General features: G+C 51.4%; 9 protein-coding genes across 29 annotated transcripts; 7 read left to right on the forward strand and 2 right to left on the reverse strand.

Moving 5' to 3' along the window:
* Nucleotides 1-9,094: 9,094 nt before the first annotated feature.
* Nucleotides 9,095-35,069, forward strand: SLC43A1 (solute carrier family 43 member 1). 5 transcript variants are annotated; one of them, XM_049713722.1, is made up of 15 exons: nt 9,095-9,323; nt 10,604-10,770; nt 19,580-19,757; nt 19,882-19,937; nt 20,067-20,143; nt 22,482-22,574; nt 24,185-24,318; nt 25,481-25,659; nt 27,161-27,307; nt 27,403-27,438; nt 27,676-27,793; nt 30,278-30,419; nt 30,767-30,840; nt 32,692-32,815; nt 33,902-35,069. In XM_049713722.1, the coding sequence occupies exons 2-15, from the start codon at nt 10,617-10,619 to the stop codon at nt 34,046-34,048; spliced, it is 1,659 nt and encodes a 552-aa protein (XP_049569679.1). In that variant the 5' UTR covers nt 9,095-9,323; nt 10,604-10,616; the 3' UTR covers nt 34,049-35,069. The 5 variants fall into 5 exon arrangements, with proteins under 5 accessions (XP_049569679.1, XP_033268914.1, XP_049569680.1 ...); XM_049713725.1 differs by lacking the exon at nt 9,095-9,323 and adding an exon at nt 10,960-11,073 and having other exon boundaries at nt 10,647-10,770; XM_033413023.2 differs by lacking the exon at nt 9,095-9,323 and having other exon boundaries at nt 10,102-10,770.
* Nucleotides 35,070-41,119: 6,050 nt separating this feature from the next.
* Nucleotides 41,120-56,296, reverse strand: RTN4RL2 (reticulon 4 receptor like 2). Its single transcript, XM_033413003.2, has 3 exons — nt 55,682-56,296; nt 49,416-49,897; nt 41,120-42,501 (listed from the first exon to the last, which is right to left on the reverse strand). The coding sequence occupies exons 1-3, from the start codon at nt 55,710-55,712 to the stop codon at nt 41,752-41,754; spliced, it is 1,263 nt and encodes a 420-aa protein (XP_033268894.2). The 5' UTR covers nt 55,713-56,296; the 3' UTR covers nt 41,120-41,751.
* A 21,262-nt stretch (nt 56,297-77,558) lies between these two features.
* On the forward strand, nt 77,559-104,504 carry SLC43A3 (solute carrier family 43 member 3). Of its 12 annotated transcripts, XM_049713741.1 has the most exons (14): nt 77,562-78,027; nt 78,302-78,413; nt 78,668-79,034; nt 79,418-79,538; nt 82,273-82,319; nt 85,143-85,219; nt 85,445-85,537; nt 86,360-86,499; nt 87,649-87,743; nt 88,757-88,933; nt 89,159-89,278; nt 92,952-93,138; nt 93,738-93,861; nt 100,684-104,499. In XM_049713741.1, the coding sequence occupies exons 3-14, from the start codon at nt 78,851-78,853 to the stop codon at nt 100,882-100,884; spliced, it is 1,566 nt and encodes a 521-aa protein (XP_049569698.1). In that variant the 5' UTR covers nt 77,562-78,027; nt 78,302-78,413; nt 78,668-78,850; the 3' UTR covers nt 100,885-104,499. The 12 variants fall into 12 exon arrangements, 10 of the variants coding, with proteins under 10 accessions (XP_049569701.1, XP_049569698.1, XP_049569695.1 ...); XM_049713738.1 differs by having other exon boundaries at nt 77,562-78,423; XM_049713737.1 differs by lacking the exon at nt 78,302-78,413.
* Nucleotides 104,505-106,358: 1,854 nt separating this feature from the next.
* PRG2 (proteoglycan 2, pro eosinophil major basic protein) lies at nt 106,359-111,304 on the forward strand. Its single transcript, XM_049713426.1, is given in 7 exon segments — nt 106,359-108,934; nt 109,566-109,613; nt 109,616-109,665; nt 109,668-109,844; nt 110,199-110,328; nt 110,855-110,968; nt 111,173-111,304. Coding segments are annotated over 7 exon segments (696 nt in total). The 5' UTR covers nt 106,359-108,816; the 3' UTR covers nt 111,232-111,304.
* A 5,814-nt stretch (nt 111,305-117,118) lies between these two features.
* PRG3 (proteoglycan 3, pro eosinophil major basic protein 2) lies at nt 117,119-120,788 on the forward strand. Its single transcript, XM_004264429.2, has 5 exons — nt 117,119-117,339; nt 117,769-118,082; nt 118,770-118,898; nt 119,714-119,828; nt 120,630-120,788. The coding sequence occupies exons 1-5, from the start codon at nt 117,279-117,281 to the stop codon at nt 120,686-120,688; spliced, it is 678 nt and encodes a 225-aa protein (XP_004264477.1). The 5' UTR covers nt 117,119-117,278; the 3' UTR covers nt 120,689-120,788.
* A 4,076-nt stretch (nt 120,789-124,864) lies between these two features.
* P2RX3 (purinergic receptor P2X 3) lies at nt 124,865-153,852 on the reverse strand. The gene is made up of 12 exons (XM_004264119.4): nt 153,384-153,852; nt 146,555-146,690; nt 146,044-146,115; nt 145,811-145,874; nt 145,008-145,101; nt 144,711-144,788; nt 143,969-144,110; nt 143,279-143,415; nt 128,547-128,640; nt 128,210-128,275; nt 127,550-127,627; nt 124,865-127,154 (listed from the first exon to the last, which is right to left on the reverse strand). Exons 1-12 carry the CDS (start codon nt 153,500-153,502, stop codon nt 127,041-127,043), a joined length of 1,194 nt encoding a protein of 397 aa, XP_004264167.1. The 5' UTR covers nt 153,503-153,852; the 3' UTR covers nt 124,865-127,040.
* Nucleotides 153,853-155,404: 1,552 nt separating this feature from the next.
* SSRP1 (structure specific recognition protein 1) lies at nt 155,405-164,910 on the forward strand. 2 transcript variants are annotated; one of them, XM_004264118.4, is made up of 17 exons: nt 155,405-155,534; nt 156,032-156,132; nt 156,576-156,761; nt 157,611-157,716; nt 158,002-158,192; nt 158,298-158,528; nt 158,671-158,774; nt 158,858-158,986; nt 159,226-159,447; nt 160,200-160,272; nt 160,684-160,822; nt 160,940-160,985; nt 162,433-162,562; nt 163,000-163,170; nt 163,343-163,431; nt 163,976-164,162; nt 164,410-164,910. In XM_004264118.4, exons 2-17 carry the CDS (start codon nt 156,079-156,081, stop codon nt 164,479-164,481), a joined length of 2,130 nt encoding a protein of 709 aa, XP_004264166.1. In that variant the 5' UTR covers nt 155,405-155,534; nt 156,032-156,078; the 3' UTR covers nt 164,482-164,910. The 2 variants fall into 2 exon arrangements, with proteins under 2 accessions (XP_004264166.1, XP_049569627.1); XM_049713670.1 differs by lacking the exon at nt 155,405-155,534 and having other exon boundaries at nt 155,693-156,132.
* TNKS1BP1 (tankyrase 1 binding protein 1) lies at nt 164,870-190,285 on the forward strand. Of its 5 annotated transcripts, none has more exons than XM_033412927.2 (12): nt 164,870-165,007; nt 169,186-169,293; nt 170,359-170,992; nt 172,473-172,542; nt 176,553-177,899; nt 179,929-182,051; nt 187,235-187,601; nt 187,816-187,966; nt 188,078-188,205; nt 188,902-189,059; nt 189,296-189,368; nt 189,854-190,285. In XM_033412927.2, the coding sequence occupies exons 2-11, from the start codon at nt 169,200-169,202 to the stop codon at nt 189,354-189,356; spliced, it is 5,133 nt and encodes a 1,710-aa protein (XP_033268818.1). In that variant the 5' UTR covers nt 164,870-165,007; nt 169,186-169,199; the 3' UTR covers nt 189,357-189,368; nt 189,854-190,285. The 5 variants fall into 5 exon arrangements, 3 of the variants coding, with proteins under 3 accessions (XP_033268818.1, XP_004264165.1, XP_033268816.1); XM_004264117.4 differs by lacking the exon at nt 164,870-165,007 and adding an exon at nt 165,375-166,067; XR_004479088.2 differs by lacking the exons at nt 164,870-165,007; nt 189,854-190,285 and adding exons at nt 168,718-168,876; nt 188,691-188,784.
* Nucleotides 190,286-237,167: 46,882 nt separating this feature from the next.
* Nucleotides 237,168-240,877, forward strand: APLNR (apelin receptor). The gene has a single exon (XM_004264116.4). The coding sequence runs from the start codon at nt 237,459-237,461 to the stop codon at nt 238,608-238,610; it is 1,152 nt and encodes a 383-aa protein (XP_004264164.1). The 5' UTR covers nt 237,168-237,458; the 3' UTR covers nt 238,611-240,877.
* The last annotated feature ends 38,821 nt before the right edge of the window (nt 240,878-279,698 follow it).

The raw sequence follows: 279,698 nt of genomic DNA on the forward strand, positions 1-279,698 counted from the left end.
GTCAGGAGCTAGGATCCTACAAGCTGTGCAGTGTGGCCAAAAAAAAAAAAAAATCCAGGTTCAAGTCAGACCACCTGGGATGAAGTTTTCTGGCTGTGTGATCTTGGGTGAGGCATTTGACTACTCTGTGCCTCAGTTACCCTATCTATAAAGCGATAAAAGTACCTACTTCATTGAGTGGTTGTGAAGATTAAATGTGTTAATAACTAAAGCACTTAGGAAAGTGCCTAATTCTCCCACGTTAAATACTCAATAATGTTAGCTCTTTTTTTTCTTTTTTTTTTAAATTGCTAACTTTGATGTAAGGAGTCTCGAGATAGACCCCCTGAAAACTTCAAAACTTGTCCATCTACCTTAAGCGTGGGCAGAGAGCTAAGGCTCCTTTCTAGGTACTGAAGTGCCAACTTGCGTCAACAGGTGGCGCTGTCTGCCCACGGGAATCAGCACTGCTGTGGCCAGTTCTACAAATGTGTATTATTGGTGTATTCCTTGCGGCCGTTGTACTAGGAAGAGCAGAGTGGTGAGGAAAACAGATATTGTACCTGCCCTCAGGTTTAGCAAGGAACGTCAGAAATTTTCAGAGCACATAGCTGGAACATCTAGAAGGGGTGGTAGAGAACGGAGAGAAGAGGTTCCAGCTCGACAGAGAGCACTTGCAAAAGCTTTGAAGTGGCAGAAAGTGTGGAGCCGTGAAGAAACAAAGCTCTGGCCTGCCTGGAGTGCCAAATGGGAAGGGAGGTAGTGGTGAGAGATGAGACCTGCCCGAGGGCTGCGCAGGCGCAGCTCCAAAGCGCCTGATGAGCTGAGTTAAAAGAGTTTGGATTTTCTCCAAAGGGCATCGGCAAACTGTTGAAGGATGTAAACCCTGGCAGTGAAAATGACAGATCTGCATTTTAAAGCTCCCTCTAGCTGTCAGCCAGGTGGATAGTGGTAATGATGGCTTAATGGATTCAGGGGAGACATGCCAGGGAGCTGGTGAGGAAACAGGGGGATGATGCCAGTAAGAACAGCTATCGAGTTGCTACATTGTGCTAATAAGTATATTATTTCAGTTAAAACTCATAACTCTGAGGCAGGTACCATTATTGTTATAGGTGAAGAAATTGAGCCTCTGAAAAGTTAGTAACTTGCTAAAGGTCATACATCAAGCAAGTGCTAGAGCCAGGATTCCAGCTAATTCAGACATGAGCGGCCACTTTCACCCGTCCCTCTAGGACTGGAGTGCGGGTGTGGGTGGGGCACGCTCCCTGATGTCAGCCATGACATATTCTCTTCAGCAGTAGTTACTGCTGGCTTGCTGCATGCAGAGAGCTGTAGAAAGTGTGCAAGTGAATTAACTAGGTCCCTGCCTTCAGTGAACAAGTGTGGCGGTTGGGAGGGTGGGCATAGGAGAGATGGAACAAACATATAGAGTAGTAGAATAGGTTAGGCCTTTTCTGCCATCGAGAAGAGTCAAAAACTGCTCACATGTGTGTTTGCTAGATTATCAGTTTCATTTATTTATTTTCATAAATTTATGTATTTACTTATTTATTTTTGGCTGTGTTGGGTCTTCGTTGCTGGGCGTGGGCTTTCTCTAGTTGCGGTGAGCGGGGGCTACTCTTCGTTGCGGTGCGCGGGCTTCTCATTGCAGTGGCTTCTCTTGTTGTGGACCACAGGCTCTAGAGCACAGGCTCAGTAGTTGTGGCACACGGGCTTAGTTGCTCTGTGGCGATTATCAATTTTAAAAACCGGGAAGTGTCTCATAAAAATCAGGACTTTGGCTTCTTTTGAAAAGTTAGCAGATCTGACAAGTCAGCCTACATTCCTGCTTGGCAGTGGTCTGCTGCTGGAGGATGGGTAGAGGCTCAGCTGTCCGCCAAACCTCCCACCTCTCATTTCTTCCCTCGTCACCATCTGCTTGACCTGTAGGCATTTGGTCTGCACCTTCTGCTCTTTGGGTTTTCAGATGAGCCAGACACTATATGAGAAAACATGTAATGATCCTGCCACTGCTGTTCATTCCTATTCATTCCTAGTATAATCTCCTTCCCTTGAGTGTGCACTAGACCTAAATAGAGCCTTGCTTCTAACAAACAGAACAGAGCAAAGGTGATGAAAGCTGCTTCCAAGGTTAAGACACAAAAGATTGTAACGGCCATCTTGTTATTGTCTCTCTCTCTCTCTTCCTCCCTTTCTCCTCCTCTCCTCCTCCTTGCAAGATCTGTTGAAGCAAGCTTCCATGTTGTGAGCTGCCCTATGCAGAGGCCCATGTGGTGGGGAACTCAGGGCAGCCTCCAGCCCACAGCCAGTGAGGAACTGAATCCTGCTGGCAACCACATGAGTGAGCTCAGGAGCAGATCCTTCCCCAGTCAAACTTTCAGATGACTACAGCCCTGGCTGGCACTTTAGAGCCCTGTGAGAGACCCTGAAGCAGAGGACCCAACTAAGCTGCACGCTGACTCCCAGCCTAGAGAAACTGAGGTGATAAATGTTGTTTTAAGCCGTTACATTTTGGGGTAATTTGTTATGCAGCAATAGTTAACCACTACACAGTTCTCACAACTGTTACAGTCATCAAAGACTATGTTTGGTCATTCTACACCCATACCTGGAAGGGACCAGGCACCATTCCAGGCATTTGGGGTACACCAATGAACAAAATAAAGATTGTTGCCCACTTGGAACTTATATTCTAGGGCAATGGTTTTGCATAGAAGTCGGTTGGCAGGGCTGTTTTGAAGGAAAGACAGCCCCTTCCGCTCCTGGGAGAAGGTTCTTAACCTTTCACATCTTGGGCCCCTTTGAAACGCCAACAAGAGCCACAGACTGCTTCTTCAGAAAATTGTTCATGCACAGAATTTTGCATGCAATTTTAGGGATTTTCATAAGAATTCTTGTGGGCTGACCTGGGGGGAGTCTTGTGACAAGCATTTTTTTAAATGCTGGGGCAAAGAGAAACAAGACAGAAAATCAAAGAGGGGAGACATTAAAATCAGTCACTTTTACAGCTGTGATAAGTGCTGTAAGAGATGCCTGGGGCTATGTAAACGGATGACCCCCCCAAGTCTGGGTGCTCAGGGAAGGCTGTCCCCCTGAAAGCGATGTAGGTGAGATTTGAAGGATGGGTAGGAATTTGCCAGGTTGGGGGCAATGGTGGGTGGTGGCTTCTTTGTTAAGTGGTGGGAGGATAGTGGTGGGGAAGGTGGGCTCAGGTTCCTATCCTCTGGCCCATACAGTCTATCAGAGGAAACAGACACGTCGTGATGAGTTTTATCAAAGGGTGACTCGAATGTTATACGAGTCATGTAGCAAAGGGATTTATTGCTGGAGTCAGGCAAGGAGCCTTCCTGTAGGAAGTGCCCGTTAAGTCAAAATCTGAAGGATTAGTTAGATAGGCCAGGGTGGGGGAATGTTCCAGGCCCAGGTGGGAGAACACGGGGTTTTAATGGATGAGAACAGGTCACAACAGTGACAGCATAGAGAAGAGAGAGGCCAGAGGGAGGTGGGGGCAGCAGGAGGGCCCGGATGGACTAGGGGGCATTGTTGGGAGTTTGTACGTTTGCCCAACAGTCGTGGAAACTTCCAAGGGGAGAGGCCTGGTTGAAGCCAGGATCATTCTGACTGGAAGGTGGACTCTCTGGCACGAGTGGAATTGGGAAGGCCAGGCTGAAAGGGTCGCAGGAGTCCAGGCGGGAGTTGATGAGACCTAGGCTTGGGGGCCAGCAGAAGATGGAGAGGAGAAGTCTTTAAAGGCAGGAGCCACAAGCTCACTGGTAGGTTGGACGTGGAAAGTAAGGCTGGGAGCCGCGTCTGGATAACTTGGCTTTGAGCTTAAGCAACTGTGTGCAAGGCGGTGCTTCTACCGACACAGGCAGCAACGGAGGTAGAGCGAGTTAGGGAGGAAGGAGGAAGGTCATTTTCTGTCATCATTGAGCACTTCTTTTTATTTTAATTTTTAAATTAAAAAATTTTGGGGGGCTGCGCTGCGCGGCATGTGCAATCTTAGTTCCCCAACCAGGGATGGAACCCACACCCCCTGCATTGGAAGGGTGGCGTCTTAACCACTGGACCACCAGGGAAGTCCCATGAGCACTTCTTATCATCTTAGAAGGTATGGTACAATTGGCCTGTATCTACTTTTCCAGCTGCAGCTTCATGCCACAGCCCGCCTCATTCTATGTGTTCTTCCATTCAGGCCCTCCTTCAGTTCCCTGAATGTCTCAGGCATCCTCCTGTTGTAGGGCCTCTGCAAGCTGTGTCCTCCTCTTGGGGGTTGATAAATCCTGATTCAGACATGGGAGGTCTTCTATCTTCAGACTGTGGCACCAACACCTTTAAGGACTCCTCCCTGCCCTCCAGTCTAGATCAATGCCCCTCCCCAATGATATGTTACTTCTCTTCCATGGCGCTTCCTTTATTTTTTTTTAATAAATTTATTTATTTATTTATTTTTGGCTGCATTGGGTCTTCGTTGCTGCGCGTGGGCTTTCTCTGGTTGCGGCGAGTGGGGGCTACTCTTCGTCGTGGTGCGTGGGCTTCTCATTGCGGTGGCTTCTCGTTGCGGAGCATGGGCTCTAGGCGCGTGGGCTTCAGTAGTTGTGGCATGTGGGTTCAGTAGTCGTGGCGCACAGGCTTAGGTGCTCCGCAGCATGTGGGATCTCTCTGGACCAGGGCTCGAACCTGTAACCCCTGCATCGGCGGGTGGATTCTTAGCCACTGAATGGCGCTTCCTTTAGATGTAATTACACTTACTATGTGATAATTTGATTCATCTACTCCTCTCCCCCACTGGACTTTATGTTCTCTGAGGATGGAGTCTGTGTCTTATTCATCCTTCAATCCCTAGTGCCTGATGCATGTGAAAGCGTTTAAAAATTTTTTTTTAACTGATATAATTCACATATCATAAAATTCACCCTTTTAAGTGTACAATTAAATGGATTTTAGTACATTCACAGGGTTGTACTGTCATCACCACTATCTAACAGTGTAACATTTTCACCACCCCCAAGAAGGAACCCCATACTCATTAGCAGTCACTTCCCATGTCTCCCTCCTCGTTTTTTGGCAACGACTAATCTACGGTCTCAGCGTAGCTGCCTATTCTGGGCATTTCCTGAGTGCACCCCTACAATATGGGATCTTTTGCATCTGGCTTTCACTTAGCATAATGTTTTTAAGGTTCATCCATGTTGTAGCATGTACCAGTACCTCCTTCCTTTTTATGACCAAACCATAATACGTTCACTGTTACTATAAACATTTTTTTTTTTTTTGGTCACACCTCGCGGCTTGTGGGATCTTAGTTCCCCAACCAGGGATTGAACCCGGGCCTTCAGTAGGGAAAGCGCAGAGTCCTAACCACTGGCCCACCAGGGAATTCCCACTATACACATTTTGTTTATCCATTTGTTAACGGACAATTGGGTTGTTTGCACTTTTTGGCTATTATGAATAACAATGCTATGAACATTTGTGTCCAAGTTTTTTTTTTTTTTTTTTTGGCGGTATGCGGGGCCTCTCACTGTTGTGGCCTCTCCCGTTGCGGAGCACAGGCTCCGGACACGCAGGCTCAGCGGCCATGGCTCACGGGCCCAGCCGCCCCGCGGCATGTGGGATCTTCCCGGACCAGGGCACGAACCCGTGTCCCCTGCATCGGCAGTCGGACTCTCAACCACTGCGCCACCAGGGAAGCCCTACAATAGCCATGGCTCACAGGCCCAGCCGCCCTGCGGCATGTGGGATCTTCCCGGACCAGGGCACGAACCCGTGTCTCCTGCATCGGCAGGCGGACTCTCAACCACTGCGCCGCGAGGGAAGCCCTGTGTCCAAGTTTTTGTGTCCCCATATGTTCTCAGTTCTCTTGGGTATATACCTGGGAGAGGAATTGCTGGGTCATAGTGGTGACTCTCTGTTTAACTATTTGAGGATCAGCCGAACCGTTTTTCCAAAGTGGCTGCACTATTTATTTACATTCCTCACGCAAGGGTTTACCATGACTATTTGTTAGTCTGAATACGTAATTTCTTCATCGTGAACTGGATACCATTATTTCCAGCACATAATAGACTAGAAGAGTAAGGCTCGGAGTGTGAGTGCCTTGGGCAAACTGCGCAGCTCATCAGCTGCAGAACCAGGACTGGGACCCAGCGTGTGACTCACGAGCCAGTACTCCTGCTCACTCAGCTGTGAGGCCAACTCTGGCCACCAGCCTGCAGGAGATCCAATGTGATAGCACTGTTCTGCTCAAGCTATGGGTAGTGTCAAGGGAACAGAGTCTAAAAAGGGATTATTTGGGGGGACAGGAGGAGGGGTTGGTAAGTTCTATTGATTCTGATATGGAAGTGTGTCTTAAGTCTCTTTTCTGGGACTTCCCTGGTGGTCCAGTGGTTAAGACTCTGCCCTTCCAATGCAGGGGGCGCAGGTTCAATCCCTGGTGGAGGAACTAAGATCCCACACGCCATGTGGTGTGGCCAAAAAAAAGTCTCTTCTTTCCTCTATTTTTTTTTTAATTATCTGAACTATTACAGTGGCCTCTTAACTGCTTTAAAGTCCCTCTCCTTTCCATTCATTAAACACACAAACCCGACCATATCTGTCTCCTCCCTTAAAAACAAACAAAGTAAACCAAAATAAAACAAGAAAACAAAATCCAGGCATTCCCATCACCTATCTCACAACATGGGAAATCCTTGGCCTGGCAGGGGTCATTCCAAACTGACCACAGCCTACCTTTCCAGCTCCCTCTCCCACTGCCCTCTTCCACTTTTTCCATAAATGTTTACCACAGGCTGTTACAGGCCAGGTCCTGGGACGGGTAGCAGACATACAAATCACCTACAATGTGGTTCCCAAGGTGCCCCCCAGAGATTTATAGCTCATGGGGAGGGAGCAGGCAACTAAACTGATGATTCTAGATCAGTGTGAGGGCTTCATTTCAGGACAGAATCGCGTTTGGGGGGAGTATATGGGCAGGACCCCTAACCCAGCCTAAGAGATCAGAGCTTCCAGAAAAAGGTGAAATTGAGGTGAGTTGTGAAGGATGAGTGCATTAGAAATGAAGAAGGAGGGACTTCCCTGGTGGCGCAGTGGTTAAGAATCCGTCTGCCAATTCAGGGGACACGGGTTCGAGCCCTGGTCAGGGAAGATTCCCACATGCTGTGGAGCTTAGAACTAAGCCCATGTGCCACAACTACTGAAGCCCACGTGCCTAGAGCCCGTGCTCCGCAACAAGAGAAGCCACCGCAATGAGGAACCCACGCATCACAAGGAAGAGTAGCCCCCACTCACCACAACTGGAGAAAGCCCATGTGCAGCAACGACGACCCAACGCAGCCAAAAATAAATAAATAAATTTGTAGGAAAAAAAAAGAAATGAAGGAACAGCAGGTGCAAAGGGCAGGAGGTGTGAAACCAGCTGGCTTCACACTTCATTCCACAGGTATTTACTGAATGCGTCTTAGGTGCCAGGTGCTGTTTTTGGTGCTGGAGATACAGCAGTGACCACAGCAGACCAGACCCTTGCCCCCACGGAGCTGACGGTTCACAAGGGGAAAATATCACAATGTGGGTTGGAGATAAGGAGCGGCAAGCATTTCAGCCACGGGGGCCCATGGACCCCTAGAGTCTGTAGAGGGGTTCCACAAAACCCTTGGAAATTAAATGTAAATATATGTGTGTGTTCATGTTCACACAGGCATTTTCATAGGGAATGGACTCATAAAACTTTATTGCATTCTCAAAGGGATCCATCCATGACCGCCTTGGGCATGGGGGTCCTTATTCTAGGGCCCCTTGTGCAAAACTAAGGAGTTTGACCTTGATGTGGAAGTTCTAGGAGCCAGTAATTCATTTTGAGAAGTGAAAGCATCAGAGCCTGACACTGTGCTCCTGCCAGAGAGAACTCCGTGTGCATTTTCTGCTGCTAAGCCTTTGCTCTTGCTGTTTCTTCCTGACCTGGAGGAATGGAAAGGGCCACACTTTCAAAGCCAGACAGACCTGACTTTGCATCCTGCTTCTGCCCACCATTTTCCAGCTGCCAGCCTCCAGTCTTCTCCCTCTGTGAGAAGCTCGGAGGTTTAGATGAGCCTGTAATGTTTGGACGATTTAATGATAATTTTTGTTTGGAAAGTGCCCAGCATACAGTAGCCACTCGGCAAATGTAAGTTCCTCTCGTGGCTAGGTGGCTCAGCCGTGCAGAGAGCCCCTCCTGTCTGGGGTCTGGAACTTCCTGGGCAGTTGCTCACATGCCCACAGAGCTTTGTGAGTATCACGAATATCACTCTCAACACACTAATAAACTCACATCTGTATTTATTTGCCCTTGACCTCATCCCATTAACCCACACCACAGTTCACCCTCTATTTTACAGATGAGGAAACTGAGGCTCTGGGAGGTTGAGAGATTTACCAGGAATCAGTAAGTGGCTGGAAGCATCCCATCACCACATCTTCTAAAATAATAATAATGACAGTAGTAACAACAACAGTGAACATTTATTATGCTTACTTTGTGCCAAGCGCTGTGATGAGCACTTTACCTGCCTCACAACCCCCAATTCCAGCCCCCACCTCTCGGCAGTACTATTGTGGGTACTGCTGTAAGGTAGGTACTATTGTTATGAGAACCGAGGCTCAGAGAGGTTAAGCAACTTGCTCAGGATAACCCAGGCCAGTTTTCAAGTCCACTCTCAGACCTCGATCTAACTCCACAAAGAAACCCGGGTCATTCTGCCTCTCGGAAAACTCTACTCCCAAGTGCACAGTTCAAAACCCCACCCAAGGCTGCCCTGCATCGCGGTCAGTCGGCTCCAGCCGAGTTGTTCTTTGTTTTGACCAAGGATACAGAGGGCGCTGCCCCGATTCTGTCTGGGGGGCCGAGGGGGAGGGGAGGGGGAGGGAGTAAGGGTGGACATTTTAGGTGCAGGGGCGTGTGCCGGGGAGAGTATCTGGGGACCAGAGGACGAGTCACGTGCCCGTGAAACTCGACCTAGGGGGAGGGTTAGGGAAGGGAGCCCCCGCCCCTACCTCGGGGTGCAGCCCCGGCCGGTTGTAAGTACAACTGTTCACTCCGTCGATCCACTTCGTCCTAGCCTCATTTCGCGGATTGGTGGCGCCCGCCGGGTTCCCGTTCCCCGACTTCTTCCGATGGGACCGAGGCGGTGAGAACACCAGGCTGTCCGGCAGAATCTCCGAGGCCGCCCAGACCCGGCGCGCAGAGAAGCCCCGAGCGCCGCTGCGGTTCCGAGCTGGGCCCGCCGGACGCCGGACGCCGAAATTGTGCACGCGGCGCTCCCCGACCGGTCGGCGGCTACAGGAGGCGCGTTTGCCCCGGATCAGAGGTGAGCAGCGGGTGCGGCTGGGGTCCGGTCCCGGGCTGAACGTTCTCTGAGAGTCACCCGGCTGGCTCCCACCGACACTTCCAGGCTCCCCAAGAAAGACCCGTTACCTGAGCCCGTGGGTCCCGCCTCTCCAAGCGCGTCCCTCCTTCCCCTTTGGTCTGGCCCCTCGGCGCCCTCTCTTGCTGCACTGCCTCCGTTTAGAGAAACACTCTTGTCGGAGTTCGAACGGACCTGCGGGAACTCCTAAATGCAAAGCCCCATTTCACAGATGAGAGTACTGAGGCCCTCCGGCGAAGGCATTCGTGCTTTGCTCCGCTCCCTCGCGCCCTTTCTCTCTTGCCCTTCCTGTCCCTCTCCTCCCTGCTTTTCTCGGTCTCACCGGCCGCTCTACGCCCCCGCGCCGCCCGCGCCCCGTCTCCTCCCGCGGCGGCGGCCGTGGCCTAGGCGGAGGGGGTGGGGGTGGGTGCTCGGGCTCCTTCTCTCTCCGGTAAACCCACCCTCCCGCCAGCCCCTCCGCCGCCCCTGCTCTTATAAAGTCAGCGGCCGTCGGACTTCCTGCGGGTGCCCGAGCCCCCTCCCCGGGCGAGAGAGGGCGGGCATGTTCCCCGGCTCGCAGCTGGGTGCCCGTGTGAGTGGGTGGCGCCGGCGGCGCTGGAGGGCCTGCCTGGGTCTCCTTCCACGTGGCAGCTGTCGGCTTAGACCGAGAGACTGTAGGGACTTGGGTCGCCTAGTGCGGAAAGGGGGAGGGCTTGCTGAAGCCCGGCCCCAGAGAAGAGGAGTGGTCTTATAGGGGCAACAGGAAGAGGGGAGGGTGTCCTTGAGCTAACATCAGACTTCCCCTTCCTCCCCCTGCTTGCTTCTGGGGGTCCTTCCTGGAGCGGGAGGCCGGATACTGGCCAGCGGTTGCTTCAGAGCGCGCCCTGACCCTTGCTGACCTTTGGGGACTTGGGGAAGTGCGGGATTGTTCCCCGGGAGCCGGGCTCTGCGTGCCTTGGCCAGGGTGGAAGAGCCCGGCAGCGCGCCAAGAAGCTGTTGCGCACAGACAGGACCTTCCTTGTCTCTGATAGCGACACGGCGGGAGCCCAGCGCCTCGTGCGCCCCTGGCGCTGCCAGTGCGCCCAGAGCCAGCTCGGCGGCACCCGCTGGGAAGCCCAGGGCTCTATGGGGCCTCCGTGAAGGCCCCCTCGCGGGCTGGCTCGAGGGGTCTCGGGAGCCATCATGATACAGGATGCTTCTCTCGGTCCTCTGGGCCCTTCGCTCAGTGCTCTGCTCCTGGGCAGGCTCGCGACCAGTATGGCCCCCACGCTGGAGGAGGCGTACCGGAGGCGCTGGTGGATGGCGTGCACGGCCGTGCTGGAGAACCTCTTCTTTTCCGCGGTGCTCCTGGGCTGGAGCTCCCTGCTGATCATGCTCAAGAACGAGGGCTTCTATTCCAGCATGTGTTCAGGTATGCCCGAGAAGGGGCCGGTGGGGCTCGGGAGGGGCAGCAGAGGGGGAAGGTGGTCGCCGGCAAAGGAGACAGAAAGGCGGGCTGCTCAAGACCGAGCGCTCCGCAGGGGACTGGGCGGCCCCACTTCTTGACCTCTTCAAACTTCCTCTAGAGAATGACCCACTCTACCTCATTCTTCGAATCCAGTTTTCACTGAACGCCAGGTGTCCTGCGGGCGTCCAGATCCTGGGACTGATCCCTTTGCAGCCTCAGGTCTCGAGCAAGGTGGCGACTCCCAGAAGTGCAGCAGCTACTAGCTGGGTGAGGGATTTCTTTCTTTTGTAAGGCTGAGTGAGGCAAAGGAGAGCCTGCAAGCTGGATTTGATTGTAGAGGGAGGGGGAGGCAGTGTGCTTCTCCTTTTCCAGGCCACTTGAGCCCCCAGGTTTTCAAGGAACCATTTGTACAAAGTTAATGGCCTCATTTCCTCCAGGCCCCCACTTGTGGACGGTCCCTGTTTTCCACTTTGGTTACCTTGGCTTTGAATCGGGGGCTGTGGATGCAGGAGTGAGAATTCTAACAATCCTTGGGAGCAGTAACCACATCCCTGCCGTCTTCAGGTGCCTGGAGGCAAGGAGTCGCCCTTCCTAGTGTCTGGGACCTGAGGCTCTCGTGATCTGATAGGTATCTTTCTTTTCTGGGAAGGAGAGAGCTGTGCGGACAAGCTCAGCCTAAGGAGCTCGAGGGATGTGGAGTTTGGCCCTCCCCCCCCCCTTATCCTCTTCCTCCAACCTCCTTGCTGTGGAACAGGCTTTGGAAGAAGGCCAGCTTGGGTTAGAATCCCAGCTTCCACCACTTTTAGCAGCTGGGTGACATTGGCGAGTTCCCTAAAACATTGAGCTTCAGTCGCCCGGCCTGCAAAATGGGAAGAAGAGGAAGTTATCTGTGCTGAGTGTCAACAGCGCTTGATCCATGTTAGGGTCATTCCTGGCTTCTGCTGGCTTCTCCGAGCTTCTCCCAGCTCCTCAACTCCACTCCCTGCAGGCGTCTGCCTTGGCTGTGGGAGAAAACCGTTGCCTTGCGGGGTGGAGCTGGGGTGCTCTTGATCTCTGGGCAGCACCCACTCTGCTCCAGCCCCCCGCCAGCCTTATCTGTAAGGAAGCAGCAGGTGGCCCCGAGGGTGCAAGGATGCACATGCATCTCCTGGCCCCAGTGACAGGGCGCTGCAGAGCCTGAGGAGGTGGAGATTAGAGTTGGCAGCTGGCCAGGGAGGCAGGTTGGGTCAGGAGGAGCTGGCTTGGGGCGAAATGCTGGGTGCCCCAGGGTGGCTGAGAGAACCAAACAGAGGGGTGTGGGATCCCTTTGCCAACAGAGGCCAGGAGTCCAGGTCCCCTCTGCGTTGTTTACCCTGGAGGCTGGAGAGACCTGCCCTGTGCTGCCTGCTGCTGCCCATCCGGTGGCTTCTTCCTGCCTTCTCCACCTGTTGTTTTTTTTTGCGGTACGCGGGCCTCTCACTGTTGTGGCCCCTCCCGTTGCGGAGCACAGGCTCCGGACGCGCAGGCTCAGCGGCCACGGCTCACGGGCCCAGCCGCTCCGCGGCATGTGGGATCCTCCCCAGACCAGGGCACGAACCCGTGTCCCCTGCATCGGCAGGCGGACTCTCAACCACTGCGCCACCAGGGCAGCCCCACCTGTTTTTTTAATCAACTTTATTGAAGATTAATTTACATCACACATTTTGAGGAGGTTTGACAAATTTACACACCTCAGGAACCGTCACCACAGTCAATATTTAGAATATTTCCATCATCCCCAAAGCTCCTTCCCTTTTGCTGCCCACCCTTCCACCTTTTTAAAAATATGGATAAGAGCTAGATTAAGATACAAGTCACATATGTTACAATTCACCCATTTAAAGTATACAAGTTAATGGTTTTTAGTTTATTCAGAGTTGTACCACCATCACCACAACCAATTTTAGGACATTTTCTCTACCCCAGAAAGTCACCCTGGACGCACTAGCAGTACCTCTCCCCCAACCTGTTCTTTTACCCTCAAGCACTAGGCAACCAATCCTCTACTTTCTGTTACAGGTTTGCCCATGACAAAAATAGATTTGCCTATTCTGAACATTTCATATAAATGGCATCTTATAATAGGTGATCTTTTATAACTGGCTTTTTGTCACTTAGCATGATGTTTTAAAGGTTCATTCATGTTGGCAAACGTATCAAGCCTTGGTTCCTTTCCAAGTCCTTTGCTACCACATTTTATTTATCCACTCAACAGTTGATAGACATGTGGGTTGTTTCCACTTTTTGGCTATTATGAGTAATGCTCCTGTGAACACTCATGTTCAAGTTCTGTGTGGACATATGCTTTCCTTCCATATAGAATTGCTGGGCCAGAGGGTAAGTCTATGTTTAACATTTTGAGGAACTGCTAGACTATTTTCCAAAGTGGCTGGGCCATTTTACATTCCCACCAGCAGTGTAGGAGGGTTCCAGTTTCTCCACAGTCTAGACAACACTTGTTATTGTTTATCTTTTTTATTACGGCCCTTCTCGTGGACATAAAGTGTTATATTTTCGTGGCTTTGATTTGCATTTCCCTAGTGGCTAATGATGGTGAGCAGCTTTTTCATGTATTTATTGGCCATTGGTATTTCTTCCTTGGAGAAATATCTATTCAGATCCTTTGCCCATTTTTTTTTTTTTTTTTTTTTTGCGGTACGCGGGCCTCTCACTGTTGTGGCCTCTCCCGTTGCGGAGCACAGGCTCCGGACGCGCAGGCTCAGCGGCCATGGCTCAAGGGCCCAGCCGCTCCGCGGCATGTGGGATCTTCCCAGACCGGGGCACGAACCCGTGTCCCCTGCATCGGCAGGCAGACTCTCAACCACTGCGCCACCAGGGAAGCCCCCTTTGCCCATTTTTAAATTGGGTTATTTTTATTATTGAGTTGTAAGAGTTCTTTGTATTGTAGATACGAGTCCCTTATCAGATATAGTTTTTGCAACATTTTTCTCCCACCGTGGGTTTCTTTTCATATTCTTCATGGTGTCCTTTGGAGCACAAAAGTTTCTTTCTTTTTTTGGATTATTTTTTAAAAATTGAAGTATAGTTGATTTACAATGTGTTAGTTTCTGGTGTGCAGAAAAGTGATTCATATATATATATGTATATATATGTGTACACACACATATATGTACATATTCTTTTTCATATTCTTTTCCATTATGGTTCATTGCAGGATATTGAATATAGTACCCTGTGCTATACAGTAGGTCCTTATTGTTTATCTGTTTTATCTATAGTAGTTTGTATCTGCTAATCTTAAACTCCTAATTTATCCCTCCCCTCCTTTACCCTTTGGTAACCGTAAGTTTGTTTTCTAGGTCTGGAGCATAAAAGTTTTTAATATTGATGAAGTCCAAGCTGTCTTTTCTTTTGCCGTTTGTGTTTTGGTGTCATGTTTAAGAAACCATTGCCTAATCTAAGGTCACAAAGATTTACGCCTGTGTTTTCTTCTAAGAGTTTTAAGGTTTAAGCTCTTATATTTAAACCTTTGATCCATTTGGAGTTCATTTTTGTATGACCAGGGATTGAACCTGTGCCCCCTACAATGGAAGCGTGGCATCTTAACTGCTGGACCACCAGGGAAGTACCAAGTTCATTACTGAGGTGCTCATTAGTGTTGCCTTTGGGGTTCCCTGGCCACACCCTCTGTCTTCTCAGGTTTCTGCTCTCCCTCTTTTGAGGTACACCCTGGGGTAGATGGTTGACCCACCTGTTGGGGCATTACAGCTAAAGAGGACTGTTTCTCAGAAGTAGGCAGGGGCAATTCAGCTTCTCACACACAACTGCATATCCAGCATAAGTGCCAAAATAATAAAACAGTAGCTAAAGTTCATCAAGCATTGACTATTTGCTAGTTAGATCTTTAGTCCTCACAACAACTCTTTTTATAGAAGGGAAAGCTGAAGCTCAGAGACGCTAAGTAATTTCCCCAAGGTCACACAGCTAATAAATAAGGAGCCGAGTGAGTATTCAGCCCCAGAACCTTTCTCCGAGGCCTTAGGATTAAGAGTTCCCCTGGGGGAGCCCCGTCACAGAGAAGACAAGTAGCCAGAGCCCAGTTCTGCGGGTGTTGTGGTGAATGTGGCTATGTCAGCTGCAGGAGAATGAATGATGGGGCAAGGGTGGGGGATGGTGAGGAAGGGCTCAGAGACCTGGGATCATTTTGTGAGTACTGTGTGTGTGCAGCAGTCCTTAGAGCCCACCTTTTACATGGCTGCAGTCACTATCCCCATTTCACAGATGGGATAGCAGAGCCTCTGAGTTTCAGCAGCACAGCTAGTGGAGCCAGAATTTGCACACGAAGAATGCTTAACCATGATCCTCTCTCCTGTGTTTCCTAGACCTAGTCATTTGCAGTTCACCTTCATGATTTTACCATTTCTGTGTGCCATAGGTACTATTATTTACTTAATACTTCCTTTTAAATCAATCCACTTTTTAAAAAATAAAAAGCCTCATTTTAAAGTGTAATATTCTTGGGACTTCCCTGGCGGTCCAGTGGTTAGGACTCTGCGCTTCCACTGCAGGGGGTGAGGGTTCATTCCCTAGTCGGGGAACTAGGATCCTGAAAGCTGTGCGGCGTGGCCAAAAAATAATTAACTAATTAATTAAATTAAATTAAACTAAAGATCCTGTTTAAAAAAAATGTGTAATACTCTTGGAACCTTGAGTTTGATGTTACTCAGACACACATACACACATACATCATACGTATATATTTCTAATACATACATATATGTATATGTGTGTCTGATACACATTCAAATAACTAATAACTATGAAACATCAAAAACCATTACCTGTACAGTTGACCCTTGAACACGGGTTTGAACTGCTTAGGATTTTTTCCAACAGTAAATAGTACAGGACTACACGCTCCGTGGCTGGTTGAATCTGCAGCTGCAGAAACGCAGATACGGAGGGACCCCACAAAGGGAGGGCTGACTAAATTACAGGCGGATTTTCCAAAGCACGGGGGAAGGGTTGAGGTCCCTAACCCCCTGAGGTTCAAGGGTCATCTGTACCTCTAAACCCATCTTGAGTGCGCACATGCTGTGTGTACCACACTTTGAGAAATGCTATTTTCTCCCGCTTCTAAGCCCACCTCTATCACTAACTTACTGCGTATGTTTTCCCTGTTGCACCCCATGCTTCACCTGTCTATAAAATGGGAGAGGTTAGGTGTCAGAGACCTCTCCTGTTGTAATGGACATGGACAGAGGTCTTTGCATGCTGGCTTGGCTTCCCTCTTGGTTCAGAAGTCTGGCTTCATCTATAAAAAGGTACAAATGAACTTATTTACAAAACAGAAATAGAGTCACAGATGTAGAAAACAAACTTATGGTTACCAAGGGGGAAAGGGAGGGGGAGGGATAAATCGGGAGATTTGGATCGACACATACACACTACTATATATAAAATAGATAACTAATAAGGACTGATGTGACACTGTAAATCAACTATACTCCAATAAAAAAATTTTTTTAAATGCAAAAGAAAACAAGTAGCAAGAGCTATTGATATTAACGGTTTCTTTCAATTTAGGGGGAGAAAAGGAAATAGACTCTAAAAAAATAAACAAGGGAAGAAATATGAAAAAATAAATACAATAAAAGTAATTAAAAACAGTTGTAATAATTTTTCAAAACATATTTAATCCAACATATCAAAACATTATTTCAACATAATATTAAAAACATGATTAATATTAAAAAATAAAATAGGTAACTAATAAGGACCTACTGTATAGCACAGGGAACTCTACTCAATACTCTGTAATGACCTATATGGGAAAAGAATCTAAAAAACAGTGGATATATGTGTATGTATAACTAATTCACTTTGCTGTACAGCAAAAACTAACATAACATTGTAAATCAACTATTCTCCAATAAAAATTAATAAAAAATAAAAAGTACAGGGCTTCCCTGGTGGTGCAGTGGTTGAGAGTCCGCCTGCCGATGCAGGGGACACGGGTTCGTGCCCCGGTCCGGGAAGATCCCACATGCCGCGGAGCGGCTGGGCCCGTGAGCCATGGCCGCTGAGCCTGCGCATCCGGAGCCTGTGCTCCGCAACGGGAGAGGCCACAACAGTGAAAGGCCCGCGTACCGCAAAAAAAAAAAAAAAAAGTACATTGCAAAAAAAAAAGAAGTCTGGCTTTATCCAACCACTCAGAGTCATCAGGCCTTAGGAACTAGCTCTTATTAGTCAAACTCACAAGAGGCTGATCAATTTAAACCAGAGAAGTGAATGCATTCATTGACCTTGGGTTATTCGCCATACACTAGGCTGGAGTTCTCCACCAATAGAAGAACACATTTCCTCGCCAGCACTAGCGCAGGCTTTGAAAACTTACTAAGCTGCCCTGTTCAGGATAGAGGGCCCATTGGGGGAACGGGGAAGTGTTGGCTTTGGAGGGGGTCTTGAGTGTGAATCTAGGCCTGCCTGTAAGAAGTTGTGTAACTGTGACGTACCTTGCTTCCTGGAGCTTCATCATCTATAAAATGGGGATCATTACACTCACTTCGTAGGTTGTGAAGATTAAATGATATACTATATGGAAAAGCGTGGCACAAAGTAGGTATTAATTAGTTGAGGGCTAGTGAGGGAAAGTGTCATTTGATTGTGAAAGACTGAGGAGCAGGGACCGTGTCTAATTCAGGGGCTGCAAACTCAGATGCCAACAGGGGCCGGGCAGTTAATAACAATTGGGTGGTAATGTCCAATATGAGAATACAGTCAGTAATAGTACATCTGGTGGGTAACTAGACTTACTGTCATGATCATTTTGTAATGTATACAAACATCAAATTACTATGTTGTACACATGAAACTAATATATTGCGTGTCAAATATACTTCAATAGAAAACCTAATAATAATAGGGCCAATCAGGGCAGATAGAAGATGGCAGATGTCTGAGAGCTCATGAAGAGGTGAGGACGTGGGTGACTTAGAGAGGGCAAGCCTTGGTGGAAAGGAGTGGTCTCTCCTCGGCTCCAGCGATGGCCAGATCTTCTGACTTACTAAAGAGAAGCCAGACTTCTGGATTTTTGGGTGATAACTCCTGATTTTAAACTGGCACCCAATTAAAATTTGCAAGCCAAGCAAAATATGGGTGGGGTTCATTGCTGGTCACCTGTTTGTAGCCTCTGGTCTAAATTAGCATTGCGCTTCTTCCTGCTTTACCCACTGTCCCGACACAGTGCCTGTCGTACAGTAGATGTCGCTTAAGTGTATGTAGATTGAATGAACAGGTGCAGACAAACCTGGTGGAGAAATGAACAGTGACGATGAAGATCACTAAATTGGGGGGGGGGCTAGCCTGAACCCCAGAGACTGTGTGCTTTAAACCCCTAACCCCTGAGCATCCCATTGCCCAAGGGGCTTTCTCCTCTGGTTGGCCAGCACTCATGCTTTGAAAAGAATTCATTCTCTTCTTCCTTATGTCAGCTTTCTGCCGTCTGCATGCCCTTTGGATACCTGAAGTCAGGGGCTGCTGTCACCACGGAGGGCAGATACTTCCCCTTCCCAGCATTCAGCACTATCACGTCTTCCTGTTTTGTTCTCTTCATAGCACCTGTGACTCTTTATATCCGTGTCCATTTGTTTCCTTGTTTATTATCTAATACAAGCCCCAGGAGAGCTGAGAGCTTCCTGTCTTACTCACCGTGAGTTCCCCGGCACCTAGAGAAGAGGCTCGCCACACCGTGGCTCCCCTAGGGGGCCATCATCTACCCCTTCATCAGTTGTTTCAGGACACCCTCTCTGGGCCAGGACCCTTCTCCAACTGAATCTCCTAAGGAGCCTGGGTTAGGCATTCTCTGCTCCGTTTTACAGGCAAGGGGCCTGAACCTCAAAGAGAGGAAGTTACTTGTCCAAGGTTGCACAGCTAGTAGGGATGGTGGTGGGAATTCAGACCCTGGTCTGTCCACCTTCCAGGTGCACCCTGACTTTGCCCTTGGCAGTGATGCCTAAGTAACAAGTAGGAGGCAGGGGAGCCGCCACCTCGTGACTCACCGAGCATGGGGTGAAATGAAACCCGCCTCCTTCCCACGCCGCCAGCCTTTTTCATTAACTTGACGCAACTCCAAGTTGGCCTTTTACCTGGAGGACGCGTCTTCTCGGAGGTGGACTTGCAGAGGCGCACCGGAGGGCAGTGCCGTGGTCCTAATTCTGTGCCTCAGTTTCATTACCTGGAGAGTGGGGACACTTTATTAGCTGACTCCTGGGGCTGTCGTGAGTTAATACAGTGACCACTGAGAACGTGCCTAGCACACAGTTAAATGCTCAACAAACAGTAGCTCTTATTTTATCAGAACGTCATGTATGGGGAAGCGTCCTCTAAGTTTTAAGGGAATTCTTGTTACATCATTTGAGCATCACCCACTGATGTTGTCCTGGATTCGAGGGTGCTTCCTATTGGATCCTACTGGGTGGATCCTATTGGAGATCCACAACCCCTTAAGCTTGGACACTGAGTGAATATTTCAGTTTGGTAAATACTTCGATGTCCGTGATTCCATGTGAGCTAGTTAAGGCCTCAGGTTGGGTGTATGACTCTCCCTGGGTCAGATACTGATGGCTGCCACTTATGGAGCCCCTTCCCCACCAGAGTAGGCATAATTTCAAAGTCACCAGTTAGCAGCCAAGCAGAGGCATGCGACTCGAGTGCAGGACCCCCGATCCCAGGCCTCTGTCCTGTGCCCAGCTGCTCCCGCGGTCACGTGCTGCCTTTCCCTTCTGCTCCTCAGCTGTGAACACCACCAACACCAGCCAGGATGAGCAGCACCAGTGGCTGAGCTGTAACCAGCAGGAAGAGATGCTCAACCTGGGCTTCACCATCGGCTCCTTTGTGCTCAGCGCCACCACCCTGCCGCTGGGGATCCTCATGGACCGCTTCGGGCCCCGGCCCATGCGGCTGATTGGCAGGTGAGGTGGCTGGGCTGTGGGGAACTGGAAGGGGCTTTGGGGAGCTGCAGGGCAGGACTGGTGCGGCAGGGGGAGGGGAGGCACAGAGTGTTCAGCCCCTCCCCCTTCCCCTGCATCTCCACAGCGCCTGCTTCGCTGCATCCTGCACCCTCATGGCCCTGGCCTCTTGGGACACCAAAGGTGAGAAGTCTGGCCTCTCGTGTCCCCACAGGAAAAGAATGGGTGGGATGAAGGTGGGTGTTACCCCAGCTCCTGCCTTTAGCCTCCCACAGCTCCCCAGTGCCTCATTCATCCCTCTCCGCTTCCCAGTTCTGTCTCCGTTGATATTCCTGGCCCTGTCCCTGAATGGTTTTGGTGGCATCTGCCTAACATTCTCTTCACTCACAGTGAGTATGACAGGTCCCAACTCGGCGGCAGGTCACCCAGGAGTGAGTGAGGGTGAGGGTGGGAGAAGGGCCTGTGGACGCAGATCAAATGCACGTGTGTGTGTGTGTGTGTGTGTGTGTGTGTGTGTGTGTGTGTCCCAAGCCCATACATCTGTTGAACTCTGTCCTGGGGCCACAGCACAGAAAGAACTGACAACTTCTTCACCTTTCTGGAACTTATATTCAGGAATTGGGGGAACAGACAACCCTAAAAACAAGTAAACTAATAAATGATATCCCTAGTCGTAAGTGCTGGAAAGAATAAGACTGGGTAATGCGAAAGTAAGGGCGGTGGGCAGCTTGAGACAGTGGGCGTGTGTTTGTTTGCCGCGTGTATATGTGGTGCTGTCCATGGGTAGGTAGCTGTATTTGTGAGTGTGTTAGGTTGAACCATATAATACTGCCGACACTTGACTGTGCTTGACCTACAGAAAGGGCTTTTTCACTTGGCTTGACCTCTTACATGTGTTACTCTAAGTGTATATGCGAGTGAGTGTGCAGAAGGGTTAAAGGCTTCAGCGTATGTGGTGGGAGGAGGGGTTCCTGGCCGGCCAGCCTCGGGCTGTTTATCTCAGAGAAGGGCCGCCTGACCGCCAAACTGGGTGTTTTTTGGCTGAATTTCACCTCGCCCAGCAACTGCCTTTAATTCCAGCCCAGGACATTTCACAACTTTCTAAGGAAGCGGATCGCTTCATCCCCGCCTCCCTCCGCAGCCCCTTCTCCACGCTGCGCACCCTGGCTCAAGGCCCTAAAGCCTTTCTCTCCCCTGCCCTCCGGGGCCTAACCTTGAACCCTGCCCTGGGGCCTAGGGGGCTCTCCGCCCGCAGCCCGCCCCCTGCTCCGCCACCGTAATCTCCAACCAATGACAGGACCCGGCTCCGGTCCCGCCCCCGGCTCCTGTGCCGCCCCCGGGCCTAGGTGCTCGCGGGCCAGTACAGATCCGAGCCGCGACGGCCAGCGCCCTGCCGGTCCAGGCAGGCCGGCCTGGGCCGTGCTGGGCGGAGACAGCGCTCTCGGACCCTGGCGGGGGGTAGTGAGGGGCGCCAAGGCCCCCGCCGCTCCCCCGGCCCTAGCGCTTCTCCATGGCGTCCTTGCAGCCCGCCTCGCACAGACAGGGTGCCAGGGGGTCAGGGCGGCCGCAGCTGTTTTTCATAGCCGCTTCGAGGTTGATGGGTCAGTTCTCTGTGTTTATTCGCCTTCCCCTCCAGAGCTATTTGAGATCCCCTTCTGGAGCCCCGTTCTTCCCTCTGTGGAGAGGGTTTTAGCTTTGCATGGCATCTAAGACGCTTCCAGCCGTGGGATCTGTGGACTGGGGGGAGGAGGGAGAGGTGGGAGCACACAAAGGGCTGGGTGACTTTGCTTTCCCCTCCCCTGAGGGCCCGGCTCAGGCCAGTGAGTAGGACACACGGTCAGTTCTCTACTGGTAGGAATTCTGGGTCTGCCCTGTGGGTCAGAGCCTCCTCTTCTGGACACCTGGCCTGGCCCTGTTTCCCCCCTACTCCCACCCTCACCTCCCTAGTCATCCTGTTACTTGTCCTGGCTCAGTAGAAACCATGGACTGGGGGCCTCTGGGGCCACCGAGAAGGTTAAGGGGCACCATCCTCTTACAGAGCCAGCCATGGTCACAGCCTTGGGTTCTGGGATAGAACTCGGATGGCCAGGACAGGGGAGAAAGTCAGTAACGTGCTCTGTGAGCTTGAGTACGTTCCTTTCCCGCTCCAGGCCTCAGTGTTCTCATCTGTCAAAGGAGTTGCTGTAGGTTAGTGTTTCTTAAACACCTAACCCATGGGTTATTAAGAGGCGAGTCATGATTAAGGGGTTCCATAAATAAGTAACTTGGGGGCTTCCCTGGTGGCGCAGTGGTTGAGAGTCCGCCTGCCGATGCAGGGGACACGGGTTCATGCCCCGGTCCGGGAAGATCCCACATGCCACGGAGCGGCTGGGCCTATGAGCCATGGCCGCTGAGCCTGCACGTCCAGAGCCTGTGCTCCGCAACGGGAGAGGCCGCAGCAGTGAGAGGCCCGCGTACCGCGAAAAAAAAAAAGTAACTTGGGAAACCATGGGGTTAAACAGAACTTCTCTTTGTGAGCACTTCTTTGTGTGGGAGGGGAGCACAGTCCAGTTTCCGACCCTGATTTTGCCTTAGAACTTTTCTGTTGCGACTCTGGGGCTGGTGTTCCTGGAGCTCACGTTGAGGACTACTGGGCTAGAAGCTTCCAAGCTTGCTCGGGTGGAGAAAGGGGAGCCCTGGGCAGGTGTCGGGGTCTCCCTGCTCACTGACACTGCTCTCCTCTCTCAGCTGCCCAACATGTTTGGGAACCTGCGCTCCACCTTCATGGCCCTCATGATCGGCTCCTATGCCTCTTCTGCCATCACGTACCCGGGAATCAAGGTACGGAGCTGCCTGGGGAGTGGGCAGCTGGTGGGCAGTGAGGTCGCTTGGCCTTCCTTCTGCCTTGACGCAAGACCTGGGTGGGGCTGGGCGCATAGGATATCTGGTGACCTACTTCCTGCCAGGCGGAGGTCAGTTCCCACCACGGCAGGGCAAAGCACTGCAGCATCATGGGAAGAGCCCAGGTGCTGCTATGGACCAGTGGGTCTGACTTCTCTGCTGCTCTGTCCAGGCCTTCATCCTCGCTCCTGGGCCAGTGCTTTCTCAGCTGATCTCCCTGCCTCCAAGCTTTTCCCTCTCTAAGCTGCCATTCACGTGACTTCCAGAATGACCTTAGTTGGAGGACTAGCTCATCCACCCACTCTGCTTCGCCTACAGAATCAGGTCCAACCCCTTCACATGCCTTCAAGGCCCTCGCCTGTTTGGCCTCAGCCCACCTTTCAGGCCATATCTCCTTCCCCAGCCCTGAAGAAGCTGGATGACTTGGGTCCAAGGTCACCAAGCTAGTTCAGGCCTGGCCAGCTCCTAGACAGGTCAGCCTGGTGGACCTAGAGCCGGAAGGCCTGAGTTCTAGCTCTGGGCAAGTTTGGGGCCTCTTTCCTCCCTCTGATATCAAAGTACCCTTCCAGCTGGGCCGCACCATGCCCCTCAGATTCTGCCTTGGGCAGTTAATTTATTGGTTTAGAAGGCACTCGCTCAGCATCCGTCGCCAGAGGAGGTGGAGAGCACACTGATGGGGGTGACCAACAATTGTTCAGGTAGGAGCAGGCCTGGAGCTGGGGGTCCCCGTTCCCTTGACTAAGGCAGTGGGATTTGAGGAACCAGATCTTGGCGGGTGTGGCCCTTTGAAGTTCTGTCCTGCTCCCGGGGAAGAAAGAGCCCCAAAGCCTGCGGCCCAGGAGGAGCAGTTTTCCCAGGCAGCACTGGAGCTTGGAGCCTGCGTGGAGGGGGGACAGCAGCCATCCCAGGCAGAGGGTGGCAGGCAGGACATTTCTACATACCTGGCTTCCTCTCTAGAGCAGTTGCAACGTTGGCACAGAATCCCAATCGATAGAGAACCTGCTTGTCCCGGGGTTGGGAGGCTGTGGGCAGAGTGCTTGCACACGCCCCTCCCCTTTCAGTTGTCACACCTGTGCAAGGTGAGATAAGGCTTCTCAGACTGGGTTTGTCTTTCCCCCAGGGAGGGTGCCCAGAAGGGGCAGGAAAAACACGGTTAGGCGCTTTCATCGTCCTCTCTCGTACATAAAATGAAATGACTTTCATGTGAAAACAAACGTGTATGGAGTCAAAGGCAACACTGGTGTGTCTTTTTAAGATAATAATTGAGATTTCAAAGACATTTTGAGCTTGTGGCCGTCCCCTTCGGCACCGTGTGCGAACTATTTCACACCTCTTGAGGGGGGCTGGGGTGAGAAAGGAAGAGGATGGTGGGGCTTCTAGATCCAACTCTTAACTTCTGGTCTTGGTTTCTTTGTCTGCAAATTGGGTACAAGGAATGGGGTAGAAGAGACCTTCTCTAAGGTCTCTGGGGCCTGGATTCTACCTCCAGCTGGAGGACGCGGGCCTGGGGCTGGGCAGCCTCCTCCATGGCCCGTCCCCTCCCCCGACAGCTGATCTATGATGCCGGCGTGTCCTTCATGACCATCATGTTTACCTGGTCAAGCCTGGCCTGCCTCATCTTTCTGAACTGTGCCTTCAACTGGCCGAGTGAAGCCTTTCCCTCACCGGAGGAAGTCAACTACAAGTGAGTGACCGGGGTGTGTGGGGTGGGAGGGTGACTCCCCCGCTGCAGATCTGGAGGCCGGGGTGTGGTGGTGTGATGGACAGAAGCAGCTGTGGACTCAGAGCAACCAAGATTTGCCGATCATCTGAGCTTTCCAAGTTCCGCTTTCTCATCTGAACCGTGGGCCTGATCCCACCCACCTGCAGGTGTTCTGAGTAGATCAGGCATAAAGCAGGCGGCCAAAACTTGGTGACTGTCTTCTTCTGTCCAGGTTTGGAGGATGGGATCAGAGTAGGAGGGACCTTTGCAATAGTGCCATGTGCTACGGGGACCCAGAAAGGGGGGGAACAGAGGAATGAAATCCCACCCTTTGTGGGGCAACCTGAATGCCAACTTTACCTACCCCCCCAGTCAGTTCCCCAGGGGGCTGGAGTGATGCCCCACAACCAGGCACCTAGGGTGCCAGTCAAATAGCTGATACTGATGGAGCATCTCCTGTGGGCCAGGCACTGTGCCCAGCGCTCATTCTCAGTCAGCTCTGTGACGTGGGTTCTGTTATTAACTCCATTCATAGCAAAGGCACAGGGAACAAAGTGACCTTCCTAAGGTCGTACCACTGAAGGGGGGAGGGGGGAATCTAAGGCTGGAATCAGAACTCCAGAGTCTGAGTTCTTTTTTTTTTTTAATTTATTGAAGCATAGTTGATTTATAATGTTGTGTTAGTTTCAGGTGTACAGCAAAGTGATTCATATATATATATATAGGTACACTTTTTCAGATTCTTTTCCCTTATAGGTTATTATAAATATTGAGTAGAGCTCCCCGTATTACACAGTGGGTCCTTGTTGGTTATCTATTTCGTATATAGTAGTGTGTATATGTTAATCCTGACCTCCTAGTTTATCCCTCCCTCTGCCTCCCCACCCCGGAGTTTGGGTTCTCAATGCTGCCTCCGTGGCTACAGCCCAAGTGGAAAATGGCACATCCATCCTTCACTCAGCGTGTGCTGAGCTGGGCCCTGGGCCGGGCTCTGAGACACACAGACACAAGCCCTGCCCTTGGGAGCTTGTCAGTGGGCCCGTCAGTGCTGGTTAAAGGGGGGCTTGGCACCCGCTAGAGGCAGGCTGTTGAAGGGGGGCTCTGTATGGCTGGTGCCCACGTGCTGTGGCCTGGCTACTGGCAGGGAGAAGATCAAGCTCAGAGGGCTGGCCCTGGATCACAAGGTGACAGGTGACCGCTTCTACACCTATGTGACCACCGTGGGCCAGCGGCTGAGCCAGAAGGCCCCCAGCCTGGAGGAGGGGGCAGACATCTTCATCTCGTCCCAGGACGTTCGTGACATCTCAGAAAAGTCTGCTGAGAGTGAGTGTCTGGTCAAGGTGCCGGCCGTGGGGGACGGAGAGGGTGGGTCCTCGTGCGTAGCGAGCTCATGCCCAGGTGCTCATTCTCTCCTCTTCAGTTCTCACCACACCCCCTCATAGAGGTGGGCCTGCTCCCTGTTTCTAGAATGGGGGCAAATCAAAGTCCCAGGGAACTCTGGGAAGCTCAGATTCAGGGGTACTCTGCGGGATTTCTGGGATGAGGGAGGGGCAGCTTCCAGAATGAGGCAGGGTGTCCAGGCCTGTGGGAGGGCTGGTTTCCTCAGGGCTCCCTGCAACCTGCAAGTCTCTTGCATCAGATACTGCAGGTGAGCCAGCCTCCAGTCTGGGTCCTCTGACACCTGGTTGCTTGGCGCCTCCTGCTGGCTACAGGAGGAGCTGCACCTGCCTTCAGCCTGGGCCACTTTGCAAGGTGACAGCTCTGTGACTAGTGGAAGGACGATGGGCCTGGGCGTCAGGAGATGGGGGTTTGAGTCCTGCTTCCCAATTGCAGGCCATGTGGCTTGGGTAGATCACTTAACCCTGCTCTCACTTTCCCTGTCTCTTTTTTTTTTTTTTTGCGGTACGCGGGCCTCTCACTGTTGTGGCCTCTCCCGTTGCGGAGCACAGGCTCCGGACGCGCAGGCTCAGCGGCCATGGCTCACGGGCCCAGCTGCTCCGCGGCACGTGGGATTCCCCCCGCACCGGGGCACGAACCCGTGTCCCCTGCATCGGCAGGCGGACTCTCCACCACTGCGCCACCAGGGAAGCCCTTCCCTGTCTCTTAAACTAGCAGTAAGAACACCCACCTCACAGGGAAGTTAGTTGTGAGGATTGAATGAAGACAGGGACGTGGAAGCTCTTTGCAAACTGAAAATGCTGTGAAGTTATGAGTCTGATCCCCACTGCCGATCCTCCCATGGCAGAGTTGTTAACAGGCGTGAGCTGAGTCCATCCCACCTGCATCCCACCTTCCAGCCCCATGAGCTCGGGCAAGTCATTGCGCATTCTGAGCTGCAGTCTCCCCGTCTGTAGAATGTGCTGAAGATAGGGTTGTTGTTGATTACATGGGATAATACCTGTCAGGTGTGCAACACACAGCAAGTGCTTAATAAATAGTAGGTCGAGTTATTATTACCACGCCGAGCCTACGGTGCACACCTGGAGGTCCCCTGAAAATGTTCTAGTGAGGGAATTCCCTGGTGGTCCCATGGTTAGGACTCCACACTTTCACTGCTGAGGGCCCGGGTTCGATTCCTGGCTGGGGAACTAAGGTCCCACAAGCCATGCAGCGTGGCCAAAAAAGAAAAGAAAATGCTCTAGTGAGATAGTGATAGAGCTGGGCAAGAACTCGGAGGCCGGTAAAGCGGAACCCTCGTTTTTGAAGAAACTGATCCCTCGCCGAAGTCATAGCGTCAGAGCCTCTGCTAGAACCGCACCCGCTGGGACACGCGGAGGCAAGTGGAAGGTCTGGGGCTCAGGGGCACCTCCTGCGGTCTCCCCAGAGTCCGTGCCCTTGCGCAAGAGCCTCTGCTCCCCCATCTTCCTGTGGAGCCTCCTCACCATGGGCATGACCCAGCTGCGGATCATTTTCTACATGGCCGCGATGAACAAGATGCTGGAGTACATCGTGACTGGCGGCCAGGAGCATGGTGAGGTGCAGCCGAGCCCACTGGGGGCTGGAGGTGCAGGGGGTCACCCTGGCTGAGCTCCTCTCACCCTGGCTTTCCCCCTCCACCCCCAACAGAGACAGACGACCTGAAACAAAGGGTGACGGAGACAGGTAGGGGGACAAAAGCTCGGGTCCTTGCCCACACCCACCCCGCCACTGCCTGCTGTCGGGGGAGCCTGGACCCACCCTTGTCACCCTGGGCGTTTGGGGGATCTAAGAATTTGGGGGTGAAAAGAAGGTGATTTTGTCATTTTCTCTCCTCTGCTGGGCGTGGGTGACAGTGCCCACTAGGCTGCTGGCATCTGTCATGTCAGCTCCTGACCCCACTTCTCTTCCTGCCCTGCCCAGTTGAGTTCTACTCGTCCGTCTTTGGGGCCATGCAGCTGTCGTGCCTTCTCACCTGCCCTCTCATTGGCTACATCATGGACTGGCGGATCAAGGACTGCGTGGACACCCCCACTGCTAGGTGACCTGCCCAGGGGTGGTGACAGCTTTGTGCTTTCACATCCAGCATCTTATTTCATTCTCCCAAGAGCCCTGGGAGAGAAGGGGTACATCCCCATTTTACAGATGAGGAAACTGACACTAAGAGGGGACTTGGCTGGCTTGATAATAAGTAGAGCTGACGTCAAATGCTGACTGTGCACTAGGCACTTGCATTGTCCTATTGAGTCCTGCACCAGCTCCCGGAGGTAGGTACCTACATTATTATCCTCGTTTCACAGGTGAGGAGCTGAGATACAGAGAGGTTGACTAACTTACCCAAGATCACACAGCATTTAGTAGTAGGTTCCAGAACCTTTGTTATAAAGGGTATGCTCTAAAGCCTTACGGTTAGAAAGAGATAGAGTTGGTGTATTAGACATCTATTGCTGTATAACAAATCACCCCCAAACTTGGCATCTTTAAACAACAAACATTTATTATCTCATAGTTTCTGAGAGTCAGGACTCTGGGGATGACTTAGCTGCGTGGTTTTGTCTCAGAGTCTGTCTGAGTCTGTTCAGACTGGTGTAACAAAATACCACAGACAGGGTAGCTTATAATCAATGGAAATTTATTTCTCACAGTTCTGGAGGCTGGAAGTCTGAGATCGGGGTGCCAGCATGGTGAGGAGAGGGTCCTCTTCTGGGTGTAAGCCTTCTCGTTGTGTCTTCACATAGGACCTAGGGAGCTCTGTGGGGCCTCTTTATAAGGGCACAAGTCAAATCCCGGAGGCCCTACCTCTACCTCTATTTTTGTTGTTGTTGTTTTCTTTTGGCCCTGCCACGCGGCTTGTGGGATCTTAGTTCCCTGACCAGGGATCGAACCCGGGCCCCCTGCAATGGAAGCTTGGAGTCTTAACCACTGGACCGCCAGGGAATTCCTGGCCCTATCTCTTAATACCATCACATGGGCATTAGGATTTCAACATAACAATTTGTGGAGGACACAAACATTCAGACCATAGCAGGGTCTCTCATACAGTTGTGGTCAAGCTGTTGGCCAGGGCCGCAGTCATCTGAAGTATTGATGGGTTGGACAGTCACTCCTAAGCTTACTCGTGTGCCCATTGGAGGAGGTTTGGTTCCTCCCCACCTGGGCCTCTCTATAGTCTGCTCATGACACGGCAGCTGGCTGGCCCCAGAGCAAGACAGCTGAGGGAGGGACACCAGGACAGAAGCAACAAGGTCTTTCATGACGTCATCTCAGAAGTGACATACACGAGTGAGGTTGTCTTCTATAGGCACACAGAGTAACTCTGGAACCTTGTGGAAGGGGACTGTACCAGGGTGTGAATGCAGGATGCGGGGATCATCGGGGCCGTCCTGTGGGCTGGAGACCACCAATGGGTCTTTTTCTCCCCACCACATTTTATTTATTTATTTATTTTTGGCTGCGTTGGGTCTTCGTTGCTGCGCGCGGGCTTTCTCTAGTTGCAGAGAGCGGGGGCTACTCTTCGTCATGGTGCACGGGCTTCTCATTGCGGTGGCTTCTCTTGTTGCGGAGCACGGGCTCTAGGCGCGCGGGCTTCAGCAGTTGCAGCATGTGGGCTCAATAGTTGTGGCTCGTGGGCTCTAGAGCGCAGGCTCAGTAGTTATGGCGCATGGGCTTAGATGCTCCACAGCATGTGGGATCCTCCCGGACCAAGGCTCGAACCCGTGTCCCCTGCATTGGCGGGCGGATTCTTAACCACTGCGCCACCAGGGAAGTCCCGCACCACTGGGTCTCGCACGAAGGTCTTCTGACTGCTTGTGTTCTTTTTGTGTTGATCCAAACGGTCCTGTTTGTCCTGAGAGGATGGGAGAGGGAGACTAGGAGAGAAGTCACTAAGGATGTGGCTTCCCTCCCCACCAGTGGTACCCTGGCCCTGGTACCCAGCCTTCCTCCTCTACGCTCTGTTCTGACGGCCATGGTCCATCAGCAGGGCCCTTCTCTCGGACCAGTGGGGCGGCCTGTCTTCATCTGTCTCAGCCTGCTGACCTCTCCTTTGGGCCAGACTCAGAGCCCTTGATTATGCTACAGGGAGGGGCTTGCTGGGCAGTCAGGGGCCAAGCGGCTGTCCCTAGAGTATCATCTACTTTTGTCTAGGCTGGTGGGCAGGGACACTTTTGTTGGGGGGCTTCTGATGAGAGATGGTGTGAGAGCTCCCCATTCTCCACCTTCCTTCCCATCCTCGATTCTCAGACTTCAGTGTGCTTATGAAATAGGAGATCGTTTTCCAAATGCAGATTCCAGGGCCCACCACCCGAGATTCTGATGTTTGGGGCAAGGCCCTGGAATCTGCATTTTAAAGAAAACCTCCGGATGATGCTGGGGGAGCCATGCTTTGAGAAACACAGGGCTGGAGGAATGACTCTCTCCCTTTTCTGCTACCCTGAAAGGGGAGGGACCAGGCTGAGAACCCAGGGGGTGGGGAGGGCTGCCAAGGAGGTCGGGGCAGCGGCCCGTGACGGCCTGTTCTCCTCAGGGACGGCGTGGCCACCAAGTCCGTCAGACCACGCTACCGCAAGATCCAAAAGCTCTCCAATGCCATCAACGCCTTCACTCTGACCAACCTTCTGCTCGTGGGTTTCGGCATCACGTGCCTCATCGACAGCTTACACCTCCAGGTACCGACTTCCACCCTCCCCGCTCTCCCCGCCCTGCAGAGTGCCGCCCCAGGCATGCTTCACCCGGCAGTTGCTTTCCAGGAAGCAGGGCTCCCGTCCCTTCCACCCTCCCCACTCTCCCCGCCCTGCAGAGTGCCGCCCCAGGCATGTGTCACCCGGCAGGTGCTTTGCAGGTGCTTTCCAGGAAGCGGGGCTCCCGTCCTCTGGGTCTGTTTTCTGGGCCGTCCAGGAAGTGTTTGTAGGAGGTTGGGTTGGGAGGGGCAGGCGCGTGCAGGCTCCTCACTGTCACCGCCTCCCTCCTGTGTCCACACAGCTCTCAGCTCTCCCCGCTCTCTTTTTGGTTTCAGTTTTTGACCTTTGTCCTGCACACCATGGTCCGAGGCTTCTACCACTCGGCCTGTGGAGGCCTCTACGCGGCAGTGTGAGTCAGCTGGGCTCCCGGGCTCCCCTGAGCGCGCCCTTCCGCAGCCTCCCCGGGCTGCTGCTGTGTCGGGGCTGGTGAGGCTCTGGAGGCTGCCTGGCTCGCTGCCCTCGCCCCAGCTTCCTAGTGGCAGGGAGCTCCCTTCCTCAAAGGCAGCCCGCCGCACTGTGGGATAACCCCACCCCACTGTGGGATAACCCCACTGTCAGAACGTCTTCCCTTAGGGGCAGCTGAGGTCCTTGGCTGCGTGACACTTGGGTCCTCTGTCTGCTCTCGGGAGCGGCCCCTGGAGCGGCCTCTCTCCCCGTGCCAGCCCTGTCGAAACCTCCAGAGGGCAGTCTCGCTTGCCTCCTGACTTCCCTGCTTCATGTCAAACAACCCCCTTCCCTGCCCCACCCCCCTGGCCCTGTTCCCTGTTCCCTTTTCCTCCTGGTTTCCACGGCTGAGGGTCTCCCCAGTGTGTGATGGAGTAAAAGAGCGGTGACAAAATTGTAACTGTCCTGGAGCGCTTATGACTCCATCGTGGGCGTGGCGTGAGATGCTGACCCCACGCCCTCATTCAGACCTCAGAGGCAGCCCCAGCCGGACCTTGGAGTCGTCCTTGCTTCCACGCCCTCATTCCTCACAGCCCACATCCAGTCCACCAGCGAGCCTGCCCGCTCCGCATTCCACAGCCTCCAAACCCAGCCCTTCCGAGCATCTCCAGCGGTGCCACCCCCTGGCTTGGGTTATTGCCGCTGCCGCTGCCTCCTGACCGTCCCTGCGTCCGCCCTTGCTTTCCCTCCGTATTTTTAACACAGGAGCTGGAGACACCTGTTAGGACATAAGTCTCTTCACATCACTCCACAACTGCCCGTCTTATCTCACGTCGAGAAGAAGCCAAAGGCTTCATTATGGCCTTAAAAGGCCCTACAGGGTCCGGCCCCCCCCCGCCCCGCCCCGGCCAGGGACCTCTTCCTTCACCTCCCCACCTCGCTCACCTGCTTTTCCCACATGGCTGCCTCATGCCACAGAAACCCTATGTGTGTTCCCTCCTCAGGGCCCTTGGACTTGCTGTCCCGTCTTCCTGGCACGTGCTTCCTCCAGATATCCACAAGGCTCCCAGCCGTCTCACCTTCTCCAGGCCTTTCTCCAGCTGTCCTTGTCTCAGTGGCCTCTGCTGGCCATCCTGTCTACAGTCGCAACCCCCTAGATACCCTCACCCGCCGTCTCTGCTGAACTTCTCTCCATAGCACTTACCACTTTCTAACACACTGTGCGTTTTTGTTTTGTTTTTTTTGGCCACACCCGGCATGTGGGATCTTAGTTCCGAGATCAGGGATCGAACCCGTGCCCCCTGCAGTTGAAGCACAGAGCCCTAACCACTGGACCGCCAGGGAAGTCCCAACGGTGCATTTCTCTTGCTTGTTGTGTGACGACCACCTGCGTGCCGCCCCCCAACCCCCACCGTCGCCAGAATGCCACCTGCATATCTGTTAGGTTCATTGCTGTATTTCCATCCACCTAGAACAGTACCTGGCACGTCACAGGAGCTCAATAAATATGTGTTAAAAGAATAAACAAACAGCCCAGTGAGGTTAGTGCTATCCCTGTTTTTAGGGAAGAAAGTGAGGCTCAGAGAGGTTGAGTAACTTGCTGTTATCACACAGACAGTAGGTGTCAGAACCCAGCTCAGTAGCCGTGAAGTCACAGCATACACCCTCGAGGCCAGGGCACGTGCAGAGAACCTGAACTCTTAAGCTCTGCCCTGCCTGGCTAACAAAGAGTGATATCTAGGGAGGGACGGGACAAAGGGTGGGGCTGGAGAGGGCCACGCCCCTCACGATGCACCCTCCCTCCTCTCATTGACAGGTACCCGTCCAACCACTTCGGGACACTGACGGGCCTGCAGTCCCTCATCAGTGCTGTGTTTGCCCTGCTCCAGCAGCCGCTTTTCATGGCCATGGTGGGACCCTTGAAAGGAGAGCCCTTCTGGGTGAGAAGTCGGGGTGGGGGGGTGGCATGGGGGCAACAGGATCCCCCTTCCTGGTTACACCCAAGGAGTTGAGGATGGGGGCTCTTGTATGTGATGGGATCCCTCGCTCTTATCTCAGCCAGGAGGCACCTTGGAGGTCTCTAATCAGGGGGCCCCCAAGCTGGCTGTCCATCACACCCGCCCGCAGATTCCCCAGCCTACTGAATCAGCATCTCTCGGCCTGGGCCCAGGCAGCTCCCAGGTGATTTGTACAGTGACCCAGTCCTGATCCAGTCCAGTTCCACCCGATGCAGGGATCTTCTCTCCAGAGCCCCTAGAAAGGGGTTCCTCCAGACCCTCTTAGTCAAACGCCCGCGGCGATGGGGTGCCGGTCCCGTACAAGGAGGCAGCTGTGGGTCTTGTCGGAAAGGCTTTTCTTTACATCGAACTGACCTCACCTCCCTAAAGCTGATATCTGCCTCGAGGGCCCACCCACTCCCCACAATGATCCCGCCACAATGATGACGAAGTGACAGCTGCCACTTCCCAAGTGCTCACCCGGTGCCAAGCGCACCGTGTGTTTTGTACTGCACGTTGCCACAATGGCCCAGAGAAGGAGGTGCGTCAAATTAGGATGACTTGCCCAGAGCCACACCGTGAGTAATGCAGGGTGGGATGTGCGCTGCGTCCGAGCCCACAGGAGGTGGGCTCGGACCCAGGCCTTCTATCCCAGGATGCACCCCAGTGCTGTTGACCGCCTGGGAGCACCACTCCCAATGGGATCCCATTGCCAACGCCCTCAAAGGTCGAGGTTCCCAGCCCAGGCTGCCCAGACAGCACCAGATCATTTGGGCACCAGCATTAGCTGGGGTTCAAACCAGGCTCTGACACTTTCTAAGGCTGCCGGACATTCAGTGAGACGCTGGTGGAGAGTGAGTGCACACAGCGAGTACTGGCTCTCTGTCTGTCATTCTGGCCCAGGACCTGGACTAAAAATGGCTGCCTTCTCCTCCCTGTGGGAGGCTAAGGAGGATCCCTGAGGGTCATGAGGGTGAACAGGTACCCACTTGACCCGCTTTTCTCTCTCTCTCTCTCTTTGCCCTAAAGGTGAATCTGGGCCTCCTGCTGTTCTCACTGCTGGGATTCCTGCTACCTTGCTACCTCTTCTACTATCGCACCCGGCTCCAGAGGGAGTACATCACCCACTGGGAGGGCCCCCTGAAGGTGCTTGGCAGCCCTGAGGTGACTGCCTAGGCCTCTGAGGGGCCTGGGTGACAGGCAGTCAAGGCCTGAGCAGCCAAAGGGAATGCCTCGTGGCTTTTCTACTTGTAACCTCCGCACAGAGCCAGGCGCCGGGGACCTATAAATACCAGGAGAAGTTCTATTTTTGTAGGGACTTGATAAAAAGGAAAAAAAAATCCCCAGAGCAGTGCTCCGTTGACTGAAGATGTCCCCCGTGCTAGGATCAGACCTTCTTGCTCCTGGGATTGGAGGAGACCAGGGTGCAGCCCTGCCCTTTCTCTGGGCCTAGGGGTCTGCCTGCTGCTGCCTCCTGGGGGCTTGTAGGATCAGTGAACAGGTGACCCCTAAGATCTCAGCCGTGCAGTGTCCAGAGTGTGCAGGCATGTGTGTGTGCATGTGGGTATGAAAATCCCTGCCCCTCAGAGGAGAGGGGCCTGAGGTGCTGGCTGTGTCCTGAATGCTGCCGCGTGGGCGGTAAGCCCCTTCCCGAGGCTGGAGGGTGGGTTCCCTCCCTGCTGCTGCTGCTGCTTGCAGATCTTAGAGGAAATAAAAAGGGAAGTGAGAGGCTGGCTGGTGTGTACCTGCCTGTGTCTTGGGGGAAGGGGGTGTCTTCCCACACCCCATCCCTCGTCCTCAGCCAGGCTCAGCTGGGCGTTAAGTAGGACACCGGAAGTGCCGGTCTGTCCACCTGTGGCTGTCTGGCTCACCTCCCTGTTCTCAACCATACCCTGCCCTTAGTGTCTGGAGGGAGTCCAGATCCTGCCCTCTGCTCCTGCCCGCCACTTCTCAGGGTTTGGGGTACATCCGGGAGGTTGGCCTTTCTCCTTACAGGGGATAAGGGCAGGATGCTTTGGAGAGAATGCTAAGGAATGCCTCTCAAACTTTCCTATCCAGGGATCCCTGGAGGGAGGTCTGTCACAAGTAACATTCTTTATAGTGTTTTATCATAAAACTTCATGCAAATTTTGAGCTTCATTTTATGCTATTTTCATATTTACTTTTAGCAATAAATGAGGCTTTAAAATTACCCGCATCAAGGGAAGACACTGTCTTTGAGGACAAGGGACCTTCCAGGAAGCTATACCTTATTTCTCCCACTCCTACATCTCTTTCTGTCCTGGGACATAAACCTGAAAGTCACAGAATGGAGGGATGGGGCAGGGAGGGACCACTAACATTTGTTGAGGATCTGCCTGTCCTAGCTACACAGGTATCTCATTTCATCCTAACTGTAGAAGTCGGTGTCTTCGGGTTGTTTCATAGATTGAGGAAAGCTCAGACAGATTAAGGCGTGAGACCCAAGGGCACACAGCTGGTAGGTAGGTGGTGGAGCTGAGCTTGGAACCTGGGCATTCTAACCGCTGAGTCCTAACCACAGGTCTGCCAAGGCAATCAGCGGCAGAAAGGAGGTCCCAAGATTCTGAGCTCAACTTTCTGCTGCCCTCTCAGGGCTGAGAGTAACCACAAAAGCCTTATCTTCCCGCCCGCCACACACACACCAAAAGAACCCTTGGAGAACCCCCAAATTTTAGCCCTGGAAGACAGTATTACAAATAAGCCCTCCCTTTGTCTTAAACTGTCTTTAGGAGTTGATAAAACAGACTGACCCACCCATTTTATAGATGACCAGAGGGGTCTGGACACTTGACAAAGTTGCACAGCAGATACCTGGCTGCTCTGAGCCCAGACTCCTGGCTGGCAACACTGTGCCCTTTTCGCAAAATAGAAACCAGAACTGGGCAGCAGCCGCCAACGGGTTGGACGGGCTCCCAGAGGCCTTAGCCTGGTCTCACTACACTCTCTGTCCCAGACCTTGAGTTTCCCTACAGTCTGTTGGAAGTTGATCACAAGCGATGAACAGAAGTGGGGCGGGCGGAGGAAGCAAGGCGTGTGCGCCGGGTGCTCGGTGTGCCCAGCAGGCGGCGCTGCGTGGCTGCGGCTGGGACGGGGTGGGAGGGTGGGAGCCGGCGGCGAGCCAGGAAGGGAACCTCGACACCCCTCCACATACACCCCTTACCCACTAGTCTGCCCTTTCCTGGGTCTCGATCTCCAGACCCCTACCCTGGCTTGCTCCGCCCTCCTTCGCCGAACATCCTTTCAGGCGTTATCCCCTGCCCCACTGACCCTCGAGGCTGAAGGAGGGGGTCTCGACTCTGCCCCTGCCCAGCTGGGGCGTGGGACCGGGTGGGAGATGCCGGCAGAGATCTCGGCCTCCTGGGGGAGGGGTGTCTCCTCCCTCCCCGTTCCCGGGGTGGGGAGCTTGGGGAGGGGGCTGGGCAGGGGCGGAAGCGAGCTGCAGCCGTGTTTGCCGCGGCGCTGCCGAGTGGAACAGATGGCTGGGGAGGGGAGAGGGTACGTGGCGGGGAGGAGGAGGGGTGCGGGGGCCGCAGGATGAGGAACGAGGAATTTCGACGCCCCGAGTCTCCCAGGAGAAGCCCCCTCCCCATCTCTTCCCAGAAAGAGGGGCGGGCAAGCGCCTGCCTTTTTTCCCAGAGAGCCCCGGCCTCTGGCCTGCGGCAGACCCCGCCGTCCCCCTGGGTCGCGCCCCTCACCCGCTAGACTCCCGGCGCGGAGCAAGCCGGCGGGGTCCAGGCCGCAGGGAGCAGCCCGGGTCGCAAGGATTAATGGGGCCACACTCCGAGGGGCGAGGGGGCGGCGGGAAGCGGGCTCCCGAGCCGGGAGCGAGTTCAGGGATCGTAAATAGCTGAGGGAAAACGTGTTAATTGGAACTTTATGCAGATGAGCTGGGACGCGGGCTGGGGAGGGCCGATGGAGGGAGAAGAAGGTCTGACGGACGCTGGACCCGAGGGGAGGGCAGGAGGGCTCCGGCCGGGGGAGTGATGGGTAGATGTGTATCTGTTTATCGCTGCGTGGGACCTCCGGGGAGGGCCGCTGGTCTCCGAAGATGAGGGCTCCTCCTTGACCCTACGCCCCAGAAACAGGGGACTCTTCCAGAGTCTCCACATCCCGGGACCAGAAGTTCAGGGTCTCAGATCGCCACGAAGGTGGGGGCAACGTGCAAGTGACTGTTTCCGCTTGTGGCTGCTTACCCTGGGTGTCACATTCACTGCATCCCCCCGCCCCCATCTGTCTCCATCCTTTTTCCCCATCCCTGGCATCACTCTCTCCTTGCAAGAGTATTGTCTGTAACTTCCACCAAGTGAGTGGGGGAGGGGAGGGAATCTAACTTTTCTTCCTTTGCTTTCTCCCCTCTGCCCCCCAAGGACCACCCCACCTTTGAGGAGGTGTTTCTCAGCCTTTAGAGAGCTTCATAACCCACCCCTACGTGTTAAAATGCAGATTCCAGGGCTCCCTTAGAGATCTGCTTCAGGGGCTCAGGAATCTGCATCTTAGCAGTTTCCCACCTAAATCGGATATAAAAGACCTTCATTTTCAGAAACATTGTGCAGGGAATTGGTGGGCTGGAAAGACTGGACAAGTCTTCATCAACGGCCCCCCCACCCCTCCTCCATGCTCCTGACCTCACCTCTGCTCTGTATGGCCATCTCTGCTTCCGGTGTGAGAGTACCAGGGGATGGAGAAGGTGCCAGAAAGGAGGGAAGGAAGGGAGGAAGGGGGGGCGGAGGAAGGAGAAAGAAAGAGAAAGAAAGAGTGAGGCTCACCTGGCTGTCCTCTCTCTGAGCAGGGTCTTACCCTTCCTCTCTCTGCTACCTTCTTCCCTCCCGTCTGCCTCAGCTGCTCTATCCATCTTCCTCTCTCACTTCCCTTCCCCCACCTCATCTGAAGTTTCTAAGGCCAAAGAATCTTGGGGTAGGCAGTTTGGATCTTAGGGAGTAAGGGCAGAGCCAAAGTCCCCACCTCCAAAAGAAAGAGGCAAAGCACCTATCTCGGGGGTAGGAAGAAAACAGGAGGGAGGCAGGGCTTGAGGAAAGATAAGGGTGACAGCAAACATATAGGCCAGCTTTCCACGGGCTATTGCACTTACTCCCCACAACAGCTCAATTTAGGCAGGCGCTATTGCCCCCAGGTTATACATGCAAAACAAAAAAGGGATGTTCAGAGAGGTTAAGTGACTTGCTCAAGGTCACACAGTAAGTGGGAAAATAGATAGGTCATTCACCCTTCTATTTCCCCCAAATCATTTCTCAAGAGGGTGCTGGGTAGCTGACCCAGGCCCCCCCTCCCCCCGGGGCAGTGGGGGTGGGGAAGGGCATCATGTACAGAGATGAAAGGAGATGCTCGGGTTTCGGAACATCTGACAAGTCTGGCTGGAAGCATTAAAAATTCATTTAGAAACCTGACCCCAGCTGGACCTTGGGTCTGCCACCTGGACTGTCCCTGGCCTGGTGGCCTCTCAGATCCTGGTGGGCAAATTTCCCTTCAGCAGTGTCCTGGGAACCCCCGAGTCCGTATTTCACAGGAGGGGGCTTCTCTCATGGACTAGGGAGCTAAAGTCAGAAGCCAGCAGCTGAGAAAGCAGGGCTGATAACCCTCCCCCCACTCTGAGTGTAAGAACCTTAGAGGTTTCAGGGCTTATAAACCTTGTCATCTGGCGTCCTTCTCTTCCTCTCCCCAGGCAGACAGATACTCACTCTCAGTTTAGGGTAACTCAGCCTGGCTGTGATACCCGAGGTGGCCAGTGGAGGGCAGCTATCTCCTATGAGGGAGCCCTAGCCTGAGCCTCTACCGAAGCTTTGAAGGACAGGAAAAGAACCCCATGGATAAGGTCCCGGAGATGCAGTTTTGGCCTTGGGGAAGGGCTCTGGAGTCTGTCATCTGAGGACAGGGGGAGAGGGCTCCTAGTCTGGGGGAGATTGAGGAATTTTGGGGAGGGTTCAAAGTAGGTTTGTGGGTTTCAAGTACATGGTAACTGATGGCCAGCATGATACAATCTTCCTAGCTGGAGTGAAGGTTTGGGAGGAGGCCACGAGAGAGAAAGCTAGAAAGGCAGTTGGGACCAGACTCTAAAGGATCTTTGATGCTTTGCTAAGGTGTTTTATCTTTAACCTGTAGGCAACAGGGAGCCATTGTAAGTTCCTGAGTAACAGAATGACATAATGCAAATGCTGGTCAGCTGAATCTGGCCAACGGGGGCCCGTGAGTGGGAGGGAGAGAGAGAGTGAATGGAGGAAAACCAGAGAGGAGGTTATTGCTATTTTCTTCTATATTCTAGGCATGAGGTAATGAGGAGATGAAGCAGGGAGGTAGCAGGAGGAATGGAAAGGAAGGGCTGGATGGGGGCTGCGAGGGGGACTGGGTGAGCGAGCAGAGACAGGACATGAAAGAAAGGGAGGAGTTAACTACCACTGGTGTCAGGCAGACAGAGAGAACTCAGCATGTGGGTGTACACTCAGGATGCAGGAGGTGAATGAGTTTTGTTCCTCTCAGGGCTAAGAATCTTGGATACATCACCTCCCCTCTCTGGGCCTCCGCTGCCCCCCTCGGAGCATCGGTGGGGGTGGGACTGGACGGCCTTGAAAGTCCCTCCTATCTCAGGGTGTGTGCTCAGGGTCATCAGTCTGGGTTGTTTGGGAGAGGCTGGGGTCTGTGTGTGTGACATCTCATGGGCGGGGACCCATGTGAGCAGCTGCACACGCATGTCGGTATTTGGGGGTGCATCCTCCTGTTTGTGGGACCCGTGGGTGTTGGCATGCCTGCACGTGCTCTCTAGCTCCGCTCTGTGTTAGTGTGTGTGAGAGAGCGTGTGAGTGTGGGTGTGCACGTGATGGGCGTCCGTGGGTCTGTCTGGGCGGGGGTGGGGGAAAGTGGCATTGCTGTGGGCTGCTTCCTGAGGCTCACACACTCCTCTTGCTTTCACTGCTCTGAAATAGCATCTGGACCAAAGGCCCATGAATATTTCACAACGAAAATTCTGTGACCTGGACTGCCTGCTTCTGAGTTCCCAGCATCTTCCCTCCTCCCCCTGCCCAGGCCCCAGCAATCCCTCTTTCAGAGCTCTTGCCTGGCTGGCCCCCTAGGCCCCCTCATTAGTCTCCTCAAAGCCAGCCTGACACAGGCCCTCATGAGACCCCAGACTTGGGGGGCACTATCCCCCCACCCCAACCCCACATCTTTATCCAAAGTCCACCAGCTTCAGGCCTTAGATGTTCACTCTGTCCCGTTTCTGCCTCCTCTTCCCACTGTCCTGACTTGTCTGGCCAGGGCCACAGAATCTCGGCATCCTTGAGCCCTGGCACCCAGGTACCGTCTCTTTCCATCCCCAGATCCCAAGTTAGATTTTTTTAACCCTAAATTTAAACCATCAAATGTCTCCCCAGTTGCTTCTGTTGGATGAGACTCAACCAAGTCCTTCTTAGCCAGGGCTCTTCCCTTTCCCCAGCCTCCCCTCCACACACTGGAAAGATGAAGCTTCTGATCACACCTCAAGCCAGCAAGACACCCCAGCTTGGGATTCCTGTCCCTCTTATCACCCTAGCCCCTTGATTTCTCCTCTAACCTGCTTGGAGAACTGCTTCTCTGACCTGATTCCTCCCTGATGACTTCTACCTCACAGGAGCCAAGGGAAAGAGACCATCTGTCTACAAGGTTGCTGTGTACAGCTGTGCAGGCTGTACACTGCACAAGGGCAATCAGGTGAGGGGGCAAGTGTGAGCCTTATGCTCTGTTTGCTGTGGTATGGGGCTGGGTTCCCCTGAGGAAGAGGTGCCTTTCTCAGATTTACCCAAATTCATGTTTGGGCTGGCTGTGACCACGGCTGTCCATGTTATTCCTCGTTGCAGGGGAAAGAGGGAACTGCTCTCCCTTCCTGAAGGAACAGAGCCTCAGAGAGAACGGTTAGCCAGGCTGGAGGCCTTCCCCAGGCTTAGCTCCTCAGGCATAGACAACTCAGGGTCGCATGTAGCTGCTTCTCCTGGACAAATGAGGAGCTGAGGTGCCATTAGCACCCACTCCTGGCTATCAGATTTCACCTGTCCTGCCTGGGACTCCAGGGTCACAACCCTGGTCCTGAGGCTTCAGCTTCTTGTCATGGGAAAACAGCACGAAGCACTTGGATAGCATGAAATGGTTCCCCTTTTTGAAACCCTCCTGGCCCTGAAAGCCTGATGGTTCTAAGCCTTCCTCCCACTTTTGAGGACCTGAGCCAACAAATCTTACAGAAGATAAAATAATAGAATTTTTTAATAAATTTTTTTTTTTCCCAAACAACTTCTGTTGATCTTCACCACACAGGGGCCACGGTGGAGAGGAAAGCTCTCTCCAGGCACCCTAAAAAGTGTCCAAGGTAGACAGGAGAAAAGTATTTCTCCAGTGTCGGGAGGTTGAGGGGTGCTAGGATAAGCAGGGGCCTAGGGTTGGCCTGGCCCCGACTGAAGCATCCCTCCAAAGGGCTCCTGGGCAGGGCTCCCTTCCCGGGAGCTTCCAAAGGCTCTGCTGGTGGAAGATGCTCTGCAGACAAAGCCCGTCCCGAGTCCACTGTGGGCACTGGGAGAAGTGGTCAGCGGCTGCCTGGGGTGCCCACCCCAGCCTTGGGATGGGAACGGGTTAACGGCCAGAGTCGGGGAGAACAGGGCTGAGCCACCAGATGTGTCCTCCTGGGGCTGCCATAAGCCAGCAGCCTGGGAGGCAGGGAGAGGTGGCCTGGTCCCAGGGGAAGAGAGGAGCTGGGAGCGGAAAGAAGGCAGCAAGGCCGCAGGGCCAGAGGGCGGGGACTGGGGCCGGAGCCGCAGCTGGGGATGGGGATGAGGGAAGAGGGGGAGCGAGACACACCGGCCTCTTCAGTCTCAGCACCGCAGTCAGAGGTGGTGGGGGACCAGGAGCAAGACGCAAAGCAGAGGGGTGGGGAGCCCGGCCGAGAGCGCGGGGCCGCGGGAGTCCGGGGTCGCCTGGCAGGCAGCGCCGGGGCACGTCTGCTCGCCCCGCTGGTCCTCGCCCCCGTAGCTCTCCCAGTAGTCGTCCTCGGTGGGGGCGTCCCCGCCCTGGCGCCCCCGCGGGTCTTCGGCTGGCAGGTCTCGGTAGAGGGTGGAGGGGTCGGCGGGGGGCGCCCCGGCCTCGGCCACCCCGTACAGGTGGTTGGACGAGCTGTTGCCGCGGGCGCGGCTGCCGGGCCGCGTGGGCACGGCGGGCGGGCAGGCCTGGAAGTCGGCCTCGCGGAGGGAGCGCAGGTCGCGGCCCTGGCGCTCCGGGGGCGTGGCGCACGTCACGTCGGAGCTGGACACGCGCGCGCGCTGGAACCAGGCCCAGAGCGGCCGCGCGCGGCAGTCGCACGCCCAGGGGTTGGCGTTGAGCCGCAGGAACTCCAGCGCCGGCAGGTCAGCGAGCGCCTCGCCCGGCAGCGAGGCCAGGCTGTTGTTGAACAGGTAGAGGATGGTGAGGCGGCTGAGGCCGCGGAAGGCCGCGCGGTGCACGCCCTGCAGCCGGTTCCCGTGCAGCAGCAGCCGGTCCAGACTGCCCAGGCCGCGGAACACGTGCTCCGTGAGCAGCCGCAGGCGGTTCCCGTGGAGGAAGAGGTGGCTCAGGTTGGCCAGGTCCGCGAACAGGTCATCCTGGCGGGGGGCGGGGGGGGGGCGGTGGCGGAGGGGAGAGAAGAAGAGTGGTGAGTGGTTCTGAGACAGGCACCGAAGAAATCTGGGAAAGAAGGGGAGCATTGTGGTGGAACAGAAGGGGTTTGACCTTCTGATTCATAGAGTCCTGGGTTCTAATCCTGCCTCCTGTAACCTATTTAGAGGTTAATGTGAGAAACGCAATATAGTTCTTAAAATTTTGGGGGTGCATCAGAATCCCCTGCAGATCCCTGAGCCCTGCCCTTAGGGTTTCTGATTCAGCAGGTCTTGGAGCGGGGGAAGGGGTGGGCGCGGGGGCGGGGGGAGATTCTGCACGTCTTTACAAGTTCCCAGGTGGTACTGATGCTGCTGGTGGGAGGACCACACTTGGAGAATGAGAACCTCTGATTTGGCTAAGTATGCAGACTTTCAGACTCCCTGATTTTCAAATCCTGGCCTTACTAACTGACACTTGAGCGAGTCACTCAGTATCCTTATGACTCAGTTTCTTCACCTGTAACATGTGGAGATGAAATGAAACAACATGTGTTAATACATGTGGTGGGCATTCTGTGAGTTAGCCATTATTGTGAACTTGGCCAAGCCAGCAATCTGTTTCCTCGTCATTAAAATGGAGGTGAGTGTACCTCCCCCTGGGTTTGCTTTGAGGATTAAAGAAGACAATCCCCATACCTATCAGATGGGTGAAGTGTCGGGCACAGGGCCTGGCACATTGGGGTTCGGTCCAGTGATGAAGCCCACAGGCTCAGGAGTCAGCAGAGCCCCGGCTCAAATCCAGCTTGCCCTCTTCCCAGCTGCGTTACTTTGGGCAAGTTATTTAGCCTCATTGAGCCTCAGTTTCCTCAGTGTGTGTAACTCAGAGAACAACTCTTTCAGCAGGCTGAGGGAGGGTTAGATGAGATCCTGTAAGGATGTCGTACCCGGTGGGCACACAGACCATCAATAAATGGTGGTTATTATGACAATAGTGTCTTAGTTAGAATTAGGTCCCATCCATTTTCCTCTAATAGAAGAGCTTCCTGGGACCCCAAAGTTCTGCTACTGGGCTGGGACATTAAGGGGACCATATCAGCTCCACCCCACAGAGGCAGCAGGGGAGGGGAAGGAAGCCTGCTGCCCCATGCCCTGCATCACTGTCCCCTTAGAGGGGCTGTCCCACCTGCCCAAGGCTGGGGAGTCTCTGAATCAGACCATATTAGTGCTGGAAGGGCCTTGAACTGTGGTTCAGGGGAGTGGAGGAGTGGGTATGCTCCATGGAGGGGAGAGAGCAGGGGGCTGGCGCTGCATTTTAACCAGTTCACCAAGGTATTTGGGAGTTAGTGCTTTTGGGGGCACCAGCCTAGCCTACGTTTTTGCAGAGGAGAGCACTGAGACCCAGAGAGATGAAGGGCCTGCCAGAGAGGGGACCGGAGCCCCAGTACTGAGGTCCTCCCCTCTTGTGGAGGACCTCATTGTGGTCAGCAGACCCGGGGGGTCTGGTTCTGGGGGACAGGGGCATCCTCTGTGCTCAAGCCAGCTCACCCTGGATTCCTGTTTCCTGGCGGTGCCCCTCCCACCCTTCCCTGCCTGGGGAGATGATCCCCCCACCTCACCCAGGAGCCTGGTCTCAGGCTCTCAGGTGGGGGGAGGGCGTTGACTCCCAGCCCACACTCACAGCCTCCGCCTTCCTGTGCTCCTGCATTTTCTCGCCCCCTCCCATCTGGCTTCCGCCCTCTCTGCTACAGGAACTGAGCCTGCCAAGAACCCTCCTCTTGGCCACATTGAGATCCGTCCCCCTCAACCTTCTCGACTGCCTATGACACCAGCTTTCTCCACCTCCTGCTGCCACGGCCCCGTGCCCAGCTCAGGTCTCCAGCGGAGGGCTCCCCGCACGTCCGTGGCCTCAGCCTGGCCCAGCGTGGCCTGGTGTCCTTGTCCTTTTCTTTTTGGTCCCCCCAGGGAGTGGGCTGAATCCCTTCCACTCAAACACCTAATTAGGGTTTCTCTTTTTAATGGAGTGTCAGCAAGAGTAGGACACACCCAGAGGTACCTGGTCAAAGGATAGATGTGGGGTGGGGTGGGGTATAGAGGGAGCAGAGGCAATCGGCACTTTGGGGACTTCCGGAAGTCAGGAAGGGAAGACCGAAAGTTCAGAGCTGCTAGGGAATCCAGGCACCTTTGACCTACAGCCCCAGTTTTGGGGCTACAGGATTCCTTGATTCCAATCTCCTTCTCCTTCCCCTGGCAAAAGTCCTGCCCCTCCTGCTCTGAGCCTCAGCCTGGGGGTCCATTCCCCTAACCCCCATCCACGCCGTTGCCAGATCCTGTTGTCACTTCCTAGGCTGCAGGTCTCAGACCGGGTCCTTCCTCTAAAATGGTTCTCTGCGCATTAATAAGCTCTTGACCTTCACAGCCTTCCCCCTCCCCCACCACACTCCCTATCACGCCCTCCCTCTGGGCAGAGAGTGTCTGTTAAAGTCATCCTCTTCCATTTTGAAAACCACATTTCCCTCACCTCCCCCTGGCCGGCTCACAGCTCTCGGAAGCCATTTGGAACCTCAACGTAGCATCCCTGCCCCCTTCCCTGGACAGCATCCTGTTCTTAACCTTGCCTCCCTCCAGCCTCCCATCCAGTCTCTGGCGCTGGTCAAATCAGCTGCGGGGCTTTGTGACCTTGGGCAGCTCCGGGCACCTCTCTGAGCCTCAGTTTTTTTTCATCTGTGAAACAAGGGCCTTGAGATCGTTGATCATTAAGATCCATCCTCATCTGATATTAATGAGCAAGTGAGTCCTGGAATGTACCTCATTCATTCAAGAAAGCTGTACTGAGTGTCTGCTCCGTGCCAGGCACCCCACTCACAGCGCTCACCGATCTACGCTGGGTATCATCGCCATCGTTTGCGTCAGCAGCTGACTAACCAAGCTCTTGCCATGTGCCAGGCTCTGTGCTACACAGATCCCATGTAGTAACCGAATCATCACAGCCCCATGAAGCAGATACTTTTTTTTTTTTTGGCTGCTCATGTGGGATCTTAGTTCCCTGACCAGGGATCGAACCCATGCCCCCTGCATTGGGAGCGCAGAGTCTTAACCACTGGACCGCCAGGGAAGTCCCGTGAAGCAGATAGTATTATTCTCCCCCTTTCAGAGGTTAGGAGAGGGAGGCTCAGAGAAGGCAAGTGACTGGCCTAGAGTTCGAGAGCCAATATGTAGTGGAAGGCGGACGTGAACTCTGGAGACAGAGCTCTGAACAGTTGCACTTTGGAGTCAGACAGACCTGGGCTAATTCTAGGCTGTGCCCTTTACGAGCTGGGTGACCTCGGGTGGGCGCCTTAACTTCTCCGAGCCTCAGTGTCCTCAGCCATTGAATGGGGGAAATGATGCTTACTCTGGACTGGACACACTAAACCCCTTTCAAGCAGCATCTCCTTTAATCCTCACAATGAACCCCTGAGTTACAGGTCATTTTTTTCCATTTCACAGATGGGTCTACTGAGACTCAGAGTGGTTAAGTAACTTGCCCAAAGCCACAGAGCAGATCAGATCTGCCTGAATGTAAAGACTGCGCTTTTACGCCATGCAGGCTGCTCTAACAGTTAGAAGAGAGACAGATGCCTCCATCATCTGGTTCCACTCCAGTAGGAAATATGCTCCAGGAGAGCAGGGACACAGTTTTTGTTCACTTCTGAATCTCTGGCACCCAGAACACTGCCTGGCATATAGTAGATGCTCAGTAAGAATCTGTGATGAACGCACCTGGCACAGTGCCTGGCCTACAGCACACAGTCTGTGAGAACCTCCACTCTACCCCATTCCCATTTCTACCTTCCTTATCCTGAAAAGCTGTGGTCCTCCTGCCTCCTCCAGATCTCCCCTCTCGGGGCAGGCCCGGTGGCATCTTGGGTCACACCTGCGCTCTGCGGATCTCAGCCCGGCCCACGTGCTTCCGCACCTGCCTGTGGCAACTCCCAGCCTAGTTTCTCCAGGCAGTTCACAGGCAGAGGCTGTCTCTTTCTTTCTCTTCTATATAGGGCCAGGTGTGAAGATGTTTCCTTCCCATGATGCCTCCTACCACTCATGCCAGGGGTGTGCAGAACCAACACTTCCCATTGCAGAAGACCCCAGTGTCCACTCGAGGTCAGTATCCACTGACCTTGCCCAGGTCTTTCCTGACCCCAGGCCCCGGCTGCCACTTGTGATGGAGGATCAGGTAATGACGACAAAATTTATTCAGCACTTAACTATGTGATTATATACACGAACTCATTGACTCTTTTTTTTTTTTTTGAACTCACTTACTCTTTACAGCCATTCTTTATGGAAGGTATTATTTTTATTATTCCCATCTTAAAGATAAGAAAACTGAGGTTCAGAGGGGGCAGCAACTTGTCTAAAGTTACATAAGTCAGAAAATAGCAGAGCAGGGATTCAAACTCAGGCCTGCTGACCCCAGATTCCTAACCTGAACAACTAATATATGTTGATAAGGAGGTCAGGATCTCAGTAGTAGTGGTTGTTGCACTATTGGTAATAATTAACAATACTAATGACAGCGCCCATATATTGATGTGGCCCTGTGCTAAACTTTAATCCTTACAAAACTTCTTAGCTAAGTATATTGTTAATTACTATCATGATTGCCATTTTACAGATGAGGAAATGGCAATGGAAAGAGTAATTTTTAATGAGTAATTTGTCCAGAGTCGTATAGGAGCCAGGATTTGAACTTAGGTCTGGCAGACCCCAAAGCAGGTGCTTTCAGGGACCTCCCTGGTGGTGTAGAGGTTAAGATTCCGCGCTCCATTGCAGCGGGCGTGGGTTTGATCCCCGGTCAGGGAACTAAGATCCCACATGCTGCGCAGTGGGGCCAAAAGCAAACCAAAACAAAGCACATGTGCTTTCAAAAGTGAGCCTGCCCTGCTGCCCTGAGAACCATTGCCCCCGCAGCTGGTCAGCCCCCAGTGGAGAGTTCTGAATGATAAAAACGGCCTGAGGTGTCATCAGGCTGCGAAGGCTGAAGTGCTACCAGCTCTTCCTGGCTGTGTGGGCTCAGAAACTTCATTTTCTGTCCCTACTGCCCCTAAGCATCCCTACTGCCGGCCTGTTGCAGGTTTGACGTGATTACTGAGAACACGTTAAGCCCCCAGGCACACGGACGATGATTTAAGAGACTTTGGGACCCTTGGTCTCAGCTTCCTCATCTGTAAGGGAGTATGAACCATCTCCCAGCAGGGCTGTAGAAATGAGGTGACCGAGCGCACTCTGGAAACCATGAGGTGCAAAGTTAGGAAGAAGAAAAAGGAGGGCGTGTTCTGGGACCCACCCATGGTCTCAGCATGATCCTTGAAGTTGACCCATCTCTTCAGGATAGGGTCCAAGATGGGCCATTTCACTGAGACCAGTGTTAAATGAGGCTTGTCTCTCTTTTTAAAAATAGTATCTTAACGAGCCTTGATAGCGTGCCCGCCGTATGCCAAGTGCTTTACAAATTATTCATGCACTTGACACTTACAAAATCCCTAGAAGGTGGGTGCTATGGCTGCCTCCATTTTACAGATGGAAAAACTGAGGCTCAGGGAGGTTAAAAAATGCCACACACTTGTAAGTGGCAAAGTCCTTAGCACAGCGCCTGACGCACAGTGTGCCTGCTAAGTGCTAGTGGGCTATTATTATCATTACTTATGCCATAATAATAACACACAACATATTTTCCCAACATACTGTACACTTTACTTCTTGTCTCTCCCCGCCACTAGAATGCTCTCTGCGAAGGCAGGAGTTCGTCTGTTTTGTTCGCTGCCCTTTGCTCAGCACCAAGAATATTCTGGGTGCTCGATAAATGTTAAATTATTATTGCTATTGTTGTGTTATAATTATCAGCATCAAATCCACCCGTTAGGCCTCATCCTGGGACGGGGAGGAGGAAGTACCTTCCAGGTTGGTGTGGAGAGAGGGGAGGGTTTGGATATCCAGAGGCTGTGTAGCCGAGGGAGAATTTTCTCCCAGAGTGGCTTGGAGGGTGTGTTATTGCTTCCTGGGGAAATAGAATGGGAGGATTTGACTGTCAAACAGTCAGCATGACGACGATAATAACCAATATTTAGATCAATAATAATACCAATAAATAGCAATTACTGTTATTCCTTCCATTTTCAGAGCATCCGTTTTCCAGCTGCTTAACAGCTCTTTACCCTTTTTTTTCCTTCACCCGTTGGTTGCACTGAGACAACAGATCTGGGGGATAGGTTTGGGGAACGGAATCTAGAAAGGGTAGGGTTTCCCCTTGTCCCACGACCCAGTGAGGTGGAGAGACGTGGAACCTTCTATGGGATACCGGTTGCAGTGGCTCCGCCCTCTTGCTTACCTCCCCGTGTTGCGGGAGGGCATGGGGGTGGGTGAGAAGAGCCACCACGAAGCCCTTTGGGCTGGGCTGCCTGGGGAAAGGCAGAGTCCCCAGAAGGCAAACAAGGGGGAAAGGAGGGATCACAGAAAGAGACACACACATACACCCAGACAGACATGGGGGTGTGTGTGTGGAGTGGGCGTGTGAAGGGAGACAGACAGAAGAGGCAGAGGGAGACAGATGGGGGAGGCAAGTTAGTGAGCGAGACAGATAGGGACAGAAAGGGAGAGACAGACAGACAGAGGCAGTCAGATGGGGGGTGGGGTATTAGTGACAGAGAAAGATGCAGGAGACAAAATAAAGAAAAGCCCCTGGAGAAAGTGGGAGGGACAGAAACCTAGGAAAGGGACAGAGAAATAGAGAGAGGTGCTGAGACAGAGGCGGGAAGGGTGAGCAGGGACAGAGGGGCCGAGAGGCCCCAGGGAGAGAGGGAAGCAGAAGAGGGGTGTGTGTGTGTGTGTGTGTGTGTGCGCGCGCGCACGCGCGCGCGCGCGCCGGGCTAGGGCCGGCTCACCTGTAGGTGGAGCAGGCTGTTTTCCTGGAGGTAGAGGTACTGCAGGCTGACCAGGCCGCGGAAGATGTTGCCCGGCAGGCTGCTGAGCTGACAGCGGTACAGATGTAGCGACTGCAGCCGCTCCAGGCCCTGGAAGGTGTCGGGCTCCAGAGAGCGCAGGTGCCGGTTGTCGCCGAGGTCCAGCTCCTCGAGCGCCTGCAGGTGGCGGAAGGTGCCCGGATAGATGGCGGAGAGGTTGTTGGAGAAGAGCCACAGAGTGAGCAGGTTAGGCCCGAAGGTGCCGGGCCGCAGCGTGCGGATGAGGTTGTTCTGCAGGAATAGGCGCTGCGTGCTGGGCGGCAGGGACAGCGGCACCGACGAGAAGTTGTTGGCCTGGCAGCTCACGGTGGGCGGGGACGAGTAGCAGGTACAGAGCATGGGGCAGCTGGGGGCAGCTGGGGGCAGGGCCAGGAGCATCAGCAGGAGGCAGGCCGGGGCGGGACCTGCGGGGAGGGCGCGGGGGAGATCTCTCTGGGCGGCTGCGAGCGTGGGAGTGCCAGCCAGGGGCCGGGCCCACCCACCCCTAAGGCGACCCTTGCTGAGAGCCTTTCGTTTCTAGCTTGGGTGGGGGGTTCTGGGTGCAACCGCAGAGTCGCGAGAGGCCATGGCCACTTCCGCTTTTGGAGGCTCCTGGTACATTAAAGAATAAAGAAATGCCAAGAGGACATCGTAGGAAGCACTGTGATAGGTTGAAAGTTGTTTGATGAGTGACGTCTACTTTCATTCCTGTTTTCACTATGGTAGGTTTGACCATGACTTTGGTCTTGAGACTTGGGCTGGACAGTGCTTTGTTGGAGGCAGTCCCGTACAACGACGTCCTATATAGGGGTGTTTAGCAGCACCCCTGTCCTCTACCCATTAGATGTGTAACACCCTTCCCCCTGCCGTTATGATAACCTATGACAACCGAAATGTCTCCAGACGTCGCCAAGTATCACCTGGGGAGCAAAATTGACTCCATTTGAGAACAGGTGGCTCTAAATTGAGACCCTCTGCGAATCTGAGGCCCATGTAAAATGGCCCTGTGGCTGCCTCCGGGGTCTGGTCTTGCTGGCCCACTGGTGAGCACAGCCCTCCTCCCTCATCTCTCCACACTGGAAGGGATCTTAGGAACCAAGGGACAGGGCGTCTCCAGGCACCTGCAGCAGAAGCATCAGAGGGTCCTGGAAAGAATGCTGCTTCCTGGGCCCTGCCTGTGCAGAATCAGCATCCCTGGGGGAATAGCCCAGGAATCTGCATTTTACACCCCAGGCTCTTCTCATTCAAAGTCACTTAAAAATTCTTTTTCAGGACTTCCTTGGCAGTCCAGTGGTTAAGACTCTGCGCTTCTGCTGCAGGGGGCACTGGTTCGATCCCTGGGGAACTATGATCCCACTTGGTGCGGCCAAAACATAACAATAATTTTTTTTCAAACTAACTTTTGAAGGTGGGCCGTGATCCAGCCTTCTTGTGATATAGATGGAGAGGCAGGCCCAGGGAGGCCCAAGGGCCTGGGGGCTAAAGAGCCGTGTCTAGGCCTCCATATCCCTGAGCTATAGCAGGGGCTCTGGGGCCCCTCATCCATCCCTGTTCCCTGGCCTTCTGACCCTCAGGGCAGCTGATGCAGGTTCTGGGCTGGAACTAGCTTGACCTCTGCCCTTTATCATGACTTCCGGATGAGTCTCGGGACTTTCATCTGGCGGGTTTAGCGCTCCAAAAGCCAGGCGGTCATTCTCTGGGCACACATGGAATGAGCACCTTCTGCTCCAAACAGTGTGCTACGGCCTGTGAAGGCAGAGGAAGATCTTTGCCCTTGGACCCGGGGACCTGAGATCCTGGGTCCTCAGGGCAGACCCTGAGGGCTCCGTGACTTTCACTGACGCCCGGTGTCAGAGGTTGCTGTGTGTGAATGCGCGTGGGAGACGGGTGCCCTCTACATGAAGTGCTGCTGAGCCCGGGGTGCGCACATGGCACCGACAGGCCCCGCGTGTGGCGCGGACATCACGGAAGCTGGGCTGTGCCTCCTCCCGCGGGGGAGCGCAAAGGCGCAGGGTGGGGACCCCGGCGCCACGCCACCCGGCCCACGGCGAGCGTCCCGGCCTCTCCCCGCGCCGCTGCGCGCAAGCGTGTGCCGGTGGTCCTCCGCGTGTGTGTGAGTGCCGGGCCCCGTGCGTGTGTAGGCTGGGTGTGATGTAATACTCGGTGACACAGCGGCTGCTGTTCCCTTCGTTCACACCACCTCCGCGTTTCTCGGCCCTTCTCACCCCTCCCCCGTGCGGCGTTTCACGATTACTTTCTCCTCCCGAGTTTTTCCACATTGGGTGGAAGAGCATGTCTCTCACCCCTCAACCCAACCAGGCAGGGGCGGGGTGCGAGAGCCCTGTAGGGAGCCCTGGGTGGGTTTCAGGAGGGCTGAGGTTTGAGGCTTAGAACAGGAGATCTTGGAGGTGGAAAATCCTCCGGGTTCAAGCTCTGGTTCTACTGAGGTGATGGCTGGGGCTCAGAGAGGGAAAGTGACTTGCCCAAGGTCACACAGCAACGTGATTGGCAGGGCAAGGACTAGAAAGGAGTCTCCTGATGACTGGCCAGAGCACTTCCCTTCCTGGTGGAGTCACCCTCTGAGCTCGCTTCCCCAAGGACTTGACACCAGGGAAAGCCAAATCCCTCTCTGATCCCTTAATCCCACCCCTTATCCACAAGCTCACAGGGTGTTCATTCAGAAGGCTGCCAGCCCTGCAAGGATTATGGAGCTCTTTCCTCAGCCTCTAGGGCCAACTGTTAACCCAGGAGAGGCAGAGGGAAGGACACGTGATCCCAGAGGGCTCCGGAGTCAGGAGGCAGTCCCCTGGCACCAGGGTCTCTTCCAGCCTGGAGGCCGAGCTCAGCAGGGGCTGGCAGGGGCCCCACTCATTCCTCTAGCCCACAATTCCCTGGCCCCCTGCTTGCCCTCTTTAGGGGGCTTCTCTCTTATTTCCCCACATCCCCTCCCTCTTGCCCCCATATCTCCCCCCATCATGGCCCACCTCCCCAAGGCCAAGATGGCGCTCCCTGCGGGCTCTTTGAGGGGGGGACCCTGAGCAGGGGGCCCCTCCGTGACAGCTGCTGCGTAACAGTGACTCTGTTGCCATTTCTGGTCCTCGCTGCTGCCAAAGCAAAGCAGCTGTAACCCGAGGAGCCTCATCCATAATTCAGGCTGCGGCTCACACTGGAAGCGAGCGGAGGAGGGGCAGGAGGAGGGGCAGGTGGGGCTCCGGAGGGCTCTGCCCCCGGGCCTGGCTGGAGTGCTCCTGGGCAGAGGCAGCAGGGCCCGGAGAGCTGTGCCTTTCTCTCCCTCCTCCGCCCTCAGCCCCTGCCCAGCCCGTGCCCTTTTCCTTCCCACCACCGTCGCCTCCCCACCCCCTGCTCCTCCTGGCTCTTCACCATCACGCCTTCCCCCCAGGCCCGGGTCTTCCCTCTCTCCCCGAGGACCACGGTTCCACTCCCGGCCCCCATTTTGTGAATCCCTGGCAAAGACGGGGTCCAGATGCACAGAGTGTCAGAGCAGGAAGGTGGGGGACACCTCATCGGCCATCAAGAGCAAACCCCTTATTGCACAGGCCACACCACTGAGAACTGGAGACGGGAAGAGTTCATTTCGGAGGGCGCAGCCCAGGCCCTGACCGAATCTCTGTCAATCCACCTTGGGTTATCTTTCTCGAAGGCTTCATTTTATGCCCCCACTACTATCTGGGCCGATTCTAACAGCCTCCCCACCCTCTCTGCTCATTCCATCCATCCTCTTTTTTTTTTCCTCAAGTCAGCAGGTGACGGCTAGAGTTGCAGGGGAGCATAGAGCAAGGATGGGCAGAAACCATCTGTTATTAAACACCTACTGTGTGCCAGCCACTGTATTTGTACATATGCCTTTATGCATAGGATACAACATAACATAGCCCCAGTGAGATCAATCTTATGGCTCCCAATCTGCAGATGAAGGCAGGGAGGCTCACGAACATGAAATGAGTTGCCTCAGGTCATGCAGCTAGTACAAGGTGGAACCCAGATTGGACAAGTGTGTGTCAAAAGGGACTCTCTGACCTCTCTTTGGGAGACCCCACGTCATCCACAGACAACACCCCCGAGTGTGAGAGTTACTGCGCTCGGGGTGGAGTAAAGGGAGGACAGAAATTGCACCCAGGTGCACAGGGCTGGGCCAGCAACGACACCGGCTCTGTTTGGCTATTCAGGGTCAAGGCAAGGTAAAGGACCCAGGTTCTCTCCAGCTTTCCCCTCCTGGGCTCCAGGCTGTGGTTGTTCTAGGGGACGGCCCACCTGGGAGTCAGGAAGAGATGACCAGTGTCCAGAAGATGTGGCCAGAACTGACCAGGGGAGGGAACGGAGAGAGGCCAGAACATGGTATTGATCCCAGAAGACTGAGGTGCCCAGAGCCAAAAAGTATCCGCTCACTGAGGGCCCACTGTCAAGGACTCTGGGCTGTCACCCTGGAGCACCAAGGCTCACAAAGTTCTCAGCCCGGGAACCACCATTAAGTCCAGAGATCCCTGTGAAAGAGGAAACTTGAGGAGGAAGCAGATGGACCCGGTGTAGAGGCAGGAAACAGGGTGCCAACCCTCAGGGCAGAGTGGCCCCAGGAAAAGTGCTCCCTGGAAAGAGAGTCAAGGCCTCTGGTTTTGAAGGAGGGGCACAGGGTCCCAGACAAGAAGCAACAGCTCCACACCCAAAAGGGCTGGGCCTGCCGGGCAGATGCTGAGGTGGAAGGGGCTTGAGGAGGTGGGAGCCGCGGAACAGAACGGAGGTGGTGATGATACCAGTGACGCAGGGGCCTGGGGAGGCACTGACGCGGGTGATGGAGGTTTAGAGCTGCTGCAAACAGCTTCTCACTCTGCCAGAATGTAACACCCCAAAATAAGCAGCCACCGTGGCGGCGGCGGCAGGATCCCACGACGGGGCCCAGAGATATAAATGGCAGCACGGAGCCAGCCAGGGCGCCCACCCTCGGAGGCTGCCACCCCACTTGAATGTCTTCCCCCTCTCCCCCTCACAGCCACCCACAAGGCCCTGAGCTCAGAGCCCAGGGTCTGGCCCACTGGCCACTCCCTGAAAGAAGGGAAGTGACAGGCAGGCGCTTTGGAAATGGAGGGCTTCCCACGTGGAAGTGGTTACCAGAAGTCTCTTTGTCTCATCCCTAGGCCGCCCCCCCCAGTCTCTCTCTCTCTCTCTCTCCCTCTCCCCTTTCTCTTCCTTCCTCCTTTCCTCCCTTTCCAGCCCCCATCCCCATCCTGATCAACCCCAGGCCCTCTCCTATCTCTGGTTTCCCATCCCCAACCCTAGAGCTCATCCCAGTCGTCTTTCCCTGTTCCTGACACCCCATCTCTGTCCACCATCCCCATCCTCCTCTGGTTTCTGGCTTTCTGATCTCACTCCCCGTTCCTTCCCCATCCCTAGGGTCCCAGCCCTCATTCTCTTTCCTATTTCTCCCACCGCCAGGTTCTGGGTCCCTGGCCCTGGTCTTCTCCCCACCCCTCCCCTAATCTGGTCTCCCCTCTCTTTCCCTCTTCCTGTGTCCTCGCCAGGGTCTCACTTCCCTCCAAGCTTTTCCCGTCTAACCTTTATTCCTCCTCCTCCCCCGCCTTCCTATCGCCCTCCCCTGACCGCTCTCTCCATCTTCCGCTCTCTTCCTTCTTACCCCTTCCCCACCCCACCCCCAATCTCTGGCCCACACCCTTGTCTGTCCGTCACTCAGTTCGTGGAACTATCCCTTTTCTAGCGCCCTCCATCTGTCCTACCGCGGAGGGCCATTTGGATCTCCCTCTGCTCCCCCATCCTCCCGGACAGCCCCCTACCCTCATCCCTCGTCCTCCCTGGTGACTGGAAAGTGCTGAGGCACGGGGCACGAGAAGTTGCTGAGTCGGCGCTTCCCCAGCCGGCCCGAGTCCTCGGCGTCCCCCAGAGCAGGTGGAGCCGGGACAGCAGAACCTGAGCCTCCCTCCCCACCCCCCGGGGCCGGTCCGCCTGCCCCCTGCGTCCCCCCTCGGTCACGAGTTCCCCGCACAGCCCAGCAGGCTCCGAGTCGGGTGCGCGGCTCCTGCCGGCAGCTCTGGGGGCGGGGGCGGGGCCCGGGGCTAAGCGTTTTTCCTCCCAGGCTACCCCCACCCCCACTACTGCCCCACCCTCGCGCCCTGGCGGAGGGGGCGCCCCGCTTGCCTCGGCAGGATGCTCTCTGCCTTCCCGCAGGCTGGGGTCCCTACCTTGCAGCAGGCTCCTGAGCCCGGGCAGCATCTTGTCTCGACGCTCGGGGGAGGGGGCGGCGGGGAGGGAGGGCGCTCCCACTCGCTCCCTGAGCCGGCCAGACGGACGGCGGGGACTCCGCGGGGCTCCGGGAGGGCCCGGGAGTCCCCGGGCTGTGTGGCCGGGCCGCGGCGCTCTACCCTGCGCCACCTGGGCTGCGAACCTCGTGAGGAGCCATCGGCCCCGACGGGACGGGGTGGGGCGCGGCGGGACGGGGTTCGAGCTGGCCGTCGATGCCCGGTGCCCGCGCCCCCCAGCACCGCAGGCAGCGCGCGGTGTCCGTCAGTCCGTCGGTCCGTGCGCGCCGGCTGCTCGCCGAGGGAGAGTGGGGACAGCGAGGATGCTCTTCCCAGCCACCCCCCTCCTTCACGCACTCGCTGGCTCCTCCCTCGCTTCCTAGCTTTGCCGATTTAACCGCTTCCTGGCCACTAGGAGGCGGGAGCCGCTTTCTAGCCCCCTCCATCCAGGCCCCCTCTCTTTCTTGGGGGATCCGGAGGACTGTGTTCGATCGCCTTCACGGCGCCACGCTTCTAGAGAAATCCCTTCCGGGGGGGGGGTGTGCGGTAGTGTAAGGGAACCCCGTGGACTTGCCCAGTTCCCCCCTCCCAACTTTCTGGGAGGAGCCGGGCTCCTGGGTCACCTCCTCCTCCTTGCCGGACCCCAGGCCCCTTTGCCCAGGTCTCCAACGTTCCTCTCCTCTGGGAAACCTCCAAGATTCCACTTTCCCTTTCGTTCCCAGACCCCAAGCCCTGAGTGTGTGCGACTATAAGAATAGTATATGCAAGAGTTTGTGGGTGCGAGATCGATTGCATATGAGCGTGCACGCGCGCGCAAGGACGCTTGTGCAGGTGTGACTGAGTGCTTACACGTTATCTTTTATACGGGCCGGGGGAAGCAGGGGCTCGTGAGTGTGCGAATGGATGAGCCGCTGTCAGCCAGCGCGCGTGTCTGCGCGGATGGGAAACGTGTGAGGGTTTGGCGCAAGCAAACTTGGGGCTGGGTGGCCGGGGTATGTGTACAGTGGTGTGTGTGTGCCCCTTAACGCATCTGCAAGCGGGTGCAAGTTTGGGTGCCCGTGAGCGGGATAGAAGACTCCAAGGTGGGAGGAGAGCGTTGGCTTCACGGGAGCTTCTTCTGCTTCCTTTTAAAGAGGGAGGCATTCTGGTCTCTTCGGGACCCCTTGCGCCCCTCGTGGCCTCGTTCAGGGCGATACCTGCAGGCCCGCGACCTAAGCGTCTCCTTATAAAGGGGAAGATGCGGATCACCCTGGCCTTGACCTGGTCCAGGGCGTCGGGCATCCGGACCTTGGGAGCCGCCCCGGCGCGGGACAGTCGCGGACCCTCGGGGTAGCCGCTTCGGGGACAGTGGCCAAGCGGCGCAGGCCGGGTTGGGGCTGCTGGAGCGGCGCCGACGGCCAGAGCCAGGGAAATCTGCGCGAAGCCGGCCCGAGGAAGCGCGGGAGTCCCGGGCGGCCGCTCCCGCGAGCAAAGAAAAAGAACCCCCCTCGCTCCTCCACCTGGCTCTCTGGCTCCTTCTCTCCCGTCGGTGCCAGGGCCCAACGCAGCGCCTGGCATACAGTCGGCGCTTTATAAATGCTGATCTCATTTTCCCATTCATTTTCTGTTCCATCCATAATCTCATTCTTCCCTCGTTCTCGTTCGATTTCTCTCATTTTCTCCTCCCTCTCTTATTCATATTTTATGGTCTCCGTCTCTCTGTTCCCTCCCTCCCCTCCTTACTCTCTCCCTGCCACTTCCTTCCTTTATGATTTATCTCTTTGTGTCACTGTCTTCTCTGTCTCTCTCGCTCTGTCCGTGTCTCTGTCGCTTCCCTTCTGCCCTTGTGCCTCCTTCCCTCCCTGTCTCTCCATCTCTGGGTCGGATGTCTGTCTCTTGTCTCCCTTTCCACCGGGTTTCAGTAGCGGGCTCCCAGCCCTCTTGCACCTCGACGCTCGGGCGCCCCCTGCTGGTTACATCCTCTGCCCTTCTCGGGCTCCCAGGCCCTCCCAGCAACTAAATTTTCTCTTCCGGCCCGTCTTACGTTCGGGTGAGGTGGGAGTGAAAAGGGGCGTCTCTGGGGCTCCCCTGTCCCTCTCCCATCTCTAGAAAGCAGGGGCCCTGCGTTTCCCGGGACCCACCCTGCCGAGGGCCCGCGCCTGGGAGGAAGGCCTGGAGGGGGCGGTGGGGAGGGAGTGTTGGGGGTAGTAGGGTGGGATTTGGCGTCCTTCCCCGGAATGAGCCGCGGCACAATCTGTCGCTGGGTTTGTTTGCCGAGCTGCCTCCGGAGCGCAGTGGGGCTGGCTCCCGGGGAGCGAAATATCACAAGATGCGGAGACAGACGCTGAGGGGCGGGTGGGCGGCGGGCTGACTCAGGTGTGTGCTGTCATCCGTTCCCTGGGCTGGCGCTCTTCTGGGTGGGGGGGGGCTGGGACCCCAGGCCCCCAACACAGGTGGGGACCCGAAGCTGGGAGGGGAGCCCCCACCCCGGGGTGAGCTGCAGGAAAGGGGGCGTCCCCGCCAACGATCCTTGGCTCCAGTCCTGTCCTTCAGCCCTGGGAGCCCCAAGAGACGCCCCGAACTTGGGTGTGCTCCAGACGGTCAAACATTCCCCTGCTTATACCCCGCTGTACAGGCGTCGGTTTCCTCTAGTTATCTGCTGACTCACTACTTTCCCCTACTAGACTGACAGCTTCTTGAGGGCAGGAAATTCCTCTCATCCATCTTTGTGTCCCCAGCATGTGCTCAATGAACACTGTTGGATGGATGAATGGCGCGTGGGTGGATGGCCCAGAGTCTCAGTTTACAGGAAATACCACAATGCATTTGATATTCCCAGTAGAGCATCCTGACCCCTTGTTCCTCCTCTCCCTATCCACATTTGCAGTCCCCCCAACCCCTATCCCCTCCTTCAGACAGGCAGGGAATTGGAAACAGCTCTCCCCGAAGACCAGAGTCCTCTAGGTGACCCGAAGCGAGTTACTTCCTTTCCTGTTTGCCTCAAGTTTCCTCATCTGTACAATGGAATGTACCACTCACGCATAAGCTTCCGCTTACCCAGTAAATCTCCAGCCAGTCGGGGTATGAGAAAATGCTTCATAAAATGAGGTTCTAACCAGTGTCTGGAGTGGCAGCTGTTGTCATTACCGTTTTGCCGGTGATTCTTAAGATCTTTATCTCAGTAGAATCAGACACCACGTCTGATCGAACTGAACTTCTGCAGTTGGACTTTTTGAGATCTAAGGGAGTAAACTGATGTACCCGAGGCAAAGTGTAACCGAGAGCTGTGCCGCAGGGCATCTAGGTCCATTCCTGGCTGGACACTTGGGGGAGGGGGCTGGTGGGCAGCTTACTGTGTCCTCAGGACTTGCCGCAGAGCTGGCCCACCCTCTGGTGGCTGTAGGTGGACCTGCAGTCCCAAGGGAAGCCAAGAATCTCGGGGAAATGGGCTGATGGATGGATTTTCCCTGAGAAGGCAGATTCGTTGTGTGGAGAACTGCGAGCTTGGAAAGGAGGTCATGTCGAAGAAGCAGGACATTGACACAAACTAGATGAGTGTTGGCTTCGTCTACCAGTTCCCGCTTATTAATAGAACCCCTACTCTCAGTGTGACACCTGGGGCCGCTCTTCCTTCTTGGGGGCCGCTTTAGTGAGTCTGCAGAACTTCCCTGGTTCTTTTCTGCACCTACATGGCAACTTCACCGCAGGATACTTGGCAGTTGGCGTACAAGATGGGGTGGCTCGATGGTCAAGAGCAGAGGCATTGCTGGGTTCACGCCCTGCCTCTGCTGCTCTCATAGCTGGATGACCTTGGGCAAGGTGTTGAAGTTTTCTAAGCTTCAGTTTTCTCATCCAGAAAACGAGGCGGGGGTCGGGGGGCAACAGTAGCTCCCAGCTCCTCAGGTTGTTTAAGGATGAAATGAAATAAAGCATGAAAGAACCTGACAGAGAGCCTGACCTTGTGCTCCATAAACGCTAATAATATTCATATTAATTTTCTTGTTTAGCCTAACAGCAACCTGAGGAAATAGATGTTGCAGTTTAGGGGCAGAAAGTAAAGTTATGGCCTGAGGTCTCAGAAGTCCTAAGTGGCAGAGCTGGGTCCGGGAGTCGGTTCTTAGTTAGAACTTCCCACCCTGTGTGTGTGTCTGACCTCCACATCTCCACCTGCCACAGACCAGGGATGTCTGCCCAGTGTGATGAAAGCAATCCAGACCTGAAAGTTAGAAGTCTTGGGTTCTAGCCTGGACTCTGCCTCCGAATGGCTGTGTAATGTGGGAACGACCTCTCTCCTCTCTGGACTTCAGGTTCCCCATTATCAAAAGGTACATCTTGGACCCCAAACTCCTGAAGTCTCAAAAAGCCATGACTCGGTGACATCCTTCTTTCTGTGTGACCCTGGAATCAGAAGCTACAGTGAAGCCTCTCGGCCATGCTGTCCCCAACTTCCCAGCTCTGGGGTTGTGATGTGCGCCCCAGAGGAAGATCAGAATTTCTAGGGATTCCCCCAGACCCCACTCTGGGTCCCTCAGGACTCCCACTGGCCACCAGGCCTGCCCTCGAACCTGTCGGAGTGATCGTATACTAGGGAGGGAGGGGAAAAAGCTGGGCCTGCACTTGCCTCCCAGAACCCTTGCCTGTGATTTCCACATCCTATTCTGCCTGGCCTGGTGGGGACAGGGTTCCTTTTCGGGTCCTCTCTTAAACAGGAGAGAAAACCTAAACTAGATGCGTTTAAAGGGCAGCGGTGTCAGGATGTACTTTCTCCTTCCCTGCTGGTTTCTCGAGTTTCTGTCCCTCTGCATTATTTATAATGATAACTGACCTTTGCTAACTACTCACGTCATGTCATGAAGGTATGTGTACTGGCTCATTTAACATTCAGAGCAGCTCTGTGGGAGGGAAGTCTACTACTATCCCCTTTTTACAGATGGAGATACAAACTCAGAGCGGTAGAAGTACTTTTAGATCTGGGCGAGAAGGGTCTTGCCCTGGGTCCCATGATTTAGAGGGTTTTGCTCTGGTCCTCCTCCAGCCAGCATCCTTCCGTGGGGGAAAAAGGCCTTGAGACCAAAGGGACGTGTCCTCTGAGAGCCTGAATTCCCCTTTTATTTTTTATTATTTATTTGGCTGTGCCGCGCCGCTTGCGGGATCTCAGTTCCCCGACTGGGGATTGAACCTGGGCCATGGCAGGGAAAGCCCGGGATCCTAACCACTAGGGCACCAGGGAATTCCCTGCATTCCCCCTTTGAGGCCACGCTTTGGGTATCCAGAACCCTGGAATCTCTTGCTCAAATGGCCCAGGTGTACTTCTAGCACCTGTGTAGGCATCATCTCCCCTCTACCTTTGTGCCAGTATGTGTGCCCCTAGGGTGGCTGAGGGGCAGCTGTTTGGAGGAGGTGTGGGTGGAGCTTGGACATGTGGGTGCAATATTCCCGTGCACGTCCACGAGGCCCCTGGTTTGCGGTGGAGCTGGGTTTGGGAAGAGAAGAGGAGATGGCTGGATTTCTGTACAGCACTCCGAGGAGTTGGATCATTTGAAATTTGAACCTAGCCTTCCAATGTTGAGTCCCTTTGAAGAACACAAAAGAGCAAAGCTCTGTGCTGGAGGCTGGGGTACCTTGTGGGCACGGGTTGCCCGGCGTGGACTGGTGGGGCGAGCAGGAACCTCTCAACCTAGGGTCCCAGAGCCTCTGTTTGCATCCCGCCCTGGCCCCTGCAAATATTAAGGGCAGCTGGACCGAGAAGTCACATGGCTTCATCAGAGGGGGGTAGGGCGAGGAAGCTGTGGAGGCAGGTTCTGAATCCAGGTCTGCGTGACCCTCTCCTTCTTTCACGAGGCTCCATGCCAGTCTTGACCGTAAGTCAGAATTTTGGTGCCCTGGAGGCCTCTTGGTTAGAAAGTGAGGCCCCGTTGTGTCTGCTGGAGTGCCCTTCCCGGTGCAGAGAGCCTCCCTTTCTCGCGAGACCATGAATTCACTGAGTGCAGGGTCCATATCTTTTTTGACTTTGCTTTATTTCGTGTGCCTGGTACAGCCCGGTCCAGAGTAGGCACTCAGCACAAGTGTGGCTGACCTATTGGACCCACCGACTAGTGGGAAGATGCTAATCAGACAATCTTGGTGCAAGGTGCTGCTGGTCACGCTGGTATCCAGCAGTGCGTGAAGAGTCTGGGGTCGGGGGGGGGGATGGACTGGGACCCTGGGATCGACATATACACGCAACTATGTATAACATAGATAACTACTGAGGACAGACTGTATAGCACAGAGAACTCTATCAATGCTCTGTGGTGACCTAAATGGGAAGGAAGTCCAAGGAAGAGGGGGTATATGTATACACGTGGCTGATTCACTTTGCTGTACAGCAGAAACTAACACAACATTGTAAAGCAGCTATACTCCAAAAAACAAAAAAACAAAAAAACCCCACCTCGATAGCACATTTTAATAACACCAGACTTTGAATCTTGTGATACCATGGTGAACTCACAGAGATAAACTAGTTGTGAAATGTAATAAAATAATCAAATGGAAAAAAAAAGTCTGGGGTGGAGGTGGGTATGGGGAAGTATTGGGAAGCCCTGCCTGGGGGTGGCTATGGGATGAGTTGCCTTAGACTCCATTAGTCTGGGAACCCAAATAATAGGGCAAAAGACTCTGGTGATTCCCCCTTCCCAGTTGCACTAATGCTGCAACCCCTCCTCCACCCCCTTGGAGACCCCAGATGAGGAAGGCGCTTGAAGCATCCCCTCGCTGTGTGGTCCTCCACACACAACACTTCTTTTTCTTTTTCTTTTTTTTTTTTTGCAGTACGCGGGCCTCTCACCATTGTGGCCTCTCCCGTTGCGGAGCACAGGCTCTGGACGCGCAGGCTCAGCGGCCATGGCTCCCGGGCCCAGCCGCTCCGCGGCATGTGGGATCTTCCCGGACCGGGGCACGAACCCATGTCCCCTGCATCGGTAGGCAGACTCTCAACCACTGTGCCACCAGGGAAGCCCCACACACAACATTTCTTATCTGCAGAGTGAATGAACAGGACACAACAATCCCTTTCCCCTCCAATTCTGTGGGCTGAGGCCACTGAACTTGCAAGGGAGCATGAGGGGGCATTGCTGGAGGCAATGCAGAGAACCACAAGCTCCAGTATGGGGGCCACGGACCCTCCTGCCCATTTCCACTCCTACTGTGTTGTTCAGGTCCCCTCTGTGGGATCGAGCCCAGCAGCCTACTGACAGATTTCTCTGTCTCTCAGCCCAGTTTCCTCAATCAGCCTAACTATTAATCTTCCCAAGCTGTAGTTTGCTCATGCACTCACCTGCTCAGAAGCCTCCAATGGCCAAATCTGGCTGGCAAATGATTAATATTTATCGACTCTAAAATGCTCATTCAAATTGATAAGAAAGGCCTCAAGACTCCAACAGATAAACAGGTGAAGGATGTGGACCCACTGCTTCACCCAAGAGGATAAGCAGAGAGTAAACAAATGCTTGGAAAATAGTTCAACTGGTTAGTGATCAAAGAGATGCAAATGAGAGCAGTATGGAGATAGCATTTCCTACTTATTAAATGAGCAGAATTTACAAACACCATGACCCGGTGCCAGCCAGATTGGATGAAGTCTGTGCCCCTCGGTCTCTGGAAGCAGTGTGCAAAACTCTGGAAAACAATCTAGTACAATGTAACAAGAGCCTTGAAAATATTATTACCTTTTGACTCATTAATCTCACTCCTGGGAATTGATCTTAAGACCATAATTCAGCAGAAGAAAAAAGCTCCAGGCATGCCACTGGCATTATTCTCCTGTATTTCTCCAGGCAGTGAGATGGTTAAGAAAACCATACCTAATCTAGTCAATACAATATTATGCTGCCACAAAAATGATAATTATAAAGGATATGCAGAAGCATGGAAACTGTTTATAACATCATGTTTGTTGAGAAAAAGCAGGATACACAATTTGCATGAACACTGTGATTGCAACCACAAATAGTAAGTATTCATGTTGACAAAGTCTGGAGGAGAATATGCAAAAATGAAAATTATTGAAGGTTGGGGAATTGATGAGTGGTTTTCCTTTTTGTTTAAGAATCTTCTTTTTTGGGACTTCCCTGGTGGCGCAGTGGTTAAGAATCCACCTGCCAGTGCAGGGGATACGGGTTTGAGCCCTGATCCAGTTGCTGCAGAGCAACTAAGCCCACGAGCCACAACTACTGAGCCCACGCACCGCAACTACTGAAGCCCGTGAGCCTAGAGCCTGTGCTCCACAACAAAGGCAAGCCACCACAATGAGAAGCCCGTGCACCACAATGAAAAGTATCCTCCACTCGCCGCAGCTAGAGAAAGCCCGCGCGCAGCAACAAAGACCCAACACAGCCAAAAAAACAAACAAGCAAACAAACAAAAAAAACGCTTAGAAAAATAAAAATAAAATGCACGTGCTCATGGATCTCAAAATTCACTGTTTAGGAAATTATCCTGCAGTTATTCTTTTTTTTTTTCCTCCAAAGAGTGCATCTATTTGTTTATTTAAGTTAATTTTCCTCTACGAATTTATTTTATTTTTTATAAATTTATTTATTATTTTTGGCTACATTGGGTCTTCGTTGCTGCGTGTGGGCTTTCTCTAGTTGTGGTGAGCGGGGGCTACTCTTCATTGCGGTGCACGGGCTTCTCATTGCAGTGGCTTCTCTTGTTGTGGAGCACGGCCTCTAGGCGCATGGGCTTCAGTAGTTGTGGCTCACGGGCTCTAGAGTGCAGGCTCAGTAGTTGTGGCGCACGGGCTTAGTTGCTCCGCAGCATGTGGGATCTTCCCAGACCAGGGCCCGAACCCGTGTTCCCTGCATTGGCAGGTGGATTCTTAACCACTGCGCCACCAGGGAAGCCCTCTTCTACTTATTTATTTATTTATTTATTTAGCAGCACTGCATGGCATGTGGGATCTTAGTTCCCCAGCCAGGGATGGAACTTGTGCCCCCTGCATTGGGATCACAGAGTCTTAACCACTGGACCGCCAGGGAAGTCCCTTCTGCAGTTACTCTTGAAATGTACACGAAGATATGTGTAGCTCAATAGCCAATGTAGCCTTGTTTGTGGTAGCATATGATGTAGGAAACAACCTAAGTATCATTAATAGGGGTTGGTTACATAAATTTTAGTACGTCCATATACAGCCATCAAAAAGAATGAACGAGGTCTATATGTTTTTATATGGAACAGTATCAAAGATACTAAGTTAACAAAGCAAAGTGCAGAAGAGTGTAATAATATTTATCATTTCTATCAAAACACTGTGGGATGAAATACATATATATATATATATATATATATATATAATTATACACACATATATGATACACGCATAGACAATCTCTGGAAGAGCATAAGTAAAATAGGTGAGAGTAACTGCCCAGAATTTTGTATTGGAAAGACTCTGGTTGAGAGGGAGGGAAGGGCAATGCTTGTCTAGCCAGCAGACTGTATTGAGTCTCAGGGTAATTTGAGGGGCTTGTGGATTCAAGTAATAGAGATCTCCCCACCTCCACGCCCACCACAGCCGCCCCTAGGCACTGCCCAGATCCTGGGAGACTTAGGTTTTACTATGTAATCTTTTGTGCTGTTTGTTTTTTAAAACCCTGTGCCTGTATTACCTCTTTTATAATTTAAAATTTTTGAAAAAGAGGAATTTCCTGCCTGAGGCAAGACCCACCTAAGAAGTGGGGGCTCTCCAGGCTGCAGCTGGAGCCTCTCCTCAGCACATGCTGGACCCGGGCGCCCTCTCTTTTTTCAGCTCAAGATTTTATCCTCTCCCTTCTCTGACCAGCAGCTGGATGGCTTCAGAGATGGGTTTTTGGTCAAGACATATTTCAGTAGCTTCTCTGAGTCCAAGGGCTTTATTCTAAGATGGGGATGATTTAAAAAACTAAAAAAAAAAAAAAAAAAAAAAATTTAGGTGAGAATAATGTATACTTCACAGGGGGGTTTAAGAGGACAGGAGCTGGTACTGGGTGGTACCCAGAGATGGGACAGACCGCTTTATCTCTGACTTGGGCAGAAAGGGTAATGTTGACCCATGAGGGGGTCGAACCAGCACACAGGGGGAGTGGAAGGGATACCCCTCATCAGCCAGCGTACTTTGGGGGTGCAGGTTATAGAAAACCCAACCCAAACTGGCTTAATCTGGCCTCCTTGTCCTTCTTTGGGAGGAGAAATCAGGCCTTCCCCCATCACGGGACAAAAATCTTTCCCTTCTCTCTGGGATATCTTAGGTCAAAACTCACTTGAGACAGTGGTCACTTGGAGGGTATGATGTACTGACTGACTTGGGTTGGGGTTCCTGAATCAGTCCCTGGCAGGGAGTGTGACACTGCTATGATTATCCTGGCTGCACCAGGGCCGTCTTACAGACTAGATCAAACCCAGAGCCACATTATTGCTGAACAGCGGAGAGGGGGGAAGAGATACTCAAAAGGGGGTCAACTACGAGGACCACCACAACCCCCCAGGTCCAGGTGACAGTGTCTCGGCTGGACATTGAGCTAAATAAAGACAATGCATCCATTCACCCACTCATTCATCTGTTTAATCATTTATGACATGACTACTGGGGGCCAACCATGGGACCAGGGGCTGGAAATGTAGCAGCGAACAGCCACCGTCTGCCAAGTCCTTGCTTTCTTCAAGCCTTTGCCCCTGCTTCCCCTTCTCAGTGAGGCCTCCCTGATCTCCCTGCTTAGTCCTGCACCTCTGGCTCTCACCTGGCACACAGGTCTTCCCATACCCTGCTCTACTTTTTCTTTTATTTCCATAACCTTCCAACAGAATGTAAGTTAGTTACTTACTGGGTTTATTGTTTATTGCCTGTCTCTTCCTACTAGAATGTAAGCTCCGGGAGTTCCCTGGCGGTCCAGTGGTTAGGACTCGGTGCTCTCACTGCCAGGAGTTCAATCCCTAGTTGGGGAACTAAGATCCCACAAGCCACACAGCACAGCCCCCCAAAAATAGTAAGCTCCATGAGAGGAGGAGTTTTTGTCTTTTTACCCAACTGATGTAACGGCAGCCCTTGAAGCCATCCTGGCATCAGCAGTCACTTAATAAGTGGTCGTTGAATAAGTGACTAAAGGTCCTTGCCCCCACTGTGTACCCATGGGTGTTTACCTGTGCCTGTGATGGGGGAGAACTCAGAAATCAAATAATCCCGAACACAAATAAGTAATTATAAGCGGGGATAAATTCTATGATGAGAGAATATGGGCCACAGTGAGAGCACGTGTGCCAGTGAGAGCACTGGTGCTGGGGGACAGTGTCCTTCAGGAAGTCATATTCGAGCTGGGCTCTGGAGGATGAGTAGGAGTTGGCTGGGGGGTGAGGAACAGAGTAGGAGGCCTTCTGCAGGAACTGGGCTGGGCCTGGTGGATTCTCCCACAGAGCCACGAGGAGAATTGAGGTCCAGGAGGACCGCAGCCTGTCCCAGGTTTCAGATCACTTTAATAGAGGGAAAGCAGCAGCTCTTCCCAGGGCCGTGGGAGCTCAGTACTGACGCACAGGTGCCATGAGGTGCTGGGCCCAGGTAGCCGGCCTCAGGGGTGACAGATGCCTCTTACCCCTGCCTTGGCTACTTCCTGGCCCTCTGTGTGCTCCAGGGTCTCAGCACCCAAGCTGCTCCCAGCCAGAGGCCCTCACTCAGCACCAGAGTTCTTTCTGTGGCCTGCATTCTACATTGCTGATGATGGAGACGACACGGAGAACAGCATGCGTGGATTCGGGGCAAGGGTGTCCAAATCTCACGCGATGCTCATGGAGTTCCTGGAGGGAGCCCAGTGCCATTGCCTTCCTCTTTTCTGGTTCAAGAAGTGGCTCAGAGGAGAAGGGACTTATTCAAGGACACCCAGGAGCGTGTTTCAGAGCTGGAGGGAGGCTGTGGACGGACCAGGGGTGGCCACCCCAGGCTTGGACAAGGATCATAATGACCTTTGACTCCTGCTGCCCCTCACTGCCCCTTCCCTCCAGGGTGGGGCCTGCAGCCCCTCTCTCCCATCCTGGCTGAGAGAGGGAGGGCTCCTTTCTTACTGATGCCGAAGCTATTGATTTATTTATTATTTTTGGAAGGTTTTTAATTTCAAAAAAATATTTATTTATTTATTTGGTTGCACCAGGTCTTAGCTGCAGCAGGCGGGCTCCTTAGTTGCCGCACATGAGCTCCTGAGTTGAGGCATGTGAACTCTTAGTAGCAGCATGCATGTGGGTTCTAGTTCCCTGACCAGGATCAAACCTGGACCCCCTGCACTGGGAGTACGGAGTCTTCTCCGCTGCGCCACCAGGGAAGTCCCGATGCGGAAGCTATTTAGTGAAAGTCCCAAGGCAGTTTGGTTCCTTCTGTTTCCTGGGAGTCTCCTGTTTTGAGGAATCTGGGCAAGTGACTTGGGGCCAAGTCAAAAACCAGCCCAAGCTGCATCTTTCTCAAGGGCGTTTGTCAAGCCAGAGCTCCCAGGAGTGGCCCCAAGCCCTCCTAGTCGTGCCTCAGGGTAAGATTCCAGCCTCCCTGGGCACTCCCCTCAGGTGTGAGCAGCCTTAGTCCCGCCCCCTTTTCTTATTTTCTTTTTTTTTTTTTTTTTTTAACCATGCTGCGCTGCTTGCAGGATCTTAGTTCCCCCGACTAGGGATCGAATCCAGACCGCCAGCAGTGGAAGTGCAGAGTCCTAACCATTGGCCTACAGGGAATTCCTCCTCGACCCTCCCCCCACCCCCCACCTCCTTTTAGGTTGTCTTAACTCCTGAGTCCTATAGCCTGACCTGGATCCTTCACAGCTCTGGGCCCTCCCGGTCCCCAATCCCAGGGAACCGTAGACATCCAGGATCCTCCTTGGACCCAATCCCTCAGCACCACCATGTATAGACCAAGCCCTGCACAGAGCTCAGTGGGGGTCAGTTCACTCCCGTTGCCCTTTCTGGATCAATCTGCCAGGAGGCCTGTGTCAGCCTCCCTCCAGTCCCATCACTTGCTTTGGACCTCTTTGCTTCCAGGTTTGACTTCAGGTCTCTCCTTTGCACCTTAATATAGCTTAAAGACTGACCGTATGTGCGGGTGTGGGTTGGGTAGAAACTCTGATGAGCCCTAACGCTGAGTGCACAACTTGTAGGATGAGGCAGGTGGGCTACAACCTGCCCAAACTTCAAGGTACAGAGGGCAGCGTGAGTTTGGTGACTGAGGTGGAGAGGGCAGGAAGGCATCCTTCCTCCCTCAGTCCAGGCTCTCTGGCTGCCCTGACTGCCTGGCTTTGAAAGATGGAAGAGGGGTTCTGTGGCTGACTCGTCACCTGGTGGCAGGGTAAGATTGCACAGAAAGTACACTTAACCGTGTCAGCTCTTCCAGAAGCCGCAGGCTTCCGACTGCAAAATAGAATCTAGGTATCACCACTCTACCCCTGCCTCTCTCACCTTACTCAGGTGCTGGTTCAGAGCCTAATCACTTAATTTGTCAGTGGCACCTCGTGGTGTCACTTCCCCTGAGCCCAGATACCTATTAGGTGTGGGCTAATGAACAGCTGATAACATCTCTGCGTTACCTCTGGGAGGTATCTGCTTCTCACTGGGGACTCTGAAACCAGACCTGTCTGCAAACACTCTACTGCATCCCTCTGACTGGTGGGACGGTTGCTCAGGGGGAGCCTGGGGACGTGCTCTGTTTGACAAGTTGTAGAGAGCTGTTTAAATCCGAATGTTATCCTGTCTCTTCCCTGTTCTGCAGCGGGAAGCAGCATCCCACGTTCAGCTCTGAAGAATGGAAACTCAGGCTTGAGGCGGGGATACGGGGAGGACCGGACAGGAACGTCAGTGCATACTGGTGCATTTCCTCCACAGGCAGATCTGTGCTCTAAGTGGGAGGAAAGAGGATTATGTTCATTTTATTATTATTTTTTGGCCTCACCACACAGCATGCGGGATTTTGGTTCCTCAAGCAGGGATCAAACCCGCGCCCCCTGCAGTAGAAGCTCGGAGTCTTAACCGCTGGACCGCCAGGGAAATCCCAGATTACGCTCATTTTGAACTGTGTGGAAACTTGGGCCACTTGCATCCAGGACTCTGAGGACTTTCTAGAGCTTTCCCCAGGGAGAATGCCCCTCCCCTCAGGGAGTGAGACCTTCCAGTCTCTGAAAGACTCAGCCTCCGAAGATGGAGGAGCTGCACTGGGTCTGTTCACACCAGGAGAGGGAGGCTGAGTTTGGGGTGTGGGAAATTGTTATGAAAACAGAGAAGCTCTGTGAGCTTCTCCACCACTTACTGGCTGTATGATATTAGTGACTTTTTATCTCTCTGGGCTTCAGTTTTTTCATCTATAAAATGAATTATTAATCATTGCTAACAAGTATTGAGTGCTTACCAGATGCCAGACACTGTTCAAAGCACTTTATGTGTATCAACTCATTGAATTCTCTCAACAAATGATGAGGTGGGTGTTATTATTATTTCCAACTTAGAGATGGGGAAACACTTTACCAGGATTCAAACCCAGGCAGTCTGGCTTCAGATTTTGTACCATTTGCCATCCCTCCATTGCAAGGCAGTGTGGAGATGAAATGATAACATGGATGTGAGGGTTCTTCGAAGGGCAGAACGGCTGGTACGTATTGCTAATTCTTCAGTGGGTCTCAATGGGAAATTGCCTTTCAGTTCTATCAAATATGCAGAATTTAAGCTAAGCAAACAAGTGAACAAAAAAGCCAGCCACGATGATGATAAATGCAGCCGGAAAGGTAGGATCTTCACAGAAGCCAGAAAAAAATCCAGCACTGTCCAGAGAAAAGGACACCCATATGGCTCCCTGCCTTGGATATTCTGGTCCCTTGGCAGGTAGGAGGCTTCAGAGGAGTACGTCAGCCTTCACCTAAGTGTCAATCCATCAATCCCCTTCACTCTGATTTTGTACTGAACAAAGAACCTTCTGGTATTGATTTCCTTTCCCAAAAGTCTGTCCTTCCTGAAAGAGATTGTGCTGACCAATCAACCTCAGGATTCCTGTCTCCTAGGTGGTTTCATTTCTCAGTGTAAATTAATAAATTGCACTTCAGGTTTAGCAATCAGTCTCTTCTGAGTTTGTTTAGTGTGGGTCATCCTACCCCGCCGCAACCCCCCCCCCCGCCCCCCACCTAATCACAGCAGTTAAGTTCCCAGGGAGAGGCTGGAGGGGAAACACCATCAGGGTAGTATAAGAAAGATGTCCAAAGAATGGTATAAAAATGTACCCTGTGAGAATGTAGAGGACAGAGAGAGGGCTTCTCTGTGGGGGAAAGGAGCATCAAGGAAGGCTTCCTGGAGAAGGATGATGTTGGTACAGGAAGAGGGATATTATGCATAGAGGTCGAAACAGGCTCTGGAGTCTGCCTACCCGGGTTGGAAGTCTATCTCTATCCCCTTATTGGCTATGTGACTTAGCCAAGTTACTCTATCTCTCTAGGCCTCAGGTTCTTCATCTTTAAAGTGGGCATAAAAATAGTAGCCACATTATGGGGTGGCTGTAAGGATGAAATGATTATATATAATATATATAGCTCTTAGCACAGTGCTGGGCCCGCAGGCAACACTCAGAATGGCTGTCATTACTGTTGCCATTGTTAATACCCAAAAGGATATTTTCATCGAGGAGAATTCTAGGAGAAGGAGACACATTGAGGCTTGCTGTATCCCCAGAGGCGATTTTGTCTCAAAAGGAGGGAGAGTTGAGTCTGAGTTTGCTTTAAGACCCAGAGGGCAGAAAGCTCTTTGCAGTATACGGCTCTTTCCTTAAGAGTGGTCACAGCCTGTCCTGTGGTTTTGCAGCCCCCAGGAGAGCTGCCTGTACAATCTATAAGAACCCATCAGCCTCGAGAACTTCCGTGGTTTCTGAGTCACCGTCAGGCCATTTCAGCTTCCAAGCAGAAACTCCCAGGGCAGACTTACCATCTAGGTGTTTTTCTGGCCTCCTCTGTGTAGGGAAGGGGAGGGCTGCATCCGGTGTTGCCTGCTGCCCCCAACCGATCCCTGTTTACGTTCAGCCTCTGCACAGAGTCCCAGCATCACAGAGAGTCAGGGCTGAGCGATGTTCAGCACTGGCTTCACAGCTTTCCCAAAGGAAAGGATGCTCCAGGTCACCTAGCTAGGGTTCTCCAGGGCTGGGCCCGGAGAACAGATCCTGGTGGGGCCTTCCCTAGTTTCACCACAAACTTGATTCTGGTCGATTCAGGGAAGAAATGTAGAGAGGGACAGGTCAGCATGTTAGGGGAGCGCCAGGGTTTCCATCATATACGTGCTCTCCGGGCAAGTGGAGATCCCCCCTCCTCCCGGTTAATTCCTGATACCCCTACCCCCATCCCTCCAGCACCATGGAAACTGTTCTAGTTTCTTCCTGCTTCCCTTTGCCTTTCCACAAAACAAAAGTGTTTCATTGGTCCTAGCTCTTTCCTGTCCTTCTTATCCTGGGGGAGCTGGGCATCTGAAAAATCCTGTTATTGTCACTCAGGAATCCTGTCTTCTCTCCGGGGCCCATTTCCTCTTTTCGTGAGAGTGCACGGGGGTGGGTATGGGTGGCTGGGTAAGTAGGGCTGGGAGACACAGATCCGTGGTTGAATGGAGAGGCAATGCTTCTCTCTCTTTTTAATCAATGATGCCTTCTGAAAGGGGTACCCACCCCCATTCCTATTACTAATAATTGATACCTATCAACCTAATTCCAGCTCTTGTTCTGTCCAGCACTTGTGGGAGCACCCTCAGAAGGGATGGGTAGGGTACAGGTTAAGAACGTCTGCCGTAGTTAGCACATCAGCGTGTACAGCCAAGCCCTGCCGTGTACTGTGTGATCTTGGGGGAGTTGCTTAATCCCTCTGGGCCTCAGTTGGCCCAGATAATGGATGTTAATAATGACACCTATCCCCACAGGACTGTCGTGAGATGCAGAGAGAGAATAAACTCAAAGCACTTAGAAGAATGCCTGACAGGTGGTCAGCGCTCGGTGAAGACTAGGTACTATTGATACTTGTTATTCTTTTCCTCAGGGCCGGGGATGTCTCAGTGTTGGCAGCATCCCCCAGCCTGGTCCTTAGCTTTGGAGATTCAGAAATCAACAGTGCACCCAGGGCACTCTGTTCTAGCAGAGTCCACACGGGAGGTCAAGTTACCAATAAGCAGTTGCTTGATGAGCACCGAATTAGAGCAGGGTGGAGTGGGGTGGGCAGCAGGAGGCTCACAAGGCTAGTGTGGTGGGGTCTGTGACTCCCATTTCTATCACTGACACTGGTCCCAAAGCTCCCTGTGGCTGGTAAGGGGCCCTGTTCTCTGCACCGCAGAAGGGAGGCTGATCTGGTTGCAACATCTGCTGACTCCAGCATCCACCAGGGTTGACCTGATTGGCCAGAGCAGCCCCCTCTCCTCAATGCCTCTTTGGGGATCCTTCTAGATTCACTCTAGGTTGAAAAGAAAGGTTTTCCCAGGGCAGGGGGCCTCATCTTCATTCAGGGCTCTGCAGCGGCTCCCCACCCTGTCAGACGGCTTTGAACACAGCAGGAGACATGCTGAAGGGTCCAGCTCTAAGAGTCTGTGCCCTTTCCTATCCATTCCGGTTCCGGAACAGACTTCCTTCCCCAGCTCACAGTACAATCGAACTGCACCCCTGCTTTGGACAAGTCCAGTCAATGATGTAAACCAGTCACCCTGGGTTACACGGATGTGCATTTGAGAGCAACTAGAGATCATTTCTCGGGGGTGGAGTTTTTGGAGCAGATGACAGAGTTCACCCATTATACAGCGATTATTTTCTCATTTCTTTTTTAGGTTAGGAGCACTTTCCTATCCTCCTCAAATATGATTCCATGATTTCCTCTCCGTTTTTCAGTAATTAATTTTTCTTAACAACAATAGCTGTTATTTATTAATTAGCTAGTGTGCTAATTGGGTACTTTTCTTACATCTTTAATCCATACAGCAACCTGATTCCAGTTTATAGATGAGGACACTGGAGCCCAGAGGGATCAGTAAGATCAGTAATTGGCCCAATGAGTCTTTTTTTTTTTTTTTTTTTGGCATTGCCTCGAGATGATTCGTATTTTTCTCCCCAGTTGAAATGAAACAGAAAATATGTGCATTTACCTTTGTCTCCCCAAACAGGGTCCTGAAACCTCACTTAAGACCATAGCTGGGAAAAACCAGTTTGATTTGCAGCGAGCCCAGATTTTGAAGGAACTAAAAGTTTCTGTCTTGTTTTGTTTGTTTGCTTGACATGTCAGAAATCAAAGTCCTTTACAGGACTGGTTGACAATGTATCCACATATAAAAATTTGGAAGGGGATGAGGGGCAGGAAAGAGTATGTGGACCTTGCCCCGAGAGTGGCGGGGCGGTCGGTCTTGCCTGAGGTTATTTGGAGGAGGCTTGAGGAGAGAGGTCAGTGCAGAGGCAGCGGCGGCATTGGAAGGTGGGCCACGGCTTGTGCAGGGTGGGGTGGGGATGGGGGGGTGGGGGGTAGGGAGTGGGGTGGGGGATGGGTGGTGGGGGTGGTGGGAGATGGGGGGTGGGGAGTGGGGGGTGACTTAGTGCAGCTCATTCCTATTGCCAAATGGCAAACCATTCTTCCCTGATCTAAATAAATATACCCACCTCCCCACCCCCTTGTCATAGGGTGGAGCCTGGGCATCCAGACATGCTCATAATGGGAAGGAAAATCCCCCCCAGCACCAGTACTTGGGTGGGAAGCAAGATACCCAGTGGTAAAGTTCCCTCTTTTCCCCAGTGCAATACTGTCCCATGGCTGGTATCCCCAGAGCCTGGACTGGCCTTCACTGGCTCGTTGACTGGCTCTCTGGCCTGGGAGGGGTTTTGAGCAGGTAAGTAGTGTCATCAAATGGGAACGATGGACGTCAACTCTTGCAGCAGAGTGGCGACGGTTTGGAAGCAGGTAATGTCCAGGTGAGAGATGATGAGTGTCTGAATAGGGCAATGGCCAAGGATGGAGAGGAGAGATATTAAGGGGTAGAATCAATAGGACCTGATTGATTGATATGGGCTGACATCCAAAGGCCTTCACTTAGGCGGCCACTCCAGCCTCCAGTGCTGCCACTGCCCTTGCTCTAGCTGGTTGCTGAATGTTCTTGCTGTACTCGGGCTCCATGCCTCTGAACGGAGTATGCCGGCTTCTGCCTGGAAGACCATCCCCTCCCTCCAGAAATCTTGGATTCCTTTGTCTGTTTCCCCCACTAGAGAATGAGCTCCTTGAGGGAAGGGGCTGAATCTCTTAGCTCTGAATCCCAGCACCTGGCACAAAGCCTAGAGCGCCACGTATATTTGTTGAGCGAATCAATCACTTACAAAAGTTGCAGGGTGGAGCGGAAAGAAAGAAATGAAGAGGGAAGGAATGAAGACATCCCCAGGCGCACCGTCAGATCTTATTATAATCACTCCTCTCTCTGATGTTACACACTAATCCTCATCGGAGTGAGGCTTGAGAGTGATCTAAATAGCATCTGTCTCTGCTAGATGCTGGAACTCGAACCAAATAAAACGGGAATGGTTCAAAGAATATTCTATTATTCCGTCCCAACGGTTTCGGTAAGACGGTCACATTACCAGAGGGAGCGCCTTGCAGACTTAGATGCGGGTGGCGGCCACCGAGAGCCAGAAAGAGATAACAGGATAAGGTGGACAGAGCCTGGACAACCCGTCCGGGTCCTGAGCTCCAGTCCTGGATGTACGGATAGCCCGGGAGCTGGGCCTTTCTGAGGGTTCCTGCAGATTTACATTCTAAAATCTCTGTCTCTTTGCTTTGACTTTTTGTGTTCCTCCCTTGCTGCTTCCACACTCACTGATCCCCCAGGTCCTCAGGAGACCAAAATGTAAGCCGGAGCAGGAGATAGGCCTTGAATTAATTTCAGTGTCTTTGTATCTCACAGTAAAATAGAAAATCTTGCATCTTAAGTCCTGTTTGTCCAGGGCTGCTATATTTTCTTTTTTTTTTTCCCCAACAATTAATTTTTTTTAAGAAAAGACTTATTTTCTCTAATGTCCCATTAGCCAATGTGAAGTCTGGGAGTGTTAAAGCACTCACAGAGTGACTTTGGGCAAGTTCCCCTGAAGACCCCTCCCAAGCCTGCTTCTCTGGCTCTGTTTGCATACCTGGACCCCGGAGAACCCAGTACTATCCCTAGGCAGTCTGGCTACTGACTACCATACCTTCATCAACCCATCTCATACTTCTTTTGTGACAATTCATGTAATTAATCAGCCTCATCTTACAGGTGGGGCTTCCAAAGGGCTGGCTTGGGGTTATGTAACTCGTGAATGCCGGGGTATAGGATCAGAGCCACCCCTATCCTACACAGCGCGTGCTTGGGTGGTTACACTTGATCCTTTGTGTTTGGGTAGCAATCTGGAAGATACTCCCTGGTTCTGGTTTTCCACTGTCCTAATCTCTTAATTCTTCTGCAGTAGAAAAGAAAGGTGGGCTTGGAATACCTTGAGTCCCTGGGCCCCAGGAGGAATCCAGGAGGCTGGGCTCGGGGGGGCTGTAGACTGCACTGAATATACAAGCAGCTCTCCCCCAGATTCAGCTTTCTATACGGGGAAATGGCCACGGAAGCCATTAGTTCACTCGCTCTGGGCCAGAATGAGAGCAGCGCCCGCTGGTTCAGCTGGCTAGCTCATGCTGATCACGAGCTCCGACGGGCAATTATATATGTCTTTGATTAATAAAAAATGGAGCAATGAATGAATATTTAATCAACAAGGTCTGGCAGGTTGACTCTTTCAGAACCTGGGCTGGAGGGGGAGGCAGGGAGTAATCAAAGGGGTCCTTGGTGGTGAAAAGGCAATGCACCACTCCAGGGGGTGGTTTCTGGAAGGCTGTTGTGGACTGGAAAAAAAAAAGCACAACCTAAAAGTTGTGAGCTATGTTTTATTCAGTGACCTTACTGAGGACTATAGCCTGGGAGGCAGCCTCTCGGCTCTGAGAAACTGTTCCAAAGAGGTCAGGGAGGAGTCAGATATCTAAACGTTTTTGCTGGAGAAACAACAACAACAACAATAACAACAACAGCCCATGTAGTCAGACAGGAAAAGATTACTACCGATCACAAAAACAGACATCTCAAGTTCATGATTTTAGCGTTTTTCTAAGTATGGGAAGAGGAAAGCATGTTGGCTCATTGAAGTTATTCCTGCATAAGATCTTAACTGGGACTTCCCACTGGTACAGTGGTTAAGAGTCCGCCTGCCCATGCAGGGGACACGGGTTGAAGCCCTGGTCCGGGAAGATCCCACGTGCCGCAGAGCAACTAAGCCCATGCGCCACAACTACTGAGCCCCTGTGCCACAACTACTGAAGGCTTCATGCCACAACTACTGAAGCCTGAGCGCCTAGAGCCCGTGCTCTGCAACAAGAGAAGCCCGCGCATCACAACGAAGAGTAGCCCCTGCCCGCTGCAACTAGAGAAAAGCCCCGCCGCAGCAACGAAGACCCAGCGCAGCCAAAAATTAAAAACAAACAACAACAACAAAAAAAAACAAAAAAAAAACAAACAACAAAAAAAGATCTTAACTATCTAGGGCCAGAATCTCGTTTTCTCCATCCTGAATTCCCCTCAGGGTGCACCGTCTGGTCGGCCGCAGGTAGTGGAATGGCAGGCAACAGTCACTGAAAGGCCAGGCACCATTTTTTTTTTTTTTTTTCCTGTCTGCACTGTCTAGTTCCGGCTCTTGGTTCTCTGACTCTGTGTTGGGATTTGCTGGCAGCACTAGGAGCATGAGATCAGGAGAAAGGATTGAGCTCCTGGGCAAATGGAGAGAAACGTATTCTGTGCCCACCCGCGTGGTGCCGGTAGAGCACAAGGAAGAGTGTGTGTGTGTGTGTGTGTGTGTGTGTGTGTGTGTGTGTGTGTGTGTGTGTGTGTGTGTGTGTGTGTGTGTGTGTGTGTGTGTGTGTGTGTGTGTGTGTGTGTGTGTGTGTGTGTGTCTGCGCAACAGAACTAAAACTATCTCGGTCAGGGGAGGGAGGAGGGGCAAAGGAGCTGAGAGGCTGCCAGAGGATCAAGAGAGGAAACAGATGCTGCTGGGGTTAGAGTGAAAGGAGGGACGGTCTCAGGGCGTGGTCAAAAAGAGCACGGTATTGTGAGAGCTGGAGAACAAGGAAGTGATGGAGAGCGGGTCGCGGTGGACCTCTCTGGCCCCGCCCATCCCGGCCCTTCCGGGATGTCTGGGGGCGTGGAGGGACTGGGAGGGGCGAGTGGAGGCGCGAATCTAAACGTCGGAAGGTACGCCGCCGCCAAACCCGAGAGCTCCGCGCGGAGGCCGGCGGGTAGGACGCGGCTCGGGGCCGGGGCCGGGGGTACTGGCAGCGGGGCCGCGGGGACGAGGCCAGGGGCTCTGTGGCTGGGCAGACCTCGGGGCGCTTCTGCTGGGAGGGCCGCTGACCACGTGCTAGAGGGGGAGCGGGTGGGGGTGGGGAGCGGCTTCTGGGCGCTTTCCTGGCAGATGGTGATGTGAGGAGGGGCGTTGGGAAGGGGGTTATTGGGAGCCCTGGCCGAGGGTCACGGAGGATCGTGTGGAGGTCGGGATGTTTTTGCCCTTAGACTGGCCTGCGACGTGACTAACCGGACCATGTGACCTTGGGAAGTTGACAGAGTCCTGTGAGCTTTTGTCAGTGAACTGAAGATAAGAAAACACCCTCTTTGCCAAGTTATTGTGAGGCTCTGTGAGGACCTGTGTGAAGTCCCTTACCCCCTGTTCCTGGCTTTCAATTGCTGCTGTATTTTACTGGACCGTCTCCAGAGCTGGGGCTCAGTTCCAGCTTCCCCACCTGTTGCCAGATGTGGGATGCAGAGGCATTTGCAGCTGTTTCTACACCTGGCTTCTTTGTCTATCCCACAAAGAACCTTTGTCCACCTCTACCTTTCCCACAGCCCTGTGTACCAAGCAGCCTCTGCCTTATCTTACAGGATCCAGGGAGTCGCCCACTGATGGTTTTTACCCAGGCCCGAAACAGCCAGCACCAGAGAGCCACCTGAACAGAAGTGCCTGCCAAAGCAATTTTCCAAGTGCTCAAAAGGCGGGCTTTGCAGCTCCTGTGGTCAGCCCAGGAGGCCACCAGCGGGATTTGAGGATCAGCTCCACCTCGGACCATGCAGGGCCAGAGCCTGCCCCTTCGTGTAGCCACCCTGCTGACGGGGCTGCTGGAATGCCTCGGCTTTGCGGGCGTCCTCTTCGGCTGGGCATCCCTGGTGTTTGTCTTCAAAACAGAACATTACTTTGAGGAGCTGTGTGAACCGAATGCCAGGCTGATGGGCAATGCCACGGGGCTGGATGGTAAGGGAGGAGGGCTTCTCTAGGAAGCTGAGTCTGGTTCCCAGGTGGTGGGAAGGGGTCGGAAGGACTCCACCCCCTGCCTCCTCTACCAGCATGTCTGTGGTGAGAGGAAGGGAGTGTCAGCTGCCCCCGCCCTCAACCTTGGTCTCAGAGGTCCCTGGGGAGGGAAGTATCGGCTCCCAAGAGATAATTAGGGGCAGTCACGTCTCCACTTATCTAAGGGAGAACTTATCCTACCGGGCAAGCTGTCCAAGATGGAAGAGGCAGCCCTGGACGGGAGCCAGGCTGGGTGCCAGCCTGGCAGGCAGGCTGGGATGGATGGGAGGTTGGCCCATCCACCCTGGGCTCTTGAGATCTGCCTTTCTCTCCTCCAAACTGCAAAGCCCAGGACGAGCGCTTCTCACTCATCTTCACCCTGGCATCCTTCATGAACAACTTCATGACGTTCCCCGCTGGCTACATCTTTGACCGTTTCAAGACTACCGTGGCCCGCCTCATAGCCATGTAAGTCCCAAGGGGATCTGAACAGGGGTGGGGCAAGAGGAATTCTGGCAGCAGCTTTGTTTGGAGGGGGACCCAGGCCAGGCAACTGGGTATCCCTGCCCCGGCAGCCCTGCTAGAAACTGCACAGGGTGTGGACTGTGTCTCGACCTTCCCTATTCCCCACACCCCTGCTTCCCTTTCTTCACCTCCTTCCTCTGTTGCATGTGGAACTGCATGCTGTACGATGTGCTGAATAGAGCAGGAGCCCAGGCCTACTTCCTGTGAGGGCTGGCCTGGGACAGGTTATGCAATTAGCAAAGCCTAGGATTGTCACTCTCGGGGCTTCCCTGGTGGTGGTCCAGCGGTTAAGACTCTGCGCTTCCAGTGCAGGGGGCGTCAGTTTGATTCCTGTTGGGGAACTGAGATCCCACATGCTGTGTGGTGTGGCCAATAAATAAATAAAAATAAAAATAGAATTACCACTCTCGCCTTCATGCCGGGGACCTTTGTCCTCATCATACCTGAGTGACTAATCCTCATGCTCGTCACCACCACCATCACTCCCCAGAAGCTTAGGTAGTAAGGTGTCCTGGGTGTCTCCAGTGGTGGGATTTCAGTTTCCCTCTGACGGGAGGGGAGGTCACGGCCGGTGGGGGACTTGCTGGCTCCACGGGGTGCCATTGCAGCTGGCCAGGTTCGGAGATAAGCGGCGGGCCTGCGGGGGAGCTGATAGGACCCAGAGCCGGCGCCTCCCAGGAGGCACGTGAGAGGCTAGTTGTCAGAGGGACCGGAGGGTGGCTGGACCAGGAAACAGCCTGGAAGGAAAGCAAGCCCTTGGCTCTCTAAGCCTTTGGGTGCACGATGACGCTGTCAGTCGCTCTTGGAATTTGGTCACCTGTCTCCTCCTCTTTCCCGTCCTTCTATGCCCACTCCCTCTTCTCCAGCCTTTAGTGTGTTAAGAAAAACCCAGTCTTCCCACCTGTGTTTCTCCTTTACTTTTACACAGAACTCTGCACTTCTGGTCACCAAATGTGTGGGAGCCTTTCCCACACCAGGCAATTCTGTGGCACCAGCTGGGTGTCCTATCATTTAACTCAGTTCTGACACTGTCTACCTGGAGATACAGCATCAGATCCCACAGGTTAAGGGCTCAGTCCCACCAGACTGCCCTCCACCTCAGATGCCAATTGCAAGTGGTAGGTCCCCAGTTTACCCACAACTTCTGTCTGACTCGGCTGCAAACCTGGGACTCCTGTGACCTCCTCCCCCTTGGATTCAGTTATTTGCTAAAGGGCTCACTGAACTCAGGGAAACAAATATACCAGTTTATTTATTTATTGCGGTACGCGGGCCTCTCACTGTTGTGGCCTCTCCCGTTGTGGAGCACAGGCTCCGGACGCGCAGGCTCAGCGGCCATGGCTCACGGGCCCAGCCGCTCCGCGGCATGTGGGATCCTCCCGGACCAGGGCACGAACCCGCGTCCCCTGCATCGACAGGCGGACTCTCAACCACTGCGCCACCAGGGAAGCCCTATACCAGTTTATTAAAGGATATGATAAAGGATACAGATGAACAGCCAGATGAAGAGACGCATAGGGCGAGGTCAGGGAGGGTCCGGAGCCCAGGATCTCTTCTGTCCCTGTGGAGTTGGGGTGCAGCACCCTCCTGGTCCATGGCTGTGTTCACCAACCTGGGAGCTCCCCAAACTCCATACTCTTGGGATTTTATGGAGGCTTCCTCATGTAGGCATGATCAGTTATTAACTCCACTTCCAGCCCGTCTCCCCTCTCTGGAGAAGTCGGGGGCAGGGCTGAAAATTCCAAGCATCTAATTATGGCTAGTCTTTCTGGTGAGCAGCCCCCCTCCAGGACCCATCCGGGGTCACCTCATTAGAATAAAAGATGCTCCTAGGGCTCTTATGTGGGAATTTACAAGGGTCTTAGGAGCCCTGTGTCAGGGACTGGGGACCTGGACCAAATATGTATTTCTTATTATCAATCAGAGTATCACACTTAAGCACTGCTTTTATTACCCCTTGCTTCTAAGAGAGTCCCGTAACCTTGGGGTTGTGGTCCTTATACAATAACATCCTGGAACTTTAAGCTTAGGACCTAGATCAGTCAGTCCAATCATCTCTCTCTTTTTTTTTTTTTAATGGTTAGATTCTGTTTTTTTTTAATTTTTTTTAAATTGGGGTATAGTTGTTTTATAATGTTGTGTTAGTTTCTACTATACGGCGAAGTGGAGTTCCCTGTGCTATACAGTAGGTTCTCATTAGGTATCTGTTTTATACATATTAGTGTATATATGTCAATCCCAATCTCCCAGTTCACCCCCACCACTTCCCCCACTTGGTGTCCATACATTTGTTCTCTGCGTCTGTGTCTCTATTTCGGCCTTACAAACAGGTTCATCTGTACCATTTTTCTGGATTCCACATATATGCGTTAATAAGCGATATTTGTTTTTCTCTTTCTGACTTCACTCTGTATGACAGTCTCTAGGTCCATCCACAAACATCTCTTCATAGAAGAGGCTGCTGAGGCCCAGAGAAGGGCAGTGCCTTGCCCAAGGTCACACAGCAAGAGGAATTAGAACTCAAGATTATGATTTGTAAACGAGGCACTAACCCCTTTCTTCAAGGGCTTGGCTGGTTGGGACTTCTAGGTGGGAGGACCTTGGCTCCACGCACCCTCTGCCCCTCCAGCTTTCTGTCTCGTTGACCGCATTCTCCATCTGCCGTTCTGTGTTCCAGATTTCTCTACACCAGTGCCACGCTTACGATAGCCTTCATCTCTGCAGGTGAGTGCTGTCGGGAGGGACACAACCTCAGGGGCAGCTGGTGAATGGGCAGGTGCAGAAGGTGATGGATGGGCAGGATGCACTGACCCCCACAGGTATTCAGAGATCCACAGACTTTCAGCTGGAAAGAGTCCTTGAGAGAGTTATTGCTGGTCTATAAAAACAGTTCAGTCTAGTGAGTCATGCAAAAAAATAAGGACAGTGGAGGGACTGCTTCAGAGAGAAGAACTTATTCAAAAGATTACATCCTTCCGGGCTTCCCTGGTGGTGCAGTGGTTGAGAGTCCACCCGCCGATGCAGGGGACACGGGTTCGTGCCCCGGTCCAGGAGGATCCCACATGCCGTGGAGCGGCTGTGCCCGTGGGCCATGGCCGCCGAGCCTGCGCGTCCGGAGCCTGGGCTCCGCCATGGGAGAGGCCACAACAGTGAGAGGCCCGCTACCGCAAAAAAACAAAAAAAACAAAAAGATTACATCCTATCATTATGTATTAAATGTCCTCTCTCTCTTTTTTTTAATGAAATGATAATAGGAATGGCAGTTTTCGAAAATATCCTGACTTAGCCGGGTACAAACTGATAACCCCAGTGTAGTCAGAAGTTTTCTTTTCAAATTTTACTGGTCTATAAGTGTATACAGTTCCCAAAGTCTGGGAATTCCAGTCTGGTGTATTCCCCACTTCCTCCATTACGTAGAGGAGAAAACTGAGGTCAGAGAGAGACCCTTTGCAGAGACTAGCCAGAGGCCCCAGAGCAAGTTAGTGGGAAGGGGTCCTGGGACCCTGGCTGTGCTCTTTGCTAGCATCTCAGTTATAGAGGCCAAGAGATGCTTTCCAGTATTCCTCCCCAGTGCCAGATTACGTGGCTCAGTTTTTGGGTTAGGAAATAAAAAGTACCTAACTCTCCTGTGTCTAGTACCTGTGCTGAATCTGTTACTTCATTTGTGTTCAGTGAACGCAAAGCTGACTGAGGGTCTCTGTCTGAGCAGATCTCATGAGGTAGCCTGGTTATTTAAAAACCACTCTGCTCGGGACTTCCCTGGTGGCGCAGCGGCTAAGACCCCGTGTGCCCAATGCAGGGGGCCGGAGTTTGATCCCTGGCCAGGGAACTAGATCCCACGTGCGTGCTGCAACTAAGAGTTCACATGCCCCAACTAAGGAGCCCACATGCAGCAACTAAGACCCGGCACAACCAAATAAATAAATAAATATTTAAAAAAAAAAAAAAAAAAAAACCACTCTGCTCATCATACTGTCTTCTTACCTAAAAGCCTAAGCATGGTTTTCAAGTGGCTGAATGTGGAGGTGATGGCTGGGTATGTTTGACTCACATGTGTGAATCACTGGAGTCACAATATTCCCTTCCCCCCTAAAATAGGGCTTTTTGGTTTTGGAAAAAGCATGCTATTGTGAAAGGAATCTCAACCAACCTTTAGTGCATTTGAAGACGTACCTTTTATAGAGACAGAAATTGAATGGTAAACAGTGTGAATGATCTAAAATGAGCAAGTGTACAGCGCTTCTCAAGGTATGGAACAAAAGTTACTCGGATAATAGTTACTTTGGAGAATATTATTAGGAAGCACACATGCTGCATTAACATTGAATCACCTGGTGGGAGAGTTACTCCCTTTTTATTTCTCACTAGCCCTCTGATTTCATGCACGGAAGTCTTGGTTTGGGCTGGGATGATTTTAACACTATGACAAGAGCAGGTATCAGGCTTTGAACATTCTGAAGGCCACTGCGTTCAGTTACAGTTTAATAACAGTGTTTTCATTGTATTTATTTTTACAGTTACCTCCTATTCACAACAAGCAGCACAAGTTGCTTTTCATTTATACTAGCGATATAAAGTTTTCTCTTGTTTTGGCCGTGCCATAGTGGCTTGTGGGATCTCAGTTCCCCGACCAAGGATTGAACCTGGGCCACGGCAGTGAAAGCCCAGAATCCTAACCAGTAGGCCACCAGGGAACTCCCAATATAAAGTTTCCTTTAAAAATAATAGATTTCTTTTGGATAAAAGTGAGTCAACTTAAAAAAAAATTTTTTTTGGCAAATAAGACAGGTGTGGGTTATGGCCCAAATCATGAAGGTGGGCAGAAAGAAGGCTGTGACTTGGGAAAGACTAACTTACGGAGGGCTCCCTAGTCCTTGGCACTTTAGTTGTTTTTAGTTCTGCTCTTCTTACCCAACACTTGCCAGACCTATTAGAATGATTTTTTTGCATGTCAGTCTTTCCAAGGGCAAGAAGTATTTATTCATCCTGCATTTCCAGTGCCAAGCACAACACCTGGCACAAAGGAAATGCTCAAAGTTTAATGAACAAAAGAGAGACACTCAGATCTCACAGCGCCTGGTGAGGTGGGAAGAGCAGGGAATGTTATTCCCATTTATCAGATGAAATGACTGAGTCACAAATTCAGAATCTAGCTCAAAGCAGTGAATTAGAGGCTGGGCTCAGGGACTGAATCCAGGCTTCTCTTCCCCACAGTGTCAAGGATGCATAGGGGGGCTGCTTGTGGTTTAGTGAGGGAAGGGGGTGGTGGGTTGAGTTGTGCCTCTCTCTGTAGACATCCACCCTGCCAGAGACCAAGGGTCATCTTTGGTGAGGAAGAGGGTGTCTCAGGAGACCTCTGCAGGGTCCCTCCACAGGGGCACGTGAAGGAGCCGTGACCAGGACCCTAAGGTCCTTGGAGGATGCTGGGAGGCTGCCTAGAATTGGGGCCCTAAGCCCAGGATTGTAGGGAGCAGGGGGGCCAGAGTTCGGGTTGCATGTTTGGGCTGCACTGTGACACCTCCCCATCTCTGTCTTGGATTGTTCCAGACTCAGCTGTGCTGCTCTTCCTGGCCATGCCCATGCTCACCGTAGGAGGAATCCTGTTTCTGATCACCAACCTGCAGGTGTGAGCCTGCCCTAATCACGGGCCCCTGGCTGGAGGTTGGGGCGGGTGGAAGGAGGGAGAAGCACTTTGCTACATTGGCTGCCTCTGATGGGGTTGGCCCAAGCCAGGGTGGTAGCTCCTGGGGTGGAGGGTAGGTCTGGGTATGAGGGCCTGACACTTGCCGGGTGCACAGGAAAGATTTCACGAATAAATAAGTGATTCAGGCTGATCGTGTGTCCTCCAGATCGGGAACCTATTTGGCAAACACCGTTCAACCATCATCACCATGTACAACGGAGCATTTGACTCTTCCTCGGCAGTCTTCCTTATCATTAAGGTAAAAGATAGCAATGGCCCGTGTTTATCTCCCCGCTGCTGGGGAGCACCAGGCATCCGTAATCAGCCGCCAGGGTGGAAGGCAAGAGCCTGGGCCAAGCCTCCTTCTTAGAAACAGGTTTCAGCCCCTAATTCTTACACTGACTTTTTGTATGATGAAATACACCCAGGGACTTCCCTGGTGGTCCAGTGGTTAAGACTGCGCACTGCCAAAAAAAAAAAAGACTCTGCACTTCTACTGCAGGGGACGCGGGTTCAATCCGTGGTCAGGGAACTAGGATCCTGCTTGCTGCGTGGCAAAAAAACCCCACCTAACATAAAGTTTTCCATGTGAACCATTTTTAAGTGTACAGTCCGATGGCATTAAGTTCATTCGTGTTGTTTTACGACCATCACCGCCATCCATCTCTAGAACTCTTCTCCACCCTGTAAAACTGAAACTCTGTGCCCATTAAACAATAACGCCCATTGTGGGTACCCCCCCCGTCTCCTCCTTGCCACTGGCAACCACTGTCTTATTGTCTATTTCTGTGAATTTGACTACTGTAGGTACCTCCTAAGTGGAATCATATAGTATTTGTCCTTCTGTGACTGGGTTATTCCATTTAGCCTAATGTCTTCAGGGTTTATCAATGTTGTAGCAGGTGTCAGAATTTCCTTCCTTTTGAAGGCTGAATAATGTTCCATCGTATGTATGTGCCACATTTCCTTTATCCATTCATCCGCGGATGGATACTTGATTTGCTTCCACCTTTCAGACGTTGTGAATAATGCTGCTGTGAACGTGGCTGTTACACTGACCTCTCCTCTCCTTTGTCTGCAGCTCCTTTATGAACAGGGCATCAGTCTCAGGGCCTCCTTCATCTTCATCTCTGTCTGCAGTGCCTGGCATGTTGGGCGTACTTTCCTTCTGATGCCCAGGGGACACATCCCCTACCCACTGCCCCCCAACTACAGCTATGGGTAAGGACTATGAGCTGGTGATGGTGTGCCCAGAGCCCCTCATCTCACCTGGAGTAGGAAGCAGGGATGGGACAGACATGGTAAGGCAGAGGAAACCTGTCCCAGGAGAGGAGGACTAGACCAGGGATGTATTAGTTAGCTACTGCTGCATAACAAACTACCCCAAAACTTAATGGCCTAAAACATTAAGCATTTATTATTTCCACAGGTCTGTGTGTAGCTGGCTAGTTCTGCTGATCAGGGAGCTGCTTGGATGACCTTGACAAGGCTTCTCATGCCTCTGATCACCTGGTGGGCTAGCTGGGGGCTGGCTGGTCTAGGATGGCCTTACTCACATGGGGTTTGTCTGGCCATAGGGAGTGGCAGGGATTTCTGGGTCACGTGGCTCTTATCCTCCCACAGGCTAGCTTGGGCTTCTTCACATGGTGGTCTCAGGGTTCCAAGATAAATGCCAAAATGCACAAGGTTTTTTCACTTTTAAGCTGAGAATTGTCACAGCATCACTTCTGCTGGGTTGTCTCGGCCGGGCAGCTCCCAAGGCCAGCCCAGAGGGAGGGGACGGGGAAGTGGTCAGAGCTGTACTGCAGAGGGTGGAGAGCAGAGGCGGGGAAGACATGGGACCGTTTGTGCCGCCAGTCATCCAAGCAGTAGAGAGAGGGCATTTGTTTGCTGTTCAGCAGCCCCATGCGCTCTGATTTCATCTCACAGCAGTCCTGAGATACGCATACTTCCCTCCATTTTCCAGATGAGAACAAGGAGGCTCAGAAGAGTTAGGTCTGAGCCGCGTTCCACAGCCTCAGGAAGAGGCAGAGCTGGGGTTTGAACCCAGGCCTGTCCTGTTCTTCCTGCACTTCAGTGGTTCCCAAACATTGCTGCGTATTAGAATGGCTGGGATCACTTGGAGATCTTTAAAAAATGTGGGAGCCTGACTCCCACGCCCAGACATTCTGATTTAATCGGTCTAGGCTGTGACTTGGGCATTGGGGTTGTGAAAAGGTGATTCCAGTGTATAGCGAAAGGTACTATCCCCCCTCCCGCCGCGCGCGCGCGCACACACACACACACACACACACACACACACACACGGCCTGAATCTGAGGCTCGGCTCACAATTCTTGGGTCAGGCTGATGGGACTTCTGTTTCCACAGCCTGTGCTCTGGGGATGGCCCCAGAGAGGAAGAGAAGAAAACGGCTGAGTCCCAAAAGCTGGAGCTTTCAGAGAAGTTCCTTTCACCCAAGGAAGGTGAGCCCTACTGGTTAACCCATTTCCCCTCCGGAACCTGGCCTCTCCCCACAGCCACCTCCAAAGCTTTCCCAGGGACTCAGAATCAGGAAAGGACAGGTAGGGAAAAGACCTGCAGGATCTTCTCAACCCCCTCAGTTTATAGGCGGTCCAGAGAGGGGCAACATTTTTGTCTCATCTCTCCTCTTTGTCCCCCTTTTCTTTCTCATCTCATCATACCCCTTCCCCTCGCAGCCAGTCTTCCATCATTTGCCTTCCCTTCCCCCCACTCCTAAGTCTGCCTTATTTGTCCCCATTTCTGCAGGTCCGCTGGGTCTGTCCCGTCTCCATCACTGCCTCCTTTCTCTCCTCTGTCTGTTTTGGGTCTTTGGTTATAAACATCACAAACCACGGCTGGTTAAGGTAGAAATGAGAACAGGATTCTGAGAAGTTCACAAAAGCAAGGGCAAAGTGAACTTGCCAGGCTCCATCCAGGAAGAGCAGAACCAGGGGACCTGCCTCTGGGGACCCCAGTCTGAAATCACAGCCAGTCTGCCTCTCGAGGAGAATGATCAACTTGGTCAGCCTTGGGTGAGGAATGGAATGCTTAATTCACAGTCCCATCTGGACCATGAAGAATAGGGCGGGGGGAGATTTCCAGAGAAGACTCAGGATCCTGGTACGGAAGGAAAAGAAGGGGCTGTGGATCAGCTGAAACACTAGCTGTCTTTAACTTTCTCCTCTCGTCTTTCTTTTCATCATCCTGGCTGAGAAAGATTAGGAAAGTGTTAGTGCAAGAAGCATCATTGAGTCCAAGCTGCGATAGATCAGATTTCGGCAGGCGGAGCACGTGGGAGGCTCATTCAGGGTGGTGGGGACAGGATGACGCGTGGAGGTGGCGGTGTGCCCAGGAAAGCAAGAAGAGCGGGTGAGCTCAGACCTCAGGCTGTCCTTTCAAGACCCCTGCACTCTTGCCCATCCCTGCCCCCCAACTTTAAGTGTAACTCTTGCCCAAATCTTCCTCTTCCCACCAGAGATCCCGAGACCAGGGCAGCAGCAGCAGGAAGCCCGCTCTCTCTGGAGCTACGCCTTCTCTCGGCGCTTTGCCTGGCACCTGGTGTGGCTGTCTGTAATACAGCTGTGGCACTACCTCTTCATCGGCACCCTCAACTCTCTGCTGAGCAACTTGGCCAGTGGGGACAGGGTGCTAGGTATGTGACGGGGCTGGGAGGCAGCGCATCTGAGCACCACAGCTGGGGACTTGGAACCTCGAGCGGCGGGGCGCTGAGCTCAGCAGGGCTCTGTGCTCCAGAGAAAGGTCTGAGCAGGGGTGTGGCGAGGAGGGTCAGGCAGGGCAAGGGCCGGGTGGGAGGGTCCTCTTCCGTAAGGCACTCCTGGAAAGTTCTTACCGCCCAACCCCTCTCTGCCCTCTGCAGTCAGCACGTACACAAATGCCTTTGCCATCACTCAGTTCTTTGGAGTGCTGTGTGCCCCCTGGAATGGACTGCTCATGGATCGGCTGAAATGCAAGTACCAGGAGGAAGCAAGAAGGACAGGTGAGACCTGGGCTCCAGAGGATCAGGGAACCAGGAGGGGAGAGATCTTTATTTTCCTCCATGCCCATCTTCTCTTTTCTTCTAAATCCTTTTCTACTTGCATCTGTCCGTTCATCCATCCATCACTCATCCATCCATCCATCCATCCATCCATCCCTCATCTGTCCATTCATCACCCATCCATCCATCATCCAACCACTAGTCATTGAGTGCCAATTATGTGCCAATCACAGTTCTAGATTCAGTAACGGACAAGACAGATACGTCCTTGTTCTCAAGAAGCTCTTCTCAGTCTAGAGAGTGGAGAAATGCCAGTAATCAAGCTTTACAGTCCATGAAGTAAACCTGCAGGGAGCTATGAAACAGAAAGAAAGGCACATAACCTGTTCTGGGTGGGGATGGGATGGGTGTCAGGGAAGGAGGTCTTCCTGGAGGAAGCGGCATCTAAGCCAAGACCTAAAGGAAGAGTAAAGACGTGAGAAATTGAAGAGGAGGGCCTTGGGAGGGTGGCCCAGGAGTACAGAGGAGGCAGGGTGGTGAAGGGGAGAGTGAAGCATTAAGGAATCTGAGGAATCCCAGAAAGTGATGCGGGCTGGCCAGGGCACAGAGAGGTAGTCGGGAGGGGGCTGGAAAGACGGAGGTAAGAAGGGACAGGCCGTGTTATGCCAAGGAGCTTGGACATGATCCTTGGACAAGAATGGAGGAGCAGGCATGCTGAGGTCTCTCTCTCTTTTTTTTTTTTTTGACCTTGCACCTCACGGCTTGCGGGATCTTAGTTCCCCGACCAGGGATTGGACTTGGGCATACGCAGTGAAAACGCAGAATCCTAACCACTGGACCACCAGGGAATTCCCTTTACCCCTATAGTTTCATCTCTCCCACTTCTCACTTCCCTGAGCTGCTTCTCCTAACCCTGCTGGAGTATTTTAAAACAAATCTCAGACATCAGATCATTTCATCTGTAAATACATCAGTTGGTAGCTCCAGCAAATAGGACCTCTTTTATTTAAATTAAACATCACCATAATATCATTATCATATGTAAAACAGCCCCGAATCATTTCTTAGTATCATCTAATAATGTAGACCTGTTCAGATTTCCTTAATGGTCTCACCTATGCCTTTTTATAGTTGGTTTGTTCAGATTCGCATCCTTACAGGGGCCACACAATGTACTGATGTGTCTTTTAGATGTTTTTAAGTCTCTGTGTCCCCCACCCCCTTTTTTCCCTTTGTTGTTCATTTATCGAAGGAACTAGGTTGTTTGTCCTGTCAGATTTCCCACATTTTGGGTTTGGCATCCTTTTCATGTCATTTAAAAACGTTTCTTTGATTGGGTCTTTCCTGTAAACAGGCAGAGTAATATTTTTATTAATACTAATATTTAATATTTTTTGGCAAGAATACTTCAGAGCTGGAGCCGTGGGCTACCTACAAGCTCTCGTCATCAGGCCCTTAGTACCCGTGGTTTTGTTCTTATGATGTTAAGATTGATCAGTGGGTTCAGACATTGTCAGTCTGATCTGCGCATTATAAAAGTTTCCCATCAGCTGCAGGCCTAATGATTTTAACAGCTATTGATGACCAGTGCCTAGACCCATTATTTTATTAGGGTCGCAAAAAGGAGATTTTCTATTTCTATCTTTCCTTCTGCTTTTAATAGCTAGAATTCCTCTAGAAAGAAACCCTTTCCTTTATTAAGTATTTCGTTACCCTGAAATAAATGCATGCTTTTTCCTCTATTTACTAGTTTTAGAAAAATGATTTGGTGCCCTAGAAACTTCCAGGGGTAACCACTCATAGTTTCTCTCTTTTTTTTTTTTTTTGCGGTACGCGGGCCTCTCACTGTTGTGGCCTCTCCCGTTGCGGAGCACAGGCTCCAGACGCGCAGGCTCAGCGGCCATGGCTCACGGGCCCAGCCGCTCTGCAGCACGCGGGATCCTCCCGGACCGGGCCACAAACCCGTGTCCCCTGCATCGGCAGGCGGACTCTCAACCACTGCGCCACCAGGGAAGCCCCATAGTTTCTCTTTTAAAATCTCATTTTAAATATATTTGACATGTTTCAATCCACCTCTGTCACAATTCTTCTCAAATTATCTCATCTTTGACTATCGGCAACTTTACCAATCCACTATCTGTGTCCTTAACAAATAGTCCCATTAGTTTTAGAGAGTGTCTTTCCCTTCTGTCACAAGGAGATATTCAGGTCCATTTCATTGGGTATGTTTCCTGGCCCAGACCTGAAACCAGCCATTTCTCCAAATAGCCCTGGGTCCCTTTAAATGAGAAATGGTATTTAAAGAGTGCAATTTGGGTGCTAAGGTTTCTAATTCTCCTGCGTTGTCATTGCTTTTAGGCCTCTGAGGTAAGATATACATAATTTTTTGGATGAAAAAATACATCATGAGTATCCAGTACTGATATTTTAATTGAAATTTTACTTCCTTGACTTTTACATTTGTATCTCCTTTCGTCTGAAAATCTTGGTTCCTAAAATACTCTAATATATGCTATATTAATATATTTACTGTATATACATACACTGTATACTATATACACATACTATATATATATATAGTACTTTACAAATATATTTTATGCATAATTACTGGTTTAGCATCATCAATACTATTAATAATAGTACGATTGCTGTATGCTGTTTCTCCCGTCCTCCCTCCTTTCTTTCCTTCTTTCCGTTCTCATCCTGAGGATACATCCCGTAAGAGCTGTCAGTCAAATTACAGTATTTTAAGAGTCGCCAACTTGATATAAAGTTATGTTCATTGGTTTCATCTTGTTGGATTTCTTTTGGAATTGCTTTGCTTGTTTTCTTCCTATTATTTTATTTTAAATACATTTGCATATCAAACATTGACATTCCTAAGCCAGAACTATGAAACAAGATACAGTCAAAGAAGTTTAGTTTCCTTCTCTGTTCCCTGTCCTCCATTCCTTCCCTCGTTAGGTAACTGTTTTTGTTTTTGCTTTTCCTTAAAGACAGACTCTGTATGTGTGTATAGTTTTGCTTTCTTAGATAAAAGGCAGCGAATCGCACACCCTGTCCTGCACTTCCTTTTTTTTTTTTTCCGGTACGCGGGCTCTCACTGTTGCGGCCTCAGCGGCCATGGCTCACGGGCCCAGCCGCTCCGCGGCATGTGGGATCCTCCCGGACCGGGGCACGAACCCGCGTCCCCTGCATCGGCAGGCGGACTCTCAACCACTGCGCCACCAGGGAAGCCCCCTGCAGCTTTCTTTATGTAACTCTCTGTCCTGGGTTTGCCCCACAGCCAGGCTCCCTCCTTCTGCCTTTAACCCCTGCCTCATTCTGTTATGTGACTGCAGCGTAGTTGGTGCTGCGTTCCCCTACTGCTGCTGATTTGGTTGGTTTCCAGTCTTCTGCTATTACCCATGGTGCTACCCAGAGTATCTGGCTGTGGGTTGAGGGCCCTCCCTGTCAGGAGGTCTTTGTGATAATCTATGAGTTAGGGATGCTTGCCTATAATTAGGATGAGTCGCCGGGGTTGGAAACGAGTGGATACATTTGAATGATGTTTAGGAAGTGAATTATCACCACTTGTTGATGGACTGGAGATGGGGCATGTGTGGAGAGAGGGTTCAGGATGACCCCCCTGCGGGCATCCACGCAGCCTCTGCTCTTCCCTTTGGCCCAGGTTCCTCGGCCTCGGCGGCGGCCCTGCGCTCAACAGTGCCTTCGCTGGTCCTGACGTCTGTGCTGTGCCTGGGCTTCGCCCTCTGCGCCTCCATCCCTGTCCTCCCCCTGCAGTACGCCACCTTCACCCTGCAAGTGATCAACCGCTCCTTCCTCTACGGGGGCAATGCTGCCTTCCTCACCCTCGCGTACGTAGGTGGGCTTGGTATGCGTCACGTGACGGGGGCACCCTTGGGGCAAAGGGAGGCGTGCTGGGGGCAAAGAAATCAGGAGGTGAGGACCAGAGGTGGCCAGAGGAGGCACACAGCGTCTGGGAGCAGGTGTAGAGGAGGTGGAGGCTGGTGGGAGGGTTAGAGCCTTCATGTACCTGAAAGCTCCCCTCTGCCTCGGTTGTCTACTCTGTGAACTCCTATTCACCCTCCAAAGCCCACTTCTGTTCCAGCTCTCCCAGGGAAGAGTAGAAAGAAAGCGTCTTTCTTTCCTTGTGCCTCTGTATTCTTGCTTCCTCTGATAGTGCATGCATCATCTAGCATGTAGCGGAATTATTCACGTGTCTTTTCCTTGAGACCTCCCGGGGCACAGCCTGTGTCTGGGTCCCTGCTGTTTCCCCGGGATCGAGCACGGCGCCATCTCTTTGCTCTGTCGTTTGAAAGCCTAAGCAAAGGTGAAGGAGGGGAGCTGTGTGGGTGTGGGTGGATAAAGGCAGGCTTAGGCTAGGGGAGCAGGGGGCTGACCAAGGCCCACCACAGCCAGAGCTCACTGGAACCTCATTTGTCTCTCTGCCCAGGTTCCCTTCAGAGCACTTTGGGAAGCTTTTTGGGCTAGTGATGGCCTTGTCAGCTGTCGTGTCTCTGCTCCAGTTCCCAATCTTCACCCTCATCAAAGGTCCCCTCCAGAGTGACCCGTTCTACGTGAGTACTGTGGCGGGTTGGGGGACCCTGGCCTTAGACCAGCAGGGATGTCCAGATTGGGACAACTGTGTTGGTCCCCAGCAGGGGGTGCCCCCCACCTGGCTGGGGTGGCCTGGGTGTGGTCCCTGCAGGAGCATTTCTTCACATGGGTACATCCTTGGTCTTGCTTCTCAAACTGGGGTCAGTGGGAGTGCCCTGCCTTGTGCTGGGGGTGGGGGTGGGGGTCCCTGAAGCCAGAGGGTTAACGTGACACAGCTTCTTCCCAGGTCACTGAATACTCTCTAGGCCTCTGTTTTTTCATCTGTGTAATGGGCACAGGGACTTCCCTGGCGGTCCAAGGGTTAAGACTCTGCGCTTCCACTGCAGGGGGCGAGGGTTCAATCCCTGGTCAGGGAGCTAAGATCCCACATGCCATGGGGTGAGGCCAAAAAAAAAAAGGCATAATATAATATTCCCCTACCCCCCACCCACCCTGCTCCATGGGGCAGAATGGAAAATAACCAAGAGTCCATCCCAGAGGGCACCGTTGGGTCTGAGTGGAAAGTAGGGGATAAACCAGGCAGGATTCTGGTTCCTCCACTAGTGGACTTCGCCTCACTGCTTCCTCTCCCTCCAGGTGAATGTGATTCTGGTGCTCGTCACTCTTCTGACGTTTGTCCACCCCTTCCTGGTGTACCGGGAGTGCTGTCAGAAAGAAAGCCCCCCTGGGGTTGCCTAGTTCAGAAGCCCTCCCTTTTCAGCCCCGAGGACGTGTCATCTTCCTTCACCTTCGAGCACCCCGTGTCCAGAAAGACTTTGCCCACCCAGGCTACTTGTATTAAGTAGCCATTATTTTTTCTTAGAACAAAAAGACATATTTAACTGTCCCCCAAGCCTTCTTATCGGCAAGACAAGAAGCAAAGTCACGTGGAAGTTCTTAGTTTCAGGGTAGGAAGCGCATGGCCCTGGCAGATGCTTGGCCCGAGGTGGGGTGATGTGATGGGAGGGTGTGTCCCCTGCTTCTCCAGGCCTCTTTGTCCCTGAAGCCCCTGTGTGCCTGGGCCCTGTGCTGCTGGGTAAGTTTCCAGGTGAAGAGTGAGGTTGTCATGGCCGCATTGCCACCTGGCATTCAGAAGTGGCGCCCAGGGCTTCCCTGGTGGCTCAGTGGTTGAGAGTCTGCCTGCCGATGCAGGGGACACGGGTTCGTGCCCCGATCCAGGAGGATCCCACGTGCCGCGGAGCGGCTGGGCCCGTGAGCCATGGCCGCTGAGCCTGCGTGTCTGGAGCCTGTGCTCCGCAATGGGAGAGGCCACGATAGTGAGAGACCCCATACTGCAAAAACCACCACCAACAACAAAAAAAACCAAAACCAAAACAAACAAACAGAAGTGGCGCCCAGCTCTCCGTCAGAGCCCCAGCCTTGTTAGGGAATGAGCCTGGAGAGAAGGAGGGGCAGACCGGGTTGGGTGGGGGCCCTGGGCTGAGCCCCAGCTCTGCCGCTGATGCCGAGTGACCTTGAGCAGACCCTTCTCCCCGCCGAGCATCAGTTTTCCCACCTGTAGAAGGAGAGGGTCTTGGAGTAGGAGGTTCTTTCTGGAGTTCATGTTCTAGAAGGTTTTAAGAACAGTGACAAAGAGTCAGGCCACCCGAAGGGCCTTGGGAACCAGCTAGCCTGCTTGACCAAAGGATTTCTGATGAAGCCTTTTGGGGATGTTTTCCTCTTCAGGAAGGGAGATGATTATTTACTTTCGGTATTATATAAAAGCGTCCTCTGGGGAATAGTTTTATAATATATTGAATTATATATTAAATAATTTTATTTAAAAAATAAAGCCTTTCTGCCTAAGGCAACAGCTGCTCCACCTCTGCAGGCTTTGGGGCTGTCGTGATGTGCATGCGTGAGTGCCTGCGTTTTCCTGTCCCAGCCCCAGCCTTGGGGAGCGGATGCAGGGGTGGAGTGGAGGAATCCTGATGTGGCAGCTGGACCCAGAGGTGGGGCAGGAGCCCTCAGACTGTGAACTGGCCACCTGGTCCTGTGCCCTGGGCTTGAGGACCCCCAGCAATCCCTTCCCTTGCCTTCTCTTTCTGTCTCCCCTGCCCCTACCCCTACTGCAATGCTCCCCGGCCCCCGACCCCCCCGCAAACTAGAAGCACTAGATGGAATCAGAAGGTCTGGTGTGAGTTTCAGTTCTGCCTTTCAGCAGCCAAGCAAGTCCCTTAGCCACTCTCAGTCACAACGTCCTCACCTGCGTCCCTGAGGGCGATTGTGAGAATTTAAGGTAATTTCTACTGCCTAGCATGGGGTGAGAGCACTTGAGCATTTGTTCCTTTGTTTACTGATGACTGGAGAGGAGGTAGGTAGCAAAGGGGGATAGGTGAGGGACCGGGTGGGCGAGACGGGAGAATCTGGAACACACCAGGTGTTTTATTTGTTTTATTCCTTTTAGCCAGGAGAGGACTTGGGGGGAGGGGCCGGCAGGCGGATTCATTCATTGATTCAATAAATGTTTTTTGAGCTGCTGCACAGGCATAGGACAAAGCCTAGAGTCCAGCCTGGCGATCCAGGCGGTCAGCAATGTGATGCCAACCTCTCCCCTGCCCTCTTCACCTCCCACCTCCAGGGACACAGAGCTCATCCCTGTGGACCCAGGTTTCTGGTTTAGGATCTGTGAGCACACCAGTTCTGCACTGGGGGCTCACCCTGTCTGCCAGGGAAATCTGCCTGGTCCACTGGGGTCCTGCTCAAAATGTCATCTCCTGTAAAAACCTTTCCTTGGGCTCTCCAGCAGCTCTGAGTCCCTAGGCCTTGGTCACACCCTTCCTGGAGACTGGCCCCTGCCATGACCACCTCTCCTCCCTTCAACAGGGAGCTCCAGGAAGCAGCATCTGGGTCTCACTAGGCTCAGGGACTAGTGCCTGGTTGCCATGCATGTGGTACCAGTTAGGGCTTGTTGGAAGAATGATCACTGAATGAGGGGATTCTTTCTCGTTCGGGCTTCAGAACAAGAACTGGAAGGAGAGAGCATAGCACACGGGGTGGGGTGGGGCAGTATGAATCGGGAGCCGGGCCAACCCTTTTGGCATCCCAGCTCTCACCAGTGTGACCTTGGATGGAACACTTCTCCTCTACATCTCAGTTAATTTATCAGTGTGATTGGAGAGATAGACCTGCCTCCCTGGACTAGATTAGAAATTAGGTCAAGTGCCTAGCACATGGTAGGTACTTAACAGATCAAAGCTATCATTACAGTTAATGTATTAAATTCAAAAGGATGCCTAATACCATGGATAGATAACATGTGGTATGTCCATACGATGGAATGTTATTTGGCGATACAAAGGAATGAGGTACTGATACATGCTACCATATGCACGAACCTTGACAACATGATGCTAAGTGAAAAGAAGCCAGTCAGAAGAGACAGAATATAGTAGGGTTCCATTCGGAGAGAAAATAGGCAAATCTATAGAGGCAGAAAGTGGACTAGCTATTGCGTAGGGCTGCAGGGAAGATCAGTGACTGCTAACAGTAAGGGGTTTCTTTCCAGGATGATAAAAATCTTCCAAACTTGATAATGTGATGGTTGTACAACTCTGAATATACTAAAAACCACTGAGTCGTACGCTTTAAATGGACGAGTTGTGTGGTATATGGATTATATCTGAACAAAGCTGTTATTTTTTAAAAAAAGCCTGGATTCCTCAGGAAGTGCAGAGAACAGCTGTATCCAGAGAGAGTCAAGGATGATTTCTGGGGAAGATAGGTGCGTGAGAGAAGCAGCCCATGTGTACAGCCCTCATTTCTGTCCCAAGAGCCTCCCTCCTGTAACCTCTTCCTCAAATGGAATCAACCACTCTTTCAAACAAGGAAGCAAACAACCCAGGGGTTTCACAACTTCCGATTTCACTCAGCAACAGGCTCCCAGTGCAACCCTCTGCTACCAACCTCAGCAGAGAGGGACTCGGGCAAATATGCCCCTGCTGCAGGCAGTGCCGGGCGGCGTCTTCCCTGGGGCAGGGGACAGTCCACCAGGAGGAGGAGGGCGCCTGCTCTTCAAAGGACGGCGACAGCGTGAATCAGAAACATTGTGTGACCATCTCCTTTAATCAGCCTCAATTTACAGGGGATCAAAGTTAGGCTCTGCGTGTAAGTTACATCCAAGATCATCCAACTGTCGCACTGTGGAGCTGGTATTTAAACCCACGTCTGTCTGACTCCTAAGGTCACCTTCACATTCATTTTAGACATTACCTTTTGCCTCTTGTGTTTTTGGCCGCGCCGTGTGGACCCTCGGCAGGGCAGTGAAAGTCCTAAACGCTGGACCGCCACGGAATTCCTGACGTTACCTTTTCTTTACATCCATTCTTATGTAAGAAATAAGTAGTTGTTGTAAAGCAGATCAGAAAATAAAGAACTGCGTGAAAAAGAAATACCGCTGTTAATTGCAGCGCTCTGAGATACCATCGTGGCTAACAACTGTGTCCTTCCAGTGGTGCAACTGTGTGTGTGGTGACGGAAACCATCGCGTAGGCTCTTCTTTACGTCATCAAATAGTTGTCAAAAACGTGACTGTGGGGCTTCCCTGGTGGCACAGTGGTTAAGAACCTGCCTGCCAATGCAGGGGACATGGGTTCGAGCCCTGGTCCGGGAAGATCCCACATGCTGCGGAGCAACAAACCCATGAGCCACAACTACTGAGCCTGCATGCCACAGCTACTGAAGCCCGCACGCCTAGAGCCATGCTCTGCAACAAGAGAAGCCACCGCAATAAGAAGCCCGCACACCGCAATGAAGAGTAGCCCCTGCTCGCCGCAACTAGAGAAAGCCCGCGCGCAAGACCCAACACAGCCAAAAATAAATAAATAAAAATTTTAAAAAACTAAAAAAACAAAAACGTGACTGAACGGCTGCTTACAACCCCATCTTATGGCTGTGTCACAACTCGATTCCCCACTCCATCCTGGGTCTCCCCTCACACACGTCTTGGACGTTGCGGTTCCCCCTCCCTTTCTGTCCCCCCCTCTGCTGCCTGAGCAGGGGGTCCCAGATGACAGTGAACCGTGAAAGCAGCCTAGGACAGGTCGAGAGTGTAAATAATAATAGAGCCAGAAGAGCCACTTTGGGAGTTTCTAGGGAATGGCATCACATCCTTTAATCTTCCCTTAATCGTGCTCACTGTTCTTCAGTCTGAAGGAATTGGCTGCCCGCTTCCCAGGGGCGTTGATCCTCTTCCCCTAATTCAAAGCTTGGTGTCCTAGCAGTTATGTCCCGGAGCGCCTTTTTCTTCCAGCCCCTTGGGGGATAGATGCTTCCCAAATGCACTGGGCGTGGCTCTGGGGCACAGCATTGAGTCCCTCCTTTAACGTTCTTTGGGAAGAACAATTCATCCAGGCTCCAGGGCACAGGCTCTGGTCCAGGCTCCGGTCCTTTGTTGGCGATGAGGACTTCACAGATGGGCCATGTCTGACCACTCCTGGGTCCACTGCTGCCCACAGCGGGGCTGACTCACTGGCAGGGTGATTAAACCCAGGACGTTGCTCAGGTCCCTCCGCATTCCGTTTGTTGAGTCCGGTGTTACCTCCCAGGCCTGAAGGTGGACTCAAGCAGTAGGTGCATGGGGAAAGGCTCTGGGCTTCAGACACTTACCAGCTGTGCGACCTCGAAGAAGCCCTTAATCATACGGAGCCTCAGTTTCCTCACCTGTACGAAGATAATAAGCAGTATGGGAGCTGGTTGGGAAGACTACAGAGGACTTTGGGGAATAAAAGGTAGAGGTACCTTGGGCTCGGCCGTGGACTGCCCCAGACCAACTGCCAGCTCTTTACCATGCAAGCTCTGGGACTTAGGTTCACGGTACCTTAGCTTCTCCATCTGTAAAATGGGGATAACAGTAGAACTACATCTTGGAGTTGTAAGGATTAAGCGAATTAATTTAAAGCGCTTCAAACATGACATCAACCGCCTGGGATGCAGCAGGCATGTGGTGTGTGCCTGCCGTTACCAGTAACATCTGTGATTCCCTGGGGGACGGGCAGAGTGAGGGGCTCCAAACCTGACGGAGCCTGGAATGTCACTTCGTTTGTTCAGGGCAGAAACCACCCTGCAAGCATTTGCCCAAACTTGTTTCTGTCTAACAAAGCAGCACAGATTCTCTTGCATTGTTTCAAGTGGGAAAACTTCAAGACGAAAAAATGGCTTTCTAATTATCCCAAATCTTAAGCCAAAGTCACTGAAAACTGTCAATCTTCATATTCAATTCTTGCACTTTTTTTGGTTTCTTCAGTAGTCAATGCAGAAAATCTGTGAGCAGAGAACTGTCCATCACCAGGGATAAGGCTGTGTATTCCTTCTGGAGCCAGGGCCCAGAGGTGGCTGGGGCCCAGGGAGGAGCGTGGACAGACAGCCCTGGGTCTCGTGTCCTTGAACCGGTAGTAGCCTCTCCCTTCAGGTGAGGATAAATGAGGCTCCACATGAAAAACGCTTGGCCCTGGCACACAGTAGGTCCCGTAGTAATTTTTATTACATACACAATATCATGTTAAAGGTCAAGTGCACATTTTAAAATGGTTTTATTCTCCTTGCTTGGAATGCGTCCCATCCAACCCATCATTAACTCCTACAGTTCCTTCAGCTCTCAGCTCAGGTCTCCCTTCTTTCCTTTCCAGCCTGTTACTGAGTACAGATTTTCATTGCACCAGGTACTTCTCTAGCATAGAGCTTGTCACAGTTGCCGTTCAACATACAGATTAAATAATAATAATAATGATGATGCAAGACTTCCATTAGGCTGGGAACTCTATGTGGGCAGTAACTGTATCTTTTATTACCCCCTGTATCCTCAGGACTTTGCACCCTACCTGGCACAGAATGGAGGTTCAAGAAATACTGAATGTAAGAGAGAGACAGGGACTTCCCTGTTGGTACAGTGGTTAAAATCCACCTGCCAGTGCAGGGGACACGGATTTGATCCCTGGTCCGGGAAAATCCCACATGCTGTGGAGCAACTAAGCCCGTGCGCCACAACTACTGAGCCTGCGCTCTAGAGCCCGTGGGCCACAACTACTGAGCCCCCGTGCTGCAACTACTGAAGCCCATGCGCCTAGAGCCTGTGCTCCCCAACAAGAGAAGACACCACAATGAGACGCCCACGCACCGCAACAAAGAGCAGCCTCAACTAGAGAAAGCCCACGCGCAGCAACGAAGACCCAACACAGCCAAAAATTTTTTAAAAAAGAAAAGAGAGACAGAAAGAGATAGAGACAAATGCAGAGAGATAGAAGGAAGGAAGGAAAGATGGGAGGGAGGGAGGAAGGGGAGAGGAAAGGGAGAGAAGAGAAGGGAAGGAAAGAGGGAAGGAATAAATGAATGTTTGAAGGAAGGAAGGAGCCTCTTTAACCTTCCACCACCCTGAGATTTCCATTCCCCACCCGCAAGGACTTGTCTGTGGAAACCTCAGGGTGACTTGAGCCAGGGGGCTCTGGAGAAGTTTGGGGTATTTCTGGGAGTATCATGTTGGGGGAGGTGATAAAATAAAATTTATATTTTATGACAAGAAAGATTTAAACATAAAAATTTTCTCAGCCCGTTTGGGCCTCCTCCCTCTCCTAATGAAGATGTGTGCCGTGCGTCTGCATTAATCAGACCTCCGTAGGAGATAACCTTCCTTCTTAATCTTGTAAGGGGTCACAATGACCCACGACCCACTACTCACTGTACATGTAGATTTGGATTGTGTAAACTGTCAATAATACGTCATTTGACATATAACCCTTTGTCTCAAAAACTGATATCATTGCTTTGATCCCTAACAGGTGGAACAGTCCTCAGAACTTTCCGAAAGACTGTCTCCTGGGTTATAACCCTCAGGTTGGCTCGAATAAAATTTTCCATTTCTGGGACTTCCCTGGTGTCCCGGTGGCTAAGACTCCACGCTCCCAATGCAGGGGGCTTGGGTTCGATCCCTGGTCAGGGAACTAGATCCCACATGCCACAACTAAGAGTTCGCATGCTGCAACTAAGAAAAAGATCCCGCATGCTGCAACTAAAAAGATCCCGCGTGCCATAACTAAGACCCAATGCAGTCAAATAAATAAATATAAAAAAATAAAAATTTATATTTTTTTCTTAGATTGACTATTGATTAATTTCTTTGTCAACAAGGGGACGGAAGGATGCATCCATCCTTAGCATCAGAATGCTGTCCCTCCACAGCTGGTCAAGAGAGAGGTCTATCTGGGGGGAAGACCCTGAGGTACGCAAAGCCCCCCCCACCGCAGGACCCCTCAGTCATCCCCAGGAGTCTTTCTGGGGCCTGACAGAAGCTGCTTCAGGGTTGCTGTGTGTGTCCAGCCTGGCGCTAGACCAGCAAACGTGAAAGCCCATTACGCCAATCACCGTGACCAACTGCCTTTCCCACTCATTACCCAATCAGTGAGTCAGCTTGCATCCATAGACCCTCACCGCACGGGCACAAACTCCCCTGCCGTTTCTGTGAGACCCCAGTTCTGAGCTCTTCCCACCAACTGAACCTCCATCATGGCTCTGAGCTTCCAGCTGGGAGAGCAGAGCTATATTTCCAGGTGCTCAGGACCTGGCTCCTCTTGGTGGTGTCTGTGACTGGTCCCACGCAGTGTTGAGTACATCGAAGATGCTCAGAAAATATCTGCTTGTTAGAATTCTTTTTTTTTTAAATAAAATTTTAAATTTATTTTTGGCTGTGTTGGGTCTTCGTTTCTGTGCGAGGGCTTTCTCTAGTTGTGGCGAGCAGGGGCCACCCTTCATCGCGGTGCGCGGGCCTCTCACTGTCGCGGCCTCTTGTTGCGGAGCACAGTCTCCAGACGCGCAGGCTCAGTAGTTGTGGCTCACGGACCCAGTTGCTCCGCGGCATGTGGGATCTTCCCGGACCAGGGCTCGAACCCGTGTCCCCTGCATTGGCAGGCAGATTCTCAACCACTGCGCCACCAGGGAAGCCCCTAGAATTCTTTTTTTCAAGTTCCGTCATTTGCCAGTACATGGAATTTGGACCATCACTTAACCTTTCTGAGCCTTGCTTTCTCTATTTCTAAAATGGGGAGAATAGGACGGTTTGTTCAGAACCTACCATGTGTCAGATTAGATTATTGTACAACCACCTTCTCAGTGAGTCCTCCCCAAGCCCTGTGAGGTTCTCATCCTTAACTTGCAGATGGGCAGACAGAGAATGGGAGATGAGGCACCTACCTACCTGGCAGGCAGCTTCACCATCCTGAGTATCAGTCTTTTTGTCTATAATTTACAGATGACAGTGGTACTTGTCTGATACAGTTGTTTAGAAGATTAAATGATACGGAACACTCAAAACACTTAGCACATAGAAAGTGCTTCTTAGGACTTTCCTGGCGGTCCAGTGGTTAAGCTGCGCTTCCACTGCAGGGGGGGCAGGTTCCATCCCTTGTCAGGGAACTAAGATCCCACATGCCACGCAGTGTGGCCAAAAATATTTAAAAAATAAAAGAAAGTGCTTCTTAAATGTTAGATGCCGCTGTTGTTATTGTTATTAAAATTCCTGCTTAAGATCTCATTTCAGGGAGCATCTGCTCAACTCATCTTAAACAAAAATTACTTTTCATCATTCATTCGCTTATTCAGCAAACATGAATTGAGCCTTTGGCATGTTTCCAGGACACTGCAGGTACCAGAGATACACAGGTGAGAAAGGCAACGCTGCCAGTCTTCTGGGGAGACAGCAAGAAGACAGCTGCCGTGAGATGGGATAGGGGCGGGGCTAGAGTTAAGCCCCATGAGGTTCCTTTCTACTTCTCTCTGGGAGAATCAGGGCAGGCTTCCTGGAAGAGTGGATCTTTGCCTGAGACTTAGTAGAAGAGGAGGGCTAGCACAGTGGTTAGAGAGGAAAGGGCTTTCTGGGCAGATGAAATGGTATCTGAGAGCTCACAGAACATTAGGGAAATAGCAGGGTGTTCAGTATGATTGGAGCAGAGTGGAGTGTGTGTGTGTGTGTGTGTGTGTGTGTGTGTGTGTGTGTGTGTGTGTTTGGAGAGTTGAGGTTGTAGACCAGTGGCTCTCAACTAGGGGGCAAGTCTGCCCCCAAGGGGACATTTGGCAATATCTGGAGACATTTTGGATGGTTGCAACTTGGGGGGAAGGTACTACTGGCATCTAGAGGGTGAGGACATTGCTGCTAAACACCCAACACTGCGCAGGACATCCCCCTGCAACAAAGAAGTATCCAGTTCCAAATGTCAATAGTGCTGAAGTTGAGGTAAGGAGGGGCCAGATCAGGAAGAAAGTATTTGCCCAAGAGCAAGAAGAAATAATTGAAAAGTGCTTGTGTGATGAGCTTGGGGTTTTAGGAGCTCATTTTGGCAGCAGACAATGTATCAGAGACGTGGGGGTGAGGGGTGGACTTTCCTGGTGGCGCAGTGGTTAAGAACCTGCCTGCCAATGCAGGGGACACGGGTTCGAGCCCTGGTCCGGGAAGATCCCACATGCCGCGGAGCAACTAAGCCCGTGTGCCACAACTACTGAGCCTGCGCCCTAGAGCCCGTGAGCCACAACTACTGAGCCCATGTGCCACAAGTACTGAAGCCTGCGTGCCTAGAGCCCATGCTCTGCAACAAGAGAAGCCACCGCAATGAGAAGGCTGCGCACCGCGATGAAGGGTAGCCCCCCCCCCAGCTCGCTGCAACTAGAGAAAGCCCACGCACAGCAACGAAGACCCAATGCAGCCAAAAATTTAAAAAAACAAATAAATAAATAGATAAATTAAAAAAAAAAGAAATGGGGAGGTTATGGTAAGAGGAGGAAGGGAAAGTGATTTGAGAGGCACTGAAGTGATCCAGGTGAAAGACAGTCAGCAGTTGGTAGGAGAGCAGCAGGGGAGTGGGGGTGGGTGGGTAGATGAGATGGCGAAGAACGCGCACTATGACTGTGAATGTGTGGTGATGAGAAGATTGTGCCCCAGAGTCCTGGCTTGGGGGTTTGGGTGCAAGGTGATGATTTCTCCTGAGAAAGGGACCACAAGAAGAGGAGCAGTTTAGTGTAGGGGTGTGTGTGTGTGTGTGTGCACGCGTGTGTGTGATGCGTCAGTCTGACGTGTTGAATTCATAATGCACATGGGACATCCAAGTTGGGAAGCTTATTTGGTGGCTGTATATGTGAGTCTGTGGTTGTGGACCAAACCTGGTGAGGAGCAGGTCTGGGGCTGGAGATGAAGACTTGGGAGTGATCTGCATATATTTCATAGCTTGAGATGTGGGGGTGGATGAGATAACCCATGGAGCGTGTGTAGAGTTAGGAAAGAAGGGCACCAAGAAACCAGGTGGTGGCCAATATTTAAAATTCCAGAAGAGGAAGCGGAGCCCACCAGCAGAAACTGGGAAGGAATGGCTAGAGAAGTTGTTAAGAAAAGAGGCTGTTTTTAAGAAGGAGGAAGTAAAGAGGTATCAGGCACTACAGAGGTCAAATAAGACAAGAACTGAAGAATGTCTGTTGGGTTTGGCAATTAGGTGGTCAGTGGGGACGTTGGCAAGAGTAGTTTCCATGGAGCAATGCGGGGTGGGCAGAAACCAGATTACTATCGTGTAAGGAGTCGAGGGGGTTGAAGAACTGGCCAGCAAGTCTGCACTGCTCATTGGAGGAGCTTGGCTTTGGTGCCGAGAAAAGAACCCACCTCATTCTTTGACTCAACCTCCGGGAAACACCAATCATCTGTATCCTGGCTCACATTCCAGCAGTTCAGGGCCATGGTTTGGCTCCTAGAATGACTCCTACTTCTCTTCTGCCTCTCCTCTCCTGTCTGTCAATCCTTCAGAGCCCAGTCCAAGGAACACCTTTACAAGGAAGCCCTCTCTGCCTGCCCTTGCCCTTAATGTGACTCTGGTAGCACAGAAAATTGGTATCTTCTAGCAAGTGAAAGTTTTATCCTTCTAAGTGTGCACTCAATACGGTGCCTTGTTTTACTAAGAGGTTCATTTTGTTTGTCTTGCTTTATCGGCTACATGAAGCCTCCCTGAGATTAGAGACCACCTCTGAGTATTTACTGAATGAATGAATGTATGACCCAGTGCACAGAGCCTGGCCCACGATTGTGTCCATGGCAGGTGGGGCTCAGAAAGACACCTGTGGAATTGAAATTAATGGACTTTGAATTTAACTCAGCTGGACTTTCTCCAGGAAGTAAATTTCAAGTTGATTAATTTCAAACTAATTGAAAAACTCCTTCTATGATCTGGGTAGAGTTCTAGGCAGTGAGCAAGAAAGACCAGGTCCCTGTTTTCTTAGAACTTACTTCCTACTGGGAGAGACAGACAGTAGACAAGAAACCAGTGAAGGAGCAAGGTCCTATCACTTTGGCAAATGTTCTGATGGAAGTAAATGAATGATGTGCACCAGAGTAACTAGATAGGTGAAAGGGTTGGGTGGGCTTTTTTTTCTTAATTTAATTAATTAATTAATTAATTAATTTTACTTTTGGCTGCATTGGGTCTTCGTTGCTGCGCGGGCTTTCTCTAGTTGCAGTGAGCAGGGGCTACTCTTCATTGAGGTGCACGGGCTTCTCATCATGGTGGCTTCTCTAGTTGTGGAGCACGGGCTCTAGGCGCGCGGGCTTCAGTAGTTGTGGCTTGTGGGCTCTAGAGCACAGGCTCAGTAGTTGCAGCACAGGGGCTTAGTTGCTCTGCGGCACGTAGGATCTCTCTTGACCAGGGCTCGAACCCGTATCCCCTGCACTGGCAGGTGAATTCTTAACCACTGTGCCACCAGGGAAGTCCCTGGAGTGGGCTTCTTTAGAAAGAGTTCTCAGAGAAGACTTCTCTGAGGAGGCGACCTTGGAGCCGAGACCCACTAGATGAGACGGAGCCAGTACCAAACTTTAGCTTGGCCAATGGAGCAGAAACCAGTATGACGAGGGTCACACACACCAGTGAGGCTGGACAAGTAGACAAGAGCCAGACCATGGAGGCCCTTGAAGGCAATGGTAATGAGTTTGGATGAATTGCTGCCACAGAGGGTAGACACTGAATGGCAAGCATGGGGATGATGGGCTCGGGTGTACGTTATCAAACGTTGGCAGCTTGGGCTAGGGAGGTGGCAGCAGAGATGGAGAGAAGTAGATGGTCTGGGGAAGTATTGAAGGTGGAAGGTGGGGTGGAGGATGGGCACTGACTGCAAAGACATATTCCTTCTAACTTTGTTGTGTGTACACAGCCCCTGGGAGAGGAGATGCCTGGAGGCCAAGAGGGGTTCTCTCACCAAGGGCGAAGGAAGAGCACTGAACTGGGAATCAGGACGTCTGAGTCCTCCGTATCTTAGGCATGGAGACTGGACTGGGTCACCTCTAAAGGCCCTTCCAGCCCTAGCAGCCCAGCCCTTGTTCTATGTCAATTGTTGGGGCATCCAAAGGGGGAAGTGTCAAAGGAGCTGTCAATCAAGGTTGATTTCACAGAGCAACGGCCCAGGTCTCTATCTCCGGGGCTGCTTACCCCAGGGATGATGTTAGTCCTTTCACCACCTCTTATCTGCCCCCAGGGAGGTGTTGGCTAAGCCCAGGCAGCAGGCGGTCGATCAGCTCTGAAGTTCTGTCTCCTGCAGTTCATTGCTTCTCTGAGGGCAGAACTTGGAGCTAGAAGAGGCTAACCGGCCTCTTATGGTCTGAGAGGAAGGGTGGTGGGACCTCTGGCTGGAATCGAACCTCTCTTTCTCCCTGTCCGTATTTCCTGACCTTCTGTCCCTGGGTTCTTCAGAAGGCCCTCCAGCCCATTCCTTTGAGACACTCCCCTGTGCCAATCAATCCCCCACCATGAATTGCACCAACTGTAAATTTCATCCTGGGAAGGAAATGGGCCTCGAGGGTTGTATGCGTCTTCTAGGCCACAGATGTAGTGACTTCAAAGAGCACACATTTATTAGCTCACAGTTCTGTAGGTCAGAAGTCCGGGCATGGCATGGCTGGATTTTCTGCTCAGAGTCTCTCAAGGCTAAAATCAAGGTGTTGGCTGAGCTGTGTTCTCACCTAGAGTTCAGGGTCCTCTTCCAAGCTCACATGGTTGTGGTAAGATTCTGTTCCTTCTGCTGTTCCTGGCTGGCTGTCACATGGGGGCTGCTCCACATTCCTTGCCCTCCGTCCTCAAAGCCAGCAATGGAGAGCCTCCCTTGGGTGGAATCCTGCTCATGGTTTTTTTTGCAGTACGCAGGCCTCTCACTGCTGTGGCCTCTCCCGTTGCAGAGCACGGGCTCCGGACGCGCAGGCTTGGCGGCCATGGCTCACGGGCACAGCCGCTCCGCGGCATGTGGGATCCTCCTGGACCGGGGCACGAACCCGTGTCCCCTGCATCGGCAGGCAGACTCCCAACCACTGCGCCACCAGGGAAGCCCCCTGCTCATGTTTGTAATCTCTGACTTCAGAAAGAGCCCAGTCACTTTAAAGGGCTTTTGCCTGATTAGATCAGACTCATCCAGGATATTCTCCCTCTCCTAAGGTCAACTGTCCCATATAATATAACACAACCACTGGAGTAAATGCCATCCTCTGTCCCCATGTACAGTCCTGGGGATTATGCACCACGTGTGCACGAGAGTGGGAGAAGGATCTTCGGGGACGTCTTAGAATTCCGCTGATTACGAGAGCCAAGGAGGACGTTTTTGGTGGAGAAGGTTGGAGGCCATTCCTGGCAATTTGAGAACAAATCATCCAGTAAAGTGAGAAGTTCCTTTGCCTTTTGGGAGGACATAGAGCAATCTCATGGATGGTTTGAACACTCACCCTAGAAACATCACACCATGTGTTGTCTATGTTTGCAGAGTTCATGGCCCCTTGAATCCATTCATCGTTTCTAGGTTGATAAACCCTGGGGCAGGGTGTGGGGAGGGTGCAAGTGGAGATGAGGGTTGAGCGGTGTGAGTTGGGTATTTGGAGCTGCAGAGTTTTCTACCTTCAAGCTGCTCTGTGTTGGTCATGGGAGGGAGTATTTACTGAATGAATGAATGTATGTGTGTGTGTGTGTGTCCAGCTCTGTTCTCCATTGCAGGATAAAGCCAAAATGAAACTCCACCTACTTCTGGCTCTTCTACTTGGGACAGTTTCAGCTTTTCATCTGAGTAAGTCTCCTTGGCCTTCAGCCTTTCTTTCTCTACTTGACTCCTTTCTATAGTTTATAGGGTCAGAGTCACATAGCCACACCTTCCTCTCTGGCCATCCCCTATTTCAGGATCTCTGCACAGAAAGGAGCGGGGACTCTAGAGCTGGAGTTGAAGGGATTCCTCAGGGCATCTGCATGTCTGCAGTCTTGGTTCTACTGTGACGTTCTCAATGTTGTCCTTTCTGCAAGATGCAAACGGTGATCAAATGATCCCTTCTTTTACTTTGAGCTCACCGAGTGTACAGTGCTAAGCGTTTTCTATGCATTATCTCCTTTAATCCTCATAGCATCCCCATGAGGTATGTGGTGTGGTCTACCCATATCACAAACGAAGAACTAAAGCTAGTAGGTGATGGAACCAGAACAAAACCCACAACTGCCTGACTCTAAGTTCATGCCCTTAACCACCAGGACCTCATGTGGGAGGTTGGCTTCTCCTGGGGGGGGCGTGGGGGTGGGCTCTGTTCCAGGTTCCTCTCTTTCCAGGGCTCAGCTTGCAAATGCCTGGGGCCGGGAGGGAGCTGTCCGTGGTCCTGGGGAGGAACAGGGGAAGATGTGAAGGAGGGGCGCTTGACCTTTCTTCTTGCCAGGAACTGAAATGTACAACATTGAGAGCCCCTTGGGAGATGACACCCTGCCTTAGGTGGGGGGGTACCAGAAAGTGAGGCAAAGGAGATCCCTGTGGAGGGATGCTGCTAGAGGAAGAGGAAGACAGGGGCTCTGGAAGTGAAGATGCCCCCAGGGAAGAGGGGGCTGTTGAGTCCATCTCGGCCTTGGATGAGGTAGACAGGGACCTTCAGTGTCCTAAGGATGAGGACACAGTAAAACTGGAGGGCATCCCTGGATGCAAGACCTGCCGCTTCCTCCTGGTGAGGATCCCCTGAATTTTATTCATGCTCAGGTGAGTGGCCAGTAGCTGAGGCTGAGGCCCAGGGTGGCGATAGGGAGCTGGTGTCCCCAGCCTCTGCGTCGCTGGTCATTTTCCTCACTGAGGACTCTGGGGGTGTTAGCAGAGGCTGAGACCCGCAGAGGTGTTGGGGGTAAGAGGTGAGGGTCACGCGGAAACAGAAGTTGCGTCTTAATCTCCAGCCTTCAAATGTCTGTGGGACTGGGGGGGGGGGCGGTGGAGGGTGAGTTTTGGAGACTTAGACACCCAGGACTAAGGTGATGTGAATTCCTGGGGGACGGGCACACCGTTCTTCCTCTTTCATTCTACCCTGCAGTTAACTTGCCAGAGGTGCTACCGGGGCAGACTCATCTCCATCCACAACTTCAGCCTTAATTACCATATCCAATGCTTAGTCCGACAGATCGACCAGGGCCAAGTCTGGAGCGGAAGCCAGGTCACCGGCCGGGTAAGAGGGGCCCCAGCTCTCGGTGGGGAGCACCTCCTTACCCCAGCCCATGTTCAACCTGCTGCAGATCTGTCTGTGCTTCTCCTCTACAATCCCGTGAAGAACTGGGGACAGGTGGACACCTGGGTGAGACAACAAGGGGGCTGCCTAGGCATCGGGAACAGCCGAGCATTTAGAATCAGGATGTTTAGGTGCGAGTTCTGCTCAGTCTCTGACTGTCTATAGGACCTGGGCAAGACCGTGAGCCTCGTTCCTCATCTGTAGGATGGGGTTGGAACTCCTGCCCTGCCTCTTGTTAGAGCCCAAAGGATGGGGGTGTCACTGGAATGCATAGAATGTGATGGTGACAATCACTGTGGCTCTGCATTTCAGTTGACCAGGACTGTGTCCATTGTGGTCCAGCAGTCCTTTAAGGGCCAATGCCTGGCGGGCAGCGGGAGGGTCAGGCAGGGATGGTCCCAGCTCTGCCTACCTGCTTTCCCTTTGCCGTGTCCCAGCCCACCTCTTTCCCTCTTGCCTCCCCTGGGGTCGCTGCCCATGCTTTTGCTGGCTCGACGGCACTCCCTGGAATTTTGCGTACGGGGCTGCTGGCCAGCCCTGGGGCAGTGCTGGTAGATGTGTGACCCTGTGCACCCGAAGTGAGGTGGTGGGAGTGGGGATGAATAATGGCAAGGCCTGGGAAGGAGGAGGCTCCAGGAAGAGCCAGACCCTGCAAAGGAGAGGCCTCCTGGCTCTTCAGACTCATCTCCACTGAGGTGTGGGGTAGGGAGAGGGGAAGGCCCTACTGGGGCTGAGTCAGGGAGAACAAGAGGCTGAGACCCCTTCCTGTTGCATCTTCACAGGAGGCCACTGGCGTCGAGCTCCCTGTGGTGTGGGTCTCCCGTTCATCTGTTCCTACTGAGCTGGATCTTCCTGGGCAGGCTCCTCCCATCCCCTCCCCTCCAGCCCCCAGCAATGAAATTGTTTTCCTGAAACTGATTTCTTTTTCTTCCCACCATTGATCTACTCTGCTTAGCCCCACCCACGAGCTTTCTGCCAGTACAAGGACCACACCTCCCCAGCCTACTGTCTTTCATAAAAAGGGACAGAATAAAAAGGGGTGGGGTCTGTGTGGCCCTCTTGGAGACAGAGGAATGGGCTCAGGTGGATCTTTTCATAGGACACCCAATTACCGGGCTCGTGCATTGCAGGTGCTGCCAGGACACCACGCATCTCTCTCCAAACTTTCAAGGTGAACTCTCAATGTACTGTATTTGCATCTCCACATCTGAGGGCCTTTTCTTCCTCGCCCACAAACTGTGGTTGCCTTAATGTGCCAGGATATTAACATGTCCCTGGGAGCAGCCCGCAACTCTCAGGAGTGGGTGTATGAGTACCCCAGTCCTTTGCCCCCTCAGGTGGAATAATTCTGGGGCAGGTATCGGGCACTGCTTCCCAGGGTTTCCCAGTGAGATTAACTTCCAGTTACCCACTGAGGCAGCTGGCTTTATAACACACATTTTATTGGCTGTCTTCTCTTCCCCGTATGAACTCTCCTCTTCCCTACGACTGTCCCAGCGCCTCCCATGGAAACTACTTGCACTCAAATCCTCGCCTCAGGGTGTGTTTCCAGGGAATCTCAATATAAGACAAACTGCTATATGTCCAACTCTACGTAAGGTTTGGGAATATGACAAGACACAGCTCCCTGCCATTCGGGAACGTACAGATGTTTGTAACACAAGCACACCAGCATCTACTAATTGTTACCACTTATTGTGCACCCACAAAATACCCCCTGCTGCACCAGGCATCTTACAAAGATGACCTTGTTTGATCAGTAATTATTATCCCATTGTACAGAACCAGGCTCAGAGAAGTTATGACCTGTTTTTTTACCCAAGGCTGAACATCTAAATGTGCCCCGTGCTGTGATTCAAGTATCCCCAGAGCATGTTCTTTCAACCATCAGGATTTCATGTCTGGAAGTGTTGGCTGCTTCCAGGACATGATCATATGGGGACAGAGCACAGAGGGGAGGCACGAGAGACTCATCTCCCTTGGGTTCATCTTGGGGCATTGGACTCCAACCCAGCTGGAGATGAGGGGGTCCCAACCAGAGGTGAGGAAGGAAGGCATTCTGAACCCTCCTTTTAATGGGGAGGTGAGCAGAAAGTAAGGCATCAATGCTCCGAAGCCCTTTTCCTCCAGGACTCCTCAAATTCTTAGAAGTACAGATGGCCCCAGGGATTCCATTCTATCTGGTGGTCCAGATAGAAGAGGCTACTTACTCAAGGTTGCACAGGAAGTTGAAAAAGATAGAAATCACACTGAGGTCCTTTGTAACTGCTGTTCTCTTGGTATCCGTGACGGTGGAATTCTGACACACTCTTACAAGTTCAGCCCTGTGCTGGGTGCCGTGGAGGATGCACTGGGAGAACTTTCCCTCCTTGCCCTCATGGACTTTGTATTCTGGTGTGGGGAGGCATTGCTTCTCTTTATTCCAGTACTACTAATAAAGAGTAACAAAATCCCTCCTTTAATTGCTTATTGATCTTTATTGGAGTATAGCTGCTTTACAACGGTGTGTGAGTTTCTGCAATACAGCAAAGTGAATCGGCCACACGTGTACACACATCCCCACTTTTTTTTTCTTTTTTTGCAGTACGCGGGCCCCTCACTGTTGTGGCCTCTCCCGTTGCGGAGCACAGGCTCCGGACACGCAGGCTCGGCGGCCATGGCTCACGGGCCCAGCCGCTCCGCGGCATGTGGGATCCTCCCGGACCGGGGCACGAACCCGCGTCCCCTGCATCGGCAGGCGGACTCCCAACCACTGCCACCAGGGAAGCCCCATCCTCTCTTTTTTTAAAACCCCTAATGTATTAAGCACTAAATAGGTGCCAGGGTCTGTATCAAGAGACTTTGTGCTAAGGTGGGACCTTGTTTTATTCCTCACAAACCTCTCCTGTTGGCGGTGGTCTGTGACACAAGTGTGACTTCCAGTCCACAAAGGTCTCCTTTGGGGGATTAATGTCAAGAAGGGGGCATGGGGACTTCCCTGGTTGTCCAGTGGGTAAGACTCTGCGCTCCCAATGCAGGGGGCCCGAGTTCGATCCCTGGTCGGGGGAACTAGATCCACATGCGGGCCGCAACTAAGAGTCTGCACGTCACAACTAAGAAGCCCGCACACCACAACTAAGACCTGGTGTGGCCAAAATAAATAAATAAATAATGAATTAATAAATAAATTTTTTTTTTTTAAAAAAAAGAAGGGGACACGAAGGAGGCATTTGGGCTCCTGGTAACATTCTGTATCTTGACCTGGCCTGGGTTACGTGGGTGCATTCCCTCCGTGACAACGCCTCAAGCAGTCCACGCTACAGTGCACATTATAGGATGCATGTTAAAGATGCATATCCTCAAGAAAAGCTTTAAATGAAATAAGAGGACTGGCCTTATGTCCCCGGGTAAGGGCTTGTGTGGTATTTTTCCTGTCCAGAATGATGCTAAGTAGGCTCTGGGAAACTCAGCTCGTGTCTTTACAGTGGTATCCCTAGCGTTCCTGGCATCATCATGCAGGACACAGAGCAGGAGCTCAAGCAGCTCTCGGTGCCCACTTGTTGATTAGGGTCACAGTTCAGTCTCAGTTTCCTGACAAGGGCTACCCCCAGCTCCACATGCCAGGTACTGTTCTGAGGTCTTTACTGGAGCTGATCTCATTTGAGGTGGGTCCTGTCATTAGCGTCGGTTTAGGGATGGGAAAATTGAGACCCAGAGGGGCTGACTCCAGAATGGTGATTCCATTCTATCAAGACATCACACTATGCTGCCCTCAGCATAACGTGGGGCTGGATGGAAATCTGAGACGAGAGGCAGAGTTTGAAACCCCTATGAATATAGATGCAAACAGTAAGCCAGAGAGTTGGCGTTTCATGGATGCTGAAAAGGTGGGCACCGTGGGCTAGTCTGGGCGTAACGCATTTGGGTGAATCAAAGAAAGCAAGGATGTAGGAGTCAAACAGACTAGGGTCAGACATGCCACTTCTAACTAGCTGTGTGAGCTTGGGCAAGTTATTTCACCTCTCTGAGCTTGTGTGGTAGGTCTGCGCACTGGGATGGCAGTGTCTAATTGGCAGGATGATTGTAAAGATTAAGTAAGTAGGATAATGGATGTGAAAGCCTTAATGAAGCATAGTGTTTGGAATATGGTGGACCTTCAAGAATGTCATTTCCGGACTTCCCTGGTGGCCCAGTGGTTAAGACTCTGTGCTTCCACTGCGAGGGGCGTGGGTTCAATCCCTGATCGGGGAACTAAAATCCTGTATGCTGCACGGCGCGGCCAAAAAAAAAATAAGTTATTTCCAGTTTTACATCAGACATCACCGTGGTGACTGAGCAGGGCCCTGGGATGTCTTTGCCCCAGGTCAACCCCAGGGAGGGGCAGGCCAGAGAGAGGAAGTAGAGGGAATGCAGGTGTGGGGTGACTAAGGAGCTGAAAGGTCTTGGTTTAGGTCTGCCTCTGACTTGCTGTGTAATCTTGGGTAACTTATTTAAGCTCTCTGAGATGCCGTTTCCTAATGTGTAATGCAGGGACGTTTAAATGAAACAGCACTTGTAAAGCTTATCATGGTGCTGGCTAACGGGAGTAGCCGACCTTCTCGGTCATCCCAACCACGGAGTGAAATGAGGCCCCTGGCCTGGGCCCCAGGACCGGGGAGAATAAGGGGGAGGGGGGCTAGCTTTCCACCCCTCCCCAGCTAGGGAAGTCTCCTGCTTGAACTCTGGAGACCAGGTTTTTGGGCCCTGGAATTAGTCAATCCACCCCCAAGTCAGGTAGATAAGCTGAGGGTTGCGTCCGTTGGGCCAGGCAGATAACGGCCGAGACCGTTACTCTGCATTCAGGGCCCAGAAGTGAGCTCTCAGATACTTCTCCATTTGTAGGTCCCCTGAGAGAGCAGAGGAGTGGAAGGAAGCCAGGCCTTTTCACCCTCTGGGTGACTTGTCCCTGATGCCCTGAGCACAGGAGGGCTGGGCTGGAATCCAAGGAACAAATATGCTAGGATATCACAGAGTGGAGTCACCCACCCTGACAGGGCCACAAGCTCTTGGCGGTGATGTCTGGCAAAATCAAGGCTCAGCACTTGCTGGCCTGTCCTTGGGTTGCAGTGAATGTGGCTGGAACCTGATTGATTCATATTTTGACGTTTTGTTCATCATGGTAGCTTTACATAGATTCTGATTTTTAAGAAAGATGGCATTAAATATTTATTTATCTTGACCACTGAGTTCTTTACTGTCCCCTTAAATTTTGCAACTGAGGCAAGCGCCTTCCCCTTAGTCCTGACCTTGGTCGTGACAGAGGGCTGGTGGGAGGTGGGGAGTCGGGGCGGTGCGGGGAGGCTGGCCCACAGAGCATCTGAATGGCTCTGCATGAAGGTTTCCATTCCAGCTGCTGCCTCCCCGCCAGAAAGATATGCCTCAAGCTTGGACAAGATAGCATGTTCTAGATCAGTGATCCTCAACAGGGGTACTTTTTCTTTCCAGAGGACATTTGAAAATGTGTGGAGACATTTCTGAGTGACACGATCTGGGGAGGCACGGTTGACATCTAGTGGGTAGAGACCCAGAGATGCTGCTAAACTTTCTATAAGACACAGGACTGCCCCTCCCCCAACCTTCAACAAAGGATGATTTGACTCCAAAGAGTAATAGTGCAAAGGTTGATCTAGAGCCACAGCATAAAGGAAGGAGCATAAGTTTTTCACATATTAAAGGTAAGAAAGAGATGGAGAGGGAGAAGGAGAGGGAGAGAGAGGGAGAGAGTGAAGGAGGGAGGGTGTGAGAGAGAGAGAGAGAGAGAGAGATGGGGTGGGTAGAGCATGTTGGGAGCCCCAGAGACTTAGAAATCTCAGTTCCCCCACTTCCTGCATAACCTTGGCAAGTCACTTTCCCTCTCTGAATCTCATTTTTCACATCTGTGCCGTAGGGCTAATCATACGTTCTCATGGGACTGAGGTTAGGAAGGTGAGGTTTCAAGGGTGCAATGCACAGAAAGTACTTGGTCTAGAGAAGAGCTCAGAAGGGCTGAGGCTCCCCTTCATCTCCTACCTCCTCTCCTGTGGTCTCCCTCTCCCTGGGATTCTCCACTTCATTTGCTGGAATATTGACCAGAGGAAGGCTGCTCCTATGGCTAAAGAGTATTGTTCAGACTGGGACCCTTTAGGGGTGCTGATAACCATGCCAGGACAGTCGTCATCTGGGGCTTTCTCGAGCATACTAGGGTGTTTGGGCACCTGCCTATGGCAAGAGGCAGGTCCCTAAAGTCCCAGCAGAGAGCAGGGCCCAAGGGTGGGAGGACTGAGCAAACCTCTTATCAGCTCCACTCTCCCGCCCCCCAGCCCAAGCCTGGGGCAAGCATCCTGGCTTCTTCCCACTTCCCCAAAAGCCCAGTATAAGGGTGGCCTCTGGCACCCAGCAGCCAGAGGCACTGAGAGTGGGGGCTCCAGACTCTGAGGACGTAAGTGCCCGCTCGGCTGCCCGGGAAGGAGAGGTCCAGGGCTGGGGGAAGCAGGACCCTATATGGCAGACATCCTGGAGGCCTCTCCTTAGGACCATAATGGCCACTATCCTTCCCCTTTCACCCCCAGTGTGAGTGAAATTGGCCCTCAGTGTGAGCAGACCTGTTCCCATGGCGGCTAGCATCTGAGCTGAGTGCTGCCCCAGGGAACAGTGATGGAGCTCTCAGGAAAAAGGGTCTTTTGTACTTGAGCTGACAACCCCCTGTTCTTTTCTTGATTCTCCAGCTCAGGGTCTGTTCAGTCGGGGAGAAGGAAGAGCTCTAGTTTGCCCTTTAATCCACCAGTTAAGCAAACACTGCATCTCCACTGTGTGCCAGGGGCCGTGCAGACACGTGAGAAGTCCCCAAGGAGGGAAGGTGAAGTTGTGTGCCTGTCACAAGACTGAGGGGATATGAAATGCTCCCTGCTTCTGCCCCTTCTCCTGCTGGGGACAGTTTCTGCTCTTTATCTGGGTAAGTCCTCCTCTTCCCTCCTCATCCATTTTTCTCTTTTCTCTTCTTTCCTGCAACTGTTTTTGCTCTTGTGGGCCAGGGCCACAGCCTCCCCTCTTCAGTTGACCCAGCCCACCTCTAGTTAGATTTCTCCTGGACTCAGAACTGTGACCTGAACTTTCCTGAAGGAAAAACACCCACCTGTGAAGATGAGGGCTTCTCACAGGTGCTGCCTCGCACTCCCAAAATACCCCACATGCGGTGTCAGCCAGGTTCTCATGCCTTTGGGTGTGTGATGCAAGAATTCTGGCTTGCCCAACCCCCAAGGGGTCCTTCCAGTCTTGGTTCCAGATGGCGTCCCTAGGAAGGCTGAGTGGGGCCATCAGAGCTGTCCGTGGTCCTGGAAGAACAGAGAGCCCGGCCTGATGGCAGGTTACCTCTTCTTTCCAGAGAATGATGCCTCCCATCTGGGCAGCAGAGAGACACAGGCTGACCTGAGCCAGGATCTGGAAGGTTCGGGGGAACAGGAGGGAGAGCTGGCCCTGAATTATGGAGCGCTTGAGTCAGAGGGAGAGGACGCTGTGGCTTCCAGCTATCAAGATGCGTTTGAGGATGAGGGGGCCATGGAGTCAGACCCAGCTGCCCTGGACAAGGATTTGCAGTGCCCTAAGGAAGAGGACACAGTTCAGCTTCCAGGCAGCCCTGGGTGCAAGACCTGCCGCTTCCTGGTGGTGCAGACCCCGAGAAAGTTTTGGGATGCTCAGGTAAATGGCAGGGAGGCTACTATGGGGGACCAGGTGGAGGAGACAAGAGTGGAGCCAACCTTCTGTTCCCTATCATTTGGACTAATGGCTCTCCAGGCCGAGTATGCATCAGAGTCTCCTAGAAGTCTCGTTAAAACACAGATTTCTGGGCCCCATCTCCTCAATTTCTGATTTAGCAAGTCTGGGGCTTAAGAGTTTGCATTTATAACAAATTCACAGGTGGTTATATTGTCGGTCGGGAGACCGCACTTTGAGAACCACTGGTTTAGATAAAAAGCTTTGGTATAAGATATGCCTGTGCTAAATCCTGGCTTTGCTTGTCGCCAGCCATTTTATTTGGGCAAGTCACTTCACCTCTCAGGGATCCTGTATCTTCATTTGTAAAATGGAGGTGTATGGTACCACCGCTTAGAGTTGTGGTGAGGATTTAAATAATACATGGAAAGTATTTAGAATAGTCCCTGGGTCATTGTAAACTCTCAGGGAATGGTGGCTGTAGTTATTCTGAGTATTATTATTCTTTTCTGCAAAAAGTTCCTGACACCAGATAAAGGAACAAGAGAGGGGATTCAGGGGGGCAATAGATCCCTGATTTCTGACTTGGAAAGGGATGAGGGGGTCTCTCCTGGAGACTCAGGGACTTGAGAGAGAACAGTGGATTTTCTACCCCACCTCTTCTCTCTGCAGGATACATGCAGGAGGTGCTACCGAGGCAACCTCGTCTCCATCCACAACTACAGTTTCAACTATCGCATCCAGTGCGGGGTCAGTAGCATTAACCAAAGACAGGTCTGGATTGGAGGCTACAAGTGCTGGGTAAGCGAGGGACCAACTCCCAGGTACACGAAGGTCTTTCTGATTGCCTCAAGGGACCACCTGCTGGCATTAAGACTCATCCAGCAGCTGAAGCTGGCTCATACTGGCTTAGGAGAACCGATGATTGAGTGCCTCTCTTCCTAACTCCATGTTCAGTGGCTTCATGCTTGTAGCTTGAAAGCTGCCATGGTGGATGTATTTACACCAAGGAAATTGACAATTATTACAAATCAGGTTTCTTTCTTCCCTCTAGCCTCTCACCTTCCCCCAAAGCTGGTTGTTAAACGTTTACCAGCACACTCCTGGCGTCAGGAGATAGATTCTATATCTAGTTTGGTCCCTTACGAGCTGAATGACTACCTCCAAATTTCAGTTTCCCCATCTCTAAAGTGGGGTCCTTCTCTCAGAGTGGCCTTGGGATTGTGGACAAATAAGGGCCATTATATTTGCTACTCAAGTGTGGTTCACGGACCAGCAGCATCAACATCACCCGGTAGCTCATTAGACATGCACGATCTTGGGCCCCGTCCCAGAACTCCTGAATCAGAATCTGCATTTTTCACTAGATCCCTAGGAGATCTGTGTGCACAGTGAAGTTTGAGAAGTGTGATAGCCGGAAGTGATGCTTGCTCTTCCATTGTCATTGCCTGCGAACCCTCAGGGATGGGTCTCAACGGTATCCTAGCCAGGTGGGCAGTGAGAGGAGATTATATATACAGTGTTCAGGAAGGGATACTCAGTGGGCTTTCCGGAGACCCAGAATCTGTCTGTCTCTCTGGACCTCCGCCCTCTGACCCAGCCTCTCTCTTCTCTAGTTCACGTGGGGCAACAATTTTCGCTGGACTAATGGCAGTTGCTGGAACTTTAGTTACTGGGCCTCAAAGCAACCTCGGAATGGGAGTGGCCGTTGTGTGGCCCTGTGCACCAAAGGTGAGGGGGCCCGGGCACCAGGACAAGGGGAAGGGGTGGCAAGGTGGACTCCCACACATGTCCCTTTGAGCTGCCTGAACACACCTCCCCAAACCCACACCCTCCCTCCAAGTGGAGAACCAATGTCCCTGTCTGTGAGGAGGGCTGATAGGTAGGGATGCCTCAGAGCAAAACCAGGTGATGAGGCTCCCGGTACAGGGGCTAGAGGGGGACTCCCCATCCTCCCAGGCAAAGCTAGGCTCAGGGCCTGGGGACTCCTTTCCTTCCTCTGATATGATGGCGACAAGGAGTGAATATGGGACAGATGGGAGGAACAGATGTGAATGTAAGGTGTGGATGACGGATGAGGTGAAGATGCGGGAATTAAGGATGGCTGACTTTGCCTGCTTTGAACAGCACGGCTGCCAGATGTGAGGGAACTTATTACAGTGGCTGGACCATACGGGTTAGAGTAAGATAGCTGAGATTCACACCCCAGCTTTGCCACTTGCCAGCTGAGACACGGGCAAGTTATCACTCCCACTAAGCCTCAGTTTCCTCATCTGTGAAACGGGAGTGATGATAGCACCGACCTCTTGGAGAGTCGTTGTGAGAATTAAACGATAGCCCAGGTAAAGCACTGAGCACATTGCCTCTGCAAGGGAACAGATCAATGGCTAGTCCGGATGTGTGGGAAACCTGTGGCCATCGGATCATGACTACGGCAGGCAAAGATGACATATGAGGTGCCTGAGGAGGGGACGAGGGAGCACAGGCCACACTCAGGTGGGCAGCTGACATCACTGTGCTCTCTACCGCTAGGGGGTCGGTGGCAACGAGCTCCATGCAAAAGACGTCTGCCCTTCGTCTGCGGCTTCTAAGCCAGAGGCACGGAGATCCTCCCTTCACGCCCTCCTGGTGGCCTCTGTCCTACCCTTGGCACTTGTCCCCAACCTCTCCGGATCATAAAGTCAGACTTCCAACAGCATCTCCTGACTCTTGTTTCTTCATTGAGCACTTCAGAGGAGTTGGACTCTGGGTTGGAAAATCCTGGAAGCATTCACTCCGGTTTCGTGGGGAGTGGGGTGGGACTTTGAGGAAAGTAAAAGATGTTGGAGTAGGGCGCCGGATCGGGGCGGGGGTGTGGGGGGGTGCGGGGCGCCGGGGTGTGTCTGCAGCGCCACCTGGGGGCGGAGCGCGTACCGGGCGGCGGTCCTTTTCGTTCCGGCTCTGAGGATTCCCCCCCACCCCACCCCACCCCACCCCGCGCGCCCCACCTGCCCCAGGTCCAGGGAGGAAGAACTCCTTTGGTGACGGGGTGGGGAACTGACCCTGTTGCTCTGTTTGGATTCTGTAAGGTGTGCGGGGCGGGGTGGGATTGGCGGCTTTCCAAAATGGAGGCTCTGTGGCCGATTCAAGAATTGGACGGACCATTGAGGTCCCACCTGGGGTAACCACGTAGGGGGGAAGAGAAAGTGGTCTCTCGGGGCAGCCGGCTTCTCGAGACCTGTGTCTTTTTCACTTATGATAATGGCCCCTATTTTCCACTCTCCCAGCCACCTGTGTGTGAGTTCAGAGGCCCCAACTTCTTCTGAGATGGTTCCCCACCCCATTCCCAGGAGGGTGGCTGTCCTCCTCACTGGGCCCCGAATCCTTCATCACCTCCCCGGTCCCCAGCCTATCCCCCCTCCCTAGAGGGGCCGCATTCTCAGGAGGGAGCTGCCTCTCATCCCAGGGCCTTTTTAAAAAAAAAATTTTTTTATAACTTTTATTTTTGGCTGAGTTGGGTCTTCGTTGCTGCGCGAGGCCGTTCTCTGGTTGCAGCGAGCAGGGGCTACTCTTCATTGCGGTGCGCGGGCTTCTCAGGCTCTAGGCGCGTGGGCTTCAGTAGTTGTGGCACACGAGCTCTAGAACGCAGGCTCAGTAGTTGTGGCGCACGGGCTTAGTTGCCCTGCGGCATGTGGGATCTTCCCAGGCCAGGGCTCGAACCCGTGTGCCCTGCATTGGCCGGCGGGTTCTTAACCACTGCGCCAACAGGGAAGCCCCTCATCCCAGGGCCTTGGGGCCAAAGTCAGGGCATCTGTAGCTGTGTGGCTCCAATGCTGGTTCTACAGTCCCAGGTCTCCTCTGCTTCTCCCATTTTCTCAGATCCTGGGGACATTGAGAGAGAACACCGTTGCTGCTCTTAACTTTGTTCCAGGCTGGGCTCCAGGAAGGATCTGGGCTTGATGAAGCGAGAAACTCAGACTGGAAACTGGGTATTCAGAGGACAGAGAGCCCCGGGTTGTGAGAGAGAGAGAGGGATAGAAAGAGAGACTTCTTGGGGGTGTAGTTCTACATGGGGCACAGGGAGAATGTACAAGTATTTCTGGGGGCGCACACATACCCGTGTGTATATGGATCTTGGTGTGTACAAGAGTCAGTCTTTGGATACCTGTGTGTATGTGAATCTATATTTGTAAATATGCATAAATCTGTGTGTGAGTCAGCGTGTATTTATGTGTTGTGCGCACGTTTTATAATCTCTATTTATGGATGTGCCTGTATGTCCGTGTCCATCTTTGAGTGTGTGTATCTGTGTAGCTTTGTACCTTATACTCCTGAATCTGTATATGCATACATATGTGTGTACCGCTGTGTCTTTGGCCAGTATCTTTGGGAGTATGTGTACATGTCAGTGTGTCTGAGCATACCTGTGTACAGGTCTACCTTTGTGCATGTATGTGTGTGTGTATCTGTACAGCTATCTGATGAAATGTGGAGTTTTTTTTTTTTAATAGACCTTTATTGGAGTTTACTTGCTTCACAATACTGCGTTAGTTTCTGTTGTACACCAAAGTGACTCAGTCATATGCATACATATGTCCCCATATCCCCTTCCTCATGAGCCTCCCTCCCACCCTCCCTATCCCACCTCTCTAGGTCATCGTAAAGCACTGAGCTGATCTCCCTGTGCTATGCGGCTGCTTCCCACTAGCTAACTATTTTACATTCGGTAGTGTATATATGTCGCTACTACTCTCATTTAGCCCCAGCTTCCCCCTCCCACCCCATGTCATCAAGTCCATTCTCTATGTCTACATCTTTTTTTTTTTTTGATTCCATATATATGTGCTAGCATACGGTATTTGTTTTTCTCTTTCTGACTTACTTCACTCTGTATGACAGACTCTAGGTCCATCCACCTCACTACAAATAACTCAATTTCATTTCTTTTCATGGCCGAGTAATATCCCATGGTATATATGTGCCACATCTTCTTCATCCATTCATGTGTCAATGGACACTTAGGTTGCTTCCACGTCCTGGCTATTGTATAGTGCCGCAATGAACACTGTGGTACATGAGTCTTTTTGAATTATGGTTTTCTCAGGGTATATGCCCAGTAGTGGGATTGCTGGGTCATATGGTAGTTCTGTTTTTAGTTTTTTAAGGAACCTCCATACTGTTCTCCATAGTGGTTGTAGCAATTTACATTCCCACCAGATGTGGAGTTTTTGGAACAGAAAATCCAGTTTTGCCAGATGTGCTTTGTTTCTAAAGATGCTGGAGTTGATGGAGCAGGACAGGATCGGAGAACCCCAGGGGAAGTGGCTGGTGGTGAAGCAGCAGGGTTGAGCCCCTCGAACATGAGCAGGGCTCTGGCAACGGGAGAAGGGGCCTTGACATTGCTATGAACCTCACCAGTGCTGGGCCCCGGGAACTGCCTCTAGGTGAGGCCTGTCCTCAGTAGACTCTATCCATCTGCCTTGGATAGAGATTGGGTCACGGAGCTCCTAATCACAGCATGTCAGTCTCCCCAAGGGCATGGAAGGGGAGCTGCCTTGAGGTCAGGCCCCTACCCACGTCCCCGCACTGTGTACTGCAACAAGCTAATCTTGATGCTGTACTTCTAAAAGAAGCAGAAGCAGTGGGGGGTGGGAAGGATGAGCTCTGCACAGGTAGCTCTGGGACTGGTATTTCTGGGAATTGCTGAACGGCAAGCCCCCTCTTATCAGCCTCCACTTATCTCCTTGGTGGGGAATGGGCTCTAGCTAATCCCAGTAACCAAATATACTGCCAGCCAAGGCCAGAGGTAGAGGGAGGGAGGAGAAAGGGGTGGGGTAGGGTGGTGCTCAGACCCTTCCAGACTGAAGCTTGCTTGAGGCAGGCCAGGGTAGTAAAGATGTCCTTCAAATATCCAGTGCTGTCTGTTAGTGGGCCTCAGCTTCAACCATTATATATTCTTTCCTTTGGCTGTTTAAGGCCTTTCAGACTTGAAGCCCTTGATTAAAAAGCAAATATTCTTAGGACAAGAAACTCCTGAGTGTGTTGTCTATTAATACCTCTGGAAGATTGATTGGTAACTTGCCGAGAACAAGGTTTTGTGAGGAGGAACACAGAAGGGAAAAATGTGTGTAACTGTTAGTGTGCATGGGCGGGGGGTTGTGGAGAAGAAAAGCTATTAAAAAGGAGATAATGAAGCAGAGAGTGCTGTGCTCACAGTTTTCTCTTCCTGGGGACCTAGGAAGACTATATTCCCCAGTATTCCTTGCAGTAAACCTGGGCTCTGCAGCATGATACCGAGTCTGGCCAGTGCGATGTGGTTGGATGTGATATAAAGGCCAGACCTGGCCTTTATAGGATCCCCTGTGATCATCCATGATCCTCCAGTTCTCACTTTCCTTGCCACAGTGACCTGGGGGTCCATGTATCTCAGATGGCATAGCTGCCAGGTGGAAGGGGCTGACTGACCTACGTTGTTGTATTAAATCCTGAGATTTCACAATTAACTTGTTACTGCACCAAAATCTGCTTTGGCCTAACACATGTAGAAAAGAGGGTGCCGACAGATTTCTTAGTTTTTCCCAGGCAGATACGGCCCAGCAGTCAAGATCCCAGACTCTGGAGTCATAACGGTCTGGGTTCAAGTCCCAGCTCTACCACTTCAGTTTTAAAAGCTTACTCAGCCTCAGTTTCTTCTCTAAAATGAGGGTTGAATGAAACAATGCCTGTCACACATTTAACTCATCGCTTGGCAATGGCTAGTGATCACTAAACGTTAGCTTTGATGCTGAGCTGTTAGGAATGAGCGTGGGTTTCAGGTCAAATGTCTGCGCGTTGCAAATTTCTTCTTCTATTTCTAGGATTAACGACAAACCATGGCAAGCTTACCGGGGTTGGCGTGAGGGGTCACGTGATTGTGCTGAGTACACGTGACGCAGCGGAGGTGAGTTAGTTACTGGTATTACTACTGAGATCAGCCCTAAGTCTTGCACAGGGAGCCATGACCTAGTTCAGCTGCGGGCAAGACAACATCGGGCTCACACGTCCAGGAGCTCAGGCTGGGGATGGGCTGGCAGTCTCAGGACGGGCTGATGCGCCCGTACGAGGACCACCCCAGTCTGGAGGAAGGGTCCCTGCAGGACAGAGCTGCCTCTGTCTCCTCCTCAGAGAGCATCCCTGTGACCCCAGCCTCAGCCCATCCTCCCGAGAGCTGGATTCACTGGGGCTCCTGATGGGAGAGCTCAGCACTGCCTTCACTGATGTCTCTGCTGGTCAGATCTCTGGCTGCTGCCTGATTCCCTAGGCCACCCATGGGGAGGTGGTACCCCATCCTCTTGAGGATGGGGCTGGGGGTGAAGGCAGAGTGGAGAAAGGGGTGATGGGCCTCATGTGGCGTCATCTCACCGCTTCTCTCCCTGGGGTGGGGGATCAGAGGGGTTGGGCCTTCCTGAACTACCCCCCAAGCTGCCCCGCGCCTTCTGTAGAGGGGCCAGCCCTCCACGTACAGTTAAGCTCGTCTCTGCTAAGGCCTGCGAGCCAACCTTTCCAAGGCATTTACCATGAAGCTAGTGAAACTTACACTCCAGGGCCACTCACCTGCCTGAGCCTCTTCTAATCCTAAAAGATGACCCACGTTGCATATGCTTCAGGCTTCATAAAACCTGGATCTGCTCCTGATCTCTGCCCTGGTGAGATTTCTGGGCCTCCACTGTGGAAGAGCCCAGAAGGGGAGGGGGCGTCGGGGCAAAGGAAGACGGGGTGGGCTTGGCGTGCTCTCAGCAGCCTTCCCAGCTGCCTGTTCCTTCCTCCTTCCCTGAGTGGCGGGACACCTGGTTCTCTTTGGGCCACTAACTGTGTGACACTGGACGAGTCATTTTCCCTCTCTGGCCTCAGTTTGCTCATCTGTAAACAAGAGAATCAGACAAGACGGCTCCGAAAGCCCCTTTAGTTTCTGCCATTAGAGGACCGACCACCTCATTAGGGCCCCGCGGGGACTGGCCTGCTGACCGGCTGCTCGCCGGGCGTTGGGTCTCACCGGACCTTTCCGTCAACGTGTTGGAAGAGACTTGCTGATCTCCTGGAACAGGGCACCAGGTTGGGGAATCCCGTCCCGCCCCGGGGGAGCCTAATGGGGCTCCCGGAGTGAGGGGCCTGGCATATGTATGAGCACGTGGGGGTCCCAGAGAAAATGAGAAAGGCCTCTTCTCTCGCCTGGGGAGAGGGAAGGAAGAATTCACTGACCGTTACGCCTCCTATTCCCTTCTGAATTTGGGACCCACCCAAGTCAGAGAGAGACCCCGCACCCCAGTCCTACTGGTCTCCCCTAAAACGGGGCCTGCCTGCGTTCCTGGGGACAGCATGGGGCTTACTCTTGACTAAGCTGAAACTAATCACGGTCAAGGTGGAGGAGGGTGAAGCAGCAGGGCAGACGCTCCCCGGGGCTTCATTCTTCTCTTGTGGGGTGTGGGCGGTGGAGTTAGGCAGACGTGGGTCCAAATCCCAGCTCTCTCGCTTCCTGGCTGGGTGGCCTGGGGCAAACGACTCAGTCTCTCTGAGCCTCAGTGTGTCTTCAAAATAGGGAAGCTAATATCTACCTCGTAGGATTATTCTAAGGATTAAATGAGATAATGTGTGTGAAAGTGTCTGGCATTTGGGAGGCCCTTGTGGCCACTAGTTATTCCTATTATTAGCTCTACTCTTCAGAAGGGGATGACTCATACCACTGCCCTGGGGGTTCTGGGAAGCACAGAGGGGTGAGGCGAGGGGTGAAGGTGAGACTGAGGTCTTAGTGGGAACAGGACGTGTCTAGAGCAGTGGGAGGGCCAGACACCTGGTCCCGGCTGTGGCCTCAAGGAGTGAGCAGCAAAAATGAGAGCCTCTCCCCTCTCCCATCCCCGTTGCCCAGGTGGGACCCTCTGTTGGGAGGCCTGGAGCCCAAGGGGGAGAGTGGGGCCCACAGAAGAGGCCTTAGTGGCCAATGGAGTAGGCGCCTGAGTCCGTGGACTGCTTCTCCTCTGTGGTCTGGTCGCTGGGGTACACAGGGTTGGCCGAGGCCATGACCTTCAGCGTGGTCTCATTCACCTGTGGGCAGAAGGGCTGGCACGATCGTGCTCTGACTGTGGGCAGGGTCCTCCTATGGGCCCCCGTGGGACAGACTCAGCCTTTGGGGCTCGCAGCCCGGTCATAGGGGAGCTAGAGCGAGTCTGTGACCCCAAGACTCTTCCCATGCACCTCAAGGGCAAACAGACCTGAGCCAACCAGTAGCAGGATTTGTCCCTCCCCGAAGCAAAGAGGGGACAGTGAGTGGATGCAGACGATGACCACAGAGCCCACTCTTGGCCGGAGCCCCTCTTGTCGGGATCCCCAGTACGCACTGAGGCCCCCAGGAGGTGGGCCCCTGAGAGTCTGGGCTCTGGCTCCCCTCCCTGCCCCGTTCCTCTGCCTCTCGTGGGCGCACCCCACCCTCCCCGACTCACCTCCTCAAACTTCTTGGCTTTGTACTGGTCGGCCCCCTTGAGGAAGTTTAGCAGGATGATGTCGCAGAGGACAGTCCCCTGGAGGTGGAGAGCGGGGCGGCTCAGCGGGGCTGCAGGGCGGGGGCAGCGCGGCGGGAAGCACAGGCGGCAGGCGGGACTGCCCTTGGGGTCGGGGTGAGTCCTCCAGAGACACCTGACTGATGGTTCCTCTTAGGAAAACATCGAGGGGCCTTGCAGAATATCTCCAGAACCCACCTCCCCAGCTCCTGGGGTGAGCCCAGACCAGACTGCAGAGGGAGGACTTGGTGGGAGAAGCAGAGGGACGGCGGGGGTCCAAGTCCCTGGGGAAGGGGCTCTGTCCCCACCTTGCCAGCTGGGCTCTGTTCCACAACCGGGCTCTCAGGTCTGGGAACCCTGGAGTCTCCTCGCCCCCCTACACAGTGGCGAACGGGGACTCTGTAGCAGGTGGGGGACTGCCGTGGAGTGAGTGAGCTCTCCAGGACTGGAGATGTTCACGCAAGGGCTGGCCCAGCAGGGAGGTGAGGGCAAGAGGTTGGGCTCACGGTCTGGGAAGGAGAGGGTCACCGCTTGCCCAAACCCTGCCAGCCTGGGCCGCACCCTGAGTGGCCTCCGGACCGAACCCAGAGGGGCTGCACTCACCACTCCCACAGAGGTGAAGGCTGCCACGGAGCTGATGATTGTGGGAATGATGTCAAACCTGCCAGCCTGTGTGCGCAAAGACCCAGGTGAGTGGGCACAGCTCCAACAGGGCCGGGGCGAGGCCTGACGTGGAGCTTGGACCCCCAGCCGGGAAGACCCTGGAGCCTGCAGGGCTCTTGGTACATCCGCAGGCCTCACCTGCTGTGGACATGTGACCAGCGAGGATCTCAGAGCTGGTCAGTGGCAGGACCCTGCCCCCAGAGGAGCCTCTTTAGGGCCCAGGATGGGTCCAGGTTTCCTCCCCTGTCCCCCGTGTCTGCCTGGCCCAAGGACTCACATTTCCATACACCAGCACGTCGAAGCGGATGCCGAAAGCCTTCAGAAGCGTGCGGTACTCACTGCCGTTCTCTGTCTTGTAGTACTTGGCAAACCTGGAGGCCAGAGGGGAAGGTGGGTCCCGCTGTGGGCGCCTGTCTCTCTTGCCTGAAAGTTCAGGGGCCTCTAGAGTCCTATGACCCTCACCTACCGAGCAACCCTTACTGATGGTTTGGTGGGACACCTGCCGTGGTCCTCCCTGTGTGGTGAGCTGAACCCCTCCCTGCACAGGCGTCACCTTGGGGGTTTGTTAATAAGGCAGATTTCCAGGCCCCACCCTGAACCCGTGGAATCAGCATCTCTGTGGGTGGAGCCCAGGACTCTGTCTTTTAAATAACGTCCCTAAATGATTCTGAGGTGTATGGAAGTTGGAGCCCAGCTGGACTCCAAGCTTCTTCAGTTCCTTTGTTTGGGTATCCCTGGGCCCGGCAGGGGCTCCCCTCTCCACAGGCTTCTCAGCCTACTTGGGTTCAAAGCCTGGTTCTGCCACTTGTCAGCTGTGCAACTTGGGCCGGTTGCTTAACCTCTCTGACACTCGATTTCCTCATTTGTGAGTGGGAATAATACAGAAGTCCCGCTTCAAAGAGTTGCCATGAAAATTGAATGAAACCACATGTGTCAGGGGTTTAGAATAGTGTCTGGAACAAAGTAAGCACCCAGGAAATGCTCACTGGTGTTGATACTGCTGAAAAAATACGTTGATTTCTAGAGCAGTTTACAGAGCAGTTTTTAGCAGGTGTCTTTAGACACCTCATCTCACAGACTTGTGGGATAGGGATGTGACTGCTCTGTTTTTCACATGAGGCTCCAGGGGTTAAGTGACTGGTCCAGGGTTACCCAACTGGCTGAGACCTGGTGCTGGATTTCCTCCAGTTCAAGAATTTGTCCTCTGTACCTTCTCTGCCTGGGCTGCTGGCTGCCAGGAACCGTGCTGGAGACTGATAAGAATGATCGCATTTAATTCTCACCAAACACAGTGAGGTGGGTGTTCATACCCCCATTTGGAAGATGCCTGTGGGGTGAAGGGACCCGCCTGTAGTCTCACAGTCAGTAAGGATTCGAATCGCATTTGGCTTTTGGCTTCTAAAGCCAGTGCGTTTCCCCTTACACGGCTCTGCCCACCACGGGCAAAACTCTAACGGTAGCAAAGTGCAGTCTCTTTGGGCTACTGTCCCAAAGCTGTAACACAGGCTACTGATGCCAGCATCCCAGGAAAATGGTGAGGATTAAGTGAGAGGATGGTCGAGAACGAACTCAGAAACCTCTGTAACTGTGTGGCGTCGACATCTGTCTCATTCGGTGCCTCCCTTTCAGTGTTTCCACTCCCCAGAGATTCCCAGGCCAGTCCCAGGCCTCTCCCAGCACAAAGAGGGAGTCTGAGAAACTCCTTCCCTGGAAGTGTTCCGTGATTGACGTGACGCCCCTCCCAGGGATGTTTGCCTTCCAAACTGTCCAGCAGGGAGAATGAAGTGCTGAGCCCAAGGGGATAAATAATGGAGAGCTCACGGGCAGGGGAGGAAGGTCATCTGTGGTGGGGAAGAGCCTCCTGAAACTGTAAGTATCGGCCACTGTCTGCTCTGGCTGCCAGGGAACTTTGGGGTCAGGCAGAAATGAGTTCAAATCCAGGCTGCACCACTTGCTGGCGGTGTGGGGCCTTTTAGGGGACTTAGCCCTCAGGGTTTGACTTCCCACGCCTATAAAATGGGGGTGCTCAGGCCCCCTTTGCAGGTCTGTTAGCGAGAAGGGTTGACCCCTGAGACCAGCCCTTCGAGGCAGGTGCTCTCCTGATTCCCATGTTGGACATTTTGTCCGCCCCTCCACACCCAGTCTCTGCCCTTCTCTGCGGGGGCCTGGGAGCCTGGTCTGCAAAGACTGCTTCCTTCCTGCCCTCTGGTTCCAGCTGGGTTCAGCCAGTGGGAGGCACCCACAGGAAACCAGACGGTGGGAGGGAAGAAGGGCGAGGGCTTTTCCTGTCCCAGTTCCTCTGCTGACTTCCGTCCTGAGGCCCAGAGCCTGTCGGGTGCACCCTCTCCAGTCCTGTGACTGCTCCCTCCCCTTGCCCTGCCGGCTTAGCTGGTAGCAGCCTTCCTGTGGTGGCCGCTCTGGTCCTTCCCCAGGCTCCTAGCTTCCTTTAAACTGCCTGCATCTTTGCACACAGTCGTCCTTTTTTTTTTTTTTTTTTTCCTCCGGTATGCGGGCCTCTCACTGTTGTGGCCTCTCCCGTTGCGGAGCACAGGCTCCGGACTCACAGGCTCAGCGGCCATGGCTCACGGGCCCAGCCGCTCTGCGGCATGTGGGATCTTCCCGGACCAGGGCACGAACCCGCGTCCCCTGCATCGGCAGGCGGACTCTCAACCACTGCGCCACCAGGGAAGCCCTTACAGCCTTTTTAAGGCCTTAGTCAGGTAACAGGTGCTTTACTTGGGCACACGGCTACAGCCCTGCCCAGGCACAGGCAAGACAGAAGATGGGCCGCCCTCCCCCTGCACTCCTTCCTGACCCAGCTAAACCTCTCCAGGCCTGAGCTTCCTGTTCTGTAAAATGGGGATGGTAAGGGTCAGTGTCCTGGGAGGAAACAGTCAGTGGTCTCAAAAGGGACGACTGCCTGAATTGGAATTTTGATCCACCCTTACAACTCCAAAATCTGTGCTCTTAACCCAGAACTGTCCTGCCTCTGAGCTCTAAGTGGCCATTAAGGACACAGGCAGCCCTCGTGCTGGATCTCAAAGCCCTTCTGCAGTCTGTGTTCTGTCTCACATCATGGAAGAATTCAGGGCCCTTGTCTGAGACGTGTGGCAACTGAGAGATGGGGACCAGGCAAGGGTGAGAGGTGGGTCACAGATGCTAAGGGCCGGGCAGAGCCTGGGACTGTGGTCCTGAGGGCTACATCCCCAGCTTACGGCTGCAGCCATGGAAAATGCTCTGACATGGACCCGAACAAAAAGTCAGCATCCTGGGCACTGCCATTCAAAGCAGCGCTGGCTAAATTTATCTTGGGAAGGAATGTGAAGGGAACAGGGAGAAAACCCAAAGCAGACTTGGTTTTCCTCCAGCACCTGCCTTCCAAGAGGCAATAAGCATGATAAGATCATATCTCACCACCCACACACCGTTGGAGGGGGTTTGGCAGGGACTGGTTCTCTACCCGGGAGGGCAGGAGGAGGGACAGCTCTTGGTGGGTGGGGGGAGGCCCCCGCTGCAGACAGGGGAAGGACCCAGACATCCTGACTTCTGCACTCAGTGTGGCCAGTGGAGATCACAGAATCTGGCCCAACCCTGTGGCAGAGATGGGCTTGGCATTCACCAGGGTCTGGGTTATCTTCTCTCCTGGCACCCGGCTGGACCATATTTCCCAGCCGCCTCGCATCTAACCTGGGCCCTGTGACTAGTTCTTGTCAACAGACTGTGAATGGAAGTGAGGTCTGTTACGTCTGGGCTGACGTGTGTTAGAGTTGTGTGCCTTCCTCATCCTCCCTTTCCTCGTGGCCAGGTGCTGTAGAGCCAGGGGAGAACTGAGGCCCTAGAGGAGACTGATCCACAGGTGGCAGGAGCTCAGATCCCTGAAGGACTGTACGGAGCTCCCCACCCACCCTGACTCACAGGGCACTGTGCCGTGAGCAAGACACAAACCTTTGTGCTGAGCCACTGAGATGGGGGGGCTGTTTGTTACAGCAGTTAGCAATATTTACGCCGACCATTACAAACTCTTATAATGTTATTGCTGAGAAGACTGAGGCTCAGGGAGAAGAAGTATTTGCTAAAGGACAAAGAATGAGTTAAAATTGGGAGTAATTCAACATTAGACAGAGAGAGCGTAAGGATACCACATTCCTAGGAATAAACCTTCTAAGAAAGTCCAGGAGATCTATGTGTGGGTCTATGGCTGTCTTTAACTAGCTTTCTGACCCCTGGCAAGTCACTCAACCTCTCTGAGCTTTTTACCTCGACTGATAAATGAGAGTAAGAAGAGCTACAGGAAGGATGAGATGAGATATAGTACGTGCCCAGATATAGTACGTGCTCAAGTCATGTCCCTTTCCCTTCTTATCCTGAGATCAAGGTAAAGTGAAATAATAGTATCTAGACTTGTCTGAACCAGTACACTCTCTGGCCTCCTGAGATAATAACACTAGTAACAATAATGGCCAACATACATTGAGTGCTTACTGTGTGCGAGGCACTGTGCTAAGTGCCCTACACCTACTAACTCATTAAATACACACAACCACCCCATGAGATCCAGTACTGCTGCAATTCCCATTTTACAGATGAAGAATCAGGATCAGAGACGTTATGCCACTTGTCTAAAGTCACACCACCAATAGTCAGTGAGTGGAGACGGGATTCAAAGCAGGGCAGTCCAGTTCTAGAGCCCACACTCTTAGCCAGTATCCTAGACTGTTTGTTGTTGTTGTTGCCTGGTTTCTGTTAGGTCCTGGCTAATTTCTTTCAAGTTCCCCAGCTGAGAGCCCCTTTTGCATTTGCAAAATGACCCAGAGTCATCAGGTGGGAGTAGGACAGAAAGCATAGGAGAGCCATGAAGTGTACGAAGAAGGACCCCAACCTCCTCATCTAAAAAGGGGAAGGGGGCTTCCTTGGCCTGGCTCACCTCTCTTTTGACGTGTTCCCTCTGTTCTCTCCTTATCGTCAATGAACTCTCTTGCAACAGGGGAAAAAAAAGGGGGGTGGGGGGAAGGGCTTGGAATTCCCTGGTGGTCCAGTGGTTAAGACTCGGTGCTTTCACTGCCGTGGGCCTGGGTTCAATCCCTCGTTGGGGAACTAAGATCCCATAAGCCACACAGCGTGGCCAAATAAATAAATAAATAAAAGGGCTGAGCTACCCCATGCCTGGGCCCTGATTTCTCCCAAATCCTCCGATTTCTACCTCTCTGGCTTTGGTCTTCTCGTCTGGGAAGTAGAGTTGGTGAGAATGATACCCCCATTCAACACCTTGGCCTGGAATACCACCCTCCCCTCAACCTGGCTGGGTCCACCTTCCCAGCCTCATCTGCAGAACCCCTCTCACTGCACACACACCACGCTATCTGCTTCCTGTACTCCCCGAACACACTCCATAGACAGACTTCTGTGCCTTTGCCCATTCTGTTCCCCTCTCCTCCCCTCTTCCACCGTGCAAACTCCTATTCATCCATTAGGGCCCAGCTCCATGGCCTCTCATTTTTTTCTACATTCAGCAGCTCTTTGGAGCACCCTACCCTATGCCAGGCACGGTGCTAGGCACTGCTGACCCATTGGCAAGCTCTGCTCTCATGCGAGGAAGAGAAATACGAATGAACCATGCAATCCCATAAATACGTAAAATTGGAAGTAACCCATAAATAGGTAAACTCGGACATGAGGGCTAGGAAGGAGAAGAGCGCCATTCTAGAGCACAGGTAGTCAAGACGCTGGATGGAGGCTGCAGGGTCAAGGTAGGCTTTGGTGGAAGTGCCGTGAAAGCTGAGACTTGAAGGATGGAGAGCTGAAAGGTAAGAAGGACAGAGCGAGGGCAGCTTTCCCGGCTGAGGGATCTGCAAGCCCTGTCAAGGGAAAGGACGTGGTGTTTTGAAGAAGCTCAGAGAGAGCCCTGGTGGGTGGAGGACAGAGCCAGATGGAAGCGGCCGTGGCTGGTACACCTGGCCCTGGCCGCCACAGCCAGTGTGTGTCTCTCTTCCCACTTCCACGTTCAGGGACTTCATGCTTTAGCTTGAAATTGACCGTGGTGGAGTATTTCCACTACGGAAATCGGCAGGCCCTACAAATCAGCGCCGTTTTCTTTTTCTCCGGAGAGCTGGCTTACCAGTGTAGCACTGGGGCTGTAAAGTCCCCCTAGGCTACCTTTCCTGTCTCTGCTGGGATCCAGGCCTCTACTCCAGTACCTGCCACACCAGACTGTAGTTAATAATTGGGACTGTTGACTACAAGCTAGATCTCACTGTCTCTCTTTGCCCAAGGGCCTACCCAGCGCAGCAAGGAGTGGGGTAAATGCTTGCTGGAGGGATAAATGGATTTCGGAGATTCTCAACATCTCGCAGATGGAGCTTAGCGATGTCAGCCTCCAGGTTTCCTCCTAGTGACTCGGGCTTCTGCATTCCTCGCTGTTCTTCAGGTAGAGCTAGTACAAGGTGGTAACAAAGGCTGTTTCTCTCCCCAGCAGAAACATTTAGGTCTGGCAGCTGGCTGGGTGGGAAAGTAGGCGCTCTTGGTGGGAATAGCCCCTGTGGAGGGGAAATGGGGAAAAGGGTAGGGAGATAATACACGTGCAGCGCTTGCTCCAGCTAAGCGCCAGGCCGGAGACTTCCACACCCATTATTTCACCGAGGCCTGGTAACAACAGCTCCATGGCATACTTGCTGGCTTAGGGGCTCTGAAACGAGACAGTCCTGGGCTGGAATCCTGGCTTTGCCACTTGAATGAGCTACATAACCTGGGGCACAGTGCTTTATTTCTCTGAAGCTCAGTTTCCCCCAGGTATGAAATGGAAATATAGCAACAGCTGCAGGCTTATTGGAGAGGATTCCATGAACTGCTGGAGGGGAAGGCTGAGCACAGCCCCGGCTTGCAGCTTTCCGTGAATATTATCTATCACCATGAGGCAACGCTGTCCAGACTCTCCAGGCTGGAGGGAAGCACCACAGCTCTCCTCAGGCTACTGGGCCTGCAGGGGCACAGCTGGGATCTGAACTCAGGCCTCTTGAATCCTGTTCACCCACTGCTCACCCACTGCTGCTTCCCTGAGAGAAGATCCAGGAAAGAGAGTTCACTGCAGCCTCAGCGGCGGGCAGGGAGCTTGTTCAGCTGGTGCCTGAGAAAACACCTCAGCTGTGGAGGAAAGCAGAGTGTGGCTCTGACTGTGATGATGCCAGAACTATCTGGGGAGAGATCAGAGCCCAGACACCGCCCAGACACCTGGGCAATTATTAAAGCAGTGGCTCCCATGGAACTTCAAGGAGTCTGGATAAGAATAGCTGCAATAAAAAGCGCTATGTGGCTGACGGGAGAAGTGCTGAGCCAGGAAAGGGAAGGAAGCCTGGGGGCGGGGCGGCACTGGCAGGGAAGGCCATTGGGGTTGGGAGGCCCCCTGAGCCCGGGTGTTTGAGTGAAGTGGGGACAGTCATCTGGTGCGCTGACTACCCTCCACGATCCCAACACCCAGCCTCTGATCATGGGCCCCTGAAGGCTGACCTCTGCAGGCCACGTTCCTGCCCCTCTTTGCCTCGGGTTTCTGGAGGGGTGCGTTGGTTACTGGGAAGAACTGGCCGGCACTGGCCGGGGATCAGAGGGTGGGAAGGAGAGAGGTGGGGTACTTATTCCACCTGCTGCTTCCCTGCGGTTCTGCCTGAGGCTGTATTGCTCTGTGGCTTCTCCTGCCAGGGACCCCAGCTCTCGGCCAGGCTCCCAGCCTTTCCACTGGCTGGGGGACTAGGGGTGGAAACAGCTCCCACGCTGTTAGGCCCTGTGTGTGAGTTTCTTCACAAACCCCAGCTGAGCCTGCTTTCCTACCAGGCCCCTCACTGAGATACCTGTTCTGTGACCAGACAGGAAGCCCCCAACACAGGACTGAATCGAACACTTCTGAGGCCTGACAGTACTGAGAAGCTTGTGTGTGTGTGTGTGCGTGTGCGTGTGCGTGTGCGTGTGTGTGTGTGTGTGTGTGCTATCTCTTGCCTCAAGCAGCAACACATAAAGAATGAGTAAGTTACAAAGTCAACTACCATAGTAAGTCACTTGTCAGAGGTATCGCTGCAGGGCAGTGTGGAAGCTACATTCCACTGTGATATATATCACAGGTCTAGAAATAAGAGTGCATGCTTCAGCAGCCCAAGTTTCCAGAGCCCTTCCCCAGATGCCCACATGCACTGATTCAGACTTTTAGAGCTTAGAGATGATCACCTTTAACCAACCCATTTTACAGAGGAGGAAACTAAGGCCCATGGAGGGAATGAGACTTGTCAAAAAAATCACACTGAGTTTTTGTGGCAAGGCCTGAACCATAGCCTGTGTCTTCTGACCCACAGCCTGGACGCTGCTGTTTCACCTCTGCCTCATCTTAATTATTCTTGGCTCGCCCCAGCATCAAATGTTTTTTTGTATAAACATTTTTGTTATTTGGGTTCAGGTTTACCATCTCCACTAGATCAAAAATTCCTTGATCACAGGAACTGGTCCCGTTCATCTCCGGGTCAGCCGCGAAGCCCAGCACGTGATATAATTATATGTTAAAAGAAATCCTCCAAGCCCTCCCCCACTTTAGCCATGAGAGGTTCCCTGCCGCTGCCTGCACACCTCCAGTGAGAGGGAGCCATTACCTGTGGGAGCAGCCCAATTCAGCTATGGACAGCTCCAACCCTTAGCAGCGCTTCCCCACGCTGAGCTGACATTTGTAATCGTCGGCAGTCAATAAGCTGAATGGAGAAGGGTTTTTATCACCACATTCAAATCCCTTGGAAGCTCTCAGACATCTGTTTAGAAACGATCCATCTCCCAAGAAGTGGTGGAAATTCCTTCCCAAAGCAGCGACGACGCGTAACTGTTACAACAGCAACAAACTTGCGGGATCTGGGCTGGGCCTGCAAGGGAAAACTTGGGCCTGGAATCCAGGCGTCTAAGTGAGGGAGGTGGTGTTCGCAGCAAAGCTTTTGCCTGGTAGGAAGTAATTTTGCCAGCTGAAAAATACTTTTACAGTTGATTTTATACTGATGGGAAAATATCTCCTGGCAGGCTCACTGCATGGGGTTGAGGCAACATCCTTCCAGCAGGCGGGACTCTTCCCCTTCGAGAAGGGTCCCAAGCTACAGTGATTTACTCATGTTCTAGGAATCTAATCCGCCTCAAAGGAAGACATTTAAAATACGGCTTGTTTGATCTTTTTTAAAAAATTGAACATATTACGATTTATCTTTAATGAGGCAGGGAAGGTTCAATGGACACAGAGCTAGAAGATATACCTGAGAGCCTGGTTTACTAGCTGTCTTATCCTTGGCAGCAATCTTTTTTTTGGCCTCAGTTTCTTCATCTGTAAAATGGAGGAACCATACCGGTCCTGCCAGGATACCTGTGGCTGTGAGCACATGCTCTGGAGCTAGCCTGCCAGGGTTTGAATTCCAGCTCCAGCACCATTTGCTGTGTGGTTTGGGGCAGATAAATGCAACCTCTGAGCCTCAGATTTCCAGCTCTAAAATTCTCCCTCTTTAGAGTCAATGGGATAATCCACAAAGAGCACTTGCTAAGTCCCAGGCTCACAGGTAAGCGCTCTGTGAGTGTTAGCCAATATCTTCTACCCATAAGGTTGGTGGTTGTGAAGATAGGGTAGACACGGAAGTTAGCAAGGGCTGAATAAGTTCAGGATTGCTCTAATTGCCTCGCCTCTCACCGTAAGCTAAAGAAAGTGAAGGGGAAAATGGATCAGGGAGAATTCAAGCAAGTATGCCCCATCCAAGAGGGCCTTCACATGTTTCTGTGGAAATGATGGAAATGGCTGCACTTAACACATATTCTATGGCTTTTGAAAGGAGAAAAATCCAGATTGGAGAAAGAAGGATCAAAGCCAAGGGTGCAGCTCGATTCTGTCTCTGTCAGTTGGCCTGAGATCTTGCTGATCTGCCTGTTGCAACATGGAAGCAGAACACACGCCAGATTTCAGAGCTTCATGAAAGCTGCTGTGGGTACATTTCCAACACGAAACGATCACTAGAAACACCTACAGCACGAGGAACATCTAGCAGCTGAACGAGTGTTTTTTGTCCCAGACACCGAGAGAGGAAATCCAAAACTGCGTTGCCTTTTAGTAGCAAAGCTGTCTTAGGAACTCTCAGGGGAGGAACAAGAAATCAGACATTGCTAAATGCACCCTTTTTCTTCTCTCCTATCATTCCAGCAATCAGGATGGGGGTGGGGAGGGGAGGGGGGTGGTATATCCCTTATAGCTGCTTTTCTTTTCTTGTTTTCTTTTTTGCGAGCAATGTGTCGGTGGAAGGTGTGCTAGGATCAATGGGTAGATCAGGTCCCTGGCTTTGAGGACCAGCGTTCCTCTTCATCAGGCCGTGCAACCTTGGGCAAGTCTCAAAATCTTTTTGAGCCTACCTTGGGGGTGAGGGGTAGACAACGAGCTATAAATCCTGTCGAAAATAGGTGTGAAAGGGCTTTGCAAACTTAACCCTAGGGGCTCTTAATCTGAGGTCCAGGGATAAGCTTTCAAAGGCCTTCAGAGTCCTGGAATTTTATGCTGCATGAATATAAATGCAGAGAAAAAAGATGGACAAACTGCCCAAGTGGTTAATTTCCTGCAAAAGGAGTAGGACTGGGGGAGGGAGGAGAGTTTTCATGTCGTTACTCTGTTTGGCTTGGATGTATTATTCAGAGAATGGATTTAATCTTATTTGTAGAAATAAAGTATCCTTCATAAAAATGAAATTGCCTGAAAAATTGCTCACGTGTGTGAACATGTGCATTTTTCTTGGGCAATCAGTGCTTTCACCAGGGGCATGAAGGGCTCAGAGACCTCAAATAGTTAGGGCAGGGCTGTGATATCACAAAGGAAAGTCGTCAAGACCTGTGCTGGGCGCAGAGCACAGGGAGATCAGCTAGGAGTTTTGTGAGCACCTAGAGGGGTGGGATAGGGAGGGTGGGGGGGAGGGAGACGCAAGAGGGAAGAGATATGGGAACATATGTATATGTGTAACTGATTCACTTTGTTATGAAGCAGAAACTAACACACCATTGTAAAGCAATTATACTCCAATAAAGATGTAAAAAAAAAAAAAAAAAGACTTGTGCTGGGTATCTCCTCTGACCATGCTCCCTCCCCTCTACCCCACACTTGGACAGTCACCAACGTCCTGTTACTGCCCCCAGACACTGCACTATCCTTTGTGGTTTCCCTATATCCTTTGAAACAGTCTCTGTATTCAACTCTCTTCAAATTACCCAGTTTGCATATGCCATCTGTTCCCTGCTGGGACCCTGACTGATACAGTATTTATTTATTTATTTATTTTTGGCCGCGAGGCACGTGGGATCTTAGTTCCCCGAAGAGGAATCGAACCTGCGTCCCCTGCATTGGAAGCGCAGAGCCTTAACCACTGGACTGCCAGGGAAGTCCCCCGATACAGTATTTTAATAGACGCACACACAGACGCACATGTATTCACTGACACACTCACACACACTCACCAACTCACACAACTGATGCACACACTCACACCCACACGTCCACACTCACTCACATATACTCATTCACAAACACACACACACCCACTCATGGGCAAATGCACACTCAGTACTCCCTCAGCAACACTGCCTGTTCCCAGCACTTTGGGGAATGCAGTGTTCTGGTTAAAGTCCTGCTCTCGTGAGCTAAGGGTGCACCAGCCATGCAGGAACCCTGCCTCTGGGGCCCGTCACCCTGCGCACCATGGAATTCGCGATTCTTGCTAGTTCTTATTTTTAGGAATGCTGCACTTTGTCTGGGACTAATGTGGACGAACCCACCAACTGCACACCCTCAAGGTACTTGGAAAGGTTAATTTAGATGGACAGCACCAGGTGTTGGGTGGGAGTTGAAAGGAGACACGTTTTAGTTCAATACGAGGTCACCTCTCCAATAATCAGAGCCGCCAATGATGGACAGACCTTTTCTGGGGCTGCACCTCCAAGAATGATGTAGGACTTGGGAGCAAATGACGTCTAAGGAGACTCTAAGGTGCACCCGTGACCTTGGGCTCATCATTTCCCCCTTTGGAGGGTCTGCTTCCTTATCTGCTAAATGACCGCCTTAGTCTAGGTCTCTTCCAGGGGTCTTTAACAGCTCTAAATTATCTGAGTCTCTGAGTCTGCAGGCAAAGATCCTCAGGGGTGGGGGCGGCATTTGGAAAGGAGCTGCAGACGTAATTAGTGATGGAAATGCGAGTCTCTAGCTGCCTCTGGATGTCAGAGTTTTCAGATTAAAACAAGGCTGAATCTTGGCTGAATGATTCCATTCCCTCCAGAGCAAATGGCAACAGCAGAACGTTGGGAAAAAAAAAAATCTGGCCTCGGTTGGAGAGGGAGAGGCAGATGAATTTGTTTGGGAGACAAAAGGCCCGGCAAGGAATGGTGCTTCCAGGAGCTGCTAGTCTTTTAGCCTCCCGGGACCTCAGATTCTTCGTCTTTAACTGGGGATGAAAGTATCAACCCCACTGCCTGTGTTTTTCTGAGGATAAACAAAAGCGAATGACCGTAGCCTTCCTATGGGGTGGAAAACAGCCAGGAAAATAGGTTTGCGTTCAGGCACCCGTGCTTGCTGGTTCTGTGACCCTGAGAGAATGACTTAACTCGCATGCCTCCATTTTCTCATCTGTGAAGTGGGGGGACGGAAGCTCCTCCTTGGCAGGGGTGAGGAATCTTGAGCCAGAGCACACGGGACACTTTGTACGTGGGGCGGCCAGTATCGGGCCTCTAGCAAGGAGCCTTGCGGGATTCTACGGAGCAGACACATTCTACCGCGTCATAGGAACCGCACCGCGGCTGCGCTGAGCCTGGCCGTGACCCTTTTTCTCTTAACAGAGGATTCAGATGGGTGGCCTGGAGCCTCCCCAGCGGGGGATCTTAACTTAGTCTTGGGTGTCCGTGTGGTACCAGCAGCTTGAAGGCAACATGAGGTAGTGGGTGGTCACCCGGGGGAGGGATTTGAGGAAGCTTGGGTACAGCCCCCTGCTTGCCATGGCCACAGAGATTCCCCCACGCCCAGGCTACTCCTCGGGCCCTCTGGACACTCTTAAACCATAGGGTCAAACGCAGCAGCTTTGCCTCTTCATACTCCGGCCTGGAGGTTTTTGGTGAGGGGGGTCAGTCATCCAGGGCCCACACCTCTCAGATGGTTTCCTTTAGGCCCTCGGGAATTGAGCTTGCAGGGTCCTTAGGGACCCTCTGACCTGTCTCCCCAAATTTTCTCTCTCTCTTTTTTTTTTGGCCGCACTGCGCGGCATGTGGGATCTTAGTTCCCCGACCAGGGATCGAACCTGTGCCCCCTGCAGTGGAAGCACAGAGTCTTAACCACTGGACCACCAGGAAAGTTCCTGTCTCTCCAAATTTAACCCAAGCTTATTTAGGACCAAATCCATCTCCTGCTCTCCTGCTGTGCCTAGGGGTGATAGAGGGTAGAGGGTGGGGGCAGTGTGTGTGTGTGTGTGTGTGCGAGTGTGTGTGTGTGTGTGCGTGTCAGCCAAGCCACTACAAATTGGAAATAAGGAAGTCCAAACCAATTCTTCTTTAAATGAAAGACTTTGTTCTAAAGCTGTATGAGACCAAGAGTTGGGGTCTTCAAACTAGCCATATTCTTCATAAGCTCTCCTGCCAAATGAGTTATTTGGAAGGTTGAAGAATTCCCAATGGCCAGAGAGACGTTATGAAGATGAAAACTTGCATTTGAGATCACGAGGATTTTATTAATTTGTTACTATTTTAAGCCACCATACAAATATCCTTTGTATTGATTTCAGCGTGATGTACTGACTGAATAAATATGCCAGTTTCTGCCAGGGAGCTGAACAGTATTTTTAACCTACTTTAAAATATGTGTTGTTTCCTATGGGTTTTTTTTTTTTTTAAGTTTAGAGTTGATTATGATAGCACTTTCAATTTTAAAAAATTCTTCTTTCCAGAGAATACACATATATTTTAAACTATTAAATATAAAGCTTAATGGGGCAGATAATTATTCTTTTAAACTACAAATAAAGGTGGGAAAAAAGGTGAAATGATTTTTTTGCTTATGTTTACTATTATATTAGATAATACCACTATAACAAAGGAAATTTGAATATATAACTGAAATATATTCTTATACCTATTTTTTCCTGATACCTGCCTATTTACCTAATTTAGCCTGTTTAGTGTATATAACACTGTGTACGTAATCAGGGCCCTGCCAGAAACTTTAGGATCTTAAAAAATTAAGGAAAAAAACCTCCCGAGAGCTGAAGCTTTTCACACACTGGCTGATAGGCTCAAGATAATAAGGATACCATCACCATTTCATAGATAAGGAAATGAGGATGGGAGAAGGTCAAAGGCTTTTCAAGGGCTTTCAGCTGTTTCCCAGTAGTTTACCCCAAGTTCTTCTCTTTCCCCTTCTTCAAAATGGGGAGAGGGATCCCTTATGTCTCAAGGCCATTGGGAATATAACTGAGATGATATTTAAAGACTGGCATGAGTTCTTGTTTGGAAAGGCACTGAAAAACTAACGGCCATTGTAATTGTTATTTGTGACTCAGATGAAATCTCCTGGTTATGGAGAGAAATGCAAAATTTCCACCTTGTAAAATGATACCAATTATCGCCCTTGCTTTGTGAAGTGAGAAACCTCAGAAAATTCAGGGACAGGAGACGAGTGGGACTACGTACAGCTTCAGAGCCGGAGCTAAGAATGGGCTCAGAATCACAGAACCCAGCATTTCAGGAGACCTGGTCTTGTACTCTAACTGCCGGCTGGGAGCATGAATCCTCCACACGGTCCCTCCCTGTGACGGGGAACTCACAGGATGGCCTGTCCGTCTCCGAGTGGCCGACTGCTGGAAAGTCCTTCCTAATTTTGAGCTGAAATCTGAGGGGGAGGAAGTGGGACCGTCTCTGCCCAGGATGCGTTGCTGCCTGAAGTGTCCTTCTCTAGGACAGCCCTGCCTCCTTCTCCCGAAGTCCCAGGGCGACGGGGGTTACCTGAAGTTGTAGCCTGGGGAGACGCTGCTCTTCTCAGAAACGCTGTCGAGCCGGGTGAAGGAATATTTGGGGATGCACTGGTCCCAAGCCTTGTCCAGGTCGCACACCCAGCCGATCTTAATGCCCAGAACTCCCCCCTGGGTGGAGAAAGGGGGCAGATGTGAGCCCTCCCACAGCCCCCGACTCCCGGTCCGCGGTCGGAGTGGAGTGGGTCCCGGTGCGGGGGGTGCATGTCACGACAAATGGACAAGTGATTTCTTTTCATTCTCCAGGTGGAGGACGGAGGTCGGGAGAAAGAAGAGTGGTCTGTCACACGCTGCTTCGTAAAGAAGTTCTGTAGTTAAGGGTGACCGCCCTTGAGCCTCTAAATCCTGTTTTTGGTGTCTTTAGTCCCTTAGCTACAACCCAGGAAAGTGGCCACAGATCCGCTTTCCCACAGTGCAGACCTTCTTGGAGATCTGAGGCTTCTGCCTGCAGGTGAAGCGTGAAGACAGGAATGGGAAACTGAGGCTGGGCGGGAGGCAAGACCACTCAGGGCAGGGGTGGGTAGGACAGGCACAAAGCCGGTCGCAGGCCTGGGATGCCCCCACCAGGTGGCGCTGCGCCGCAGGCAGCTCCTCTTCCCCAGTAGCCGCTCCCCCTGCCCGAGGGCCCCCAGGCCAGGGAAGGGAAGAGTTGCTCGTTACTCACCGTGCTGGCCAATTTGGCAAAATTCTGCCCCGCGAACTTGACCACATCTCCCACCCGCAAGATGGGGCAGAAGGGGGCCTTGTCGGGGTGGAAGCGGCATGTCTTCAGGTCGGTGGCAGTCAGGCTGGGAAGGAGGTTTCCCCTGGGGAGGAGAGGGCAAGGTCCAGGGTTAACGCGAGGACAGTCACGCTCGGATTTTCCTCTAGCCGTCCGGAGCCTCAGGGCCCCCGCTCTCTTGGCCGCTCGCCTTCTCCCTTACCTCTGTCCCTACATCTTTCTGGTGATTACCCCTCCCTCCCGTAGAAGGTTCTGTGTGCTGGGGCTCCCAGAGGGCAGGGGTCTTTACCCATGGCTCCTCTGTTGTGCCCGCCTTGTGCTTTGCATGTGGCCGACACCCACCCACGAGTCGCCAAATGGGGAAGTCACAGAAGAGGGGCTGAACTAAGAGAAAGGGGACACGCACACTGGGCTTGAGGTGGGGAGAAGAGAGATGGGAGGAGCGCCTCGGGCCCCACCTGCGGAGGCATCCGAGTTCCAGGCCCAGGTTCAGCTTGTCCCTCCCCTGCTCTGAGCAAAAGCCCCCGTGGGTCCCGAGCCCCAGGGCAGGAGGCTGGCAGAGAAACTGGCCCCAGGGTCCACCCTGGGGAGGCTGGGAATAGCAGCCCCGGGAAGCTGGGGGATGGGGGGGAAGGGTGGGGTGGCAGCACTGCTTGTAGGTTTTAGGGAGGGAGCTTGAACTCACTTCTCAAAGTTGAAGAGGGGGAAGCGGATGCTGTTCTTGATGAAAATAGTGAAGTTCTCAGCTTCCATCATGACAGGCCTGTGGGCGAGAGCAGGAGGTCTTAGCGCCTTGGGAAGAAGAGGGGAAACAGGAGGAGCTTTCACCCCAGGGACCACCTTCCTGGGAGCATCTCCCAGTGGGCACAGCCAGCCCTGGGAGTGGACAGTCCTGGGGGTGCCCAGAGATGCAGAGCTCCCCCTGCTGGCAGAGCAGAGCTGGGCTGGGTCCTCTTCCCGCCTGCCCTCCTCGGGTCCTTACATCTCCACCGTGTCCACCTCGGCGGGGCACCAGCCCTGGATCTCACAGGTCCGGAGCTCAGAGCTGTAGTTCACGCAGCGGCCCGTGAGGATCCCTGCGAGGGTGGAGCCAGAACTGCTAGGTGCACCCCTGGCCCTTCACCCCTTCCTCCCCCCACCCCTCCATCAGGGACGCACCCCCCACAACGCACACAGGGACCCTGCAGGTGGAGGTAGAGGACAGGCAGGGCCAGGGACTGGGGGTCCGTTAGCCCTGCAGGGCTCTCCCCTCCTCACTTCCTGAGCCCTAGACAAGCCAGAGGGAGGTGACAGCCCTCCCCTCACACGTTCCAAGCCCCAGGCTCCCTGAAGACCCCTTCACCGCTTGCTCTTTCTCGCCTCTGAGCCTTTGCTGCTTCTGTTGCTTCTGCCTAGAATGCCCTTTTTGAAGCTTCTCTCTCCTGCCAAATCCTACCCATCCTTTAGGGCCCATCTCTAGGAAGCCATTCGGGGTCACCCTCCAGGAACCAATCTCTCTCCCTCCCCGCCCCCCCCACCACCCCGGGGTCCCACGGTACCTCCGTGACAGCACTTGCCACCTCATGGCACACCTGTCTGCAGCACCACCCCTGGCCTGGGAACTCTGGGGGCAGCCCCGCCAGGCTGGCCCACAGCCCGCATCCATCAGTGCTGGCAGCGTGACATGGAACAGGCCCATTCCCACCCCTTCCCTTAGGGTGGCTTCTCCCCTGGGGGGGATGTGCTGCCCCCAGGGCCCCACTGACAGTGCGGGGCAGTGAGAGGTGGGGAAGAAGCTGCACTCACCCACCCCTGGGAAGCGTTCGGGCTGGCACTGGCTGTCTGACACACAGCGGAACTTCTCCTCGCTCTGCAGGGAGACAGGTGCGTGCAGGACCCGCACTGGCCCCTGCGGGGGCGGGGCCTGCCCATCGGCGGCCTCTGGAGGGTGGAGGTCCCCGGACACAGCTCCAAGGCTGGGCCCTGGGCCTCTGCTCACACCCTCACCCCACCCCCTGACCATGCTGTCCTCCCCTCACCTCTGGGCAGAATCCTTGCATCTGGTTTTCGGTTACAATCATCTTTGTGATTATGACAAACACGGAGGTGCCCTTGGGAGGAGGAGAAGGGAGAGGAAAAATGCAACGGTGCTAATTCTGTTATCCCCACTGTACAGACAAGGAAACCAAGGCTTGGACTAAGAGATCTGGCCAAGGTCACGGGGCTAATAAAAGGCAGAGGTGGGGTCCAAGCCAGGCTCTTTCCACCCACCTGGCCCTTCTTGCTCCGCGTGTTGTCCTTGATTTCAGGACAAGTTGTGCCAGGGCTACAGAGAAACCCAGCTTCCCCCATACCTAGCGCTGCCTAGTGGAGAGGCAGACCCAAGTCCCCAACACCTCCCGGATGCCGGGGAAGGAGTTCTCTGGATCACCGATGCCACAGAATCTGGTTTGGGCATCCCATTGGCACTCTCCCTGTCTTGCCCTCTCCCCTTCAACCTGCCCAGTGTCTGGGCACCCAAGCACCCTGGGGTAGGTAGGGGGACCCTACCTGGGGTGGGGTCACATAATCAGACACGTCCATGACTCGGTTGGCATAGTGTCCAAAGCCCTTCACCTTGGTCACCACCGAGGACTCAATGGCTGTGTCCCGCACCTGGTACGCCTTCTCGTGCAAGAAAACCCACCTGGGCAGGAGAGCAGGGGCGGAGAGCAACAGAGGAGGGGCTAGACCCTTCAGACAGAGGCTGGGAGAGGTCCCCTTCCTGTCAACATCAAGAGGACATGGGGTGCCTGGCAGGGGTGCTGGAGGCATGGCCCTGCGAGTGAGCCCTGGCTTGGCTTAAACTCATGTTTCTCTACCTTTCCCCTCACTTCCTCCTTAAAGAGCCCTTTTACCCTAATTGTACCCGCCTGGAAATTTTAATACCATAGATATCATTTATGTCCTGTTTGTGTTTTTGTGCTTTCTACATTAGAAGAGTGAGTTTTTTTTCTTATTCTCCAAGAACCAGTTTTCACCCCTGTTGAGAACACACTGTCTTTCCCTCTCTGGCTGGCATCTGGGCCGAGAAGGGAGAGGACCACAGGCCTCTGACTCTGTGCATCGCAGGCTTTGCTCATGGCTGTATCCTAGGTGCTGACACACAGTAGGTGTTCAGCAAACAAGTCAGCGAAGGCCCTGGGAGCTGGGCGCTTCGCAGAGGCTCCGTCTGTGCAAGGGTCCGGTGAGAAGGGGCAGAGGAGGAAAGGAGGGGCCTTGCTAAGCCCTCACCTGGCAGGTAAAGGGAGCCGGGTGGGAAGGGAGGAGGGGCCTGTAATCTTATTCGTTGGATTCTGCTGCCACCCAGTGGGCATTTACCTGTACTGGCTTCTCCCTGCAGCTTCAAGCCAGTGCGGGACCACGTGGATCGGGGAGGGGCCCCTTCCCTTCTGCCCTCCAAGCCTCCCCCAGCAGCAAGAAGGGCCCGCCGACACATCACTTGTTTCCCTCTGCGTTTCCGCGAGGTGCCCACCTTTCCACGTGAAATCACCCATCCCAGCCCTCGAGGCTCGAGCCACTCTCGGCCTCAATACCACGCGGGGCCTCGGTACTTGTTCCTGACCGCACGTGGGGAGGCACGTTCACTGTCCCCGCTGTGCAGACCAGAAAACCTCTTCAAATATGTTTGGAAAGTGCTGCATGTGCTCAGCTTTGGAGAACACTTGTGACGTATCAGGGAATCTAGGAGTGCACTTTTGGAAATGCGGGGGTTAGGGTCATTTTCTGATGCTAACCAGGGTGGTATCCGGCTGCAGAACTCCATCAGACGAAGTTGAGTGGCAGAAACGGAGACTGTGGCACAGAGGAGACAAAGCTGGGGGGCTCCCAGGCTGGGAAGCGGTGAGGGCAGCTCGCAGGCTGACCCAAGGAGTTTATGAGGAGGGGTTAGGATGTCAAGCCCAGGAGTTTTCTGACCCCTGGGGCCCCCTGATGTTGGGAGATGCAGAGAGGAGCAGCTCCCGGGTCGTGCCGGGGTCACGGTCACTTGTGGGGTCCTGTTTATGGGAACACAGGCTGATGTTTGCAAGCGGCTCCTTGTTCCGTTTTCAGAGAGAGGGTTAGGAGTCATCCCCCCATTGGGGCTTCCCGCAGGCCCCTGAATTCTGAATGCTGTCTCGAGTGGGAGAGAAAGGCTGGTCACAGCCAGCCTGGCAGAGGGCTCCTAGCCTGTCACCTGTTTTACGGTTGCTGCCGTATCCCAGGCAGCATTCTGAGTGATGCCCTATTAAGAGTTATTTGCCTGCTTGTAAAACGTTCCCGGGAACGCCACGCCTCCGTGGAAGTCTGCCGGCTTTACTTCCCTAGCACTTTTCTTCTGTTTTTAAACTGGGAGGGGTTTCATCAAGGTCTCCGAAGGGAGTGTGGCTCCCATAAACATCCTACCTGCCGTCTAATGTCCTGGCAGAAGGGAAGGGAGCATCGCTATTACGGAAAACGGTGAAGTCATCGAAAAGAGCGCCACCAGCTCCCGGGCTGGGGCCCTTGGAGCGAAGGGAGGGAGGTTGCAGCTGGAACACCTTTGCCGCTGCTGTGCCCTCACCCAGGTGGGAGCCACAGATGCCACACGCCCTTCTGGAACCTCCGTGTGCCTGGCCACGGAGCGGACACTCCTCTGAGTGTCGATCAGTGAAATGGTCTCCTGGAGCCCCTCCCCCGTCCTTAAAGGCTGTTCACGTTCAGAACTCTGAGAAGCAGAGTTCGGATGGTTGTTTATCACCGTATAATCAACACGGCACACGGAGTGCTGTACGTGCTGAGGATCCATTGAATCCTTACTCACAACCCAACGAGACACCTGTGTGATTATCCTCACGTTTCAAACGAAGGAACCAAGGCACAGAGCACTGCGCTGACTCGCCAAGCTGGCCTGTAGGCTCCAACCCCGGCAGACGGCTGCAGGGCCAGAGCGCTCGCGGCCACCCCGGGGGGTCCCCAGCTGTGCTCCTCTCAGGGCCTGGCCACAGCTGGCCCCCTGAGCTGGACCCTGGTCCTTGTCCTGCTGGCCCTGCCCCATCGCCAGGGACAGCACCTCCTAGCTCAGGAGAGTCTCAGGAGGAAGAGTCCAGGGCTCGAGGGACGATTAACCAGCCTCTTTCCTTCTGATCCTCCACCCTCATGGCTCCTCCTGTACCCGGTCGGGAGGTGCGGCCGCGTCAGAATTCTCTCTCCGAGTTAAATAACAAGCGGAAGAGTTTCAGTGGCCCCGTGGGGCCCAAAGGCATCATCAGGGCAGCTCAAGATAAGGGGATGCTGCATTTCCAGAAGAGAGGGACTGAGTCTGTCTCCAGAGGCCAGGGCTGAGGAGATGGGGCAGGACTGAGCCTTCAGTTCTTGGCATTTACTCTGCTGCTCTGACTTGTTTTTTTCTCGTGTTCCTGGTTCATTATTTATAGAGCGGAAGGCGGGTGGCAACTCCTTGGCAGGTGGGATGTGCAGGAAGGAGGCCAGAGCAGTGTCCCAGCACCCTCCTGTCCACCCCGCCCCGGGAGTCAGGGAGGAGACCGGGGAGGGGGTGTGTGTGTGTGCGCGCGCACGCGCGTGTGTGGGGAGCAGAGGGGTCTCTTAGGAAGGTGTGAGCTGGGCCGAGCGAAGGGGGACATGCAGGGGAATCTGAGAAATAACAACTGTCACCATCTTCCTGAGTCACCCGTCCCAGGCAGGCACGGGCTTATGTCGCCTCCCCTTCCCAGGACTCTCGGAGGGGGCATTCCTACACCCATTTTCCAGATATGGGGACTGAGACGTAGAGACGTAAAGCGAGCTGTCTAAGCTCCACTCCTGTTGGTGTCGGAGCCAGGCTTCTAACCAGGTCTCCCCCTCACGGGGCTGCGGTGAGGGTGCAGGGGACACAAGAATGAAAACCACTCCTCTCTCCTGACCTGCAGGAGGGGCTTCAACACTTCTTCCCACCATAAGGCACCTGGTGTGCCATCCAGGTGGCTCAGGGGCTACCTTGGGCCGAGAAGGCGGGATTCCACGTCCCGCTCTTTGAACTAGAGAGGCTCCCCCTTTAACTGCTTTGCAGGTTGAGCTCCATAAGATTTTACACGAGGCTGAATGTCATGAATCAGAGCGGGTGGCTGTGCAGATGGGCCTCGTAGGGGGAGGAACAGGGCGGGAAGAGCAGGGCTGGGACGGGTCAGGGGCGCCATCAACCTCCACAGGCCCTTCCCGTGGATGGAGCATCAAAGGGCCGGGAATGCCCTCCCTGCTGGCTTCCAGGAAGGTGGCTTCCCTGGAAACCAACCTCAGGCCAAGCGCTGCCCGCTGCTGCTGGGGACTCAGGCCCCAGGGATCTTCTTCCTCCACCTCAGGGGCCCACAGGATACAGGAAGGGGGTTGCCTCTTAGGAAGTCCCACCCCCAGAGGAGACTGGGCATTACCACCTGGGCCTGAAAAGAGAACGTGAGAAACACCTGTAAGTCCTGGCCTCTCGTGTGTGTGTGTGTGTGCGTGTGTGTGTGCGTGTGTGTGTGTGTGTGTGTGGTCGAGTAGGTGGTGTGTTGCTGTGTGAAATGGTTGGCTCGTGTCACATACGTCCTAGGTAAAGCTGTGCATCTGGTCTACCTGGCTGGGCTCATACAAAAGAGATTCAAGTTAAGCATTAACATCAAAGCACTAAAAATCCTTTCAGATTCTCTTGAGTCTAAGCCGTGATCATCTCTCTTCTCATGACTGCATGGACCCTTAGCAGGTTCTCCTGTATCCACTTCTACCCACTGCAATCCTTGGTGTACCAGCCAGGGCAATCTTCCCATCTCTCTCTCTCTCTCTCTCTCTCTCTCTCTCTCTCTCTCTCTCTCTCTCTCTCTCTCACACACACACACACACACACACACACACACACACAGACACACACACACACACACAGGTTAAAACGCATCAGTAGCTTCCCATCCACATCCATTACTCTTCTGTAAAAACGAAAGATCTGAGGGTGTCTGATCTGAGGGCCTCTGCCTGTGACGGCACCCCCATCTTACACCACCCTCGCCTTTGCTCTCTCTGCTCCAGCCACAAAGAGCTTGTCTTCCCCGCATTTGCCAGCCTCTTTCTCTTTGCAGAGCTGGGTTTCCCTGCCTTGAACCCCCTTCCTTCCCTTCCTTCACCTGGGCTGCTTCTACTCATCCTTCAGCTCTCGGCTTCAATGTTACGTCTCCAGAAAGCCTTCCCTTACTTCACCGACCTGGTCAAATTCAAACACCTCTGCACTGGTGGCCCTCCTAGCTCTGTGCGGCCCTTCTTCAACCCTAAGCCACAGCTGGAATTTTACATTTGTTTGTGGAGATGATTTGATTAATATCCGTCTCTAGCACTGTCAGCTCCATGAGGGTGATGACCCTTCCTGCTTTTGCCGACGGCTCTCTCCTCGGTGCCTAATGCCTGTCATGAAGAGATGCTTGATACATTTTTTTCTACATTCATGACAATGGATTCATGCAGTCCTAACAGTGCACGGGCTCATGTGCACAAAGATGGGGCTGAGACCAGGGGCTGAGCCAAAGACCGCACTGATGTAACTGCCAGGCACTGCTCTGCGGGGAGCTGTCAGGCTGGGAGATCGATGGGGTTGGATATCAAGACGCCAAAGAGCCTCTCACACCCGCCCCAGCAGGCTGGGCTCCAGCACTGAGGATGGAGCATCAGACTCGATCAGCACGAGGGAGAGACAAGGGCAGTGGGGGGGCTGGAGCCTGCTGTGTCTCCCCTCCATCAATCTCCTGCCTGGAGCCCACGGAGCCAGGCCAGGCCGGAATGTGCTGAGGCAGCTTCTGCGCTCACCTGGACCAGCGAGGTACCATTTTGCGGCTATAAACAACCACAGCCTCACATATACACGGGAACACGGAGCCTTTAAGAACCAACTTTGCCCCAGGCGCTGGACATGCAGCTGAGGAACGTTTGCAAACATCACATCTTGTGAAACCACGAGTTGGAAGGGAACCTCATTTAACGCCATTTAATCCTACCCCAAAGCTTGAATCCCTCCTCTAATATCTCCGAGAGGTGCACTGGCTGTGCAGCCTTGCCTCCAACATCCACGTGAACGGAGCCCACTGCCTCTCAGCAAGCGTGTGGTGCACAACAGATCCCTTAATCCACGCCTGCCCACCTTTCCAGGCACACACCCGCACGCTACGCCGGCGCCTCGCACACCAGCAGGCTCACTCTCGCAGCCCCGCCCACGCGCACACAGGCCGCCTTTGATCTCTTTGCCTTAACTCCTGGCACGCATCAGTGGCTTCCTGTCTCACACGCGCAGAACTGTTGTCTCAGGGAACAGCACGAGCCTAGACCCGCGTGCCAGGAAAGAAAACCCCCGAGGTTTCTGCCCAGCTTTCCTAATGCAAATGACCACAAGAAGGACAGAACCTGTGTTTGCCCCCCGGCCATCGTCTGCTCCAGGAACCTCTGCGCATATATATCTCTGTGTGTGTGGGTGTGTGCAGCGGGTTGCCTCCAAGAGGTGGGGGCCGAGAGGGGGGTGTTCGCACCTTGATGGCTCTTAAGCAGCTCCCAGGATGGGTTCTAGGGTACAAAGTCAGGTAGATGTAGGGAATTTATGCCTTCTGACAAAGGGGAGCGTTTCTGGATTCTTGAGGGGAGTCCTTACATCATGTTCAGAAAAGCCACTTCTCTCCACAGTAGCTCTCCCCTTGAGTGGCATTTGCACCTGTGTTTCTCCCCACCCCTCCCCAGGGACAGAGGCCCTCACCCAATGCCCCGCTTTGTCCTGCCCTCCAAGAGTGAGGGCTTCTCCCCTTCCACGTTCTCTCAGCATCTCCCCGGGCCAGACAGGAGTTCCTCACTCCACAGCGGGTCCGTTGCCTCCTTCCTTCCCCCTCTGCCATCCACCTGGTCAACCCGTCACCATCTCCCTCGTCTCAGCACCTTCCCTTCCCCTTCCCTGGCTCCCCTGTCTTTCCGAGACCCCCGAAGAGTTGACTGAGGGGAATGGGAAGATGTGTGTGTGGGGGGTCTGTCTGTGCTCTGGCTTGCTTGGGGCGGGGGGGAGACGAGAGAGGGGAGGGGAGCTGGTCACTTGGGACCTCTCCTGGTGGAGGGTGGTGCAGGGGCGAGGGCTCCCCTCCTCGGGGTGTGTGCATAGAGGCCGCTGCCCAACTCCGGAGGATTTACTGGGAAAACACACGCATCTGGGGACCAGATCCCCGATGGCGGCAGCAGAAGCCAGTTTCTGGGATGTGGCCCCATGGAAGAGACGGTGGGCCCCGAGGGGGGAGAAGCTCGGGCAGCTGGGCAGCAACGCCAGGGGCAGGACGGGGAGGACCGGAGGCCGGGAAGTCCTGCTTCTTGGACCTGAGGGCCACAGACTCACCCCACGAAGTAGGAGATGATCAGCAGCTGAACGGCTCGGTTGATGATCCCGATGGTCCAGCTCTTCACAACCACCGACTTGGTGGTCTCGTAGGTGAAGAAATCTGAGATGCAATTCATGCTGAGACAGTGACCCCTCAGAAGAGACCCGATGGTGGCCTCAAGGAGGAGAGGTCACAGGGATGGGGAGACGAGATGGAGGCCTGGAGGGGCAGCTTAGAGGGTCTTGAGGAATGGGGAGCCTGTTCCTTTAAGTCGGGCAACCCTAGCCCAGGGCTCAGACTTCCTCTGCTCTTGACACTCTGGGCTGCCAAGAGTCCAGGGCCAGGGTGGGGGACCCCCTTTTTGTTCGTCTCCACCCCACTCCCCTGTGATGTCATGGCAGGGGTGGGGTCTCCAATCCCAGGCTCCTGATTGCCCAGGATGCATCTGGCTAGGGCCCTCTGGGACTCATGTTTTATCTGCACTCCGTGTACCGTTTCTGTTCCATTCTCTTATGCTGCATCTTCAGCCTGGCTCACCAGCTGCTTCATGCTCTCCTGAAAGCCCCCTGCAATATCCCACCCCCCAGCCCCCTAACAGCCTGCATCCCTGAGGGTCTTCCTAACGCTGCTCGACTCTACAGCCATCCTCTCCTTTCTCGAGTTGCCACTAATAGCATGGGTCATGGGGAGGGGGTCTCTTGGTCTCCTGGGAAGGGGTGATTAAAGAGTCCTACAGTTCCCATTTCCTACTCATGTTGGCAATGGCTGAAACTCTACGTCTAACACAGCGTTATCATACTGGGTTTTTCTGGGCGTTTTGTTTTACTGTCAGTTTACTTATCTGAATCATTTGTTAGATTACATGGTCCTGGAAGGCTGGTGCTGTTTCCATCTTGTTTATTAGTTTCCTCAAATCTTATCACTGCATCAGAGCTCAATACATATTTATTGAATCTTGTTGAATTTATGTTGCTAGATAGTGCGGTAACAGCCATTACCCAGAGGTTAAAGTTATGAGTTCAGGGAGCAACAAGGCATTCCCGTTGTCTCTTGTCCCAGGATCGAGTTAGCAAGCTGGTGTAACAGTAGGTCAGATTGTCAGAGAAATCTTGAGTTCAAATATTCTGTCCTGATGTCTTCATACACGACACATATTATCAGTCATTCTGAACGTAGGGTCACGGTGAGGACGACAGAGGAGAACTAGACTGGGGTAAGTAGATCTGGATTCTTAGTCTTCAGCTTTGTTGCCAACTGAGACCCTGGGCCGCTCCTCTTAGGGCCTCAGCTTTCCCATCTGCAAAAGGAGGTTGGAGCAGATGAACCCAAACATGTCTTCCAGGTCTGGCCTCCTCTGATTTTGCAAGTCGCACCCTAGCACTATATAAGGCGGGGCCTGGTTTCTGCAATCCCAGGCTGATGTGATTTCAGATCAGTTCCGGCTCCATGGTGAATCTGACACCAACACTCTAACTTGATACTGCCGCTGGCCAGCCCCTTCCAGGCGACTCACAACTTGCAGTTACTGATGTGAAGTTTTTGGATGCAGTGAACTCATTTCAAAAAGGATCCAATCCCATGTGACAGGGGAGGGCAGTACAGTCACAGACACACCAACACCCGCATTCTCAGAGAAGGCAGTGGGAGGGGTCATTTCTCTCCACAACTCATGAAATATTTTCCTTTTGGTCCCACAGACTCCTTTCTACTCCACGAAGCCACTATTGTGCAGGAGAGAGAGGACACACATCGTTCCAACACGTACACACGCATTTGTGGAAAGTCTGATAAAATACAACTACACAACTTCTCTTTAAAACCTAGTCATCCCCTGAAGTGTCTGTAATTTTTAAAGAGCCCGACGCGCTCCCACTTTCTAGTCGGATGCCAAGCGGGTGAGACTTCAGCGCACCCCTCTTCCCTCAGGTCCTCCAGCGCCGACGACGCTCTATGTGACCGCCGCTAAGGCGGGCCGGGCTCGCATCTCTCTAGCCAGCTCGTCTGCTCTATGGTCTGCGCCGGGCTTCCGGTGGCGGGACGCTGGGCCGCGCACGCGGGAAAAGCCTCCCCAGCGTCCCCCCCATCCCCCGCGTCCCCACCCCCGCTCCGCGTCCCCCAACGCGCCCACTGCCCGTACCCGGGCCGTCGCGAGGCGACAGCTTGAGAAGGTGGGTGGTCGCCGTCCCCGTTCCCCAGGAGGGCGCGGGCCCTGCTCCCCCGCGGGATGCGCGTGATGGACCATTCCGCGTTGGAATCCGCGGGCGGCGGGCGAATCCATTTTAGGGGGAGGGGAGAACTGTGGGTCCGGGACCGCGTCGCGGCGGGGGCTCTGGGAGGGAAACCCTGCACTCTGAGCTGGGTTGGGGCGCGGGCGAGGTGCTGCCTCCCGGGCAGGTCCTGCGGCTCCGCTGCTTGTTGCCATGGCGCCCGGTGGAGTGCCCAGAGTGGGTGTCTGGTTGGGATGTAAGCGCTACTTCAGGCAGGCCTGGTTTTTCAGCCCGGGCTGGGCCTGGCCCCTGGAGTTCGGCAGAGTCGGCCTGTAGGTTCCCAGGCAGAGGAGATCTTGAGACATCCCAGGCACAGCAAGGGTTGCCACTTGGCTCCATCCGTAGGCAGAATGAGGTGTTGTCCTTTGTACTTATTTATCTCCCTCTCTCGAATTCAGATTCCCAGTCTTCCGTGTATCTGCACACCTAACAGCGGCAGGTCAGCATGGCAGAAACACTGGAGTTCAACGACGTGTATCAGGAGGTGAAAGGCTCCATGGTAAGAAGGGTTTGGGTTTTTAATACAGGTGGAGGAAGGGAGGTGGAGTAGACGTTTTGTTTACTAACAAGAGCTTGTCTTGATGAGGTAGCAGTATCATCAATGTAGCGACTTTGGAAAAGGAGTCAGAGTATGATATGTACTTGGTGTTTCCTCAACAAGAAGCAATCCTGAGAGAGTATAAAAATTATACAATGTTAGAATCTGAAGGGACCACACCTGCTGCTCAGCCCTGAATCCGAAACTGAGGACCTGCAAGGGTTCTGGATCAGGGCCAGGATTAGAATCCACATTTTCTGCCTGCTTGTCTCCTATTGGCCCTCACCCCTTCAGCTGTTGTTCCTGCGTTGCTATCTGGCCAGCCCAGAAGGGGTGCTGGGTGGGACTGACCCTGGTCTGCATTGTGTGCTGTTCCCGTGCATTTGGACCTGTTTTTCCAACAGAATGATGGTCGGCTGAGGTTGAGCCGCCAGGGCATCATCTTCAAGAATAGTAAGACCGGCAAAGTGGACAACATCCAGGCTGGGGAGTTGACGGAAGGTATCTGGCGCCGAGTAGCTCTGGGCCACGGACTTAAACTGCTCACGAAGAACGGACATGTCTACAAGTACGACGGCTTCCGGGAGTCGGTGAGGTGTCCTGTTGCCATAGCCCCCTTTTTACTGTGCCGTCTTCTTGATTTTTAACCTTCTAGAGAGAAGTGGGGCTCCTTTTTCTGATAACCATGTAAATGCTAGTTTGGGCTCCTTAGTGCAGGACCATTGAAGCTATTAAGCAATCAGTGTTCAGCTTTGGGTGTCAGTCTTGGGAGTTTCTTTGTGCCTTGACTCCGGAAGTGTTTCTGCTGTTTTGATTTTTTGGTGGTTTCTGCCTATGGCCTCTCTCCAGGTTCAGGGTCTTACCTGATGCTTTAGTTTGGGTTTTGTTTTTTCATTTTGAACTGCTTGAGTTAAAGACTTCACTTCATCTTCGTTTCCGCTTTCACTAAAGCAATACCTGTACAAAGTCAGAAAACCATTGTGAGGTGCATAGCCAGGAATGTCAGTCATTTACTCCTCCCCCAGCCTGAGAGCCGGTCTCCAGAAACAACCTTTTCCAAAAGCCTTTTTTTTTTTTTTTTGCGGTACGTGGGCCTCTCACTGTTGCGGCCTCTCCCCGTTGCGGAGCACAGGCTCCGGACGCGCAGGCTCAGCGGCCATGGCTCACGGGCCCAGCCGCTCCGCAGCATGTGGAATCTTCCCGGACCGGGGCACGAACCCACGTCCCCTGCATCGGCAGGCAGACTCTCAACCACTGCGCCACCAGGGAAGCCCTCAAAAGCCTTTTAAATAGCTTTATAGCTGAGACTTTAAGTCAGTGTGGATTTCTGATAAAAGGTATATTGGACAGTTTCTCAGAAATAGATAATCCCAGAATGTTCAAGTTTGTGTTAAGGCCACTGGGGTTTACTGGGCTTGTTCTCTCCCTTCTACTCACAGGAGTTTGAGAAACTCTCTGATTTCTTCAAAACTCACTATCGCCTGGAGCTCATGGAGAAGGACCTCTGTGTGAAGGGTTGGAACTGGGGAACAGTGAAGTTTGGTGGTGAGTCTTGCGGAAGATTGAGGTCTGGGGGGAGAAGGAAGGATGAAGGGTTTCAGCCTTTAGCTTGTTTTACTCTCTTACTGCCACTGTTTCTGATTTCCTGTCAGTTTGTAATTTATCATGTACTTGAATCGAGGACCAACGGTGCACTGTGCCTAGTCCCTGGGGTACAGTATTAACAAAATAGCCTCAGTGCCCTGTCCTTAGGGAACCTATAGTCTGGCGGGACATAGTTTATGCAGAGCCAAGGGGAGAGCTTGTGGCTCGATACGCCTTTTCCCCCAGGGCAGCTGCTTTCCTTCGACATTGGCGACCAGCCGGTCTTCGAGATACCTCTTAGCAACGTGTCCCAGTGCACCACAGGCAAGAATGAGGTGACCCTGGAATTCCACCAGAATGACGATGCAGAGGTCTCTCTCATGGAGGTGCGCTTCTATGTGCCTCCCACCCAGGAGGATGGCGTGGACCCCGTTGAGGTGAGGCCTTCCCCGGTTGCCTTGGGAGCAGATGGTGTGGAGCAGGCCCCAGACAGCCCAGGGGTGGGGTCTCTGCTGCTTGATTACCAGTGTGTGCTTTTGCAGGCCTTTGCCCAGAACGTGCTGTCGAAGGCGGATGTGATCCAGGCCACTGGAGACGCCATCTGCATCTTCCGGGAGCTGCAGTGTCTGACTCCCCGAGGCCGTTATGACATCCGTATCTACCCCACCTTTCTGCACCTGCACGGCAAGACCTTTGACTACAAGATCCCCTACACCACAGTGCTGCGTCTCTTTCTGCTGCCCCACAAGGACCAGCGCCAGATGTTTTTTGTGGTAAAAGCAGAAGCCGCTGGGGGTGCATTGCCCTGGGTTTTGCCCGTGTCTTTAGTAGACGTTTCTCACCAGTGTTTAGTTCACCAGCACGTTCCTGTGGAGCACTGACTGGTGCTGAACTTGGTCGGCTCTTCCTTCCCAGATCAGCCTGGATCCCCCCATCAAGCAGGGCCAAACCCGCTACCACTTCCTCATCCTCCTCTTCTCGAAGGACGAGGACATCTCCTTGACTCTCAACATGAACGAGTGAGTGTGTCCCTGGCCCAGGCAGGAGGCAGGTGTGCCAGCAGAAGGCAGCAGTGCTCGTGACCACGTCTTCCTGTTTGCAGGGAAGAGGTGGAGAAGCGCTTTGAGGGGCGGCTCACCAAGAACATGTCAGGGTCCCTCTATGAGATGGTCAGCCGGGTCATGAAAGCCCTGGTGAACCGCAAGATCACAGTCCCAGGCAACTTCCAAGGGTGAGAGTACAGGCCTGGGCCCGTGGCCTGCTGGGGATGGGCTGTGCCGTGTCTCCGTGGTAAAGCTGTCCTGGGATGGGAATGCAGCTGGTTGGAGGCCTGGTTGGGTTGTGGCTTGATGGCGTCAGTTGCCCCCATCATAGCAGCGTAGTGAGGTTTACTCACTTGAGGGCCTGAGCACACAGTGCGTCTCCTGCTACTGAGGCGGCACTGACTGAGCTCCCTGCACCTGCCACCAGGCACTCGGGGGCCCAGTGCATCACCTGCTCCTACAAGGCCAGCTCGGGGCTGCTGTACCCACTGGAGCGGGGCTTCATCTACGTCCACAAGCCACCTGTGCACATCCGCTTCGATGAGATCTCCTTTGTCAACTTTGCCCGTGGTACCACCACCACTCGTTCCTTTGACTTTGAAATTGAGACCAAGCAGGGCACTCAGTATACCTTCAGTAGCATTGAGAGGTGAGAGTCTCTGTCAGTCACTTCCTGGGCATCCTGGTCCTGACCCAGCCTCGACCAGGAAGGCTGGCATGGCCTGGGGTACTCTCCAGGGTTGGGACTCTTCCCTGACTCCCCAAGCCTCGAGCAGGACTTTTCTTTTGCTTCCTGGAATTTGGTCCTCCTTGGAGTGCTCAGGCCTTGGCAGCCTCTCCATTGCTTTCTTTCTGTAATTAAGAAAAAAGTCGTTCTCCGTATTACGAAAGCTCTATGTGTTTGGTATTAGCCCTTCTTCTCCTCCACTGCCCCCGTGAGGGAAATGCTATCTCCCTCTTTCCTGGAATGAGCTTTGTGCCCGAGAACACGCAGCTAATGTTTATTGAGTGCTCGCCGTGGGCTAAACGTTTTACAAACATCTTCACATTTAATCCTCATAACAACCCTGAGAAGTATGAGATACAGACCAGTAAAAAGATGAACACGTCCCCTCCCCCTGCATCCTCCCCTTGCTCTGTGCATATTGGTAAATAGGTGCACCTCCCTCCCCACCTTTTATTTCCCCGAACTCTTGAGACCATGTAGGTTTCCTTCAAGGCTAGTGCCTGACTCTTTCTTCCTGCCGTCTTCCGGGAGTCTCCGAGCTGTTGGGTTGGAATAGTGCGGTCAAGAGCTCCAAGCCCCACGGTCTGTCCTGGCCCATGGGTGTCAGGACAGCATGGGGTCCACCCCTGTGTTGGCCCTGCCTGTCTAGTAATGTGGTGCATCTCTCCTCACAGGGAGGAGTATGGAAAACTGTTTGATTTTGTCAATGCAAAAAAACTCAACATCAAAAACCGAGGATTGAAAGAGGTACCTGTGTGTGTGGAAAGGATGAGCCTCTCTCCTGTTCTTTCTGCGGGGCGAAGGGGCAGGGGTTCGTCTGGCTTCTTTTTCACTCTCTTTTCTCTTCTTACTCTTATAGAAAAAAGAGGTGCGTGTGACCCCTTCCCCCTCCTGGTGCAGGTTTCCTCAGCATGACCTTAGAGCAGTCTCTGCAGCCCTTCAGGAGCCCCCAGTGGGGCTGGGAGGGGGAGGGGCTTGGACTAACCCCGCCAGCAGGAAGTCTGGGGCAAAGGCCCTGCACGTTGGCTGCGTGTGGACAATCCAGCCCCAGGGTCTTCTGGGCGCTGCTCTGATCTACTCACAGGCATGGGGAGTGCTTTTTTGAGTCTACAGGCACCGGGGTGGTTTGGCCCTCACTCTCACCTCTGCCCTGACTAGGGCATGAACCCCAGCTATGATGAATACGCCGACTCCGACGAAGACCAGCACGATGCCTACTTGGAGCGGATGAAGGAGGAGGGCAAGATCCGGGAGGAGAATGCCAACGACAGCAGTGATGACTCAGGAGAAGAAACCGGTGGGCTCCCCTTGGCAGTGCTGTGCATGGGGGCGGGGCGGCTCTTCCGTGGGGCGGGGGCTGGGCGTCTGGGATTTCCATGGGGGCAGAGTTGATGTATCTTGTGCTCTTTTTCAGATGAGTCATTCAACCCAGGTGAAGAGGAGGAGGATGTGGCAGAGGAGTGAGTTTTGGGTCCCCCTCGTGGGGGTGAGGTGGCGGCCTGTAAACTTAGGGGACCAGAATATTTCTGGACGTTCCCACGTGTCAGCGTTACCTACGGACCGAGGGTGGAAAAGTGACCTCCCGTGAAGTGATACGTGGAAGTGTTTTGGAGGTTGTCAAGATGCTTTGTAAGTACAAGGCACATTGTGGAGCCAGAAAATGACAGTGGAGAGAGAATGGGAGTAAGGATCAATGCTTGCCAGCTTCCCAGCTGGGAATCACTGGGTCAGGCGTTGCATCGTGGTGTCCCCACCTGTGAGATGGCAGTGTTCTCCCCGTGCCGTATCCATCGAGACTCTTGATCGCTGATGTCAGAAAAGACTCAGACTGACTTTAGCGTAGGAGGGAATTTTACAAGCTCGTGTAACTGGAGAGTCTGGTGATAGAATTGGCTTCAGGCACTTGGACCCAGCTGCTTATAAGCTGTGGGGAATCTTTTTATTTCTTCTGATTTCCTTATTTTTAGATAGGTTTGCCCCATGCGGTGTTCAATGACCCTGAGAAGCTTTGGACAGGCTTAATCCTACTGGTTTAACACCCAGAAATGCCAGTTTGCTCAGAGCAGTGGTAAACAATGTGGTTACTGCCCCTTCCTGAGTCTGAGTTACTAGGATGTGCTCTGATGGGCCAGAACTAAGCCATTTACCTGCCCTTAGAGCCTGTGGTTGGGGTAGGCCCTTCCTGAATGGGGCAAGGTGGTTCCCAGCAGGAAATTGGAACTCTCTTAATTCAGAAGAATTGGGAATGAATGTTGGGTGGCAAAAAGAAAAAAAAAAAATCTGCTGGAGTTCACTAGTTGTGCTTGCCGCATACTTATGAGGTCAGTGAGCAAATGCTTGTGAAAATGCCTTGAAAACGGCTCAGCACCGTTGAGGTGTAAAGCAGCTCCACCTTCTGAGGAGCTCCAGGTGCAACAGGTACTGGGTTACACTGGGTTGGACTGAAGTTGGTTTTCCCCGCTTTTTATATAGTAACTAATTATCTCTTCATCGGAAAAGACTACAGGGCAGATTAAAACGATTAGATCAAAGGAAGCGGTGAAATGGACTTGGGGCATGTTCTGGGCAAGGCCAGACAGTGGTTTTGTCCCCAGGAATGTGGGGACGGTGTAGGACCTGGGTTAGGTAGGGCATGACCAAGGAGAGCCACTGGAGCGCATTGGTTCATTTGTTTCTCGCTGATTGATTTAGCAAGTAACCCATTGCCATGGCTGGGTCTGGAGAGGATGTGGTTGAAGCCACCTCAGCACAGGGGAGGAGGCAGGGTTGGGGCCTGGTGGGGGGAGGCCGTGGTCCTCCTCCCTCTCTCCTTTCTGGGCAGGTATCTTTGGGCTCATTTTCCTCCTGTCCTGAGCTTGCGGGGTGCTGTCCTCTCTCCCCGAGTCTAAGCCCCACTCTCCTTGACAGGTTTGACAGCAACGCCTCTGCCAGCTCCTCCAGTAATGAGGGTGACAGTGACCGGGAAGAGAAGAAACGGAAGCAGCTTAAAAAGGCCAAGATGGCCAAGGATCGCAAGAGTCGCAAGAAGCCCGTGGAGGTAGAGACTCTGCTAAGTGGGAGGGCGCTGGGGAAGCTGTTCTCTTTACCTTCTCCTGTCCTCCACCAGTAGGGCCTGCTGACCGGTCCTCCGGGGCTGATTTTTATAGTCAGTGATGATGGCCTTGAGGAATGAATATCTTGGAAATTTTTCACTCTGGCCCTTGAGATAATCAGCTTCTGGGAGATTTGAATTGGGGGCAGGCTTCTTCTGTGCCAGGAGCCCAAGGAAAGGGGCCCCTAGTGAGCTTGACCCTGGGGTGCAGAGGGGAGGAAGACATTGTCTTTGCCCTTGGGGAGCTCTCAGTCTGGCCTGATGCTACTTAGTCTTCTCTCCATTTTATCCCCCTAAGAAATTGTCCAGATAAGTTCTTTGGGAAAATGGGGCGGGGCGGTTTGTGGAAATAGACGGCCGAAGGCATTTGGGTTCTTACGTAGGTAAAGAAAGGCAAAGACCCTAATGCCCCCAAAAGGCCCATGTCTGCCTACATGCTGTGGCTCAACGCCAGCCGAGAGAAGATCAAGTCAGACCATCCTGGCATCAGTATCACGGATCTTTCCAAGAAGGCGGGCGAGATCTGGAAGGGAATGTCCAAAGAGAAGAAAGAGGTATGTAGCAGCAGACATGAGGGGTTGGTGGGACTTTGTTGTATTGGTTTAGCCTATGTCAGGGAAGAGGCCTCATTTTTCCCTGTGTTTTTCCTGTGTGTGTGTGTGTGTGTGTGTGTGTGTGTGTGTGTCTGTGTGTGTGTGTGTGTGTGTGTGTCTGTGTGTGAGACAGGAGTGGGATCGCAAGGCTGAGGATGCCAGGAGGGAATATGAAAAAGCCATGAAAGAATATGAAGGGGGCCGGGGTGAGTCTTCCAAAAGGTGAGTCTTGGGAACAAAATGGCCCCGTAACCGCTTTCTTGGCAGGTATGTTTGCAATTCCAGGTTGAGGATCGGGGTGTTAAAGATAATAGATACGCTTCTGACTGTGGTGGGCAGTGCTTCTCAGAGCTGGGTAGGCAGTTGCCCAAGTATGGGTAATGTGCTAGAGAATTGCCCAAGTCACTTGGATAAATACGGCTCATTTTCCTAAGAGGGTCAATTTGATTTGAAGGTATGGGGAAGTGAAAAATACTCGTTGTTATGGAGCATAATTCACATGGAGTTTTAAAGATAAAGTAAGAGGCTTTAGGTACATTTTGCATATAGGGCTGCTTCAGGCTGTAGCTCTTGGTTCTTCCGGTTATTCATTTATGACGGGCTCCCTTGGGGCACTTGGGGCTGAGGTGGCTGGCTGTGCACATTTAGAGTGAGCTGGGCAGTGTGGCTGGGATTGGGAAAGGCCCCGTTACAGCCAGGAGAGATTTGGCCTTGACCATGGGTGGGAACTTGAGGGCCCAGCCCCTTTCCCCTCTTGCTAATCTAGGGATAAGTCAAAGAAGAAGAAGAAAGTAAAGGTGAAGATGGAGAAGAAATCAGCGCCCTCTAGGGGCTCGTCATCCAAGTCTTCGTCAAGGCAGCCGAGTGAGAGCTTCAAGAGCAAAGAGTTTGTGTCTAGCGATGAGAGCTCTTCAGGGGAGAATAAGAGCAAAAAGAAGAGGAGGCGGAGTGAGGTGCAGCAGGAGTCGGGGGCTCTGGAGCCTGGGAGGGTGAGGGGCGTCTGAGTTGGTGGGGCAGGTGTTTCTGGACCAAGGGTTGTGGTTGGCCCTTGAGAGAAATGAGAGGTGGAATTCTGTGGTTCTGAAGGCTAGTGCTGGAGTCTAGGGATGGGCTTGGGACTTGGGGACTCTTCACTGAAAAGTGGCTGGGGGGCACACCTGGACTCTACACCTTTCCCTTTAAGAGACCTTTGGTTTTCAGGACTCTGAAGAAGAGGAACTAGCCAGTACTCCCCCCAGCTCCGAAGACTCGGCGTCAGGATCTGATGAGTAGAGAGGAGGAAGGTCCTCTCTTCTTGGGCTGTACCCTGTCACCCCCCAGTCTCCGCGCCCCGTGTTTTGGTACCAGTTTCTCCTCGTGTGAAATGTAGTCCTTGGATTCCATGCCATCTGAACAAGCTCTCCTGCTCGTATGCGCTTCCCTGGGCAGCAGGGGAGGTGTCTTACTCCGCTGCTTCACAAGGATGGCTCCTTATAATTAGGGGAGAGATTGGGTGGGAGGCAGGGCAGTGCAGGATCCAAAGCCTTGTCTTGCTTTCCCTACCTTTGGGATATAGCTGCTGCTTGTCCTGGTCAAGTTGCTGCAAGCAGGGGTCATGTGAGGTCAGGTCTGTAGCTCCTAACCGGGGCCTATTTCTACTTTTATTTTGTATTTCTGGTCTGTGAAAAATCAACATTTAATAAAGGGAACTGACTTTGGAAACCATGTCCTTATGCCTTCTCTCTAGCCCTGTTGTATTGCTGCCACTTTTGTGTTTACTGCACTCTTCTGACCCTTCATCTGGGAAGCAAGTCTCCAGGTACATCCTGTTCTGTTCCCGGCTGGACAAGCATCGTTTTTCACTCTTCTTCTGCTGGGATGGGCCACCTGAGAGTCTAGAAATGAGAGCTGATCTGATTAGGAAGTCTCTCTCATAGTTGCACTCCATTAGCCAAGCTGAGGGGGCAGCTCTGGCTCCATCCTTAATCACCTATGAGTCAAGGGTTTTCCAAGTCTTTAGATAATGGAATCGGGATTGACCAGCTTCCCTGTAGCAGGGGTAATGGAAACCTGAGCCCGGGGAATTGGGGAGGATGAGTGGTGTGTGTGTGTGTGTGTGTGTGTGTGTGTGTGTGTGTGTGTGTGGTGGGGGGTGTAAGTCTGATGGAGATGCAGGAAAGGTGTGGAGTATGTGTGAAGCTTTTCTTATGGGAGGAAATGAGTATGCCGCATTTTTAGGTTGGGAGGAGTTTATATATGGGAAGGGAGCATAACAGGAGATAAATGAGGATTAGCGAGGAAAATAGAGCTTCCAGTCATCCCCGCGGTGGCTCTAAACCTGAATTTATACACGTGGAGTGGCCACGTTGCGTAGGCCCTTAGGTGTTTGCACAGGAAGCCTCTCTAGTTGGCCAATGGTTACCTTTTCTCTAGCCGTGACTCTGGTGCTGCAATCAGTACAGGCGGCTGGGCCTGAGAATTGGGCCGTCCTAAGGCAGTCTCCTCTCTAGGCAGTCGTCTCGGTGGCCATTTTGCCCAACCTCTCTTTAGCAGCTAAGTTGCGTCAGTTTCGCCGGGGTCTGAGCCTGTGGCCGGCCCCTCATTTGCAAGTCTCATTAATAATTGAGTACCTGGGCTGCGCCTGTTCGCGTAAGACCCGGCGGATTCCGCACGGTCTATCCACTCCCGGTTTTCACCGGTTCATGGATATTCATGAGGCGCTTTGGGGGCGTGGACCTGGGCGGAGCTAGGGGCGGGGCCCTGCCACAGCTCGTACTGGCTTGGTCCCGCGGTGGTGGCGGCGGCGGCGGTAGCGGCGGCGGAGACTGGCATCGGGCTGCCGAGCCCGAGCAGAGCGGAGCCGGATCCTGGGGGAGCGCGTGAGTGTGCGGGGGCGGGCGGGAGGGCGAAGGAGGGGGCGGGGTCCGGCATTGGGGGCGGGGGAGAGGCATGGAAGGAGTGGGCGCTTTTCAGTCGGGACCTCGGTTGAGATTGGAGGGGGGGGGTCACCAGGAAAGTTTGCAGGGGCCGGGGGCGCGGGGTAGGCGGGGGACACAGGGGAGCTGCCGCGTGTGCGCAGGGGCGGTGGGTGCACGGTCTGGAGCTCGTGCTGACCGAGCCAGAAGAAAGGGGGGAGGGGGCGAGGGCTTGAGGAGGAGCCGGGGGCGGGCGGAGCTGCTGGAGGGACCCCCGCCTTTCCCTACCACCGGGCCTGCGCTAGCCCCCTCCCCCGGCTCCCTCGGCACGCCCCCAAGCGCCCCAGTCCGCCCCCACCCGGTCCTTGCCCCCAGTCCCTCGTCTGTTCGCCGGCTGCTCCACATCCCGCGCACAGGTTCTCTGCTTCTGCCGCCGCCGCCCCCTCCTCCGCCTCTTCTACCCTGTTCTCTCAGGCTGCTGCCGTCCCTCTGTGTCCAGAGCTCCCCACTGGGCCCCTCCAGACGGCCCCTCGCCCCGGGCTGTTCCGTCTTCCCGTTGGCCCTCCCTCCTCCAGCAGTTTACAGGCTGTCCCTTCCGACCTCTCTGGCCCCAGATCCGGCCGGAGATCCCAGGTCCATAGGGCCGACCCCGCCTGCGGCGATGCTTCTCTGGGCCTCAGCCCCCGGGGCTGGAGCTGCCTGGCTTCTCCCCTGCCCTTCTGGCGGCCTGTGCTCCCAGGGGTCAGCTAGTCTCCTGACTCTTGCGGATTGGGAATGCTCAGAGCCTCTGAGACTTTACAGCTTTCGGCTCTGGCCTTGGTCACCTGGCTTTCCTGGCTGGGGCCTCTGAACTGCTGCGACCCCCTCCTCTTGGGAAAGGCGAGCTGCAGCTTCTTTGCTGCAGCTCCTCACACTGCTGAGGTGTCCACCAGGCCCCCAGCTGAAGGGTTTTTCGGTTCTGGACCAGTTCCTCTCCATTTCTAACCACCCACAGCATGTCCCTGGTAATAATGTTCAGGGACAAGGAAACAGTCTTGTGTTTTTTTAATTTTATTTTTTTCCCATCATGTGCCCCTCCTCCATGCACACTTGGACCGGCTGTGCACAGTTACTCACCCACCCACCCACAGGGAGCATCCTGTGTGGTAGCTGGCTGACCAAGGGATTGACAATCATGGGTGTCTCTCTGCCTCCTTCATATCCCCTCCCATCTTTGAAACAAGATGGGGCAGGGTAAAAGTGAGAGGTGGGTGGGTTTTGCAAAGGTTGGGCACCTGAGGTCCCTTCGGATTTGGTGCTGTCTTGCCAGACCAGCCGGAGTGGGTGACTTTGAGGAAGGCAGTGCCCCTTGCAGGTTGGAGAAGGTTGGGTCGTCCTCACTGACGGTGGGCACACTAGGTGATAGGAAATACCCCTCTTCCTTTGGAACAAGGGGGGCAGGGCTCTGTCAACCTGGGTGGGGGTCTTGAGGGTGGGATGGTGCTTCAGGAGCCAGGATGGGAACTGAGGAGGTGGTGAAGTGTCTGAAGAGCAGGTGACATGACTGGGGCCTGCAGGAGAGAAGGAACGGTCAGGAACAACGGAAGCCTGTGGTTTGGGGAAAGGAGGAGGTGGTCACCAATGTGTTAGCTCGTCGGTGACACTAAGTGGAATCATGCTAATAATGGCCAACATTTACTGGACGCTTATTACGTGCTAGGCATTGTGCTCAGCAGTTGTGTGCATCCTCTCATGTAAGCCTCTCTCTCTCTTTTTTTTTTTTTTTTTCTGCACTGCATGGCATGTGGGATCTTAGTTCCCTGACCAGGGATCGAACCTGTGGCCCCTGCCGTGTGCAGTGAAAGCGCGGAGTCTTAACCACTGGACTGCCAGGGAGGTCCCTCATGTAGGCCTCTTAACAGTCTCAGTAACTGTGTTTTTCACATAGGGAAACTGAGGCTTAGAGAAATCAGCCATGTGCCTAAGGTCACAGAGCTAGAAAGCGGTAGGTCCACCTAGCATTTGAATCCATTTGGTGCAGCAGATCTGAAGCTGCTGTTACAAGCTTAGAGGAGGGGCACCCGTTTGGCTTCTACCGTAGGGTTGTGTCATTAGGTTTAAAATTTCTACTTCAGCCCCGCTCAGAACCCCTCAGGTCAAGTCTAGGCTGGTGAGTGATGCCCACATACATTCCTGGGCTGTGGCTGTCCCACTGTAACTGTCCAAGAAAGGGAACCCTAGGGAGTTTTCCCCCAAGCCACCCCGCCCCCCGGGTGTTCTCAAGCCCTGTCCCATTCTCCCAGCCCAGGCCTGGGCCGGCTCCTCCTTCCTCTTGGCGAGGCTCTGGAAATCCAGTGGGAGGCCATTGCTATGGCAACAGGACTAGGCCCTGACTTTACCTCATCAAATTCCAAGCTGAAGCCAAAGCGATTGAGAAATTAAAGAAAAAAATGTATTCCAGATGTTTACTTTTTATTCCTTATTTTTCCGTGTTTGGATGAGACAGCTCTGAAGGAGGCGGGAGTGGGGTAGGGATGTGGAAGGAGGAGGGGGGACGTGGGGGGAGAGGGAACCACTCCCAGCTGCAGGAGGGAGGGAGAGAAGGAGGGGGAACAGGAAGGGGGAAGCAGGCAGGCAGGCAGTGGGCGGAGCCCCAGGTTGGGGAGGAGCGGGTTTTTCCCGTCTCCCATGAGGTGATTCACAGAGAGACTTCAGACTTTGCGGACCTCTTACTCTGCCCCTGAGTAGATACCTCGAGTGGGGCCACCGGACCCCGGGGGTTACCTTGGGAGAGGTAAGTGGGGTGCCACCGAGAGCTGGCCACAGGACGCAGCAGTGCGCGGCTCCCTGAAGCTCCAGGAATTTAGGGTTAGGAGACAAGAGTTGGGGAGTGATCTGGGAAGTGTGGAGGGCGTGGTGGCTGGGGACCTCCCTTGACCTCCCCCAGCCCCCCTCCTGAAGTTCCCTCTTCCTGTCCCGCACTCTGCCTCTGCCAGAAGTCGGAGACGTCCCTCGCCACCGAGCCTGCTGCCAGCGCCCAACCCTTTTACTTTCTTTTCCTGGGTCTTCAGCCACCCCAGCTTGCACCCCACTTCTCACGCAGGTCCGCCGCATGTGATGGAAGTATCTACTCTCAGGGAAGGCACAGCCATGGCTTCCCTACCGCCCCGGGAGCCAGAGGAGGAGCTGGTATCTGCTGGCTCTGAGCCAGGTACCTATGGGTGCAGGGTGGAGCAGCGGGGTGGCTGGGAGGAGGGTGGGAGGGGCGGAGGCTTGAACCCCCATTCTGTCTTGGAGCGGTTGGGCGAACGATGACTCTGTGCAGTGAGAGGGAGGGAGGGAGGGTGCTCAGGACGGGCAGGATGAGTCCGAAAGGTTCTTGGCTTCCATTGAGACCCTTCAGAACTGTTTGAGATCAGAGCTCTCCAGCAGAGGAGAGCAGACTAACCTTTGAGATGGTGTGGATCAAACCACATGTTTGACAGAGGAGGAAACTGAGGCCTAGGGGGGAAATGGCATGCACCTCTGGATTTGAACCCAGTCCTCCTGGCTCCCTGTCTAGACGCCTTTCTTGCCCTGAGCCAAATGAGTGGGCGATGAAGGATTCTATTAAAAGGGCTGTGGCCATGAGTAATTCAAGGTCTTTTATTTGGTATTGAAATGCCTTATGTAGAAGGTAGGTTTCTGGTCCCCCCCCTCCACAGCCTGTACCAGGTTTACTTCTGTTTGGCTTAGGTCAATAGTAAGTTTGCATTCCTGATCACACACCAGATGACAGTGGGGAGGTGGCCTGAGTGTGCACTGGGGGAGGGGGCAGCAGGGTGGCAGAGTAGGGACGCTGAGCTGGGATAACAGGTTTACTGTGGATGGTAGTATAGCAGAGTATCATGTAAGAGGAAAGGACTACCTTGGGGAGATGGTGGGCTGACTAATTGATGTGGGTAGGCAGGTACTCATTTATTAGCTCACTTGCTCATTTATTCATTCATTTGTTAAGAACGTGTACTAGGTGCAAAGTGGGTACAGGGAGAAATAGCTGCCAGCTGGACCCTTAAATAGCTTTAGCTTATAAGGGGGACTGACTAGACATTTTGGGAATTTGGAGATGGGAGATGTTTCTGGCACGTGTATGGAAAATCAAGGAAGACTTCATGGAAGAGGTGACATTTGACTTGTACCTAGAAGGATGTGAACATTTTGAGTTTGTACGGTGGGAGATGAAGTTCTGATTGCTGTTCTTCTGACATCCCCCCAACCAACCCTTTCCTTTTGGTAGGTGACGCTCGGGCCAAACCCCCTGTCAAGCCCAAACCCCGAGCCCTGCCCACCAAGCCAGCCCTGCCTGCCAAGCCCAGCCTGCTGGTGCCTATTGGACCTCGGCCTCCCCGGGGTCCTCTGGCCGAGCTGCCTTCTGCCCGGAAGATGAACATGCTGGCGGGACCCCAGCCCTATGGTGGCAGCAAGCGTCCCCTTCCGTTTGCACCCAGGCCTATGGCTGAGGCCCCTACTGGAGGAGAAGCCACCCGAGAGACTGTGAAAGAGGAACGTGGGAAAGAAGAGGTATCCCCCTTGACACCTCCAGCTCGATGTGCCGCCCCGATGGGTGTGCGGAAGGCGCCCGCCCCCTTCCGCCCAGCCTCGGAGCGCTTTGCAGCCACCACAGTGGAAGCGATCCTGGCCAAGATGGAGCAGCCGAGGAAGGAGGTCCCGGCCAGCCCTGACCGCCTCTGGGGCTCCCGCCTCACCTTCAACCATGATGGCAGCTCAAGATATGGCCCCAGGACCTATGGTGTGGCCGCAGGTCCCAGGGATGAGGATGGTGGGACCCTCTCCAGGGAATGGGCCCAGGAGGGGCCGGCAGAGTCTCCCACAGAGTGCCCTGAAGAGCCCAGCAAGACCCCCGAGGAGAGGTGAGGGGGTGGGAGGCTGTATGTTTGGTTGCAGCCTGGAGGACAAAGTGGTAGTTGCATCTGCGATTGTGATCTTCGCTTTTAGGTTAGGTCTGAGTCACAAAACATTCCCCCAGCAGGCAGTGCTACTATGTTCTTTTTACAATGATAGTTCTCTATACAGAGTTGGTGTATGTTTTTAGTAGAGTTCAAATGTAGTATATGGAAGTTTATTTTCAGGTTTTTTTTTTACTGAGAGCCAATCTTTGCCTCACTTAATCCACAGCCATGCTGTTTAGTGAAGGGAATATTAGACCCATTTTAGAGATGAGGAAACTGAGGCTCAAAAGTGACTTCCCCTGGTCCCTTAGCAAGTGAGAGAGACAGAGCTGGGGTTTGAATTCGGGTCTGTTTTCTTCCAGTGTGTGCTTTTAACTTTAACTGCTAGCTCGTGCTGTGGGTGCAGCCGTGTGCCAGGTGCTCTGTGTGTGTGTGTGTGTGAGTGTGTCAGTTTGAGGAGGGCACAGTCTGGCTGTGAGGAGGAGTTTGATGGGAGAGGAAAGACATGAACACACCTTGATGCCAGGCCAGCTAGTGTCAACGCACAGGAAGTACAGCTAGGTTGGAGACTGTTGTGTATGGTATACTTGCCTAGAGTTGGTGCCAGTATATAAAAGAAGGCTGACCAGAAGGTGCCCCTGGGCACTGGAAGAGGCTGAGGGCTGTCAGCTGCATGGAGGCCATCCTCAGGGCAGGGAGAGCTGCTTGAGGCACTTGGCAGCTGGGCCCCTGGCAGCTCTGCTGGGCCCACAGGCCCCTTCCCACTCCTGCTGCTGTGGAGGGCAGGGCTGCTGTTGTCTGAGCTGAGCTGGAAGGTAAGATTCTTGCCCTACCCTGTGCTGCCCTGCCCTCCAGCCTTTCCCCTCTCTCACCTTCAAGTGCCTGGAAGGCAGGGCCTCCTATCAACTCTTTTGTCCCAGGCCTGGGCTCTCAGGAGGTCACACCCTGTCCTGGCTGGGTTCCACCCTTCATCTTCCCCTCCTTTGCTCCAAGCCAGGCTTAAAATGAACAACTTCAACCTTGGAAAATCCTCTTCCCTCTTTCCCTCCCCCTGCAATTCCTCAAGAAGTATTGGCAAGGCAGCAGGACCAGCTGCATTCTCTCTGGTGGCAGGAGAACATTAACCCCTTAAGGGAAGGGGGGCGGGTATCTTTTTGGGAGCCATGGAGGGGTCTGGGCAAGCTGCATCCTCTTCCCAAAGGAGTTGACGGAACTTAACCCTCGGTGTGCAGGTGGGGAACAGGCACTGTCTCTGGGGCACTTTGTGAAAACTGCATAGCGTCTCTGTCCCCCAGTAGGAAATGCCTGTGGGAGGTGGGAGGCAGTTAACATTGGATGCTGTTGCAGTCACTGAGGCAGACCCTTGATCAGCTCTCCCTTGTCTACCCTGTGACAGGCTCTTCCATTCTAGGCCTCCATTTCCCCTCTTTCTCCCTCACAGGAACCCCCTTTCGGACCTGGCCTTCAATGGGGACCTGGCTCAGCTGGCCAGCTCTGAGCCACCTACTGACGTGAGTTATCCTCCAGTTACAGATCAGAACCGTGGTATTTTAGAGCTGGCAGAGTCATCTAAGATCATCTCTTTCGCCTCCTTGTAGTTTGGATGGGGAAGCGGAGGCCGTGGAGGAGGTGACTGGCCCAAGGGCTGGCCCTGGGACTCAGATGTCTCAACTTCCAGGCCACCCTGGCTAAGTGTGGCTCAGGCCCTGAGGCTCTTACAGTGTCCAGAACAACTGTCCTTGATTATCTACTGTGTGCTGGGCACATCCCAGGAATGTTGACTAACTTAATCCTTGTGGTAACTCTAGCTAGCAGGCCCCTTTGGTCCCATATGAGAGGTGAGGACACCCGGGCTTGAAAGGTTAAGTAACTTACCCAGGAGCTGAGGCAGGATCTGAAGGGTCTGAGTCCACGGCTCTCCCTGGCCGGATTGCCTTCTCAGGGTTCAGAAGAGAGGAAGAGTCCTTTCTTGGGGGTTTCCTGTTACATCCCCTCTCCCGACAGTGTGCTCAGAGGGCAGAACGGCCTGAATTTCTGAGTAAGTGATGTAAAGGGTGGTCCTTCTTACTCATAGAGCCCTTGCTAGCCAGAGGCTGTCCTATCTGCCCCATGAGGGAGACCTGACTCCATTCATTTGTCTGTCCAAAAGTATTTATTGAGCAACTACTGTGACCTGGGTACTGGGGAAACAGCAGAGAACAAAACAAAGACCGCCCCTGCTCTCAGGGAGCTCACCTTCCAATGCGGGGAGGCAGATGCCAACACAGACATCCCTGCGAACCAGCAGATGTGTAGTGTGTCAGACAGGTGCTGGGGACACCTGGAAGGGTTCTGGGGTGAGGGTAACAGGGGGAGGCCTTGCTACGAAGAGGGGGATGGAGTGAGCTATGTGGATGTTGGGGAACAGCATTTTTGGCAGAGGGAACTGCAAGTATGAAGGATTTGGTACCTTCCTGGCAAGGAAGCCTGGATGTCTGGATCGCAGTGAGAGAGGAGGAGTTGGGCCATAGGGAGGACCCAGAGGTGATAGCCTTGCAGGACCCTAGGAGGACCTTTGCTTGCGTGAGGGTATTATGCCATTGAGGGGCTGGAGGAGAGGAGTGACCTCTGCTGTTTTAGTTGTAGAGTCACCCTGCCCTCTTGGTTGCAGGGAGCCCAGGGCAGCAGCAGGGACTAGTTAGGGGGCTGTTGGGATAACCCAGGTGAGAAATGATGGTGTCATGGACTCTGGAGGTATAGCCCGTGGTGGAGATGGCGAGCGGTGGTGGCCTCTGTCTAGGATCTGAAGGTGGCGTGGACAGGACTTGCAGATAGATTGATGTGAGGAGAGAGCAGAATCAAGGATGACTCCAGGGCTTCTGATGTGAGCGATCAGAAGGTTACTGTTTACGGAAGAGGGGACTTCTTAGGGTGAAGCAGGATAGGGGGAGATCAGGGGGGCTTGCTTCTGGATTTGTTGAGTGGGAGATGCCTTATAGACATGCAGGTGGAAACGTCGAGGGGGCAGTGGGATATTTGAGTCTGGAGCTGCAGGGCCTCGTCAGTGTAGAGATGGTAGTAAAGACAGCTGAGATCACCAAGGGAGTGGGTGAGGCCTAGCGGAGGAGCGCGGGAGAAGCTGGAAGGAGCAGCGGTGGGGTAGAAAATCCAGGCAGCGTGGAGTGCTCCGGAAGCCACGTGAAGCTAGTAGCTTGCAGGACTCGGGGGGCTGGGGGGAGACTGGAGGAGGGCGGATTAGTGGTCAGACGCTACCCACGGGGCAAGGAAGATGAGCACTGAGAAATGGGAGTTAGCTGCAGGGCGTCATGGGTGACCTTGGCCAGAGCGGTGGGTGGGACGGCGGGTGAGGAGAGAAGCCCATTTGGAGGGGGTTCAGCAGAGGATGGGCGAGAGCAGCTGTGGGGATGGATACTGAATGGAGAGTCCTGTGTTTAAGAAAAAGGGGTGGTAGCCAGAGGGAGAGAAGGAGTCAACAGCACTGTGTTGTTTTTTTTTTTTAAGCCAGAAGAAACGAGAGAGCAGTTTGTGTGCTGATGGAAATGATCCAGTAGAGTAGGAAAAATCAGTGGTGCAGGACAGAGAGAGGAGGAGTTGGCCTTAGCTCTGAGCAAGGACAGTTCATGGCCACGGCAGGGAGCAGAGAGCTTGGGCTCCTGTGCGGGCGGCGGGGCTGTGGGTGCTGGTGTGGGTGTCCTCCGCCCGTGGCCTCTGCGTTCTCAGGGAAGGGGGGCAAGGCTGTCAGCTGAGAGAGCCCGGGAGGAGCTGTGGACTTTTGAGGAGACCAGATGGGAAAGCGTTGCCTGGGGGGTGGGGTGTGTGTGTAGTGGGATTGCTGGGCCGCAGGGGGGCCCTCTGAGGGCAGGGGGGTGAGCCGCAGGGGGCCCAGCCATCCTGGTTGCGTGCTTTTCTCCAGCCACGTGCAGAATGGCAGTCTGGGTGCAGCCTTGAGGTGGGGAGAGCTGTGTATTTAAACAGGTTAAGCAGTAGGGTGAGGGAGGGAGCTGTGTAAAGAAATGACATCAGTGGCGATAAAGAGAGAAGGGAGGGAGTCTGCCGGGCAGAAGCAAGGAGGGTTAGTGGCTGTGCTTCTCAGAGGGGCTGAGGGATTAAGCCGGGTGGGGGATGGAAAGAGGGAGGTGGACAGATGGGGGTGGGAGTGGGTGAGCGGGACACCTGAAAACGAGGTTATGGAGGAGCACTCGTTACAGGTAAGGACAAGGTCTAGGGTAGGATCCTGGGGACAGGTGGGTCACAAAGGAATAGGGGAGAGGCGGGCAAGGACCGGAGCCAGGATGCTGGATGGGTTGACAGTGTGACTATTGGAATCACTATGCGTTATAACAGGGGTAGCGCTGGGGAGGGTGGCAGTGGTCCAGGAGCTCTGCTTCTGAGGGAAGAAGGGGTCTGTAGGGGCCTCTAACAGGAGGGGTTCCGGATGGTGTAGTTTAAGGGCATGAGCTTTAAATTAACCAGAGATCTGTAGAGGGGACAGAGGGTGGAGGGAATGGAAGTTGGCCTTGAGAAGGAAGCAGGATGCCTCCCCCTGCCCAGACCCGGTAGGTGATGATGGGGCAGCAACAGCCCCATTGGCGAGAGGGCGGCAGGGGAATCGTGATCTCTGGGGGTGGGCAGAGCTCAGGTAGGACAAGACTCGTCTGGGGACAGGCTGAGTGGAGGGGTAAAGGAGTGCCAGGTGTTTGGTGGCCCCAGTGTCCCACAGTATCCATTCTTTCTCTAAGTCCTATCCTGAAAGGCCATGTGCACGAATCTTACTTAATCCTCACCTAACTGTGAGACAGACATTGTTGCCACCAGCCCCAGGGTACAGATGGAGAAGCTGAGGCTCAGAGTGACTTCTGTGCAGGAGGGCATACAGCTTACAAGGGCCGGGGCAGGGGTAGCTCTGGGCCAGGTGCTTTCCCGTCCCCTGGGCCTTTCACCTGAACGCTGAGGCCGGCCTGCCTGCCTCCTTGAGTCGGTACTGTGATGCACAGAGGCGGGTGGAGAGCTCCACGCCACCCCTGGGAGGTAGGAGCTGCTCCTGGGAGCTGGTCTGGAGCTGCATGGGGCCTGGAGTCCTGCTCTGAGGCCGGACCTCCCCCACCCCCAGACAGCCGGAGTCCCAGTTCTCCTTTTCCCTTTGTAAAGCCAGTGTTCTTGACCCATGAACCGTGGACCCTTTAGAAGATCCTTAGGTGAGCTCTGGGCTGGGTGGGTGGGTGTGCGGGGGAGGGTTTGAACCACCTGAAGTGGTGTGAGTGATACCGTGTGAATAAGGCGACGTGCATTTTGTGGGGAGAGGGCCAAAAGGAGGGGTCTGTGGACCCTGAGAAGTTTAAGACACTCGAAGTCACCTCGGAGCCTCTTGCGGCCATCTTGGGTGGCTGCCCCTCCGCACCCGGGTTTCCTCTGTGGAGTGTGAGCGTGTGAGGCAGCCGCTGACCTGAGGTCTCTGCGGGGTTGGCAGGGGGCCCCCACCCAGCGGAGTGGTGAGTGATGGCTCTGGACCTTTCTCTTGCAGGTTTCCAAGGCCTGGGTCCCCTCCAGTCCAGGCTCCACCAGCCCAGGCCTCCCCGTTGAAGCCTCGGGCTCGGCCCCCGAGTCTCCACGTCCTTCCTCACCCGATGAGAGCTCTCCCCGCCACTCACAGCTTCCAGAAGCCCAGAGCCCTGCAGCTTCCGGAGCTTCTCCCTGCCTCCCCAAGACCCTGGCATCCCCATCTGCGGCCCCTCCTGATGAGGACTCCTGCCACCCGCCTAGTCCGGGGCTCCCCTCTCTGGGAGCCCTGGAGGCCTCCAGACCTGGCAGCCCTCCCCTCCAGGAGCTCTCGGGGCGCCGCAGCCCGGAGCAGCCCCCAGCTGCCTTGCCCCAACCCCTAACGGACGGGGGTGAGTTGCTAGACCTCCCTTGGACGTTGCCATCTGGGGACATGGCGGCCACAGGGGGTGAGGACCTCCGTCCCGCCAGCCTGGCTCAGCGCCGATTTTCTGAAGGTGTGCTCCAGCCGCCCGGCCAAGACCAGGAGAAGCTGGGGGGCTCGCTGGCTGCCCTGCCCCAAACCCAGGGCAGCCAGTCGGCCCTGGATCATCCCTTTGGGAGTGGGACACAGTCCAGCTGGAGCTTGTCACAGTCCTTTGAATGGACCTTCCCCACGCGGCCTTCGGGTCTGGGGGTGTGGCGGCTGGACTCCCCACCCCCCTCCCCCATCACTGAAGCCCCTGAGGCCGCGGAGGCTGCAGAGGCTGGAGACTGGGCTGCATCCAGCAGGGAGGAAGGAGTGTCCCAGCAGGCGCGAGGGGCCCCGCCAGCTCCAGAGGGCCCAGGAAGGCCTGGTTCCTGGATGCAGGCGGATGATCTGGGCACCTCCCCAACCCAAAAGGGCGATGGGGAGAACCATCCTCAGCCCGCAGCTCTGCCCCTCGAGCCCCTGCCAACAGCGGGGGACCAGCCTGGACCAGCCTTGCTGCAGGCAGAGGAGAGGTACGAGGAGCGGGAGCCCCTGCCTGGACAGGGATCCCTGCTTCCTCTGCCCACCAGGGAGGCCGCCCTGCCCATCCTGGAGCCGGTCCTGGGGCAGCGGCAGCCAGCACCCCCTGACCAGCCCTGTGTCCTCTTTGCCGCCATCCCCGACCCCGGGCAGGCACTGCCTGCCAAGGAGGAGGCCATGACCCTTGCCCAGGCCGAGACCACCAAACCCAGGACAGAGGTTCAAGACCCGCGAAGGGCGTCCCCCGAGCCTGCAGGTCCCGAGAGCAGCTCCCACTGGCTGGATGACCTCCTGGCTTCGCCATCACCCAGTGCTGGAGGTGCACGGCGGGGAGCTGGATCTGAGCTGAAGGACACACAGACCCCAAGTGCTTGCTCTGAGGTGAGGACAGGGCACAGGGCGGGGCTTGGATGGAAGCCAGGCCTTCGGAGGGTTTTGTTCTTTCAACGTGGATTTTATGTGATCAGAGCTTGGGATCCAGCCATGATCAAGGGCACCTAGGACGTGCCCCTCGGAGCTGTACCGCCAGGCAGAGCTGGCAGAGCAGAGGGTGTGGGCAGAGGTGGGGGGAGGAGGACCAGCAGGAAGGAGTTAAGACCAGGCTTAGGCTTTAGTGTGAGTCCTTATCTGACTCCAGCATCCACCGGCTGACGGGTCTTGGGAATATACCCCAACCTCTAAGCTTCAGAGTCCTTTCACAGTGATGACGTTTGCCTCTTAGGCTTGTATTGTGGGTAAGATAGACGTGGAAAGCGCTGGGTGCAATGCTTGGCAAACACTGAGTGTTCAGTACGTTATTACGGGTGGCATTATGAAGGGCACCAGCATAGCCAGTTAGAGCTATGAGCTCTGGACGCAGACTGCCTGGGTTCGTGTCCTGGCCCTGCTCTTTGCCCACGTGTGACCTTGAGCAAGTGACTTTTCTGCCTGTGCCTTGGTTTCTGCATCTGTAAAATGGGGAGAACAGTGATGAGCTCTACCTTGTAGTGTGACGGTTACAGTATCTGTAAAGTACTAAGAACAGTGCCTGGCTCATCACGGGTGCTTGGTGAGTGTTGCCTTTTATGAACGTTATTACTATTAAGCTCAGACTTGCCTCTGTAGACAGGCAGCTGAGGCCCAGAGGAGGCAGAGCCTTGTGCAAAGGTTACCCAGCAAGTTGGTGGCTGGGCCAGGGCCAGAGCGCCAGTTCCAGGGCCAGTGCCCTTTCTCCTACCAGGCTGCCCCAGAATCTCAGGGCTGGGGTCCAAGTGGCTTTTGAAATGTATTTTTCAAGCCCAGCCTGGGCTGGTAGGGGTGGGGCTGGAAGGAGGGAGGAGCCTGGGGGCCTCTGGGGGCAGAGGTGGGGGGAGGAGGACCAGCAGGAAGGAGTTAAGACCAGGCTGGCTCCTGAAGTAGGTGTGTCTGTCCCAGGATGTGGGTGACTCAACTGGCTTCTGGGCGGGGCTGCCGGAGCTGCAGCTGCTCTGGAGGGAGCGGGGCCAGGGCCAGCGAGAGCCAGAGCCGGAGCCATCGGACAGGTCCGGGCGAGGGGAGCGGCCCAGCCCTGTCCTGGCACCCGCCGCGCCCAGTAGCCCGGGACGGGCAGGGGGCAGGAGGCAGGGGCCATGGCCCGACCTGGGGACAGGGAGCCCAGCCTGTCTGTCTTGGAGAGGCTGCTGGCCAACGCAGCGCTGCGGGATGAGGCTGGCTGGCTTCGCAGCCCTGAGCCCAGGGCTCCCCCACCCGCAAGAGTGAGTCAGGGAGTGTGGGGTGGGGTCAGGTGCCGGAGCCGGCTGGGTCTTTTCCCCGGTGCAGGAGGAGGCTGTCCCTTCTGCCTCCCAGGCGGGCAGGCGGGCAGGCGGCCAGGCGGGCGAGGACTGAGAGGTCTTCCCGGGGAGGCCTAGGCAGGAGGGTGCTTTCCTTAGGGAGGAAGTGGCTGGGAACTCACGAGGGCTAGAAGGGTGTTGGGATTTTGCCTTGGCAAGGAGATCATAGAGGGGCTTAAAGAGTTCTTGATCTCTCCTTGCTGAAAGTATAGCCCCATACCCATGTGAAGACCATTCTGCCAGGCAGCCTCTCTCCTGGCGGTTTGCCAAGTGTTGCCCAAGGGCTGTAAACACGACCATGGGATCATCGATTGAGTGTCCGTGGTGCGCCAGGCTCTGTGCTGAGTGCTTGGCTTAAATGATTTTGTCTAATCCTCTTGTACCACCCCACAGTAGGAATTACCTCATTTAGGGATGAGGACCCTGAGGCCCAGAGTGGTTAAGTGGTTTGTCCAAGGTCACACAGCTGGGATCCAAACCCAGGCTTTCTGTAGCCAAAGTGGGGCTCTTGGGCGGTGCTGACTCTCTCATTCTGGACTGATTCTCGCCCTGATTGACTCTAAGCACAGTTTCTTTGTTTCTCTCTTTTTCCTGATGCCCAGGGACTCCTTGGCTGGGCCCAGAAAGATCTGCAGAGTGAATTTGGGATTGTAGCAGACGCACATCCCAGAAGTTTTAGTCCTTGCAGCTGGTCCCAAGACACTTCTCAGGACTATGGCCTTAGGAGTGCGAGCCCTAGAGGGGGCCCAGGCCTTGGAGAGAGGGACTGGACCAACAAGTGCGGGCACGGAGTGGGGGAGGGGAGCTCCAGGGAGCGGGCCAGCAGGTGTGGCATCGGCCAGGAGGGGATGGAGGTCGGCAGCCAAGATGGGAGTGGAGTGTCGGCCCCGGGGGGGCTCACGGCCCAGGACCAGGTGATTGGAAAGGCAGCCCAGCCTGGCACTCCGCAGGGCCAAGAGGTAGATGTTCGCGACTGGGAGTTCAGAGAGAGGGATTCCCAGGGCTCTTACTCCAGCCAGGGTGTCGAAATCCAGGGCCAGGAATTTGGGAAGAGAGATTCTCTGGGTACTTACTGCAGTCAGGATGCAAGCTTTCAGGACTGGGAATTTGGGAAGAGGGATTCTCTGGGTGCTTCTGCCAGCCGGCATGAAGATGAGCAGAGCCAGGAACTGGGGAAGAAGGACCAGCTTGGCAGGTACGGCAGCCAGGACGCAGGTGAGCCGGACCAGGAGTTTGGGAAGAGCAGTTCTTCACTGAGCACCTACAGCAGCCGGGACGCAGAGCAGCCGGACCAGGATTTCGGGAAGAGCGCCTGGATGAGAGACTACAGCCACGGTGGCAGCTCCACGGCCCTCGGCTCCCAGGACAGAGGCTTCGGAATGAGAGCCCTGAGTGCCGGGTTCAGCCCCGAGGAAGCCCAACAACAGGACGAGGAGTTTGAGAAGAAGATTCTGAGTGGCAGAGAGAGCCTGGGCGAGGCCAGCAGGGATGGAAGCTGGCCTGAAGAGGCTGAGTCTGGGGGCTTGTTCAGCCCCAGCAGCCCCCAATCACAGGATGGGGCACTGGGACAGAGAGACCAGAGCAGCTGGCAAGGCGGTAGTGCCAGCCAGGAGGTCGGAGGGCTGCAGGGCAGACAGCAGGCAGGGGGCCAGAGCCCCAGTGATGCCGACCGGGAAGACAGGGAGGTGGGGCAGCGAGGCTGGGCCGGTGACTTCAGCCTCAGCGTGGTCCCCCAGCCAGAGGCGGCCTTCAGCCCAGGGCAGCGGGACTGGAGCGGCGACTTCTGCGTGGAGGCGGCCGAGAGGAGCCGTCAGTTTGGCATCATTGGCAACGACAGAGCGAGCGGCACTGGCCTGAGCCCTTCTGGCAAGATAGGAGGCGGCCACTTTGTGGCTCCCGGGGAGACCTTGGCTGGGACCATGGACTGGAGAGACCAGCTGGGCCTTAGGAACTTGGAAGTGTCCAGCTGTGTGCGTTCTGGGGGCTTGAGTGAAGCCAGGGAGGGTGCTGTGGGGCAGGTGGGCTGGGCAGACAACCTGGGCTTGAGAGACGTGGAGCTGGCCGGCCGTCTGGAGACTGGAGGGTCTGTGGAGCCCAGGGGGATCGGAGTCGGGGAGAAGGACTGGACTGCTGAGGTCGGGTTGAGGGGCAGAGATTTGGCGGCAGTGGGGGAGGTAGGAGACCACAGCCAGGCCAGAGAGAGTGGCGTGGGGCAGACCGACTGGTCAGGTGTGGAGGCAGGGGAGTTCCTGAAATCAAGGGAGCGTGGAGTGGGTCAGGCAGACTGGACACCTGACCCAGGGCTGAGAAACAGGGAGCTCGGGGCGGGCCAAGTGGACTGGGGCGACAATCTGGGCCTGAGGAATTTGGAGATGCCCTGCGACCTGGAGTCTGAGAGTTCCCGGGGGCCGCGGGGATGTGGAGTGGGGCAGACGGACTGGACCCAGGACTCGGGGCTCCGGAATGTGGAGCTCTTGGGGGCCCTGAGTGAAGCCAGGGAGCATGGGGTAGGGGAGGTCAGCCAGTCTCCTGAACCAGGCCTGAGGAACGATGGCGTCTTGTCCCCTGGCCTGGAGGCCAGAGACCCCTCGGAGGCCAGGGAGCTGGGAGTTGGCAAGACAAGTGGGCCAGAGACCCAGGGCGGAGACGATCCCCTGCCTTCCGTGGCCATCTGCCCCAAGGAACCTGGATCAGAGGCAGGGGAATCCCCCGGCTTTGGAGCCAGGTAAGGGAGCGCCATCCCAGGGTGGGGAGGGAAGGTGTGATGGCTGTCTGAAAAGTGCACCCTTTCTAAGGGGGATAGAAACCGCTTTCCCCCAAGAACTTCTAGTGTTTGGAAAATTGAGATGGTTTGGACTGTGAATTTTTACTTTATTTTTTAAACTGAACTCTGACACACACACAGGTGAGTTCCTTTTTTGAACGATGAATGTGATGGTTGAGGTGTGACTTTTGCAACTCGTGTTAGGCTTCCTTGGTGATTGTGAGTATGCTGGAAGATACGTCCTGTCTTTGGTTAGTTTCTGGTGGCTGTTCCCCAGGCCTCTCGGTCCTGAAGCCGCAGGTTCTCCAGGACCAGGGAACACGGATGCTTTCATAGGCTTGGGGGAGGAGGACTCCGTGTTGTCTTGGCCTGAGCACTCCAGGTCAGGGTGGAGCGGGCAGTGGCACTCCTTGCTTCTTGCAATGGGTAGGATCCCTGTGTTTCTTGCCTGCCTTGTCTTAAGGCCCAGAAGAGCATCAGTTTAAGAACCTAAAAGGCAAGAATCCCTGGCGGTCCAGTGGTTAGGACTCTGCACTTTCACTGCTGCAGGCCCGGGTTCAATCCCTGGTCAGGGAACTAAGATCCTACAAGCCTCGTGGCACGGCCAATGAATAAATAAGTAAATAAAATAAAAACAACAACAGAGAATAAACCCTGGTTTAAAAAGAAAACAACAAAAACCTGAAGGGCATTGGGACCTGGCTCCTGGCCCCATGACCTTGGCCTCCATGCACAGAGTTTCTGATAAAGAACTTTCCAAAAAAAAACCAAACCGATAGTTTTCCGAGCCAACCACAGTCTGTCCCTGAGATTTTTCTGTTCTAAAACCAACTGAGGTGATGTTGCACCTGGTGAGGGTGCTAAAAAGGCATTGTTTCCATTTCCCTAACGTTTCCATCCACTGAGGTTGGGTTTTATTCTCTTAACTGAGTAGCAGGTTCGACCTTTTCCAACCCTGGAGCTTCTCGCCTGGCGTGAAGGGAAGAAGGGAGGGGGTGTTGGATGGGATCTGTGTTAGAAGTGGAAGGGGCTGATGGTAGTGGGAGGGGGGCAGGCGGGACCAGCAAGTGTCTAGAGGGAATCGGTGGGGTGTTGGAGGGGTCAGGAGAGGCGTTTGGGGTTGAGGAGAAGGGAGAGGGGGAGGTGGACAGAGCCTGGGGCCAGGACTGTGCCCCCGGGGCGTATTCTGGGGGCTCAGGCTGCTGAGGGGGAGACGGAATGTGGGCAGAGGTGAGGCCTGCAGGAAGGGCTTGAGTGTCCCGGACTAGGAGTCCACAGGCTCCTGGGACCCTGCACAAGTTGCTGGACCTCTCTGAGCTCTAACATTTCTGGGGGGAGGAGAGTGTAGGCTCCCTGCGGTTGCCCCGGATTCCTCTTCCCGAAGCGGGAAAGGGATTTTATCATCTCCGGTTAGCGGGTCGCAGAGCGGTGTGACCCGCTTTAGGTCACCGAGTCAGCAATGTCTCTCTCTGACTTCTGCGTCTTTACTGCGTTCAAGGCTCTTAGACTACCACGCAGTGGGACCCACAGCCCTCCACCTTTCCCCGAAGACTGGGGTGGGCCTTGGGAGGGGGGAAAGCCAGAATATCTCCCCTTGTTTAGGATGGAGGGAGAGGCTGGCTGGGGGACTGGGTTGGGGAAGGGGAAGGGGATCGGCAGAGAAGCTGGGAGTCCTCAGTGTTCAGCTCTCTGAGCTCCGGTCTCCATCACACCTAGAAAACGCTTGGGTTTTTCCGACCATGTTGCGTGTTTGGAAAACGCCACTGTGTACTCAGTGGGCGTACAGGAGACTTAGGGAGTATGGATATTAGCCCTGAAAGCACAGGAGTAAGGAAACCTGTATATCTTTCTCTAATGTGATGTTTCTCAAGCTTATTTGACTAATATCCAAGGGGCTGGTGTTCTGAGCATCTGACTTAGGGAAATTCTACCCTCTGGAAAGTTGCTCTTTAGAGGAAATTTTGGAGGTTCTCCTGGTAACGAGAAGTCCTCGAGGACAGTTCAGAGCCGGCTGGCTTTGGGCCTGTGTGCCAGGTTTGGGTCCTGATTCTGCCATCACCCCTGTGACCTTGGGCAAGTCCCGTCTCTGCTCAGGCCTCCTGTGTCTTGTCTGTAATTGGGAGTAATCGACCCCGGACACCCACAGCATTGATCTTCACACTTACCCTGTGAAGCGGGAAAGGGATTTTATCATCTCCGGTTAGCAGGTCGGGGAGTGGTGTGACCCACCTAAGGTCACTGAGTCAGCAATGTCTCTTTCTGGAGTTGGGCTAGGAGTTCATACACAGGAAGTGATAGAAACCTGCCTGGCACGTGGTCGTCACTGACCGAATGCTCACCACCAGTATTTATATCTGTTTTGCAAGTGTGGATGGACGTGAGGAACTGTCCCAAAAGTGAGGCCTTGGAAGACATTTTGGTCATCATCCTGTGTGGGACAAAGGTTCCCCTGCTGGTGGTCATTGGCTGTACCACTGTCCATATAACTGGGACAAGAGCGGCGTTGGGGAGAGCTCAGGCCCCTCCCCTCTGTGTCTAGGTCACCTTGTCCTGGTGGGAGTGGCGCTCCTGGGTCTCCTGAGAGCTGTTGCACTGCCCTCTCCTCTCTCTGGCCTCCTGGTCATCTCCTGCCCCTGCCCCCAGGCCGCAGCGAGGCAGAAGCCTTCCAGCCATTGGCGGGGGTGGGGGGTCTTCACAGAATGTGAGAGGACCCTCAGAGATACTGAGGCCAGCTCCTTCATTCCGTGGGTGGTGAAGCAGGCCCAGAGAGGCAGTGTGACTTTCTCAAGGCCCCACAGCTTGTGAATGTGGGCTCCTTCACGTTCCCTTGGGCCCCAGCCCTGTAACCATCTCTCTGGGTGCTCTTCCTGTCTCCCTGGGGTCAGGGTCAGCTGCTGCCCCTTTAGACACATCATTCCAGCTTCAGTCCTCACCTCTCTCCTTTTCGGTCTTGAAGCCTTGAACACGAGGAAACTGATTTTTTCTGCATCTACTACATGCCGATGCCCGTGTTTACACCTGGAGTGGCTGTGGGCTGGGCTTGGATAGAGTCCCGGGCCTCAGGAGCCTCTAAGGCCAGGTGGGCGAGGGGTAGAGGTGGTATGAGACACGTCCTCAGGCCGGGAAGCTGTGTTGAGCACGAGGATGACCATCCTAAAAATTCCTCAAGGGCTAACTGTGTGCTTGGTGTGTATTTCTGCCAACAGACCCGGCAAAGTATAGGTACTTATGTTATCCCCATTTTACAGATGAAGAAACTGAGGCCAAGGCCACAGGCAAGGGGTGCAGCCCATATGTGTGCTGGAGTGGGCAGTGCTCAGGACAGGTTCCTGCCGGGGAGCGGCTCAGGTTATAGGTGTTCTGGGTGTTCCCACAACAAGGAGAAGGAAAGCTTCGAGTGGGGTTTAGACAAGTCAGCAGGGATGAATGCTTCCCTCCCCCACCCCATGGTCACCCCCAGAGCCCACCGAGCTCCTCCGCTGCCCTCTGCCCACGTGGCTCTGGGCCAGGGCTCGCTCTGGATCTTCCCATCCACCCATCCTCGGCCCCTTAGCTCTCGGGGCCTGCCCTCAGCCTCCTCCCTGCCTCACCCCGGGAGAGGCTTTGGGCAGGGCCTCCTCAGGGTGGGTGGGGTGCTGCCACTGCCCCCTCCCTCCCTGGCCTCCCTGATCTCAAGCAGGGGGGTAAGCTGGCTTTGGCCCCCCTCCAGGGCTGCTCCTGACTCCGCTGCCTTGCTGCACTTCTGCTGCTACCTCCGCCTCCCTCCCTCCCGAGACTGCTTTAATTTCCATCTGTCAGCAGCTTGTGGAAGGACAGACTGACACACGCTCTCTCCCGCCCTATCCCTTCTGGCCTGGTACTGACTCACCTGCCTAACACTCTTCCCCTCCAGTCTGGGACTTGTGGCCTGGCTTTGGGGTACTGTTCTGCCCGCCTTTCCCATGGCTGTGTGCACGGTGTGTGTGTGTCGGGTGTGGCTCTGCTGTGCTTGTGGTGTGGTGGGTACGAGGTGTGTGTGGAAGGAGTGACTGATGAATAGTGCACGCTTCCCTGCAGGAGATGGACCATGAGAGTGTGCAGGTGTATCTGTGTGTTTCGGGGGGCAGCTGGGCAACACAGGCTCCTCGTGTGAGGAACGTGAGCTAGTGAGAGTGTGGTGTGCTGTGCCTGGTGTGTTCTTGTCATGCTTTGAGGGGGCGGCGGGCAGAAGACGCAGATGCCGTGTCGAGGTGCAAGGTGACCCAGCCTCTCGTTCCCTCAGCAAATGTTTGCTCAGTCCCGCTCCTGGCCAGGCCCTGGGCCAAGGGCTGGGAGCACAAAGGTGGCAGGGGGCCCGTCTTTGCCCTTGAGTTGCTCACAGTTGGGCAGTGCGGACAAAGAACCACGGACGCTGAGGCAGGGGCTGGGCCAGGTAGAACCCAGGGCTTGCAGGGCTGGGGAGAGCGCTGGCAGGGGGAGGGGAGAGCGCTGGCTGGGGGAGGGGAGCCGCTGGCTGGGGGAGGGGAGCCGCTGGCTGGGGGAGGGGAGCCAGCCGGCTTCAGAAGAGGAATTGAACTGCACGGGGAGTGAGCAGAGAGGCAGTGGGAGAGCCTTCCAGGCGGGAACATCTTGTCCAGATACACAGTTGGATACATAGCCATCTGTGAGGGCCGGGCGCTCAGTGAGACTGGGGCGCGGGGACGGACGACCTGGAGGGTGGGGGCTGAAGAGGCAGGATGGGCAGATGGACCGCTGCCTGGCTTATCCCGAGGAGAGTGACCACCTAAGCTGGTGCCCTTGGGCGGGACACAACTGACAGCATCAACAACAGCGACGGTCGTGGTAATAGTAACTTACTTATAGGGCACACACCGCGTGCCCTGCACCGTGCTGGGGGCTTGAGAGTCTCACTGCGGTCCGCCAGTGATTCTGTAGTTAGGAGACCCCGAGGCGTTATAGGTGAAGGCACTCATCCAAAGTCTCAGAAAGTGGTGGACCTGGGATTTGAACCCGCCCGGCTGGCCCGGGTCCTGCCCTCTGTGCTGTGTTGTATGAGGCCCCTGTCGGGAGAAGCGTGGACAAGAGGGAGAGCGAGAGGTTGGGGAAAGCGCCCTTCGGGGAGGGAGATGCGGTCCCACGTGACCTTGGCCTCTGGTCCTCTGCAGCCCTGGCGGATGCCTGGCGCGCTCCCTGCCCTCCGGCTCCCAGGGCCCGCTGGAGGAGACGCCGGCTGCCAGCTGCTCCAGGGCAGCGGCCCGGAGGGAGTCGGCAGCCTCGGGCCTCAGGGAGCTGTCAGAGGAGGAAGGGGCCACAGCAGGCGCTGACCAAGGGGAGCCCCTGGAGCCTGGCTGGGACCGTCTGCCCTCCTGGAGGCCCCAGCCTGATGGTGCAGCCAGACAGACAGAAGAGGTGGACGGCACCTGGGGCCCTGCAGGGACCGGGCAGAGCAAGCAGGACCGGATGCCGACCCCCCAGTGGCCCCCCCAGGGCCCTCCCGCCAGCTCCACCAGTCAGGATTTCTCCTTCATCGAGGTCAGTGGAGGGGAGCCCAGGGCAGTGGGTGGGATGTTGTTGGGGGTAGGGGGGGTGCTGGTCCCTTGGGCCTCCCTCATCTGTGTGGGCCCCGAGCAGTCTCAGTCCGGGAGGCAGAAAGCGAGAAGCTCCAGCCCGAGGCTGTTAGGGGCTCCCCTGGGCTGGGGCAGGACCACGAAGAGGATGGCAGTGGTGTTGCCCTTGTCCCAAGCAGGACACCGAGATCCTTGACAGTGCCATGTATCGGAGCCGTGCCAACCTGGGGCGCAAGCGTGGGCACCGGGCCCCGGCCATCCGGCCTGGGGGGACGCTGGGCCTGTCGAAGGTGGCAGAGTCGGACGCAAGGCTGTTCCAGGACTCTACAGGTGGGGCCGGGGTGTCGAGTGATGACAGCCGTGTCCATGTCTGAGGGTGGTGCAGGGGCGGGGAGGTCTGGGGTTGCCACCTGTGCTGAGCCCTTCTCTGGGCCCTTGTAGAGCCGCGGGCTTCGCGGGTACCGTCTTCAGACGAGGAGGTGGCGGAGGAGCCTCAGAACCGCCGGACACGGGTGACCAAGGGGCTGAAAGTCAACCTCTTTCCCGGCCTGAGCCCATCAGCCCTGAAGGTACCATCTGATAACGGGGCCATCTGACCACCTTGCATCCAGCCTGCCTTCCCTCCATCCATCTACTCATTCCCTATACCCTTCCTCGTGTTCCTCCTCTCACTCTGCTCTCCCTGTGCTGGGTGCTAAGTGGGATGGAAGGAAGAACAAGGCGTGTTTGTGTCCCACAACTTCCCAGGGTAGTGGGGGACATGAGCCATGCCGTCATTAGCCCTGGTGAAGGGGGAAGTTTAGGGGTCACTGGGGGGATAGAGGTAAGAGGTGGGTCTGCTCAGAGAGAGGGAGACACAGCGGGTGCAGGGTGGGAGGGTAGATTGGGGAAGGCCTCATGTGATGACTGTAGCTTCGAGGTATGCAGAGGAGGTGGCCGTGCAGGGTGTGAGGCGGGGAGACGTTGGAGACAGAGGGAATGGGAGGAGCCGAGGCACAGGGACGGGAAGTCACGGCTGGCTTCGTCCAGCCCAGTTAGTCTGGATTCATTTCAGCAGTGTCTGTCTGAGGGCCTGCTGTGTACCAGGCATGGCTCAGCTCTCGGGGGAAGCTCATCTCTAAGCGACTTCACATCCACTGGGGTGAAAGGTAAAGGGGGTCTGAGCCTGACTCTGGGGACGGCATCCTCTGGGGAGAAGGCCTAGCCTCCTGTGGCGGCTTCTTCCTGCGCCTCTGACACCCGTCTGCACCTGGCTTGTCTCTCAGGCCAAGCTGCGCTCCCGGAACCGCTCGGCTGATGAGGGGGAACCGACAGAGGGCAAGTCGAGTCAGAAGGACCCCGTGATCCATCGCTCCAAGTCCTGCAAGGTCCCGGGGCTGGGGAAGCCCCTCGCGTTACCTCCCAAGCCAGAGAAATCCTCAGGGTAGGTGACCTAAGCGCCGGGCGTTCACTGGCCTCACTGCGTTGGCCTTCCCAGGAAGACCCTGCTTTACAAGAGAGGAGAACTGAGGCCTTGAGACGGTTGGCGTGAGCCCAGTCTGCTCTGTTGAGTCGGTGCCCGAGTGCTGGTCTCTAACCAGGCCCGAGGTCACCTCTCCCGGTGGGAGCGGCGTTTCTGTCCCTACCACTCCCTTCTGACCTTCGCCCTCTGCCTTCAAGGTCAGAAGGGTCATCGCCCAACTGGCTGCAAGCCCTGAAGTTGAAGAAGAAGAAGGTCTGAGAAGTCACTGAGGTGAGGGCAGGAGCTGGGCTTGGGCCTGTCTGGGGTTGGGAGTGAGTTCAGGGCTGAGGAGGGCCTGCCCTGGAGGACTCAGGAGGCCTCAGACCCTCTTCTAGCCCTGAGCTCTCCATCCCTCTTTCTCTGCGAGGCTGGAAGCAGGCAGCTGAGGCCAAGTTCCAGAGACCTGGCGGGTCCCTTGGCTTGGGGACGTCCATCCCCACCTTCCTTCTTGGGCTCAAGGAGGGTCCCCCGTGCCCTGTAGGTGGCCTGAGCGTGGTCCGCCCGCCCTTCCAATCTGGGACCCTGGGGTGCCTTCCCTAGGCTCCAGGTGCCCAGCAGGGTCTCCATCGCGCCGGGCTCCGCTGGGGGAGCCAGGCTGCGGTGTGGGGAGGCGGGTGCGCAGTGGACGGGGTGGGGGAAAGTGGAGGGAGAGACGCCGAAGCGCCTCCTCTACTCCCACGTCTCTGCCTGACCTCTTCTCTTTCCTCCTGTTGCAGGTCCTTCCCATCTGGCAGTCTCAGGCAGTGCCTGTCCCTGTGGGGTCCCCGGCAAGGAGACTGCTGACCCCCCACGCCCCAGGCTGCAGCCTCTGCCCCCTCCACCTCCGGGGGCCGTCTGGGGAGGCACAGTTATGCACTTTGTATCACCATCCCAACTCCCCTCACACCTCCCTCCCAACCAGTTGTTAGCGGTCGAAGGTTTAGGTCCCTCCCTCCTTCGCTGTCTTCCCGCCTCCCTCTCTGCTTCCTCCTCCAGCCTCCCGTGGGTTTTCTTTTGATACCGGTTTATAGCATTTTTTATAAAAGCCTTTGATTTTTGTAACAGGCGGATCCCAGCCCCAACCCCGGTCTCCCTCCGCCATGCCAGGTGCCCCACAGAAACTGATACCATTTTGCCACTTGAAACAATAAAGTTTTTTGGGAATTGGTGCTGCCCAGCTTGTGGTGTGTGGTCGTGGCATCTCATCCCCTGTCCGAGGCTGTACCTGGGGAGATGCTGGTTCTAGCCCTGGCCGACCAGGAGCTTGCTCTGACCTTGAACCCGTCACTTCCCTGGCACTCGCTGGGCACCCACTGAGGAGGGTGTATTGGTTACGGTAGGCTGATTGCCGATTCACACAACCCCCAAATCTCCGTAGCTTAACACACAAAGGTTTATTTTCCATTCATGGCCCCTTCTGGGGTGGATTAGTGGTAGGGACACTCTGCACCTCACAGTCATTCAGAACCCAGGCTCCTTCCCTGTTGTGGCTCAGCCATCTGCAGGGGCCCTGGAGTCTCTGCAGCATCCAGTGGAGAGAGGGCAGAATCCTATGGGAGACCCATAGTCCACTGTCCGAAATTCAACTCATGCCCCCTGCTAACTGCAAGGGAAACTGAGAAATGTAGTTTAGATGTGTGGCCGGAGAGAGAGAGAGAGAGAGAGAGAGAGAGAGGACCAGATATTGGTAAAATTCACCCTTCTTACAGAGGGGGCGGGGGGGCGTTGTGTTGGTTTCTGTGATCCCCAAGGGTCCTTTGAACCCATGCAGTCTAGAATGTCCCACGAGCTCTGGCCTTTCTCACCTAAACCCCTGACCACTGGCATCCTCCCGGCCCTCAGCCTAGTCCTCTGTCATCCTGGGTTCCCCAGACTGGCCAGCCTCTTTCAGGGCTGGCATCATCTTTCCCTGAGGTTTGGGGAAAGGAGAACCTCCTGTGGACTCACCTTAATGGGGGCCAAACAGAGTCACTTAAATTGTAGCTGTAGCTGAATTTAGCAATCATCCCGTTCACCAGAGCTTCTTAGCTTTTTGGGTTTTTGTGTTTTTTTTTAGGGAGTATGGGGGCTATTGACCTAATTTGAAAATTTGACCAAAGCTGTGGACTCTTTAGAAAAATGTTCAGATGAGGCTGGAATTCCCATCATTAACTAGAGCAGCGGTTAGCCTTCACCCAGCATCACGATCTCCTGGGGGTGCTTACTAGAAATGCACATCCCTAGGCCCACCCCCGGATTCCAATCTAGATGGTGTGCCTAGGAACCTGCATTTTGGGAGGCCCCCTGAAGTGGAGGGGAAAGACAGAGGCCCTCAAGTGGGTGCCTGGCTGTGCCCCTGGGTGGGTCTGTGCCACACAGCCCCTGCGCCGGCCCTCCTGGGAGCCAGCGGAGCCGAGCTGGCATAAGCTTCATCCGGTTCCTTTCCCACTGCACCGCCCTCCTACCCATAGGGGTAGGACAGGCAGCAGGCCAAGCCAAACACTTAAGACTCATTAGTGGGGAAAATGGAGCCTGGGCTGGTCCCAGTGCCCGGGCTCTGCTGGGAGGGGGAAGAGATGGGGCCCTGCTTGCAGAGAAGGCCAGAGCCAGGTCTGGTGGGTGGGGACAGCACACTCTCCCTCTGACTGAGGACCGGTTCGGGGGCCTTGCTGGGAGTCAGGGAGAGAAGAGGGCAACATACATGAGCTTTGAACCGCCTGTAAAGTGTTTGACAACAACTGGGAAAGGGTGATCTTCTTAGCATGTAGTCATTTCTCAGACTGTGCCTGGGGTTCTTCGGAGTGGCCTCAGAGGGGCAGGTCTTGGTCTTTGGAACATGGCTTTGGATTTTGGAAATGGCTGAAAGTCACTTGGATGTCTGTATTGGGGAATTCTTTGGGCAGTCAAGCGGGCTGATCACTTTTGGTCCAAGGTGGCTCTGAAGGTGATTTCTGAAGAGTTGAATGAGCTCTAGAATAAGTGTACAGCCCTCGAGGGTACCACTTTAAAGACACCAAGTCCATGTGTTTATAAACGAATCAACCCCTTTCCTACACGTCAGAAAGCTGAACTGTCCCTTCCCGGGATTTTTGTGATAACTCTCAGAGGCTCTGGTCCCAATCCTGTCATGATTAGAAACGTCTCAGCACGGGTCTCTCCCTGATTCCTTGCTTCCGAGGCCCTCACCCAGAGCCTGTCCACGTGGGAATTTGATGCCAGATAACAGAGGAAGCTTTTGGGAACTGAACAGGAGTGGAGTCCACGGGGCAGTCCCACATTCCCTGCAATCCAAGGCTGGAATTGGTGTTTGGGTTGGGGTTGAGCCTGTGAACGAGCTGGCCATTGCCCACGGAAGCCTTTTGCTATTTGGGTGGTAGTGGTGGGTGTTGTGGGAAGTCTTCTACCCACTGTTCCTGCCCATTGTCCTTCCTCCAGCATCCTGTACCCCAAATGTGGTCCAGCCATCCGCCATGGATGGGCACAGCCCATCCCCGAGAGGGCTAGAGACAGGTGGTTCTGGTGGAGGGGTGAGCAGGTCAGAGTTTATCTGTGGCTTCTGACCCTCAGCTTTAAAAGAAGTATAAAATAGAGGATCTCCTCTACAGAACTGTTTTGAGGTCTAAATGGTGGCAAATGAACATACCTGGGACAGAGCAAGTGGTCCTGGCTAGTTCTTTCCTTTGTTTGTTTATATGGTGGGAACAGAGGACCTTTTTTGGATCTCTTGACTCCTAGACTCAGAGGAGGCTGACACTTAGCCTGGAAGCTGGTGGACGGGATTTTCTCGGGGATGCTTTGCCTCTGGGGTCTCTCTGAGCCTGAAGTGTAGGTTCACCTGGGATAAGCCTTTGGCCACTGAGCCACTGCCCTGACTCCCCGCCCCTCCCCTGCCAGAGACAGCCCGTCACAGACACATGCTGGCAGGTTCCAGAGGCACACGGCTCTACCCTGGGGAGAGTGCCAGGCCCTCGTGGCTGGAGCCTCCTGGGTGCAGAATGATCAAGTAGGTTTTAATTGCTGCCCAAGGAGCAACTCTAATTATACTTTCATTTATATAGCACTCTGTCTCCAAAGGGCCGAACACCCATTCATTCATTTTTTTAAAGACAAAGCTTGTTGAATTTTTTTTCTGATGACAAAAGCAAAGCATATTCATTGTAGACCACTTAGAAAATACAGAGAAGTACAATTAAGAAAAGAAATTGCCTGTAACTTCACCACCCAGATATACCATTTTTTAAAAAGTTTACTTTCTATTTTAGAATAGACTTAGGTTAACAGAAAAATTGCAAAAATAGTACAGAGAGTTCCCCTCAACCCACACCCAGTTTTCCTTAATGTTAATATCTTACATTGGTATGGTACTTCGGTTACAACAAACGAAATGGTATTGATACATTTTTGTTAAAGTCCAGACTTTATTCACATTCCTTAGTTTTTACCTAATAGCTCTTTTCTGTTCCAGGATCCCACATTACATGTAGTTGTCATGTTTCTTTAGGCTCCGTTAGGCTGTGACAGTTTCTGAGACTTGCCTTATTTTTTTTTTTTTTTGCGGGTCCCTCACCGTTGTGGTCTCTCCCGTTGCGGAGTACAGGCTCCGGACGCGCAGGCTCAGCGGCCATGGCTCACGGGCCCAGCCACTCCGCGGCATGAGGGATCTTCCCAGACCGGGGCACGAACCCGTGTCCCCTGCATCGGCAGGCGGACTCTCAACCACTGCGCCACCAGGGAAGCCCGACTTGCCTTATTTCTGATGACCCTGACAGTTTTCAGGAGTACTTGTAGAATGTCCTTTAATTTGAGTTTCTCTGATGTTTTTCTCCTGATTAGACAGTGATTATAGGTTTTTGGGAGGTGGAAGTAAAGCATTCTCATGAGACCATATCAAAGGTAGCTGATATCCAAACGACTTATTACTCTTAATTTTAACCTTGATCATCTGGCCAAGGCAGTGTTTGTCAGATTTCTCCACTGTGAAGTTACTCCTTCCCCACTTTCCATACTGCACTCTTTGGAAGGAAGTACTAACTCTGGTGTTTTGATATATTTGTTTCCAATCTCAAACGTTTCCCCCTCACTTCCTAAAATGAAAGCAAAATTCCAGTGGGCGCTTGTTAATTCCTGACCTGTTGGTCTTAACCAGGAGCTGGGGTCTGGGTTCTAGCCTAGACAGTTTTTATTTTCTGGAGATCTTAGCATGTAAGCACATATGACCAATTTAACTGAGTCTGTGCTTTGGTTTCATCGATTAAAACGTAGTTTTCGAGCATTTACGACGTGCCAGGCGCTGTGCTGTGTCTTTCATGCCTTGTTAGTCCGCGTACCACCTGGTGGTAGAGATACTTTTGTTCTCTTCATGTTGTGGGTGAGAAAACTGCGATTCGTGGGAGTGAATTAAGTCGCCCAGAGTCACACAGCGGGCAAGTGACAGAGTTGGAATTCAAACCTTGGTCTGTGACGCCAGAGCTCAGTCCTAAACCATGCTTAACTGGACTGGTGAAGAGCAGTCGTAGGGAAGGGCGGTCAGAGTACAGGCTCAGGGGTTTGGATCATAGTTCTTCCATTTACTAGCTGTGTGGCCTTGGGTAAGTCACTTCACGTCTCTAAGCCTCAGTTTTCTTAACTGTTCATTGGGAGAGTAACATTATCTTCCTCAGAGGATTAAATTACTTAAACAGTGCTTGGCTCAGGGTAGGAAATCAACAAGGGTTATTATTGTTATTACTATGCTGTTTTCTCATTTTCACATCCATCCATCCAACTAACCATCCTTCCTTCATCCATCCATCCATGAAAAGCATTGCTTGCTCTGGGCCTTGGTTTCCCCATCTACAGTGGGCATTAAACAAGAGTGGGTGTTTTGAACCTTTTTTGTGCCACTGGACACTTTAGGTGGTCTGGTAAAGTTAAAGACATAGGATGACAAAGGAAGCTAATTATATCAACAAACAGTTATCAAAATATTGAAAAATGAATTTGTGCCGTAGTAATACATACATTTATTTATTAATGCATTAAACGATCTAGTGGTAGGTCTGGTCCCTACTACAATTTTGAGGTAGTCATATGAATAATGTTTTGAGAATTCTGCCATGACTGTAATGAGCTATGAAGATACTTGTCATTATTCATAGTGACAAAGTCTTAGGTCCTCCTAATTCTGCTGGGGCTTGGTGCCTGTGTTCATAATAGAAAGAAACACTCAATTTCCGTTAGCATTGCTGAACGCTTAGCGAACATTTATCCCCTCACTCCAGGTTCACAGATGGCTGAATTCTTAACATGGACCCCAGGTTAAGAAGGGAGCTGGTGGATGCCCGGGGTCCCTTCCAGCTCTTACAACGTGTGATTCGAGTCTGATCCCGAGGGTTTCCGGGGGGTGGAGAGAGAGGAGCCCTGCGTTCCCAGGATACTGACCACAGGACAGACATACCTTGGGGCCTTTCAAGCCTCAGCCTGGCTTTCCCGGATTGCTCTGTTCTAGATGTTTCAGAGAAACGGGCTGGCAGCTCCCCGTGGAGACTTTGCCCTCACTGATGAATGGCTGCTGCCGCACATCTATTGACCGGAGCCCTTTGTTTTCGAGAAGCAACCTGCCTTTCTCTTGTTAACCCCTGCCGGCCTGGCCCCAATCAGGATGCTTTCTGTGCTCCGGGCTCAGCCCCGGGGCAAGACAGACATCAGGAGAAGGTTAACGTCCGGGATGAAGGGCGCCCACCAAAGGCCAGGAGCTATGCTGGGCCCTCTTATCTAAGTGCTTGGCTCATTGAATCTGCTGGCAGCACAGGAGCTAGACTTCAAACCCCAGGTCTGTCTGAACTTCAAACGCTGTGCTCTCTCCGGGGCTCCAGAAGCTTCTATCCTTTCTTCACCACACAGGTGAGTTCGGGGTCTTTTCCACCCCAAGATCCACACATAACCACCCCCCACCCCCCTTCCCACCACACACACACACACACACACACACACACACACACACACATACACTTTCTCAGATCCACAGACAGATGGGGTTGGTTTCACCCAGCATGAGAAGGAGCCATTGACTGAAGCTTTGGGGTGCTGGGAAGATGGGAAAGGCCCTCCCTGCCCCCAAGTCTGCTAGTTTTCAGCCCCTGGAAGCCAGCATTTTCATCACTAGCAGCCCATATCTTTGGGTTAAGCATTGCCCTCCCTGGGGCTTTGGATTAGAATACAATCTCTAAGGCAATGCTAATTCTTCTGACCTTAAAGCCTTTGTTAGTGTTTGTGCAGGTAGCAGGGCACAGGCACGGAAGGGGAAGCCGTGGCGTCTGAGGGCCCGGGACCCTGCCGGGGCTATGCTGAGACACTCAGCAAACTCCTCCATGCAATGCAATCCAACAGACATTTTATCGAACCATCTGTTACTCATGCTGGGGAAGTGGAGATGAGTCAGGTACAGCCATCATCTCAGGGTCAAAAAGTCTGGCAAGGAAGACAACTACAGGAGACAAACCAAAATATGGTGTCATAGAGATAATAATGGTGACATGTACAGTGTGAGACAGTGCAGAGCAATTTGGATAGGAGCTGTCTTAGTCTGCTCTGGCTGCTGTAACAAAATACCACAGGCTGGGCAGCTTAAACAACAGGAACTTATTTTTTCACTGTTCTGGAAGCTGGAAGTCCAAGGTGCTGGCAGGGCTGGTGTCCTCGGAGGTCTCTCTCCTTGGGTTGAAGGCAGCAGCCACCTCCCTGTGTCTTCACATGGGCTTCCCTCTGTGTGTGTCTGTGTTGTAATCTCCTCTTCTTTATAAAGACACCAATCATATTGGATTAGGGCCCATCCACATGACCTCATTTTCACTCAATGACCTCTTTAAAGACCCTATCTCCAAATGCAGTCACAGTCTGAGGTGTGGAAGGTCTTCAACATGTGACTTTGGGGGCTGGAGGGGGCACAATTCAGGTTGTAGGAACAGGAGTTGCCCACGGAACACAGGAGAAATGAGGCTGATGGGGGTGAGGGTGGACAGAGCGGGGTCAGGAGAGGCCTTGACTGTCAGAGTTAAGCTTCATGTTATAGGACTTAAAGGTGCTGGCGCCTGTTCTGTAGCTGGAAAGTGAAAGCATCTCATCTTGTTCCCAACGCTCTGGAGATTCTGGGAGGGGTGAGAGCTCTCAGGCCTACAGCCCTCAGGGCTGGTCATGGGGGCCACGCCCCAAGGAGGGGCCAGCATTGTCCGTCTGTCCGGGCTCTGTGGCAGCCCCGCCCAGCTGGGTGGGTCGCAGAAACTTGTCAAGGAGGAAACCTTGCCGCTTTCCAGAAAATCCCGTCTGAATGGGCATGGTTGTACAAAGACCTCACTAGGCAGAGTCTGATGGGCAACCAGAGTTCAGGTCATGCTCTCAAAGCCTTTAGGGCTTTCACCATCCGGGGGGCGTGGTCGACGGAGGAGGTTTGAGGTCCCGTGCTGTCACATTCAAATCCCTCCGTCTCGCTGCTTCCTGCTTCCTCTTCCGTTAAAAAGAGGGCCTGGCCCTTCTGCCACTGACTTTAGGATCCTGAAACTGAGAAGGAAATGGGGGCAGAAGGGCCAGCTGAGGGCATGGAACAGACCCCTACCTCTGGGGAGAGCCTTTCTGCTCCATCCACCAACCAGGATGAGGAGGCAGGGGCAGGGATGGAGGATGGGGTACTTCTGCTGGATAATTAAAAAAAAACAAAAAACAATTTACTGACCTGGTGTGTCCAGTTCATGAATTTTAAGCATAGAGCTTTGATGGGTTTTTACATATGAATACGTGTGTGTCACCACCACTCAGATCAAGATATAGAACGTACAGAGCCCAGAAAACTCCCTCCTTTGTATCTCTTGCACCCCACCCCCCAGGAACCACTATTCTGACCATAGATTAGTTTTGTCCTTGAACGTCACATAAATGGAATCACACAGGCTGCACTCTTTCGCGTCTGGCTTCTTTCGACACTCGTTATTATACCTGAGATATTCTCCCTCTGAGTTCTGCAGGAAACAGGGCAGACCCTCCTCAGATAGTCTCTTCCACATACGCCCCTGAGCTTGGCCCCCAAATTCCTTGACATTTCTCGTGGCAAGATGTCGCTGCCTTTGAATCTGGGTGGGGTTGTGACTGCTTTGACCAGCAGAGTGTGAAGAATGATGCTGCAATTCCTAGGCCGAGGCATAATAGGTGGTGCAGCTTCTGCCTTATTTGCTGGAACGCTGGTGGTTGGAGTGCTGGGTAGCCACGTAAGAAGTCTCACTACCTAAGGCCGCCATGTTGTGAGGAAGCCTAGCCCCATGGGGAGGCCGTGGCAGGTGCTCTGTCTATCTCTGAGTCTACCCAGCCCAGGCACCCGGCGTGTGAGTGAATGGACCCCAGAGGGTTCCAGCCCCCAGGTGTCAATCATTCCCTGCCTTAGCTTCCCCTGCTTGATGGACCCATTTACCAAATCCCTGACCCACGGAATACAGGCACATGATAAATTGGCTGTTTTAAAAGCAGCCAAGTTTCGGTAATTTATTACCCCAATAATAACTGGAACACACGGTGAGAAGTAGATTCAGGAAGGCTGAGTTTAGCTTTCTCGTTGGGTGGGAAATGGCAAGAAAATCTGCTTTCCTGAGCCTACCAGTTGCTTCACAGCCCTGCCTTGGCCTCATCGTCTGGTCCATTCTTCAGACCTGCTCTTCTTGGTCTTAGGCCAGATGTCAATGAATTCTCTGCCTCCCCGACCCCAGAAGCCGAAGGCTTCTCCTGGTGAGGGTGTGATTCCTCCCACACAACTTTGCCTTCCTATCAGACTCTCCCAGAGAGGGGAGTGCATGGAATATTTGGGGCTATAGACAATCTCTGGCCGCTGCAAGGAAATCACATGACAAGTCCCAGGCCCATAGTGCTCGAGAGATGTGTGTATTCAAAGCATCATCATTCCTCTTCTACGGCCAGGGGTCCTCTCTGTGGCTTCTGGATGGAGACAGTGCTCGGGGAGCAGGACTTAGGCACCCTGGCTCTTGGAACCCTTTTCTGAGGGTGCAGCTCTGGGTCAAGCTTTTTACCTACATTATGAAATGTCACCCTGGCTGTGGGGATGGAGTAGAGCGTGGCACTTAAAGTGACAGATTTGGCACAGTTGCTCTGCTACTTACTAGCTGTGTGACAATGGAGAAGTTGACCTCTCTGAGCTGCAGCCCCCAATTTTGTACAAAGGGCATAATAATAAATAGTCCTTGCTTTGTCCAGGGCTGCAGTGAAGACTGAAAGAAATAATAGTGCATGGATAGTTTTTGCTTGGTACATAGTAAAGCTTTCCATAAGTGTTAGACACACGAAACAAAACAAAATGGGATGGGGGGAGGGGAGCTGATGTGATAGGCATTATTATTGAATTTTTTCAGGTGAAGAAAAGGCCTGAGGTCATGGAGCTAATAGGTGGAAGAGACGTGGTGCCAGGTCGGGTCTGGCTGCAGCCAAAGCGCATGCTCCTTTCACTCTGTCTGTTTGTCTTCAGAGCAAGTGCCTGTAGGTCTGGAGCCCATGCGTGACCTTGCAGAGCTTCATGCCCCGCCCAGGCTCACGGCTGCGTCCAAGGCTGGTAGAACTGGGTTGCTCTCCTGAGGCATGGTGGCAGCCCACTGCAGTGCCCCCTCCACCCCCAGTGAGCCTGGCCATGCCGGGCTGCAACCACTGAAGGGTTCACTGAAGGGTGCAGAAGGTTGCACTGCAGTACCACTGCCCTGCCTCCCAGAAGGCCCCGTTTTTTTCTGTTTTTCCTGTGATCTAGACTGAATGCAGGTGCTTGGGAACTGCCCTTACCTCAAGAGTCTGATTTATATATATTTTTAACAACTTAATTGAGATATAATTCAAGTATCATACAAATCACCTATTTAAAGTGTACCATTCAGTGGCATTTATGAGATTCACAGAGTTGTGCAACCGTTAAGCAATTTTAGAACATTTTTGTCACCCCGTAAAGACACATTGCACCCCTTAGCCATAACCTTCTACCCTCCCCTGGCCCTCAGCGCTAGGCGACCACTAATCTACTTTCTGCCTCTATAGATGTTCCTATTCTAGACATTGCATATAAACGGAATCATAAGACACGTGGTCTTCTGTGTCTGGCTTCTTTTCCTTCGCATGTTTTCAAGGTTCGTCCGTGTTGTAGCAGGTACCTTTCCTTTTGTTTGTTTTTGTTTTTTTTTTCGGTACGTGGACCTCTCACTGCTATGGCCTCTCCCGTTGCGGAGCACAGGCTCTGGATGCGCAGGCTCAGCGGCCATGGCTCACGGGCCCAGACGCTCCACGGCATGTGGGATCTTCCCGGACCGGGGCACGAACCTGTGTCCCCTGCATCGGCAGGCGGACTCCCAACCACTGCGCCACCAGGGAAGCCCGGTACCTTTCCTTCTTATTGCCAAATAATATTCCTCGTATGGCTATACTCCATTTTATTTGATAGGCTTGTTTTCCCTTTTTAATTGTTGTTCTGAATAATGATTTTGTAAACATTTGTGTACATGTTTCTGTGTGGACATATGTTTTCATTTCTGTTGGGTACATACCAAAGAGTGGAGTGGCTGACTCTGCGGTAACTCTAGGGTTAACCTTTTGGGAAACTGCCAGACTGTTTTCCAAGCAGTCGCACCATTTTACACTCGACCAGCAGTATAGGAAGGGTCTGATTTCTCCACCAACATCTCACCAACATCTGTCTTTTTTTTTTTTTTTAATTTTTATTTATTTATTTATGGCTGTGTTGGGTCTTCGTTGCGGTGCGCGGGCTTCTCACTGCGGTGGCTTCTCTTGTTGCGGAGCACGGGCTCTAGGCACGCAGGCTTCAGTAGCTGCAGCACTTGGGCTCAGTAGTTGTGGCTCGCGGGCTCAGCAGTTGTGGCGCACGGGCTTAGTTGCTCTGCGGCATGTGGGATCTTCCCGGACCAGGGATCGAACCTGTGTCCCCTGCATTGGCAGGAGGATTCTTAACCACTGCGCCACCAGGGAAGCCCAACATCTGATTCTAGCCATCCTCATGGGTGTGAAGTGGTGTATCTTTGCGGTTTTGCTTTGCATTTCCGTGATGGCTAACGACGTTGATCGCCTTTTCATTTGCGTATTGGTCTTTTGTATATTTTCTTTGGAGAAATGTCTATTCAGACCCTTTTCCGACTTGTCTTTTTTTATTGAGTTGTAAGAGTTCTTTATACAAGTCCCTTATCCTGGTTGAGTTTTAAGACTCTTTAGGAAAGGCCATTTCGTAACTTCCGCGATCGAGTGTTTACTGGCTGGAGAACTGCGTTAGAAACAAAACATTGCCTCATTCTGGAGGCAGAGCTGACACTTCTTGGAAGCAACATACTTTCCTGGTGCTGGCAAAAACAGACAGCGTCGTCCTGGTTTTCCTTTCCCCTCATTTCTCTTTCCTTGAGCTCCACCTAAATCAGTGGGTCTCAAGTGGAGTAGAGTAGAGGTACGTGTCAGAAGTGCCTGTGAGACCCTTTCAACCCTCACAGTCCTCCCCTTCTCCCCAGAGTCCGATGTGCTTTCGTCTTTCCTCCATTGCTCACCTTCTTTTTGAGAATCACTGTCCTAAAAGGAAGGCTTTGAGAGTAACCCTGGCATGGCATGATATGGCCCCTGGGTGGCAGCAAAACTGAGATGAAGACCCAGGGATTGGTGGCAATGGCCACTGCTGATCCTGAGACAAACAGTATGGAGCTTCCTCCAAAAATTGAAAATAGAACTACTCTATGATTCAGCAATCCCACTTCTGGGTATATAGCCACAGGAATTGAAGTCAGGATCTTGAAGAGATATCTGCATTCCCTCGTTCACTGCAGCCTCGTTCACAATGGCCAAGACACGGCAGCAACTTAAATGTCCATCGATGGGTGAATGGTTAAAGAAAATGTGGTATACACATACAATGGAATATTATTCAGCTGTGAAAAAGAAAGGAAGCCCCGCCATTTACAACAACGTGGATGAACCTGGAGGACAGAGTGCTCAGTGATACAAGCCGGCCACAGAAGGGCAGTACTACATGGCATCGCTTATGTAAAGAATCTAAAACAGTCAAACTCATAGTAGCAGAGAGTAGAATGGTGGTTGACAGGAGCTTCTGGGGAGGGAGAAATGAGGAGGTATTCATCAAGAGGTAGAAAGGTTAGCTTATACAACATTGATAAGTACTAAGGACTAGTGTATGGCATTGTGCCTATAGTTAATAATACTGTATTGTCTACTTAAACATTGGCAAAGAGGGTAGATCTTGTATTAAATGTGCTTACCTCAGACACACACACACAATAATGAGGACAGGAGGAAAATTTTGGAGGTGATGGATATATATTGATGGCATAGCATTGATGATGGTGATGGTCTCATGGGTATAGACTTACCTCCAAACTCATATTTACACGCTAAATATGTACAATATTTTGTGCACCAGTTATACCTCAAAAAAGTGGTGTAAACAGAAACAAAATAATAAAAAAAGGAAGAACATTCCCTTCTTGCAGACTGCTGCCTCTAAGGCTGGTTAGGTGTCAGACTGTTCTGTGGCTGAAGCCAAGAGGGTAATGTAGTGAGGCACCTTCATGCTCTAGGGAGGAAGGGAGGGATAAGGGCATCATTTTGTTTCTAAGAAGGATCTCAACAGCATCATCGAGTATTTATTAAGCTCTCATGTTGAGCCAGGACTTGTGCTAAGCATTTTATATTCGTTGTCTCATTAAGTCTCCATCATAACCTTATGGGCTAGGCACAGTTCATTCTTGTTTTCCAAATGAGGGAAGTGAGCCCAGATAGATGAACTTGCCAACCCTCACCCAAATCACAGGTGGCAGAGCGGGGATTCAAACCCAGGCTGCCTGCCTTCAATACCTGCATGTTTAAATTCCTCCTTCTCAAATACCCAGAGTGCCCAGTTTCTTGAAATCAAACCCTGCTGACTGTTCATTTTCACGTTGTCAATTTCCATAGAAATTTGCATGGGAGGCGTCTGAGCTGTAGGAGAATCTCTGAGCACGGGTTCACAAAACTGGCACTGAGAACTACTCTAGTATACTCAGGTTTTGTGTGATTTTGGTCCACTATATCACCTTTCTCTAAACTTCCTTACCATACAATGGAGATAACATGCCTACGCCATGGGGTTATCGGGAGGGTCAAATGAGATTATGGCTGTGAGAGTGATTTGTAAACTCTAAAGTTTGAAAAGTCAGGGATTGTTATTCTTATTACATTGTTCCCTTAACTCAGGTCAGATCCTGTCATTAGCAGCCCCAAACCTAGATAACAAGAGTTGCAAGTCTTAGCCAAGAAGTTCAGCGTTGGCTCACTTCTTCGGAGCAATATTCGGGACAATAGAAACGGGGCCCCGCCCAAGCACTGGAGTGTGGAGCTTGTGGTACTCGGTTAATCCCTGAATCCTACCCATCACTCCCCACTTCCCAGCCACCAGCCAGAATCTTGGTCTTTTTGCCTTCATTCCCCTCCTCCCGTCTGCCCTGGTAGGCTGAGCTGGCTGAGTCTTTACCTTTTTTTTTTTGCTTGCCCCTTGGCAGGAGCTGTGTGGTTCCTTGTGGCAGAGACAGGATGTGTTCGACAAATGTCCACATATTCCTTGGTTGGGCTAATGAAATGTAAGCAGAAATGACACGTGTTCTTTCCAGGCTGAGGCAGTTAAGAGCCCATGTTCCCCTTCCATCTCTTTTCCCCCTGTTGGAAGCCATCTATAAGAACTAAATCTTTGTCATGATAAACTACTGAGACGGGGGCTCATTTGTTCAGCGATGTAGCCTAGCATGGCCCCGACAAATATATTTCCTGCTATCAGTGTACATAGAGGGGAGGAGGGGAGACCCTACTCCAGGCAGAGCAGCCTGAATAAGATTCTCCCATGTTAAAGGGAGAATGAAAAAACTGGTGTGGATGGAGCTGAGTTTCCTTGTACACAGGGCCCTACAGCATAGCTAAAGTCACACGTGTTGAGTCTCGGCTCTGCCGCTGATTGGCTGTGTGCCTTGGACAAATTACTACTAAGTCTTGGTTTCCTTAACCGTAAATTTCAGGCAATAACAGCACCTGGACCAGCCCGTGGAGATGTGGTGAAGATTGAATGAGTGCTTAACTCAGTGCCTGATAAAAATCAACCATGGTAAATCTCAATCATTGTTATGACAAGGGAGGAATGTGAACTGATTTCAGGACAAAGGAAAGTGTGCTCTATGCTTCCAGGAATCTGGAGCCTAAGATGGTAAATAGGACAAGACATGGAGATCGGGTGTTCTGAAGGCACCTAAAACGGATTCATCCAGCCTGCATTCCATCCATCCATCCATCCATCCATCCATCCATCCTTGCAACGATCTAAACAAAACCCCCCAAAATCATTCTCTGGATCTTGCAAGGATGTCTCTAACCAATAGAGAGATGAAGCCTGGAATACTGGGGTTACTGGAAAAAACTTTTTACAGCTCTGCTGCCTCCTTAACAGGAGCTAGAAAAAAATAGAAATGTCAGGAAGGGAGCCAAGGCCAATGACGTCTTGGTAGGAAGGGCGGCAACAGGAAGGCAGCATCAAGGTTAAATGCCTCTCCTTGGGGCGAGTCCTCCCCCGCGTGAAGAGCTTAGTGGGGAGGGGTGGGGGGACTCTGCATCCCAGGGCACTACAGCGCAGGGGTCTCTGGCTTGCAGTCCACCAGGTTTCTGGGCTGGTGTGAGGCGAGCAGGATGGTGGGAAGCCGGGTGGTGCTTCCCTGAAGTTACATCTCAGAACCAAGGAGGGTGGGAAGGACCACCGTTGGCAGCAGCATTGCCGGCAGCCTCATAGAAGTGTTAGGAGCACGGGTGAACTGAATTGTAAACCCTGGTCAGAGTGAACATGGTGAGTCTTTTTTGCCCAGCATCTATTGCCCTGTCTCCTGGTTACTCCGTCAGCTCTAAACCCATAGGTTCAGCAACGCTGATTCCAACTCTAGCTCCAGAGCTGGGCAAGTGACCTGGGCCTGACCATTCACAGCATCAGTTCTTCCAGGCCACTGTGGTGGGTTCAGGGGTAGGTATGTGACCCAAGTGGTCAAACGGGATTTGATTTCTGCACTTTTGTTTGAACTTCTGGGGAATAGAATCTCTCTTTTCACGGGGATCACAGCTGGGAGGATATGGGCCTGGAACTTTTAGAAGCTAGTAAGTACAGGGAGAAAGTCTCCCTAAGGCTAACCCAGAAAAACATAGTGTTGAGAGAAGGACAGAGGCCACATCCTGACGTCATTGTGTGTGAGCCCCTGGATCCAACCATACCTGAAGGACGGCTGAATTTTTCAGTGATTTGAAAGTCTTGACTGATACAGTGGTTCTCTGAAAACCGTATCTGTCTCTCTGAACACCTTTAGGTGGGGGAAATCTCACCACCAGCATGCATTTCCACTCTCCCCCTTTCCTCTCAATTCACAATGGATTACTTACTCTGCAGCAGCTTATGAGCTGGGCTCCTGGCATCAAAAAAAGAACAGGACCTGGACCTTATCTTCAAAGAGTCATGGCCTAGAGAGAGTGACAAACATAACTAGAATACCTCGGTGTAAGATGTGCTGAGATAAAGTAAAAACTAACTATCATAGGAACTAATTGGAGAAAGGAAGCCTGGATCTCAGAGGGCCAGGAGTGTCAGTTAAGGCTGTTTAGAGGAGGTAATATTTGTTCATTTCAGTAGGTATTGATTGAGCATCTGCTATTTGTCATATACTGCACTAGGTGCTGGGAATATACAAACAGATATTTACAAACAGGTATGGTCCCTGGCCTCAAGGAGCTGACAGTCTAGTGGAAACAGGGGGACCAGACTTCTCAGAATAACCCGTAAGGGCAGAAGGATCACGGTGCTATGAGAATGAATAACCTTCAAAGAACTTTGGGATTTAGGGGAGGCCCCTCCAAAGAGGAAATGCTTGAGCTAATAGTTGAAGGGGGAGCAGGAATTAACGAGGACAAATGAACTGAGAACACGGGGAAGCATCCTGGGCTGAAGGGAACACATCTGCGCAGTGGGAAAGTGCAAAGGCAACCAAAAAAACAGAACAAATTATTTGGCTGTCTTACTGAGAAGTTAGGACCCATGATGCTTAACTCCATGGCTTTCTCACCCACCATGTTTTTTGAATCACCTTGAATATTGTTTTCCTCATCTATAAAATGGGATAACAATACCCACTTTGCAGGTTTGTTGAGGAGATAGAAGGACATGATGTGTTAAAGGGCCTGGCAGAGAGAAGGTAGTCAGTAAATAACGTTTTCCTCCCCCTCAGGTCCCATCCCGATCATTCCAGCTGAAGTGTGATTTGGGCTGTCATTTGGCTCTCAGAATGTTCACTTTCCTTCTGGGAACCCTCCTCCTTATTCACCTGCTCCCCACAGCTCTGTCCTGAGAACCCTGCTCTCATTGGCTCCTCCAGGTGGCCAAGACCTGGGTCAGGCAGTGTGGACAGAGATAGGGCATGTTCTGGGCTGAATTGTGTCCCCTCACTCCTGAATTCCTATGTTAATGTCCTAACCCTCAGGACCTCAGAATGTGATGGTATTTGGAGATAGAGTCTTTAAGGAAGTAATCAAGTTAAAATGAGGTCATTAGGGTGGATCCTAATCCAATATGGCTGATGTCTTAATAAGAAGAGGAAAGTAGGGTGTTATATGTGCAGAGGGAAGGCCATGTGAAGACACAGGAAGAAGATGGGCAGCTACATGCCAGGGAGAGAGGCCTGAAATAGATCCTTCTCTCACAGCGCTAAGACGGAACTAACCTTGTGGACACCTTGATCTTGGACTTTTAGCTTCCCAAACTGAGTAAATACACTTCTGTAGTTTAAGCCACCCAGTCTGTGGAACTGGTTATGGCCACTTGAGCAGACTAATACAGGGTGACAGTGACAGGCACAGAAAGGCACCTGGGCCATGGGTCATTGCTACACGCCTGAGAGAGGACTCCTAGTTGCTTCACCTCCCACGTCCCACAGGCAGCCCCCTGAGGCCGGAAGAGGCACCTTCACTCTCCTCTCCTTGGACACAGATGATAGAGAAAGAGCAGGAGAGAAAAAGAGGCCCTGGGAACAAAGGGGCTTTGTCCTCCTGCTGCCTTCACCTGTGCTGGGATGCGGGTGAGTGAAGTGTAAGATCTCTAACCAGGGTGGAATCAGACTGCTTGAGTGTTCATGTCCTGACTCCACCACTTCCTGGCTGTGTGACTTTGTGAAAGTTAATTACCCTCTCTGTGCTTCACCTGCCTTATTACTAAAATGAGAATACTCAGTGTCCCTACTCCACTGGGTTGTCGTGGAGATTAGATTTGTGTTTAGGACAGTGCCTGGCACAGAGTAAATGCTGTGTGTGTGCCAGAGAACATTAGGACTGCTCCCCTCTTAGAAACTTGCTCTTAAAATGGGAGGAATGTTCTTAACCTCACGAGGTTAGGCTAAGGCTGAAATAGGACATTTCATGATGTTTCAGAACATCGGACATGCAAGAATCCACAGAGGTTAGTTGTTGAATTATTAACTTAGTGCAAGTCCTAGTTCTGCCAGCCGTTCGAGAGGTTGGGTAATCACGGGGGTCTCGGTTTGCCTGTCTGTAAAATGGCTCAGCTGGCTCCTCACATTCCTGCTGGCCTCATAGAGCTATTGTGAAATGCAAATCAGGGGACAATTGTAAAATAGCTTTGTAAAATGAAAGCCTCATATCAGTGGGAACATACGCTCCCACAGACATAATAAGAGCTAATATTTAAGTGCTTACCATTATTTGACATTCTTCTAAGTGTCTCACATATATTTCTCATTTAGTCTTTAGAACAGCTCTATGAGCTGGGCCCTATAATTCCCCGTTTTATAGGCGAGAAAACTGAACATAAAGAAGATTAAGTAACTTGCCCAAGATTACCAGTAAGCGATGGTGCTGGGGTTTGCATCCGTGAGTCAAACGTGGGTGCCTATACCTTTAATCAGAGGGCAGTGCTGTCCAATAGAACTTTCTGTGATGATGGAGCTGTCCTAGAGCTGCCCTGTCCACCACAGTAGCCCCACTGAGCCCCTAAGTGTAGCTAGTGTGACGGAGGGACTAAAATTTAAACCTAATTTAATTTTAGTTAACTAAAATTAAAATTAAAATAGCTACATGTGGCTCATGGCTACTGTACTGCATGGGCACAGCACTAGGCTATACTGTCTCCTGATTTATGCCCTAAAGCTAAATTTCAGACAGCATGCAAATGAGAAAAAGGGGATTCTCCAAATTCTCAAAGCTACTAAGTCAGGTTGCTGGGACTCCAACTCACTGCTCACTGCACCTAGCTCTCACCCCATACTTCAAGCCAGTCCTGACTCTTCCCTGCTGGACCTGCAGAGGACAGACTGTCCACTCCTGAGAGATGACAAAGGTCAGGGGATTTTGGGCGGCAGGGACCAGACCTCATTTCCCTGATGGCAGGTGCCGGTGGAGGTTGGGCGCCCCTCCCTGATCCCCAGACCCCCTGGTGCTTACAAGCCACCAGCTATGAGTTCTGCTTCTGCGTCCTGCCCCCACCCCCTGCAAGACCAAAGCTGGGGCGGAAGCCGACATGAAGCTCCTGCATTCCCTCTCTGGGCTGGAAGCCGAGCTGGCTGGTGCTCAAGGCTTAATTAGCTGAAATAACTGTGAATAATAATCTTTAAAATGATAGTGGTTAAAGCTCAGGCCACGCTGCTTCTGATTATTCAGCCGCCCGGCAGGAGCATCACATTGCCAGCTCAGTCGTGCCAAGTCCGCCAGGCTGAGCAGGGTGACTGTTGTGCCCTGTGGAAGAAGCTCTCTGCCCTGCCCGCCCTCGCCTGCGTGATGGGAGAGGCGAGGCTCAAGGGCTTGGGGGCCCTGGCTCTGCATCGGCGAGATGGAGACCATATCCACATGGCAGGATGGTAGTGAGAGGTCGGCGAGATGTTTGCAATCCAGAAAATACTCCCGGAGAACGCCCGTTACACGGGCTGTATGGATGTCACCGACAAGGGGACACTAGCGCTTGTTGCTGAGCGACCTTGAGCTTGGCTCTTCCTGTCTCTGAGCCTGTTTCCCTCTCTGGAAAACCGAGGACACTCACTTTTGAAAGTCCTCGTGGAGGAGTAAATGCCCATGTGTACACGCAATGCTGGCACACAGCAGGTGCTCAGCAAATACTACTTTCTCTCCTTTTGGTTTTTCTCTTGTCTTTCTGCTGGATCTTTAGAAATATTCCTAGTGCAGGATAAGAGGGAAGGACTTGGTCAGGAGGTTGAAAGAAGCTGATGTTCCAGAAACGATCCTCTCTCCTAACACCTACCAACACTCTCTGAGGGAGGTCTATGTCACTGCGTGCTGGGAGTTTCAGACCAGAGCAGAAAGGGCAGCGGGCGGGACCTTGTGAGGACAGGTGGTGAGTGTTCTCCCCCAGAGACCTCCAGAGCCAACAGATCACTTTTCATGGTAGAACTATCGGATCAAACCATAGGAAGTTGCCATTTTTCTAGGTCTAAAGTTGGTTGAACTTAAGTCTTGTAAGATAACTGAGGCTTGCCTTTGAGTCTGCATCATGTAATGTGCTGTTTCTATGTGTCTGTTTAAGGATGTAACACAGAAAGCATACATCTTTTAATAATGAGTTTTAAATAGCCCTTTGGAACACAACAGGAGAGAGGCTGTCAGGCAGGATATAACTAATTGCCAAGAAATTTGTGAGAACGTGACTGGTGTAGGAGTTGAGAGGAGGGGCAGAGTGCTCCAGAGTAAGTGGGGTGATGCGCAGGTTAGCAGAAGGAGGTGAGGTTTAAGTTGTGTCTGGAAGAATGGTTAGCAGCTTAAATAAGCAGAAAGGGGTGAAAACGATGCTCTTGGCAGAGGGAAATGGCATGACCAAAGGTCTGGGGAATCCTGAGAATCACCAGGGCAGGGAGATCATGTCTGGTGAACATTTCTGCATCCAGCACAATCCTCGGGAAAGAGTAGGTACCAGTAAATATTGGGTAAAAGAATGAAGGAATGAATGAAAAAATGAAAAGTGTGTGGAGATGATTGAGGAAATCAGTTGTTTTGGGGGGTAGTGGAAGACAAAGCTGTAACGATTGGTTGTGGAGGGTTCTGAATACAGACAAAGGAGTTTGGATATTACTCCAAGGAAACAGAAGTCCTCGACTATGAATTCAGCAAATATTCAATACATACGTGTCAGGTCAGACTCTAGAGGTTAGAGAAAAGACCTCTAGGATCTCATAATTTGTTGATTTTAAGTCGATGTGGTCCTGGAAAACAGAAGCTATTCTGTATTAGTCTGGATAAGTTAGATTATGTTGCAGTAACAAATAGCATTAGAATTTCAGTGGCTTAAAGAACAAAGATTTATCTCTTGGTCACTTCACAGTTCCACCCACTGTAGCACTACCCCGAGGTATTTTCACTCCAGGATCAGCTGATGGGGGCAGCCATATATCTGGGACATTACTGCTCTTGTAGCAGAAGAAAAGTAAGACACGGTAAACCACATGCTGGGTCTTACAGATTCTGCTTAGAAGTGACACATTTCCTTGACTAAAGCGAAACTATGACCAAGCCAGCTGTCAGTGGAGTGGGGAAACTAATCCTCCCTTCCCAGGGAGTGGCAGTAAATGTTTTTGAACAGCAAAAGTACCACAGTTCCTCACTGAAATTTTGGGTAAAGTAAGAGTAAGTAGGCTAGGGAGATAGAGATATGGATAGATGGTAGGGAGATAGATGATCTTATCTGGGGATTCATTCTTGGGTTAATCTAAGTCTGAGCTTTGTAATTTTTTTTTTTTTCCAACTGTCTAGAAGTCATTTTTTCCTCGTGTAGCCATTCTTGGCCATGGTCTGGATGGAAGAGTTTTCTTTATGGGGTAGAATAATTTGTGGGGCCCATTGCAAAATGAAAATGTGGAGCCTCTTGTTCAAAAATTATTAGGAATTTCAAATACTCTGTAATGGCCTATATGGGAAAAGAATCTAAAGAAACGTGGATATATGTATATGTATAACAGATTCACTTTGCTGTACACCTGAAACTAACACGACACTGTAAGTCAACTGTACTCCAATAAAAATGGAAAAAAAAAACCCAACCAAACCCCCCCAGATTGTTAAGAATTTCAAGACAGGGACAGTAAAGCAGTAAAGCAAGCATGGAGCTGCTTTCAGTGTGGGTGCTGTGCAACCGTTCAAGGTGCGGCGCACCCAGGAGGCTGGTCCTGTGTGTGGGTGACCCCTGGTTCAGAAAAGTCCAGGCTGGCTAGCGCTTCCCTCTCCTCTGCTTTTCACTGTGACTTTCTCCTCTCCTTTGAGCTCCTCCCCCCTCATTGCTTCCCAGATCTGAATAAGCTTGTCCGCTTCTCATTGGTCAGGCCACCATTCCCCTCCACCCCCTAATAAATGCTCATGCTTGAGAAGCCTTTCATGATTTGAGTGAGGACCACGGGAGGAGGCAGGAAAGAGGCGAGTCAGAGGGCAACTTCAGGCTGCACCTGCCCAGCCGTCCTCATCTTAAGGTCCACAGCAGCTCCTTCATACCCTCTCGGTTCTCTTCAGACTTCTGTCTTCCGGCTCTTCTGTCAGATGAGAACAGCCATCTTCTCAAACCCAAATCTTCTGACCTCCCAACATCTGCAACCATCCTAACCCTGGGAGGAAGCAGGTTCTAACCTTCCACCTCTGCCGTGGACCCCTCCCTCCCCTACCTTTTACCCCTTTTCTCCTTCATCTGTTTTACTTTCTTTCAACAGGATCCTTTCCGTTGACTTTTACTTTTCACATAACACCATTTTTTGAGATATAATTCACATACTATACAATTCGCCTATTTAAGAGTACAATTCAGTGGTTCTTAATTGTATTCAGAGTTATGCAACTGTCACTACAATCGATTTTATTTTATTTTATTTATTTAATTTTTTCTGATTTTGTGGACAAAATTTATTTATTTTTACAGAAGAGACTATTTAGAAGGAGAACAAATCACAGCAAATTATAAAGTTTAAAAAGATGACAAATGCTATAAACTCAAAAAATCCAGAAAAATAACACTACAATCAATTTTAGAACACTTCGTCACCCTGAAAAAACTCTCATACCCATTAGCAATTATTCCCCTTTTAACCTCCCCTTCCCGACAGCCCTAGGCAACCACTAATGTACTTTGTCTCTATAGATCTGCCTATTCTGGACATCTTAAGTAAATGGACTCATACACCTTGTGATTCTTTGTAACTGACTTCTTTCACTTAGCTTTCATTCTTAATGCTTTAAAGAATCAGCCATGTTGTACCATGTATCAGTACTGCTGTGGCCTCTCCTGCTGCGGAGCACAGGCTCCGGACGCACAGGCTCAGCGGCCATGGCTCAGGGACCCAGCCGCCCCGCGGCATGTGGGATCTTCCCGGACCGGGGCACGAACCCGTGTTCCCTGCATTGGCAGGCGGACTCTCAACCACTGCGCCACCAGGGAAGCCCCCTCATTCTTTTTTTATTGCCAAATAATACTCCATTGTATGGCTATGCCATTATTATTTTTGACCATTATGAATAATGCTTGTATGAACATTTGTGTACATGTTTTTCTGTGGACATATATTTTCATTTCTGTCAGGTATAGACTGAGGAGTGGAATTGCTGGGTCATATGGTAACTCTTTGTTTAACCTTTTGAGGAACTGCCAGATTGTTTTCCAAAGTGGCTGCATTATTTTACATTCCCACCAGCAGTGTGTGAGGTTTCCATTTTCTCCACATCCTTGCCAATACTTGTTATCATTTGCCTTTTTGATTGCAGCCCTCCATGTTGGTGTGAAATAGAATCTCAGCGTGGTTTTGCTTTGCATTTCCTTGACGGATAATGATGTTGATCGTCTCTTCACATGATTATTGGCCATTTGTATATCTTCTTTAGAAAAATGCCTGTAAAGATCCTTGGCCATTTTTTTTTTGGCTGTGCCGTGCAGCATGCGGGATCTTAGTTCTGCAACCAGGGATCAAATCTGCACATCCTGCATTGGGAGCGCGGAGTCTTGACCATTAGACCTCCAGGGAAGTCCCTTCTTTGTCAATTTTTAACTGGGTTATTTATCTTTTTATTATTGAGTTGTAATAGTTCTTTATTATATTCTGGATACAAGTCCCCTATCAGATATGTGATTGCAAACATTTTCTCCTGTTCTATGGGTTGTCTTTCTTTTTTTTTTTTTTAACATCTTTATTGGAGTACAATTGTTTTACAATGTTGTATTGGTTTCTGCTGTATAACAAAGTGAATCAGCTGTACGTATACTTATATTCCCATATCCCCTCCCTCTTGTGTCTCCCTCCCACCCCCCCATCCCACCTCTCTAGGTGGTCACAAAGCACCGAGCTGATCTCCCTGTGCTATGCGGCTGCCTCCCACTAGCCATCTATTTTACATTTGGTAGTGTATATATGTCCATGCCACTCTCTCACTTCGTCCCATCTTACACTTCCCCCGCCATGTCCTCAAGTCCATTTTCTACATCTGCGTCTTTATTCCTGTCCTGCCCCTAGGTTCTTCAAAACCATTTTTTTTTTAGATTCCATATATATGTCTTAGCATACGGTATTTGTTTTTCTCTTTCTGACTTACTGCACTCTGTATGACAGACTCTAGGTCCATCCACCTCACTACAATTAACTCAATTTCGTTTCTTTTTATGGCTGAGTAATATTCCATTGTATATATGTGCCACATCTTCTTTATCCATTCATCTGCTGATGGACATTTAGGTTGCTTCCATGTCCTGGCTATCGTAAATAGTGCTGCAATAAACACTGTGGTACATGTCTCTTTTTGAATTATAGTTTTCTCAGGGTATATGCCCAGTAGTGGGATTGCTGGGTCACATGGTAGTTCTATTTTTAGTTTTTTAAGGAACCTCCATAGTGGCTGTGTTGGTGGGAATCAGTTTACATTCCCACCAACAGTGCAAAAGGATTCCCTTTTCTCCACACCCTCTCCAGCATTTATTGTTTGTAGATTTTTTTTTTTTTTTTTTTTTTTTTTTTTTTTTTTTTTTTCGGTACGCAGGCCTCTCACTGTTGTGTCTTCTCCCTTTGCGGAGCACAGGCTCCGGACGCGCAGGCTCAGCGGCCATGGCTCACGGGCCCAGCCGCTCCGCGGCATGTGGGATCTTCGCGAACCGGGGCACGAACCCGCGTCCCCTGCATCAGCAGGCAGACTCTCAACCACTGCGCCACCAGGGAAGCCCTGTTTGTAGATTTTTTGATGATGGCCATTCTGACCAGTGTGAGGTGATACTTCATTGTAGTTTCGATTTGCGTTTTTCTAATGATTAGTGATGTTGAGCATCCTTTCATGTGTTTGTTGGCAATCTGTATATCTTTGGAGAAATGTCTATTTAGGTCTTCCGCCCACTTTTGGATTGAGTTTTTTGTTTCTTTGATACTGAGCTGCATGAGCTGCTTGTATATTTTGGAGATTAATCCTTTGTCAGTTGCTTCGTTTGCAAATATTTTCTCCCATTCTGAGGGTTGTCTTTTCGTCTTGTTTATGGTTTCCTTTGCAGTGCAAAAGCTTTTAAGTTTCATTAAGTCCCATTTGTTTATTTTTGTTTTTATTTCCATTTCTCTAGGAGGTGGATCAAAAAGGATCTTGCTGTGATTTATGTCAAAGAGTGTTCTTCCTATGTTTTCCTCTAAGAGTTTTATAGTGTCCGGTCTTACATTTAGGTCTTTATTTCATTTTGAGCTTATTTTTGTGTATGGTGTTAAGAAGTGTTCTAATTTCATTTTTTTTTTACATGTAGCTTTTCCCAGCACCGCTTATTGAAGAGGCTGTCTTTTCTCCATTGCATATTCTTGCCTCCTTTATCAAAAGTAAGGTGACCATAGGTGCATGGGTTTATCTCTGGTCTTTCTATCCTGTTCCATTGATCTATATTTCTGTTTTTGTACCAGTATCATACTGTCTTGATTACTGTAGCTTTGTACTATAGTCTGAAGTCAGGGAGCCTGATTCCTCCAGCTCTGTTTTTCTTTCTCAAGATTGCTTTGGCTATTCAGGGTCTTTTGTATTTCCATACAAATTGTGCAATTTTTTGTTCTAATTCTGTGAAGAATACCATTGGTAGTTTGATAGGGATTGCATTGAATCTGTAGATTGCTTTGGAGAGTATAGTCATTTTCACAATGTTGATTCTTCCAATCCAAGAACATGGTATATCTCTCCATCTGTTTGTATCATCTTTAATTTCTTTCATCAGTGTCTTATAGTTTTCTGCATACAGGTCTTTTGTCTCCTTAGGTAGGTTTATTCCTAGGTAATTTATTCTTTTTGTTACAGTGGTAAATGGGAGTGTTTCCTTAATTTCTCTTTCAGATTTTTCATCGTTAGTGTATAGGAATGCAAGAGATTTCTGTTCATTGATTTTGTATCCTGCTACTTTACCAAATTCATTGATTAGCTCTAGTAGTTTTCTGGTAGCATCTTTAGGATTCTCTATGTATAGTATCATGTTTTCTGCAAACAGTGACAGCTTTACTTCTTCTTTTCCGATTTAGATTCCTTTTATTTCCTTTTCTTCTCTGATTGCTGTGGCTAAAACTTCCAAAACTATGTTGAATAATAGTGGTGAGAGTGGGCAACCTTGTCCTGTTCCTGATCTTAGAGGAAATGCTTTCAGTTTTTCAACACTGAGAATGATGTTGGCTGTGGATTTGTCATATATGGCCTTTATTATGTTGTGGTAAGTTCCCTTTATGCCTACTTTCTGGAGGGTTTTTACTATAAATGGGTGTTGAATTTTGTCAAAAGCTTTTCTGCATCTACTAAGATTGTCATATTTTTTTAAAATAAATTTATTCATTTATTTATTTTATTTTTGTCTGCATTGGGTCTTTGTTGCTGTGCGCGGGCTTTCTCTAGTTGCGGCGAGCGGGAGCTACTCTTTGTTGGGGTGCACAGGCTTCTCACTGTGGTGGTCTCTCTCATCGTGGAGCACAGGCTGTAGGCGTGCAGGCTTCAGTAGTTGTGGCATTTGGGCTTAGTTGCTCTGCAGCATGTGGGATCCTTGCAGACCAGGGCTTGAACCCTTGTCCCCTGCATTGGCAGGCGGGCTTGTAACCACTGTACCACCAGGGAAGTCTCTATTATATTGTTTTTATCCTTCAATTTGTTAATATGGTGTATCACATTGATTGATTTGCGTATATTGAAGAATCCTTGTATCCCTGGGATAAATCCCACTTGATCATGGTGTATGATCCTTTTAATGTGCTGTTGGAGTCTGTTTGCTAGTATTTTGTTGAGGGTTTTTGCATCTATATTCATCAGTGATATTGGCCTGTGGTTTTTTTTGTGACGTCTTTGTCTGGTTTTGGTATCAGGGTGATGGTGGCCTGAGTTTGAGGGTGTTCCTCCCTCTGCTATATTTTGGAACAGTTTGAGAAGGATAGGCGTTAGCTCTTCTCTAAGTGTTTGATAGAATTCGCCTGTGAAGCCATCTGGTCCTGGGCTTTTGTTTGTTGGAAGATTTTTAATCACAGTTTCAATTTCAATGCTTGTGATTGGTCTATTTACATTTTCTATTTCCTCCTGGTTCAGTCTCGGAAGGCTGTGCTTTACTAAGAAGTTGTCCATTTCTTTCAGGTTGTCCATTTTATGGGCATATAGTTGCTTGTAGTAATCTCTCATGATATTTCGTATTTCAGTAGTGTCAGTTGTTACTTCTCTCTTTTCATTTCTAATTCTGTTGATTGGAGTCTTCTGCCTTTTTTTCTTGATGAGTCTGGCTAATGGTTTATCAATTTTGTTTATCTTCTCAAAGAATCAACTTTTAGTTTTATTGATCATTGCTATTGTTTCCTTCATTTCTTTTTCATTTATTTCTGAACTGATCTTTATGATTTCTTTCCTTCTACTAACTTTGGGTTTTTTTTTTTTTTTGTTCTTCTTTCTCTAATTGCTTTAGGTATAAGGTCAGGCTGTTTTTTTGAGATTTTTCTTGTTTCTTGAGGTAGGATTGTATTGCTATAAACTTCCCTCTTAGAACTGCTTTTGCTGCATCCCATAGGTTTTGGGTCATTCCGTTTTCACTGTCATATGTTTCTAGGTATTTTTAAAAAAATAAATTTATTTATTTTATTATTTTATTAATTTATTGTTTCTGGTTGTGTTGGGTCTTTGTTGCTGTGCATGGGCTTTTTTCTGGTTGTGGCAAGTGGGGGCTACTCTTCACTGCAGTTCGCAGGCTTCTCATTGTGGTGGCTTCTCTTTTTGCAGAGCACAGGTTCTAGGCACGCAGGCTTCAGTAGTTGTGGCACGTGGGCTCTAGAGCTCAGGCTCAGTAGTTGTGGCACATGGGCATATCTGCTCTGCGGTTTGTGGGATCTTCCTGGACCAGGACTGAACACGTGTCCCCTGCACTGGCAGGTGGATTCTCAACCACTGTGTCATCAGGGAAGCCCATGTTTCTAGGTATTTTTTGATTTCCTCTTTGATTTCTTCAGGGATCTCTTGGTTATTTAGTAGCACATTGTTTAGCCTCCATGTGTTTGTATTTTTTTACAGTTTTTTTTCCTGTAATTGATATCTAGTCTCATAGTGTTGTGGTTGGAAAAGATACTTGATATGATTTCAATTTTCTTAAATTTACCAAGGCTTGATTTGTGTCCCAAGAGATGATCTATCCTGGAGAATGTTCCATGAGCACTTGAGAAGAAAGTGTATTCTTTTGTTTTTGAATGGAATGTCCTATAAATATCAATTAAGTCCATCTTGTTTGATGTGTTATTTAAAGCTTGTGTTTCCTTATTGAATTTCATCTTGGATGATCTGTCCATTGGTGAAAATGAGGTGTTAAAGCCCCCTACTATGATTGTGTTACTGTCAATTTCCCCTTTTATGGCTGTTAGCATTTGCCTTATGTATTGAGGTGCTCCTATGTTGGGTGCACAAATATTTTCAATTGTTATATCTTCTTCTTGGATTGATCCCTTGATCATTATGTAGTGTCATTCTTTGTCTCTTGTAATAGTCTTTATTTTAAAGTCTATTTCGTTTGATATGAGAATTGCTACTCTAGCTTTCTCTTGATTTCCTTTTGCATGGAATATCTTTTTCCATCCCCTCACTTTCAGTCTTTATGTGTCCCTAGGTCTGAAGTGGGTCTCTTGTAGACAGCATATATACGGGTCTTATTTTTGAATCCATTCAGCCAGTCTATGTTTTTGGTTGGAGCATTTAATCCATTTACATTTAAGGTAATTATCGATATGTAATTATCGATATGTTCCCATTACCATTTTGTTAATTGTTTTGGGCTTGTTATTGTAGGTCTTTCGCTTCTCTTGTGTTTCCTGCCTAGAGAAGTTCCTTTAGCATTTGTTGTAAAGCTAGTTTGGTGGTGCTGAATTCCCTTAGCTTTTGCTTGTCTGTAAAGGTTTTAATTTCTCCATCGAATCTGAATGAGATCCTTGCTGGGTAGAGTAATCTTGGTTGTAGGTTTTTCACTTTCATCACTTTAAATATGTCCTGCCACTCCCTTCTGGCTTGTAGAGTTTCTGCTGAAAGATCAGCTGTTAACCTTATGGGGATTCCCTTGTATGTTATGTGTTGCTTTTCCCTTTCTGCTTTTAATAATTTTTCTTTGTGTTTATTTTTTGATAGTTTGATTAATATGTGTCTTGGCATGTTTCTCCTTGGATTTATCCTGTATGGGACTCTCTGAACTTCCTGGACTTGATAGACTATTTCCTTTCCCATGTTAGGGAAGTTTCCAACTATAATCTCTTCAAATATTTTCTCAGACCCTTTCTTTTTCTTTTCTTCTTCTGGGACCCCTATAATTCAAATGTTGGCACGTTTAATGTTGTCCCAGAGGTCTCTGAGACTGTTCTCAATTCTTTTCATTCTTTTTTCTTTATTCCTCTCTGTGGTAGTTATTTCCACTATTTTATCTTCCAGGTTACTTATCCGTTCGTCTGCCTCATTTATTCTGCTATTAATTCCTTGTAGAGAATTTTTAATGTCATTTATTGTGTTGTTCATCATTGTTTGTTTGCTCTTTAGTTCTTCTAGGTCCTTGTTAAACGTTTCTTGTATTTTCTCCTTTCTATTTCAAGATCTTGGATCACCTTTACTATCATTACTGTGATTCTTTTTCAGGTAGACTGCCTATTTCCTCTTCATTTGTTTGGTCTGGTGGGTTTTTACCTTGCTCCTTCATCTGCTGTGTCTTTCTCTGTCTTCTCATTTTGTTTAACTTCCTGTGTTTGGGGTCTCTTTTTCGCAGGCTACAGGTTCGTAGTTCCCGTTGTTTTTAGTGTCTGCCCCCAGTGGGTAATGTTGGTTCAGGGGCTTGTGTAGGCTTCTTGGTAGAGGGGAGTGGTGCTTGTGTTCTAGTGGGTGGGGCTGGATCTTGTCTTTCTGGTGGGCAGGACCCCATCTGGTGGTGTGTTTTGGAGTGTCTGTGGCCTTATTATGATTTTAGGCAGCCTCTGTGCTAATGGGTGGGGTTGTGTTCCTGTCTTGCTAGTTGTTTGGCCTGGGGCGTCCAGCACTGGAACTTGCTGGCCGTTGGGTGGAGCTTGGTCTTAGCACTGAGACGGAGATCTCTGGGTGAGCTCTTGCCGATTGATATTACGTGGGGCTGGAGGTCTCTGGTGGTCCAATGTCCTGAATTCGGCTCTCTGACCTCAGAGGCTCGGGCCTGACACCCGGCCGGAGCCCTGTCAGCCACACAGCTCAGAAGAAGAGGGAGAAAGAAAGAAAGAAAGAAAGAAAAAGAATAATTAAAATTTAAAAATTATTAAAATTAAAAAAGTAAAAAAAAGTAATGAAACAAAAGAAGAGAGAAACCAAACCAATAAACAAATCTATGATATCACAATAAACAATGACATCAAGTGCTAAAAACTATAGTAAGGTAAACATAAAAATTAGAACCAAGTCAGTCGCATACAGCAAATCCTAAGTCTACAGTTGCTCCCAAAGTCCACCTCCTCAATTTGGGAGGATTCGTTGTCTATTCATGTATTCCACAGATGCAGGTACATCAAGTTGATTGTGGAGATTTAATCCGCTGCTCCCGAGGCTGCTGGGAGAAATTTCCCTTTCTCTTCTTTGTTCTCACAGCTCCCGGGGCTCAGCTTTGGATTTGGCCCCGCCTCTGCATGTAGGTCACCGGAGGGCGTCTGTTCTTCGCTCAGACAGGACGGGGTTAAAGGAGCCGGTGTTTCGGGGGCTCTGGCTCACTCATGCCGGGGGGGAAGGGAGGGGCACCGAGTGTGGGGCGAGCCTGCGTCGGCAGAGGCCGGCGTGACGTTGCACCAGCCTGAGGCGTGCCGTGCGTTCTCCCGGGGAAGTTGTCCCTGGATCCCGGGACCCTGGCAGTGGCGGGCTGCACAGGCTCCCCGGAAGGGAGGTGTGGATAGTGACCTGTGCTCGCACACAGGCTTCTTGGTGTCGGCAGCAGCAGCCTTAGAGTCTCATGCCCGTCTCTGGGGTCCATGCTGATCGCCGCGGCTCGCGCCCGTCTCTGGAGCTCCTTTAAGCAGCGCTCTGAATCCCCTCTCCTCGCGCACCAGGAAACAATGGTCTCTTGCCTCTTCGGCAGGTCCAGAGTTTTCCCCGGACTCCCTCCCGGCTAGCCGTGGTGCACTAGCCCCCTGCAGGCTGTGTTCACGCCGCCAACCCCAGTTCTCTCCCTGCGCTCCGACCGAAGCCCGATCCTCAGCCCCCAGCCCCGCCTGCCCCGGTGGGTGAGCAGACAAGCCTCTCGGACTGGTGAGTGCTGGTCGGCCCTGAACCTCTGTGCGGGAATCTCTCCGCTTTGCCCTCCGCACCCCTGTGGCTGCGCTCCCCTCCGCGGCTTCGAAGCTCCCCGCTCCGCCACCCGAAGTCTCCGCCCGCGAAGGCGTTTCCTAGTGTGTGGAAACCTTTCCTCCTTCACAGCTCCCTCCCAGAGGGGCAGGTCCCATCCCTATTCTTTTGTCTCTGTTTTTTCTTTTGCCCTACCCAGGTATGTGGGGAGTTTCTTGCCTTTTGGGAAGTCTGAGGTCTTCTGCCAGTGTTCAGTATGTGCTCTGTAGGAGTTGTTCCACATGTAGATGTATTTCTGATGTTTTTGTGGGGAGGAAGGTGATCTCCACAGCTTACTCCTTCACCATCTTGAAGCACCCTCCTCTATGGGTTCACTTTCTTGGTGGTGTTTTTTTGCAGCACAGAAGTTTTTAATTTTGATGGAGTTCAATTTATCCATTTTTTTGTTGCTGTTACAGCTTGTGCTTTTGGTGTCATATTCAGAAACCGTTGGCTAATCCAAGGTCATGAGATCTACACCTATGTTCTCTATGAACAGTGTTACAGCTTTAGCTCTTAGATTCAGGTGTTGGTCCATTGTGAGTTAATTTTTCTATATGGCATACGATAGGGATTCAACATCATTCTTTCGCATGTAGATATCCAGTTTTCTTAGCATCATTTGTTGAAACGATTTTTCTTTCCCCATTGAATTGTCTTGTCATGCTTGCCAAAAATCAATTCACCATTAATGTGAGGGTTTCTTTGTGGAGGCTGTACTCTAATCCATTGATGTATATGTCAGTCCTGTCTGTCTATATGGAGCTCTCCATTCTTCCTAACTGCCTTTCCTCCTGGGTGAAATCTCTGAACCGCTTCTCCAGAGTTGGGGGCAGGGACAGCGGTCCACTTTTTCAGAGTGACACCCCTGATTTATGAGCAGGGCACTGAATGAAGAGGGTGGCCTCAAGTCTTCTCAGCTTGCCTCTCTCTTTTTTTTTTTTTGCGGTACACGGGCCTCTCACTGCTGTGGCCTCTCCCGCTGTGGAGCACAGGCTCCGGATGCACAGGCTCAGCGGCCATGGCTCACGGGCCCAGCCGCTCCGCGGCATGTGGGATCTTCCCGAACCGGGGCACAAACCTGCATCCCCTGCATCGGCAGACAGACTCCCAACCACTGCGCCACCAGGGAAGCCCCCCAGCTTGCCTCTCTTGACATGAACTTGGATGAGGGCAATCAGGACCCCCATATTCTTGGCCTGCAGTGCCTGGGATTGAGCCTCTGATCTATAAGTGTGGACCAGGTGGAGCAAGCGAGCCCCTGATATTTCGATCACCTTTGCCAGGAGTTTAGCCTCTGCAACTTGGAGTTTGGGGGAATGAGAAATGACTGTGGTTTGCCTTTCCCAGTGAAATACTTTACCCCTTTACTGGGAACTTAGGGGATAGGAAGGTCCGTTTTCTCAACCACACCTTCTCAGATTACAGCTTTCATTGTCTTGTTGAGATGTGGAGGGAAGGAGTGTGTTATGGTTCAAGTTTCACAGACTCTTGCTGTCCTTACTGAGATTTAGTTTTTGCATAATTGTTTCTTCATTTGCTGTCCTCCCTTAGGACAATGTCCAGAGTCTTTAAATGGTTGGGTTTAATAATTTTCATTAGTTATACTTGTCTCCTGGGGAGCAGGTGGAATTCTTCATCCTGCCATCAGGGAAGCGCCCACTGGTTTTAAACAAGCTCGAGTCTTTGCCACTAAAGAAAAAAAATTCTATCCTGCTCCAACTGCTGCTCTATTTCTTTTTGCTTTCACTGTCAAAGTTCTAGTGAACGTTCTGTATTTCCTCCTTTCCAACTTTCTCCTCAATGACCTTAAACAGGTTTTCCAGGCCCAGCTGTCCTGAAAGAGCAGCTTAGAGTCTAAGGTCAGCAGTGATTTCCGCATCTCAATGTCCTTCAGGTATTCCTCTCTCCTCTTATTTGACCTGTCAGCAGCATCCCATTGTTGCTGGCTGTTCCCTCTCTGCTCCTGGATGCTGTGACCGGACACCCACCTGGACTGCCTCTTGTGCCTACTTTGCAGGCTTGTTCCTCTCTGCCAGCCATTAAAAGAGAGGGATCCTAAAGGCTCTGGCATGGGCCCCACCTTAGTTATCCATCGCTGAGAAACAAATGACCCTCAAACTTCGCAGCTTAGAACAACAAGCCTTTATTATCTGTTTCTCTGGGTCAGGAATCTGGCTCTTGCATAGCTAGGTGTCTCTGGGTTAGAGTCACATAAAGCCGCAGTTAAGATGTTGGCTGGGGCCGAGTCATCACCTGAAAGCTCGACCAAGACTGTAGAATCTGCTCTCAATCTCTGCCACGTGGTTATTGGAAGGATTCTTTCCTCACAGGATGTTGGACTGAGGGCTTCAGTCTCTCATTGGCTGTTGGTCACTGGCCTCCTTGGGTCCTTGCCACCTGCGTCTATCCATAGGGCAGCTTGGTGGACGTCCCTCAGAGCAAGTGACTGAGAGAAAGGGCCCCCAAGATGGAAGCCAGTTTTGTTTTAGGTTTTAGAAACAAGTCAGTAGGTCCAGCTCACATTCAAGAGGCGTTGCCCAGGGTATAAATACCGGGAAGTGGGGATTATACTGGCCATCTTGGAAGCTGCCTGCCACAGGTTCCCTTCTCTTCTCACTATACCTTGGACACATTTAGACTTTAATTACCAGCCACCCAGGAGAGGGAGATGATTTACAAACTTACATTTGCAGTCCAGACCTTCCCTCTCCATTCCAGACCCATGCCAACTGATCGATGGCCATTTCATTTGGATTTCTTGAAGGCTACTCAAACACAGAATGTCTAAAGCTGGACTCATGGGTTTTGCCCAAACCTGTTCTTGTTCCACTCTTCCCTATATGCGGGTTATGGGACAGGCTAAGATGTGAGACACAGAGGCAGATGGGTGGTCCAGCCCCCCTCCACACAGTGTCCAGTTGCTCTGCCCCTTCTGCAGATGTTGTCTTCAGCCACATGGTCAAAGCTGGCTCACCTGCCTGATGCCCATGTTCCAGCCCAAGGGAAGAGGCGGAAAAGAAAGAAAGTGAAGAGTAAGCAATTTCCTTTTTGAAAGATCTGACCCAGAAAAACACGTCACTTCTACTCATATCCTGTGGACTCATCATGAAGCTGCAGGTAGGGAGTGAGCTGTAGTGGGAGGGCTGGGCACCCCGTGTCTAGTGCAGCTGTGTTCCCAGTTAAAATACGGGAGGTTATACTACTGCCTAGACTGAGTCCTCCCAGGAGAAGGGTCTGAGGCAGGGGACCTATGTGCTCTTATTTTCTTATGGAATAAAGTCCCAGGGAATAGGAGAAAGTCACAAGAGGAGTGAGGCAGGAAGGAGGAGGCATATTATGAACTGGCCCATCTGTAGGACAACTACTCCAAGTTATGTAAACTTCCCCTGAGGACCAGCCCTCTGGGAGAGAAGGCAGGAAGAATTTTTCCACTGGCTTCTGTCTCCCAGTGGTCAAATTTGGTCCCCTGGGGTGCTAACCCTTTTGTTTTTCTGACTGCCTGCAAGGACACGGGCACCAGCCGTATCAACAGGAAGCCCCAGCGTGGGAGGCGAGGAGGTGTGGTCGGGCCAGTGGTGAGGAGCCCTCCATCTGGCTGTGCCTGCGGGTCCATTGGAGCCCTTGGTAGAGCTGGAGCAAAAGGGAGTGGAGCCCGAGGAGATCTGAACTGGCCCATTCGAGGACTCGATGCAATCACTAAAGGAAGGAGAAAATAGACACTGGGGTTCTCTTACCACTTTCTGCCACACCCTGTTTCCGTGAATGACACCCCTATTCATTTAGTTCCAGCAAGTGAGAAACCTAAGAGGCACCCTGACAGCTCCCTTGTCCTTAGACCTGCATCTGATCCCCAATATCTCCGTAATCTATTCGCTTCTCTCCATTTGGACCACCACGCTCTTAATCAGAGCCTCTAGCATCTTCCATGGGGACAAACGTCTCCTAATTGAACTCTTGTCCTCCTTCATATCCATTTCCCACATACGGCCTGAGTGGCTTTTCTGTAACACCAACTGGATCTTGTCACCATGCCCTGCTAACGTAAACCCTTCGACAGCTTTCCATTGCTTGGAGGATGAAGATGAAACACCTCAAGATGGCCCACAAAGCCAGTGTGGCCTGGCCCTTCATTGTCCTCTGTTCCAGCCTCACCTGCCTGCTTTTGGCCTCGGCTTTCTGAAGCTCCAGGCTGCCACAGGACCTTTGCACATGCTCTGCCCAGTGCTTGCCATCCTTTTCTCCTACCCGCCTTCTCATCTTGAAGCTCTCAGAGCAGTTACCTTTTCTCAGGAAAGTCTTTCTTGATTTTCCTGACTGGGACAAACTCCTATTATATATGTATCCAGTCCTGGATTCCCCAAGAAGCAGACTAAGTATGTATTTTGTATTTCAGGCGTTAGTGAAACATGGTCACTCTTAATTTTTCGTAAGATGCTAATTTCAAAGAAGTCATCATGGGAAAGACAAGACTTTTTGAAATTTCACTACACTTATATATATATATTTTTGGCTGGGACACGGGTTTGTGGGATCTTAGCTCCCCAACCAGGGATTGAACCTGCGCCCTCGGCAGTGAAAATGTGGAGTCCTAACCACTGGACCACCAGGGAATTCCCCTACACTTATCTTTTGATTCTGCTTGTTTTTATTCTAAATTGATTATGGGAGAGGTCATAATCTTTTCAGTACTTAAAGCCTCTAAGAGCCAGCCTCTGGCTGTGGGAAAGGAGCTGTCCTTGTAAGACTTTCTACAGTTGCAGCTTTGCTTGTTTACGTCGTTAGTAGATGTTTGTCTTCCCCACAAGGCTCTCAGTCTTTTGAAGGTAGAGACCTAGGTAGTGTTCTGACTCACCAGTGAGCTTAGCGCATACAGAGGAGAAATGCAGTAAACCTTCGTTAACGTGAGTCACAGGCGCCTGGAGCTGCAGCCTGGCTCAGCCACTTACTGGACCTGTCCCTTCACCTGTCTGTGCTGAAGATCACTTCTTATCTGAGTGGCTGGTGCCTGAGAAATAGGGTATATTTCCAGAGAGAGAAAGAGGAAAAAAGGCATGCACATATTTTAAGAGATGTGATTAGTTAAATTTCTATGTGGCTAAGACTGGAATAGCTAAGAGGGGTTGAATGAAGACTATTTCTAGACTCGCATTTATTGCTTGGGCCCATTCAACTGTATTTCCACTTTTTTTTCATGCTACAATAAGTGGGTGTAATAGGAGAGGTTTCAGTACAAATTTGATGGAGATAAACGGTTCTGATAAGAAATTCTCAGTATGTCTTAAACGGTGGATGAAGCAGGCAGAGTGGAGGCTGGGATTGCTATCCTGAAAGCAACCACAAGGTGGCGCTAGGTGCTCAGCAATGCGAGTCTTGCCTCCAGGGATTTGACTGTCACCCTTTCTCTAATCAATTGTCAGTTTATTTATTCTAACAAAGATTCCTTAGTCTCTTTCTAGTCCATAATTTTCTTTAATAAAACAGAGTTACATTTTCCCCTTTCATGTGTATCTTTACAGAATGACATGCTTGATGGAGAGTCATGAATAATATTGAGGATGATTCAGTGTCTCTGTGTTTTACTCCTGTACCATCCAAAGAGAAAATGACAAGAACATTTCTTTTCTTATATCAGTGTCATAATATGATATTGGATAATTGCAGTGCAATGTAATCACACTTCAGGAGAGAACACATAGCTTAAAACACTGAGCTGGGTGTAGGGGCCTAGGGCTTGATTCTCCAGGGTACTGGGGGCCAGAGCTGGTTTGTAAGACCTGCTCAGCCCCAGAATCTTCAGCCGATTTGACTGTAAGTCCTCTTTGCTAAGGATTCCTAGCACAGCCCCAGAACTGGAAGATTCTGGGGATGGCAATTCCAGATGCCGTGGGAGCCTAGGGGAAGGAGAGGTCTGCCTTACCTGAGCCCCCCCAACCCAGGGGCTTAGCTTGTGGCGTCTCTGAACCCAAGGCAAGGCCGGAAAGCCAGTGCTGGGAATCGGGCTCAGAGGAAGGTCAAGGCGGAGTACCAGATCATGACCACCAGAGGGCAGCATCGCCCAGCAGTTAGAAGCATTGCAGCTAACAGCCAGGCCCAGGCTAGACCTCAGGAGGCCGCTCTGCGCTCCTGTCTGGCAGGGACACCCGTGTCCGGTGCTTATTTCCATCTCCCCAACCACTCCTGGGCCTCAGTTGTCACAAAGGTGGGAGATGCTGTAGCACCTGCCTCGTGCCTTCTTGGCAAAGGTAGTTGCCATTGCATACCTGTGGTACCATTGGAGCCCTGGAGCTGATGGGCGACTCATCAGCCGATCCCTGTGGCATCCAGAGAGAGCCACCCCCCTGTGCTCACAGCAAGCGGTTGACTATCCCACTGGATGCTATCCAAGCATTGGGCAGGTAGATCAGGCAGCTTTCCTAGCTCAAGAAACTAAGGAAATGTCATTAAAAAAGAGCAAGAAAAAAAAAATGACTTCACCAATTGTTCAAAAAATATGACTTCACAACCTGTATACCATGGTGATTAAGACTGCAACCACCCCTTCCCCCCCAGAAAAGACTGCAGACCCTGGAAACAGCCATCCAAGGTTTGAATCCTACTTCCTATACTTGGAAATTTAGGAAAGTGGACAAATTTCTTTGTGCCTCAATTTCTTTCTCTTTTTCTTCCTGAGTCACCAGAACACAATTCGGACCATCACCAAGTGAAACTGTAGTCTTAGGCCCTGAAACGCAGTTTTTTTTACATTTGCCTGTGATGCCTCTGGGCTCCCACCTCTGACCCAAGGCCACCAAGTCCTCCTGAGAGCTCAGTGTGTGCCTCAATTTCTGCATCTGCCAACTGGGAATGTTATCATAAAGGACCCTCCCTATCCCATAAGGTTATTGTGAGGATTAAGTGAGATCATTGTAAAGGCGATGTTTACTGAGCAATTGCTCTGTGCCAGGCACAGACCTAAGTCTTTTTATCTCTTGTATCTCAGAATTCTGACCACTGTTGTCTGTTATTACCTGCCTTTTATAGTTCATGAAATCAAGGCTTGGAGAGGTACAGTAGCAGAGCCAGGACTTGAAACCAGGCTTTTTGCCTTCAGAGTTTACTTTTTAAATCATCGCAAAGCATGTTGGTCTTGCAAATGATCATGTTGCTATTATAGTCCTGTGAATTCTTGTGAGCCCTGGATGACAGCCCTAGGTGAATTTGTTTTTTAAATTCAACCTCACGGTGCAGACAGGCTGCTTGCAATTGAGCTAACACTGCAGTGCAGGAGAAAGCTGGCTCCGTGTAGGAGATTCCTCTGGCATTCCCCCTTCAGTGAAGCACAAGCAGGCACTATTTGGGTGCAGAAGCAGAGTCTTGCATCGAGAGAGTATATCGTGGCTATAGAGCGTTCAGGCTTCTGGAGTCTAAGCTGAGAGTTCAAATCCTCCCTCTGGTACACAGAAGCTGCTTTCTCCTCAGCTAGTGATGTGATTCTCTGAACCTTGCTTTACTAATCTGTAAAATGGGAATCATAATGTAAATTATCTTATACATTTTTTTGTTTTTACTTTTTAATCTCCTTTTATTTCTCCCACCTGTAATATTTTTGTTTCATGACTCTGATTTATTCTAATCAGAGTCTAATTAGTCTAATCTAATTACTAGAACTATATATTTTATGTTATTTAAAACATTTTTATTTTATATTGGAGTATAGTTGATTTTTAATGTTCTGTTAGTTTCAGGTATACAGCAAATGAATCTGTTATACATATATCTATTCTTTTTCAGCTGCTTCTCCCATGTAAGTCACCACAGAGTATTGAGTAGTGTTCCTTGCTATACAGTAGGTCCTTGTTGATTATCTATTTTATATATAGTAATGTGTATGTATTAATCCCAACCTCCTAATTCATCCCTCACCCCCACCTTTCCCCTTTGGTAACCGTAAGTTTTTTTTTCTAATACCTTATAAAATTTTTATGAATTTAAAAAATTTTTGTGACATTACATTGGGAAAAGCATTTAAATATGTGTTTGCAGTGCCTGATAAACTTTACCTCTCAGGATGTGATAAGCTTTACTTATTACTTTATTTGTATACTGTATTTATTTATTACTGTATTTACGTGGAGCTCTCATGTAAGGACAAGAGAAATCACATCCCTCCTGATTCTACCTTGGGACCAAAAAAATCTGAGTTCTCTCCTTAGTTTACACAGCTGTTTGGTTTAGACAGCTGTTTCCTAATGAGCCTGCCCATTCCAAGATGGCTCCGGAGTGAACGTCTTAAAGCTTAGATCTGATCCTTTAGCTCAGCGCTGCCCCATAAGAATATATTGGGAACTACACGTGTACTTTTTCTTTTTTCTTTTTTTTTTTAATTGAAGTATAGTTTTTTTTATTATTATGACTTTTACTTATGTCTCTCTACTTTTCATATTTGAAATACACATGACAAGAGTTTTTATCCTTTACATATAGATGCTTTCATATGTCACCATGTAAAGTGTAAACATTCTAAAATAAAAGTGGACAAAGGACATGAACAAGCTAATCACAAAAGAAATATAGATGCTAATGAACATGTGCACGGAAGTTCAACCTTAATGAAAGCATCATTAATCAAATAGACAAAAATTAATGATGAGATGAGATTGTTTGCTATTAAATTGGCAGATTAATGGTCAGATCCTATGTTACTGTGGGTGCAGTGGAATAAGCACTCTCAAGTACTATTGTTAGGAGTGTAAACTGATCCAGATTCCTGGAGGCGCATGACAAAACTTACAAATGTTCATTCTCTTAACGTGGTGATATCATGCAAAAGAATTTTCCTCTGAAGAAAATCAGAGATATTCGCAAAAAGTTCTGCACAAAATACACGTGTACTTTTAATTTTTTTAGTAGTCACATTAAAAAAGGAAACAAAATTCCTTTAAATAAAATTATTAAAATTCCTTTTTAATAATATATTTTATTTACCTCAATATATCCAAAATATTATAATTTGATATGTAATCAATATAAAAACTTACTAATGTGATCTCTTATATTCTTTTCTTCGTACGTTGAAGCCCATCGTATATTTTATACCTGTAGCTCATCCCCATTCACCCTGGTCACTTTTCAAGTGCTTGATAGCTACTGTGGTGAGTGGGTAATGTACCAGACAGTGCAGGTCCAGCTCTCTGGTGACACTTTAATGGCAACAAAATGGTGGTTGGCTTTCCCAGCCTTATTTAACTTTAGCCGCATGACATTTGAAGCTCTTTCTTTCGCATTTCTGCACTTTTGCCCGTGTCTTTCTGCCTCCGTGGCATTCCCTCCAAGTTGGGTATCTTACCTCTACTCTCCTGTTGAACCTCATGTCAACCCCATAAGGTAGATACTATAGTGACTCTCATTGTACAGATGGGAAAACCAAGCCTTGAAATGATTGGGCTGCTCACCCATGGCAATGTGACTGGTGAGCGGCTGTGCTATGCTCTGAACCACTCTGCTCTATTGAAGGTAACACTGTTGAATGAGCAGTGATGCCCCAAATTGGACTGGGAATGGGCTGCCAGCGGCAGGAGTGGGTGTCTGGTGAACAGAGGTATTCGAGAGGCCCCTGAATGATGGCCCTCGGACCGGGGTGCTGTCGAGGAGATTTCTGCACTGGATTGGGGCAGGGTGGCAGGCTAATAATGCTCTTTACAATTCTGAGAATCTAGGATGTCTCCCTGTCCCTGGGAAGTGTGGACTCCAGGCAGCCTGGATGGGCAGCGCTGTCTCCTGCTCTGGCCCCAGGGTGAAGGGCTTGACTTCCTCGGTTATTGGTGCCATGCTGGCCTTCCCGAAGCTCAGTCGCCCCTGGGCAGCCTCTGGGCTGATTGTGTTGGTCTTCTCCCCTGGAGGGCTCCGCCCCACATCCTCCCATTGTCAGCACTGATACAGTACTTCATTAATTTAGACTCACTGTAAATATTTTTGGAAACACCCTGTTGCTCTCCTGAAGGCTGATAGAGCTGGGTGCGAGCGGGGGTCGGGTCCCGTCCGCCTCTTCCTGACCTCTTTCCGGCCTCTGCGCTGTTTCCTGTCCTCCTGCCTCCTGCCAGCCCTCTTCTCAGCCTCCAAGGAAGAAAGCCTTCCTCTGAATGCAACCTTTAGGGATGCGAGGGGAAGACAGAGTGGCACAGGGGACAGCGTGCTTGACCCCGTGGGGACACCTGGAGGAATTCCCTTTCCCTCCACGGGCCTCACTTTCCTCATCGGCAAAGTCAAGTATATGGAACAGATGAGTGACTGCAAAGCTTTTTCACGGGCAAAGGCCACTTTACCTGCTTTCCTGTCCTCCCCCCACAAATGAGTTAGCATTTGGGAGGATTCTGTTTATCTAGCGCGCTCCGTTGATTAAATAACGATGAATTCATCTTTCTAGCTTTTATTCATCAAAGCATCCTGAGCGGCACGTAGGCACCAGAATTACCACTTCGAGGTGTGAAAATCCAAGCTTGACATGTAGAGAGGGTTATGTCCCTAAGGGGGAGGCGGGGAAGGTGTCATTTCCAAAAGGTTTTATGAAATGCTGATGCTGGCCCTGTGCTACTTCCTCTCCCCCATTACTCTCCTCTTAAGGCCCATCACCTCAGCTTGGGAATCAACGGCCTCAATGCAATTTAGGGAGTCCTTTCTCTTCGAAGTCATGGGAAACTAGCCCTCCATCCAGGTGGTCTTAGAGAAAGCCCTGACTTCATAGGGCTTCTGAAGTTATAGAAATGCTGGTCCTTCTGGCTGCAGCCAAATGGTCCCTGTGTATTTATTAGATGCCCACTGTGTACAGGGTGCCATGCTACGTGGGGGGGGGGGGCGTGTGGGTAATGGTGGGTGAAGGCGTGAGAGGGGTGGGTGAGGAGATAAGGAAAGGTTTCCAGATGCCTCTTACTCACAGTCTAACAACAACAAAAAAAACATTAGATGGGTTTTGGTGCCATGACGGGGAGAACGGATTCTGATCTGACCCTGCCCATCACTGACTTCCACCGAGTCAGTCTGCCTTTCTCTTTTGACCTTTTTAGCAGGAAATCCACTTCTTCAAACGCCTCTGGGAGCCACTGCCACAATTCCCGGAGTCACAGAAAGCTAGCTCTGGCTGGTTCAATGTCCTCATGTACCAACAGGGAAACTGAGGCTCAGGGAGGGCAAGAGCCTTGTCTAGGGTCACACAGCAAGCTAGTCATTCAGGTTCCAGCTAGAATGTCAGCGACTCCCAAGCCCTGCACTCCTGTGGTCTACCCTGTCAAAAATCATCCCCTTTCCGCGCATTTTCTCTGTCGTTATCCATAGATTTCATCGCATTTCCTTACTGCGCATCTATTTTGTCTCGTTCCGGCTTCTAGGATGTACGTGCGGGAGATCGGAGACACGGTCTGAATTGTTCACACTATAGTAGCTGCTCAGTAAGTATTTGTTGAGTGAATGAATTCGTGATCAAGATGAAATTGGGACTCGTATTTCCTGGCTCCCAGGCCGGTGGGTTTTCCTGCATTTGCTGTCCCCAGAGCTCAGGAGATCCAGGAGTTCCGGAGACTGGCCTGGGAGTCTGAAGGAGCACCAAATGGCCAGGGGAGAAGGGGCTGCAAGGGGGCTCTGCTTTAATGGTCAGAAGGCAGCTGCCCATTTGCTTTCGGTCAGATAAGCTGGGATGGGGAAGGGAGTGTGGCTGGAGGAAAGGGAGTGGGCTGGGCACCCCGCCTGCTTCCCTCGCCTGCCCTCCCCTTCTCCTCAGATGACACCACCAGCTGTGAGGGACACAGCTGCTGCCCCTTGGGAAGGGGAGAACAGGGCCCTGGTGCCCTGGGTGCGTTCCGAAGCTGAGTTCAAAGCAGACCTGTGAAGTGAGGGGGCTGCAGCGGGCAGCTGGGGGAGGAGGTGAGAAGTCAGCGAGGGGCAGAGAAAAGCAAGCCTCTGCTTTGATGTCCTGCACCCAGGCTTGGGGCCAGGTCTGGGCGAGGTTCAGCCTTTCCCCTCATCCCAAGCCCTTAGAGAGACTCCATTAACCGCCTTTCCTGCCCTCGAGGAGGCTGTTGCTGCAGGTCCCTGACCCCACCACACACTACGTGCTCGAATGCCGCGCTCAGCGCGCAGGCGCACCCCGGGCGCGCACAGGTCCCGCCCGCTCGCGAGCAGCTCCACCCCAGCCGCAAGTGTGCGCAGTTGCACACGGCCCGGGCGCAGGGCCAAGCCACTCTCTGCCTTCTAGGCCAGGGACAACCCTGGAGGTGGGGTGGGCGAGGGCTGTGGAGTCACTGGACCCACCCACCCCCACCCCAGCAGTCTGGGCGCCCCTCAAAGGGCCCACAGCAGGTGTGGGGCGCTGGGCTGCCAGGCTCATCACAGTTTCCCAAAGAAATCACCCAGGAGAGGGGCAAGTCCCGGGGGAAACCTGCTCGGCCTCTCCAGCTCCGGCCAACCCCGGTGGGGCGTGTGAGGACAGTGGCCAAGGGTCTGGCCTTGCTGCTGCTTTGCCGGGTGGCTCACGGTAGGTTCTTCTGGCTCCGTTCAGCTAAAAGGTGCCCTTGTTCGTGCAGTAGAGCAGCGCTGCGGTGAAGACCCAACCTCTTCTATTCTTTCCCCGAGCGCATTCCTTTGGTTCTAACGCAGCAGATATATACCAGTGCCAAGTTCAGGGGGGACCGAAATGAAAAGCAGGCTCTGCCCTGGTGCTCTCTGTCTGGAGAGGGCTAACTTCTGAGCCCTGGGGGCACGTGAGGTCAGCCTTCAGCTACTCGGCCCACTGAGTAAACTTGCATCTTCTGTTTTGGGTGACCAGGCGCCTTGGGTGTCAGGCAGGGTGAGGGAGCAGGGCTGGCCGATCCTACCCCGTTCAGGCTGCCGTGGCCGGGCACTCAGGCCATCCGGTTCCAGCTGGTTCTCGGCTGGGGGCCAGATCTTATCAGCACCCCACCCTCTCTGGCCCCAGTCAATGACCCCCTCCCAGCCCTGGCTCCCTATTCCCTCCCATCTCAGTGAGTCTGGTTCTTCTGGTGAGATTAACTGCTTCTCTGAGTCAGAGAGCCTGGAGGCCAGAGGATTAGAGAGATGGATCCGTCTCCTCTCCCAACAGGGTCTCTGGGCTCCTGTCTGGCTCGGAATTCAAGTGGGAGCAACCAGGAACAGCTGGTCGATTTGGGGGATACTCTTGCCCACCTCCTTCTGTGTTCCTAACTGCAAAGGGCACAAGTGCCTACATCTTTCTGAGAAAACCAGAGACGCTCTGGATTCACTGGGGGTCTTGCATTTTTTTTTTTGGTCATTTTATTTATTTATTTTGCATTTTCTTTTTATTCTTTTTTAACATCTTTATTGGAGTATAATTGCTTTACAATGTTGTGTTAGTTTCTGCTGTACAACAAAGTGAATCAGCTATATGTATACATACATCCCCATATCCCCTCCCTCTTGAGCCTCCTTCCATTTGGCCTCTATCTTGGAAGCGCCATCTCTTGTGACCTGACCTGAGCTGATTCCTGCTCGACACCTAGGTCCCTTTTGATAGGTCAAGGTAATCACTGAAGAAGTCTAACATGGCGGAAGGTTAACCATTTTCACCCAAGCCTGCTGTCAGGTTATGATGACAGCCCCTCTGCCACCTGCACAGTCTTCTGTTAGACAAACGTGCAGGAGCAAGCAGGCCCCAAGCAATCCCTACCCTGTGTATTGTGAGATCAAGGAAGCCCCAGCTCTGGGTCCTATTGGGTGCCCGGACCACCATGTTGCAGACTGCCACGATTCCAGAGGCTGGTCCTGTTAACTTTCTACCTGGCCTCAGGCGACTGGAAATCCTTTTTGGGAATAGCTGGTCACAGGGCAGTTTCTAGATCAGGCTAAGGTGCACTGACTCTTGCCTGGCAGTGTCTTATACTCTGTTTAATCAAGAGTGGGGAGTATCTCGAACATACTTTAGTCAATCTATTTTTAATTTCACCCAAGAGAGCTTATTTCAAAGTAAACCACAGGTATCCTAGCACCATCCTACATTTTTATACTCTCTACAGATGGCAAATCCCCCGGTTTAAAACGGGTTGGAGTTTTTTCTTTGGGAACCTAGTGGTTTAGTTCATAGACTCAAGACAGCCTTGGTTCAAATTCTGATCTGACCTTGGCCACGTCACTTCACCTCCCTGTCCCCCAGTTTCCTTATCTGTAAATTGAGTTGAACGAGGGTACCTACTTTCTAAAGTGTTTCTGCTGATTAAAAGAGATCATGAAGACATATAAAATAGAAAATGTTTAGAAGAATGTCTAGCATGTAGTAAGCACTCAATAATTAATCCCTATGGGAAACACCAACAGTTCGCATCTGCACGTTGCCTTTCGGGAAAGGGCATCCGAGATCCTCAGGACCCTCCTTATCCTTCTCTGCTTCTCCTTTCTTGCGTCTCCCCGTTACCCTCTGAGGCTTTGGCCGTGCTTGTTTTCATTTCCCCGGCTCTGCATTTTATGTTTCTTCCTCCCGGCCTATCCTTCCTGTTTTTCTGCTTCCTTCTGTTCGGGGTAAGCTCCCGTTCAAAGAGCACCAACTGGGGGCCTGGGGACATGTTTTACTTGTCCTGCCCTCTTATTTTTAAAAAATGGAATGAATTCCCCAAATTTACAAATCTGGAAATTTCTCATAAAATCTAGAATTTGAAATTATGTAGAAAGATCAGAAGGCATGGTCCTGGTAGCTTCCACATTTCTGTGTGGCAAGTGGAGACTGGAGCCCAGGAGTCTTCCTCCTGATAGAGTGTGCTTGCCCCTCTTGCCAGCCTCCAGCACTCCCTGTTGTCTCAGGCTGCTTGTTTTACCCAGAGACATTCTTAGCCTGGTCCTTGTGAGTATTTGAGTTTGGGGTCCCTGTCTTAAGACCTCTGGAGATTTTTCTGACTGACTCTTCTTGAGATAACAGATTCTAATTCTGTAAGCCTTTTGCTTTGAATGTGGCCGAGACTCATCTCCGGATTTTGCTTCCTCTCACTCTTGCCCAACTTTAGATGGCCTTCTCCACTCTCAGGGGTGCATAGTTTTAATCTTATCTTGTGTCTCATTCTCTCCTTCCTGCCCAGAGGTCCTGGAGAGGCCAACGGACAGGGCAAAGCCAGTTTCTATGGGATTGTGCCCACAGCATCTACTAAATGGTTACCCGTTTTTCTGCCTCTTCCTTCAGTTATGACTTCCTGACCCCCCACATGCCCTGCCTGGTCTATGTACGGCAGTAAGAACTCAGGGACCGAAATGTATCCGTGTTTTCACTGCATAGTAATTCAAACACCCGTTCTTCTTTATATGGACTCCTCTTTTCACTCACTCCCTAATTCATCCATCCACTTACTTATTCACTCAACAACCATTTAGTGACCACCTACTACCTGCCAGGCACTGAATTAGGTGCTTGGAGAAGAAGAAAAGCAAACAACAAAAGCAAAACAAAATTTATCCTGTGAACTTGGGCAAGACATTTACCTTGTTCAGCCTCAGTTTCCCCCCTCAGTTTCAAGCCATAGATTTAGTAGCTTGATTAGAGATACTTTCGTCTGAGGTTTCTTTCTTCTGTGACTCTCTCCTCGACCCTCTAAAACTTCCTGTGCCATCTGAAAACTGCAATCTGCTAACAGCTTATGAATCGTAGACAAATCCCTCTATAACTGGGTCTGTAGACCACAAACATCCCCACAGAGAGAGGGTCAAAGCCGAGGTGTAAAGGAGGAGGGTGTGAGGGGAAGGATAGAGGGAAATCTGCTCGGGGTGGGCTAGGAGGGCGGGAGGGGAGGGGAGGGTGGAGGACGGAGGAGACAGACTGGCCTACCAGGAGGGCATGCCAGAGGCTGAGACCATCCTGCGAAATCTCACACCCTCCTCGCCCCCTACCCTCCCCGGCTCCAGCTCAGGCTGGGTTTCAATCTGCATAATTTGCCCCATTTAGAGGGCCTGGGAGGGGGTGAGAACAGGAGGGTGCAGAGGACTGAGGAGGGCTTCTCCAAACACCAGAGGAAACTGGAGGGAGAGAAACTGGGCCAGGAGGAGAGCAGGCTGCAAACCACAGATAACATTCTGCCCAGCACTGCAGGGGTCAATCTGGTCCACTTGCCCAGGGACAAGAAGGAAAAAAAAAAAAAAAAGTGGGCTGTAACTTCAAGATCCTAAGACTCACAAGTGAGGGGCTGGTCTGGAGGTGGGAGGAGGGAGGGACAGCCAAGGAGGAGACAGAGACTCAGGAGGGCGCGAGGAAGTGTCTGAGCTGAGGCTGGGGCAGGGCAGGAGCGGGTGGAGGGAAGCCTGCAGGAGGGAGGCATCCTTCAGGGTCCAGAGGAGCCAGAGGCAGCTCCATCGGCTGCTAGGAAGGGCTCTGGACACCTCCAGCCCTTCCCGCCTGCCCTCCGAGGCTCCAGCCAGCAGCTGAGGGTACCTGCCGAGTTGGCGCGACACAGCCACGGAGCTGGTACCCCCGGGACCCCGTGCCCGACTTGGCTCCCCAGCATGGAGGAAGGTGGAGATTTCGACAACTACTACGGGGTGGACAACCAGTCTGAGTGTGAGTACGCGGACTGGAAGTCCTCGGGGGCCCTCATCCCTGCCATCTACATGCTGGTGTTCCTGCTGGGCACCACGGGCAACGGCCTGGTGCTCTGGACCCTGTTTCGCAGCAGCCGCGAGAAGAGGCGCTCGGCTGACATCTTCATCGCCAGCCTGGCGGTGGCCGACCTGACTTTCGTGGTGACCCTGCCGCTGTGGGCCACCTACACGTACCGGGACTACGACTGGCCCTTCGGGGCGTTCGCCTGCAAGCTCAGCAGCTATCTCATCTTCGTCAACATGTACGCCAGCGTCTTCTGTCTCACCGGCCTCAGCTTCGACCGCTACCTGGCCATCGTGAGGCCCGTGGCCAACGCCCGGCTGCGGCTGCGGGTGAGCGGGGCCGCGGCCACGGCCGTCCTGTGGGCGCTGGCCGCCCTCCTGGCCGTGCCGGTCATGGTGTTCCGCTCCACCGGCACCATCCTCCACGTGGAGAACAGCACCAGGGTGCAGTGCTTCATGGACTACTCCATGGTGGCCGGCCCGAGCTCCGAGTGGGCCTGGGAGGTGGGCCTGGGCGTCTCGTCCACCGCCGTGGGCTTCGTGGTGCCCTTCATCGTCATGCTCACCTGCTATTTCTTCATCGCCCAGACCATCGCCGGCCACTTCCGCAAGGAGCGCATCGAGGGCCTGCGGAAGCGGCGCCGGCTTCTGAGCATCATCGTGGTGCTGGTGTTGACGTTCGCCCTGTGCTGGACGCCCTACCACCTGGTGAAGACGCTCTACATGCTGGGCAGCCTGCTGCACTGGCCCTGCGACTTCGACATCTTCCTCCTGAACGTTTTCCCCTACTGCACCTGCATCAGCTACGTCAACAGCTGCCTCAACCCCTTCCTCTACGCCTTCTTCGACCTGCGCTTCCGCCAGGCCTGCGCCTCCGTGCTCTGCTGGGGACAGAGCAGGTGCGGGGGAGCCTCCCACAGCAGCAGTGGGGAGAAGTCGGCTAGCTACTCCTCTGGGCACAGCCAGGGGCCCGGCCCCGGCAGCGGGAAGGGCGGAGAGCCGACGCAGGAGAAATCCATCCCCTACAGCCAAGAGACCCTCGTGGTTGACTAGGGCTGGGATCGCGGGCGCCTGGTGCCCTCCGCCCGGCCCCAGCCTTTGCCCTTGCTCTCTGAAGGTCAGGTCGCCGGGGGCACCTTCTCTCTTGCACTTGACTCCTTTCCCTGCCTCCTGCCTGTGTCCTTGTCCTCCTTTTCCCTTTGCTCTGGTTCAGAGGTTTGTGGTTTAGTGGAGAGAGATTGAGCCCTGCAGACCCGGGCTCGGCCACTCAGTCTCTGTGAGACTGACCTTGCCGCAGTCTCTTCAACTCTCTGAGACGCAGTTTCTCTACGTGTATACAATGGAGAAACTAAAATGATGTGTGTGTCCTGGCTCAGTAAAAGTTCATTTCCCCCCAGCATTTTTCTTGGATCTGCAGCTTTTTTTCCTCCCCCCATTTCCTTTTAGGTCTCTCGCCCCTCTTCCTCTCTCTGTTTCCCCCTTTCTCTCTGCAATTTTTACTCAGAATCCGTACCTCCTGGCTCCCACCCCCTCTCCCATAGCTCGTCTTCCTCGTTCAGTCCCTCCTTTCCATTTTTACTTCTTCGCTCTGAAGGGCTCCTAAGGGTTAAAACTCCTGAAGCTTGCAAACACTGCCCCTGTTCAAGCTCTTTGTCCGGTTCCCTGAGTGCCCCGGGAGGGAATGGGAGAATGGCCGAATGGCCGGGCAGGAGGCGGGCTGGGTGTCAGCAGAATGACTGCTCCCATCTCTGCAGCTGAGGGCTCCAGAGCCTCCCTCCAAATTGGAGCGCTTTGCTGTCCTTTCAGGCACTGGAGGTAGAGCCGTCCACGAAGGGGGCCTCCCTTCCTGCAGCCCCTCCACGATGCCAACTAGATATGCTTTCTACAGATTTCCTTAGACCCTTTTATTTCATCCTCTATTTTCTGTGGGGACTGGAAGGCAATGGGGTTGATGAAGCAGCAGGCTCCTTGGTTTCATGATATGAATGGGGAGCTGGGAAGGGAAGATGGAGAAAGAGGGGGAGTCTGCATTTCGTCTAAATGCTGCTTGGGTTCCCTCCCCAAGTCCTCATCCCTCCAACCTCCTCCAGAACCGTGAGCCGCAGCTCTCTCCCTGTCTCTCCACCCCATCCCGACATCTCCAGGATGTTTTTCTTGGGCACTGGTGTGAGTGGGTGCCAGGGGTCACTTTGGTGGGGGTGGGACGCTTGCTTTGTGTGTGCACATGTGTGTAAACAAGGATGAGCATCGCACGGAGAGTGGTGTGCCCGTGTTACTTGTCACTTGGATGAACTCACCCGCCCCCCCCCCCCCCCCCGCCACTCTCCAGATCTCTGCTCTTCACCCAATATCCCTGAGGGAAGAAGGGACATGCTGAGGTGATTTAGAATAAAAATGAGTCCACCCCCACTGGATCTGGGGGCTCGACGGCTGGTCCGCGCTTTAAGAGAGAAGTCTGTGTTTGTGCCCCGGCTCCCTCTAGGGAGATCCCTTCCCAAAGCAGCTGGCGCCCAAAGCTTGGGGAAGTCTTGTGCTCTGGGTCCCTGTGCCGCTGTCCCTAGTTCTATGAGGGAAATGGGAGCTTCCCTTGACCCCTTTCCCAAGCCTGCCAACCTTGCTTTGAATTTATAAGCATCTCCTTCATCACTATTTTTCCAGGGTCAGTAGCCCACTTCCTAAAGGGGGACACCTGCTTGCCATGTGGTGGAAAGCACTGGGTGGGTTTTTTTCTCACCTCCCGTCAGGATCAGACTGCTTGGCTTCTTGGGGGGGCTGGGAACGGGGACTGGAGCAGTCACAGCAAGACTGGTGGCATGACAGCCACACCGCCAGAGAGGCTTTGAGGATGAAGATGCTTGTGGGGCCTTTGTGCACCGAGGGCAGGGTGTGTATATTCCGGGTTTTGTTCTTGGAGGACTCTGGACGTGAAGGACAAGACATGAGCCATGGAGGCAGGAAGAGCCCAGCTTGATGTCAGTGGACATCTTGACCCTGGATGGGATGGAGCCAGCTCTGGGAGCAGAGGGAGGGGAAGAAGGGAAGGGACTTATCTCAGCTCATTCTTCCCATCTCAGGCCAGAATCTTCCACAGACAGACTCACTTTCTCAGTCCAGGGCTGTCCCCAAAGCCTCCATTCAAGGCTGGAGGAAGCTCCCAGAAGGGAAGAGGTGCCCCCTGAGGCCCCGTCGGTGATCCTGGACAGAGGGTGGAGGAGGCTGCCGGCTGCCCCACTTGCCCCTTCTTTGGAACGTCTATGCTATTTTTTGACCCTGTTAGTCAGTGAGGTTCATCAAATAAACCTTTTTGTGTGTGTGTGTAACTATTGTGTCCGAAGCCTTTTCTCACACTCGTGTCTTGGGATAAGGAAGGGACCCCTAGTTTGCAAATGTTATGGTGGGAAGTGGGGCGAGTAGGCTGAGGGGAGCAGTGCGGAGAAGGGGACCTAAAAGGAGTTGAGTGGGAAACTGGAGAGGAAGCTGGTGGGGGGGGGGCGGCGAGAAGATGGAGAAAATAGACGCCAGAGAAGGGACAGGATCGGAGTGAGAACAGGGAAGACGGCAGAGGAAATAAAGGGACAGGGTGCTGCTAAGCTTTTGTGCTCTGAAAAGCCGTGGAATCAGTGGGCACACACGTCGGAGCCCAGAGCACAGGTCTAGGGGAGAAGTACCAACATTTCCTCCCATGGAGGTAGACCTATCACTCATTCGTTCATTTGCCCCTTTATTCATTTATCATCTGCTATAGACTCATTCATTCATTCACTCCATTCAGTCCTCAGGTGGTCACCATCTTCCACAAAGACCTCCAAGTCCCAATGATGTTTGCAGATGACCCCCAAGCAATCTGCATAGTAGAACAGAGAGTAACGTTTCACCACCATTCTCTCCTTGAACCGCTGCAGCCCTCTGAGAGGGGCATTTTCACCTCATTTTGCTAATAAGGGAGTGGAGGCTCAGAGAGTTTGGTCAGGTACCTTGACCAAGGTTACACAGCGATTACATGGAAGAACCAGGCCTGGAGCCGGCTGCCTCTGTCCAACTCCAAAGCCCACGTTCTTAACCAGAGTTTTTCCAAAAGTCCAAATGAGGCAGTGCCAGGCGGTTGGGATGGAAAGTGACATCTCATCTGTAAGACGCCTGGCACACGTGGAGAGCCTTCAGTGAAGGGGGACGGGGGGCTGGGAGGGGAAATGGTGGAAAATGCATGAGAGAGAGAGAGACAGAAAGAGACACAGAAAAAGAGAGACAGAGAGACAGTGAGAAGACAGAAATAGAGACAGAGACAGCAAAAGAGAAACAGAGATAGAGAATGAGGAAAGAGTAGAGACGGAGAGAGGGAGGAGGTAGGTGGGAAGAAGAAATTGGGAGGCGGGGAGGGAGCTGGAGGATGGGGTATCGGTGTTTGTTTTCCCTCTTCTGAAATGCACCAGGGAAAACCTGCAGGAATTTACAACTGTAACAACAAGCTATTGGATTTTTTTTTTTTTTAAAACAGATCCTGTAACAGAACCTCACCAACTCTCCAGGGAAATTTGAGGTAGGTTATCCAAAATATAAGATTATAGAGCACTTCATAATTTTGTTTGTTCACACACATTTCTTCATTTGTTCACTCACTCATCTGTTTATCCGAGTCCTTGTTTATTACCGATGTGCGAGGCAGCACGCTGGGTACAGGATCAAACGGGGAACAGGACGTCGTGGGCTCCCGGTTGGGTGGCGGAGACAGACAGTTGGATGAATGGTTATAATGCAGCGTGGTCAGTTCTGAGAGAGGGAATGTACAAAGAGTTCTGAGGACCTAGTGCAGACAATGAATGATCCTGGGCTGGGCGTCAGGGGGGACTGGAGACAAGGGGCATGCCAGGAGCTTTCTCTATGAAGGGTGGAGGGTGGGTGGGGAGTGGGGAGAGTGCTCTGTGCAGAGGAAAACCCAGAGATAAGGGGTAGGAGAGAACTCAGCCCCTCCCAGGAGCTAGAAAGAGCTCTCATCCTTGTTTGTGCCCACCCCACCCCAGCTCTGGGAGGGGAGCCGGCCAGAGAAAAACTTGCCCAGATCTCCAAGTGTGTCCGAGGAGCAGATTAGGGGCTGGGACTGAAATCTGGGTCTCTAGACCACTTGGCGGGGGGCGGGGGGGCAGAGATTTTTGTTTTGGTGACTTTTAGCTTCTCTCCTCCCTGGGCTTGTGCTGTCTTCTTCTAAGAGACCTGCCGGGGTCTCCTAAACAGGGGCTGCGTGTTCTGGGCCCTCTCACACTGGACTTGCTGGAGAAGGATGCTGAGAAGGGGCCGATGGATTCCTTGGGTAGCGCAGCCCCCGAAGCCCGGATGACACTCAGCGTGACAGGACCTGGATGTGAAGTCCCTGCCATCTCAGCTGGTACCACTGCGTCTGAACTCCAGGGAGTTCAAAGCTTGAGGGTCCTCACCTTCTCCATTACTCTTCTCAATTACTGCTCAAATGCTTATAAAGTCCCTATGAGCAATGTGGAGAAGACACAAAGGGAGCTTAAAATCAAGTTTATAAGAAAGGAGATTTGGAGACGTTGGGCTGACTTTAGAAGTTTCCATTTATATTTAGAGTATTAAGCAATGTTTATTGATTTACTCATTCAACAAACTTCTATTCAGGGCCTGCTATGCGCCTAGCGCTCTCTTAGGAGCTGTGGATACTGAGGTGAACCAGACACCATCTTTGTCATCATGAAGCAACTTGAAAGAGCTTTCTAGTCTTACCTTCCCATTGAATAGATGGGTAAGCTAAGGCCCATGGAGGGCAAATGATTTATACAAAGTCATACAGTAGGATGATGGCAAAGGAACTTGGGCTTCTCACTGCCAGGCAAGAGCATGTTCCATGGCTCCAGGCTTAGCAAAGAGAGAAGGTCTTTTATGGAGACTATGAGAGGGTCAGAGCAATGGTAGAGGGCCAGCTGGGCAGGGGGAGGGCACAAAGGTGCATGAAGATGATTTTTTTTTTTTTGGGTACACGGGCCTCTCACTGTTGTGGCCTCTCCCGTTGCGGAGCACAGGCTCCGGACACGCAGGCTCAGCGGCCGTGGCTCACGGGCCCAGCCGCTCTGCGGCATGTGGGATCTTCCCGGACCGGGGCACGAACCCGTGTCCCCCGCATCGGCAGGCGGACTCTCAACCACTGCGCCACCAGGGAAGCCCGATTAGCCATATTTTTGTTAACTTTTCATTTTAGAAGAGTTTTAGATTTACAGAAAAATTGCTCATCTGGTACAGAGAGTTCCCATCTATTCCACATCCAGTTTCCTTTATTATTAACCTCTTGCATTCACATGACACGCTTGTCACAATTAATGAACCAATATTGATACAATAGCTATTAACTAAGTCCATACTTTATTCAGACTTCCTTACGTTTTACCTAATGTCCTCTTCCTCTTCTAGGATACCATCCAGGATACCTCATTGCATTTTGTCATTGTGTCTCTTTAAGCTCCTTTTGGCTGTGACACTTTCTCGGGCTTTGTTTTTGAGGACCCTGACAGTTTTGAGGAGTACTGGTCTGGTATTTTGTTCCATGTGCTTTTTTAAACAAATCTATTTTTATTTCCATATACCAGGCACATGATGGATGATAAGGTTAGAGCGATAAATAACACACCAGTGTTTTCTGCTCTTTTGAAGTTCAACGATGAATAATAAAGTGTGGTAGGCATCATTGCAGGCGAAGTGCAGGATGCTGTGCAGGCAAACACCCGTCTTTCGGTGTGCTCCTCAGTGATCACAGAGGGCTAATGCACTGGCTGAAAGCACAGGTCCGCCTTCAGTGCCACAGGGTTCCAATGTCTGGCATTCTATCCCACCTTCAAGGTCATCCAGGGCTCATTTTCTTATTCAACTGGAAACCTGGGGACATCAGTCAAAAGCATATTTGTGTCCTGGCTATTGTAAATAGAGCTGCAGTGAACATTTTGGTACATGACTCTTTTTGAATTATGGTTTTCTCAGGGTATATGCCCAGTACTGGGATTGCTGAGTCATATGGTAGTTCTATTTGTAGTTTTTTAAGGAACCTCCATACTGTTCTCCATAGTGGCTTTATCAATTCACATTCCCACCAACAGTGCAAGAGGGTTCCCTTTTCTCCACACCCTCTCCAGCATTTATTGTTTCTAGATTTTTTGATGATGGCCATTCTGACCGGTGTGAGATGATTGGCCATTCTGACCGGTGTGAGATGATATCTCATTGTAGTTTTGATTTGCATTTCTCTAATGATTAATGACGTTGAGCATTCTTTCATGTGTTTGTTGGCAACCTGTATATCTTCTTTGGAGAAATGTCTATTTAGGGCACATATACACAATGGAATGTTACTCAGCCATAAAAAGAAATGAAACTGAGTTATTTGTAGTGAGGTGGATGGACCTAGAGTCTGTCATACAGAGTGAAGTAAGTCAGAAAGAGAAAAACAAATACCATATGCTAACACATATATATGGAATCTAAGAAAAAAAAAAAAGGTCATGAAGAACCTAGGGGTAAGACGGGAATAAAGACACAGACCTACTAGAGCATGGACTTGAGGATATGGGGAAGGGGAAGGGGAAGCTGTGACAAAGCGAGAGAGTGGCATTGACATATATACACTACCAAACGTAAAATAAATAGCTAGTGGGAAACAGCCGCATAGCACAGGGAGATCAGCTCGGTGCTTTGTGACCACCTAGAGGGGTGGGATAGGGAGGGTGGGAGGGAGGGAGATGCAAGAGGGAAGAGATATGGGGACATATGTATATGTATAACTGATTCACTTTGTTTAAAGCAGAAACTAACACACTATTGTAAAGCAATTATACTGCAATAAAGATGTTAAAAAAGAAAGCATATTTGTGTCCAAGGGCATCTTACCCGTGTTGCTCTGTCCTTTATTATTTAGCTGTGCGGCACATCTCTTGCCTACCTGAGGCGGCTTCTCACATGGACAGAGGATAATCAGAAGTGGGTTCCCCAAATCTGCTTGAACTATCTTACTCGGCCAGACCCCTACTCCTCCACTTGATGCCCCTTGAGCACCGGGAACTTGCTTCTAGAAGAGCCCTGACTTGGCTGCACTGTAACAGCTCTCTGTGCTTACCTGTCTCCTCTGCTCTACGGACATCTTCCCATCATAGGCGCTGTGTTTACACATCTTTGTATTCCCAGTGCCTGCAATGTGGCGGGTGCTCAAAGGGTGTTTGCTTAAATGATTAAACAACTGGTTAAAGAAGGTGTGGGAGGAAAGTGAGAAACACTGATTTTTGTTGAAAACAAACAAACTGATTGCTTTTTAAAGAGTCCAGAAAGATGAATTAAATACCGGTGGCAGAGGAGATGCACTGGGATTGATGAATACTATGATTACTAACCACTGACTCAAACCATCCCAGTCCTCTTAGAGCTGCTACTTAGGAACCACAGAGTCGGAATACAGGACTGTTTGGACCATGTCCTGGGAGACACTTCTGATATTCTTCTAAGTTGAGTTACTCAAGTTATAGCTTTGCAGTGACCCATTTCAGTGTTTGTGTTGGAAATTATGTCTTCAAGTCTCTTCGGCTGGATGGTGCTATGTAACGCTGGCTGGCTTCCGGGGGAAGTTATTGTTGAGCCAACTGGAGCCAGCACTGAGTCAAACAGTTTCTGGGAACCTATGTCTGGACATCCACTCTCATGATGGCGGGGGTGTACTGATTGAATAGAAAATAAAATCTTGGACTTCCCCCTCTATAAAAATACTCAGGGAAAACTTCTCTTCCGGTCCCTGAGAAAATCTGGGCTGGGTTTAAGGGCATCCAAGAAGATTTGGCAATCTTTTTCTGGGTCTGGAATATGTCCATAAATTCAAGAGGTCTTCCTGTATGATGTGGATGAAGTGGCCTCTGATGACGAGAGAGAGAGAGATACCCAGCCTTCACTCTATGTGGGCTGGGTCTAGTCTCTTTGGCAGAGAAAAGACTTCAGCAGCAGGGACAACAGTGACCCAGAGTTTGGGGACTGTTATCTCAGGTGCCAGGACTGAAGAGCATGGAGGCAACCCTTGCCCTTTGGAAAAAGGATGCACCACCCACTTCCCTCTTTAGAGAAGAGTTAACACCTATCCTTCTCAAACTATTCCAAAAACTTGCAGAGGAAGGAATACTTCTGAACTCATTCTATGAGACCAGCATCACCCTGATACCCAAACCAGACAAAGATATCACAAAAAAAGAAAATTACAGGCCAATATCACTGATGAACATAGATGCAAAAATCCTCAAAAAAATATTAACAAAGTGAATTCAACAATACATTAAAAGGATCACACACACACACACACACACACGCACACACACACAAAGGATCATATACCGTGATCAAATGGGATTTATCCAGGGGATGCAAGGGTTTTTCAGTATCTGCAAATCAGTCAATGTGATACACCATTAACAAATTGAAGAATAAAAACCACATGATCATCTCAATAGATGCAGAAAAAGCTTTTGATAAAGTTCAACATCCATTTATGATAAAAACTCTCCAGAAAGTGGGCATAGACAGAATATATCTCAATATAATAAAGGCCATATATGAAAAACCCACAACTAACACTCTCAATGGTGAAAAGCTGAAAGCATTTCCTCTAAGATCAGGAATAAGACAAGGATGCCCACTTGGCCACTTTTATTCAACATAGTTTTGGAAATCCTAACTACAGCAGTCAGAGAAGAAAAAGAAATAAAAGGAATGCAAATTGGAAAGGAAGAAGTAAAACTGTCACTGTTTGTAGATGACATGATACTATACATAGAAGATCCTAAAGATGCTACCAGAAAACTACTAGTGCTCATCAATGAATTCAGTAAAGTAGCAGGATACAAAATTAATATAAAGAAATCTGTTGCATTTCTAAACACTAACAATGAACTATCAGAAAGAGAAACAAAGGAAACAATCCCATTTATCATCACATCAAAAAAAAAAACTACCTAGGAATAAACCTACCTAAGGAAGTAAAAGACCTGTACTCTGAAAACTATAAGATACTGGTGAAAGAAATTGAAGATGACACAAACAGATGGAAAGGTATACTATGTTTTGGGGTTGGAAGAATTAATATTGTTAAAATGACCATACTACCCAATGCAACCTACAGATTCAATGCAATCCCTATCAAAATACCAATGGCATTTTTCACTGAACTAGAACAAATAATTAAAAAATTTATATGGAAACACAAAAAACCCCAAATAGCCAAACCAATCTTGAGAAAGAAAACATAGCTGGAGGAATCATGCTCCCTGACTTCAGACTATACTACAAAGATTCAGTAATCAAAACAGTATGGTACTGGCACAAAAAACAGACACATAGATCAATGGAACAGGATAGAGAGTCCAGAAATAAACCCAGACTCTTATGGTCAATTAATCTACAACAAAAGAGGAAAGAATATACAGTGGAGAAAAGACAGTCTCTTCAATAAGTAGTGCTGGGAAAACTGAACAACTACATGTAAAAGAATGAAATTAGAACATTCCCTAACACCATATACAAAAATAAACTCAAAATGGATTAAAGACCTAAATGTAAGACCGGATACTACAAAACTTCCAGAGGAAAACATAGGCAGGATGCTCTTTTACATAAGTTGCAGCAATATTTTTTTGGACCTGGCTCCTAAAGCAGAGGAAACAAAAGTAAAAATAAACAAATGGGACCTAATTAAACTTAAAAGCTTTTGCACAACAAAGGAAACCATTGACAAAATGAAAAGACAATCTACTGAATGAGAGAAGATGTTTGCAAATGATATGACTGATAAGGGGTCAATATCCAACATATATAAACAGCGCATACAACTCGACATCAAAAAAAAAAAAAGACAACCCAATTAAAAAATGGGTAGAAGAACTGAATAGTTATTTCTCCAAAGAGTAAAGGCAGATGGCCAACAGGCACGTGAAAAGATGCTCAACATTGCTAATCATCAGGGAAATGCACATCAAAACCACAATGAGATATCACCTCACACCTGTCAGAATGGCCATCATCAAAAAGAAAACAAATAACAAATGTTGGCGAGGATGTGGAGAAAAGGGAACACTTGTAGCCTGTTGGTGGGAATGTAAATTGGTACCACCACTGTGGAAAACAGTATGGAGGTTTCTCAAAAAACTAAAAATAGAACTACCCTATGACCTAGCAATTCCACTCCTAGGTATATATTAAAAAGAAAAACACTAATTCAAAAAGATACACGCACCCCAATGTTGATAACAGCGTTATTTATAATAGCCAAGATATGGAAGCAACCTAAGTGTCCATTGACAGATGAATGTCAGAGGAGACAGGCAATCGAATGTAGTATTGGTATGTCCAACTGTGTCAGTGAGGACTTAACCAACCTGTTTTCTTCATAACCATGTCATTTGTGTTTCTTCTGTCCACTTGTTTTGCACTAGCAAGTCTAGCCTGCAGCTACCCTCCCCCAAGCTCAGCCCAGCCAAGGCAGACAGTGAGTCGGGGTCTCTGTGTGGGGCAGGAAGAGGTACCAGTGATTCTACTTAGCGCATGTGCACCAGCTGGACTGCGGTCAGAGTCTCTGCTGCCATGCTGTCAAGAGCACAGTTAGACAGGTCTTGTCTGAATCCTAGTTCTTTTCTTGTTTGTTTGTGTCATCAAGACCAGGGCTTCTTAAGATTTAGGGTGCAGAAGAGTCACTGGGGGGTGTTGTTAAAATACAGACTCTGACTCAGTAGGTCTAGGGTGTGTCTCAAAATCTTGTTTCTAAAAGACCTCAGGCAATGGTGCATGCTGTTAGTCCAAGGAACACACTCAGGGGAGCAAAGTTCTGGGGCCTGATACTTACCAATGGACTGTTTTCTCATCTGTAAAATGGAATAATAACGTAGTTACCCCATAGGACTGTTTTGAAGGTTCCATGAGCTAATGTTTGCAAGGGCCTTGCCTGGTCTCTGGCATAGAAGAGATAAGCCATAGTGTTTTAGTCCATCAGGGCTGGTATAACAAAAATATCTTAATCTGGGTGGCTTATAAATAGCAAACATTTATTTCTCACAGTTCTGGAAGCTGGGAAGTCCAAAATCGTGGCCCTGGAAGATTCAATGTCTGGTGAGGACCCACTTCTCACAGCTTCCAGATGCTTCTCATTGACAGCTGTCTTCTCACCATAACCTCATATGGTGGGAGGGCAAGTAAACTCTGTGTCTCCTTTATAAGGGTGCTAATCCCATTCATGAGGGATCCATCCTCATGCTCTAATCACCCCAAAGGCCCTACCTCTAAACACTATCACATTGGGGATTAGATTCCAACATATGAATTTGGGGGGGACATGTTTAGTCTATGGCAAATAGGTTTTAATTTTCTCCCATTTTCCCTGTTCACCTTTTTTATTACAAAGAAAAGCAACTTGATGAACTTTCCAGTACAGAGAGCTTGGAAGATCTTTGCACTTAAAAAGACAGCATAAGGAAGAAAGGAGTACTTAGCTTCAGGACTGTGGTTGTTGGTAATTCTTCTTGTTGTGCTTAAAATATTTTTGATTAAAATATTTTTATCTTGGTGGTAACAAAAAAATAAAAGTAGAGACTTCTGACAGAAGTTTGCATATAAAATTAATCTGGTCAGAGTCTCGTTGGAAAAGAAAGGTTAAAAATCATATACTGCGTATATATTTTTAAAATTTAAAATTCACCATCTCAATAGTCTTTCAAGTCTGTGTGAACTTCAGCCCCTCTGTCTGGGGGTGTAGACAAGGCAGCCTGATATAATTCCACACTGATATCCAGAGACACAAGTTCTGTTCTCAGCACTGCCTCCACCTAGGTGTGTCTCCTGGAAAGTCACCCCACCAGCCTGAACATCAGTTTCCCCACCTGTGACATCAGGGCAGCCATCCCCTCCCCATTGTCATGGATGGCAATTTTCTTTGCTTGATTATGGCTCTAGACCCCAGAATCCTCCTCAGTGCAGTGCTATGGGCTGCTGAACCAGCAAATACAATTTTGAGCTACCATCTCTAAGAACGGACCCGCTAGGATTCTAAGAATTGCTAAGGATGGAAGGTCAGGCATTCGAGTTGAAGATGGGCCTTGAATGTTGACTAGGATTTTGAGAACTTGAATGTGGAATGGGGGTGATAGGAGGGTATCCAGATGGAGGGGACAGTGTGAGCAAAGGCAAAAGGTCAGGGAAGGGCATGAGAAGTTTGAGGAACAGTTCTGACTGGCTTGTATGTAGGGGACACATACAAAAGAGTATGAGATAAAGGGCGAAAGATTAGACTAAAGACAAATCATGATGATTCATTCACTCATTCATTCATTCAACCAATATTTATTACACATTTACTGTATGCCAATCACTTGGCTAGGCACTGGGATTATAGTGGAGGATGAGATAGACATGGTCCTTTTTTAATGGAAATTATCATTTTTGTGGGGGTAGATAGTCAACAGGTACATAAACAAACAAAATGCTGTGAAGCAAGTAACATTTCAGATAGAAAATAATATTGAGGACAACTTCAGACAAGGTGTTCAGTGAAAGTCTTATTGGAAGGTGACACCTGATAGATGACAGTGAGCTCACCATGCAAAGGGCTGGTTGAGAGAGTTCCAGATGCAGGGAAGAGCAAATGCAGAGACTTCAAAGCAGGAAAGATCTCAGTGGGCTCAGAGCTATTGTCAGGGCATCTGGAAGGCTAGTGGGCAGGAAGTCAGGGAAAGGGTGGCATGAGACAAAGTTAGAGAGACAAACAGGGGCCAGGTCATGTAGGACTTCGAAGGCCACAGCGAGTGCGACTTTAAGGGCAATGAGAAGCCATCAGAAAACTGATACGACCCAATGTGTATTTAGAATGATCCCTCAGGCTTCTGTGTAGAGAATAAACTGAAAGGGAGCAGGAGAAAAAGCAGAGAGACCAGTTACTAGACTGCTTCAGAGGCTAAGATGCGAGTTGATGGTGGGTTGCCTAAGGGTGACATCCACAGAGGATGACAAGTGAGGCAGATTTTGGATGTAGAATGAACAGGACTTCTAATGGCCTGGATGGGAGAGTGGGTGGGGTGATGGTGGAGTGTGTGGGGGGGCGGGTGGAGAGAGAGAGGGAGGAGAGTTCTCTTTTCACCATATCGTGCCTGAGATGTCAGTAAGACATCCAAGTGAAGACATCAAGGAGGCAGTTTGACACGCAAGTCTGGAGCTCTGAAGAGCAGTCTGGACTGGTGATAAAAATCTGAGCGTGGCAAAGCTGGAGCTGTGAAGAATGCTACTGAGTGATCAGGGAAGAGACTGGAAAATTGTCCACTGGATTTAGTGACATGGAGGTCAGTAACATGGACCAGTCACAGTGGATCATGTTGGTAGAAGACAGAGAGTTGAAGGGTGGATGTGAGGCGGGGCATGGGAGAATGCTCACAGAAACAACTCTTTTCAAAAGTTTTGTTGGGAAAGTGAGCAGAGAAAAGGGCAATAGCTAGAGAAGGATGTGGGATGGAGAGAAAACCTCTTTTTTTTTTTTTAACAAATTTAATTTTATTTTTTGCCCATGCCATGCAGCTTGTGGGATTTTAGCTCCCCGACCAGGGACTGAACCTGGGCCCTAGGCAGTGAGAGTGCAGAGTTCTAACCACTGGACCACCAGGGAATTCCCAAGAAAGCCTTTTAACAATCAAAGGTTGAGGAGCACCTTTGTGTGCCAGGAATTGTCTGAGGAAGACCAAGACTACGAGTGAACGATGCGTCCACAGAAATGGGATGGTTGGAGGAGAAAAGCCTTTGAGAGGTTCAGAGAGGATTCGAGCTGGAACACGTGGGGAAGGATCAGCCTGGTAAAAAGAGAGAATATTACTCAGCGCATTAGGAAGGAAGGAGTGGGGAATGAGCTAAGAAGCAGACAAGTTGCTAGACTTTGGTGGTGGGAAGATGAGGGCATCCTGGTTTTGTGACTCTTAGTTTCTAAGTGAATTGTAGGGTGAGGGCATCAGCTGAGCAAAGGGGCATATAAAATTTTGAGGGCATAAAGTACTATCTCGGACAATGAAAAAGCACCTTTCCCAGGGAAGCACACAGTGCTGATTCTCCACTGTGAGATTTATGTCCACGAACTTAAAGTGAAGTCACTTTGCATGATTTTCTCTGGCAGCGTTTAGCTGCTGCGGTTATAGGAGCAGAGAAGGTGTTCGGCAGGTGTTGGAGTTTTGCAAGGTGGCTGTGACAGAGGAGAGAGACCTGGGGGTGGGGTGGGGCTATCTGCAGGAGCGTCATTAAAAAAGAAGGACTGTGGTGTTTAATTTATGTAAGGAAGGAAGCAAAGACCAGAGGTGGCTGCTGGCTGGTGGACATGCGGTTGGGTCGCTGAGTTAGTGGTCAGGATAAGAGACAAAATATGGAAGTGTGGGGAGGTATTGCAGCAAGTGCGCTGGAAGGATGGGAAGTAGAGGTCAGAGAACGGGATTTCGAAACAGAAATTTCTGGGAACGCCATGGTCTATGGTGTGACTGCTGTGTGGGTGGCTGAGGAGAGAGGAGAAAAGATTGTTGGCATGCAGGACATCAAGGAATGGAGAGGCCAATGAGGTCCATATGTCGGTACCGAAGTTCTGAGGACCATGTTGGAAGAGGGCAGTGCATACACTTATAACCAGGAGCTAAGTCTGCACTGAAGGAGGGGTGATGACTACGCGGGTAGGATGCCCCCAGTGAGCAGGGCATGGGGATGAAATAACCGGAAGTGGGGCCCATACAATGCTTTTGTGCAAATTAAGGAAAAATGTCCCTCTTCCAGGGGAAGCAGCCCCGTCCCCGGATGTACAGCTTGGGGAGTGTGGCTGGGTTTTACTCACCCTTCAGGTGGGCATCCTTGGCAGGACACATGCTACTTGAACAAGCTGTGCAGCCATGCCTGTAGCCCTGGTTCAATGGCCTAGGCATCAAAAGAAGCAGCTTTTTGCAGGGTCAGTGTTCCCTGAAAGGGGCAATGGGGAGCAAAGATCAACCCTCTGATTTCACAGACAAGGGAAAATGAGACCCAGGGAAGGGAAATGAGCAAGGGGCGTTTGGTGGCAGAATTGGAAGGAAACTCTGTTCTGATTCTCACTTCCTGCCATACCCTGTGGCGGAGGGTGATATTTGAGCAAATGCTCCAAAATTGCAAATTCAGAAACATATTGTCCCTCAAAGTCGCTTCTGTGGGAGGTGACAGACTTCTTTCTAGTGATGCTGCCATTGTTCAATGATTTCTGGACACTCCTTCAGAGAAAGGATCTTCAGAGCCAGCTTCTGAGTCTGGCTGCACTGTAGAATCCTATGTAATACGTGGGACCTGTCCTTCTCTTTCTCTGGTGTTGGGTCTGAGAGCCCAAGAGGCAGCCTGGAAACGTGGCTTCTCTACATTTTATTGCAACACATATTTATTTTGCATGTTTCAGGTCCACGGGCTCTCCATGGAGGTGAGGGGCTCAGTCTGTGTTCAGTCCTAATGGGTTTTGTTTCGCATGGCTGGCATCCCTGAGGTTTGCATCCTTCTGGCATCGTAGATGTAAACCACAGAAGGTCCCCACCTATTTATGCATAAAATGAATTTAGTAAAGAACATGAGGTAGCTCACAGAATCTCTGGAAATTTGGCTCTGGGAAGGAGCCATCCTTGAATTATCCGGTTCTAGCAGGGACCTCACTGCTTGTACCATGAAGTTCTGCCTGGGGCTGGACCACAGCTGACTCTGAGACTTTGGTGATTTTCTGCCATTCTTCCCCCTCAGCCAGAAAACAGACTCCATGCAGCTCCTGGGTCCTCAGCTTGCTCTCTTTCAAAATGAATTCTCCCACGTGCTGACACTAGCTGCAAAGGAGGCCAGGGAAAGTGCGTTCCAGCTTCTAACTTGGGAGACGGTGCTCAGCTGGTGGGAAGATCCCCAAACATGGGGAGTTTGTTCCAAAACATGGTGAATGCCGTGGTTGTGGAAAAGGTTGCCTCCCAGGCTGTAGGTTTCTTGGACCTTTCTGCCTTGAATTTGGGAAAGCTGCCCCCTAGGTGTACACAGGCGACAGGGCCATTGTCCTTCCTGGTCCAATGGCCCATCTTCACAGAGTGTGATCATGAGCTCAGAGATCACAGTACTACTGCTAGACTGTTTGTACTAAAATTTTGGAATTTCCTTTAAAATGAATGCCGTTAAAAGAGAAACAGGAAGTTGTTTTTTCAAGCTCCTGCAAATGGGTGGTTGCCAAGGTCAAATCCGCCTGCTGACACACCTGTGTCCACAGAGAAACCTGGGACATTCTACCTGGAAATGCTATTCCTCAGTGATCCAGTGTCCCTTCTCTCTAGTATCTGTAATAAGCAGAAAGATAACCCAGCAGCTCCCTGTGTGTGCGGAGAAGGATTTCTATGACAAGCATTTATTGAGGGCTTACTAGGTGCCGGATACTGGGGCTTAAGCTTGGGCTGAGGAGACTGGGAGGTCTCAGAGATGAGTAAGACATGGATTTTTTACAGGAAACACAGTCTAGTGTCAGAGACAGACAGGCCTACGCTTTACTGTGTGTCCACGTGGCTCAGGGAGTTGAGGAGAAGGACCTTGGGGTCTTTCCAATGTGGGACCACATGAACTAGTTTTCTCATCTGCAAAGTGGGGATAGTAAGACTTAGCTCCTATGGTTATTTGAAGGAGTGAGTAGTATAAAGTTTGTGGAGTAGCCAATGCCTGGCCCACAGTTGGTACTTAGCAAGTGCTGTTTCCTCTAATACCTCCACACCCTCTTTTTCTCCTTTCAGAAGGTGGTGGTTAATTCTGCCTGATGTCTATATGTACCATAACTTCTTTATCCATTCCTCCATCGATGGACATTTAGGTGGCTTCCATGTACTGGCTATTGTAAATAGTGCTGCAATGAACATAGGGGTGCATGTATACAATGGAATATTACTCAGCCATAAAAAAGAATGAAATAATGCTATTTGCAGCAACATGGATGGACCTAGAGATTGTCATACTGAATGAAGTAAGTCAGACAAAGACAAATATCATATGATATCACTTATATGTGGAATCTAAAAATATGATACAAATGAACTTATTTACAAAATAGAAATAGGGTCACAGGTGTAGAAAACAAACTTATGGTTACCAAGGGGGAAAGTGCGGGGAGGGATAAATTGGGAGATTGGGATTGACATAGACACACTACTATATATAAAATAGATAACTAGTAAGGATCTGCTGTCTAGCACAGGGAACTCTACTCAATACTCTGTAATGGCCTATACGGGAAAAGAATCTAAAAGAGTGGATATATGTATAACTGAATCACATTGCCGTACAACAGAAACCAACGCAACGTTGCAAATCAACCAAACTCCGATAAAAATTAATTAAAAAAAATTCTGCCTGATGGATTTGGGCTGGGCTCCTAATGATGACAGGGGATTCTTTAGACAGAAGGCAAGGAAGATGCTTCAGGAAACAGCATGATCAGAACCCTGGGACACTGTGTTTGGGGAATGGTGGGCTGAACGTCTGGTTGGAGGTATGTGAGTGGGAGATCAGACTGGCTGGAGGTGAGGCCGCAGGGGAAGTGAAGGGGTCGCTGAGTCATGCCGGGGGTCTGAACATTCTCCTGTAAGTGTGGGTGGTCCATGAGGAGCTTTAAGGCAGAGGACTGTTCCCGAAAGGCCAGAGCAGCCGCTCTTTGGCTGGTGAAACTCTCTCTCTTGTATTTAGGACTGCCCTGGACTTTGGAGTCTCCATATCTCTGCTTTGAGAGATAAGGATGGAAGGAGTGGACTGTTTCTTGGCCCACCTTCATCCTGGGGATCTGTACGTCTGGATGTCTTGGAGAGCTTCATGACGCCATTATCATTTCAAATAAGAATATGTAGAATAATACTATTTGTTAACTGTTTAGCAACCTCAATGCAATGTCGGTATCTTCCATAAATAATCCCAGATCCTTTTAGGAAGTCTATGAAGACATATATTATCATCTCCATTTTGCAGAAGAGGAAACGGAAGCTCAGGGATGTGAGGCAATTTGCTGAAGGTCATGGAACCAGTATATGGCCATGCAGGATTCAAAGCCGGGTTTGCCTAATTATAAAATCTGTGCTGGTTTCACCCTGCCCCACTCCTGAGTCCTGCTGGATTTTTTTTTAAATTAATTTTTATTGGAGTATAGTTGATTTAAAATGTTGTGTTAGTTTCTGCTGTACGGCAAAGTGAATCAGTTATGCATATACATATATCCACTCTTTTTTAGAGTCTGTTCCCATATAGGTCATTACAGACTATTGAGTAGAGTTCCCTGTGCTAGACAGCAGGTTCTTATTAGTTATCTATTTAACTGACATGAAAACTTGTGATGTGAAACTCTATGTCTGTATACGTTTATGTGTCTTTATTTCCCTCTGTATGTATTTATACCCATACTCTATCATCTCTGTCTACCTATTTATCTAATAGAATGGCAGAACTTTACCAGTATCTCAAAATCTCTTGCCTTTCATTCCCCAAGTCTCTGGGAATTCAGGTGCCTTGTCCTTTCTGGGTGAGGCAGCTGCAATGTGATTAGCTGTTGTTATCAAGGGTATCCTAGAGTGAGGATGTCCTGCCTGCCACCTCAGTGGTGGACAGACCCAGATCTGGTCCCAAGAGAAGGAAGTTCTGAGAGAGACTTATAGGGTATGATAGATTCCTCAAACTTTGGTGTCTCCCTGTAAATCCTGTCAATCTCTCGGCAATGCTGGAAATCCCTTCGCCGTTCAGTCTGCTGTGGGGTGGTATCACACAGACAACTCCTAGAGCCCTGAGTTAGAATATCAGCTCTGTGCTCACCAGTCACTAGGGCCTTGGGCAGGTTATCGATCTCTTCTGAGCCTCAGCTGTCCATCAAGTGGGGATGGTTACTGTACCTACTGACAGGCTGTTGTGAGAATAAAACGAAATTCTGGGCACATGAATGCTTAGCAGGTCTCTTCTTTAAGCTTTTCTTTCTTGGGGTGGAAATATATCAAGCCACATTCGATGGTCATTTAAAAATTTTATTGAAATATAGTTGATTTACAATGTTGTGTTAGTTTCAGGTATATAGGAAAGAGATTCAGTTATATATATATATATACACACACACAGTACACATATATAGGTGGCTATTTTGAATAATTACCCTCAGTCTCGTCTTTGAAAAGACAGATGGGATTATTTCAGAAGGCTGCTTGACGGTGGAAGAGAAGACTTGGGTGGGATAAGGAGGTAGAAAAAGGGAAGAAAGAAGAAAGAAAGCAAGATTATCAGAGGCAATGCTCAGTGACTTGGTAATTACTCAGGATCAGGCCAGGTCTGCCCGTGAAAGCAGTAGCAGATGGGCCTGGGTGGGCCTCTTTGATGCTTACTGTATCCGTAAAAGGTTAGATGAAATCTTCAGAAAGCTGTAAATATGTTCTGGGCTCCAAACACAGCCTTCCCTTAAAGGGCAAAATGCTCTCAGGTGGGGAGGTGCTTTATCTGGGTTTCCCTGGGGTGGTAAGCAGCTCGCAGAAGTGTCCTGGCAGGAAGCAGCCCCAGTGGCTCCCGGCCAGGCCGGTGGAGACCTCTGGCCCTCTGTCTGGCCCTCAAGGACTTCTGCTTCCCCGGGAGGAGGAAGGTGGCTGGGAGAGGGGAAAGCACGGGGAGGAGCGATCAGATGAAAAAAAGAGCTTTTTCCGGAAAACAAATTGGCCATCAGGGAACCGAGCTGAAGGGGAGGATCCCAACAGAACTGTTAGCTTTAAGGGGCTTCTTGGTGATTTTTGTCGTTTCTCTTGTTTGTTTGTGACCTTGAGTACTTCTTGAAGTCATTGAGCAAGAAAGCATCCTTGGGTCTCATCTCTCCATGTTGCTTTATACAACAAAGGCTCCAAAGGGGACGTGGGTTCCCAGGGCCACCTGGGATCCTTATACCACCCCTCACCCCTCTCCTGTGCTATTTTGTGATTGAATTATTCCAGAATTGGATGGACTGATGATGATGATGATAATAATATTAATAATAGCAGCAGCCTCAGCAGCTAAAATTAATTGAACACTTCCTAAGCTACACATATCCTAAGCTAGAGCATTTCATGGGCTTTACCTCATTGACTCCTGGGAGGTATAGGTGCTATTGTGATCAGCCCCATTTTCCAGATGAGAAAACTGGGCTCAGAAGGAGGAAATAACCTGCCAAGCATGAAATGGTAGCCAGTAAGGGATAGTTGGGATTTCAGCCTGGGTGGGTGGGATCCAGGGCTGGAACTTTCTCCACCACAATATGCTACTGCTGGTTGGCAGTGACTGTGTTTTGCTCATGCCCTTGTCTTCTGCAAGGCTTGGTATGTAGAGGTCAAATTGCTTAGTAAATTATTTTTATCTAAGTGATGATGAAATTTTTTTTTATTTTACATCTTTGCTCAGGTCTTGATGCAGTGATCACACATTAGGCACTTAAAATGGATTAGTTCAAAGTTAAGTTTCACAAGTAAGGAGGGACTGGTGTAGAGAGATAAGCATTAATGTGCATCTATAAGATCTATTGCCTCCTTGAGATAAAAGGGATGGCTAGAGGGATCACAGTTAATATTATTTCACATTTATCCATCTCACTGAAGAGAAGTAGTGAATATGAGAGACCCTCGTGCCAGGCATTTTAGCATCTGTTATCTCGTAATCATTGCGGCTGTCTTGGAGGCGGGTGCTGCATTATCACGTCCATTTTATAGATTAAGTGTAGAGTTAAGCTAACTTTCCGAGAACAACAGTGTACATGGAAGAGTCGGGTGAGGATCCATTGGAACCCTCTTCTACCATCCACGATGGTTTGTCCAGGTGTTGGACAAACAATTTAGATGGAGGGAGGACCAGATTTACATTCCACTCCGCATGCTGGGGTGAGACCTAGGCAGAGGAAAAGAAGGGCTCTTATTTGTTTTTCCTCTGGAGGGTAGAGAACTAATGCAAGCTAGAGGTAAGGAGTGAACTCAGCAAGGTCTTTGGATGAGCCCAACGTAAGGCTTCATTCAAGGGGCTTGGGCGTTTATCCACCAACAAGCCCCTTGTGCTCAGAAATATTTGGACTCCCAAGAAGACTGCTGAGTGAGAACCAACCCCCAGATTACCTCGTTTACCAAAACCAATCTGAAACAACTGAACTACCTACTGAATTCTGGGCTGCCTCGTAACGACGAGAACAATCTGGACTGTCGTAATCCATTCCACAGGGAGGGGTTGCATGCTTCCATTCGACTGGCTGCTTTTGGAAATACTCCTAGTACTTGGGGACCCCCTCTCCAACCTGAGCACACTCCCAGGGTCTGGATCTCCAAGCAGGGACCTGGCAAAGTGGGAAACGAAGTGTTTCTCTTCTGTTCTCATGTATTGCTGGGCCACTGTCTTTGGTCCTTTTGAGCAGGATTGATGGCTTCTGCAGGGGTCCTGTGGGAAAGCCTGCAGAGGTGCTGGCCTTCCAACCTGCAGCATCTGTAACTCTGCTGTCACCAGGTCTTTAAAAAGGCCGAGAGGCAAGTTTCCAATCTGTTGAGTCCTAAGGCCAGGGGGCTTGAGGGACAAGATGCTGGGGGCTGGGGCATCCTGAGGGCGTTGCAGCTCTGGGAGGTCACCAGAGGGTTTTTCCATGCTGGGAACAGACAGTTGTTCTAAGTGCAGGGTCATCTTGTGGGAGGCTTGTTTCTTAGTGGACTGAGCCCACCTCTCCTGGGAAGGTGGGGCTGGTGAGTGTGTGTATGTACGAGTAGTTGAGTGTTTGTATATTGTGTGTTTGTGTGAATGTATGTATGTATGAGTGTGTGAGTGTATGTGTGTGTATGTGTGTGTGAGGTGTGTATGTGTGTGTGTGAATGTGTGTGTGTGTTGCTTTAGGGCTGCCAGGCCAGGCTTGGACTTAACCCAGCAAAGCCCCTTTGAAGTTGAAATCAGAAAGCGCAGTTCCTCCTTCCTCCCAGCCCAGAGCGATTGTATGGCTGCAGGCGGGGAAGGCATTTGTAAGCTATTTTCTCACTTTCACACCGTCTCCCGTCTCCTCCACCCCAAATGGCGGCACAAACAGTGTTTTGGTGAGGGACCCCTGGCTGCTAGGGCTCTCTGGTTTCCATGGAAACCATAAAGCCCACTGGAAGGGGGGTTGGAGGGAGGAGGGTCAGGGGACGCAGGATGGTGAGAGCCTGGCCCCTGGTGGGGTGGGAGGCTTCCTCTCCAGACAAAGGGGAGGGACAAAAGCTGGGGGAGGGGTTGCGGGGGTGGGGTGTCACTAGGGAGATTTATTGTCTTTGTCTTGTGGCTTTCACGGAGCCTCGGAGCCTGGGGGAGAAAGCTGAAAGGGCCTGTGAGCTGTGTCCTGGGGCCTGAGCATGATTCAGACACTGGGATAAAGGGGCTGCAGGAGGAGGCCTCTCCCACCGCACTGCCTGCGGGATAAACCCTAGACTCCCTGGACCGCCATTCAAGGCTTGTTCACTATCTAACTCCACCAAAGCTGTCTCCTTGCCTTGATATTCTCCCTCACAGGCCCAAAGAGCACATGTTGGCCTTGCTACTGTAAATTCCTTTAGGGCAGCGACCTTGTCTTATTTATTTCTGCATCTCCAATGCTTGGCCCCTGAGCTCAGCTGTTGAATCGACAAAACATGCATGCTTATTCCAGTACCCAGAGCCTTTGTGCTGGTGGAGCTCCCTGGCTGGAAAGCCTTGATTCTCCCCTCTCCCCATGCAAGGCCCATCCCTTCTTCCATGCTCAACTCAAGTCCTGCCTTCTCTAAGAAGCTTCCACAGCCCATGTTCATTACCGAGGTCCTTAAACACAAGTATACCTCCTCGGCTTGCAAGTGCATATTAATATCTGGTTTCTTTGGACATCGGTGTCTGTACTTAATCATCGCCTGTTTGTTTTTAAAACACAGCTCTTTCCTCGCTGCTTGGAGAGGCATGGAATTTGGGTAACAATAGTACTAATCAATATTTTAGTTCTTGTCTTGTGTGCGTTGCATGCAAAGTATCGTTTGAAGTCAAAACCAATCTAAGTTTGAGGCTTGGGTCTGCAGCTACTGTTTGTGAACTTGAGAAAGACATTTCAACTCTCTGTACCTCAGTTTCCTCATCTGGAAAATAGGAGTTATAATAACAATTTCCATGTTCTCTTCATAGGGTTGTTTGGACGAGTGTAAGAGCAGTTGGTCAGGACGGTGCTTGGAGGATGCCTTGGCGATGTGTGTCTCACTGATGTGGTGGCTGACTCCTTGCCCCATCCCGTGCACAAATGCTCTGCCACCGTACTGGGGAAACATAGCAAATGTTTAAGCTGAGCTAAAAATTTGAAGAGAAAATAGTTCTGGGAGGGTTGGCTGAGTCCTGGCAGGGAATCCCACAGTGCGTGGCCCACTGGGACTTGGGTATTGTCAGGTTATTCGGGGAATTATCCTAGGGTAACACATCTGCAGGGGTCAGAGGTCACAGCCTAGGGCACTGCAATTATTAAGAGGAAATTTAGGGAAAGGGTAAGGTGAAGATTAAGAAATCCTGGGAATTCCCTGGCAGTCCAGTGGTTAGGAGTTGGCCTTTTCATTGCCCAGGCCCGGTTTCAATCCCTGCCTGGGGAACTAAGATCCTGCAAACCATGCGGTGTGGCCAAACAAACGAACAAATAACCGAAAATGAAATCCTAAGGAATAGGGGTTAGGGAAGCCCAGGCTAAAAATACTTGGGTACTTGCTGTCTGCTGGTGATTTTTATTTACAAATCATCACCTGGCTTTGTTTTTCCAACCGCCTTGAGAAGTGGAAGTTAATATCCCCATTTGAAGGGTGAACTGACTTGCCCAGACCCAGCCCCTCCTCCACAGTTCCATATTCCCTCCCCGACCCTGGACTGAGGTCTTGAGGTCCCATTGCCCTAATGGAGCTGGAGTAAGATGACCCCTTACAAGACCTGCTGAATGTTCCCAGAGGAGAGAAAACCAATAGGTGTGGTGACTGTAAGAAAACATTTGGTTGGAAATCACAGCTTTTCATCCAGGAGTGAGCTCATAGCAGGGGAGAAGAAACCCAACAGAGCTTCCTGTATTGTTGCCCGGTGGTCTGTGTTGCCTGCCTGTCTGTGTGTCCACTTAACGTGCAAACATCCATCACAGCAGGGCACGGGGGTGGGGTGACACGAGGGGCAAGGAGTATGGAGGGGGATGGGAAAATCACCTGGTGATTGCCTACAGCTGGCCTCCTCCCCACCAGGGCCTCAAGCTTCCCAGGGGCAGGGGTGAGTCTGATTAAGAACCGGCTGTCAGGACGTGCCCACCAGCTGCCAGGTGACCTCAGAGGCTGTTTAATGTTCAGTAACACAATGTCAGTCATAGCCTTTGCCCTGTCTGCACCGTTGGAGGATGGAGCATACTCCAAAGAGGAAAACATCTTTAAAATAGAAGCTAACCTCCTCAGCCCACCCCCTGGCTTTTCCTGCGACTTCAAGGCTCTCCTTGGAAGCCTGGAGATGGCTGTTTTCCTTCTCCAGTGGAGGCAAGAAAGGGGCCAGGTGGGAAATTTACCCTACGGAACAGACCCCTGGGACTAATTATTGTCTTGGATCCCATGAAAACATTTTGATTTCCAAGGAAATGTCTCAGAGAGGACCCCTGCTCCTTTTAGGAAGTGGGGAGGACCCTTCTTATTTTCATTCCTCAGCTCCTGCCTGTTACTCAGAGGGGGAGGTGTGCACACCCAGGTCTAAAGCTGCATGTGTAATAAGGTAGCCACTAGCCATGTGTGGCTATTCAAATTTAAATGGATATCATTTAAAATTAAACAAAATTAATAGTTTTGTTCTTCAGCTACACTAGCCATATTTCAAGTTCTTAATTGTCACATGTGGTAAGGACTTATCAATTGGACAGTGCAGAGAGAGAACCCTTCCAATATTCCAGAAAGTTCTTTTGGACAGCCCTGGCTTAGAGCCGGGGTTCTCCATTCTGGCTGCCCCTTGGAATCACCTGGGAGCTTATGAAAATTCCTGGTGCCTGGCTGGGGCTCACCCCCAAGACTGAGAGTCAATTGGTCTAGAATGGGGTTTGGCATTGAGATTTTTTTCAAAAATTCTCCAAGTGATTCTAATGTGCAGACAGGACTGGTCCACCGACTCCTAAATGTACCTTGTTATAAGAATCATGTGGAGAGCAGAAGCAAAAAGAACTACAATCCTGCAGCCTGTGGAACAAAAACCACAATCACAGAAAGATAGACAAGATGAAAAGGCAGAGAGCTATGTACCAGATGAAGGAACAAGATAAAACCCCATAAAAACAGCTAAATAAAGTGGAGATAGGCAACCTTCCAGAAAAAGAAGTCAGAATAATGATAGTGAAGATGATCCAGGACCTCGGGAAAAAAATGGAGGCAAAGATCGAGAAGATGCAAGAAATGTTTAACAAAGACCTAGAAGATTAAAGAACAAACAAACAGAGATGAACAATACAATAACTGAAATGAAAACTACACTAGAAGGAATCAATAGCAGAATAACTGAGGCAGAAGAACAGATAAGTGACCTGGAAGACAGAATGGTGGAATTCACTGCTGTGGAACATAATAAAGAAAGAAGAATGAAAAGAAATGAAGACAGCCTAAGAGACCTCTGGGACAACATTAAACACACGAACATTCGCATTATAGGGATTCCAGAAGGAGAAGAGAGAGAGAAAGGACCAGAGAAAATATTTGAAGAGATTATAGTTGAAAACTTCCCTAACATGGGAAAGGAAGTAGCCACCCAAGTCCAGGAAGAACAGCGAGTCCCATATAGGATAAACCCAAGGAGAAACATGCCAAGACACATAGTAATCAAATTGGCAAAAATTAAAGACAAAGACAAATTATTGAAAGCAGCAAGGGAAAAACGTCAAATAACATACAAGGGAACTCCCATAAGGTTAACAGCTGATTTCTCAGCAGAAACTCTACAAGCCAGAAGGGAGTGGCATGATATACTTAAAGTGATGAAAGGGAAGAACTACAACCAAGATTACTCTACTCGGCAAGGATCTCATTCAGATTCGAAGGAGAAATCAAGCTTTACAGACAAGCAAAAGCTAAGAGAATTCAGCACCACCAAACCAGCTCTGCAACAAATGGTAAAGGAACTTCTCTAAGTGGGAAACATAAGAGAAGAAAAGGACCTACAAAAACAAACCCAAAACAATTAAGAAAATGGTCATAGGAGCATACATATCGATCATTACCTTAAACGTGAATAAATTAAATGCTCCAACCAAAAGACACAGGCTTGCTGAATGGATACAAAAACAAGACCCATCTATATGCTGTCTACAGGAGACCCACTTCAGACCTAGGGACACATACAGACTGAAAGTGAGGGCATGGAAAAAGATATTCCATGCAAATGGAAATCAAAAGAAAGCTGGAGTAGCAATACTCATATCAGATAAAATAGGCTTTAAAATAAAGAATGTTACAAGAGACAAGGAAGGACACTACATAATGATTAAGGGATCAATACAAGAAGAAGATATAACAATTATAAATATATATGCACCCAACATAGGAACACCTCAATACATAAGGCAAGTGCTAACAGCTATAAAAGAGGAAATATACAGTAACACAATAATAGTGGGGGACTTTAACACCTCACTTACACCAATGGACAGATCATCCAAAATGAAAATAAATAAGGAAACAGAAGCTTTAAATGACACAGTAGACCAGATAGATTTAGTTGATATTTATAGGACATTCCATCCAAAACCAGCAGATTACACTTTCTTCTCAAGTGCACATGGAACGTTCTCCAGGGTAGATCACATCTTGGGTCACAAATCAAGCCTCAGTAAATTTAAGAAATTTGAAATTATATCAAGCATCTTTTCTGACCACAACGCTATGAGATTAAAAATGAATTACAGGGAAAAAAACGTAAAAAACACACACACATGGAGGCTAAACAATACATTACTAAATAACCAAGAGATCACTGAAGAAATCAAAGAGGAAGTCAAAAAATACCTAGAGACAAATGACAATGAAAACATGACGATCCAAAACCTATGGGATGCAGCAAAAGCAGTTCTAAGAGAGAAGTTTAAAGCTATACAAGCCTACCTCAAGAAACAAGAAAAATCTCAAATAAACAATCTAACCTTACACCTAAAGGAACTAGAGAAAGAAGAACAAACAAAACCCAAAGTTAGTGGAAGGAAAGAAATCATAAAGATCAGAGCAGAAATAAATGAAATAGAAACAAAAGCAAAGATCAGTAAAACTAAAAGCTGGTTCTTTGAGAAGATAAACAAAATTGATAAACCATTAGCCAGACTCATCAAGAAAAAGAGGGAGAGGACTCAAATCAATAAAATTAGAAATGAAAAAGGAGAAGTTACAACGGACACCGCAGAAATACAAAGCATCCTAAGAGACTACTACAAGCAACTCTATGCCAATAAAAAGGACAACCTGGAAGAAATGTACAAATTCTTAGAAAGGTATAACCTTCCAAGACTGAACCAGGAGGAAATAGAAAATATGAACAGACCAATCACAAGTACTGAAATTGAAAATCTTCCAACAAACAAAAGTCCAGGACCAGATGGCTTCACAGGTGTATTCTATCAAACATTTAGAGAAGACCTAACACCCATCATTCTCAAACTCTTCCAAATACTTCCAGAGGAAGGAACACTCCCAAACTCATTCTATGAGGCCACCATCACCCTGATACCAAAACCAGACAAAGATACTACAAAAAAGAAAATTACAGACCAATATCACTGATGAATATAGATGCAAAAATCCTCAACAAAATACTAGCAAACAGAATCCAACAACACATTAAAGGATCATACACCATGATCAAGTGGGATTTATCCCAGTGATGCAAGGATTCTTCAATATATGCAAATCAATCAATGTGATAAACCATATTAACAAATTGAAGAATAAAAACCGTATGATCATCTCAATAGATGCAGAAAAAGCTTTTGACAAAATTCAACACCGATTTATGATAAAAGCTCTCCAGAAAGTGGGCATAGAGGGAACCTACCTCAACATAATAAAGGCCATACACAACAAACCCACAGCAAACACCATTCTCAATGGTGAAAAACTGAAAGCATTTCCTCTAAGATCAGGAAGAAGACAAAGATGTCCACTCTCACCACCATTATTCAACATAGTTTTGGAAGTCCTAGCCACGGCAATCAGAGAAGAAAAAGAAATAAAAGGAATCCAACTTGGAAAAGAAGAAGTAAAACTGTCACTGTTTGCAGGTGACATGATACTATACATATATAATCCTAAAGATTCCACCAGAGAGCTACTAGATTAATCAATGAATGTGGTAAAGTTGCAGGATACAAAATTAATGCACAGAAATCTCTTGCATTCCTATACACTAATGATGAAAAATCTGAAAGAGAAATTAAAGAAACACTCCCATTTACCATTGCAACAAAAAGAATAAAACACCTAAGAATAAACCTACCTAGGGAGACAAAAGACCTGTATGCAGGAAACTATAAGGCACTGATGAAAGAAATTAAAGATGATACCAATAGTTGGAGAGATATACCATGTTCTTGGATTGGAAGAATCAACATTGTTAAAATGACTATACTACCCAAAGCAATCTACAAATTCAATGCAATCCCTATCAAATTACCAATGGCATTTTTTACAGAACTAGAACAAAAAATCTTAACATTTGTATGGAGACACAAATGACCCTGAATAGCTGAAGCAGTCTTGAGGGAAAAAAACGGAGCTGGAGGAATCAGACTCCCTGACTTCAGACTATACTACAAAGCTACAGTAATCAAGAGAATATGGTACTGGCACAAAAACAGAAACATAGATCAATGGAACAAGATAGAAAGCCCAGAGATAAACCCTCGCACTTATGGTCAACTAATCTATGACAAAGGAGGCAAGGATATACAATGGAGAAAAGACAGCCTCTTCAATAAGTGGTGCTAGGTAAACTGGACAGCTACATGTAAAAGAATGAAATTAGAACACTCCCTAACACCATACACAAAAATAAACTCAAAATGGATTAGAGACCTAAATGTAAGACCGGACACTATAAAACTCTTAGAGGAAAACATAGGAAGACCACTCTTTGACATAAATCACAGCAAGATCTTTTTTGATCTACCTTCTAGAGTAATGGAAATAAAACCAAAAATAAACAAATGGGACCTAATGAAACTTCAAAGCTTTTGTACAGCAAAGGAAACCATAAACAAGACGAAAAGACAACCCTCAGAATGGGAGCAAATATTTGCAAACGAATCAACAGACAAAGGATTAATCTCCAAAATATATAAACAGCTCATGCAGCTCAATATTAAAGGAACAAACAGCCCAATCCAAAACTGGACAGAAGACCTAAATAGACATTTCTCCAAAGAAGACATACAGATGGCCAAGAAGCACACGAAAAGCTACTCAACATCACTAATTATTAGAGAAATGCAAATCAAAACTACAATGAGGTACCACCTCACACCAGTTAGAATGGGCATCATCAGAAAATCTAGAAACAGCAAATGCTGGAGAGGGTGTGGAGAAAAGGGAACCCTCTTGCACTGTTGGTGGGAATGTAAATTGATGCAGCCACTATGGAGAACAGTATGGAGGTTCCTTAAAAAAGTAAAAATAGAATTACCATATGATCCAGCAATCCCACTCCTGGGCATATAACCAGAGAAAACCATAATTCAAAATGACACATGCACCCCAATGTTCATTGCAGCAATATTTACAATAGGCAGGTCATGAAAGCAACCTAAATGCCCATTGACAGACGAATGGATAAAGAAGGTGTGGTACATATATACAATGGAATATTACTCAGTCATAAAAAGGAATGAAATTTCATCATTTTTTGAGATGTGGATGGATCTAGAGACTGTCATACAGAGTGAAGTAAGTCAGAAAGAAAAAAACAAATATCGTATATTAACACATGTATGTGGAACCTAGAAAAATGGTACAGATGAACCAGTTTGCAGGACAGAAGTTGAGACACCGATGTAGAGAACAAGCATATGGGAACCAAGGGGGGAAAACCACGGGAGGGTGGGGATGGTGGTGTGCTGAATTGGGTGATTGGGATTGACATGTATACACTGATGGGTATAAAATTGATGACTAATAAGAACCTGATGTATAAAAAAAAAAATAAAATTAAATTTAAAAAAAAAAGAAAACAAAAAACAAATTAGTGCTTACCAGTGGGGAGAGGGATGGGGGAAGGGGGCAACATAGGGGTGGGGATTAAGAGGTACTATTATGCATAAAAAAAAATCATGTGGAAGTTGGTTTTTTTTTTTAAAAAAAAAAACAATCCCCTTACCAATTTTTATACCATAACACTGACTTTTTAAATTTAATTATTTATTTTTATTAAAAATTTTTTTTTACTTTGGCTGTGCTGCCCAGCTTACAGGACCTTAATTCCCTGCCCAGGGATTGAACTTGGGCCCTCGGCAGTGAAAGCACGGAGTCCTAACCACTGGACCACCAGGGAATTCCTTTTTTTTTTTTTAATACAGGTTCCGAGGAAACTTGTCTCTGGGTTCAGATTCAGCAGGTCTAGGGCAGGTCTCAGGGATCTGTGCTTTGTTTCAGCATGTCAGGTAATTCTTATGGTCAAGTAGGTTTGGGAAAAGTTGATGAGTAGAGACAGGAAGAAAATCGCTCAGCAGGCACCTGCCAGGTCTGGCATCGTGCTGGGGCTTTGGCCATAGGGCCTCAGAGCCGCAACAGTCCAGCAAGATGGACTTTATGCCTGTGTCACAGTTGAGGAAGACGGAAATTCAGGAAAGGTAACGTCCTTTCCTAAGTCACTCCGCCAGTAAATAGTGGCACAAACCAGCCTCTAGACCCTGTCTGAGTGTTAAAACAACTTGGGCTCTGGAGTCATTGGGGGTTTAAATCATGCTGCTAACTATGTGACCTTGGACAAGTCACTAAACCTGTCAAAGTCAATTTCCTTCTTGTAAGCTGGGAATCATAGCAGTCCCTACCTCTTAGGCATGTGCTAGTGACTCAGTGCGGTCCTGCAGGCAAAGGACTCTGTGTGGTACCACCGCCATCGGTTTAGTGTCCAATAGATGAAGCTCTGGTGACAGAGAGGATGGCATTTCAGGCAGGCTTGTTCTTTTCATCACATCTTTATTCCAAGAGGATCTTCTGTGCTTCTCTCATTCCCTCCCTGTCTGTCTCTGTTTATCTGTCCGGTTTGTCCCATGGTAGGGAGGGTGTCGGTTCTGTTCCTTCATGCTGTGTGGCTCTGGACACTGGGTGTGGGGACTCAGGAAGGCTCCTTGCTGTTGACTGGGTGGACCCAGGCTGCCTCCTTACTCCCCGTCCGTCCTCTGTTCTTCAGCACTGCCAATGCAACTTCAGTAAAATAATCTAAACGGTAACAGAAATACTAATCATTTGTCATGAAGTAGCAGCTGCCGTTTACTGAGAGCTTGAACTCCAGGCGCTGTGCTCAGTGCTTTAGAGATTTTTTTTTTTTTTTTTTTTAATTTTTGGTCTTGCCATGCAGCACGTGGGATCTTAGTTCCCTGACCAGGGAGCGAACCCGTGCCCCCTGCAGTGGAAGCGCATTCTTAACCCCTGGACCACCAGGAAAGTCCCTAGATGTCAATGTGTTGAGTCCTTTCTGCAAACCCATGAGGCAGGTATTATTGTTCTCCTTTTTCCTACCAGGAAACAGAGGTTTAGAGATGTTAAAACACTCATCTGTGGTCACATAGCTAGTAAGCAGCAGAACTGAGATTTGAACCCAGTTTTAGGACCCAAAGCTGTTACTCTAGGTTGTCACCCAGACAGAAAAAAGAAAGAAAAAACATCCATATAATGGAAACAGAGTTTTGTGTTTTACTTTATCTGGTACTTTCACGCACATGGAATCATTGGATTCTTATGGTACATCCTGTGTGGTGGGAGGAGTTATCCTAATTCCCAGCTCAGGAGAATGAGGCCCCTGGAAGGTGTGATACACCAGGATCACCTGCTTAGTATGGTTAGTAGTAGAATTAGTAAGACACAGACGAAGCCATGGTCTCTTGGCCGCCACATTGCTGCTCTTTCCAACACAGTCACTCAAGAGACATTACACTCATCACTTACAGGTTTTGATCACCCTTATCCTTCTTCTGCCTCATTCATGAATGAGGAGGAGCCTTTCTCCTCTGAGGGAAAGTGGAAGAGCTTGGCTTTGGTTAACAAGATGGAAGTTATTGCATTATTCCATATTGATTCTAGTTCTTTCCCAGGGATGAGGGAAGATCCTGCGACCTGTAGATTCCCTCGAGGGAAAGGGAATTGCTGGCTCCTGGGAAGGTCTTTCCCCCTTCGTTGTCTGCAGCTCTTCACTTACACAGACTGAAAACTTGCTCATGGGCTAGGTGGCAGCGAGGGGATGGTGCCAGAGGATGGGTGGTGGAGTCAGGTAGCCCTGGATTTGAATCCCTGTGCTGCTTCCTTCTTGCTGTGTGACTTTGGGCACATCATTTGACGTCTCTGCACCCCAGCTTTCTCTACTGTAAAGTGTAGGGTAATAATAATATCTATCTTACATGATTATTGTGAGGGTTGAATTAGACAATGGCTGTCAGTGCCAAGCACTGCCTGGTGCACAAAGGCATTCAGATGGGAACCACGGCCATCTAGGTTCTTAGTGTTCAGCCAGCCAAGCAGAGAAGCAGAAGGAGGGAGGGGGAGCTGTCACACTCCACGTGGAGTTGCCTCAGGGCCCCTTTCCCTCTGCCTTAATGGGGGACACAGGAAAAGGGAGGTTTGTCCTGGGGAAAAGACTGAGGCCCTTTAATGAGCTCAGGAAAGCCCATCTCCTGACAATAACAGCCCAGCACTCTGCAATAACATCCTGCCAGAAGAGGCAGTGACAGGATGTGTGCCAGGGGTGGGGGCGTGTGGCAGCCCCACTGCCCACCGGTCTGCCCGTCTGTCCCTGAGCCCTAAGGAAGCTCAGGAAGTAGCAGCCGGGGATCAGAGGGAGATGAAGACTTCCCCTTCCACATGCATCCTGGACTGATACGGAGACTGGAATAGCAGCGGTCTTAAATGGGCGCTCCAGGGGGGTAGATTGTTGGCACTTTCCCTGTGAGCGGCTCCCGTCCAACCGCTGCCTCAGCTGCAGCTGCCCTGTGGGTCCACGCTCACTAGCCTCTCATGGTTCCACTGAGTCAAGGAGCAGGTCGAGTGAAGGGGAGTGGTCCCTACTTGCCAATCAAAACACGAGGATTTGTTGCAGGTTTTCTGTATGCTGAGGACAGAGCTTGCCTGTGGAAATAAAATGAGGGTGGAGACAGATACTGTCTCAGCCCCTGGGGAGTTTGTAATTGGATGGAGTGCAGAGATGATGGGCAAGTACAGTGAGCTGAATGGGATTCCATGGGTGCCTGGGGGTCGGATGGGGGTGGGAGAGCCCCAGGGAAGGCTTCATGGTGGAGGAAGATGGGCATGCAGCTAAAGGGCCAGCAGGAGTTGGCCGGGCAAAGAGATGGGAACAGCCCTGAGTGTGTGAGGGGAGCTGAGGAGAGCTCAGCTGGGATGGACAGCAGCCCAGCAAACCAGGGGTTTGTGGCTGGAGAGAAAGCAGGGGCCTGGGGGTGTGGGTCACATCAAGAAGGATGAACTTCATCTGAAGGGTAGCAGGAAACCACCAGAGCCTTTTAAGCAGGGAAGTGACGCGATCAGATTTGTGGTTTGAATCTTGCTGTGTCCCCTCCCATCAATGACCAAACCTTCACAGGGACTGGCTCTGCGCTCAAGTCTGGAGGAGCTCCAAGGAAGCTGCTTGTCAGAGCTGGAGTCCAGTGCGGTGGGGTAGAGAGATCTGTGTGGGACACAGAGGGGCAGAGCTCAGACCCCAGACCCTGTGACCAGAGAGAGTCACTTTACCTCCTCTGGATCCCATTTCTCAAATATTAAAAAAAAAAAGGTGGAACCAGGTGAATCTGCAAACCCCTTTCAGATAATATATTCTGTGATCTAAACGTAATGTAAGTTTCCCTGCCCTCAAGAAGCTTACGGTCTGGGGGGTGCATGGCGGAGTGAGACAACATGCTTGGTAAATGCCGGCTGATTCTTAGAAAGCAACTGCTCCAGGATAGGGGATGGAGGGAGAGCCACGGACTCTGTGTCCTGGAAACTGGATTTTCTGCCTGCAGAGGAGGGAGGGATTGCTACCTTGTACCCATGGATTGCTGGAAACGAGGTTGGATTCTCTATGAATCTCAGTCCTGAGTGGGGCCCGCCTCTCCAGCTGGCGGGTGGCGGACACAACAGCCTATGGGGGACCCCAGGGGTCCTGCCTTTAGGGCACTCCCAGCCTGAGTCTATGGAGGCCCTGTCCCTAGAGTCATGAACTGGGCCCATTCCTTCGAAGGCAGGGAGGCAATGGGAAAAGATGGTGGCATCTTGGAGTAGGAGACCTGGGTGGTATGCCAGTGAGTGACATGTCACGTGGCCTTGCTGAGACTTCAATCTTCCTCTCAGGGACTTAGTTTCCTCATCTATACACCAGCAGATTTCCAAGTAGTATCAGTGATCTGGGCACTGGGTGCTGGTGTTGTAACGTGAAAAAGACTAGGTCACTTCTTTCAGGCAGCTTCCAGCCTGGTGTGGAGACACATACTTTCAGAGCAGGGTACCGAGTACAATGCCAAAGGGATGACTGTTGGGGTGGGTGGTATACAGGAGCAGACAAAGGGTCCTTCATCCAGCCAGGGAGGTGCAGGAAGGCTACCTTCACATTTGAATGATCAGTGTGGGTCAGTTGGTGGAAGGAGGCGGGGGGGAAAAGTACTTTAGACATTTCCAGAGAACAAGGAATCTATCTAGTCATCTTACCTTTGCAACATAAAACTCCAGCTCCCTCCCCGCGTCTGACTGATGCTCTGGAGAGACCCACGGCTGGGAGGGCAGCCAGCAACAGAGGTCTCTGGGATGAACTCTGAGCACAGCCCACATTCGAGTTTAAGTCACAAGCTTGCCTTGGGCAGAGTTTTCCAGCAGTCAGCAGGATGTCTCCTTGGGAGCCTCAAAGACTTAGATCAGAGCCGACATAGCCTTGGTCTCTGCCAGGGTTCGCTGGAAGAGATGACACCCCCCTCCCTCCCTTCCATCGCAGGGTCTTCCTAAGGACAGGACTCCCAGCTCCATCTGCCCACCTTCGGAATATGTATTGAGTGTAAACTATGGGGGAGTAAGAGTGAGAGAAAACAAATAATGTTGTCAAAGAACACATACTTGGAAACTGATAGGAAAGCTGTGTAGGAAAGGGTGTGGTCTCCTGGGAGGGTCTAAGCAGGGACTCTGAGCTAGCCTGGCAAGTTTCTGGGCAGACTTCTTTTTTTATTTTTTAAATTAATTTTTTTTAATTTAATTTTATTTTTGTATACAGCAGACTCTTATTAGTTGTCCATTTTATACATATTAGTGTATATATGTCAGTCCCCATGTCCCAATTCATCCCACTCCCCTTCCCCCCTTGGTATCCGTATGTTTGTTCTCTATGTCTGTGTCTCTATTTCTGCTATGCAAATAAGTTCATTTGTATCATTTTTCTAGACTCCACATGTAAGTGATATTATATGATATTTGTCTTTCTCTTTCTGACTTACTTCACTCTGTATGACAGTCTCTACGTCTGTCCACGTTTCTGCAAATGGCACAATTTTGTTCCTTTTTATGGCTAAGAGTCCACTGTATATATGCACCACATCTTCTTCATGCATTCTTATGTTGATGGGCATTTAGGTTGCTTCCATGTCCTGACTATTGTAAATAATGCTACAATGAACATTGGGGTGCATGTATCTTTTTGAATTATGATTTTCTCCAGGTATATGCCTGGGTGAACTCCTGAGCGGGGATGCTGGAGGTGAGCCCTAAAGGAAGAGAAGAAATTTGCTAGCTGAAGAATGGGGTGAGATAGAGAGGGAGCAGATCCGATTCTAGACAAAGGACTCGCGTGAACAAAGCCTCTGGGGCTAGGGAGCTTTGCCCATTAAGGTAAAAGGAGGCCAGGTGACTGGTGCCCTGAGGGAAGGTGTTGGGGCTGATGGGACCGGGTACTGAAGGGTTGGCTGGGGTTAGCCCTGCAGGTCCTGCAGGCTGCACGGAGCCTTTTGTTCTTCACCATAAAAGCAATGGGGATCCGTATCAGCAGGATGCTAGTAGGATTGGCTTTGTGTTTTGAAAAGAAACATCACCCTGTCTCTCTCTCTTTTTTTTTTCTTGCCACACCGTACAGCTCATGGGATCTTAGCTTCCCGACCAGGGATTGAACCTGGGCCCTCAGTAGTGAGAGCGTGGAGTCCTAACCACTGGCCCGCCAGGGAATTCCCAAGAAACATCACCCTGGATGCCTGGAGGAGAATGGGTGGAGAAGCAGACGATGGCTGTTGCTAGACGCCAACGCTCAGAGGCTTTTGCAGGAGATGAGGACAGCCTGACGGGCCGTGGTGGTGGCGATGGTCAGCTCTGGAGGGTGCTGGAGTGCACACAGGTGCTGATGTAGAGGGCGTGTCAACACAAGGAGCCTTAGGCTGGGAGACAGGGAGGGACTTGCCCGCACCAGTCAGGCAGAGCCAGCACTGGAGCCAGCACTGTTCCTCCTGTTCTTTTATGGTAGAATCCTAGCATCAGAAAGCGCCAGAACAAGAAGCAGCCTTGGAAATCATCTGATTCTTAGATTTGCTAGATAAGGAAACCGAAGCCCCAAGGAGGGAAGGCTTTAGGGGCCAAAGGCCACTCAGGGAGTTAATTAATTAATGAATGGTGTGGTCTAGGCATACATAAACATGGCTCTGCTGACCCCTAGATAGCCGGACAAGTGTTTGTTCAGGAGGCAGAGAACTTGGCAGAAGTTCCTCCAACCGCTTTCCCAAGTCCCCTTGCGCCACTGGCTTGTCTCTGCTGTCTGCCTGGGCTTAGGGGATCCAGATGTCTGGGGCCACCGAGGCCAGCCGATTTTCCCACGTCATGGGTTCCCAGTGCTTGGACTCAGTAGGTCAGCAGCCACTCTGGAGGGGGTGGGTGGCAGGGAAGGAAGCCAACCCCGTTCTTTCGGTGAGTTTCCCAGCATCTGAGCTTAGGGAGAAGGCTGATTTCCCTGGGTGCCCCGGATGTGCCCCTCCAGTTGGACACAGCCCTACAGCTAAAACCAGACGGTGCCAGTCTGTGCCTAAATACAAGGGCCTTGGTGTCAGAATCGAATGTTGGGACAGGGTCTGACAGGTGTTATCCAGTACTGTGCTGTGTCCAGATGTAGGAGATCATTCTGGAGATGTGTTCGTGTGGATGCTAAAATGTTGGAATTTTCTTTTCTTTTTTTTTTGCGGTACGCGGGCCTCTCACTGTTGTGGCCTCTCCCGTTGCAGAGCATAGGCTCCGGACGCACAGCCTCAGCAGCCATGGCTCACGGGCCCAGCCGCTCTGCGGCACATGGGATCTTCCCAGACCGGGGCATGAACCCGTGTCCCCTGCATCGGCAGGCGGACTCTCAACCACTGCGCCACCAGGGAAGCCCTCTTTTCTTTTTTTGAGAAAAGCAGGCTGAATATTTGAAATTGGGATTGCATTAGGAAATTCCTGAAAATATTTTCAGGCAACTGCCTGAGTAGTGCTGTGTCAGAGTGACCTGGCTTTGTCTCAGAGGAATCCTTGGGGTCCCAGAAGGACTCAGGGTCTCCATCCTCTGCAGCTGCCCCCTTGAGCTCCAGGAATGTTCAGGCAAGGGGGACAATGGCACTGGCTTTTGGGAAGCCTGTGGCATGTGGAAAAGTGCAGAGTCTCTGGAATCATACAACCCTGGGGGGTGGGGGTGGGATTGGGGGCCCCAAATGTCCTGGCTTCACTGACTACCTGGGTGACATTGGTACTCACCTCTCTGAACCCCAGTTTCCTGTTTGGCTAAGCGGGGATGAGAAATCCTATTTCAGTGTCATCATGTGTATGAAATAACTGATGGAAAGCACTTAACATATTGTCTAGTGTTGAAAAAAACGCGCAGTCAATTTAAATTCTCTCTGTGATTCTCAGTCTGGGACCCTGAAATCAGCCAAGATTGAGGCAGATAGAATCAGAAGAACAGAGCCTTCCTCGTTGGCTCTGGCCACTCCTAGCTCTCTCTTGGGGTTCACTGCCATGGCAACGGGTCGGTGGAGTGGTGAGGAAGCCGATCTGGGCAGCTGAGCAACCAGAACACTGCCTGGCCCGCCGGCGCCTGGTCCAGCCAGGGGGGCAGCCTGATTCATGTCTGCCTGATCCACTGTCTTCATCTCAGGCTGCCCTGGGGGAAACTTTTTGCCCAGGGCTGGGGAGAAGCCCACTAGCTGGGACGTTCCAGGTCCCTGGTGGTGGACACAGTTACAGGGGCTGCAGAGTCTTCGAACTGCCAAAGCAGAATGTGAGAGCTGAAAGGGACCCTGGAGATTAGTTCTCTCAGACTCCTTTCTTTATGGCTGATTACAGAACAAACCGATAATGAGTGTCTACGTCGTACCCAACACAGAATGAAGTTCTTTCCTCATAGGTTCATTTCTACAACAATCCTGTGTGATAGGTATAATTATCCCCAACAGGGAGGTAGAAACCAAGGCCCAGAGATGTGAAATCTTTCATGTACAAGGCACAGCTAGGATTTGCACCCAAGGCATCTCTGATTTCAGGTCCTGTGTTCTTTCTACTACCTCGTGTTACCTATTGTCTGTCTAGCACTCAGGAACGTGTCTGGTTTATTCCTCTGTGGTATTCCTAGTCCCTGGGACAGTGCTTCACGTATATTAGGGGTTCAATTAAAGATTGTTAGACAAATAAATCACCAGGGATAATTGTGGTATCATTTTTTGCAGGCATGATCCTAAAAGTGGGCCAGGTAAGTGTGTGTGTTTGTGGGGCTTCTATCAGACCCTACAATGGGAAAGAGAGACTTAAGGCCCTAATGATGAGAATCCTCCCTTGGCATCCCAGCCCCTCTTAACCAGGCTGTTTTCCTACGAGTTCTAGTCACACTGGATTCCATGCTGAACATGCATTAAAATTCCCCTCTGTGCCTTCTCTCCTATTTTTCCCTGACCTGGAATATTCTTATTTCCATCTTTATTTGAGGATCCCGTACCCACTTTCAAGGTTCAGATGTCCCCTTGCCTCTCTAAATTTCTTTACTACCTGTGGGTCTCTTTGGTGTGTCCTTGATTCTGCACTGTGGTCTTCCTTCCTGTCATGACTTCCTCCCCTTATAGACATGAGCCGCTAGCAGGCCCTGACTCTGTTGATCCTGCGTCCTCTGGCATATTGGCACACACAGCAGTTGTAATGAATGTGGAACTGAATGGAGTTGACTAGTGCAGAGCTCCCCATCCTGGATCCCTTGTCACTCCAACGCTCTGGTTTTGGGCTGGATTAGCCAAGGAGTAGGCCCAGAACTAGGCAGAGCTGGGGGCGGGGGAGCGGTGGGCCTCCATCTGCCTCCTCTCCCCAAGTGTGGGCCAAAAGCAGTTCTCTCCAGGGACCTCCCTGACCTCGCCTGACCTTCACCAGGGCTGTTTTCTCATTCTCTTGGATCAGGCTGAGAAAAACAGGAAGAATCATTAAAAGACAGAGCCTTCCGAGCCAGCAGAATCATGGCTGATTCTTTTTACAGACACCAAAAGCTTTGTTTGTGCATCGTGACAAAAGAGTGGGCCTTTCCTGCCGGCGTTGGGGAGAAGCTTCCACTAACCTGGGTGCAGCCCGGCACCATGCCCGGCCCCCTTCGCTTCTCTTCCTCTTACTTCCACGGTTAGAATCGCTAGTGTTTCTCACCCTTAAAAAAATGTAGAGTTGGAGGACCCCTCAGGTGTGTCCAGAATCTCTCCCTGAGAGATCATTCCACTCCTTGCTACTCAAAGTGTGGTCCACGGACCAGTGGTGCAGGAGGCTTGTTAGAAATGCCACTCCTAGAAATGCAGGCCTGCTGGTACAGCGTCTGCGCCTTAGCAAGGCCCCCTGGGAATTGTTATGCACATTAAAGTTTGGGAAGTGTGTCTCTCACTGTTTTTTTAAAATAAGAGGTGATGTCTGAACCCTTATTCGGGGGAATTATAAGAGGGAAATTCGTGAGTTAGTGGCAGGATTAATTGGTTTAACAAACATTTGTTGGAAAGCTGCCATACACTGGTCCTGTGCTAGGCACGGTGGATAAAATCTGAAGTAGGGATCCCGGTCTCTTTGGTCTTCAGTCATTTTTTCTTGTACATAACATTGCCTCGCCCACACCAGTGTTTGTTGAGTGAATAAGACGAATTCCAGCCTGGCGTTTCCTCCACTTCACTACAGCTGCCTTCTATAATTACCAGCCTCCTTGAGTAACTCGTAGCACTTTCAGACAGAAATAAATAAATTCTTTTTTTCTTTTTTTTTTTGCGGTACGCGGGCCTCTCACCGCCGTGGCCCCTCCCGTTGCGGAGCACAGGCTCCGGACGCGCAGGCTCAGCGGCCATGGCTCACGGGCCCAGCCGCCCCGCGGCATGTGGGATCTTCCCGGACGGGGGCACGAACCCGTGTCCCCTGCTTCGGCAGGCGGACTCTCAACCACTGCGCCACCAGGGAAGCCCAGGGGCTTAATTATTGATTAAACATTTTGCTTAAAGTAATCCTTAGAAGCCACCTTTATTTCTGAGGACGGCTTTGTTTCTCCCTTTTCTTATTCATCCAAATAGCAACTGTGCAGCGCAGCCGCCCTCCTCTTGGTAAGTCATAGGCTCCGTGGCTGCATCTGTGCCTCCTTTGGCTGCTGCATTCTTTCCAAAAGCTCAATATTCTTCCACTATTGTGGAGGGGATGGGGTTCTTAACTTTGCTTGGAGGAGTCACATACTACCTCGTGTCCGGATTGTAAATGACTTTTCTTTTGGGGGAAAGCATGTTGCCATTATACGTTCCTCTGTAAAAATCTTATTTTGCAGTAATTGCTTGGGATGTCAATACTCTTCAAGACCAGTTTGAGATGGGTGGTAATCTTCTCTTCATTATTAATTTTTGTTGTCCTTGTCAAACTCTGAAAATATTGT

This window comes from Orcinus orca, chromosome 8 (genome assembly GCF_937001465.1).
Source record: "Orcinus orca chromosome 8, mOrcOrc1.1, whole genome shotgun sequence".
Classification (NCBI taxonomy): Eukaryota; Metazoa; Chordata; class Mammalia; order Artiodactyla; family Delphinidae; genus Orcinus; species Orcinus orca.

What these genes read in the sequence shown, in the direction of transcription:
- RTN4RL2 (XM_033413003.2), bottom strand. Translation starts at nt 55,712, where the DNA reads ATGCTGCCCGGGCTCAGGAGCCTGCTGCAAG. An exon ending in GCTCAGGAGCCTGCTGCAAG is followed by an intron (nt 49,898 to 55,681) that starts GTAGGGACCCCA and finishes CCCTCCCCGCAG; the next exon opens with GTCCCGCCCCGGCCTGCCTC. An exon ending in ACAGCCTGCTCCACCTACAG is followed by an intron (nt 42,502 to 49,415) that starts GTGAGCCGGCCC and finishes GCCCCCCGCCAG; the next exon opens with GATGACCTGTTCGCGGACCT.
- APLNR (XM_004264116.4), top strand. Translation starts at nt 237,459, where the DNA reads ATGGAGGAAGGTGGAGATTTCGACAACTACTACGGGGTGGACAACCAG.
- SLC43A1 (XM_033413023.2), top strand. Translation starts at nt 10,542, where the DNA reads ATGATACAGGATGCTTCTCTCGGTCCTCTGGGCCCTTCGCTCAGTGCT. An exon ending in CTCAGAAAAGTCTGCTGAGA is followed by an intron (nt 25,660 to 27,160) that starts GTGAGTGTCTGG and finishes CGGTCTCCCCAG; the next exon opens with AGTCCGTGCCCTTGCGCAAG. An exon ending in GTGGACACCCCCACTGCTAG is followed by an intron (nt 27,794 to 30,277) that starts GTGACCTGCCCA and finishes TGTTCTCCTCAG; the next exon opens with GGACGGCGTGGCCACCAAGT.
- PRG3 (XM_004264429.2), top strand. Translation starts at nt 117,279, where the DNA reads ATGAAATGCTCCCTGCTTCTGCCCCTTCTCCTGCTGGGGACAGTTTCT. An exon ending in GAAAGTTTTGGGATGCTCAG is followed by an intron (nt 118,083 to 118,769) that starts GTAAATGGCAGG and finishes TTCTCTCTGCAG; the next exon opens with GATACATGCAGGAGGTGCTA. An exon ending in TTGGAGGCTACAAGTGCTGG is followed by an intron (nt 118,899 to 119,713) that starts GTAAGCGAGGGA and finishes TCTCTTCTCTAG; the next exon opens with TTCACGTGGGGCAACAATTT.
- SSRP1 (XM_004264118.4), top strand. Translation starts at nt 156,079, where the DNA reads ATGGCAGAAACACTGGAGTTCAACGACGTGTATCAGGAGGTGAAAGGC. An exon ending in AAAACCGAGGATTGAAAGAG is followed by an intron (nt 160,273 to 160,683) that starts GTACCTGTGTGT and finishes TGCCCTGACTAG; the next exon opens with GGCATGAACCCCAGCTATGA. An exon ending in CGGGGTGAGTCTTCCAAAAG is followed by an intron (nt 163,432 to 163,975) that starts GTGAGTCTTGGG and finishes TTGCTAATCTAG; the next exon opens with GGATAAGTCAAAGAAGAAGA.
- TNKS1BP1 (XM_033412927.2), top strand. Translation starts at nt 169,200, where the DNA reads ATGGAAGTATCTACTCTCAGGGAAGGCACAGCCATGGCTTCCCTACCG. An exon ending in ATCTGCTGGCTCTGAGCCAG is followed by an intron (nt 169,294 to 170,358) that starts GTACCTATGGGT and finishes TCCTTTTGGTAG; the next exon opens with GTGACGCTCGGGCCAAACCC. An exon ending in TGAGCCCATCAGCCCTGAAG is followed by an intron (nt 188,206 to 188,901) that starts GTACCATCTGAT and finishes CTTGTCTCTCAG; the next exon opens with GCCAAGCTGCGCTCCCGGAA.
- SLC43A3 (XM_049713736.1), top strand. Translation starts at nt 78,851, where the DNA reads ATGCAGGGCCAGAGCCTGCCCCTTCGTGTAGCCACCCTGCTGACGGGG. An exon ending in CAATGCCACGGGGCTGGATG is followed by an intron (nt 79,035 to 79,417) that starts GTAAGGGAGGAG and finishes CAAACTGCAAAG; the next exon opens with CCCAGGACGAGCGCTTCTCA. An exon ending in GATAGCCTTCATCTCTGCAG is followed by an intron (nt 82,320 to 85,142) that starts GTGAGTGCTGTC and finishes GGATTGTTCCAG; the next exon opens with ACTCAGCTGTGCTGCTCTTC.
- P2RX3 (XM_004264119.4), bottom strand. Translation starts at nt 153,502, where the DNA reads ATGAATTGCATCTCAGATTTCTTCACCTACGAGACCACCAAGTCGGTG. An exon ending in CGAACGCTTCCCAGGGGTGG is followed by an intron (nt 145,102 to 145,810) that starts GTGAGTGCAGCT and finishes CCACCCTCGCAG; the next exon opens with GGATCCTCACGGGCCGCTGC. An exon ending in AAGCCAAGAAGTTTGAGGAG is followed by an intron (nt 127,155 to 127,549) that starts GTGAGTCGGGGA and finishes TTCTGCCCACAG; the next exon opens with GTGAATGAGACCACGCTGAA.